The sequence below is a fragment of the Petromyzon marinus genome, chromosome 48 (assembly GCF_048934315.1).
Source record: "Petromyzon marinus isolate PM22_M1 ecotype Great Lakes invasive population chromosome 48, UKy_Petmar_22M1.pri1.0, whole genome shotgun sequence".
In the NCBI taxonomy this organism is placed as follows: domain Eukaryota; kingdom Metazoa; phylum Chordata; class Hyperoartia; order Petromyzontiformes; family Petromyzontidae; genus Petromyzon; species Petromyzon marinus.
This window is the reverse complement of record NC_133714.1, coordinates 8102065-8356992: the sequence shown is the minus strand read 5'-3', so window position 1 is coordinate 8356992 and position 254928 is coordinate 8102065. Positions and strand designations below refer to the sequence as shown.

The window sequence follows — 254928 nt, the reverse complement described above, 5'->3', positions numbered from 1 at the left end:
GATGCTCACTCGCAGCAGCGAGTGAGCATCGCGGTGTGACCGCGGCGACGCAACAGCGAAGGCGACGCGCGGTCTGACGGCGAAACAGCTCACCGAAGGGCGCAGCAGCGCGCACGAAAAGGCGGCGACGCAAAGCGGCGACGGAGCGGCGCCGTCGAAGTCGGCGGCGCTGCGAGCGTGACGACACTGACGCGTTGTGACGGCGCAGCCCTGACGCGCGTGACTACCCTGAGCACGTGACGACCCTGACGCACGTGACGACCCTGACGCACGTGACGACACTGAGCACGTGACGACCCTGAGCGCGTGACGACCCTGAGCGCGTGACGACCCTGACGCACGTGACGACCCTGATGCACGTGACGACCCTGAGCGCGTGACGACCCTGAGCGCGTGACGACCCTGAGCGCGTGACGACCCTGAGCACGTGACGACCCTGATGCACGTGACGACCCTGAGCGCGTGACGACCCTGAGCGCGTGACGACCCTGAGCGCGTGACGACCCTGAGCACGTGACGACACTGAGCACGTGACGACCCTGACGCACGTGACGACACTGAGCACGTGACGACACTGAGCACGTGACGACCCTGAGCACGTGACGACACTGAGCACGTGACGACACAATGCAGCGGCGCAGCGTGGGTCTGCCAACTGGAGGCGGCTCGTGCGGGGTGTGCAGGGCAGTGGCGGGCGCGGTGGTAACCCTGGCGCCCCCCTCGCAGCAAACAAGGCACCCGGCTTCGATTCCCGACACACGGCCACCAACACCGGTGACCATTATCTGTACCGGTCCTGGGCCTTCCCCTCGGTCGATTGAGTACCTGGTGCGGAGTGTAAACATCGCCGCTGGGAAGACAAAGGCGGCCGTGCCGGCCCCCGTAGGCGCTCGCTGACGTCGCTTGGCGTGTAAACGTCATCGTTGGGAGAGACACAAGCTGGCCGGGCGACGTGTCGGTGCTATGTGCTGCACGTGGGGCGGCGGCGGCGGCGGCGCAGAGCTTCGCGGTTTCGCACCCAGCGGCCGCCCTGGTTAATAGCGCGCGGTGTAATAGCCGCCGCGACGATAGCAGGCGCGGTCCGCTTCGGCCTAGGCCATCGTGTGCCGACGTCGCGGAAACAATTTTTATTTTCTTCCTCTTCCCAAACCGGGAAATTGCAGCGCAGACGACTCCATTGGCGTCGCGCAACACGGCAGCATTAACCGCCCCCTCTCCACCCCCTGCCGGCCCACTGATGCCCACCTTGTGCCGCACAGGGACAGCTGCCACTTGGGCGGGGGGGGGGGGGTGCCCTTATGTTGAGATGAGGGTTTGCCACACACGGCACTCCTCGCAAACCCCCGCACCCCGCATCGCCACCACGCTCCGTCTTTGCCACCGGTCGACTCCACGCCCCCCTCACCCACCCACCCACATTTCACGCTGCACGCGCCCGATGGTTGTTAAACACGTTCCACGTGACGCGCCGAGCGATTGACGCCGAGTCACGTTCATAGTTCAGAGTTTATTTATGTTGGTATAGCCCTGTGAGCCATTCGGCTCTTGAATCGGGTGCAACCTCAACAAACAAAAAACAAGAAAAAAATCTTAAAGTGACTACGTGTGACTGTGCAAACAGAAAATCCAGGGGAAAAAACATCAAAATATTCCTGAAATAGCACCGTACACCAACGCTGTGTGCAAAAATCCCAGTGGGATGCAAGTCAAACAACAACAACAACAACCACAAGACAACTAAGATTAAGGCCATCAGTCTAACTCCGTACTACAATAAACAAAAACATGGCCAAAAACGAAAAAAAAAGTTTTCGAAATCACCAAAATAAAAGCCATAAATGCAATGTAACAGTGATCATAGGGACTGTGACCGAATTATTAACAATGTTGATTTGAATCGGCGCCATTAACGCAGGCGTCGTTCATTTTACGAGCCCGTCACGTAGGACGTTTGTAACAATCGTGTGAAGCAGCGTGGAACGAGTTCATTCGAATTGGGCAGGAGTCGATTGGCGAAGGCGGAAACACGTAGCGTGGTGGTGATGGCGGGTCGCGACAACTGGAGTCGGGAGGAAAATCCTGTACGCGAGCGGTGGTGCAGCGGTTAGCGCACTGGGCCACGTGCCCGACAAGCCGAATTCGATTCCCCGGTCATGGCCAACGTGATAACCAAATGCTCCACCCGAATATGAAAGGGCTTATTCGGAAAGCAAATACTCTAATATACCGAGCCAGCAAACTTAAAAAAGTCCGCGTTTGTTCGATCATGGATAGTTATTGAGCGAATTAATTAATAAATAAAAACTAAAATGTTGGTTCTTCGAAAGCTACTGACGTCGGCCGGGGCCGATCGGTAACTTTCTGGCGAACACGGCAACAGGTTGGGATTCGCTGACTCTACACACGTCATTGACTGTACACACGTCATTGACTGTACACACGTCACTGACTCTACACACGTCTCTGACTCCACACACGTCTCTGACTCCACACACGTCACTGACTCTACACACGTCACTGACTACACACGGTGTGGACTCTACACACGTCACTGAGTCCACACACGTCACTGACTCTACACACGTCTCTGACTCCACACACGTCACTGACTGTACGCACGTCACTGACTCTACACACGTCGCTGACTACACACGTCACTGACTCTACACACGACGCTGACTCTACACACGTCACTGACTCTACACGTCACTGACTCTACACACGTCGCTGACTCTACACGTCTCTGACTCTACACGTGTCACTGACTACACGATGCTGACTCTACACACGTCACTGACTCTACTCACTTTACTGACTCTACACACGGTGTGGACTCTACACACGTCACTGACTCTACACACGTCACTGACTCCACACACGTCACTGACTCCACACACGTCTCTGACTCCACACACGTCTCTGACTCCGTACGTCACTGACTCTACACACATCGCTGACTCTACACGTCAATGACTACACGTCTCTGACTCTACACACGTCACTGACTCTACACACGTCACTGACTCTACACACGGTGTGGAGTCTACACACGTCACTGACTCTACACACGACGCTGACTCTACACACGTCACTGACTCTACACACGTCACTGACTCTACACACGACGCTGACTCTACACACGTCACTGACTCTACACGCGTCACTGACTCCACACACGTCACTGACTGTACACACGTCACTGACTCCACACGTCACTGACTGTACACACGTCACTGACTCCACACACGTCACTGACTCTACACACGTCACTGACTCTACACGCGTCATTGACTCTAAACACGTCACTGACTCTACACACGTCACTGACTCTACACACGACGCTGACTCTACACACGTCACTGACTCTACACGTCACTGACTCTACACACGTCACTGACTCTACACACGACGCTGACTCTACACACGTCACTGACTCTACACGTCACTGACTACACGTCACTGACTCTACACACGACGCTGACTCTACACACGTCACTGACTCTACACGTCACTGACTCTACACACGTCACTGACTCCACACACGACGCTGACTCTACACACGTCACTGACTCTACACGCGTCACTGACTCCACACACGTCACTGACTCTACACGCGTCACTGACTCCACACACGTCACTGACTGTACACGCGTCACTGACTCTACACACGTCACTGACTACACACGTCACTGACTCTACACACGTCACTGACTCTACACGCGTCACTGACTCGACACACGTCATTGACTCCACACACGTCGCTGACTCTACACACGTCACTGACTCTACACACGGTGTGGACTCTACACACGTCACTGACTGTACACACGTCACTGACTCTACACACGTCACTGACTCTACACACGACGCTGACTCTACACGTGTCACTGACTCTACACACGTCTCTGACTCCACACGCGTCACTGACTCTACACACGTCACTGACTCTACACACGACGCTGACTCTACACACGTCACTGACTCTACACACGTCACTGACTCTACACGCGTCACTGACTCTACACACGTCACTGAGTCTACACACGTCTGACTCCACACACGTCACTGACTCTACACACGTCACTGAGTCTACACACGTCACTGACTCTACACACGTCACTGACTCTACAAACGTCACTGACTCTACACACGTCACTGACTCTACACGCGTCACTGACTCTACACGCGTCACTGACTCTACACACGTCACTGACTTTACACGTTACTGACTCTACACACGTCACTGACTCTACACACGTCACTGACTTTACACGTCACTGACTCTACACACGTCACTGACTCTACACACGTCACTGACTCTACACACGACGCTGACTACACACGTCACTGACTCTACACACGTCACTGACTCTACACGTCTCTGACTCTACACACGTCACTGACTCACACACGTCACTGACTCTACACACGACGCTGACTCTACACACGTCACTGACTCTACACGCGTCACTGACTCCACACACGTCACTGACTGTACACACGTCACTGACTCCACACACGTCACTGACTGTACACACGTCACTGACTCCACACACGTCACTGACTCTACACACGTCACTGACCCTACACGCGTCATTGACTCTACACACGTCACTGACTTTACACGTCACTGACTCTACACGCATCACTGACTCTACACACGTCACTGACTTTACACGTCACTGACTCTAAACACGTCACTGACTCTACACACGTCACTGACTCTACACACGACGCTGACTCTACACACGTCACTGACTCTACACGTCACTGACTCTACACACATCACTGACTCTACACACGTCACTGACTCTACACGTCACTGACTCTACACACGACGCTGACTCTACACACGTCACTGACTCTACACGTCACTGACTCTACACACGTCACTGACTCTACACGCGTCACTGACTCCACACACGTCACTGACTGTACACGCGTCACTGACTCTACACGCGTTACTGACTCGACACACGTCACTGACTACACACGTCACTGACTCTACACGCGTTACTGACTCGACACACGTCATTGACTCCGCACACGTCGCTGACTCTACACACGTCACTGACTCTACACACGGTGTGGACTCTACTCACTTCACTGACTGTACACACGTTACTGACTCTACACACGTCACTGACTCTACACAGGACGCTAACTCTACACGTGTCACTGACTCTACACACGTCTCTGACTCCACACGCGTCACTGACTCTACACACGTCACTGACTCTACACACGACGCTGACTCTACACACGTCACTGACTCTACACACGTCACTGACTCTTCACACGTCACTGAGTCTACACACGTCTGACTCCACACACGTCACTGACTCTACACACGTCACTGAGTCTACACACGTCACTGACTCTACACACGTCGCTGACTACACACGTCACTGACTCTACACACGACGCTGACTCTACACACGTCACTGACTCTACACGTCACTGACTCTACACACGTCTCTCACTCCACACACGTCACTGACTCTACACACGTCACTGACTCTACACGTCGCTGACTCTACACACGATGCAGGATCTGTCCCCGATGTGACCCTAAGAGCTGTAAGCCCTCCACCACCCGGCCTGCTGACCCCGTGCCCCTGCTGGACACGTGTGAAAAAGAGCTTCATGGCTCATTGGATTCCTCAACGAGTGTAGGAATAAAGATTCTGATGGTGACGCCGAGCGAATGTTGTTCGGAAATCCAAAGCAGCAGCGCCGTTCTGGAGGTGAGTCCTGCGGCTGAGCGTAACTCTCCCAGGTAATTAAACGAAGGGAGTCATTCGGTAAAGTCACGTAGATAGGTTCAAAGAAAATAAGAAAAACTACGACATTAATAGTACATTAGAAGGGAGTCGTTTTAGAGCAGCCGCCGAATGATGCCAGTCGAAATAAAAATAAAATAATCATCGGTTTTTACATTTCCTAGTCAAAATGTCTAGATCATGATCAGAATTGACATCAGCCACTCAGATCTCGCATCAATAGATCATTAGAATTGACATCAGCCACTCAGATCTCGCGTCAATAGATCATTAGAGTTGACATCAGCCACTCAGATCTCGCGTCAATAGATCATTAGAATTGACATCAGCCACTCAGATCTCGCATCAATAGATCATTAGAATTGACATCAGCCACTCAGATCTCGCGTCAATAGATCATTAGAGTTGACATCAGCCACTCAGATCTCGCGTCAATAGATCATTAGAATTGACATCAGCCACTCAGATCTCGCATCAATACATCATTAGAATTGACATCAGCCACTCAGATCTCGCATCAATAGATAATTAGAATTGACATCAGCCACTCAGATCTCGCGTCAATAGATCATTAGAGTTGACATCAGCCACTCAGATCTCGCATCAATAGATCAATAGAATTGTCATCAGCCACTCAGATCTCGCATCAATAGATCATTAGAATTGAAATCAGCCACTCAGATCTCGCATCAATAGATCATCATTAGACTTGACATCAGCCACTCAGATCTCGCATCAATAGATCATCAGAATTGACATCAGCCACTCAGAACTCGCATCATTAGATCATTCGAATTGACATCAGCCACTCAGATCTCGCGTCAATAGATCATTAGAGTTGACATCAGCCACTCAGATCTCGCATCAATAGATCAATAGAATTGTCATCAGCCACTCAGATCTCGCGTCAATAGATCATCAGAATTGACATCAGCCACTCAGATCTCGCATCAATAGATCAATAGAATTGTCATCAGCCACTCAGATTTCGCATCAATAGATCATTAGAATTGTCATCAGCCACTCAGATCTCGCATCAATAGATCAATAGAATTGTCATCAGCCACTCAGATCTCGCATCAGTAGATCATTAGAATTGTCATCAGCCACTCAGATCTCGCATCAATAGATCAATAGAATTGTCATCAGCCACTCAGATCTTGCATCAATAGATCATTCGAATTGTCATCAGCCACTCAGATCTCGCATCAATAGATCAATAGAATTGTCATCAGCCACTCAGATCTCGCATCAATAGATCAATAGAATTGTCATCAGCCACTCAGATCTCGCATCAATAGATCAATAGAATTGTCATCAGCCACTCAGATCTCGCATCAATAGATCAATAGAATTGTCATCAGCCACTCAGATCTCGCATCAATAGATCAATAGATTTGTCATCAGCCACTCAGATCTCGCATCAATAGATCAATAGAATTGGCATCAGCCACTCAGATCTCGCATCAATAGATCAATAGAATTGCCATCAGCCACTCAGAACTCGCATCAATAGATCATCATTAGACTTGACATCAGCCACTCAGATCTCGCATCAATAGATCATCAGAATTGACATCAGCCACTCAGAACTCGCATCAATAGATCATCAGAATTGTCATCAGCCACTCAGATCTCGCATCAATAGATCAATAGAATTGACATCAGCCACTCAGATCTCGCATCAATAGATCAATAGAATTGTCATCAGCCACTCAGACCTCGCATCAATAGATCAATAGAATTGACATCAGCCACTCAGATCTCGCATCAATAGATCAATAGAATTGTCATCAGCCACTCAGATCTCGCATCAATAGATCAATAGAATTGTCATCAGCCACTCAGACCTCGCATCAATAGATCAATAGAATTGTCATCAGCCACTCAGATCTCGCATCAATAGATCAATAGAATTGTCATCAGCCACTCAGCACTCGCATCAATAGATCAATAGAATTGTCATCAGCCACTCAGATCTCGCATCAATAGATCAATAGAATTGTCATCAGCCACTCAGATCTCGCATCAATAGATCAATAGAATTGTCATCAGCCACTCAGATCTCGCATCAATAGATCAATAGAATTGTCATCAGCCACTCAGATCCCGCATCAATAGATCAATATAATTGTCATCAGCCACTCAGATATCCATCCCCTTCTCGAGCATCATCGGAATTGACATGAGCCGCAAACTCTTCACTGGAATGGTCAAATCGTAAGCTCAGCAGAAGCTGAGCCTGGACAACGGCCTTGGATGGGCGACCAACGTGCATAACAGGTGCTATAGGTAGTCGCAGTGCAGCTACGTGGTGAAGTATGGTCAAACACTCCCCCACAACCGACACGGCGAGGGAATGCCATCATCCAGCAGTGGATTTGACATAAAGGCTACTTGCATACAAGTACGCACGTCGATTCATGACTGGTGTTCGCTCCAGTGAATGTAGCGAACTTAGAGGACAAGTAAGCATGGCACAGGACACGTCAAGTCGAGTCGCTGGGTAACTGGGTGAGAACTCGACAGACCATGGGGCAGAAGAAGACTCATTGAGCAAGAGTGAGAGGGTGAGCGAGAGGGTGGGTGAGTGAGTGAGTGAGAGGGTGAGTGAGTGGGTGAGAGGGTGGGTGAGTGAATGAGTGAGTGAAAGGGAGGGTGAGTGAGTGAGAGGGTAAGTGGGTGAGTGAGAGGGTGGGTGAGTGAGTGAGTGAGAGGGTGAGTGAGAGGGTGGGTGAGTGAGTGAGTGAAAGGGAGGGTGAGTGAGTGAGAGGGTGAGTGGGTGAGTGAGAGGGTGGGTGAGTGAGTGAGTGAGAGGGTGAGTGAGAGGGTGGGTGAGTGAGTGAGTGAGTGAAAGGGAGGGTGAGTGAGTGAGAGGGTGAGTTAGTGGGTGAGTGGGTGAGTGAGTGGGTGGGTGAGTGAGTGAGAGGGTGGGTGTGTGAGTGAGTGAGTGGGTGAGTGAGTGAGTGGGTGGGTGAGTGAGTGAGTGGGTGAGTGAGTGAGTGAGAGGGTGGGTGAGAGGGTGGGTGAGTGAGTGAGTGGGTGAGTGAGTGGGTGAGTGAGTGAGTGAGAGGGTGAGTGAGTGAGTGGGTGAGTGAGTGGGTGAGTGAGTGAGAGGGTGAGTGGGTGAGTGAGTGAGTGAGAGGGTGAGAGGGTGAGTGAGAGGGTGGGTGAGTGAGTGGGTGGGTGAGTGGGTGAGAGGGTGGGTGAGTGAGAGGGTGGGTGGGTGAGTGGGTGAGTGGGTGAGTGAGAGGGTGAGCGGGTGAGTGAGTGAGTGGGTGGGTGAGTGAGAGGGTGGGTGAGTGAGTGAAAAGGTGGGTGAGAGGGTGAGTGAGTGGGTGGGTGAGTGAGAGGGTGGGTGAGTGAGAGGGTGGGTGAGTGAGAGGGTGGGTGAGTGAGTGGGTGAGTGAGTGAGTGGGTTTAGTGGGTGAGAGGGTGAGTGGGTGAGAGGGTGAGTGGGTGAGTGAGTGGGTGAGTGGGTGGGTGAGTGGGTAAGTGTGTGTGGGGTGGGGTGTGTGTGGTGTGAGTGGGTGGGTGAGAGGGTGAGTGGGTGGGTGAGTGGGTGGGTGGGTGGGTGGGGATGGGTGGGTGAGTGGGTGAGGTGTGGTGGGTGGTGGGTGAGTGAGTGAGTGGGTGGGTGGGTGGGTGGGGGTGGGGTGGGTGGGTGAGAGTGAGTGATGGTTGGTGAGTGAGTGAGTGGAGTGGGTGGGTGGTGAGGGTGGGTGAGTGTGTGAGTGAGTGGGTCAGTGAGTGAGTGGGTGAGTGAGTGAGGGGTGAGTGAGTGAGTGGGTGCGTGTGTGAGTGGGTGAGAGGGTGAGTGAGTGAGTGAGTGCGTGAGTGAGTGAGTGGGTGAGTAAGTGGGTGGGTGAGTAAATGGGTGGGTGGGTGAGTGGGTGGGTGGGTGAGTGGGTTAGTGGGTTAGTGGGTGGGTGAGTGAGTGAGTGGGTGGGTGGGTGAGTGAGTGGGTGGGTGGGTGGGTGAGTGGGTGGGTGAGTGAGTGAGTGAGTGGGTGGGTGGGTGAGTAAGTGGGTGGGTGGGTGAGTGAGTGAGTGGGTGGGTGGGTGGGTGAGTGAGTGAGTGGGTGGGTGAGTGAGTGGGTGAGTGAGTGGGTGAATCAACGAGTGAGTGGGTGGGTGGGTGGGTGAGTCAGTGGGTGGGTGAGTGAGTGGGTGGGTGGGTGGGTGAGTGAGTGGGTGGGTGGGTGGGTGAGTCAGTGGGTGGGTGGCTGAGTGAGTGAGTGGGTGGGTGAGTGAGTGAGAGGGTGGGTGGGTGGGTGAGTGAGTGGGTGAGTGAGTGAGTGGGTGGGTGAGTGAGTGCGTGCGTGGGTGAGTGGGTGGGTGGGTGAGTGGGTGAGTGAGAGGGTGGGTGGGTGAGTGAGTGAGTGGGTGGGTGAGTGAGTGAGAGGGTGGGTGGGTGAGTGAGTGGGTGAGTGAGTGAGTGGGTGAGTGAGTGCGTGCGTGGGTGAGTGAGTGGGTGAGTGAGTGAGAGGGTGGGTGGGTTAGTGAGAGGGTGGGTGAGTGAGTGGGTGCGTGAGTGAGTAGGTGAGTGAGTGCGTGCGTGGGTGAGTGAGTGGGTGAGTGAGTGAGAGGGTGGGTGGGTTAGTGAGAGGGTGGGTGGGTGAGTGAGTGAGAGGGTGAGTGAGTGGGTGAGTGATTGGGTGAGTGAGTGGGTGAGTGAGAAGGTGGGTGAGTGGGTGTGTGAGAGGGTGAGTGAGTGGGTGAGTGCGTGGGTGAGTGAGTGGGTGAGTGATTGCGTGAGTGAGAGGGTGGGTGAGTGTGTGAGTGAGAGGGTGAGTGAGTGGATGAGTGAGTGAGTGAGTGGGTGAGTGAGTGAGTGAGAGGGTGGGTGAGTGAGTGAGAGGGTGGGTGGGTGAGTGAGTGAGAGGGTGAGTGAGTGGGTGAGTGAGTGAGTGGGTGAGTAAGTGCGTGAGTGAGAGGGTGGGTGAGTGGGTGAGTGACAGGGTGAGTGAGTGGGTGAGTGAGTGCGTGGGTGAGTGAGTGAGTGGGTGAATGTGTGAGTGAGTGGGTCAGTGAGTGAGTGGGTGAGTGAGTGAGTGGGTCAGTGAGTGAGTGGGTGAGTGAGTGAGTGGGTGAGTGAGTGAGTGAGTGGGTGAGTGAGTGGGTGAGTGAGTGAGTGGGTGGGTGAGTGGGTGAGAGGGTGGGTGAGTGAGTGAGTGAGTGGGTGAGTGAGTGGGTCGGTGAGTGAGTGGTTGGGTGGGTGAGTGAGTGAGTGGGTAAGTGAGTGAGTGGGTGAGTGAGTGGGTGGGTGAGTGAGTGTGTGTTTCGTTGAGTGAGTGGGTGGGTGAGTGAGTGAGTGGGTGAGTGAGTGAGTGAGTGGGTGAGTGAGTGAGTGGTTGGGTGGGTGAGTGAGTGGGTAAGTGAGTGAGTGGGTGAGTGAGTGGGTGGGTGGGTGAGTGAGTGTGTGTTTCGTTGAGTGAGTGGGGGGGTGGGTGGGTGAGTGAGTGAGTGGGTGGGTGAGTGAGTGGGTAGGTGGGTGAGTGAGTGGGTGAATCAACGAGTGAGTCGGTGAGTGAGTGAGTGGGTGGGTGAGTGAGTGAGTGGGTGAGTGAGTGAGAGGGTGGGTGGGTGAGTGAGTGGGTGGGTGGGTGAGTCAGTGGGTGTGTGGGTGAGTGAGTGGGTGGGTGAGTGAGTGAGAAGGTGGGTGGGTGAGTGAGTGAGTGGGTGAGTGAGTGAGTGGGTGGGTGAGTGAGTGGGTGGGTGAGTGGGTGAGTGAGAGGGTGGGTGGGTGAGTGAGTGAATCAACGAGTGAGTGGGTGAGTGAGTGTGTGATTGAGTGAATTAACGAGTGGGTGGGTGAATAAATGCGTGAGTGGGTGAGTGAGTGGGTGAGTGAGTGCGTGGGTGGGTGAGTGAGTGGGTGGGTGAGTGGGTGAGTGAGTGAGTGTGTGATTGAGTGAATTAACGAGTGTGTGGGTTAATAAATGCGTGAGTGGGTGGGTGAGTGAGTGAATTAACGAGTGTGTGGGTGAATAAATACGTGAGTGGGTGGGTGAATGAGTGAATTAACGAGTGTGTGGGTGAGTGAGTGAATGCGTGGGTGAGTGAGTGAGTGAATGCGTGAGTGAGATGGTCAATGATGAGTCATTTATCCGATATATTTGTGTGTACACGAGGAGGATCGAAGTCACATTTTCACGGGTGAGTGACCTGGGGTCACCAACATAAAAACAAAGTCGGAGCAGATATCGGAGCACGAGCATCAATTATCGTTCAAGAATACATTCCCCTTAACATGTGCGTGCGTGTTTACACGTGTGTGTGTGTACACACGTGGAGACAAAGGCGGCCGGGCGTGGTTGCTGTGTGCCACGTCACCCCATCGTGCGCCGTGCCGGCCTTCATCAGCGTCGAGGAGACAGAAAGGGCTCAGCGTGCCCCAGCAGCAGCAGCATGGTGGTGGTGGTGGAGGAGGAGTTGATACAGGAGGGGATTGGTGGTAGGGGTACATTTGTCTTGGGAGTGCACGCGTGTACACCTGATCTGCAGGTACACGCGTGCGACACACACGTGTACACACACACACACGTGTACGTGGACACACACGTGTACACACACGCACACACACACACACACGTGTACACACACACACACACACGTGTACACACACACACATGCACGCACACACACACGTGCACGCACACACACGTGCACGCGCACACACGTGTACACACACACACGTGTACGCACACACACGTGTACGCACACACACGTGTACACACGCACACATGTGTACACACACACACGTGTACATACACACACGTGTACACACACACACACGTGTACACACACACACACGTGTATACACACACACGTGCGCGTGTACTAGAACCCCTGACGTGGGATGGTGGGGGGTGGACGCTGTGGGTGGGGGGTTAGGTGGGGGTTTGGATAAGGGGGTGAGCACCCCAATAGGAAACATTCCCAGTGAGATGACAGAAGAGAGATGGGAGATGTAGCGAGATGGGAGATAGAAGGGGGGGGGGGTGATGTAGCGAGATGGGATATAGAAGGGGGGGGGGGGGTGCAGATGAGAGAGACACGCGGACAAGACACGTGTACGTAGAAATGAGACGCATTAATTGGCTATACATGTTAATGATCTCTTAATGGGGTTTAGTATCTGAATTGGATCTGATCTCCACTTCAACCCCTGTGTTGTTTCACAAAGACAAAGATCGCCCGTATAACCCGAACAAACTGTCGGGGCTGTTAGCGAGCACCTATGAAGGCCGGCACGGCACACGAGGGGGTGGGTGGCCAGCACCACGCCCGACCGCCTTTGTCTCTCCAGTGGCGATGTTTACTGCACACCGCACCGGGTACTCATTTGAGGTTTCACACGCGTACACAACTGCGCTCCTTGTGGGGGGGGGGGGGGCACCACGCTCTTGCTGAATGATTTTACCCCGAGGGACCCCCAACTGGGGGTAAGGGATGCAGGGGGGTAGGATCTGGGGTTACGTGGAGGAGTTCGGGGTGTGAGGGGTTGCTTTGTAATCTGGGTCAGGATTTAACAACAGCAACAGCAGCAATAGCAGCAGTAGCAACATCAGTAGCATTAGCAGCAGCAGTGATAGCAACATCAGCAGCAATAGCAGCAGTAGCAACATCAGTAGCATTAGCAGCAGCAGTGATAGCAACATCAGCAGCAATAGCAGCAGTAGCAGCAGCAGTAGCATTAGCAACAGCAGTAGCATTAGCAGCAGCAGTGATAGCAGCAGTAGCAGCAGCAGTAGCATTAGCAGCAATAGTCACTGGAACATCAGTAGCAGGAGCAGTAACAACATCAGTAGCATTAGCAGAAGCAGCAATAGCAGAAGCAGTATCAGCAGCATGAGTAAGAGCAGCAGCACTAGTAGTAGTATTATTATTAGCAGCAGCAGCACTAGTAGTAGTATTATTATTAGCAGCAGCACTAGTAGTAGTATTATTATTATTAGCAGCAGCAGCACTAGTAGTAGTATTATTATTAGCAGCAGCAGCAATAGCTGCAGCTTTATCAGCAGTTAGCAGCAGCGACAATAAATATTTGCATCAGTAACAATCGCAGCAATAGCAGACTTCGTCGTTAACATCAGCAGCAGCATCCAACATCATCAGCCACATCGTTGATAATTAGCGACATCAACGACAATTATCATCAGCAACAGCAGGAACCATCATCAGCAGCATCAACCAGCATCATCAGCAGAATCGTCATCAGCAACATTAATAATAATGAGCAACAGCAGACATATTGTTATCAGCATCATCTATACGATCAACAGGAGGGCTTGTCAACCACTAGCATCGTGATCATGAAGCATCGATCATTACCAACAGCAGGATCAGCCGTCACGATCATCTTCATCATCATCAGCAGTAACATAAAGCATCATCACATTTGTTTTCATCAACGGCAACTTGATCATCAACCATCATCACCATCATCTTCATAAGCAACAGCATTGATCATCAACAGTAGCATCAATCATCACTACCTTCATCAGCAGCAGCAGCATCGTCATCAGCAGCAGCATTGAAATCAACCATCATCACAATTGTTTATAATTAACGGCATCTCCATCATCAACCATCATCAGCATCGAACATCTTCATCATCAGCAGCAGCAGCATCACCCCCCCCTTCCCCCCTTCCCCCGCCCCTCCCCCCCGCTCGTCTCGGCAGAGGCGCGAGGCGGCTCCTCCACTAGCGGCTCCTCCACTCGCGCGCGATCCCCGCGATCCCCTCTCTCTCTCTCCCCTCTCTCTCCCCTCTCTTCTCTCTCTCTCTCTCCCCTCTCTCCCCTCTCTCTCTCTCGCTCCGGACCCCCGATACACAGGCACCCCCCCACCACCCCCCCCCATCATCATTCCCACTCCATCAGCTGGGGGACCCCTCTCACCTCTTGACCGACCCACCAACCCCCTCTTCGACAAACCCAGGGGGGACCGATCCCCTCGTTTATTCCTTTTCTGCAGCTCGTTCCAAATCCGCCTACCCCCCTCCTCCTCCTCCTCCCACCACCACCACCTTTCTCTCCACGTACCCCTTTCTTAGGTCGTCCGCGGACCCCCACATTTTCTCGCTTTGTTCAAGGAAGCAGGGACCCCCCCCCCTCCTCCTCCTCTCCTCCCCTTGCCACCCCCTTTGCTCGGGGCTCGGGATCTGCGCGCGCTGCTTCGGGGACCCCCTTTGGTGGAGGTCGCCAGGAACCCCGTGGGCTGCGCGGCGCTCTGCGTCGATTCCCCGCTCGCCACAGCCGAACGTCGCGAGGTGAGCGGGATCGAGGGGGTCCACGGAAGGAGTTCACGGCGTTGGCAGAGGGGCTCGGCTTCGAGGCATGGGGGGGGGGGGGTCGAGAGGGGGCGCTTGGAAAGGGGGGGGGGGTAGAGTTGACACCGTGGGGGTTTGCACACCTGAAGGGGATACAGAGGGGGTTGTGGAGTTAAGGGGAACGGAGAGACGGGGGGGGGTGGTGGTGCCTTGTGGCTCGCCGTACACCTGTGTGAATGGTGCGGTGAGTGTGTCCCTGTCGTCTGACGGTGTCTGTATATCCGTGGGTGTCCGTGTCGTCTCCGTGTGTGTCTTCGTGGGTGTCTGTGTGTCTCCCTGTGTGTCTGTGTGTCTTCGTGGGTGTCTGTGTGTCTCCGTGTAGCAGTGTGTCTTCGTGGGTGTCTGTGTGTCTCCGTGTAGCAGTGTGTCTCCCTGTGTGTCTGTGTGTCTCCGTGTGTGTCTGTGTATCTCCCTGTGTGTCTGTGTGTCTGTGTATCTCCCTGTGTGTCTGTGTGTCTCCGTGTAGCAGTGTGTCTCCCTGTGTGTCTGTGTGTCTCCCTGTGTGTCTGTGTGTCTCCGTGTAGCAGTGTGTCTCCCTGTGTGTCTGTGTGTCTGTGTATCTCCCTGTGTGTCTGTGTGTTTCCGTGTAGCAGTGTGTCTGTGTGTCTCCATGTGTGTCTGTGTGTCTCCGTGTAGCAGTGTGTCTCCCTGTGTCTGTGTGTCTGTGTATCTCCCTGTGTGTCTCCGTGTGTGTCTGTGTGTCTCCGTGTAGCAGTGTGTCTGTGTGTGTGTCTGTGTATCTCCGTGTAGCAGTGTGTCTCCCTGTGTGTCTGTGTGTCTCCGTGTAGTAGTGTGTCTGTGTGTGTGTCTGTGTGTCTCCGTGTGTGTCTGTGTGTCTCCGTGTAGCAGTGTGTCTCCCTGTGTGTCTGTGTGTCTCCGTGTGTCTGTGTATCTCCCTGTGTGTCTGTGTGTCTCCGTGTAGCAGTGTGTCTCCCTGTGTGTTTGTGTGTCTCCGTGTGTCTGTGTGTCTCCCTGTGTGTCGTGTATCTCCCTGTGTGTCTGTGTGTTTCCGTGTAGCAGTGTGTCTCCCTGTGTGTCTCCGTGTGTCTGTGTATCTCCCTGTGTGTCTGTGTGTCTCCGTGTAGCAGTGTGTCTCCCTGTGTGTCTGTGTGTCTGTGTATCTCCCTGTGTGTCTGTGTGTCTCCGTGTAGCAGTGTGTCTCCCTGTGTGTCTGTGTGTCTGTGTATCTCCCTGTGTGTCTGTGTGTCTCCGTGTAGCAGTGTGTCTCCCTGTGTGTATGTGTGTCTCCGTGTGTCTGTGTATCTCCCTGTGTGTATGTGTCTCCGTGTAGCAGTGTGTCTCCCTGTGTGTCTGTGTGTCACCCTGTGTGTCTCCGTGTAGCAGTGTGTCTCCCTGTGTTGTCTGTGCGTCTCCATGTAGCAGTGTGTCTCCCTGTGTGTCTCCCTGTGTGTCTGTGTGTCTCCGTGTAGCAGTGTGTCTCCCTGTGTATATGTGTCACCATGTGTGTATGTGTGTCTCCCTGTGTGTCTGTGTATCTCCCGTGTGTGTCTGTGTCTCCGTGTGTGTCTCCCGTGTGTGTCTCCGTGTGTGTCTCCCGTATGTGTCTGTGTGTCTCTGTGTGTGTCTCCCTGTGTGTCTGTGTGTCTCCTTGTGTCTGTGTATCCCCGTGTAGCAGTGGGTCCCCGTGTGTCCGTGCCTCCGTCTATCTGTCTGTCCGTATATTTGTGTGTCCGTGTGTCCTGTATCTGTCTCTCTGTCTCCACGAGGCTCCGTATTCTTCTCCATGTCTCCGTATTTGTCTTCATGAGTGCCTCTGTGTTTCCGTATCTGCGTGCCTGTCTCTGTGTGTCTCCGTGTCTTCATGCGTGTCTCCGTGTCTTCATGCGTGTCTCCGTGTGTCTCTGTGTCTTCATGCGTGTCTCCGTGTGTCTCTGTGTCTTCATGCGTGTATCTGTGTGTCTCCGTGTCTTCATGAGGCTCTATCTGCGTTCGTGTGAACGTTTCCCTGTTTCTGCGTATCCCTGTCAGAGTGTCTCCGTATCTTAGCCCATTGTCTCCACACAAGTGTGCCTCTGTGCGTTTCGTCATGTCTTCGTGTGTGTGTGTGTCTCTCTCAGTTTCTCCCCGCGTGTCTCTGTCTCCCTGTGTGTCTCTAAGCGTCTCTCAGTGTCTCTGTGTCTCCGTGTCTCTCTGTGTCTCCATGTCTCTCTCTGTCTCCGTGTGTCTCTCCCTATCTCCCTGTGTGTATCTGCTTCTGCCCGTGGGTCTCTCAGTGTCTCCCTGTGTGTATCTGCCTGTGTGTCTCTCAGTGTCTCCCTGTGTGTATCTGCCTGTGTGTCTCTCAGTGTCTCCGTGTGTCTCTCTGTGTCTCCGTGCCTCTCTCTGTCTCCGTGTGTCTCTCCCTGTCTCCCTGCGTGTCTCTGCCTGTGGGTCTCTCAGTGTCTCCGTCTCTCTTTGTCTCCGTGTATCTCTCTGTGTCTCCGTGTGTAACTCCGTCTCGCTGTGTGTCTCTGCCTCCTTGTGTGTCTCTCAGTATCTCCCAGTGTCTCCGTCTCTATCTGTCTCCGTGTGTCTCTCTGTGTCTCCCTGTGTGTCTCTGTGTCTCCCTGTGTGTATCTGTCTCTCCGTGTGTCTCTCCCTGTCTCCCTGTGTGTCTGTCCCTGTCTCCCTGTGTGTACCTGTGTCTCCATGTGTCTCTCCGTCTCCCTGTGTGTTTCTGTCTCCGATTGTGTCTCTCAGTGTCTCTGTCTCTCTGTCTCCGTGTGTCTCTCTGTGTCTCCCTTGTGTCTCTGTCTCCCTGTGTGTCTCTGTCTCCCTGTGTGTCTCTCTCTGTCTCCCTGTGTGTCTCTGTCTCCCTGTGTGTCTCTGTCTCCCTGTGTGTCTCTGTCTCCCTGTGTGTCTCTCTCTGTCTCCCTGTGTGTCTCTCATGTTTCCGTGATCATCTCGGTGGGATCGTGAGTGTCTCCCCGTATGATCTCGATGTCTCCGTCTCTCTGTGTGTCTCCGTGTTGTTATTCCATCCGTGTCTCCGTCACTGTCTCCGTGTGTCTGTCGTTCAGTGGGGAGCGGTGGCGCAGCGGTTAGCGCTACGCTGCGCTACGAACCCGGCGACCCGAGTTCGATTCCCGCTCACGGCCACCTACAACCGGTGACGATTCTCTGAACCGGTTACTGGGTCTCGCCTAGATCCGCTCTGCCTTAAATGAGTAACCCGGTGCGGTGTATAAACATCGTCACTGGGGAGACAAAGGCGGTCGGGCGTGGTGCTGGTCACCCACCCCCTCGTGTGCCACAGTGCCGGTCGCCTTCACAGGTGCTGCTGCTGCTACTCGCTAACAGCCCTGGCCCCTACAGCCTGTGAAGGCTACACGGTGGGGGAGCTTTGTTGATCAGTCGCGTCTTCTCTGGGTTCCTCCTGGGTGTCTCGCGTTCATTCTCTTGCTGGGTTACGTCTCCGTGTCTCCGTGAGTGTCTCCGTGTCTCCGTGATTGTCTCCGTGTCTCCGTGAGTGTCTCCGTGTCTCCGTGAGTGTCTCCGTGATTGTCTCCGTGTCTCCGTGAGTGTCTCCGTGATTGTCTCCGTGTCTCCGTGAGTGTCTCCGTTATTGTCTCCATGATTGTCTCCGCGAGTGTCTCCGTGAGTGTCTCCGTGTCTCCGTGATTGTCTCCGTGTCTCCGTGAGTGTCTCCGTGTCTCCGTGAGTGTCTCCGTGATTGTCTCCGTGTCTCCGTGAGTGTCTCCGTGATTGTCTCCATGATTGTCTCCGCGAGTGTCTCCGTGTCTCCGTGAGTGTCTCCGTGACTCCGCTGTCTCCTGTCTCTGTGCGCGTTGCGTCTCCTTGTCTCTCTGCGTCTCTCCATGTGTGTGCGTGTCTCTGTCTATGTGTGTGTGTCTCTGTCTATGTGTGTGTCTGTCTTTGTGTGTCTCTGTCTATGTGTGTGTCTGTCTTTGTGTGTCTCTGTCTATGTGTGTGTCTGTCTTTGTGTGTCTCTGTCTATGTGTGTGTCTGTCTTTGTGTGTCTCTGTCTTTGTGTGTGTGTCTGTCTTTGTGTGTCTCTGTCTTTGTGTGTGTGTCTCCCCATGTGTGTGCGTGTCTCTGTCTATGTGTGTGTGTCTCTGTCTATGTGTGTGTCTGTCTTTGTGTCTCTCTGTCTATGTGTGTGTCTGTCTTTGTGTGTCTCTGTCTTTGTGTGTGTCTGTCTTTGTGTGTGTGTCTCTCCATGTGTGTGCGTGTCTCTGTCGATGTGTGTGTCTCTGTCTATGTGTGTGTGTGTGTCTTTGTGTGTGTCTGTCTATGTGTGTGTGTCTGTCTATGTGTGTGTGTCTGTCTTTGTGTGTCTCTGTCTATGTGTGTGTATGTGTGTGTCTCTGTCAATGTGTATGTGTGTATGTGTGTATGCGTGTGTCTCTGTCAATGTGTGTGTCTCTGTCAATGTGTGTGTGTGTATGTGTGTCTCTGTCGATGTGTGTGTGTATGTGTGTGTCTCTGTCAATGTGTGTGTCTGTCAATGTGTGTGTGTGTATGTGTGTCTCTGTCAATGTGTGTGTATGTCTGTCGATGTGTGTGTATGTGTGTGTCTCTGTCTATGTATGTGTCTCTGTCAATGTGTGTGTGTGTGTCTGTCTATGTGTGTGTCTCTGTCTATGTGTGTGTCTCTGTCAATGTGTGTGTGTGTATGTGTATGTATGTGTGTGTCTCTGTCAATGTGTGTGTATCAATGTGTGTGTATGTGTGTGTCTCTGTCAATGTGTGTGTGTCAATGTGTATATGTGGAGCGGTGGTGTAGCGGTTAGCGCGCTGCGCTACTAATCCGGAGAACAGAGTTCGATTCCCGCTCACGGCCACAAACACCAGTGGCAATTATCTGATCCGGTCCTGGGCCCCCCCTAGGTCGACTCAGCCTCAAACGAGTAGACGGTGCGGTGTGTATACGACGCCACTGGGGAGACAAAGGCGGCCGGGCGTGGTGCCGCCTCGTGTACCGTGGCGGCCTTTGTAGGTGCTCGCTAGCAGCACTTTACCCAAAAATCAGTTGAGACTATACGGGGGATTCATCTTCCTTGGTTCTTTCGGTAAAGTCACGTAGAATGAGAATAAAATGATAAATTGATAAAATAAAATAACACAATAATATTCTCACGACGTTTCGGCCACAACACAAGCGGCCTTCATCAGGTGAAGGGACGAGACTGTCTGGAGAACAGCGCTGGAGTCGAAATTTATGCGGGGGATCTTTGTGTGTGTGTGTATTTTTATGCGTGCGTGTATCTGTTTGTGTGCACACGTGGGGCTGTGTGCACGTGTACGTGTTAGTGTGTGTGTGTTCATGTACAGCACTTGCCCCTACAGTCTGCTAAGGCTATATGGGGGATCTTTGTCTTCGTATTTGTTCATGTGTACGCGTGAGTGTTTGTACGTGTGTACATGCTAGTGTGTGTGTGTGTTCATGTGTATGTGTGAGTGTGTGTACGTGTATACGTGTTAGTGTGTGTGTTCATGTGTACGTGTACGTGTGAGTGTGTGTACGTGTGTGTGTTCATGTGTGAGTGTGTGTACGTGTGTACGTGTTAGTAGTGTGTTTGTGTGTTCATGTCTACGTGTGAGTGTGTTCATGTGTGAGTGTGTACGTGTGTGTGTACGTATGTGTGTACGTACGTACACACACGCTTGCGAAACGTGGACCCCCCTAATGAAACATCTTCGCCGGTTAGAAACATTTAGGCTAGCCTGCCTACGATCCATCCTGGGTTTAACCAGGCTGGATTGTGTGAGGAGCTCACAAATCATCGAAAGATCTGGGCAAGGTCCCATCGGTGAGCTCCTCCGGCAGGCAAGACTGCGTTGGCTGGGTCATGTAGCCCGCATGCCCAGCCACCGCATGCCGAAACAGCTTTTGTTCGGCCGGATCGAGGGGGCTAAACGGGCGCGGCACGGGCTAGAGAAGAGATGGAGTGATGTGGTACAGGAGGACGTGGAGCTGAGTGGTTGCCGATGACTGGTATCAGCGGTGTCAAGATCGGCCTCTGTGGAGGAGGCTCGTGAAGGACGCTACTGGGCAGTTGGAGGCAGTCGCCCTCCAACAACAACGGAGGGCGGAGGAGTGACGCTCACAACAACGAGCGGAGCGCCGGGTGGCTAAAGCACAGCAGATTGGCACAGTAGGGGGCACAGGTGGTGCATCAGCCAGTCATCTCGGTCATCTCAGTCAGTCGACCCGTGGCACCTGGGTCTCTCCCGTGACGTTGTGTACCTAGCCTGGCACAGCAGTCAACCCGTACTACCTGGGTCTTTCCCGTGACTTTGTGTACCTAGCCTCAACGTGCACCTAGCCTGGCACAAGCGCCGTGGTGACGTCACGGCCATCTGTTGTTGTGTGTTTATGTGTTCGTGTGTGATGTTTATGAGTGTTTGTGTGTAGTAGCGGCAGTAGTATTATTTGTGTGTGTGTGTACGATACGCGTGGGTGTTTATGTTTTTATCAATTATTCAGTGCAGGGAGCGGTGGCGCAGTGGTTAGCGCATTGCTCCGCGAACCCGGCAAAGAGCCGAATCGAACTAAATCGGTACCACATCTAAACCGGAACTGGGCCTCCCTCCTGTAGGTCGACTCAGCCTTAAATTACTACCTGCTGCTCTGTGTAAACATCGGCACTGGGAAGACAAAGGCGGCCGGGCGTGGTAGCTGGCCACCCACCCCCTCGTGTGCCGTGCCGGCCTTCGTAGGTGCTGCTCGCTCACAGCACTTGCCCCAACAGTCTGTTAAGGCTACACGGGGGATCTTTGTCTTTGTTGTGTGTTCCTCCGTCTCCCGTGTTGCCCCCCGCTAACCCCTCCCCCCCTCCCCGTGCTTGTACCCGGCCGCCTTTGTCTCCCTCGCGACGCGCCGCGCACTTTAACTCGAACAAGATTCGGAGACACAAACACAAAAAAACACCTCCCGTGGGAAGGAGGGGAGGGGGGAGTGAGAGGTGGGGAGGGAGAGGGCGCGGTGATAGTGGGGAGTGGGGGGTGTGGGAGTGGGGGGAGGGGGTGAGAATGGGGGGGGGGGGATAGTGGGGAGGGGGCGGTGAGAATTGGGGGGTGATAGTGGGGAGTGGGGGTGAGAGTGGGGGGTGAGTGGGGGGGTGGGGGTGATAGTGGGGAGTGGGGGGTGAGAGTGGGGGGTGAGTGGGGGGGGGGTGATAGTGGGGAGTGGGGGTGAGTGGGGGGGTGGGGGGTGATAGTGGGGAGTGGGGGGTGAGAGTGGGGGGTGAGTGGGGGGGTGGGGGGTGATAGTGGGGAGTGGGGGGTGAGAGTGGGGGGTGAGTGGGAGAGTGGGGGGTGAGTGGGGGGGTGGGGGTGATAGTGGGGAGTGTGGGGTGAGAGTGGGGGGTGAGTGAGGGGGGTGATAGTGGGGAGTGGGGGGTGAGTGGGGGGGTGGGGGGTGATAGTGGGGAGTGTGGGGTGAGAATGGGGGGGGGGTGATAGTGGGGGGTGAGAATGGTGGGGGGGGGTGATAGTGGGGAGTGTGGGGTGAGAGTGTGGGGTGATAGTGGGGGGTGAGAATGGTGGGGGGGGTGGTGGTAGTGGAGGGAGGTTAAAGTCTCCCCTGAGAGAGCGAGACGACGTAGGGTTTGTGCGAGATTCCACCACTGCCACGGCCCCGCGTCATAGCCACACTCTCACTCTCGCCACCTGCAACCTGGTCTTAGACACGCAAAGACAAAGACCCCCCGTGTAGCCTGTAACAGGCTGCAGGGGCAAGTGCTGTTAGCGAGCACCTATGAAGGCCGGCACGGCACACGAGGGGGTGGGTGGTCAACACCACGCCCGGCCGCCTTTGTCTCCCCAGTGGCGTTGTTTACGCATCGCACCGGGTACGTATTTGAGGCTGAGTCGACCTAGAGGAGGCCCAGGACCGGTTCAGATAATCGTCACCGGTTTTGCCGTGAGCGGGAATCGAACTCGGGTCGCCAGGTTCGTAGCGCAGCGTAGCGCTGACCGCTACACCACCGCTCGCAGACACAAACCACACCACACACACCCCACACACCCCACACACACCACACATACCACACATCACACACCACACATCACACACACCACACATCACACACACCACACATCACACACACACCACACACCACACACACCACACATCACACACACCACACATCACACACACCACACATCACACACACCACACATCACACACACACCACACATCACACACACCACACATCACACACACCACACATCACACACCACACATCACACACACCACACATCACACACACACCACACATCACACACACCACACCACACACCACACACACCACACACCACACACACCACACATCACACACACCACACACCCCACCACACCCCACACACACCACACATCACACGCACATCACACACACCACACATCACACACACCACACATCACACACACCAGACATCACACACACCACACATCACACACACCACACACCACACACACCCCACACACACCACACACACCACACATCACACACACACCACACATCACACACACCACACATCACACCACACATCACACACACCACACCACACACCACACACACAAACCCCACACATCACACACACACCACACATCACACACCACACACACCACACACCACACATCACACACATCACACACAGCCCACATCACACACATCACACACACCACACATCACACATACCACACACCACACACACCACACATCACACATACCACACACCACACACACCACACACACCACACACCACATATCACACCCCACCACACACCACACACACCACACACACCACACACACACCACACACACACCACACACACACCACAAACCACACCGGATTATAAGACGCACCCCCCACCCCCACTATTAATTTGACGTACAGCGGGGGAAGGGGCTGTAGGTGTGTGTCGGTGTCCTGTTATCGGGAGAAGTCGGAGAAGAGAACGCCCAAGCACCTGGAGCGCTGTCATAATAAAAACACGCTGATAAATTACGCAATCAGGCCAAACGCGTACCCTCCCACACCCCCCCCCCCTCTCTCTCTGTATAAAAACACATCCAGTAATGGTTTTGGGCATCCCATCAGCAACGCAGCACTTCTGTGGGGGTGATTTTCCTCGTGTGTTTTTTTGTAATTTCTCCCTTCCCCGGCAGCGTTCTCAGTGTAAATTAATGCGGCCAAACTTGTGGAACCCGGGGTTCGACGCGTCAGTGTCTCATCAGCAGGGTTCAGACTTGTGTGGTAGCACCCTCCTGCAAAATAGTCTTGAGACTCAGAGAGCCCATCCTGCTGTGTCAATGCTTAGAATAATAATGATAGTTACAACGATGGCAATCATTTACTGTTAAAACATTACGTTGGTGATGCCGCTGACGCATTGGGAATGATGTACACTCCCACCAGCCAACGTCGCCGTGTCTCGTGTCGGTGTCAACTTAAACGTGGGGAGCGGTGGTGCAGTGGTTAGCCCGAGTTCGATTCCCGCTCGCGACCACTAACGCCGGTGGTGAGCATCTGAACCGGTCCTGGGTCTCGCCTATAGATTCACTCCGCCTTAAATGAGTACCTGGCGGCCTTCAAAGGTGCTCGCTAACAGCACATGCCCAAAGAGTGTGTTACGGCTACGCGGGGGATCTTTGTCTTTGTGGCCTTAAATTGAAAATAATATATCTATAATAGCCGACGGTTTGGTCAATGGCCCTTACTCCGTAGCACACGACCATGAAATGATTGTTAATTACAATATGATGTTGTGACGTGGCAGCGTTGCAGCTGCGTCCGCTCGATGAGAGTGGCAAGTAATACGATCAGTTCAGGGGGAAACCCCCGCTTTGGTGCAGGCCCTGCGGAACGAGATCCTTTGTTCCCACAGCTGGCCACCAGATGGCAGAAGTGTCACGCCATGGAAAGCCCTTGCACACATGCACATCAGCAGAGCGGCGAAGTTCGTTATCCAGTTTCTCTTGCCACTTGCGAGGGTGTGAGTGGCGTTTCGTCAAAGTAAACAGGGCGCTTAAAAAGAAACACAATGTTCACACTCGTACGGGACTATCGGTTTTAATGGGAAAAAATGAACGGATGATAACGCACCGTAACGTGACAACAAATGTCATTTCGATTTAAAGCTTTCGTGACTGCAAGGATTCATCTTCTTTGGTTCTTTCGGTAAAGTCACGTAGAATGAGAATACAAAAATAAAATACGTAAAATAAAATAACACGATAAAATTCTCACGACGTTTCGGCCACAACACAAGTGGCCTTCATCAGGTGAAGGGACGAGACTGTCTGGAGGACAGCGCTCCAGTCGTGAGAATTTTATTGTGTTATTTTACTTTATTAATCTAATTATTTTATTCTCATTCTACGTGACTTTACCGAAAGAACCAAAGAAAACAAATGTCATATTAGTAGCTTAACTAAGTCAGATTAGTCTCCCCACTCGTTCGCCATCGTTGTCAACGCGTGGCCTGGAATGTTCTCTCCAGGTGGTCTCTGTAGCCCGGAGGCGACGGCACATTTCTCGCTGTGTTGTTGCAAATTTTCAGGAGTGTTAACATTTGTTTTGAAGCACCCTGTGCATCCACGTGCACGTGGCACCACATCACGGGGAGGGGGGGGGGGTAGAGTCAGGGTAGGGGTGGGAGGGAAGAGCAACATTGATTTATTTTACCGGGTAAGGTCCACTGAGCTATGCGTAGCTCTTTTTCAGAAGCGACCTGGCCATCACAAATGATGGCCCAACGAAAGTGGGCTTATCGCCGTGTGGAAATGTACAGCAGCCAAATACTTCAAACGCACGGTGATGTTGATTCTAAAAGTGGAGGGGAAACCCGGAGGACCTGGAGAAAAATCCACGCGACCACGGGGAGAGAGAGACACGCAAACTACAAATATACAGCAGCAGCAGGCGTCAGGGTCGGGATCGAACCGACAACCTCTTGCATACCAGGCGAGGTAGTTAACATCTCATAGCCACCGTGATGAAGAATGAGAGAGAGACACGCAAATTCCAAATATACAACAGACGTTAGCTTCGGGATAGAATCCAAGACCTCCTGCATACCAGGCGAGGTAGTTAACATCTCATAGCCGCCGTGATGAAGAATGAGAGAGAGAGAGAGAAACACGCAAATTCCAAATATACACCAGACGTTAGCTTCGGGATAGAATCCAAGACCTCCTGCATACCAGGCGAGGTAGTTAACATCCTGCCACAGTGGAGCTCTAAGATGCGCAGGCAACGGAGTGGAAGCCGGGATGGAAGTCTCCCTGAGACGGACAAAGAGGAGGGCACGGATCAAGATGAGCAGTAGTAAGAGAGAGAACGAGGAGGAGCGCCCAACACAAAGGTGAGGAGGAGGAGGAAGAGGGAATGACCGCGACAAGATGTCGGGGATGTCTTCTTCAAGAAGATGAATCCTTGCAGTCACAAAAGCTTTAAATCGAAAAATGTCGGGGGATGATGAGAGGGCGGCGGCGATGAGAAGTTGAGGGAGGAGGGAGCGGTGCGGAGGAGTGAGCGGTGTGGAGGAAGGAGCGGTGTGGAGGAAGGAGCGGTGTGGAGGAGGGAGTGGTGTGGAGGAGTGAGCGGTGTGGAGGAGGGAGTGGTGTGGAGGAGGGAGCGGTGTGGAGGAGTGGGCGGTGTGGAGGAGGGAGTGGTGTGGAGGAGTGAGCGGTGTGGAGGAGTGGGCGGTGTGGAGGAGTGGGCGGTGTGGAGGAGTGGGCGGTGTGGAGGAAGGAGCGGTGCGGAGGAGTGAGCGGTGTGGAGGAGTGAGCGGTGCGGAGGAGGGAGCGGTGCGGAGGAGTGAGCGGTGTGGAGGAGTGAGCGGTGTGGAGGAGTGAGCGGTGTGGAGGAAGGAGCGGTGCGGAGGAGTGAGCGGTGTGGAGGAGGGAGCGGTGTGGAGGAGGGAGCGGTGTGGAGGAGTGGGCGGTGTGGAGGAGGGAGCGGTGTGGAGGAGGGAGCGGTGGCTGTTTTCACAGTGGGCGGGGGGAGGAATCCAGAGTGGGGGTGGCCACACAGAAGTCACGTGATTTTAACATGGAGTAAGCTTTCGCGACCAATATGTCACGTGAACAGAACGTGGCCAATTCGTTACGAGTACAGTACACCGGTGTGTTGATCTGGCTGCCGCCTGATGATGCTAGTTGTTCTCAGATTGTAAATATTCTGGATTTGCTCTCCAACACACCGGTGTGCTGGACTAGTAACGAATTGGCCACGTTCTGTTCATGTTACACACCTTACTAATTGGCCGTGGCGGGTTTAATGACACAACATTGATATTTAAGCGATCTAACGCACAAAAAACATAAAACCTGTATTATAGAAGTCACGTGATTTACAGGAGGCTTGAGCTGATTTACATGGACGTTGTATTCGTAAAGCACGGCAACATGTTTGGGAGCAAAATGCCAACGTCGCTGTCTGCTCACCGCGAGAGAGCTTCAGGAGAGAGTTTGTGTAGTTCTGCTATAGCACCATCGTTTAGGGAGCATGGCCACGGTTGGCTCTTTACAATTTCCCAATGGTGAAGGAGACGCCGCGCGTCGACCTGTTGATGTTCTGATGATGCGGTTGATGGTTTCACCAACCAGTGTCTTCAAGGAGGGATTCTCAAAAGCCAGGAGGAGGTGCCATGATGTTCGAGTCTCGAATGGGGAGGTGGTTATTATTCTGGACGTCCACGTTGTTCCACTCTTGCCCGCCACTCTGCTCTTCTGGAACCTGGGGTAGAGATTCTAGGATGGGTGACAGCAGCAGCAGAACCAGCAGCAGCGATCCCGTAAAGGGGATCGGCAACTCGAGTCGGTGGCGAGAAACATTGTTGAGGTCGAATGTAGTTGTGCTTTTTTGTCGGAAAATGTGTCAACCCGTTTACAGTTTTGTGCGAGGTCTCCGCGGAATTTGGTGCCAGAATGTTCACAAGAACTGGCGGCGCGGGGATCAGTGCCGGATTATCATCAAAGCAAAAGTATCTACATGTGTAGTAGCTACTACATATGTAGTAGCTGCTACACATGTAGTAGCTGCTACACGTGTAGCAGCTACTACATATGTAGCAGCTGCTACACGTGTAGTAGCTACAACACGTGTAGTAGCTACAACACGTGTAGTAGCTACAACACGTGTAGTCGCTACTACACGTGTAGTCGCTACATATGTAGTAGCTACAAATGTGTAGTAGCTACGGGCCCCGCACTTTCAAGGGCCCCGCGCTAAACGCTTTCAAGCTATCAATTCCGGTTCAGTGATTATGCACTTGCTCTATTACTATAGTACTATACCGCCTTCAACTTTTATGGGCGAATGGGTGTTCAACGTTATCGATTTGTCGTATTGTCTGACTGTATAGCATATGAAAAAATACAATTACTTTATTATGCAAGTAAAAAATTGTGTTTAAAAAATAAAGTGTTTTTGTTTCGGGCTCATTATAACATATGCTATAGGCCCCGCACTACTCTGTCTCTGAGTGCTTCATCAGTGAGAGGGTGACTCTGTCTCTGAGTGCTTCATCAGTGAGAGGGTGACTCTGTGTCTGAGTGCTTCATCAGTGAGAGGGTGACTCTGTCTCTGAGTGCTTCATCAGTGAGAGGGTGACTCTGTCTCTAAGCTTCATCAGTGAGAGGGTGACTCTGTCTCTGAGTGCTTCATCAGTGAGAGGGTGACTCTGTGTCTGAGTGCTTCATCAGTGAGAGGGTGACTCTGTCTCTGAGTGCTTCATCAGTGAGAGGGTGACTCTGTCTCTAAGCTTCATCAGTGAGAGGGTGACTCTGCCTCTCAGATGCTTCATCAGTGAGAGGGTGACTCTGTCTCTCAGATGCTTCATCAGTGAGAGGGTGACTCTGTCTCTGAGTGCTTCATCAGTGAGAGGGTGACTCTGTCTCTAAGCTTCATCAGTGAGAGGGTGACTCTGTCTCTGAGTGCTTCATCAGTGAGAGGGTGACTCTGTGTCTGAGTGCTTCATCAGTGAGAGGGTGACTCTGTCTCTGAGTGCTTCATCAGTGAGAGGGTGACTCTGTCTCTAAGCTTCATCAGTGAGAGGGTGACTCTGCCTCTCAGATGCTTCATCAGTGAGAGGGTGACTCTGTCTCTGAGTGCTTCATCAGTGAGAGGGTGACTCTGTCTCTGAGTGCTTCATCAGTGAGAGGGTGACTCTGTCTCTGAGTGCTACATCAGTGAGAGGGTGACTCTGTCTCTGAGTGTTCATCAGTGAGAGGGTGACTCTGTCTCTGAGTGCTACATCAGTGAGAGGGTGATTGTCTCTGAGTTTCATCAGTGAGAGGGTGACTCTGTGTCTGAGCTTCATCAGTGAGAGGGTGACTCTGTCTCTGAGTGCTACATCAGTGAGAGGGTGACTCTGTCTCTGAGCTTCATTAGTGAGAGGGTGACTTTGTGTCTGAGTGTTCATCAGTGAGAGGGTGACTCTGCCTCTGAGACGCTTCATCAGTGAGAGGGTGACTCTGTCTCTGAACTTCATCAGTGAGAGGGTGACTCTGTCTCTGAGATGCTTAATCAGTGAGAGGGTGACTCTGTCTCTGAGTGCTTCATCAGTGAGAGGGTGACTCTGCCTCTGAGACGCTTCATCAGTGAGAGGGTGACTCTGTCTCTGAGTGTTAATCAGTGAGAGGGTGACTCTGTCTCTGAGTGCTTCATCAGTGAGAGGGTGACTCTGTCTCTGAGCTTCATCAATGAGAGGGTGACTCTGTCTCTGAGCTTCATCAGTGAGAGGGTGACTCTGTCTCTGAGTGTTCATCAGTGAGAGGGTGACTCTGTCTCTGAGTGTTCATCAGTGAGAGGGTGACTCTGTCTCTGAGTGCTTCATCCGTGAGAGGGTGACTCTGTCTCTGAGTGTTCATCAGTGAGAGGGTGACTCTGTCTCTCAGTGTTCATCAGTGAGAGGGTTACTCTGTCTCTGAGTGCTCCATCAGTGAGAGGGTGACTCTGTCTCTGAGTGTTCATCAGTGAGAGGGTGACTCTGTCTCTGGGCTTCATCAGTGAGAGGGTGACTCTGTCTCTGAGTGTTCATCAGTGAGAGGGTGACTCTGTCTCTGAGTGTTCATCAGTGATAGGGTGACTCTGTCTCTGAGTGTTCATCAGTGAGAGGGTGACTCTGTCTCTGAGCTTCATCAGTGAGAGGGTGACTCTGTCTCTGAGTGCTACATCAGTGAGAGGGTGACGCTGTCTCTGAGTGTTCATCAGTGAGAGGGTGACTCTGTCTCTGAGCTTCATCAGTGAGAGGGTGACTCTGTCTCTGAGCTTCATCAGTGAGAGGGTGACTCTGTCTCTGAGTGTTCATCAGTGAGAGGGTGACTCTGTCTCTGAGTGTTCATCAGTGAGAGGGTGACTCTGCCTCTGAGTGCTGCATCAGTGAGAGGGTGAGTCTGCCTCTGAGACGCTTCATCAGTGAGAGGGTGACTCTGCCTCTGAGTGCTGCATCAGTGAGAGGGTGACTCTGCCTCTGAGACGCTTCATCAGTGAGAGGGTGACTCTGTCTCTGAGTGCTTCATCAGTGAGAGGGTGACTCTGTCTCTGAGTGCTTCATCAGTGAGAGGGTGACTCTGTCTCTGAGTGTTCATCACTGAGAGGGTGACTCTGTCTCTGAGTGCTTCATCAGTGAGAGGGTGACTCTGTCTCTGAGTGTTCATCAGTGAGAGGGTGACTCTGTCTCTGAGTGTTCATCAGTGAGAGGGTGACTCTGTCTCTGAGTGTTCATCAGTGAGAGGGTGACTCTGTCTCTGATCTTCATCAGTGAGAGGGTGACTCTGTCTCTGAGTGTTCATCAGTGAGAGGGTGACTCTGTCTCTGATCTTCATCAGTGAGAGGGTGACTCTGTCTCTGATCTTCATCAGTGAGAGGGTGCCTCTGTCTGTGAGTATTCATCAGTGAGAGGGTGACTCTGTCTCTGAGCTTCATTAGTGAGAGGGTGACTTTGTGTCTGAGTGTTCATCAGTGAGAGGGTGACTCTGCCTCTGAGACGCTTCATCAGTGAGAGGGTGACTCTGTCTCTGAACTTCATCAGTGAGAGGGTGACTCTGTCTCTGAGATGCTTAATCAGTGAGAGGGTGACTCTGTGTCTGAGTGTTTCATCAGTGAGAGGGTGACTCTGTCTCTGAGTGCTTCATCAGTGAGAGGGTGACTCTGTCTCTAAGCTTCATCAGTGAGAGGGTGACTCTGTCTCTGAGTGCTTCATCAGTGAGAGGGTGACTCTGTGTCTGAGTGCTTCATCAGTGAGAGGGTGACTCTGTCTCTGAGTGCTTCATCAGTGAGAGGGTGACTCTGTCTCTAAGCTTCATCAGTGAGAGGGTGACTCGGCCTCTCAGATGCTTCATCAGTGAGAGGGTGACTCTGTCTCTGAGTGCTTCATCAGTGAGAGGGTGACTCTGTCTCTGAGTGCTTCATCAGTGAGAGGGTGACTCTGTGTCTGAGTGCTTCATCAGTGAGAGGGTGACTCTGTCTCTGAGTGCTTCATCAGTGAGAGGGTGACTCTGTCTCTAAGCTTCATCAGTGAGAGGGTGACTCTGCCTCTCAGATGCTTCATCAGTGAGAGGGTGACTCTGTCTCTGAGTGCTTCATCAGTGAGAGGGTGACTCTGTCTCTGAGTGCTTCATCAGTGAGAGGGTGACTCTGTCTCTGAGTGCTACATCAGTGAGAGGGTGACTCTGTCTCTGAGTGTTCATCAGTGAGAGGGTGACTCTGTCTCTGAGTGTCTCATCAGTGAGAGGGTGACTCTGTCTCTGAGATGCTTCATCAGTGAGAGGGTGACTCTGTCTCTGAGTGCTACATCAGTGAGAGGGTGATTGTCTCTGAGTTTCATCAGTGAGAGGGTGACTCTGTGTCTGAGCTTCATCAGTGAGAGGGTGACTCTGTCTCTGAGTGCTACATCAGTGAGAGGGTGACTCTGTCTCTGAGCTTCATTAGTGAGAGGGTGACTTTGTGTCTGAGTGTTCATCAGTGAGAGGGTGACTCTGCCTCTGAGACGCTTCATCAGTGAGAGGGTGACTCTGTCTCTGAACTTCATCAGTGAGAGGGTGACTCTGTCTCTGAGATGCTTAATCAGTGAGAGGGTGACTCTGTCTCTGAGTGCTTCATCAGTAAGAGGGTGACTCTGCCTCTGAGACGCTTCATCAGTGAGAGGGTGACTCTGTCTCTGAGTGTTCATCAGTGAGAGGGTGACTCTGTCTCTGAGTGCTTCATCAGTGAGAGGGTGACTCTGTGTCTGAGTGCTTCATCAGTGAGAGGGTGACTCTGTCTCTGAGTGCTTCATCAGTGAGAGGGTGACTCTGTCTCTAAGCTTCATCAGTGAGAGGGTGACTCTGTCTCTGAGTGCTTCATCAGTGAGAGGGTGACTCTGTGTCTGAGTGCTTCATCAGTGAGAGGGTGACTCTGTCTCTGAGTGCTTCATCAGTGAGAGGGTGACTCTGTCTCTAAGCTTCATCAGTGAGAGGGTGACTCTGCCTCTCAGATGCTTCATCAGTGAGAGGGTGACTCTGTCTCTGAGTGCTTCATCAGTGAGAGGGTGACTCTGTCTCTAAGCTTCATCAGTGAGAGGGTGACTCTGTCTCTGAGTGCTTCATCAGTGAGAGGGTGACTCTGTGTCTGAGTGCTTCATCAGTGAGAGGGTGACTCTGTCTCTGAGTGCTTCATCAGTGAGAGGGTGACTCTGTCTCTAAGCTTCATCAGTGAGAGGGTGACTCTGCCTCTCAGATGCTTCATCAGTGAGAGGGTGACTCTGTCTCTGAGTGCTTCATCAGTGAGAGGGTGACTCTGTCTCTGAGTGCTTCATCAGTGAGAGGGTGACTCTGTCTCTAAGTGTTCATCAGTGAGAGGGTGACTCTGTCTCTGAGTGTCTCATCAGTGAGAGGGTGACTCTGTCTCTGAGATGCTTCATCAGTGAGAGGGTGACTCTGTCTCTGAGTGCTACATCAGTGAGAGGGTGATTGTCTCTGAGTTTCATCAGTGAGAGGGTGACTCTGTGTCTGAGCTTCATCAGTGAGAGGGTGACTCTGTCTCTGAGTGCTACATCAGTGAGAGGGTGACTCTGCCTCTGAGACGCTTCATCAGTGAGAGGGTGACTCTGTCTCTGAACTTCATCAGTGAGAGGGTGACTCTGTCTCTGAGATGCTTAATCAGTGAGAGGGTGACTCTGTCTCTGAGTGCTTCATCAGTGAGAGGGTGACTCTGCCTCTGAGACGCTTCATCAGTGAGAGGGTGACTCTGTCTCTGAGTGTTCATCAGTGAGAGGGTGACTCTGTCTCTGAGTGCTTCATCAGTGAGAGGGTGACTCTGTCTCTGAGCTTCATCAGTGAGAGGGTGACTCTGTCTCTGAGCTTCATCAGTGAGAGGGTGACTCTGTCTCTGAGTGTTCATCAGTGAGAGGGTGACTCTGTCTCTGAGTGTTCATCAGTGAGAGGGTGACTCTGTCTCTGAGTGCTCCATCCATGAGAGGGTGACTCTGTCTCTGAGTGTTCATCAGTGAGAGGGTGACTCTGTCTCTCAGTGTTCATCAGTGAGAGGGTTACTCTGTCTCTGAGTGCTCCATCAGTGAGAGGGTGACTCTGTCTCTGAGTGTTCATCAGTGAGAGGGTGACTCTGTCTCTGGGCTTCATCAGTGAGAGGGTGACTCTGTCTCTGAGTGTTCATCAGTGAGAGGGTGACTCTGTCTCTGAGTGTTCATCAGTGATAGGGTGACTCTGTCTCTGAGTGTTCATCAGTGAGAGGGTGACTCTGTCTCTGAGCTTCATCAGTGAGAGGGTGACTCTGTCTCTGAACTTCATCAGTGAGAGGGTGACTCTGTCTCTGAGATGCTTAATCAGTGAGAGGGTGACTCTGTCTCTGAGTGCTTCATCAGTGAGAGGGTGACTCTGCCTCTGAGACGCTTCATCAGTGAGAGGGTGACTCTGTCTCTGAGTGTTCATCAGTGAGAGGGTGACTCTGTCTCTGAGTGCTTCATCAGTGAGAGGGTGACTCTGTGTCTGAGTGCTTCATCAGTGAGAGGGTGACTCTGTCTCTGAGTGCTTCATCAGTGAGAGGGTGACTCTGTCTCTAAGCTTCATCAGTGAGAGGGTGACTCTGTCTCTGAGTGCTTCATCAGTGAGAGGGTGACTCTGTGTCTGAGTGCTTCATCAGTGAGAGGGTGACTCTGTGTCTGAGTGCTTCATCAGTGAGAGGGTGACTCTGTCTCTGAGTGCTTCATCAGTGAGAGGGTGACTCTGTCTCTAAGCTTCATCAGTGAGAGGGTGACTCTGCCTCTCAGATGCTTCATCAGTGAGAGGGTGACTCTGTCTCTGAGTGCTTCATCAGTGAGAGGGTGACTCTGTCTCTAAGCTTCATCAGTGAGATGGTGACTCTGTCTCTGAGTGCTTCATCAGTGAGAGGGTGACTCTGTGTCTGAGTGCTTCATCAGTGAGAGGGTGACTCTGTCTCTGAGTGCTTCATCAGTGAGAGGGTGACTCTGTCTCTAAGCTTCATCAGTGAGAGGGTGACTCTGCCTCTCAGATGCTTCATCAGTGAGAGGGTGACTCTGTCTCTGAGTGCTTCATCAGTGAGAGGGTGACTCTGTCTCTGAGTGCTTCATCAGTGAGAGGGTGACTCTGTCTCTGAGTGCTACATCAGTGAGAGGGTGACTCTGTCTCTGAGTGTTCATCAGTGAGAGGGTGACTCTGTCTCTGAGTGTCTCATCAGTGAGAGGGTGACTCTGTCTCTGAGATGCTTCATCAGTGAGAGGGTGGCTCTGTCTCTGAGTGCTACATCAGTGAGAGGGTGATTGTCTCTGAGTTTCATCAGTGAGAGGGTGACTCTGTGTCTGAGCTTCATCAGTGAGAGGGTGACTCTGTCTCTGAGTGCTACATCAGTGAGAGGGTGACTCTGCCTCTGAGACGCTTCATCAGTGAGAGGGTGACTCTGTCTCTGAACTTCATCAGTGAGAGGGTGACTCTGTCTCTGAGATGCTTAATCAGTGAGAGGGTGACTCTGTCTCTGAGTGCTTCATCAGTGAGAGGGTGACTCTGCCTCTGAGACGCTTCATCAGTGAGAGGGTGACTCTGTCTCTGAGTGTTCATCAGTGAGAGGGTGACTCTGTCTCTGAGCTTCATCAGTGAGAGGGTGACTCTGTCTCTGAGTGCTTCATCAGTGAGAGGGTGACTCTGTGTCTGAGTGCTTCATCAGTGAGAGGGTGACTCTGTCTCTGAGTGCTTCATCAGTGAGAGGGTGACTCTGTCTCTAAGCTTCATCAGTGAGAGGGTGACTCTGCCTCTCAGATGCTTCATCAGTGAGAGGGTGACTCTGTCTCTGAGTGCTTCATCAGTGAGAGGGTGACTCTGTCTCTGAGTGCTTCATCAGTGAGAGGGTGACTCTGTCTCTAAGTGTTCATCAGTGAGAGGGTGACTCTGTCTCTGAGTGTCTCATCAGTGAGAGGGTGACTCTGTCTCTGAGATGCTTCATCAGTGAGAGGGTGACTCTGTCTCTGAGTGCTACATCAGTGAGAGGGTGATTGTCTCTGAGTTTCATCAGTGAGAGGGTGACTCTGTGTCTGAGCTTCATCAGTGAGAGGGTGACTCTGTCTCTGAGTGCTACATCAGTGAGAGGGTGACTCTGCCTCTGAGACGCTTCATCAGTGAGAGGGTGACTCTGTCTCTGAACTTCATCAGTGAGAGCGTGACTCTGTCTCTGAGATGCTTAATCAGTGAGAGGGTGACTCTGTCTCTGAGTGCTTCATCAGTGAGAGGGTGACTCTGCCTCTGAGACGCTTCATCAGTGAGAGGGTGACTCTGTCTCTGAGTGTTCATCAGTGAGAGGGTGACTCTGTCTCTGAGTGCTTCATCAGTGAGAGGGTGACTCTGTCTCTGAGCTTCATCAGTGAGAGGGTGACTCTGTCTCTGAGCTTCATCAGTGAGAGGGTGACTCTGTCTCTGAGTGTTCATCAGTGAGAGGGTGACTCTGTCTCTGAGTGTTCATCAGTGAGAGGGTGACTCTGTCTCTGAGTGCTCCATCCATGAGAGGGTGACTCTGTCTCTGAGTGTTCATCAGTGAGAGGGTGACTCTGTCTCTCAGTGTTCATCAGTGAGAGGGTTACTCTGTCTCTGAGTGCTCCATCAGTGAGAGGGTGACTCTGTCTCTGAGTGTTCATCAGTGAGAGGGTGACTCTGTCTCTGGGCTTCATCAGTGAGAGGGTGACTCTGTCTCTGAGTGTTCATCAGAGAGAGGGTGACTCTGTCTCTGAGTGTTCATCAGTGATAGGGTGACTCTGTCTCTGAGTGTTCATCAGTGAGAGGGTGACTCTGTCTCTGAGCTTCATCAGTGAGAGGGTGACTCTGTCTCTGAACTTCATCAGTGAGAGGGTGACTCTGTCTCTGAGATGCTTAATCAGTGAGAGGGTGACTCTGTCTCTGAGTGCTTCATCAGTGAGAGGGTGACTCTGCCTCTGAGACGCTTCATCAGTGAGAGGGTGACTCTGTCTCTGAGTGTTCATCAGTGAGAGGGTGACTCTGTCTCTGAGTGCTTCATCAGTGAGAGGGTGACTCTGTGTCTGAGTGCTTCATCAGTGAGAGGGTGACTCTGTCTCTGAGTGCTTCATCAGTGAGAGGGTGACTCTGTCTCTAAGCTTCATCAGTGAGAGGGTGACTCTGTCTCTGAGTGCTTCATCAGTGAGAGGGTGACTCTGTGTCTGAGTGCTTCATCAGTGAGAGGGTGACTCTGTCTCTGAGTGCTTCATCAGTGAGAGGGTGACTCTGTCTCTAAGCTTCATCAGTGAGAGGGTGACTCTGCCTCTCAGATGCTTCATCAGTGAGAGGGTGACTCTGTCTCTGAGTGCTTCATCAGTGAGAGGGTGACTCTGTCTCTAAGCTTCATCAGTGAGAGGGTGACTCTGTCTCTGAGTGCTTCATCAGTGAGAGGGTGACTCTGTGTCTGAGTGCTTCATCAGTGAGAGGGTGACTCTGTCTCTGAGTGCTTCATCAGTGAGAGGGTGACTCTGTCTCTAAGCTTCATCAGTGAGAGGGTGACTCTGCCTCTCAGATGCTTCATCAGTGAGAGGGTGACTCTGTCTCTGAGTGCTTCATCAGTGAGAGGGTGACTCTGTCTCTGAGTGCTTCATCAGTGAGAGGGTGACTCTGTCTCTGAGTGCTACATCAGTGAGAGGGTGACTCTGTCTCTGAGTGTTCATCAGTGAGAGGGTGACTCTGTCTCTGAGTGTCTCATCAGTGAGAGGGTGACTCTGTCTCTGAGTGCTTCATCAGTGAGAGGGTGACTCTGCCTCTGAGACGCTTCATCAGTGAGAGGGTGACTCTGTCTCTGAGTGTTCATCAGTGAGAGGGTGACTCTGTCTCTGAGCTTCATCAGTGAGAGGGTGACTCTGTCTCTGAGTGCTTCATCAGTGAGAGGGTGACTCTGTGTCTGAGTGCTTCATCAGTGAGAGGGTGACTCTGTCTCTGAGTGCTTCATCAGTGAGAGGGTGACTCTGTCTCTAAGCTTCATCAGTGAGAGGGTGACTCTGCCTCTCAGATGCTTCATCAGTGAGAGGGTGACTCTGTCTCTGAGTGCTTCATCAGTGAGAGGGTGACTCTGTCTCTGAGTGCTTCATCAGTGAGAGGGTGACTCTGTCTCTAAGTGTTCATCAGTGAGAGGGTGACTCTGTCTCTGAGTGTCTCATCAGTGAGAGGGTGACTCTGTCTCTGAGATGCTTCATCAGTGAGAGGGTGACTCTGTCTCTGAGTGCTACATCAGTGAGAGGGTGATTGTCTCTGAGTTTCATCAGTGAGAGGGTGACTCTGTGTCTGAGCTTCATCAGTGAGAGGGTGACTCTGTCTCTGAGTGCTACATCAGTGAGAGGGTGACTCTGCCTCTGAGACGCTTCATCAGTGAGAGGGTGACTCTGTCTCTGAACTTCATCAGTGAGAGCGTGACTCTGTCTCTGAGATGCTTAATCAGTGAGAGGGTGACTCTGTCTCTGAGTGCTTCATCAGTGAGAGGGTGACTCTGCCTCTGAGACGCTTCATCAGTGAGAGGGTGACTCTGTCTCTGAGTGTTCATCAGTGAGAGGGTGACTCTGTCTCTGAGTGCTTCATCAGTGAGAGGGTGACTCTGTCTCTGAGCTTCATCAGTGAGAGGGTGACTCTGTCTCTGAGCTTCATCAGTGAGAGGGTGACTCTGTCTCTGAGTGTTCATCAGTGAGAGGGTGACTCTGTCTCTGAGTGTTCATCAGTGAGAGGGTGACTCTGTCTCTGAGTGCTCCATCCATGAGAGGGTGACTCTGTCTCTGAGTGTTCATCAGTGAGAGGGTGACTCTGTCTCTCAGTGTTCATCAGTGAGAGGGTTACTCTGTCTCTGAGTGCTCCATCAGTGAGAGGGTGACTCTGTCTCTGAGTGTTCATCAGTGAGAGGGTGACTCTGTCTCTGGGCTTCATCAGTGAGAGGGTGACTCTGTCTCTGAGTGTTCATCAGAGAGAGGGTGACTCTGTCTCTGAGTGTTCATCAGTGATAGGGTGACTCTGTCTCTGAGTGTTCATCAGTGAGAGGGTGACTCTGTCTCTGAGCTTCATCAGTGAGAGGGTGACTCTGTCTCTGAACTTCATCAGTGAGAGGGTGACTCTGTCTCTGAGATGCTTAATCAGTGAGAGGGTGACTCTGTCTCTGAGTGCTTCATCAGTGAGAGGGTGACTCTGCCTCTGAGACGCTTCATCAGTGAGAGGGTGACTCTGTCTCTGAGTGTTCATCAGTGAGAGGGTGACTCTGTCTCTGAGTGCTTCATCAGTGAGAGGGTGACTCTGTGTCTGAGTGCTTCATCAGTGAGAGGGTGACTCTGTCTCTGAGTGCTTCATCAGTGAGAGGGTGACTCTGTCTCTAAGCTTCATCAGTGAGAGGGTGACTCTGTCTCTGAGTGCTTCATCAGTGAGAGGGTGACTCTGTGTCTGAGTGCTTCATCAGTGAGAGGGTGACTCTGTCTCTGAGTGCTTCATCAGTGAGAGGGTGACTCTGTCTCTAAGCTTCATCAGTGAGAGGGTGACTCTGCCTCTCAGATGCTTCATCAGTGAGAGGGTGACTCTGTCTCTGAGTGCTTCATCAGTGAGAGGGTGACTCTGTCTCTAAGCTTCATCAGTGAGAGGGTGACTCTGTCTCTGAGTGCTTCATCAGTGAGAGGGTGACTCTGTGTCTGAGTGCTTCATCAGTGAGAGGGTGACTCTGTCTCTGAGTGCTTCATCAGTGAGAGGGTGACTCTGTCTCTAAGCTTCATCAGTGAGAGGGTGACTCTGCCTCTCAGATGCTTCATCAGTGAGAGGGTGACTCTGTCTCTGAGTGCTTCATCAGTGAGAGGGTGACTCTGTCTCTGAGTGCTTCATCAGTGAGAGGGTGACTCTGTCTCTGAGTGCTACATCAGTGAGAGGGTGACTCTGTCTCTGAGTGTTCATCAGTGAGAGGGTGACTCTGTCTCTGAGTGTCTCATCAGTGAGAGGGTGACTCTGTCTCTGAGATGCTTCATCAGTGAGAGGGTGGCTCTGTCTCTGAGTGCTACATCAGTGAGAGGGTGATTGTCTCTGAGTTTCATCAGTGAGAGGGTGACTCTGTGTCTGAGCTTCATCAGTGAGAGGGTGACTCTGTCTCTGAGTGCTACATCAGTGAGAGGGTGACTCTGCCTCTGAGACGCTTCATCAGTGAGAGGGTGACTCTGTCTCTGAACTTCATCAGTGAGAGGGTGACTCTGTCTCTGAGATGCTTAATCAGTGAGAGGGTGACTCTGTCTCTGAGTGCTTCATCAGTGAGAGGGTGACTCTGCCTCTGAGACGCTTCATCAGTGAGAGGGTGACTCTGTCTCTGAGTGTTCATCAGTGAGAGGGTGACTCTGTCTCTGAGCTTCATCAGTGAGAGGGTGACTCTGTCTCTGAGCTTCATCAGTGAGAGGGTGACTCTGTCTCTGAGTGTTCATCAGTGAGAGGGTGACTCTGTCTCTGAGTGTTCATCAGTGAGAGGGTGACTCTGTCTCTGAGTGCTCCATCCGTGAGAGGGTGTCTCTGAGTGTTCATCAGTGAGAGGGTGACTCTGTCTCTCAGTGTTCATCAGTGAGAGGGTTACTCTGTCTCTGAGTGCTCCATCAGTGAGAGGGTGACTCTGTCTCTGAGTGTTCATCAGTGAGAGGGTGACTCTGTCTCTGGGCTTCATCAGTGAGAGGGTGACTCTGTCTCTGAGTGTTCATCAGTGAGAGGGTGACTCTGTCTCTGAGTGTTCATCAGTGATAGGGTGACTCTGTCTCTGAGTGTTCATCAGTGAGAGGGTGACTCTGTCTCTGAGCTTCATCAGTGAGAGGGTGACTCTGTCTCTGAGTGCTACATCAGTGAGAGGGTGACTCTGTCTCTGAGCTTCATCAGTGAGAGGGTGACTCTGTCTCTGAGCTTCATCAGTGAGAGGGTGACTCTGTCTCTGAGTGTTCATCAGTGAGAGGGTGACTCTGTCTCTGAGTGTTCATCAGTGAGAGGGTGACTGTCTCTGAGTGCTCCATCAGTGAGAGGGTGACTCTGTCTCTGAGTGTTCATCAGTGAGAGGGTGACTCTGTCTCTGGGCTTCATCAGTGAGAGGGTGACTCTGTCTCTGAGTGTTCATCAGTGAGAGGGTGACTCTGTCTCTGAGTGTTCATCAGTGATAGGGTGACTGTCTCTGAGTGTTCATCAGTGAGAGGGTGACTCTGTCTCTGAGCTTCATCAGTGAGAGGGTGACTCTGTCTCTGAACTTCATCAGTGAGAGGGTGACTCTGTCTCTGAGATGCTTAATCAGTGAGAGGGTGACTCTGTCTCTGAGTGCTACATCAGTGAGAGGGTGACTCTGCCTCTGAGACGCTTCATCAGTGAGAGGGTGACTCTGTCTCTGAACTTCATCAGTGAGAGCGTGACTCTGTCTCTGAGATGCTTAATCAGTGAGAGGGTGACTCTGTCTCTGAGTGCTTCATCAGTGAGAGGGTGACTCTGCCTCTGAGACGCTTCATCAGTGAGAGGGTGACTCTGTCTCTGAGTGTTCATCAGTGAGAGGGTGACTCTGTCTCTGAGTGCTTCATCAGTGAGAGGGTGACTCTGTCTCTGAGCTTCATCAGTGAGAGGGTGACTCTGTCTCTGAGCTTCATCAGTGAGAGGGTGACTCTGTCTCTGAGTGTTCATCAGTGAGAGGGTGACTCTGTCTCTGAGTGTTCATCAGTGAGAGGGTGACTCTGTCTCTGAGTGCTCCATCCATGAGAGGGTGACTCTGTCTCTGAGTGTTCATCAGTGAGAGGGTGACTCTGTCTCTCAGTGTTCATCAGTGAGAGGGTTACTCTGTCTCTGAGTGCTCCATCAGTGAGAGGGTGACTCTGTCTCTGAGTGTTCATCAGTGAGAGGGTGACTCTGTCTCTGGGCTTCATCAGTGAGAGGGTGACTCTGTCTCTGAGTGTTCATCAGAGAGAGGGTGACTCTGTCTCTGAGTGTTCATCAGTGATAGGGTGACTCTGTCTCTGAGTGTTCATCAGTGAGAGGGTGACTCTGTCTCTGAGCTTCATCAGTGAGAGGGTGACTCTGTCTCTGAACTTCATCAGTGAGAGGGTGACTCTGTCTCTGAGATGCTTAATCAGTGAGAGGGTGACTCTGTCTCTGAGTGCTTCATCAGTGAGAGGGTGACTCTGCCTCTGAGACGCTTCATCAGTGAGAGGGTGACTCTGTCTCTGAGTGTTCATCAGTGAGAGGGTGACTCTGTCTCTGAGTGCTTCATCAGTGAGAGGGTGACTCTGTGTCTGAGTGCTTCATCAGTGAGAGGGTGACTCTGTCTCTGAGTGCTTCATCAGTGAGAGGGTGACTCTGTCTCTAAGCTTCATCAGTGAGAGGGTGACTCTGTCTCTGAGTGCTTCATCAGTGAGAGGGTGACTCTGTGTCTGAGTGCTTCATCAGTGAGAGGGTGACTCTGTCTCTGAGTGCTTCATCAGTGAGAGGGTGACTCTGTCTCTAAGCTTCATCAGTGAGAGGGTGAATCTGCCTCTCAGATGCTTCATCAGTGAGAGGGTGACTCTGTCTCTGAGTGCTTCATCAGTGAGAGGGTGACTCTGTCTCTAAGCTTCATCAGTGAGAGGGTGACTCTGTCTCTGAGTGCTTCATCAGTGAGAGGGTGACTCTGTGTCTGAGTGCTTCATCAGTGAGAGGGTGACTCTGTCTCTGAGTGCTTCATCAGTGAGAGGGTGACTCTGTCTCTAAGCTTCATCAGTGAGAGGGTGACTCTGCCTCTCAGATGCTTCATCAGTGAGAGGGTGACTCTGTCTCTGAGTGCTTCATCAGTGAGAGGGTGACTCTGTCTCTGAGTGCTTCATCAGTGAGAGGGTGACTCTGTCTCTGAGTGCTACATCAGTGAGAGGGTGACTCTGTCTCTGAGTGTTCATCAGTGAGAGGGTGACTCTGTCTCTGAGTGTCTCATCAGTGAGAGGGTGACTCTGTCTCTGAGATGCTTCATCAGTGAGAGGGTGGCTCTGTCTCTGAGTGCTACATCAGTGAGAGGGTGATTGTCTCTGAGTTTCATCAGTGAGAGGGTGACTCTGTGTCTGAGCTTCATCAGTGAGAGGGTGACTCTGTCTCTGAGTGCTACATCAGTGAGAGGGTGACTCTGCCTCTGAGACGCTTCATCAGTGAGAGGGTGACTCTGTCTCTGAACTTCATCAGTGAGAGGGTGACTCTGTCTCTGAGATGCTTAATCAGTGAGAGGGTGACTCTGTCTCTGAGTGCTTCATCAGTGAGAGGGTGACTCTGCCTCTGAGACGCTTCATCAGTGAGAGGGTGACTCTGTCTCTGAGTGTTCATCAGTGAGAGGGTGACTCTGTCTCTGAGCTTCATCAGTGAGAGGGTGACTCTGTCTCTGAGCTTCATCAGTGAGAGGGTGACTCTGTCTCTGAGTGTTCATCAGTGAGAGGGTGACTCTGTCTCTGAGTGTTCATCAGTGAGAGGGTGACTCTGTCTCTGAGTGCTCCATCCGTGAGAGGGTGTCTCTGAGTGTTCATCAGTGAGAGGGTGACTCTGTCTCTCAGTGTTCATCAGTGAGAGGGTTACTCTGTCTCTGAGTGCTCCATCAGTGAGAGGGTGACTCTGTCTCTGAGTGTTCATCAGTGAGAGGGTGACTCTGTCTCTGGGCTTCATCAGTGAGAGGGTGACTCTGTCTCTGAGTGTTCATCAGTGAGAGGGTGACTCTGTCTCTGAGTGTTAATCAGTGATAGGGTGACTCTGTCTCTGAGTGTTCATCAGTGAGAGGGTGACTCTGTCTCTGAGCTTCATCAGTGAGAGGGTGACTCTGTCTCTGAGTGCTACATCAGTGAGAGGGTGACTCTGTCTCTGAGCTTCATCAGTGAGAGGGTGACTCTGTCTCTGAGCTTCATCAGTGAGAGGGTGACTCTGTCTCTGAGTGTTCATCAGTGAGAGGGTGACTCTGTCTCTGAGTGTTCATCAGTGAGAGGGTGACTCTGTCTCTGAGTGCTCCATCAGTGAGAGGGTGACTCTGTCTCTGAGTGTTCATCAGTGAGAGGGTGACTCTGTCTCTGGGCTTCATCAGTGAGAGGGTGACTCTGTCTCTGAGTGTTCATCAGTGAGAGGGTGACTCTGTCTCTGAGTGTTCATCAGTGATAGGGTGACTCTGTCTCTGAGTGTTCATCAGTGAGAGGGTGACTCTGTCTCTGAGCTTCATCAGTGAGAGGGTGACTCTGTCTCTGAACTTCATCAGTGAGAGGGTGACTCTGTCTCTGAGATGCTTAATCAGTGAGAGGGTGACTCTGTCTCTGAGTGCTTCATCAGTGAGAGGGTGACTCTGCCTCTGAGACGCTTCATCAGTGAGAGGGTGACTCTGTCTCTGAGTGTTCATCAGTGAGAGGGTGACTCTGTCTCTGAGTGCTTCATCAGTGAGAGGGTGACTCTGTGTCTGAGTGCTTCATCAGTGAGAGGGTGACTCTGTCTCTGAGTGCTTCATCAGTGAGAGGGTGACTCTGTTTCTAAGCTTCATCAGTGAGAGGGTGACTCTGCCTCTCAGATGCTTCATCAGTGAGAGGGTGACTCTGTCTCTGAGTGCTTCATCAGTGAGAGGGTGACTCTGTCTCTAAGCTTCATCAGTGAGAGGGTGACTCTGTCTCTGAGTGCTTCATCAGTGAGAGGGTGACTCTGTGTCTGAGTGCTTCATCAGTGAGAGGGTGACTCTGTCTCTGAGTGCTTCATCAGTGAGAGGGTGACTCTGTCTCTAAGCTTCATCAGTGAGAGGGTGACTCTGCCTCTCAGATGCTTCATCAGTGAGAGGGTGACTCTGTCTCTGAGTGCTTCATCAGTGAGAGGGTGACTCTGTCTCTAAGCTTCATCAGTGAGAGGGTGACTCTGTCTCTGAGTGCTTCATCAGTGAGAGGGTGACTCTGTGTCTGAGTGCTTCATCAGTGAGAGGGTGACTCTGTCTCTGAGTGCTTCATCAGTGAGAGGGTGACTCTGTCTCTAAGCTTCATCAGTGAGAGGGTGACTCTGCCTCTCAGATGCTTCATCAGTGAGAGGGTGACTCTGTCTCTGAGTGCTTCATCAGTGAGAGGGTGACTCTGTCTCTGAGTGCTTCATCAGTGAGAGGGTGACTCTGTCTCTGAGTGCTACATCAGTGAGAGGGTGACTCTGTCTCTGAGTGTTCATCAGTGAGAGGGTGACTCTGTCTCTGAGTGTCTCATCAGTGAGAGGGTGACTCTGTCTCTGAGTGCTTCATCAGTGAGAGGGTGACTCTGCCTCTGAGACGCTTCATCAGTGAGAGGGTGACTCTGTCTCTGAGTGTTCATCAGTGAGAGGGTGACTCTGTCTCTGAGCTTCATCAGTGAGAGGGTGACTCTGTCTCTGAGTGCTTCATCAGTGAGAGGGTGACTCTGTGTCTGAGTGCTTCATCAGTGAGAGGGTGACTCTGTCTCTGAGTGCTTCATCAGTGAGAGGGTGACTCTGTCTCTAAGCTTCATCAGTGAGAGGGTGACTCTGCCTCTCAGATGCTTCATCAGTGAGAGGGTGACTCTGTCTCTGAGTGCTTCATCAGTGAGAGGGTGACTCTGTCTCTGAGTGCTTCATCAGTGAGAGGGTGACTCTGTCTCTAAGTGTTCATCAGTGAGAGGGTGACTCTGTCTCTGAGTGTCTCATCAGTGAGAGGGTGACTCTGTCTCTGAGATGCTTCATCAGTGAGAGGGTGACTCTGTCTCTGAGTGCTACATCAGTGAGAGGGTGATTGTCTCTGAGTTTCATCAGTGAGAGGGTGACTCTGTGTCTGAGCTTCATCAGTGAGAGGGTGACTCTGTCTCTGAGTGCTACATCAGTGAGAGGGTGACTCTGCCTCTGAGACGCTTCATCAGTGAGAGGGTGACTCTGTCTCTGAACTTCATCAGTGAGAGCGTGACTCTGTCTCTGAGATGCTTAATCAGTGAGAGGGTGACTCTGTCTCTGAGTGCTTCATCAGTGAGAGGGTGACTCTGCCTCTGAGACGCTTCATCAGTGAGAGGGTGACTCTGTCTCTGAGTGTTCATCAGTGAGAGGGTGACTCTGTCTCTGAGTGCTTCATCAGTGAGAGGGTGACTCTGTCTCTGAGCTTCATCAGTGAGAGGGTGACTCTGTCTCTGAGCTTCATCAGTGAGAGGGTGACTCTGTCTCTGAGTGTTCATCAGTGAGAGGGTGACTCTGTCTCTGAGTGTTCATCAGTGAGAGGGTGACTCTGTCTCTGAGTGCTCCATCCATGAGAGGGTGACTCTGTCTCTGAGTGTTCATCAGTGAGAGGGTGACTCTGTCTCTCAGTGTTCATCAGTGAGAGGGTTACTCTGTCTCTGAGTGCTCCATCAGTGAGAGGGTGACTCTGTCTCTGAGTGTTCATCAGTGAGAGGGTGACTCTGTCTCTGGGCTTCATCAGTGAGAGGGTGACTCTGTCTCTGAGTGTTCATCAGAGAGAGGGTGACTCTGTCTCTGAGTGTTCATCAGTGATAGGGTGACTCTGTCTCTGAGTGTTCATCAGTGAGAGGGTGACTCTGTCTCTGAGCTTCATCAGTGAGAGGGTGACTCTGTCTCTGAACTTCATCAGTGAGAGGGTGACTCTGTCTCTGAGATGCTTAATCAGTGAGAGGGTGACTCTGTCTCTGAGTGCTTCATCAGTGAGAGGGTGACTCTGCCTCTGAGACGCTTCATCAGTGAGAGGGTGACTCTGTCTCTGAGTGTTCATCAGTGAGAGGGTGACTCTGTCTCTGAGTGCTTCATCAGTGAGAGGGTGACTCTGTGTCTGAGTGCTTCATCAGTGAGAGGGTGACTCTGTCTCTGAGTGCTTCATCAGTGAGAGGGTGACTCTGTCTCTAAGCTTCATCAGTGAGAGGGTGACTCTGTCTCTGAGTGCTTCATCAGTGAGAGGGTGACTCTGTGTCTGAGTGCTTCATCAGTGAGAGGGTGACTCTGTCTCTGAGTGCTTCATCAGTGAGAGGGTGACTCTGTCTCTAAGCTTCATCAGTGAGAGGGTGACTCTGCCTCTCAGATGCTTCATCAGTGAGAGGGTGACTCTGTCTCTGAGTGCTTCATCAGTGAGAGGGTGACTCTGTCTCTAAGCTTCATCAGTGAGAGGGTGACTCTGTCTCTGAGTGCTTCATCAGTGAGAGGGTGACTCTGTGTCTGAGTGCTTCATCAGTGAGAGGGTGACTCTGTCTCTGAGTGCTTCATCAGTGAGAGGGTGACTCTGTCTCTAAGCTTCATCAGTGAGAGGGTGACTCTGCCTCTCAGATGCTTCATCAGTGAGAGGGTGACTCTGTCTCTGAGTGCTTCATCAGTGAGAGGGTGACTCTGTCTCTGAGTGCTTCATCAGTGAGAGGGTGACTCTGTCTCTGAGTGCTACATCAGTGAGAGGGTGACTCTGTCTCTGAGTGTTCATCAGTGAGAGGGTGACTCTGTCTCTGAGTGTCTCATCAGTGAGAGGGTGACTCTGTCTCTGAGATGCTTCATCAGTGAGAGGGTGGCTCTGTCTCTGAGTGCTACATCAGTGAGAGGGTGATTGTCTCTGAGTTTCATCAGTGAGAGGGTGACTCTGTGTCTGAGCTTCATCAGTGAGAGGGTGACTCTGTCTCTGAGTGCTACATCAGTGAGAGGGTGACTCTGCCTCTGAGACGCTTCATCAGTGAGAGGGTGACTCTGTCTCTGAACTTCATCAGTGAGAGGGTGACTCTGTCTCTGAGATGCTTAATCAGTGAGAGGGTGACTCTGTCTCTGAGTGCTTCATCAGTGAGAGGGTGACTCTGCCTCTGAGACGCTTCATCAGTGAGAGGGTGACTCTGTCTCTGAGTGTTCATCAGTGAGAGGGTGACTCTGTCTCTGAGCTTCATCAGTGAGAGGGTGACTCTGTCTCTGAGCTTCATCAGTGAGAGGGTGACTCTGTCTCTGAGTGTTCATCAGTGAGAGGGTGACTCTGTCTCTGAGTGTTCATCAGTGAGAGGGTGACTCTGTCTCTGAGTGCTCCATCCGTGAGAGGGTGTCTCTGAGTGTTCATCAGTGAGAGGGTGACTCTGTCTCTCAGTGTTCATCAGTGAGAGGGTTACTCTGTCTCTGAGTGCTCCATCAGTGAGAGGGTGACTCTGTCTCTGAGTGTTCATCAGTGAGAGGGTGACTCTGTCTCTGGGCTTCATCAGTGAGAGGGTGACTCTGTCTCTGAGTGTTCATCAGTGAGAGGGTGACTCTGTCTCTGAGTGTTAATCAGTGATAGGGTGACTCTGTCTCTGAGTGTTCATCAGTGAGAGGGTGACTCTGTCTCTGAGCTTCATCAGTGAGAGGGTGACTCTGTCTCTGAGTGCTACATCAGTGAGAGGGTGACTCTGTCTCTGAGCTTCATCAGTGAGAGGGTGACTCTGTCTCTGAGCTTCATCAGTGAGAGGGTGACTCTGTCTCTGAGTGTTCATCAGTGAGAGGGTGACTCTGTCTCTGAGTGTTCATCAGTGAGAGGGTGACTCTGTCTCTGAGTGCTCCATCAGTGAGAGGGTGACTCTGTCTCTGAGTGTTCATCAGTGAGAGGGTGACTCTGTCTCTGGGCTTCATCAGTGAGAGGGTGACTCTGTCTCTGAGTGTTCATCAGTGAGAGGGTGACTCTGTCTCTGAGTGTTCATCAGTGATAGGGTGACTGTCTCTGAGTGTTCATCAGTGAGAGGGTGACTCTGTCTCTGAGCTTCATCAGTGAGAGGGTGACTCTGTCTCTGAACTTCATCAGTGAGAGGGTGACTCTGTCTCTGAGATGCTTAATCAGTGAGAGGGTGACTCTGTCTCTGAGTGCTACATCAGTGAGAGGGTGACTCTGCCTCTGAGACGCTTCATCAGTGAGAGGGTGACTCTGTCTCTGAACTTCATCAGTGAGAGCGTGACTCTGTCTCTGAGATGCTTAATCAGTGAGAGGGTGACTCTGTCTCTGAGTGCTTCATCAGTGAGAGGGTGACTCTGCCTCTGAGACGCTTCATCAGTGAGAGGGTGACTCTGTCTCTGAGTGTTCATCAGTGAGAGGGTGACTCTGTCTCTGAGTGCTTCATCAGTGAGAGGGTGACTCTGTCTCTGAGCTTCATCAGTGAGAGGGTGACTCTGTCTCTGAGCTTCATCAGTGAGAGGGTGACTCTGTCTCTGAGTGTTCATCAGTGAGAGGGTGACTCTGTCTCTGAGTGTTCATCAGTGAGAGGGTGACTCTGTCTCTGAGTGCTCCATCCATGAGAGGGTGACTCTGTCTCTGAGTGTTCATCAGTGAGAGGGTGACTCTGTCTCTCAGTGTTCATCAGTGAGAGGGTTACTCTGTCTCTGAGTGCTCCATCAGTGAGAGGGTGACTCTGTCTCTGAGTGTTCATCAGTGAGAGGGTGACTCTGTCTCTGGGCTTCATCAGTGAGAGGGTGACTCTGTCTCTGAGTGTTCATCAGAGAGAGGGTGACTCTGTCTCTGAGTGTTCATCAGTGATAGGGTGACTCTGTCTCTGAGTGTTCATCAGTGAGAGGGTGACTCTGTCTCTGAGCTTCATCAGTGAGAGGGTGACTCTGTCTCTGAACTTCATCAGTGAGAGGGTGACTCTGTCTCTGAGATGCTTAATCAGTGAGAGGGTGACTCTGTCTCTGAGTGCTTCATCAGTGAGAGGGTGACTCTGCCTCTGAGACGCTTCATCAGTGAGAGGGTGACTCTGTCTCTGAGTGTTCATCAGTGAGAGGGTGACTCTGTCTCTGAGTGCTTCATCAGTGAGAGGGTGACTCTGTGTCTGAGTGCTTCATCAGTGAGAGGGTGACTCTGTCTCTGAGTGCTTCATCAGTGAGAGGGTGACTCTGTCTCTAAGCTTCATCAGTGAGAGGGTGACTCTGTCTCTGAGTGCTTCATCAGTGAGAGGGTGACTCTGTGTCTGAGTGCTTCATCAGTGAGAGGGTGACTCTGTCTCTGAGTGCTTCATCAGTGAGAGGGTGACTCTGTCTCTAAGCTTCATCAGTGAGAGGGTGAATCTGCCTCTCAGATGCTTCATCAGTGAGAGGGTGACTCTGTCTCTGAGTGCTTCATCAGTGAGAGGGTGACTCTGTCTCTAAGCTTCATCAGTGAGAGGGTGACTCTGTCTCTGAGTGCTTCATCAGTGAGAGGGTGACTCTGTGTCTGAGTGCTTCATCAGTGAGAGGGTGACTCTGTCTCTGAGTGCTTCATCAGTGAGAGGGTGACTCTGTCTCTAAGCTTCATCAGTGAGAGGGTGACTCTGCCTCTCAGATGCTTCATCAGTGAGAGGGTGACTCTGTCTCTGAGTGCTTCATCAGTGAGAGGGTGACTCTGTCTCTGAGTGCTTCATCAGTGAGAGGGTGACTCTGTCTCTGAGTGCTACATCAGTGAGAGGGTGACTCTGTCTCTGAGTGTTCATCAGTGAGAGGGTGACTCTGTCTCTGAGTGTCTCATCAGTGAGAGGGTGACTCTGTCTCTGAGATGCTTCATCAGTGAGAGGGTGGCTCTGTCTCTGAGTGCTACATCAGTGAGAGGGTGATTGTCTCTGAGTTTCATCAGTGAGAGGGTGACTCTGTGTCTGAGCTTCATCAGTGAGAGGGTGACTCTGTCTCTGAGTGCTACATCAGTGAGAGGGTGACTCTGCCTCTGAGACGCTTCATCAGTGAGAGGGTGACTCTGTCTCTGAACTTCATCAGTGAGAGGGTGACTCTGTCTCTGAGATGCTTAATCAGTGAGAGGGTGACTCTGTCTCTGAGTGCTTCATCAGTGAGAGGGTGACTCTGCCTCTGAGACGCTTCATCAGTGAGAGGGTGACTCTGTCTCTGAGTGTTCATCAGTGAGAGGGTGACTCTGTCTCTGAGCTTCATCAGTGAGAGGGTGACTCTGTCTCTGAGCTTCATCAGTGAGAGGGTGACTCTGTCTCTGAGTGTTCATCAGTGAGAGGGTGACTCTGTCTCTGAGTGTTCATCAGTGAGAGGGTGACTCTGTCTCTGAGTGCTCCATCCGTGAGAGGGTGTCTCTGAGTGTTCATCAGTGAGAGGGTGACTCTGTCTCTCAGTGTTCATCAGTGAGAGGGTTACTCTGTCTCTGAGTGCTCCATCAGTGAGAGGGTGACTCTGTCTCTGAGTGTTCATCAGTGAGAGGGTGACTCTGTCTCTGGGCTTCATCAGTGAGAGGGTGACTCTGTCTCTGAGTGTTCATCAGTGAGAGGGTGACTCTGTCTCTGAGTGTTAATCAGTGATAGGGTGACTCTGTCTCTGAGTGTTCATCAGTGAGAGGGTGACTCTGTCTCTGAGCTTCATCAGTGAGAGGGTGACTCTGTCTCTGAGTGCTACATCAGTGAGAGGGTGACTCTGTCTCTGAGCTTCATCAGTGAGAGGGTGACTCTGTCTCTGAGCTTCATCAGTGAGAGGGTGACTCTGTCTCTGAGTGTTCATCAGTGAGAGGGTGACTCTGTCTCTGAGTGTTCATCAGTGAGAGGGTGACTCTGTCTCTGAGTGCTCCATCAGTGAGAGGGTGACTCTGTCTCTGAGTGTTCATCAGTGAGAGGGTGACTCTGTCTCTGGGCTTCATCAGTGAGAGGGTGACTCTGTCTCTGAGTGTTCATCAGTGAGAGGGTGACTCTGTCTCTGAGTGTTCATCAGTGATAGGGTGACTCTGTCTCTGAGTGTTCATCAGTGAGAGGGTGACTCTGTCTCTGAGCTTCATCAGTGAGAGGGTGACTCTGTCTCTGAACTTCATCAGTGAGAGGGTGACTCTGTCTCTGAGATGCTTAATCAGTGAGAGGGTGACTCTGTCTCTGAGTGCTTCATCAGTGAGAGGGTGACTCTGCCTCTGAGACGCTTCATCAGTGAGAGGGTGACTCTGTCTCTGAGTGTTCATCAGTGAGAGGGTGACTCTGTCTCTGAGTGCTTCATCAGTGAGAGGGTGACTCTGTGTCTGAGTGCTTCATCAGTGAGAGGGTGACTCTGTCTCTGAGTGCTTCATCAGTGAGAGGGTGACTCTGTTTCTAAGCTTCATCAGTGAGAGGGTGACTCTGCCTCTCAGATGCTTCATCAGTGAGAGGGTGACTCTGTCTCTGAGTGCTTCATCAGTGAGAGGGTGACTCTGTCTCTAAGCTTCATCAGTGAGAGGGTGACTCTGTCTCTGAGTGCTTCATCAGTGAGAGGGTGACTCTGTGTCTGAGTGCTTCATCAGTGAGAGGGTGACTCTGTCTCTGAGTGCTTCATCAGTGAGAGGGTGACTCTGTCTCTAAGCTTCATCAGTGAGAGGGTGACTCTGCCTCTCAGATGCTTCATCAGTGAGAGGGTGACTCTGTCTCTGAGTGCTTCATCAGTGAGAGGGTGACTCTGTCTCTGAGTGCTTCATCAGTGAGAGGGTGACTCTGTCTCTGAGTGCTACATCAGTGAGAGGGTGACTCTGTCTCTGAGTGTTTATCAGTGAGAGGGTGAATCTGTCTCTGAGTGTCTCATCAGTGAGAGGGTGACTCTGTCTCTGAGATGCTTCATCAGTGAGAGGGTGACTCTGTCTCTGAGTGCTACATCAGTGAGAGGGTGATTGTCTCTGAGTTTCATCAGTGAGAGGGTGACTCTGTGTCTGAGCTTCATCAGTGAGAGGGTGACTCTGTCTCTGAGTGCTACATCAGTGAGAGGGTGACTCTGGCTCTGAGACGCTTCATCAGTGAGAGGGTGACTCTGTCTCTGAACTTCATCAGTGAGAGGGTGACTCTGTCTCTGAGATGCTTAATCAGTGAGAGGGTGACTCTGTCTCTGAGTGCTTCATCAGTGAGAGGGTGACTCTGCCTCTGAGACGCTTCATCAGTGAGAGGGTGACTCTGTCTCTGAGTGTTCATCAGTGAGAGGGTGACTCTGTCTCTGAGTGCTTCATCAGTGAGAGGGTGACTCTGTCTCTGAGCTTCATCAGTGAGAGGGTGACTCTGTCTCTGAGCTTCATCAGTGAGAGGGTGACTCTGTCTCTGAGTGTTCATCAGTGAGAGGATGACTCTGTCTCTGAGTGTTCATCAGTGAGAGGGTGACTCTGTCTCTGAGTGCTCCATCCGTGAGAGGGTGTCTCTGAGTGTTCATCAGTGAGAGGGTGACTCTGTCTCTCAGTGTTCATCAGTGAGAGGGTTACTCTGTCTCTGAGTGCTCCATCAGTGAGAGGGTGACTCTGTCTCTGAGTGTTCATCAGTGAGAGGGTGACTCTGTCTCTGAGATGCTTCATCAGTGAGAGGGTGGCTCTGTCTCTGAGTGCTACATCAGTGAGAGGGTGATTGTCTCTGAGTTTCATCAGTGAGAGGGTGACTCTGTGTCTGAGCTTCATCAGTGAGAGGGTGACTCTGTCTCTGAGTGCTACATCAGTGAGAGGGTGACTCTGCCTCTGAGACGCTTCATCAGTGAGAGGGTGACTCTGTCTCTGAACTTCATCAGTGAGAGGGTGACTCTGTCTCTGAGATGCTTAATCAGTGAGAGGGTGACTCTGTCTCTGAGTGCTTCATCAGTGAGAGGGTGACTCTGCCTCTGAGACGCTTCATCAGTGAGAGGGTGACTCTGTCTCTGAGTGTTCATCAGTGAGAGGGTGACTCTGTCTCTGAGCTTCATCAGTGAGAGGGTGACTCTGTCTCTGAGCTTCATCAGTGAGAGGGTGACTCTGTCTCTGAGTGTTCATCAGTGAGAGGGTGACTCTGTCTCTGAGTGTTCATCAGTGAGAGGGTGACTCTGTCTCTGAGTGCTCCATCCGTGAGAGGGTGTCTCTGAGTGTTCATCAGTGAGAGGGTGACTCTGTCTCTCAGTGTTCATCAGTGAGAGGGTTACTCTGTCTCTGAGTGCTCCATCAGTGAGAGGGTGACTCTGTCTCTGAGTGTTCATCAGTGAGAGGGTGACTCTGTCTCTGGGCTTCATCAGTGAGAGGGTGACTCTGTCTCTGAGTGTTCATCAGTGAGAGGGTGACTCTGTCTCTGAGTGTTAATCAGTGATAGGGTGACTCTGTCTCTGAGTGTTCATCAGTGAGAGGGTGACTCTGTCTCTGAGCTTCATCAGTGAGAGGGTGACTCTGTCTCTGAGTGCTACATCAGTGAGAGGGTGACTCTGTCTCTGAGCTTCATCAGTGAGAGGGTGACTCTGTCTCTGAGCTTCATCAGTGAGAGGGTGACTCTGTCTCTGAGTGTTCATCAGTGAGAGGGTGACTCTGTCTCTGAGTGTTCATCAGTGAGAGGGTGACTCTGTCTCTGAGTGCTCCATCAGTGAGAGGGTGACTCTGTCTCTGAGTGTTCATCAGTGAGAGGGTGACTCTGTCTCTGGGCTTCATCAGTGAGAGGGTGACTCTGTCTCTGAGTGTTCATCAGTGAGAGGGTGACTCTGTCTCTGAGTGTTCATCAGTGATAGGGTGACTCTGTCTCTGAGTGTTCATCAGTGAGAGGGTGACTCTGTCTCTGAGCTTCATCAGTGAGAGGGTGACTCTGTCTCTGAACTTCATCAGTGAGAGGGTGACTCTGTCTCTGAGATGCTTAATCAGTGAGAGGGTGACTCTGTCTCTGAGTGCTTCATCAGTGAGAGGGTGACTCTGCCTCTGAGACGCTTCATCAGTGAGAGGGTGACTCTGTCTCTGAGTGTTCATCAGTGAGAGGGTGACTCTGTCTCTGAGTGCTTCATCAGTGAGAGGGTGACTCTGTGTCTGAGTGCTTCATCAGTGAGAGGGTGACTCTGTCTCTGAGTGCTTCATCAGTGAGAGGGTGACTCTGTTTCTAAGCTTCATCAGTGAGAGGGTGACTCTGCCTCTCAGATGCTTCATCAGTGAGAGGGTGACTCTGTCTCTGAGTGCTTCATCAGTGAGAGGGTGACTCTGTCTCTAAGCTTCATCAGTGAGAGGGTGACTCTGTCTCTGAGTGCTTCATCAGTGAGAGGGTGACTCTGTGTCTGAGTGCTTCATCAGTGAGAGGGTGACTCTGTCTCTGAGTGCTTCATCAGTGAGAGGGTGACTCTGTCTCTAAGCTTCATCAGTGAGAGGGTGACTCTGCCTCTCAGATGCTTCATCAGTGAGAGGGTGACTCTGTCTCTGAGTGCTTCATCAGTGAGAGGGTGACTCTGTCTCTGAGTGCTTCATCAGTGAGAGGGTGACTCTGTCTCTGAGTGCTACATCAGTGAGAGGGTGACTCTGTCTCTGAGTGTTTATCAGTGAGAGGGTGAATCTGTCTCTGAGTGTCTCATCAGTGAGAGGGTGACTCTGTCTCTGAGATGCTTCATCAGTGAGAGGGTGACTCTGTCTCTGAGTGCTACATCAGTGAGAGGGTGATTGTCTCTGAGTTTCATCAGTGAGAGGGTGACTCTGTGTCTGAGCTTCATCAGTGAGAGGGTGACTCTGTCTCTGAGTGCTACATCAGTGAGAGGGTGACTCTGGCTCTGAGACGCTTCATCAGTGAGAGGGTGACTCTGTCTCTGAACTTCATCAGTGAGAGGGTGACTCTGTCTCTGAGATGCTTAATCAGTGAGAGGGTGACTCTGTCTCTGAGTGCTTCATCAGTGAGAGGGTGACTCTGCCTCTGAGACGCTTCATCAGTGAGAGGGTGACTCTGTCTCTGAGTGTTCATCAGTGAGAGGGTGACTCTGTCTCTGAGTGCTTCATCAGTGAGAGGGTGACTCTGTCTCTGAGCTTCATCAGTGAGAGGGTGACTCTGTCTCTGAGCTTCATCAGTGAGAGGGTGACTCTGTCTCTGAGTGTTCATCAGTGAGAGGATGACTCTGTCTCTGAGTGTTCATCAGTGAGAGGGTGACTCTGTCTCTGAGTGCTCCATCCGTGAGAGGGTGTCTCTGAGTGTTCATCAGTGAGAGGGTGACTCTGTCTCTCAGTGTTCATCAGTGAGAGGGTTACTCTGTCTCTGAGTGCTCCATCAGTGAGAGGGTGACTCTGTCTCTGAGTGTTCATCAGTGAGAGGGTGACTCTGTCTCTGGGCTTCATCAGTGAGAGGGTGACTCTGTCTCTGAGTGTTCATCAGTGAGAGGGTGACTCTGTCTCTGAGTGTTCATCAGTGATAGGGTGACTCTGTCTCTGAGTGTTCATCAGTGAGAGGGTGACTCTGTCTCTGAGCTTTATCAGTGAGAGGGTGACTCTGTCTCTGAGTGCTACATCAGTGAGAGGGTGACTCTGTCTCTGAGCTTCATCAGTGAGAGGGTGACTCTGTCTCTGAGCTTCATCAGTGAGAGGGTGACTCTGTCTCTGAGTGTTCATCAGTGAGAGGGTGACTCTGTCTCTGAGTGTTCATCAGTGAGAGGGTGACTCTGTCTCTGAGTGCTCCATCCGTGAGAGGGTGACTCTGTCTCTGAGTGTTCATCAGTGAGAGGGTGACTCTGTCTCTCAGTGTTCATCAGTGAGAGGGTTACTCTGTCTCTGAGTGCTCCATCAGTGAGAGGGTGACTCTGTCTCTGAGTGTTCATCAGTGATAGGGTGACTCTGTCTCTGAGTGTTCATCAGTGAGAGGGTGACTCTGTCTCTGAGCTTCATCATTGAGAGGGTGACTCTGTCTCTGAACTTCATCAGTGAGAGGGTGACTCTGTCTCTGAGTGTTCATCAGTGATAGGGTGACTCTGTCTCTGAGTGTTCATCAGTGAGAGGGTGACTCTGTCTCTGAGCTTCATCATTGAGAGGGTGACTCTGTCTCTGAACTTCATCAGTGAGAGGGTGACTCTGTCTCTGAGATGCTTAATCAGTGAGAGGGTGACTCTGTCTCTGAGTGCTACATCAGTGAGAGGGTGACTGTCTCTGGGCTTCATCAGTGAGAGGGTGACTCTGTCTCTGAGTGTTCATCAGTGAGAGGGTGACTCTGTCTCTGAGTGTTCATCAGTGATAGGGTGACTCTGTCTCTGAGTGTTCATCAGTGAGAGGGTGACTCTGTCTCTGAGTGCTCCATCCGTGAGAGGGTGTCTCTGAGTGTTCATCAGTGAGAGGGTGACTCTGTCTCTCAGTGTTCATCAGTGAGAGGGTTACTCTGTCTCTGAGTGCTCCATCAGTGAGAGGGTGACTCTGTCTCTGAGTGTTCATCAGTGAGAGGGTGACTCTGTCTCTGGGCTTCATCAGTGAGAGGGTGACTCTGTCTCTGAGTGTTCATCAGTGAGAGGGTGACTCTGTCTCTGAGTGTTCATCAGTGATAGGGTGACTCTGTCTCTGAGTGTTCATCAGTGAGAGGGTGACTCTGTCTCTGAGCTTCATCAGTGAGAGGGTGACTCTGTCTCTGAGTGCTACATCAGTGAGAGGGTGACTCTGTCTCTGAGCTTCATCAGTGAGAGGGTGACTCTGTCTCTGAGCTTCATCAGTGAGAGGGTGACTCTGTCTCTGAGTGTTCATCAGTGAGAGGGTGACTCTGTCTCTGAGTGTTCATCAGTGAGAGGGTGACTCTGTCTCTGAGTGCTCCATCAGTGAGAGGGTGACTCTGTCTCTGAGTGTTCATCAGTGAGAGGGTGACTCTGTCTCTGGGCTTCATCAGTGAGAGGGTGACTCTGTCTCTGAGTGCTCCATCAGTGAGAGGGTGACTCTGTCTCTGAGTGTTCATCAGTGAGAGGGTGACTCTGTCTCTGGGCTTCATCAGTGAGAGGGTGACTCTCTCTCTGAGTGTTCATCAGTGAGAGGGTGACTCTGTCTCTGAGTGTTCATCAGTGATAGGGTGACTGTCTCTGAGTGTTCATCAGTGAGAGGGTGACTCTGTCTCTGAGCTTCATCAGTGAGAGGGTGACTCTGTCTCTGAACTTCATCAGTGAGAGGGTGACTCTGTCTCTGAGATGCTTAATCAGTGAGAGGGTGACTCTGTCTCTGAGTGCTACATCAGTGAGAGGGTGACTCTGCCTCTGAGACGCTTCATCAGTGAGAGGGTGACTCTGTCTCTGAACTTCATCAGTGAGAGCGTGACTCTGTCTCTGAGATGCTTAATCAGTGAGAGGGTGACTCTGTCTCTGAGTGCTTCATCAGTGAGAGGGTGACTCTGCCTCTGAGACGCTTCATCAGTGAGAGGGTGACTCTGTCTCTGAGTGTTCATCAGTGAGAGGGTGACTCTGTCTCTGAGTGCTTCATCAGTGAGAGGGTGACTCTGTCTCTGAGCTTCATCAGTGAGAGGGTGACTCTGTCTCTGAGCTTCATCAGTGAGAGGGTGACTCTGTCTCTGAGTGTTCATCAGTGAGAGGGTGACTCTGTCTCTGAGTGTTCATCAGTGAGAGGGTGACTCTGTCTCTGAGTGCTCCATCCATGAGAGGGTGACTCTGTCTCTGAGTGTTCATCAGTGAGAGGGTGACTCTGTCTCTCAGTGTTCATCAGTGAGAGGGTTACTCTGTCTCTGAGTGCTCCATCAGTGAGAGGGTGACTCTGTCTCTGAGTGTTCATCAGTGAGAGGGTGACTCTGTCTCTGGGCTTCATCAGTGAGAGGGTGACTCTGTCTCTGAGTGTTCATCAGAGAGAGGGTGACTCTGTCTCTGAGTGTTCATCAGTGATAGGGTGACTCTGTCTCTGAGTGTTCATCAGTGAGAGGGTGACTCTGTCTCTGAGCTTCATCAGTGAGAGGGTGACTCTGTCTCTGAACTTCATCAGTGAGAGGGTGACTCTGTCTCTGAGATGCTTAATCAGTGAGAGGGTGACTCTGTCTCTGAGTGCTTCATCAGTGAGAGGGTGACTCTGCCTCTGAGACGCTTCATCAGTGAGAGGGTGACTCTGTCTCTGAGTGTTCATCAGTGAGAGGGTGACTCTGTCTCTGAGTGCTTCATCAGTGAGAGGGTGACTCTGTGTCTGAGTGCTTCATCAGTGAGAGGGTGACTCTGTCTCTGAGTGCTTCATCAGTGAGAGGGTGACTCTGTCTCTAAGCTTCATCAGTGAGAGGGTGACTCTGTCTCTGAGTGCTTCATCAGTGAGAGGGTGACTCTGTGTCTGAGTGCTTCATCAGTGAGAGGGTGACTCTGTCTCTGAGTGCTTCATCAGTGAGAGGGTGACTCTGTGTCTGAGTGCTTCATCAGTGAGAGGGTGACTCTGTCTCTGAGTGCTTCATCAGTGAGAGGGTGACTCTGTCTCTAAGCTTCATCAGTGAGAGGGTGACTCTGCCTCTCAGATGCTTCATCAGTGAGAGGGTGACTCTGTCTCTGAGTGCTTCATCAGTGAGAGGGTGACTCTGTCTCTAAGCTTCATCAGTGAGAGGGTGACTCTGTCTCTGAGTGCTTCATCAGTGAGAGGGTGACTCTGTGTCTGAGTGCTTCATCAGTGAGAGGGTGACTCTGTCTCTGAGTGCTTCATCAGTGAGAGGGTGACTCTGTCTCTAAGCTTCATCAGTGAGAGGGTGACTCTGCCTCTCAGATGCTTCATCAGTGAGAGGGTGACTCTGTCTCTGAGTGCTTCATCAGTGAGAGGGTGACTCTGTCTCTGAGTGCTTCATCAGTGAGAGGGTGACTCTGTCTCTGAGTGCTACATCAGTGAGAGGGTGACTCTGTCTCTGAGTGTTCATCAGTGAGAGGGTGACTCTGTCTCTGAGTGTCTCATCAGTGAGAGGGTGACTCTGTCTCTGAGATGCTTCATCAGTGAGAGGGTGGCTCTGTCTCTGAGTGCTACATCAGTGAGAGGGTGATTGTCTCTGAGTTTCATCAGTGAGAGGGTGACTCTGTGTCTGAGCTTCATCAGTGAGAGGGTGACTCTGTCTCTGAGTGCTACATCAGTGAGAGGGTGACTCTGCCTCTGAGACGCTTCATCAGTGAGAGGGTGACTCTGTCTCTGAACTTCATCAGTGAGAGGGTGACTCTGTCTCTGAGATGCTTAATCAGTGAGAGGGTGACTCTGTCTCTGAGTGCTTCATCAGTGAGAGGGTGACTCTGCCTCTGAGACGCTTCATCAGTGAGAGGGTGACTCTGTCTCTGAGTGTTCATCAGTGAGAGGGTGACTCTGTCTCTGAGCTTCATCAGTGAGAGGGTGACTCTGTCTCTGAGATGCTTAATCAGTGAGAGGGTGACTCTGTCTCTGAGTGCTTCATCAGTGAGAGGGTGACTCTGCCTCTGAGACGCTTCATCAGTGAGAGGGTGACTCTGTCTCTGAGTGTTCATCAGTGAGAGGGTGACTCTGTCTCTGAGTGCTTCATCAGTGAGAGGGTGACTCTGTGTCTGAGTGCTTCATCAGTGAGAGGGTGACTCTGTCTCTGAGTGCTTCATCAGTGAGAGGGTGACTCTGTCTCTAAGCTTCATCAGTGAGAGGGTGACTCTGTCTCTGAGTGCTTCATCAGTGAGAGGGTGACTCTGTGTCTGAGTGCTTCATCAGTGAGAGGGTGACTCTGTCTCTGAGTGCTTCATCAGTGAGAGGGTGACTCTGTGTCTGAGTGCTTCATCAGTGAGAGGGTGACTCTGTCTCTGAGTGCTTCATCAGTGAGAGGGTGACTCTGTCTCTAAGCTTCATCAGTGAGAGGGTGACTCTGCCTCTCAGATGCTTCATCAGTGAGAGGGTGACTCTGTCTCTGAGTGCTTCATCAGTGAGAGGGTGACTCTGTCTCTAAGCTTCATCAGTGAGAGGGTGACTCTGTCTCTGAGTGCTTCATCAGTGAGAGGGTGACTCTGTGTCTGAGTGCTTCATCAGTGAGAGGGTGACTCTGTCTCTGAGTGCTTCATCAGTGAGAGGGTGACTCTGTCTCTAAGCTTCATCAGTGAGAGGGTGACTCTGCCTCTCAGATGCTTCATCAGTGAGAGGGTGACTCTGTCTCTGAGTGCTTCATCAGTGAGAGGGTGACTCTGTCTCTGAGTGCTTCATCAGTGAGAGGGTGACTCTGTCTCTGAGTGCTACATCAGTGAGAGGGTGACTCTGTCTCTGAGTGTTCATCAGTGAGAGGGTGACTCTGTCTCTGAGTGTCTCATCAGTGAGAGGGTGACTCTGTCTCTGAGATGCTTCATCAGTGAGAGGGTGGCTCTGTCTCTGAGTGCTACATCAGTGAGAGGGTGATTGTCTCTGAGTTTCATCAGTGAGAGGGTGACTCTGTGTCTGAGCTTCATCAGTGAGAGGGTGACTCTGTCTCTGAGTGCTACATCAGTGAGAGGGTGACTCTGCCTCTGAGACGCTTCATCAGTGAGAGGGTGACTCTGTCTCTGAACTTCATCAGTGAGAGGGTGACTCTGTCTCTGAGATGCTTAATCAGTGAGAGGGTGACTCTGTCTCTGAGTGCTTCATCAGTGAGAGGGTGACTCTGCCTCTGAGACGCTTCATCAGTGAGAGGGTGACTCTGTCTCTGAGTGTTCATCAGTGAGAGGGTGACTCTGTCTCTGAGCTTCATCAGTGAGAGGGTGACTCTGTCTCTGAGCTTCATCAGTGAGAGGGTGACTCTGTCTCTGAGTGTTCATCAGTGAGAGGGTGACTCTGTCTCTGAGTGTTCATCAGTGAGAGGGTGACTCTGTCTCTGAGTGCTCCATCCGTGAGAGGGTGTCTCTGAGTGTTCATCAGTGAGAGGGTGACTCTGTCTCTCAGTGTTCATCAGTGAGAGGGTTACTCTGTCTCTGAGTGCTCCATCAGTGAGAGGGTGACTCTGTCTCTGAGTGTTCATCAGTGAGAGGGTGACTCTGTCTCTGGGCTTCATCAGTGAGAGGGTGACTCTGTCTCTGAGTGTTCATCAGTGAGAGGGTGACTCTGTCTCTGAGTGTTCATCAGTGATAGGGTGACTCTGTCTCTGAGTGTTCATCAGTGAGAGGGTGACTCTGTCTCTGAGCTTCATCAGTGAGAGGGTGACTCTGTCTCTGAGTGCTACATCAGTGAGAGGGTGACTCTGTCTCTGAGCTTCATCAGTGAGAGGGTGACTCTGTCTCTGAGCTTCATCAGTGAGAGGGTGACTCTGTCTCTGAGTGTTCATCAGTGAGAGGGTGACTCTGTCTCTGAGTGTTCATCAGTGAGAGGGTGACTCTGTCTCTGAGTGCTCCATCAGTGAGAGGGTGACTCTGTCTCTGAGTGTTCATCAGTGAGAGGGTGACTCTGTCTCTGGGCTTCATCAGTGAGAGGGTGACTCTGTCTCTGAGTGTTCATCAGTGAGAGGGTGACTCTGTCTCTGAGTGTTCATCAGTGATAGGGTGACTCTGTCTCTGAGTGTTCATCAGTGAGAGGGTGACTCTGTCTCTGAGCTTCATCAGTGAGAGGGTGACTCTGTCTCTGAACTTCATCAGTGAGAGGGTGACTCTGTCTCTGAGATGCTTAATCAGTGAGAGGGTGACTCTGTCTCTGAGTGCTTCATCAGTGAGAGGGTGACTCTGCCTCTGAGACGCTTCATCAGTGAGAGGGTGACTCTGTCTCTGAGTGTTCATCAGTGAGAGGGTGACTCTGTCTCTGAGTGCTTCATCAGTGAGAGGGTGACTCTGTGTCTGAGTGCTTCATCAGTGAGAGGGTGACTCTGTCTCTGAGTGCTTCATCAGTGAGAGGGTGACTCTGTTTCTAAGCTTCATCAGTGAGAGGGTGACTCTGCCTCTCAGATGCTTCATCAGTGAGAGGGTGACTCTGTCTCTGAGTGCTTCATCAGTGAGAGGGTGACTCTGTCTCTAAGCTTCATCAGTGAGAGGGTGACTCTGTCTCTGAGTGCTTCATCAGTGAGAGGGTGACTCTGTGTCTGAGTGCTTCATCAGTGAGAGGGTGACTCTGTCTCTGAGTGCTTCATCAGTGAGAGGGTGACTCTGTCTCTAAGCTTCATCAGTGAGAGGGTGACTCTGCCTCTCAGATGCTTCATCAGTGAGAGGGTGACTCTGTCTCTGAGTGCTTCATCAGTGAGAGGGTGACTCTGTCTCTGAGTGCTTCATCAGTGAGAGGGTGACTCTGTCTCTGAGTGCTACATCAGTGAGAGGGTGACTCTGTCTCTGAGTGTTTATCAGTGAGAGGGTGAATCTGTCTCTGAGTGTCTCATCAGTGAGAGGGTGACTCTGTCTCTGAGATGCTTCATCAGTGAGAGGGTGACTCTGTCTCTGAGTGCTACATCAGTGAGAGGGTGATTGTCTCTGAGTTTCATCAGTGAGAGGGTGACTCTGTGTCTGAGCTTCATCAGTGAGAGGGTGACTCTGTCTCTGAGTGCTACATCAGTGAGAGGGTGACTCTGCCTCTGAGACGCTTCATCAGTGAGAGGGTGACTCTGTCTCTGAACTTCATCAGTGAGAGGGTGACTCTGTCTCTGAGATGCTTAATCAGTGAGAGGGTGACTCTGTCTCTGAGTGCTTCATCAGTGAGAGGGTGACTCTGCCTCTGAGACGCTTCATCAGTGAGAGGGTGACTCTGTCTCTGAGTGTTCATCAGTGAGAGGGTGACTCTGTCTCTGAGTGCTTCATCAGTGAGAGGGTGACTCTGTCTCTGAGCTTCATCAGTGAGAGGGTGACTCTGTCTCTGAGCTTCATCAGTGAGAGGGTGACTCTGTCTCTGAGTGTTCATCAGTGAGAGGATGACTCTGTCTCTGAGTGTTCATCAGTGAGAGGGTGACTCTGTCTCTGAGTGCTCCATCCGTGAGAGGGTGTCTCTGAGTGTTCATCAGTGAGAGGGTGACTCTGTCTCTCAGTGTTCATCAGTGAGAGGGTTACTCTGTCTCTGAGTGCTCCATCAGTGAGAGGGTGACTCTGTCTCTGAGTGTTCATCAGTGAGAGGGTGACTCTGTCTCTGGGCTTCATCAGTGAGAGGGTGACTCTGTCTCTGAGTGTTCATCAGTGAGAGGGTGACTCTGTCTCTGAGTGTTCATCAGTGATAGGGTGACTCTGTCTCTGAGTGTTCATCAGTGAGAGGGTGACTCTGTCTCTGAGCTTTATCAGTGAGAGGGTGACTCTGTCTCTGAGTGCTACATCAGTGAGAGGGTGACTCTGTCTATGAGCTTCATCAGTGAGAGGGTGACTCTGTCTCTGAGCTTCATCAGTGAGAGGGTGACTCTGTCTCTGAGTGTTCATCAGTGAGAGGGTGACTCTGTCTCTGAGTGTGCATCAGTGAGAGGGTGACTCTGTCTCTGAGTGCTCCATCCGTGAGAGGGTGACTCTGTCTCTGAGTGTTCATCAGTGAGAGGGTGACTCTGTCTCTCAGTGTTCATCAGTGAGAGGGTTACTCTGTCTCTGAGTGCTCCATCAGTGAGAGGGTGACTCTGTCTCTGAGTGTTCATCAGTGATAGGGTGACTCTGTCTCTGAGTGTTCATCAGTGAGAGGGTGACTCTGTCTCTGAGCTTCATCATTGAGAGGGTGACTCTGTCTCTGAACTTCATCAGTGAGAGGGTGACTCTGTCTCTGAGTGTTCATCAGTGATAGGGTGACTCTGTCTCTGAGTGTTCATCAGTGAGAGGGTGACTCTGTCTCTGAGCTTCATCATTGAGAGGGTGACTCTGTCTCTGAACTTCATCAGTGAGAGGGTGACTCTGTCTCTGAGATGCTTAATCAGTGAGAGGGTGACTCTGTCTCTGAGTGCTACATCAGTGAGAGGGTGACTCTGTCTCTGGGCTTCATCAGTGAGAGGGTGACTCTGTCTCTGAGTGTTCATCAGTGAGAGGGTGACTCTGTCTCTGAGTGTTCATCAGTGATAGGGTGACTCTGTCTCTGAGTGTTCATCAGTGAGAGGGTGACTCTGTCTCTGAGCTTCATCATTGAGAGGGTGACTCTGTCTCTGAACTTCATCAGTGAGAGGGTGACTCTGTCTCTGAGATGCTTAATCAGTGAGAGGGTGACTCTGTCTCTGAGTGTTCATCAGTGAGAGGGTGACTCTGTCTCTGAGTGTTCATCAGTGATAGGGTGACTCTGTCTCTGAGTGTTCATCAGTGAGAGGGTGACTCTGTCTCTGAGCTTTATCAGTGAGAGGGTGACTCTGTCTCTGAGTGCTACATCAGTGAGAGGGTGACTCTGTCTCTGAGCTTCATCAGTGAGAGGGTGACTCTGTCTCTGAGCTTCATCAGTGAGAGGGTGACTCTGTCTCTGAGTGTTCATCAGTGATAGGGTGACTCTGTCTCTGAGTGTTCATCAGTGAGAGGGTGACTCTGTCTCTGAGTGCTCCATCCGTGAGAGGGTGACTCTGTCTCTGAGTGTTCATCAGTGAGAGGGTGACTCTGTCTCTCAGTGTTCATCAGTGAGAGGGTTACTCTGTCTCTGAGTGCTCCATCAGTGAGAGGGTGACTCTGTCTCTGAGTGTTCATCAGTGATAGGGTGACTCTGTCTCTGAGTGTTCATCAGTGAGAGGGTGACTCTGTCTCTGAGCTTCATCATTGAGAGGGTGACTCTGTCTCTGAGTGCTTCATCAGTGAGAGGGTGACTCTGTCTCTAAGCTTCATCAGTGAGAGGGTGACTCTGTCTCTGAGTGCTTCATCAGTGAGAGGGTGACTCTGTGTCTGAGTGCTTCATCAGTGAGAGGGTGACTCTGTCTCTGAGTGCTTCATCAGTGAGAGGGTGACTCTGTCTCTAAGCTTCATCAGTGAGAGGGTGACTCTGCCTCTCAGATGCTTCATCAGTGAGAGGGTGACTCTGTCTCTGAGTGCTTCATCAGTGAGAGGGTGACTCTGTCTCTGAGTGCTTCATCAGTGAGAGGGTGACTCTGTCTCTGAGTGCTACATCAGTGAGAGGGTGACTCTGTCTCTGAGTGTTTATCAGTGAGAGGGTGAATCTGTCTCTGAGTGTCTCATCAGTGAGAGGGTGACTCTGTCTCTGAGATGCTTCATCAGTGAGAGGGTGACTCTGTCTCTGAGTGCTACATCAGTGAGAGGGTGATTGTCTCTGAGTTTCATCAGTGAGAGGGTGACTCTGTGTCTGAGCTTCATCAGTGAGAGGGTGACTCTGTCTCTGAGTGCTACATCAGTGAGAGGGTGAATCTGCCTCTGAGACGCTTCATCAGTGAGAGGGTGACTCTGTCTCTGAACTTCATCAGTGAGAGGGTGACTCTGTCTCTGAGATGCTTAATCAGTGAGAGGGTGACTCTGTCTCTGAGTGCTTCATCAGTGAGTGGGTGACTCTGCCTCTGAGACGCTTCATCAGTGAGAGGGTGACTCTGTCTCTGAGTGTTCATCAGTGAGAGGGTGACTCTGTCTCTGAGTGCTTCATCAGTGAGAGGGTGACTCTGTCTCTGAGCTTCATCAGTGAGAGGGTGACTCTGTCTCTGAGCTTCATCAGTGAGAGGGTGACTCTGTCTCTGAGTGTTCATCAGTGAGAGGATGACTCTGTCTCTGAGTGTTCATCAGTGAGAGGGTGACTCTGTCTCTGAGTGCTCCATCCGTGAGAGGGTGTCTCTGAGTGTTCATCAGTGAGAGGGTGACTCTGTCTCTCAGTGTTCATCAGTGAGAGGGTTACTCTGTCTCTGAGTGCTCCATCAGTGAGAGGGTGACTCTGTCTCTGAGTGTTCATCAGTGAGAGGGTGACTCTGTCTCTGGGCTTCATCAGTGAGAGGGTGACTCTGTCTCTGAGTGTTCATCAGTGAGAGGGTGACTCTGTCTCTGAGTGTTCATCAGTGATAGGGTGACTCTGTCTCTGAGTGTTCATCAGTGAGAGGGTGACTCTGTCTCTGAGCTTTATCAGTGAGAGGGTGACTCTGTCTCTGAGTGCTACATCAGTGAGAGGGTGACTCTGTCTATGAGCTTCATCAGTGAGAGGGTGACTCTGTCTCTGAGCTTCATCAGTGAGAGGGTGACTCTGTCTCTGAGTGTTCATCAGTGAGAGGGTGACTCTGTCTCTGAGTGTTCATCAGTGAGAGGGTGACTCTGTCTCTGAGTGCTCCATCCGTGAGAGGGTGACTCTGTCTCTGAGTGTTCATCAGTGAGAGGGTGACTCTGTCTCTCAGTGTTCATCAGTGAGAGGGTTACTCTGTCTCTGAGTGCTCCATCAGTGAGAGGGTGACTCTGTCTCTGAGTGTTCATCAGTGATAGGGTGACTCTGTCTCTGAGTGTTAATCAGTGAGAGGGTGACTCTGTCTCTGAGCTTCATCATTGAGAGGGTGACTCTGTCTCTGAACTTCATCAGTGAGAGGGTGACTCTGTCTCTGAGTGTTCATCAGTGATAGGGTGACTCTGTCTCTGAGTGTTCATCAGTGAGAGGGTGACTCTGTCTCTGAGCTTCATCATTGAGAGGGTGACTCTGTCTCTGAACTTCATCAGTGAGAGGGTGACTCTGTCTCTGAGATGCTTAATCAGTGAGAGGGTGACTCTGTCTCTGAGTGCTACATCAGTGAGAGGGTGACTCTGTCTCTGGGCTTCATCAGTGAGAGGGTGACTCTGTCTCTGAGTGTTCATCAGTGAGAGGGTGACTCTGTCTCTGAGTGTTCATCAGTGATAGGGTGACTCTGTCTCTGAGTGTTCATCAGTGAGAGGGTGACTCTGTCTCTGAGCTTCATCATTGAGAGGGTGACTCTGTCTCTGAACTTCATCAGTGAGAGGGTGACTCTGTCTCTGAGATGCTTAATCAGTGAGAGGGTGACTCTGTCTCTGAGTGTTCATCAGTGAGAGGGTGACTCTGTCTCTGAGTGTTCATCAGTGATAGGGTGACTCTGTCTCTGAGTGTTCATCAGTGAGAGGGTGACTCTGTCTCTGAGCTTTATCAGTGAGAGGGTGACTCTGTCTCTGAGTGCTACATCAGTGAGAGGGTGACTCTGTCTCTGAGCTTCATCAGTGAGAGGGTGACTCTGTCTCTGAGCTTCATCAGTGAGAGGGTGACTCTGTCTCTGAGTGTTCATCAGTGATAGGGTGACTCTGTCTCTGAGTGTTCATCAGTGAGAGGGTGACTCTGTCTCTGAGTGCTCCATCCGTGAGAGGGTGACTCTGTCTCTGAGTGTTCATCAGTGAGAGGGTGACTCTGTCTCTCAGTGTTCATCAGTGAGAGGGTTACTCTGTCTCTGAGTGCTCCATCAGTGAGAGGGTGACTCTGTCTCTGAGTGTTCATCAGTGATAGGGTGACTCTGTCTCTGAGTGTTCATCAGTGAGAGGGTGACTCTGTCTCTGAGCTTCATCATTGAGAGGGTGACTCTGTCTCTGAACTTCATCAGTGAGAGGGTGACTCTGTCTCTGAGTGTTCATCAGTGATAGGGTGACTCTGTCTCTGAGTGTTCATCAGTGAGAGGGTGACTCTGTCTCTGAGCTTCATCATTGAGAGGGTGACTCTGTCTCTGAACTTCATCAGTGAGAGGGTGACTCTGTCTCTGAGATGCTTAATCAGTGAGAGGGTGACTCTGTCTCTGAGTGCTACATCAGTGAGAGGGTGACTCTGTCTCTGGGCTTCATCAGTGAGAGGGTGACTCTGTCTCTGAGTGTTCATCAGTGAGAGGGTGACTCTGTCTCTGAGTGTTCATCAGTGATAGGGTGACTCTGTCTCTGAGTGTTCATCAGTGAGAGGGTGACTCTGTCTCTGAGCTTCATCATTGAGAGGGTGACTCTGTCTCTGAACTTCATCAGTGAGAGGGTGACTCTGTCTCTGAGATGCTTAATCAGTGAGAGGGTGACTCTGTCTCTGAGTGCTTCATCAGTGAGAGGGTGACTCTGCCTCTGAGACGCTTCATCAGTGAGAGGGTGACTCTGTCTCTGAGATGCTTAATCAGTGAGAGGGTGACTCTGTCTCTGAGTGCTACATCAGTGAGAGGGTGACTCTGTCTCTGGGCTTCATCAGTGAGAGGGTGACTCTGTCTCTGAGTGTTCATCAGTGAGAGGGTGACTCTGTCTCTGAGTGTTCATCAGTGATAGGGTGACTCTGTCTCTGAGTGTTCATCAGTGAGAGGGTGACTCTGTCTCTGAGCTTCATCATTGAGAGGGTGACTCTGTCTCTGAACTTCATCAGTGAGAGGGTGACTCTGTCTCTGAGATGCTTAATCAGTGAGAGGGTGACTCTGTCTCTGAGTGCTTCATCAGTGAGAGGGTGACTCTGCCTCTGAGACGCTTCATCAGTGAGAGGGTGACTCTGTCTCTGAGTGTTCATCAGTGAGAGGGTGACTCTGTCTCTGAGTGCTTCATCAGTGAGAGGGTGACTCTGTGTCTGAGTGCTTCATCAGTGAGAGGGTGACTCTGTCTCTGAGTGCTTCATCAGTGAGAGGGTGACTCTGTCTCTAAGCTTCATCAGTGAGAGGGTGACTCTGTCTCTGAGTGCTTCATCAGTGAGAGGGTGACTCTGTGTCTGAGTGCTTCATCAGTGAGAGGGTGACTCTGTCTCTGAGTGCTTCATCAGTGAGAGGGTGACTCTGTCTCTAAGCTTCATCAGTGAGAGGGTGACTCTGCCTCTCAGATGCTTCATCAGTGAGAGGGTGACTCTGTCTCTGAGTGCTTCATCAGTGAGAGGGTGACTCTGTCTCTAAGCTTCATCAGTGAGAGGGTGACTCTGTCTCTGAGTGCTTCATCAGTGAGATGGTGACTCTGTGTCTGAGTGCTTCATCAGTGAGAGGGTGACTCTGTCTCTGAGTGCTTCATCAGTGAGAGGGTGACTCTGTCTCTAAGCTTCATCAGTGAGAGGGTGACTCTGCCTCTCAGATGCTTCATCAGTGAGAGGGTGACTCTGTCTCTGAGTGCTTCATCAGTGAGAGGGTGACTCTGTCTCTGAGTGCTTCATCAGTGAGAGGGTGACTCTGTCTCTGAGTGCTTCATCAGTGAGAGGGTGACTCTGTCTCTGAGCTTCATCAATGAGAGGGTGACTCTGTCTCTGAGCTTCATCAGTGAGAGGGTGACTCTGTCTCTGAGTGTTCATCAGTGAGAGGGTGACTCTGTCTCTGAGTGTTCATCAGTGAGAGGGTGACTCTGTCTCTGAGTGCTTCATCCGTGAGAGGGTGACTCTGTCTCTGAGTGTTCATCAGTGAGAGGGTGACTCTGTCTCTCAGTGTTCATCAGTGAGAGGGTTACTCTGTCTCTGAGTGCTCCATCAGTGAGAGGGTGACTCTGTCTCTGAGTGTTCATCAGTGAGAGGGTGACTCTGTCTCTGGGCTTCATCAGTGAGAGGGTGACTCTGTCTCTGAGTGTTCATCAGTGAGAGGGTGACTCTGTCTCTGAGTGTTCATCAGTGATAGGGTGACTCTGTCTCTGAGTGTTCATCAGTGAGAGGGTGACTCTGTCTCTGAGCTTCATCAGTGAGAGGGTGACTCTGTCTCTGAGTGCTACATCAGTGAGAGGGTGACGCTGTCTCTGAGTGTTCATCAGTGAGAGGGTGACTCTGTCTCTGAGCTTCATCAGTGAGAGGGTGACTCTGTCTCTGAGCTTCATCAGTGAGAGGGTGACTCTGTCTCTGAGTGTTCATCAGTGAGAGGGTGACTCTGTCTCTGAGTGTTCATCAGTGAGAGGGTGACTCTGCCTCTGAGTGCTGCATCAGTGAGAGGGTGAGTCTGCCTCTGAGACGCTTCATCAGTGAGAGGGTGACTCTGCCTCTGAGTGCTGCATCAGTGAGAGGGTGACTCTGCCTCTGAGACGCTTCATCAGTGAGAGGGTGACTCTGTCTCTGAGTGCTTCATCAGTGAGAGGGTGACTCTGTCTCTGAGTGCTTCATCAGTGAGAGGGTGACTCTGTCTCTGAGTGTTCATCACTGAGAGGGTGACTCTGTCTCTGAGTGCTTCATCAGTGAGAGGGTGACTCTGTCTCTGAGTGTTCATCAGTGAGAGGGTGACTCTGTCTCTGAGTGTTCATCAGTGAGAGGGTGACTCTGTCTCTGAGTGTTCATCAGTGAGAGGGTGACTCTGTCTCTGATCTTCATCAGTGAGAGGGTGACTCTGTCTCTGAGTGTTCATCAGTGAGAGGGTGACTCTGTCTCTGATCTTCATCAGTGAGAGGGTGACTCTGTCTCTGATCTTCATCAGTGAGAGGGTGCCTCTGTCTGTGAGTATTCATCAGTGAGAGGGTGACTCTGTCTCTGAGCTTCATTGGTGAGAGGGTGACTTTGTGTCTGAGTGTTCATCAGTGAGAGGGTGACTCTGCCTCTGAGACGCTTCATCAGTGAGAGGGTGACTCTGTCTCTGAACTTCATCAGTGAGAGGGTGACTCTGTCTCTGAGATGCTTAATCAGTGAGAGGGTGACTCTGTGTCTGAGTGTTTCATCAGTGAGAGGGTGACTCTGTCTCTGAGTGCTTCATCAGTGAGAGGGTGACTCTGTCTCTAAGCTTCATCAGTGAGAGGGTGACTCTGTCTCTGAGTGCTTCATCAGTGAGAGGGTGACTCTGTGTCTGAGTGCTTCATCAGTGAGAGGGTGACTCTGTCTCTGAGTGCTTCATCAGTGAGAGGGTGACTCTGTCTCTAAGCTTCATCAGTGAGAGGGTGACTCTGCCTCTCAGATCCTTCATCAGTGAGAGGGTGACTCTGTCTCTGAGTGCTTCATCAGTGAGAGGGTGACTCTGTCTCTGAGTGCTTCATCAGTGAGAGGGTGACTCTGTGTCTGAGTGCTTCATCAGTGAGAGGGTGACTCTGTCTCTGAGTGCTTCATCAGTGAGAGGGTGACTCTGTCTCTAAGCTTCATCAGTGAGAGGGTGACTCTGCCTCTCAGATGCTTCATCAGTGAGAGGGTGACTCTGTCTCTGAGTGCTTCATCAGTGAGAGGGTGACTCTGTCTCTGAGTGCTTCATCAGTGAGAGGGTGACTCTGTCTCTGAGTGCTACATCAGTGAGAGGGTGACTCTGTCTCTGAGTGTTCATCAGTGAGAGGGTGACTCTGTCTCTGAGTGTCTCATCAGTGAGAGGGTGACTCTGTCTCTGAGATGCTTCATCAGTGAGAGGGTGACTCTGTCTCTGAGTGCTTCATCAGTGAGAGGGTGACTCTGTGTCTGAGTGCTTCATCAGTGAGAGGGTGACTCTGTCTCTGAGTGCTTCATCAGTGAGAGGGTGACTCTGTGTCTGAGTGCTTCATCAGTGAGAGGGTCACTCTGTCTCTGAGTGCTTCATCAGTGAGAGGGTGACTCTGTCTCTAAGCTTCATCAGTGAGAGGGTGACTCTGCCTCTCAGATGCTTCATCAGTGAGAGTGTGACTCTGTCTCTGAGTGCTTCATCAGTGAGAGGGTGACTCTGTCTCTAAGCTTCATCAGTGAGAGGGTGACTCTGTCTCTGAGTGCTTCATCAGTGAGAGGGTGACTCTGTGTCTGAGTGCTTCATCAGTGAGAGGGTGACTCTGTCTCTGAGTGCTTCATCAGTGAGAGGGTGACTCTGTCTCTAAGCTTCATCAGTGAGAGGGTGACTCTGCCTCTCAGATGCTTCATCAGTGAGAGGGTGACTCTGTCTCTGAGTGCTTCATCAGTGAGAGGGTGACTCTGTCTCTGAGTGCTTCATCAGTGAGAGGGTGACTCTGTCTCTAAGTGTTCATCAGTGAGAGGGTGACTCTGTCTCTGAGTGTCTCATCAGTGAGAGGGTGACTCTGTCTCTGAGATGCTTCATCAGTGAGAGGGTGACTCTGTCTCTGAGTGCTACATCAGTGAGAGGGTGATTGTCTCTGAGTTTCATCAGTGAGAGGGTGACTCTGTGTCTGAGCTTCATCAGTGAGAGGGTGACTCTGTCTCTGAGTGCTACATCAGTGAGAGGGTGACTCTGCCTCTGAGACGCTTCATCAGTGAGAGGGTGACTCTGTCTCTGAACTTCATCAGTGAGAGGGTGACTCTGTCTCTGAGATGCTTAATCAGTGAGAGGGTGACTCTGTCTCTGAGTGCTTCATCAGTGAGAGGGTGACTCTGCCTCTGAGACGCTTCATCAGTGAGAGGGTGACTCTGTCTCTGAGTGTTCATCAGTGAGAGGGTGACTCTGTCTCTGAGTGCTTCATCAGTGAGAGGGTGACTCTGTCTCTGAGCTTCATCAGTGAGAGGGTGACTCTGTCTCTGAGCTTCATCAGTGAGAGGGTGACTCTGTCTCTGAGTGTTCATCAGTGAGAGGGTGACTCTGTCTCTGAGTGCTCCATCCATGAGAGGGTGACTCTGTCTCTGAGTGTTCATCAGTGAGAGGGTGACTCTGTCTCTCAGTGTTCATCAGTGAGAGGGTTACTCTGTCTCTGAGTGCTCCATCAGTGAGAGGGTGACTCTGTCTCTGAGTGTTCATCAGTGAGAGGGTGACTCTGTCTCTGGGCTTCATCAGTGAGAGGGTGACTCTGTCTCTGAGTGTTCATCAGTGAGAGGGTGACTCTGTCTCTGAGTGTTCATCAGTGATAGGGTGACTCTGTCTCTGAGATGCTTAATCAGTGAGAGGGTGACTCTGTCTCTGAGTGCTCCATCAGTGAGAGGGTGACTCTGTCTCTGAGTGCTTCATCAGTGAGAGGGTGACTCTGTGTCTGAGTGCTTCATCAGTGAGAGGGTGACTCTGTCTCTGAGTGCTTCATCAGTGAGAGGGTGACTCTGTCTCTAAGCTTCATCAGTGAGAGGGTGACTCTGCCTCTCAGATGCTTCATCAGTGAGAGGGTGACTCTGTCTCTGAGTGCTTCATCAGTGAGAGGGTGACTCTGTCTCTGAGTGCTTCATCAGTGAGAGGGTGACTCTGTCTCTGAGTGCTACATCAGTGAGAGGGTGACTCTGTCTCTGAGTGTTTATCAGTGAGAGGGTGAATCTGTCTCTGAGTGTCTCATCAGTGAGAGGGTGACTCTGTCTCTGAGATGCTTCATCAGTGAGAGGGTGACTCTGTCTCTGAGTGCTACATCAGTGAGAGGGTGATTGTCTCTGAGTTTCATCAGTGAGAGGGTGACTCTGTGTCTGAGCTTCATCAGTGAGAGGGTGACTCTGTCTCTGAGTGCTACATCAGTGAGAGGGTGAATCTGCCTCTGAGACGCTTCATCAGTGAGAGGGTGACTCTGTCTCTGAACTTCATCAGTGAGAGGGTGACTCTGTCTCTGAGATGCTTAATCAGTGAGAGGGTGACTCTGTCTCTGAGTGCTTCATCAGTGAGTGGGTGACTCTGCCTCTGAGACGCTTCATCAGTGAGAGGGTGACTCTGTCTCTGAGTGTTCATCAGTGAGAGGGTGACTCTGTCTCTGAGTGCTTCATCAGTGAGAGGGTGACTCTGTCTCTGAGCTTCATCAGTGAGAGGGTGACTCTGTCTCTGAGCTTCATCAGTGAGAGGGTGACTCTGTCTCTGAGTGTTCATCAGTGAGAGGATGACTCTGTCTCTGAGTGTTCATCAGTGAGAGGGTGACTCTGTCTCTGAGTGCTCCATCCGTGAGAGGGTGTCTCTGAGTGTTCATCAGTGAGAGGGTGACTCTGTCTCTCAGTGTTCATCAGTGAGAGGGTTACTCTGTCTCTGAGTGCTCCATCAGTGAGAGGGTGACTCTGTCTCTGAGTGTTCATCAGTGAGAGGGTGACTCTGTCTCTGGGCTTCATCAGTGAGAGGGTGACTCTGTCTCTGAGTGTTCATCAGTGAGAGGGTGACTCTGTCTCTGAGTGTTCATCAGTGATAGGGTGACTCTGTCTCTGAGTGTTCATCAGTGAGAGGGTGACTCTGTCTCTGAGCTTTATCAGTGAGAGGGTGACTCTGTCTCTGAGTGCTACATCAGTGAGAGGGTGACTCTGTCTATGAGCTTCATCAGTGAGAGGGTGACTCTGTCTCTGAGCTTCATCAGTGAGAGGGTGACTCTGTCTCTGAGTGTTCATCAGTGAGAGGGTGACTCTGTCTCTGAGTGTTCATCAGTGAGAGGGTGACTCTGTCTCTGAGTGCTCCATCCGTGAGAGGGTGACTCTGTCTCTGAGTGTTCATCAGTGAGAGGGTGACTCTGTCTCTCAGTGTTCATCAGTGAGAGGGTTACTCTGTCTCTGAGTGCTCCATCAGTGAGAGGGTGACTCTGTCTCTGAGTGTTCATCAGTGATAGGGTGACTCTGTCTCTGAGTGTTAATCAGTGAGAGGGTGACTCTGTCTCTGAGCTTCATCATTGAGAGGGTGACTCTGTCTCTGAACTTCATCAGTGAGAGGGTGACTCTGTCTCTGAGTGTTCATCAGTGATAGGGTGACTCTGTCTCTGAGTGTTCATCAGTGAGAGGGTGACTCTGTCTCTGAGCTTCATCATTGAGAGGGTGACTCTGTCTCTGAACTTCATCAGTGAGAGGGTGACTCTGTCTCTGAGATGCTTAATCAGTGAGAGGGTGACTCTGTCTCTGAGTGCTACATCAGTGAGAGGGTGACTCTGTCTCTGGGCTTCATCAGTGAGAGGGTGACTCTGTCTCTGAGTGTTCATCAGTGAGAGGGTGACTCTGTCTCTGAGTGTTCATCAGTGATAGGGTGACTCTGTCTCTGAGTGTTCATCAGTGAGAGGGTGACTCTGTCTCTGAGCTTCATCATTGAGAGGGTGACTCTGTCTCTGAACTTCATCAGTGAGAGGGTGACTCTGTCTCTGAGATGCTTAATCAGTGAGAGGGTGACTCTGTCTCTGAGTGTTCATCAGTGAGAGGGTGACTCTGTCTCTGAGTGTTCATCAGTGATAGGGTGACTCTGTCTCTGAGTGTTCATCAGTGAGAGGGTGACTCTGTCTCTGAGCTTTATCAGTGAGAGGGTGACTCTGTCTCTGAGTGCTACATCAGTGAGAGGGTGACTCTGTCTCTGAGCTTCATCAGTGAGAGGGTGACTCTGTCTCTGAGCTTCATCAGTGAGAGGGTGACTCTGTCTCTGAGTGTTCATCAGTGATAGGGTGACTCTGTCTCTGAGTGTTCATCAGTGAGAGGGTGACTCTGTCTCTGAGTGCTCCATCCGTGAGAGGGTGACTCTGTCTCTGAGTGTTCATCAGTGAGAGGGTGACTCTGTCTCTCAGTGTTCATCAGTGAGAGGGTTACTCTGTCTCTGAGTGCTCCATCAGTGAGAGGGTGACTCTGTCTCTGAGTGTTCATCAGTGATAGGGTGACTCTGTCTCTGAGTGTTCATCAGTGAGAGGGTGACTCTGTCTCTGAGCTTCATCATTGAGAGGGTGACTCTGTCTCTGAACTTCATCAGTGAGAGGGTGACTCTGTCTCTGAGTGTTCATCAGTGATAGGGTGACTCTGTCTCTGAGTGTTCATCAGTGAGAGGGTGACTCTGTCTCTGAGCTTCATCATTGAGAGGGTGACTCTGTCTCTGAACTTCATCAGTGAGAGGGTGACTCTGTCTCTGAGATGCTTAATCAGTGAGAGGGTGACTCTGTCTCTGAGTGCTACATCAGTGAGAGGGTGACTCTGTCTCTGGGCTTCATCAGTGAGAGGGTGACTCTGTCTCTGAGTGTTCATCAGTGAGAGGGTGACTCTGTCTCTGAGTGTTCATCAGTGATAGGGTGACTCTGTCTCTGAGTGTTCATCAGTGAGAGGGTGACTCTGTCTCTGAGCTTCATCATTGAGAGGGTGACTCTGTCTCTGAACTTCATCAGTGAGAGGGTGACTCTGTCTCTGAGATGCTTAATCAGTGAGAGGGTGACTCTGTCTCTGAGTGCTTCATCAGTGAGAGGGTGACTCTGCCTCTGAGACGCTTCATCAGTGAGAGGGTGACTCTGTCTCTGAGATGCTTAATCAGTGAGAGGGTGACTCTGTCTCTGAGTGCTACATCAGTGAGAGGGTGACTCTGTCTCTGGGCTTCATCAGTGAGAGGGTGACTCTGTCTCTGAGTGTTCATCAGTGAGAGGGTGACTCTGTCTCTGAGTGTTCATCAGTGATAGGGTGACTCTGTCTCTGAGTGTTCATCAGTGAGAGGGTGACTCTGTCTCTGAGCTTCATCATTGAGAGGGTGACTCTGTCTCTGAACTTCATCAGTGAGAGGGTGACTCTGTCTCTGAGATGCTTAATCAGTGAGAGGGTGACTCTGTCTCTGAGTGCTTCATCAGTGAGAGGGTGACTCTGCCTCTGAGACGCTTCATCAGTGAGAGGGTGACTCTGTCTCTGAGTGTTCATCAGTGAGAGGGTGACTCTGTCTCTGAGTGCTTCATCAGTGAGAGGGTGACTCTGTGTCTGAGTGCTTCATCAGTGAGAGGGTGACTCTGTCTCTGAGTGCTTCATCAGTGAGAGGGTGACTCTGTCTCTAAGCTTCATCAGTGAGAGGGTGACTCTGTCTCTGAGTGCTTCATCAGTGAGAGGGTGACTCTGTGTCTGAGTGCTTCATCAGTGAGAGGGTGACTCTGTCTCTGAGTGCTTCATCAGTGAGAGGGTGACTCTGTCTCTAAGCTTCATCAGTGAGAGGGTGACTCTGCCTCTCAGATGCTTCATCAGTGAGAGGGTGACTCTGTCTCTGAGTGCTTCATCAGTGAGAGGGTGACTCTGTCTCTAAGCTTCATCAGTGAGAGGGTGACTCTGTCTCTGAGTGCTTCATCAGTGAGATGGTGACTCTGTGTCTGAGTGCTTCATCAGTGAGAGGGTGACTCTGTCTCTGAGTGCTTCATCAGTGAGAGGGTGACTCTGTCTCTAAGCTTCATCAGTGAGAGGGTGACTCTGCCTCTCAGATGCTTCATCAGTGAGAGGGTGACTCTGTCTCTGAGTGCTTCATCAGTGAGAGGGTGACTCTGTCTCTGAGTGCTTCATCAGTGAGAGGGTGACTCTGTCTCTGAGTGCTTCATCAGTGAGAGGGTGACTCTGTCTCTGAGCTTCATCAATGAGAGGGTGACTCTGTCTCTGAGCTTCATCAGTGAGAGGGTGACTCTGTCTCTGAGTGTTCATCAGTGAGAGGGTGACTCTGTCTCTGAGTGTTCATCAGTGAGAGGGTGACTCTGTCTCTGAGTGCTTCATCCGTGAGAGGGTGACTCTGTCTCTGAGTGTTCATCAGTGAGAGGGTGACTCTGTCTCTCAGTGTTCATCAGTGAGAGGGTTACTCTGTCTCTGAGTGCTCCATCAGTGAGAGGGTGACTCTGTCTCTGAGTGTTCATCAGTGAGAGGGTGACTCTGTCTCTGGGCTTCATCAGTGAGAGGGTGACTCTGTCTCTGAGTGTTCATCAGTGAGAGGGTGACTCTGTCTCTGAGTGTTCATCAGTGATAGGGTGACTCTGTCTCTGAGTGTTCATCAGTGAGAGGGTGACTCTGTCTCTGAGCTTCATCAGTGAGAGGGTGACTCTGTCTCTGAGTGCTACATCAGTGAGAGGGTGACGCTGTCTCTGAGTGTTCATCAGTGAGAGGGTGACTCTGTCTCTGAGCTTCATCAGTGAGAGGGTGACTCTGTCTCTGAGCTTCATCAGTGAGAGGGTGACTCTGTCTCTGAGTGTTCATCAGTGAGAGGGTGACTCTGTCTCTGAGTGTTCATCAGTGAGAGGGTGACTCTGCCTCTGAGTGCTGCATCAGTGAGAGGGTGAGTCTGCCTCTGAGACGCTTCATCAGTGAGAGGGTGACTCTGCCTCTGAGTGCTGCATCAGTGAGAGGGTGACTCTGCCTCTGAGACGCTTCATCAGTGAGAGGGTGACTCTGTCTCTGAGTGCTTCATCAGTGAGAGGGTGACTCTGTCTCTGAGTGCTTCATCAGTGAGAGGGTGACTCTGTCTCTGAGTGTTCATCACTGAGAGGGTGACTCTGTCTCTGAGTGCTTCATCAGTGAGAGGGTGACTCTGTCTCTGAGTGTTCATCAGTGAGAGGGTGACTCTGTCTCTGAGTGTTCATCAGTGAGAGGGTGACTCTGTCTCTGAGTGTTCATCAGTGAGAGGGTGACTCTGTCTCTGATCTTCATCAGTGAGAGGGTGACTCTGTCTCTGAGTGTTCATCAGTGAGAGGGTGACTCTGTCTCTGATCTTCATCAGTGAGAGGGTGACTCTGTCTCTGATCTTCATCAGTGAGAGGGTGCCTCTGTCTGTGAGTATTCATCAGTGAGAGGGTGACTCTGTCTCTGAGCTTCATTGGTGAGAGGGTGACTTTGTGTCTGAGTGTTCATCAGTGAGAGGGTGACTCTGCCTCTGAGACGCTTCATCAGTGAGAGGGTGACTCTGTCTCTGAACTTCATCAGTGAGAGGGTGACTCTGTCTCTGAGATGCTTAATCAGTGAGAGGGTGACTCTGTGTCTGAGTGTTTCATCAGTGAGAGGGTGACTCTGTCTCTGAGTGCTTCATCAGTGAGAGGGTGACTCTGTCTCTAAGCTTCATCAGTGAGAGGGTGACTCTGTCTCTGAGTGCTTCATCAGTGAGAGGGTGACTCTGTGTCTGAGTGCTTCATCAGTGAGAGGGTGACTCTGTCTCTGAGTGCTTCATCAGTGAGAGGGTGACTCTGTCTCTAAGCTTCATCAGTGAGAGGGTGACTCTGCCTCTCAGATCCTTCATCAGTGAGAGGGTGACTCTGTCTCTGAGTGCTTCATCAGTGAGAGGGTGACTCTGTCTCTGAGTGCTTCATCAGTGAGAGGGTGACTCTGTGTCTGAGTGCTTCATCAGTGAGAGGGTGACTCTGTCTCTGAGTGCTTCATCAGTGAGAGGGTGACTCTGTCTCTAAGCTTCATCAGTGAGAGGGTGACTCTGCCTCTCAGATGCTTCATCAGTGAGAGGGTGACTCTGTCTCTGAGTGCTTCATCAGTGAGAGGGTGACTCTGTCTCTGAGTGCTTCATCAGTGAGAGGGTGACTCTGTCTCTGAGTGCTACATCAGTGAGAGGGTGACTCTGTCTCTGAGTGTTCATCAGTGAGAGGGTGACTCTGTCTCTGAGTGTCTCATCAGTGAGAGGGTGACTCTGTCTCTGAGATGCTTCATCAGTGAGAGGGTGACTCTGTCTCTGAGTGCTTCATCAGTGAGAGGGTGACTCTGTGTCTGAGTGCTTCATCAGTGAGAGGGTGACTCTGTCTCTGAGTGCTTCATCAGTGAGAGGGTGACTCTGTGTCTGAGTGCTTCATCAGTGAGAGGGTCACTCTGTCTCTGAGTGCTTCATCAGTGAGAGGGTGACTCTGTCTCTAAGCTTCATCAGTGAGAGGGTGACTCTGCCTCTCAGATGCTTCATCAGTGAGAGTGTGACTCTGTCTCTGAGTGCTTCATCAGTGAGAGGGTGACTCTGTCTCTAAGCTTCATCAGTGAGAGGGTGACTCTGTCTCTGAGTGCTTCATCAGTGAGAGGGTGACTCTGTGTCTGAGTGCTTCATCAGTGAGAGGGTGACTCTGTCTCTGAGTGCTTCATCAGTGAGAGGGTGACTCTGTCTCTAAGCTTCATCAGTGAGAGGGTGACTCTGCCTCTCAGATGCTTCATCAGTGAGAGGGTGACTCTGTCTCTGAGTGCTTCATCAGTGAGAGGGTGACTCTGTCTCTGAGTGCTTCATCAGTGAGAGGGTGACTCTGTCTCTAAGTGTTCATCAGTGAGAGGGTGACTCTGTCTCTGAGTGTCTCATCAGTGAGAGGGTGACTCTGTCTCTGAGATGCTTCATCAGTGAGAGGGTGACTCTGTCTCTGAGTGCTACATCAGTGAGAGGGTGATTGTCTCTGAGTTTCATCAGTGAGAGGGTGACTCTGTGTCTGAGCTTCATCAGTGAGAGGGTGACTCTGTCTCTGAGTGCTACATCAGTGAGAGGGTGACTCTGCCTCTGAGACGCTTCATCAGTGAGAGGGTGACTCTGTCTCTGAACTTCATCAGTGAGAGGGTGACTCTGTCTCTGAGATGCTTAATCAGTGAGAGGGTGACTCTGTCTCTGAGTGCTTCATCAGTGAGAGGGTGACTCTGCCTCTGAGACGCTTCATCAGTGAGAGGGTGACTCTGTCTCTGAGTGTTCATCAGTGAGAGGGTGACTCTGTCTCTGAGTGCTTCATCAGTGAGAGGGTGACTCTGTCTCTGAGCTTCATCAGTGAGAGGGTGACTCTGTCTCTGAGCTTCATCAGTGAGAGGGTGACTCTGTCTCTGAGTGTTCATCAGTGAGAGGGTGACTCTGTCTCTGAGTGCTCCATCCATGAGAGGGTGACTCTGTCTCTGAGTGTTCATCAGTGAGAGGGTGACTCTGTCTCTCAGTGTTCATCAGTGAGAGGGTTACTCTGTCTCTGAGTGCTCCATCAGTGAGAGGGTGACTCTGTCTCTGAGTGTTCATCAGTGAGAGGGTGACTCTGTCTCTGGGCTTCATCAGTGAGAGGGTGACTCTGTCTCTGAGTGTTCATCAGTGAGAGGGTGACTCTGTCTCTGAGTGTTCATCAGTGATAGGGTGACTCTGTCTCTGAGATGCTTAATCAGTGAGAGGGTGACTCTGTCTCTGAGTGCTCCATCAGTGAGAGGGTGACTCTGTCTCTGAGTGTTCATCAGTGATAGGGTGACTCTGTCTCTGAGTGTTCATCAGTGAGAGGGTGACTCTGTCTCTGAGCTTCATCATTGAGAGGGTGACTCTGTCTCTGAACTTCATCAGTGAGAGGGTGACTCTGTCTCTGAGTGTTCATCAGTGATAGGGTGACTCTGTCTCTGAGTGTTCATCAGTGAGAGGGTGACTCTGTCTCTGAGCTTCATCATTGAGAGGGTGACTCTGTCTCTGAGTGTTCATCAGTGAGAGGGTGACTCTGTCTCTGAGTGTTCATCAGTGAGAGGGTGACTCTGTCTCTGATCTTCATCAGTGAGAGGGTGACTCTGTCTCTGAGTGTTCTTCAGTGAGAGGGTGACTCTGTCTCTGATCTTCATCAGTTAGAGGGTGACTCTGTCTCTGATCTTCATCAGTGAGAGGGTGCCTCTGTCTGTGAGTATTCATCAGTGAGAGGGTGACTCTGTCTCTGAGCTTCATCAGTGAGAGGGTGACTCTGTGTCTGAGTGTTCATCAGTGAGAGGGTGACTGTCTCTGAGTGCTTCATCAGTGACAGGGTGACTTTGTCTCTGATCTTCATCGGTGAGAGGGTGACTCTGTCTCTGATCTTCATCAGTGAGAGGGTGACTCTGCCTCTGAGTGCTGCAACAGTGAGAGAGTGACTGTCTCTGAGTGTTCATCAGTGAAAGGGTGACTCTGACTCTGAGTGCTTCATCAGTGAGAGGGTGACTCTGCCTCTGAGACGCTTCATCAGTGAGAGGGTGACTCTGTCTCTGAGCTTCATCAGTGAGAGGGTGACTCTGTCTCTGAGCTTCATCAGTGAGAGGGTGACTCTGTCTCTGAGTGTTCATCAGTGAGAGGGTGACTCTGTCTCTGAGTGTTCATCAGTGAGAGGGTGACTCTGTCTCTGAGTGCTCCATCCGTGAGAAGGTGACTCTGTCTCTCAGTGTTCATCAGTGAGAGGGTGACTCTGTCTCTCAGTGTTCATCAGTGAGAGGGTTACTCTGTCTCTGAGTGCTCCATCAGTGAGAGGGTGACTCTGTCTCTGAGTGTTCATCAGTGAGAGGGTGACTCTGTCTCTGGGCTTCATCAGTGAGAGGGTGACTCTGTCTCTGAGTGTTCATCAGTGAGAGGGTGACTCTGTCTCTGAGTGTTCATCAGTGATAGGGTGACTCTGTCTCTGAGTGTTCATCAGTGAGAGGGTGACTCTGTCTCTGAGCTTCATCAGTGAGAGGGTGACTGTCTCTGAGTGCTACATCAGTGAGAGGGTGACGCTGTCTCTGAGTGTTCATCAGTGAGAGGGTGACTCTGTCTCTGAGCTTCATCAGTGAGAAGGTGACTCTGTCTCTGAGCTTCATCAGTGAGAGGGTGACTCTGTCTCTGAGTGTTCATCAGTGAGAGGGTGACTCTCTCTCTGAGTGTTCATCAGTGAGAGGGTGACTCTGCCTCTGAGTGCTGCATCAGTGAGAGGGTGACTCTGCCTCTGAGACGCTTCATCAGTGAGAGGGTGACTCTGCCTCTGAGTGCTGCATCAGTGAGAGGGTGACTCTGCCTCTGAGACGCTTCATCAGTGAGAGGGTGACTCTGTCTCTGAGTGCTTCATCAGTGAGAGGGTGACTCTGTCTCTGAGTGCTTCATCAGTGAGAGGGTGACTCTGTCTCTGAGTGTTCATCACTGAGAGGGTGACTCTGTCTCTGAGTGCTTCATCAGTGAGAGGGTGACTCTGTCTCTGAGTGTTCATCATTGAGAGGGTGACTCTGTCTCTGAGTGTTCATCAGTGAGAGGGTGACTCTGTCTCTGAGTGTTCATCAGTGAGAGGGTGACTCTGTCTCTGATCTTCATCAGTGAGAGGGTGACTCTGTCTCTGAGTGTTCTTCAGTGAGAGGGTGACTCTGTCTCTGATATTCATCAGTTAGAGGGTGACTCTGTCTCTGATCTTCATCAGTGAGAGGGTGCCTCTGTCTGTGAGTATTCATCAGTGAGAGGGTGACTCTGTCTCTGAGCTTCATCAGTGAGAGGGTGACTCTGTGTCTGAGTGTTCATCAGTGAGAGGGTGACTGTCTCTGAGTGCTTCATCAGTGACAGGGTGACTTTGTCTCTGATCTTCATCGGTGAGAGGGTGACTCTGTCTCTGATCTTCATCAGTGAGAGGGTGACTCTGCCTCTGAGTGCTGCAACAGTGAGAGAGTGACTGTCTCTGAGTGTTCATCAGTGAAAGGGTGACTCTGACTCTGAGTGCTTCATCAGTGAGAGGGTGACTCTGCCTCTGAGACGCTTCATCAGTGAGAGGGTGACTCTGTCTCTGAGCTTCATCAGTGAGAGGGTGACTCTGTCTCTGAGCTTCATCAGTGAGAGGGTGACTCTGTCTCTGAGTGTTCATCAGTGAGAGGGTGACTCTGTCTCTGAGTGTTCATCAGTGAGAGGGTGACTCTGTCTCTGAGTGCTCCATCCGTGAGAAGGTGACTCTGTCTCTCAGTGTTCATCAGTGAGAGGGTGACTCTGTCTCTCAGTGTTCATCAGTGAGAGGGTTACTCTGTCTCTGAGTGCTCCATCAGTGAGAGGGTGACTCTGTCTCTGAGTGTTCATCAGTGAGAGGGTGACTCTGTCTCTGGGCTTCATCAGTGAGAGGGTGACTCTGTCTCTGAGTGTTCATCAGTGAGAGGGTGACTCTGTCTCTGAGTGTTCATCAGTGATAGGGTGACTCTGTCTCTGAGTGTTCATCAGTGAGAGGGTGACTCTGTCTCTGAGCTTCATCAGTGAGAGGGTGACTGTCTCTGAGTGCTACATCAGTGAGAGGGTGACGCTGTCTCTGAGTGTTCATCAGTGAGAGGGTGACTCTGTCTCTGAGCTTCATCAGTGAGAAGGTGACTCTGTCTCTGAGCTTCATCAGTGAGAGGGTGACTCTGTCTCTGAGTGTTCATCAGTGAGAGGGTGACTCTGTCTCTGAGTGTTCATCAGTGAGAGGGTGACTCTGCCTCTGAGTGCTGCATCAGTGAGAGGGTGACTCTGCCTCTGAGACGCTTCATCAGTGAGAGGGTGACTCTGCCTCTGAGTGCTGCATCAGTGAGAGGGTGACTCTGCCTCTGAGACGCTTCATCAGTGAGAGGGTGACTCTGTCTCTGAGTGCTTCATCAGTGAGAGGGTGACTCTGTCTCTGAGTGCTTCATCAGTGAGAGGGTGACTCTGTCTCTGAGTGTTCATCACTGAGAGGGTGACTCTGTCTCTGAGTGCTTCATCAGTGAGAGGGTGACTCTGTCTCTGAGTGTTCATCATTGAGAGGGTGACTCTGTCTCTGAGTGTTCATCAGTGAGAGGGTGACTCTGTCTCTGAGTGTTCATCAGTGAGAGGGTGACTCTGTCTCTGATCTTCATCAGTGAGAGGGTGACTCTGTCTCTGAGTGTTCTTCAGTGAGAGGGTGACTCTGTCTCTGATCTTCATCAGTTAGAGGGTGACTCTGTCTCTGATCTTCATCAGTGAGAGGGTGCCTCTGTCTGTGAGTATTCATCAGTGAGAGGGTGACTCTGTCTCTGAGCTTCATCAGTGAGAGGGTGACTCTGTGTCTGAGTGTTCATCAGTGAGAGGGTGACTGTCTCTGAGTGCTTCATCAGTGACAGGGTGACTTTGTCTCTGATCTTCATCGGTGAGAGGGTGACTCTGTCTCTGATCTTCATCAGTGAGAGGGTGACTCTGCCTCTGAGTGCTGCAACAGTGAGAGAGTGACTGTCTCTGAGTGTTCATCAGTGAAAGGGTGACTCTGACTCTGAGTGCTTCATCAGTGAGAGGGTGACTCTGCCTCTGAGACGCTTCATCAGTGAGAGGGTGACTCTGCCTCTGAGTGCTGCATCAGTGAGAGGGTGACTCTGCCTCTGAGACGCTTCATCAGTGAGAGGGTGACTCTGTCTCTGAGTGCTTCATCAGTGAGAGGGTGACTCTGTCTCTGAGTGTTCATCACTGAGAGGGTGACTCTGTCTCTGAGTGCTTCATCAGTGAGAGGGTGACTCTGTCTCTGAGTGTTCATCAGTGAGAGGGTGACTCTGTCTCTGAGTGTTCATCAGTGAGAGGGTGACTCTGTCTCTGAGTGTTCATCAGTGAGAGGGTGACTCTGTCTCTGATCTTCATCAGTGAGAGGGTGACTCTGTGTCTGAGTGTTCATCAGTGAGAGGGTGACTCTGTCTCTGATCTTCATCAGTGAGAGGGTGACTCTGTCACTGATCTTCATCAGTGAGAGGGTGCCTCTGTCTGTGAGTATTCATCAGTGAGAGGGTGACTCTGTCTCTGAGCTTCATCAGTGAGAGGGTGACTCTGTGTCTGAGTGTTCATCAGTGAGAGGGTGACTCTGTCTCTGAGTGCTTCATCAGTGAGAGGGTGACTCTGTCTCTGATCTTCATCGGTGAGAGGGTGACTCTGTCGCTGAGCTTCATCAGTGATAGGGTGACTCTGCCTCTGAGTGCTGCAACAGTGAGAGAGTGACTGTCTCTGAGTGTTCATCAGTGAAAGGGTGACTCTGACTCTGAGTGCTTCATCAGTGAGAGGGTGACTCTACCTCTGAGTGCTACATCAGTTTGAGGGTGACTCTGTCTCTGAGCTTCATCAGTGAGAGGGTGACTCTGTCTCTGAGTGTTCATCAGTGAGAGGGTGTCTCTGCCTCTGAGTGCTACATCAGTGAGAGGGTGACTCTGTCTCTGAGTGCTTCATCAGTGAGAGGGTGACTCTGTCTCTGAGTGTTCATCAGTGAGAGGGTGACTCTGTCTCTGAGTGTTCATCAGTGAGAGGGTGACTCTGTCTCTGAGTGTTCATCAGTGAGAGGGTGACTCTGCCTCTGAGTGCTGCATCAGTGAGAGGGTGAGTCTGCCTCTGACACGCTTCATCAGTGAGAGGGTGACTCTGTCTCTGAGTGTTCATCAGTGAGAGGGTGACTCTGTCTCTGAGTGTTCATCACTGAGAGGTGACTCTGTCTCTGAGTGTTCATCAGTGAGAGGGTGACTCTGTCTCTCAGTGTTCATCACTGAGAGGGTGACTCTGTCTCTGAGTGCTTCATCAGTGAGAGGGTGACTCTGTCTCTGAGTGTTCATCAGTGAGAGGGTGACTCTGTCTCTGATCTTCATCAATGAGAGGGTGACTCTGTCTCTGAGTGTTCATCAGTGAGAGGGTGACTCTGTCTCTGATCTTCATCAGTGAGAGGGTGCCTCTGTCTCTGAGATGCTTAATCAGTGAGAGGGTGACTCTGTCTCTGAGTGCTTCATCAGTGAGAGGGTGACTCTGTCTCTGAGTGCTTCATCAGTCAGAGGGTGACTCTGTCTCTTATCTTCATCGGTGAGAGGGTAACTCTGTCTCTGAGTGTTCATCAGTGAGAGGGTGACTCTGCCTCTGAGTGCTACATCAGTGAGAGGGTGACTCTGTCTCTGAGCTTCATCAGTGAGAGGGTGACTCTGTCTCTGAGTGTTCAACAGTGAGAGGGTGACTCTGTCTCTGAGCTTCATCAGTGAGAGGGTGACCCTGTCTCTGAGTGCTACATCAGTGAGAGGGTGACTCTGTCTCTGGGCGCGTCATCAGTGAGAGGGTGACTCTGTCTCTGAGTGCTTCATCAGTGAGAGGGTGACTCTGTCTCTGAGTGCTTCATCAGTGAGAGGGTGACTCTGTCTCTGAGCTTCATCAGTGGGAGGGTGACTCTGCCTCTGAGATGCTTCGTCAGTGAGAGGGTGACTCTGTCTCTGAGTGTTCATCAGTGAGAGGGTGACTCTGTCTCTGAGTGCTTCATCAGTGAGAGGGTGACTCTGTCTCTGACCTTCATCAGTGAGAGGGTGACTCTGCCTCTGAGCTTCATCAGTGAGAGGGTGACTCTGTCTCTGATCTTCATCAGTGAGAGGGTGACTCTGTCTCTGAGTGTTCATCAGTGAGAGGGTGACTCTGTCTCTGAGCTTCATCAGTGAGAGGGTGACTCTGCCCCCCAGTGCTTCATCAGTGAGAGGGTGACTCTGTGTCTGAGTGTTCATCAGTGAGAGGGTGACTCTGTCTCTGAGTGTTCATCAGTGAGAGGGTGACTCTGTCTCTGAGTGCTTCATCAGTGAGAGGGTGACTCTGTCTCTGAGCGCGTCATCAGTGAGAGGGTGACTCTGCCTCTGAGACGCATCATCAGTGAGAGGGTGACTCTGCCTCTGAGTGCTGCATCAGTGAGAGGGTGACTCTGCCTCTGAGACGCTTAATCAGTGAGAGGGTGACTCTGTCTCTGAGTGCTTCATCAGTGAGAGGGTGACTCTGTCTCTGAGTGTTCATCAGTGAGAGGGTGACTCTGTCTCTGAGTGTTCATCAGTGAGAGGGTGACTCTGTCTCTGAGCTTCATCAGTGAGAGGGTGACTCTGTCTCTGAGTGCTACATCAGTGAGAGGGTGACTGTCTCTGAGTGTTCATCAGTGAGAGGGTGACTCTGTCTCTGAGTGTTCATCAGTGAGAGGGTGACTCTGTCTCTGAGCTTCATCAGTGAGAGCGTGACTCTGTCTCTGAGTGCTACATCAGTGAGAGGGTGACTGTCTCTGAGTGTTCATCAGTGAGAGGGTGACTCTGTCTCTGAGTGTTCATCAGTGAGAGGGTGACTCTGCCTCTGAGTGCTGCATCAGTGAGAGGGTGACTCTGCCTCTGAGACGCTTCATCAGTGAGAGGGTGACTCTGTCTCTGAGTGCTTCATCAGTGAGAGGGTGACTCTGTCTCTGAGTGTTCATCAGTGAGAGGGTGACTCTGTCTCTGAGTGTTCATCAGTGAGAGGGTGACTCTGTCTCTGAGTGTTCATCACTGAGAGGGTGACTCTGTCTCTGATCTTCATCAGTGAGAGGGTGACTCTGTCTCTGAGTGTTAATCAGTGAGAGGGTGACTCTGTCTCTGATCTTCATCAGTGAGAGGGTGACTCTGTCTCTGATCTTCATCAGTGAGAGGGTGCCTCTGTCTGTGAGTATTCATCAGTGAGAGGGTGACTCTGTCTCTGAGCTTCATCAGTGAGAGGGTGACTCTGTGTCTGAGTGTTCATCAGTGAGAGGGTGACTCTGTCTCTGAGTGCTTCATCAGTGAGAGGGTGACTCTGTCTCTGACCTTCATCGGTGAGAGGGTGACTCTGTCTCTGAGCTTCATCAGTGAGAGGGTGACTCTGCCTCTGAGTGCTGCAACAGTGAGAGAGTGACTGTCTCTGAGTGTTCATCAGTGAAAGGGTGACTCTGACTCTGAGTGCTTCATCAGTGAGAGGGTGACTCTACCTCTGAGTGCTACATCAGTTAGAGGGTGACTCTGTCTCTGAGCTTCATCAGTGAGAGGGTGACTCTGTCTCTGAGTGTTCATCAGTGAGAGGGTGTCTCTGCCTCTGAGTGCTACATCAGTGAGAGGGTGACTCTGTCTCTGAGCTTCATCAGTGAGAGGGTGACTCTGTCTCTGAGTGCTTCATCAGTGAGAGGGTGACTCTGTCTCTGAGTGTTCATCAGTGAGAGGGTGACTCTGTCTCTGAGTGTTCATCAGTGAGAGGGTGACTCTGTCTCTGAGTGTTCATCAGTGAGAGGGTGACTCTTCCTCTGAGTGCTGCATCAGTGAGAGGGTGAGTCTGCCTCTGAGACGCTTCATCAGTGAGAGGGTGACTCTGTCTCTGAGTGTTCATCAGTGAGAGGGTGACTCTGTCTCTGAGTGTTCATCACTGAGAGGGTGACTCTGTCTCTGAGTGTTCATCAGTGAGAGGGTGACTCTGTCTCTCAGTGTTCATCACTGAGAGGGTGACTCTGTCTCTGAGTGCTTCATCAGTGAGAGGGTGACTCTGTCTCTGAGTGTTCATCAGTGAGAGGGTGACTCTGTCTCTGAGTGTTCATCAGTGAGAGGGTGACTCTGTCTCTGAGTGTTCATCAGTGAGAGGGTGACTGTCTCTGATTGTTCATCAGTGAGAGGGTGACTCTGTCTCTGAGTGTTCATCAGTGAGAGGGTGACTCTGTCTCTGATCTTCATCAGTGAGAGGGTGACTCTGTCTCTGAGTGTTCATCAGTGAGAGGGTGACTCTGTCTCTGATCTTCATCAGTGAGAGGGTGCCTCTGTCTCTGAGATGCTTAATCAGTGAGAGGGTGACTCTGTCTCTGAGTGCTTCATCAGTGAGAGGGTGACTCTGTCTCTGAGCTTCATCAGTGAGAGGGTGACTCTGTCTCTGAGATGCTTAATCAGTGAGAGGGTGACTCTGTGTCTGAGTGCTCATCAGTGAGAGGGTGACTCTGTCTCTGAGTGCTTCATCAGTCAGAGGGTGACTCTGTCTATTATCTTCATCGGTGAGAGGGTAACTCTGTCTCTGAGTGCTACATCAGTGAGCGGGTGACTCTGTCTCTGAGCTTCATCAGTGAGAGGGTGACTCTGTCTCTGAGTGTTCATCAATGAGAGGGTGACTCTGCCTCTGAGTGCTACATCAGTGAGAGGGTGACTCTGTCTCTGAGCTTCATCAGTGAGAGGGTGACTCTGTCTCTGAGTGTTCATCAGTGAGAGGGTGACTCTGTCTCTGAGCTTCATCAGTGAGAGGGTGACCCTGTCTCTGAGTGCTACATCAGTGAGAGGGTGACTCTGTCTCTGGGCGCGTCATCAGTGAGAGGGTGACTCTGTCTCTGAGTGCTTCATCAGTGAGAGGGTGACTCTGTCTCTGAGTGCTTCATCAGTGAGAGGGTGACTCTGTCTCTGAGCTTCATCAGTGGGAGGGTGACTCTGCCTCTGAGATGCTTCGTCAGTGAGAGGGTGACTCTGTCTCTGACCTTCATCAGTGAGAGGGTGACTCTGCCTCTGAGCTTCATCAGTGAGAGGGTGACTCTGTCTCTGATCTTCATCAGTGAGTGGGTGACTCTGTCTCTGAGTGTTCATCAGTGAGAGGGTGACTCTGTCTCTGAGCTTCATCAGTAAGAGGGTGACTCTGCCCCCCAGTGCTTCATCAGTGAGAGGGTGACTCTGTGTCTGAGTGTTCATCAGTGAGAGGGTGACTCTGTCTCTGAGTGTTCATCAGTGAGAGGGTGACTCTGTCTCTGAGTGCTTCATCAGTGAGAGGGTGACTCTGTCTCTGAGCGCGTCATCAGTGAGAGGGTGACTCTGCCTCTGAGACGCATCATCAGTGAGAGGGTGACTCTGCCTCTGAGTGCTGCATCAGTGAGAGGGTGACTCTGCCTCTGAGACGCTTAATCAGTGAGAGGGTGACTCTGTCTCTGAGTGCTTCATCAGTGAGAGGGTGACTCTGTCTCTGAGTGTTCATCAGTGAGAGGGTGACTCTGTCTCTGAGTGTTCATCAGTGAGAGGGCGACTCTGTCTCTGAGCTTCATCAGTGAGAGGGTGACTCTGTCTCTGAGTGCTACATCAGTGAGAGGGTGACTGTCTCTGAGTGTTCATCAGTGAGAGGGTGACTCTGTCTCTGAGTGTTCATCAGTGAGAGGGTGACTCTGTCTCTGAGCTTCATCAGTGAGAGCGTGACTCTGTCTCTGAGTGCTACATCAGTGAGAGGGTGACTGTCTCTGAGTGTTCATCAGTGAGAGGGTGACTCTGTCTCTGAGTGTTCATCAGTGAGAGGGTGACTCTGCCTCTGAGTGCTGCATCAGTGAGAGGGTGACTCTGCCTCTGAGACGCTTCATCAGTGAGAGGGTGACTCTGTCTCTGATCTTCATCAGTGAGAGGGTGACTCTGTCTCTGAGTGTTCATCAGTGAGAGGGTGACTCTGTCTCTGAGTGTTCATCAGTGAGAGGGTGACTCTGTCTCTGAGTGTTCATCACTGAGAGGGTGACTCTGTCTCTGAGTGCTTCATCAGTGAGAGGGTGACTCTGTCTCTGAGTGTTCATCAGTGAGAGGGTGACTCTGTCTCTGAGTGTTCATCAGTGAGAGGGTGACTCTGTCTCTGAGTGTTCATCAGTGAGAGGGTGACTGTCTCTGAGTGTTCATCAGTGAGAGGGTGACTCTGTCTCTGAGTGTTCATCAGTGAGAGGGTGACTCTGTCTCTGATCTTCATCAGTGAGAGGGTGACTCTGTCTCTGAGTGTTCATCAGTGAGAGGGTGACTCTGTCTCTGATCTTCATCAGTGAGAGGGTGCCTCTGTCTCTGAGATGCTTAATCAGTGAGAGGGTGACTCTGTCTCTGAGTGCTTCATCAGTGAGAGGGTGACTCTGTCTCTCAGCTTCATCAGTGAGAGGGTGACTCTGTCTCTGAGATGCTTAATCAGTGAGAGGGTGACTCTGTCTCTGAGCTTCATCAGTGAGAGGGTGACTCTGTGTCTGAGTGTTCATCAGTGAGAGGGTGACTCTATCTCTGAGTGCTTCATCAGTGAGAGGGTGACTCTGTCTCTTATCTTCATCGGTGAGAGGGTGACTCTGTCTCTGAGTGCTACATCAGTGAGCGGGTGACTCTGTCTCTGAGCTTCATCAGTGAGAGGGTGACTCTGTCTCTGAGTGTTCATCAGTGAGAGGGTGACTCTGCCTCTGAGTGCTACATCAGTGAGAGGGTGACTCTGTCTCTGAGCTTCATCAGTGAGAGGGTGACTCTGTCTCTCAGTGTTCATCAGTGAGAGGGTTACTCTGTCTCTGAGTGCTCCATCAGTGAGAGGGTGACTCTGTCTCTGAGTGTTCATCAGTGAGAGGGTGACTCTGTCTCTGGGCTTCATCAGTGAGAGGGTGACTCTGTCTCTGAGTGTTCATCAGTGAGAGGGTGACTCTGTCTCTGAGTGTTCATCAGTGATAGGGTGACTCTGTCTCTGAGTGTTCATCAGTGAGAGGGTGACTCTGTCTCTGAGCTTCATCAGTGAGAGGGTGACTCTGTCTCTGAACTTCATCAGTGAGAGGGTGACTCTGTCTCTGAGATGCTTAATCAGTGAGAGGGTGACTCTGTCTCTGAGTGCTTCATCAGTGAGAGGGTGACTCTGCCTCTGAGACGCTTCATCAGTGAGAGGGTGACTCTGTCTCTGAGTGTTCATCAGTGAGAGGGTGACTCTGTCTCTGAGTGCTTCATCAGTGAGAGGGTGACTCTGTGTCTGAGTGCTTCATCAGTGAGAGGGTGACTCTGTCTCTGAGTGCTTCATCAGTGAGAGGGTGACTCTGTCTCTAAGCTTCATCAGTGAGAGGGTGACTCTGTCTCTGAGTGCTTCATCAGTGAGAGGGTGACTCTGTGTCTGAGTGCTTCATCAGTGAGAGGGTGACTCTGTCTCTGAGTGCTTCATCAGTGAGAGGGTGACTCTGTCTCTAAGCTTCATCAGTGAGAGGGTGACTCTGCCTCTCAGATGCTTCATCAGTGAGAGGGTGACTCTGTCTCTGAGTGCTTCATCAGTGAGAGGGTGACTCTGTCTCTAAGCTTCATCAGTGAGAGGGTGACTCTGTCTCTGAGTGCTTCATCAGTGAGAGGGTGACTCTGTCTCTGAGATGCTTAATCAGTGAGAGGGTGCCTCTGTCTCTGAGATGCTTAATCAGTGAGAGGGTGACTCTGTCTCTGAGTGCTTCATCAGTGAGAGGGTGACTCTGTCTCTGAGCTTCATCAGTGAGAGGGTGACTCTGTCTCTGAGATGCTTAATCAGTGAGAGGGTGACTCTGTGTCTGAGTGTTCATCAGTGAGAGGGTGACTCTGTCTCTGAGTGTTCATCAGTGAGAGGGTGACTCTGTCTCTGAGTGTTCATCACTGAGAGGGTGACTCTGTCTCTGAGTGCTTCATCAGTGAGAGGGTGACTCTGTCTCTGAGTGTTCATCAGTGAGAGGGTGACTCTGTCTCTGAGTGTTCATCAGTGAGAGGGTGACTCTGTCTCTGAGTGTTCATCAGTGAGAGGGTGACTGTCTCTGAGTGTTCATCAGTGAGAGGGTGACTCTGTCTCTGAGTGTTCATCAGTGAGAGGGTGACTCTGTCTCTGATCTTCATCAGTGAGAGGGTGACTCTGTCTCTGAGTGTTCATCAGTGAGAGGGTGACTCTGTCTCTGATCTTCATCAGTGAGAGGGTGCCTCTGTCTCTGAGATGCTTAATCAGTGAGAGGGTGACTCTGTCTCTGAGTGCTTCATCAGTGAGAGGGTGACTCTGTCTCTCAGCTTCATCAGTGAGAGGGTGACTCTGTCTCTGAGATGCTTAATCAGTGAGAGGGTGACTCTGTCTCTGAGCTTCATCAGTGAGAGGGTGACTCTGTGTCTGAGTGTTCATCAGTGAGAGGGTGACTCTATCTCTGAGTGCTTCATCAGTGAGAGGGTGACTCTGTCTCTTATCTTCATCGGTGAGAGGGTGACTCTGTCTCTGAGTGCTACATCAGTGAGCGGGTGACTCTGTCTCTGAGCTTCATCAGTGAGAGGGTGACTCTGTCTCTGAGTGTTCATCAGTGAGAGGGTGACTCTGCCTCTGAGTGCTACATCAGTGAGAGGGTGACTCTGTCTCTGAGCTTCATCAGTGAGAGGGTGACTCTGTCTCTCAGTGTTCATCAGTGAGAGGGTTACTCTGTCTCTGAGTGCTCCATCAGTGAGAGGGTGACTCTGTCTCTGAGTGTTCATCAGTGAGAGGGTGACTCTGTCTCTGGGCTTCATCAGTGAGAGGGTGACTCTGTCTCTGAGTGTTCATCAGTGAGAGGGTGACTCTGTCTCTGAGTGTTCATCAGTGATAGGGTGACTCTGTCTCTGAGTGTTCATCAGTGAGAGGGTGACTCTGTCTCTGAGCTTCATCAGTGAGAGGGTGACTCTGTCTCTGAACTTCATCAGTGAGAGGGTGACTCTGTCTCTGAGATGCTTAATCAGTGAGAGGGTGACTCTGTCTCTGAGTGCTTCATCAGTGAGAGGGTGACTCTGCCTCTGAGACGCTTCATCAGTGAGAGGGTGACTCTGTCTCTGAGTGTTCATCAGTGAGAGGGTGACTCTGTCTCTGAGTGCTTCATCAGTGAGAGGGTGACTCTGTGTCTGAGTGCTTCATCAGTGAGAGGGTGACTCTGTCTCTGAGTGCTTCATCAGTGAGAGGGTGACTCTGTCTCTAAGCTTCATCAGTGAGAGGGTGACTCTGTCTCTGAGTGCTTCATCAGTGAGAGGGTGACTCTGTGTCTGAGTGCTTCATCAGTGAGAGGGTGACTCTGTCTCTGAGTGCTTCATCAGTGAGAGGGTGACTCTGTCTCTAAGCTTCATCAGTGAGAGGGTGACTCTGCCTCTCAGATGCTTCATCAGTGAGAGGGTGACTCTGTCTCTGAGTGCTTCATCAGTGAGAGGGTGACTCTGTCTCTAAGCTTCATCAGTGAGAGGGTGACTCTGTCTCTGAGTGCTTCATCAGTGAGAGGGTGACTCTGTCTCTGAGATGCTTAATCAGTGAGAGGGTGCCTCTGTCTCTGAGATGCTTAATCAGTGAGAGGGTGACTCTGTCTCTGAGTGCTTCATCAGTGAGAGGGTGACTCTGTCTCTGAGCTTCATCAGTGAGAGGGTGACTCTGTCTCTGAGATGCTTAATCAGTGAGAGGGTGACTCTGTGTCTGAGTGTTCATCAGTGAGAGGGTGACTCTGTCTCTGAGTGCTTCATCAGTCAGAGGGTGACTCTGTCTCTTATCTTCATCGGTGAGAGGGTAACTCTGTCTCTGAGTGCTACATCAGTGAGCGGGTGACTCTGTCTCTGAGCTTCATCAGTGAGAGGGTGACTCTGTCTCTGAGTGTTCATCAGTGAGAGGGTGACTCTGCCTCTGAGTGCTACATCAGTGAGAGGGTGACTCTGTCTCTGAGCTTCATCAGTGAGAGGGTGACTCTGTCTCTGAGTGTTCATCAGTGAGAGGGTGACTCTGTCTCTGAGCTTCATCAGTGAGAGGGTGACCCTGTCTCTGAGTGCTACATCAGTGAGAGGGTGACTCTGTCTCTGGGCGCGTCATCAGTGAGAGGGTGACTCTGTCTCTGAGTGCTTCATCAGTGAGAGGGTGACTCTGTCTCTGAGTGCTTCATCAGTGAGAGGGTGACTCTGTCTCTGAGCTTCATCAGTGGGAGGGTGACTCTGCCTCTGAGATGCTTCGTCAGTGAGAGGGTGACTCTGTCTCTGAGTGTTCATCAGTGAGAGGGTGACTCTGTCTCTGAGTGCTTCATCAGTGAGAGGGTGACTCTGTCTCTGACCTTCATCAGTGAGAGGGTGACTCTGCCTCTGAGCTTCATCAGTGAGAGGGTGACTCTGTCTCTGATCTTCATCAGTGAGTGGGTGACTCTGTCTCTGAGTGTTCATCAGTGAGAGGGTGACTCTGTCTCTGAGCTTCATCAGTGAGAGGGTGACTCTGCCCCCCAGTGCTTCATCAGTGAGAGGGTGACTCTGTGTCTGAGTGTTCATCAGTGAGAGGGTGACTCTGTCTCTGAGTGTTCATCAGTGAGAGGGTGACTCTGTCTCTGAGTGCTTCATCAGTGAGAGGGTGACTCTGTCTCTGAGCGCGTCATCAGTGAGAGGGTGACTCTGCCTCTGAGACGCATCATCAGTGAGAGGGTGACTCTGCCTCTGAGTGCTGCATCAGTGAGAGGGTGACTCTGCCTCTGAGACGCTTAATCAGTGAGAGGGTGACTCTGTCTCTGAGTGCTTCATCAGTGAGAGGGTGACTCTGTCTCTGAGTGTTCATCAGTGAGAGGGTGACTCTGTCTCTGAGTGTTCATCAGTGAGAGGGTGACTCTGTCTCTGAGCTTCATCAGTGAGAGGGTGACTCTGTCTCTGAGTGCTACATCAGTGAGAGGGTGACTGTCTCTGAGTGTTCATCAGTGAGAGGGTGACTCTGTCTCTGAGTGTTCATCAGTGAGAGGGTGACTCTGTCTCTGAGCTTCATCAGTGAGAGCGTGACTCTGTCTCTGAGTGCTACATCAGTGAGAGGGTGACTGTCTCTGAGTGTTCATCAGTGAGAGGGTGACTCTGTCTCTGAGTGTTCATCTGTGAGAGGGTGACTCTGCCTCTGAGTGCTGCATCAGTGAGAGGGTGACTCTGCCTCTGAGACGCTTCATCAGTGAGAGGGTGACTCTGTCTCTGAGTGCTTCATCAGTGAGAGGGTGACTCTGTCTCTGAGTGTTCATCAGTGAGAGGGTGACTCTGTCTCTGAGTGTTCATCAGTGAGAGGGTGACTCTGTCTCTGAGTGTTCATCACTGAGAGGGTGACTCTGTCTCTGAGTGCTTCATCAGTGAGAGGGTGACTCTGTCTCTGAGTGTTCATCAGTGAGAGGGTGACTCTGTCTCTGAGTGTTCATCAGTGAGAGGGTGACTCTGTCTCTGAGTGTTCATCAGTGAGAGGGTGACTGTCTCTGAGTGTTCATCAGTGAGAGGGTGACTCTGTCTCTGAGTGTTCATCAGTGAGAGGGTGACTCTGTCTCTGATCTTCATCAGTGAGAGGGTGACTCTGTCTCTGAGTATTCATCAGTGAGAGGGTGACTCTGTCTCTGATCTTCATCAGTGAGAGGGTGCCTCTGTCTCTGAGATGCTTAATCAGTGAGAGGGTGACTCTGTCTCTGAGTGCTTCATCAGTGAGAGGGTGACTCTGTCTCTCAGCTTCATCAGTGAGAGGGTGACTCTGTCTCTGAGATGCTTAATCAGTGAGAGGGTGACTCTGTCTCTGAGCTTCATCAGTGAGAGGGTGACTCTGTGTCTGAGTGTTCATCAGTGAGAGGGTGACTCTGTCTATGAGTGCTTCATCAGTGAGAGGGTGACTCTGTCTCTTATCTTCATCGGTGAGAGGGTGACTCTGTCTCTGAGTGCTACATCAGTGAGCGGGTGACTCTGTCTCTGAGCTTCATCAGTGAGAGGGTGACTCTGTCTCTGAGTGTTCATCAGTGAGAGGGTGACTCTGCCTCTGAGTGCTACATCAGTGAGAGGGTGACTCTGTCTCTGAGCTTCATCAGTGAGAGGGTGACTCTGTCTCTCAGTGTTCATCAGTGAGAGGGTTACTCTGTCTCTGAGTGCTCCATCAGTGAGAGGGTGACTCTGTCTCTGAGTGTTCATCAGTGAGAGGGTGACTCTGTCTCTGGGCTTCATCAGTGAGAGGGTGACTCTGTCTCTGAGTGTTCATCAGTGAGAGGGTGACTCTGTCTCTGAGTGTTCATCAGTGATAGGGTGACTCTGTCTCTGAGTGTTCATCAGTGAGAGGGTGACTCTGTCTCTGAGCTTCATCAGTGAGAGGGTGACTCTGTCTCTGAACTTCATCAGTGAGAGGGTGACTCTGTCTCTGAGATGCTTAATCAGTGAGAGGGTGACTCTGTCTCTGAGTGCTTCATCAGTGAGAGGGTGACTCTGCCTCTGAGACGCTTCATCAGTGAGAGGGTGACTCTGTCTCTGAGTGTTCATCAGTGAGAGGGTGACTCTGTCTCTGAGTGCTTCATCAGTGAGAGGGTGACTCTGTGTCTGAGTGCTTCATCAGTGAGAGGGTGACTCTGTCTCTGAGTGCTTCATCAGTGAGAGGGTGACTCTGTCTCTAAGCTTCATCAGTGAGAGGGTGACTCTGTCTCTGAGTGCTTCATCAGTGAGAGGGTGACTCTGTGTCTGAGTGCTTCATCAGTGAGAGGGTGACTCTGTCTCTGAGTGCTTCATCAGTGAGAGGGTGACTCTGTCTCTGAGCGCGTCATCAGTGAGAGGGTGACTCTGCCTCTGAGACGCATCATCAGTGAGAGGGTGACTCTGCCTCTGAGTGCTGCATCAGTGAGAGGGTGACTCTGCCTCTGAGACGCTTGATCAGTGAGAGGGTGACTCTGTCTCTGAGTGCTTCATCAGTGAGAGGGTGACTCTGTGTCTGAGTGCTTCATCAGTGAGAGGGTGACTCTGTCTCTGAGTGCTTCATCAGTGAGAGGGTGACTCTGTCTCTAAGCTTCATCAGTGAGAGGGTGACTCTGTCTCTCAGTGTTCATCAGTGAGAGGGTTACTCTGTCTCTGAGTGCTCCATCAGTGAGAGGGTGACTCTGTCTCTGAGTGTTCATCAGTGAGAGGGTGACTCTGTCTCTGGGCTTCATCAGTGAGAGGGTGACTCTGTCTCTGAGTGTTCATCAGTGAGAGGGTGACTCTGTCTCTGAGTGTTCATCAGTGATAGGGTGACTCTGTCTCTGAGTGTTCATCAGTGAGAGGGTGACTCTGTCTCTGAGCTTCATCAGTGAGAGGGTGACTCTGTCTCTGAACTTCATCAGTGAGAGGGTGACTCTGTCTCTGAGATGCTTAATCAGTGAGAGGGTGACTCTGTCTCTGAGTGCTTCATCAGTGAGAGGGTGACTCTGCCTCTGAGACGCTTCATCAGTGAGAGGGTGACTCTGTCTCTGAGTGTTCATCAGTGAGAGGGTGACTCTGTCTCTGAGTGCTTCATCAGTGAGAGGGTGACTCTGTGTCTGAGTGCTTCATCAGTGAGAGGGTGACTCTGTCTCTGAGTGCTTCATCAGTGAGAGGGTGACTCTGTCTCTAAGCTTCATCAGTGAGAGGGTGACTCTGTCTCTGAGTGCTTCATCAGTGAGAGGGTGACTCTGTGTCTGAGTGCTTCATCAGTGAGAGGGTGACTCTGTCTCTGAGTGCTTCATCAGTGAGAGGGTGACTCTGTCTCTGAGCGCGTCATCAGTGAGAGGGTGACTCTGCCTCTGAGACGCATCATCAGTGAGAGGGTGACTCTGCCTCTGAGTGCTGCATCAGTGAGAGGGTGACTCTGCCTCTGAGACGCTTAATCAGTGAGAGGGTGACTCTGTCTCTGAGTGCTTCATCAGTGAGAGGGTGACTCTGTGTCTGAGTGCTTCATCAGTGAGAGGGTGACTCTGTCTCTGAGTGCTTCATCAGTGAGAGGGTGACTCTGTCTCTAAGCTTCATCAGTGAGAGGGTGACTCTGCCTCTCAGATGCTTCATCAGTGAGAGGGTGACTCTGTCTCTGAGTGCTTCATCAGTGAGAGGGTGACTCTGTCTCTGAGTGCTTCATCAGTGAGAGGGTGACTCTGTCTCTGAGTGCTACATCAGTGAGAGCGTGACTCTGTCTCTGAGTGCTACATCAGTGAGAGGGTGACTGTCTCTGAGTGTTCATCAGTGAGAGGGTGACTCTGTCTCTGAGTGTTCATCAATGAGAGGGTGACTCTGCCTCTGAGTGCTGCATCAGTGAGAGGGTGACTCTGCCTCTGAGACGCTTCATCAGTGAGAGGGTGACTCTGTCTCTGAGTGCTTCATCAGTGAGAGGGTGACTCTGTCTCTGAGTGTTCATCAGTGAGAGGGTGACTCTGTCTCTGAGTGTTCATCAGTGAGAGGGTGACTCTGTCTCTGAGTGTTCATCACTGAGAGGGTGACTCTGTCTCTGAGTGCTTCATCAGTGAGAGGGTGACTCTGTCTCTGAGTGTTCATCAGTGAGAGGGTGACTCTGTCTCTGAGTGTTCATCAGTGAGAGGGTGACTCTGTCTCTGAGTGTTCATCAGTGAGAGGGTGACTGTCTCTGAGTGTTCATCAGTGAGAGGGTGACTCTGTCTCTGAGTGTTCATCAGTGAGAGGGTGACTCTGTCTCTAATCTTCATCAGTGAGAGGGTGACTCTGTCTCTGAGTGTTCATCAGTGAAAGGGTGACTCTGTCTCTGATCTTCATCAGTGAGAGGGTGACTCTGTCTCTGAGTGTTCATCAGTGAGAGGGTGACTCTGTCTCTGATCTTCATCAGTGAGAGGGTGCCTCTGTCTCTGAGATGCTTAATCAGTGAGAGGGTGACTCTGTCTCTGAGTGCTTCATCAGTGAGAGGGTGACTCTGTCTCTGAGCTTCATCAGTGAGAGGGTGAATCTGTCTCTGAGATGCTTAATCAGTGAGAGGGTGACTCTGTCTCTGAGCTTCATCAGTGAGAGGGTGACTCTGTGTCTGAGTGTTCATCAGTGAGAGGGTGACTCTGTCTCTTATCTTCATCGGTGAGAGGGTGACTCTGTCTCTGAGTGCTACATCAGTGAGCGGGTGACTCTGTCTCTGAGCTTCATCAGTGAGAGGGTGACTCTGTCTCTGAGTGTTCATCAGTGAGAGGGTGACTCTGCCTCTGAGTGCTACATCAGTGAGAGGGTGACTCTGTCTCTGAGCTTCATCAGTGAGGGGGTGACTCTGTCTCTGAGTGTTCATCAGTGAGAGGGTGACTCTGTCTCTGAGCTTCATCAGTGAGAGGGTGACCCTGTCTCTGAGTGCTACATCAGTGAGAGGGTGACTCTGTCTCTGGGCGCGTCATCAGTGAGAGGGTGACTCTGTCTCTGAGTGCTTCATCAGTGAGAGGGTGACTCTGTCTCTGAGTGCTTCATCAGTGAGAGGGTGACTCTGTCTCTGAGCTTCATCAGTGGGAGGGTGACTCTGCCTCTGAGATGCTTCGTCAGTGAGAGGGTGACTCTGTCTCTGAGTGTTCATCAGTGAGAGGGTGACTCTGTCTCTGAGTGCTTCATCAGTGAGAGTGTGACTCTGTCTCTGACCTTCATCAGTGAGAGGGTGACTCTGCCTCTGAGCTTCATCAGTGAGAGGGTGACTCTGTCTCTGAGCTTCATCAGTGAGAGGGTGACTCTGTCTTTGAGCTTCATCAGTGAGAGGGTGACTCTGTCTCTGAGCTTCATCAGTGAGAGGGTGACTCTGCCCCCCAGTGCTTCATCAGTGAGAGTGTGACTCTGTGTCTGAGTGTTCATCAGTGAGAGGGTGACTCTGTCTCTGAGTGTTCATCAGTGAGAGGGTGACTCTGTCTCTGAGTGCTTCATCAGTGAGAGGGTGACTCTGTCTCTGAGCACGTCATCAGTGAGAGGGTGACTCTGCCTCTGAGACGCATCATCAGTGAGAGGGTGACTCTGCCTCTGAGTGCTGCATCAGTGAGAGGGTGACTCTGCCTCTGAGACGCTTCATCAGTGAGAGGGTGACTCTGTCTCTGAGTGCTTCATCAGTGAGAGGGTGACTCTGTCTCTGAGTGTTCATCAGTGAGAGGGTGACTCTGTCTCTGAGTGTTCATCAGTGAGAGGGTGACTCTGTCTCTGAGTGTTCATCACTGAGAGGGTGACTCTGTCTCTGAGTGCTTCATCAGTGAGAGGGTGACTCTGTCTCTGAGTGTTCATCAGTGAGAGGGTGACTCTGTCTCTGAGTGTTCATCAGTGAGAGGGTGACTCTGTCTCTGAGTGTTCATCAGTGAGAGGGTGACTGTCTCTGAGTGTTCATCAGTGAGAGGGTGACTCTGTCTCTGAGTGTTCATCAGTGAGAGGGTGACTCTGTCTCTGATCTTCATCAGTGAGAGGGTGACTCTGTCTCTGAGTGTTCATCAGTGAGAGGGTGACTCTGTCTCTGATCTTCATCAGTGAGAGGGTGCCTCTGTCTCTGAGATGCTTAATCAGTGAGAGGGTGACTCTGTCTCTGAGTGCTTCATCAGTGAGAGGGTGACTCTGTCTCTGAGCTTCATCAGTGAGAGGGTGACTCTGTCTCTGAGATGCTTAATCAGTGAGAGGGTGACTCTGTCTCTGAGCTTCATCAGTGAGAGGGTGACTCTGTGTCTGAGTGTTCATCAGTGAGAGGGTGACTCTGTCTCTGAGTGCTTCATCAGTGAGAGGGTGACTCTGTCTCTTATCTTCATCAGTGAGAGGGTGACTCTGTCTCTGAGTGCTACATCAGTGAGAGGGTGACTCTGTCTCTGAGCTTCATCAGTGAGAGGGTGACTCTGCCTCTGAGTGCTACATCAGTGAGAGGGTGACTCTGTCTCTGAGCTTCATCAGTGAGAGGGTGACTCTGTCTCTGAGTGTTCATCAGTGAGAGGGTGACTCTGTCTCTGAGCTTCATCAGTGAGAGGGTGACCCTGTCTCTGAGTGCTACATCAGTGAGAGGGTGACTCTGTCTCTGGGCGCGTCATCAGTGAGAGGGTGACTCTGTCTCTGAGTGCTTCATCAGTGAGAGGGTGACTCTGTCTCTGAGTGCTTCATCAGTGAGAGGGTGACTCTGTCTCTGAGCTTCATCAGTGGGAGGGTGACTCTGCCTCTGAGTGTTCATCAGTGAGAGGGTGACTCTGTCTCTGAGTGTTCATCACTGAGAGGGTGACTCTGTCTCTGAATGCTTCATCAGTGAGAGGGTGACTCTGTCTCTGAGTGTTCATCAGTGAGAGGGTGACTCTGTCTCTGAGTGTTCATCAGTGAGAGGGTGACTCTGTCTCTGATCTTCATCAGTGAGAGGGTGACTGTCTCTGAGTGTTCATCAGTGAGAGGGTGACTCTGTCTCTGAGTGTTCATCAGTGAGAGGGTAACTCTGTCTCTGATCTTCATCAGTGAGAGGGTGACTCTGTCTGTGAGTGTTCATCAGTGAGAGGGTGACTCTGTCTCTGATCTTCATCAGTGAGAGGGTGCCTCTGTCTCTGAGATGCTTAATCAGTGAGAGGGTGACTCTGTCTCTGAGTGCTTCATCAGTGAGAGGGTGACTCTGTCTCTGAGCTTCATCAGTGAGAGGGTGACTCTGTCTCTGAGATGCTTAATCAGTGAGAGGGTGACTCTGTCTCTGAGCTTCATCAGTGAGAGGGTGACTCTGTGTCTGAGTGTTCATCAGTGAGAGGGTGACTCTGTCTCTGAGTGCTTCATCAGTGAGAGGGTGACTCTGTCTCTTATCTTCATCAGTGAGAGGGTGACTCTGTCTCTGAGTGCTACATCAGTGAGAGGGTGACTCTGTCTCTGAGCTTCATAAGTGAGAGTGTGACTCTGTCTCTGAGTGTTCATCAGTGAGAGGGTGACTCTGCCTCTGAGTGCTACATCAGTGAGAGGGTGACTCTGTCTCTGAGCTTCATCAGTGAGAGGGTGACTCTGTCTCTGAGTGTTCATCAGTGAGAGGGTGACTCTGTCTCTGAGCTTCATCAGTGAGAGGGTGACCCTGTCTCTGAGTGCTACATCAGTGAGAGGGTGACTCTGTCTCTGGGCGCGTCATCAGTGAGAGGGTGACTCTGTCTCTGAGTGCTTCATCAGTGAGAGGGTGACTCTGTCTCTGAGTGCTTCATCAGTGAGAGGGTGACTCTGTCTCTGAGCTTCATCAGTGGGAGGGTGACTCTGCCTCTGAGATGCTTCGTCAGTGAGAGGGTGACTCTGTCTCTGAGTGTTCATCAGTGAGAGGGTGACTCTGTCTCTGAGCGCGTCATCAGTGAGAGGGTGACTATGCCTCTGAGACGCGTCCTCATTGACAGGGTGACTCTGTCTCTGAGTGTTCATCAGTGAGAGGCGCCCCTCAGGGTGTGCCTGTAAGTTTCTGTAGCAGGGCGACTCTTGATTTGGCCTTTTGACTGATCCGTTTTTGTGTGGAGATTGAAGTTCACGATTCTGTCCCCGATAACCACCCCCCAGATGTATTGAAGTGGCGTCACAGAGCACCGCATAGCATCTGCTGCTTTGTCGTTTCGAGATTTACAGACGAGAGCGGAGGGCTGGCACCAGGGAAGTCACGTGATTCACGGGAGGCCTGAGCTGATCTCGATAGAGAGATGGAGATTAGCACGGTTTGCTAGGTACGGCGCAAAAGAAGTTCAACATGCGTTTACATACATACGAGGGGATCCAGGGTTGGGGCGGTCACACGGAAGCCGATCTACATAGAAGGGTATTAAGGTTTGGGGGGATCGGGCATTGGATGTGGGGGTGTGATTCACGTCCACCGCAGCTTATGACAGAGCTTCTCAAGTTTATTATTGTAGCCGCCCCCCTCCCACTCCCCACCCCTCGATCACCAAGATGACACCGCGGGTAACGGGGAGAATTTTGCTGAGCGGCGACTCTTATTAGGAAGCAGCTTCAGGACGCCACGGTGGCTAGGAGATATTGACTACCTCGCCTGGTATACAGGAGGTCGTGGGTTCGATCTCGACTCTGACGATGCCTGCTGCATATTGGGAGTTTGCGTGTCTCTCTTCCCGTGGTCGCGTGGATTTTCCCCGGGCCCGCCGGGTTTTCCCTCCACATTTAGGATCGACATCACCACGCGATGAGAGTATGTGGTTGCTCTGAATGTCCACGTGATGACGATGATATCAACCACTTCCTCGAGCTTCTGAAAAAAAAAATATACGTAGCTCAATGAGGCCCTGCCTGGTAAAATAAGAAAACTAGTTTCATAAAAAATATATAGTTTTTAACAATCATTGGAATCATTGGAAGGATTTGATAAACCATTTCGGGGTCTTAATTTATTGTTCACGCTTACGATGGCTTTCAGACCGCATCCATTATTTTTCGTCTCCCCCCCTCCTCTTTTCCGAACATAGATGGACTCGTCCATCCCTACAGTCACGAACACAGATGGACTCGTCCATCCCTGCAGTCACGAACTTAGATGAACTCGTCCATCTGAACAAACTGCCAAATCGCTCTCCGTGGTGCTAACGTAAAAAAAAAATCGCCACTTTTTTCAAATTTTCTTGCTGTGGTTTTCACACCTGATGATGATTGCTTGTGTTGCAGTCGAAACGTCGTGAAAATGTTATTGTTTTATATTTGTATTATTTTATTGTTTCCCTTCTACTTGGTGACTTTACCGAAAGAACCAAGAATATGAATCCCTGCAGTCACGAAAGCTTTAAATCAAAATTTAAATCAAAATTTAGTTTTTAGCAGTTTAGCTTCGCTATGCATTAGGGGTAAACTGGCGGATAATCGCGGATTATAGGAGTGGACAGGGTCTGACGTGAGATGAGTTCTCCTGTGCAGGGCAACAGCGGCACTGGCTGAAAATAAACCCACACGCGGTGTGATGACTTTTCCGATACGACTCCACGTGTCGCTCAATCCTGATGGGTCGTTGGATATTTAAGCTGAGTGCTGTTAGCGAGCGGCACCTGTGAAGGCCGGCACGGCACACGACGGGGTGGGTGGCCAGGACCACGCCCGGCCGCCTTTGTCTCCCCAGTGGCGATGTTTACACACCGCGCCAGGTACTCAATTGAGGCCGAGTCGACCTAGGAGAGGCCCCGTGACCGGTTCAGGTAATTGTCACTGGTGTTGGTGGCCGTGAGCGGGAATTGTCGGGTTCACGCCTGTGATACACTCACACTTATGACACACACACACGCACGCACACACCTTTGACACACACACACACACACCTGTGACATACACACACCTGTGACACACACACACCTGTGACACACACACCTGTGACACACACACACACCTGTGACACACACACCTATGACACACACACACACCTGTGACACACACACACCTGTGACACACACATACCTGTGACACACACACACCTGTGACACACATACCTATGACACACACACCTGTGACACACATACCTGTAACACACACACACACACCTGTGACACACACACACACCTGTGACACACACACCTATGACACACACACACCTGTGACACACACATACCTGTGACACACACACACCTGTGACACACACACCTGTGACACACACACCTGTGACACACACACCTGTGACACACACACACCTGTGACACACAGTCACACCTGTGACACACGCACGTACCTGTGATACACTAACATCTATGACACATTAACACCTGTAACACACACGCACACCTGTGACACACACACACACACCTGTGACACACACACACCTGTGACACACACACCTGTGACACCTGTAACACACACACACACACACCTGTGACACACACACACACCTGTGACACACACACCTGTAACACACACATCTGTAACACACACACCTGTAACACACACTCACACCTGTAACACACTCACACCTGTGACACACTCACACCTGTGACACACACACACCTGTGACACACACCTGTGACACACACACCTGTGACACACACACACACATCTGTGACACGCACACCTGTGACACACACACTCACACCTGTGACACACTCACACCTGTGACACACACACACCTGTGACACACACACACCCTGTGACACACACACACCTGTGACACACACACCTGTGACACCTGTAACACACACACACACCTGTGACACACACACACACACCTGTGACACACACACCTGTAACACACCCATCTGTAACACACACACACCTGTAACACACACTCACACCTGTAACACACTCACACCTGTGACACACTCACACCTGTGACACACACACCTGTGACACACACACACCTGTGACACACACCTGTGACACACACAAACCTGTGACACACACACACACATCTGTGACACGCACACCTGTGACACACACACTCACACCTGTGACACACTCACACCTGTGACACACACACACACCTGTGACACACACACACCTGTGACACACACACCTGTGACACCTGTAACACACACACACACACCTGTGACACACACACACCTGTGACACACACACCTGTAACACACACATCTGTAACACACACACCTGTAACACACACACTCACACCTGTGACACACTCACACCTGTGACACACACACACCTGTGACACACACCTGTGACACACACACCTGTGACACACACACACACATCTGTGACACGCACACCTGTGACACACACACTCACACCTGTGACACACTCACACCTGTGACACACACACACCTGTGACACACACACACCCTGTGACACACACACACCTGTGACACACACACCTGTGACACCTGTAACACACACACACACCTGTGACACACACACACACACCTGTGACACACACACCTGTAACACACCCATCTGTAACACACACACACCTGTAACACACACTCACACCTGTAACACACTCACACCTGTGACACACTCACACCTGTGACACACACACCTGTGACACACACACACCTGTGACACACACCTGTGACACACACAAACCTGTGACACACACACACACATCTGTGACACGCACACCTGTGACACACACACTCACACCTGTGACACACTCACACCTGTGACACACACACACACCTGTGACACACACACACCTGTGACACACACACCTGTGACACCTGTAACACACACACACACACCTGTGACACACACACACCTGTGACACACACACCTGTAACACACACATCTGTAACACACACACCTGTAACACACACACTCACACCTGTGACACACTCACACCTGTGACACACACACACCTGTGACACACACACACCTGTGACACACACCTGTGACACACACACACACACCTGTGACACACACACCTGTGACACACACACATCTGTGACACGCACACCTGTGACACACACACACCTGTGACACACACACACACCTGTGACACACACACACACACACCTGTGACACACACACACACACCTGTAACACACACACACACCTGTAACACACACACACACCTGTAATACACACACACACCTGTAACACACACACACCTGTAATACACACACACACCTGTAACACACACACACACACACACCTGTAACACACACACACACACCTGTAACACACACACACACACCTGTGACACACACACACACCTGTAACACACACACACACCTGTAACACACACATACCTGTAACACACACGCACGCACGCACCTGCACACCTCTGCATTGCGTCACACACCCTCACCCATTGTGCCAACCCCCCCACCCCTCACCCCCCACAGCCCACCATGGCCCCCCAAAAGGGTACCCAGCCCGCGGCCCTCAACGGCAAATCTGGGGACGTCGCCGCGGGCGGTAGCGGCGTGGTCGTCGCTCCTGGGGGGGCCGCCCAGGGGGGGGACGGCGAGCTCGGCCTGGACCCCTGCGGGGATGCGGGGGCGCTGGAGCCCCCCGCGAGGAAGCTGAAGGAGCGCGGGCACTGGAACAACAAAGTGGAGTTCGTGCTGTCCGTGGCCGGGGAAATCATCGGCCTGGGAAACGTGTGGCGCTTCCCTTACTTGTGCTACAAGAACGGCGGCGGTGAGCGCTCCCCGCCACAGGTGTGCGTGAGAGAGAGAGTGTGTCAGTGTGAGAGTGTGTCAGGGAGAGAGTGTGTCAGTGTGAGAGTGTGTCAGTGTGAGAGTGTGTCAGGGAGAGAGTGTGTCAGTGAGAGAGTGTGTCAGTGTGAGAGTGTGTCAGGGAGAGAGTGTGTCAGGGAGAGTGTGTGCGTGAGAGAGTGTGTCAGTGTGAGAGTGTGTCAGGGAGAGTGTGTGTCAGTGTGAGAGTGTGTCAGGGAGAGTGTGTCAGGGAGAGTGTGTCAGTGAGAGAGAGTGTCAGGGAGAGTGTGTCAGGGAGAGTGTGTCAGTGAGAGAGAGTGTCAGGGAGAGTGTGTCAGTGAGAGAGTGTGTCAGGGAGAGTGTGTCAGGGAGAGAGTGTGTCAATGAGAGAGTGTCAGTGAGAGAGAGTGTCAGGGAGAGTGTGTCAGGGAGAATGTGTCAGTGAGAGTGTCAGTGAGAGAGAGTGTCAGGGAGAGTGTGTCAGTGAGAGAGTGTGTCAGGGTGAGTGTGTGCGTGAGAGAGTGTCAGTGAGAGAGTGTGTCAGGGAGAGTGTATCAGGGAGAGAGTGTGTCAGTGGGAGAGTGTGTCAGGGAGAGTGTGTCAGGGAGAGTGTGTCAGGGAGAGTGTGTCAGGGAGAGAGTCTGTCAGGGAGAGAGTGTGTCAGTGGGAGAGTGTGTCAGTGAGAGAGTGTGTCAGGGAGAGAGTGTGTCAGGGAGAGTGTGTGTCAGGGAGAGAGTGTGTCAGGGAGAGTGTGTCAGGGAGAGTGTGTCAGTGAGAGTGTGTGTGAGAGAGTGTGTTAGGGAGAGTGTGCGTGAGAGAGTGTCAGGGAGAGTGTGTCAGGGAGAGTGTGTGAGAGATATGTGAGGGAGAGTGTGTCAGGGAGAGTGTGTCAGGCAGAGTGTCAGGGAGAGTGTGAGGGAGAGAGTGAGGGAGAGTGTGAGAGTGTGAGGGAGAGTGTGAAGGAGAGTGTGTCAGGGAGAGTGTCAGGGAGAGTGTCAGGTAGAGTGTGTCCGCCTGATGATGCTAGCTGTAATTACTGGCGAAACGTCGTACTCAGATTTGTAAATGTTGTGGATTTGCTCTCCAACACACCGGTGTGGTGCTGTACTAGTATACTACACTATACACTACACATATACACTACACTATACACTACACTATACACTACTATATGCACTACACTATACACTACACTATACACGACACTATACACTACACTATACAATATGCTACACTATATACTACACTACTATACACTACACTATACAATATGCTACACTATATACTACACTACTATACACTACACTGTACAATATACTACTATACACTACACTATACAATATACTACACTATACACTACACTATACACTACATTATACACTACACTATACAATATACTACACTATACACTACACTATACACTACACTATACACTACACTATACAATATACTACTATACATTACACTACTATACACTACACTATACACTACACTATACTACTGTACACTACACTTTACACTATATTACTATACACTATACTATACTACACTATGCAATATACTACACTATACACAAGACACTACATTATACACTAGTGCTGTACTAGTATACTACACTACACTACTATACACTACACTATACACTACACGATACACTACACTAAACAATATACTACTATACACCACACTATACACTATACTATACAATACACTGCTATACACAATACACTACATTATACAATAATGCTGTACTAGTAACGAATCGGCCACGTTCTGTTTACGTGACAACCCTGAACTAATTGGCTGCGTCGTGTGGTGGCGGGTTTGACGACACATTTCTATCTACGCGATCTAACCCACACAACTTACACTATGGAAAAGTACAGCAATTGAGCAAATATGAATCACTGCAAAATCATCGCCTAATGTAATGATATTTTATTTCAGATAAAAAAAAGAAATCGTGGCCGCGAGTTGCGATGTGCGGAATTTCATAGAAGTATATCCTAGCGTCCTTTACAAATTCGCGATTTTAAATCCTGTACATTCTTTGTTAGGTTAACAGCAAAAATTCGATAAGGAGATTATATCGAGACATTGACATCTGGTGGTGGCGTACTGGAAGTGAGCAGCAGGGAGCCATCATCCCCATCACATCATCCCCTCTCATCATCCCCATCACATCATCCCCTCTCATCATCCCCATCACATCATCCCCATCACATCATCCCCATCACATCATCCCCATCACATCATCCCCATCACATCATCCCCTCTCATCATCCCCTCTCATCATCCCCATCACATCATCACCATCACACCATCCCCTCTCATTATCCCCATCACATCATCCCCTCTCATCATCCCCATCACATCATCCCCATCACATCATCCCCATCACATCATCCCCATCACATCATCCCCATCACATCATCCCCTCTCATCATCCCCTCTCATCATCCCCATCACATCATCCCCTCTCATCATCCCCATCACATCATCCCCTCTCATCATCCCCATCACATCATCCCCTCTCATCATCCCCATCACATCATCCCCATTCATCCCCATCACACCATCCCCTCTCATCATCCCCATCACATCATCCCCTCTCATCATCCCCATCACACCATCCCCTCTCATTCCCATCACACCATCCCCTATCATCCCCTCACATCATCCCCATCACATCATCCCCATTCATCCCCATCACACCATCCCCTCTCATCATCCCCATCACATCATCCCCATTCATCCCCATCACATCATCCCCTCTCATCATCCCCTCACATCATCCCCATCACATCATCCCCATTCATCCCCATCACACCATCCCCTCTCATCATCCCCATCACATCATCCCCATTCATCCCCTCTCATCATCCCCATCACATCATCCCCATTCATCCCCATCACACCATCCCCTCTCATCATCCCCATCACATCATCCCCATTCATCCCCATCACACCATTCCCTCTCATCATCCCCATCACATCATCCCCATTCATCCCCATCACACCATCATCACATCATCCCCTCTCATCATCCCCATCACACCATCCCCTCTCATCCCCATCACACCATCCCCTATCATCCCCATCACACCATCCCCATCACACCATCCCCTCTCATCCCCATCACACCATCCCCACTCATCCCCATCACACCATCCCCATCACACCATCCCCTCTCACCCCCATCACACCATCCTCTCTCATCCCCATCACACCATCCCCTCTCATCAGCCCCATCACACCATCCCCATCACACCATCCCCATCACACCATCCCCACTCATCCCCATCACACCATCCCCATCACACCATCCCCATCACATCATCCCCTCTCATCATCCCCATCATACCATCTCCACTCATCCCCATCACACCATCCCCTCTCACCCCCATCACACCATCCTCTCTCATCCCCATCACACCATCCCCTCTCATCATCCCCATCACACCATCCCCTCTCATCATCCCCATCACACCATCCCCTCTCATCATCCCCATCACACCATCCCCACCCATCCCCATCACACCATCCCCACTCATCCCCATCACACCATCCCCATCACACCATCCCCTCTCACCAACCCGTTCTCCCCCTGTCGTGTCACAAAAAGAGCCACAGAATGGGCCCTAAAACAAAAGTGTGTGGGAGTTGGAGCGTGTCTGGGCTGCAGATGACTCCGATTGTGGGGGTGGACCCACGTGTGTGTGTGTGTGTGTCACTCTGTGCGCGTGGGGAGCGGTAGTGTAGTAGCGGCGACCCCAGTACGATTCCCGCTCACCAAACAACTTCGGTGATTTAATGTCTGAGCCGGTCGTGGGCCTCACCTAGGTCGACTCAGCCTCAGATGTGTACCTGGTGCGAGATGTGAAAAATCGCCACGAGGGAGACAAAGACGACCGGGCGTGATGCTGGCCACCCATCCCATCCCATCTTGTGCCGTGCCGGCCTTTATTGATGCTACTCGCTAACGGCACTTGCCCCTTCAGTCTGTTTAGGCTACAGGGGAAGGGGGGGATATTTCTCTTTGTACGCGTGTGTATGTACGTGAGTGTCCGTGTGTGTGTACATGTGTGTACGTGTGTACATGTGTGTGTGTGTGTACGTGTGTGTATGTGTGTCTGGAGGCTCCCCGTGGGGAGAGATTTCAGTTCTGTGGCTCCAGCAAATGGGAATTGGTCAGGGCACCTCATGGACGTCCGTCCCCCTCGGGACCTCCGCCTCATTCCTATTCTCGATCTCTCCTCTCCATCATTTTCTGCTAAATGAGATTTTGCTTGTGGGGGGGGGGGGGGGGGGTGGGAGGTGGGGGGGGCTATCATCTCCCCTCGAAATCCATCGCAATAGAGACCCCCACCACCACCACCACCCACCTCATGTGCCACTGCGGTGTCTGTGAAGGGGCATCACGGAGCTAACCAGCCGAACAACGCCGTCAGCCTCTCCTGTACCCCAATGGCATTTGCTCACAACAAACCCACCGGCAATGTCGCTGCGGCGGCTGCGGCTGCGGCGGCGGCGGCGGTGGCGGCGACATGTCGCACCGGTGGGGCAAGTTGGCTTGGCAGCGGGGGCCTCACTCAGAATCAATCCAGTGGTTGTTATCTTTTCATCGGCTGCCTAACCGCTGTGTGGAAATTGCCTTGGCCGTGTGTCGCTGCACCCAAAATAGATGTCAACCCCTCCCCCCCGACCTGCTCTATGCTTGTGGAACGTGGAGCCCTCTAAAGGACGACCTGTGTCAGGCTGAAACATTCAGGTTGGCCCTGCCTACGCTCCGTCCTGGGTTTAACCTGCAGGCAAGATTAGAGTATGAGGAGGTCGCAGATCCTTTAAAGGTCTGGGACACAGTACCCCGATCATTGCTGAGCTCCTCCGGCAGGCAAAGTCTGCGTTGGCTGGGTCAAGTAGCCCTCGTGCCCAGCCACCGCATGCCCAAAGCAGCTTCTGTTTGGCCAGATAGAGAGGGCTAGACGGGCGTGGCGTGGGCTAGAGAAGAGACGGAGTGATGTGGTACAAGAGGATGTGGAGCTGAGTGGACTTGCCGATGACCGGTACCAGCGGTGTCAAGATCGGCCTCTGTGGAGGAGGCCCGTGAAGGACGCTGCTACCGGGCAGTTGGAGGCAGTCGCCCTCCAATGAACTGGAGGGTGAAGGGGCGACGCTCACAACAACGAGCGGAGCAACGGGCGACGAAAACGCTGGGAGTTAGCACAGTAGGGGATCACGGTTGGTGCATCTTCCAGTTATCTCAGTCAACTCATGGCACCTGGGCCTGTCCCGTAACTTCCTGCTATCGTCACTTAGCTGCCAATGGTGACTTGTTGTCGTGCTCCTTTATGAGTCCGTGTGTAAGCGCGTCACTGCTCGCTGACAGCACTTGCCCCAACAGTCTGTTAAGGCTATACGGGGGATCTTTGTCTTTGTCTTCGTATATCTGTTTCTCTCGCTGCCCTCTGTGTCCATACAGGCGCGTTCCTCGTCCCGTACTTGGTGTTCTTTCTGTCTCTGTGTGTGTGTGTGTGCATGTCTGTGTGTGTGTCTACACGTGTCTCTGTGTGTGTGTCTGTACATGTGTCTGTGTGTGTGTCTACACGTGTCTCCGTGTGTGTGTGTCTGTACATGTGTCTGTGTCTGTGTATACACGTGTCTCTGTGTGTGTGTCTCTACATGTGTCTGTGTGTGTGTCTACACGTGTCTCTGTGTGTGTGTCTGTACATGTGTCTGTGTGTGTGTCTACACGTGTCTCTGTGTGTGTCTGTACATGTGTCTGTGTGTGTGTCTACACGTGTCTCTGTGTGTGTCTGTACATGTGTCTGTGTGTGTGTATACACGTGTCTCTGTGTGTGTGTCTCTACATGTGTCTGTGTGTGTGTCTACACGTGTCTCTGTGTGTGTGTCTGTACATGTGTCTGTGTGTGTGTGTCTACACGTGTCTCTGTGTGTCTGTACATGTGTCTGTGTGTGTGTCTACACGTGTCTCTGTGTGTGTGTCTGTACATGTGTCTGTGTGTGTGTCTACACGTGTCTCTGTGTGTGTCTGTACATGTGTCTGTGTGTGTCTACACGTGTCTCTGTGTGTGTGTCTGTACATGTGTCTGTGTGTGTGTCTACACGTGTCTCTGTGTGTGTGTCTGTACATGTGTCTGTGTGTGTGTCTACACGTGTCTCTGTGTGTGTCTGTACATGTGTCTGTGTGTGTGTCTACACGTGTGTCTGTGTGTGTGTCTCTACATGTGTCTGTGTGTGTGTCTACACGTGTCTCTGTGTGTGTGTCTGTACATGTGTCTGTGTGTGTGTCTACACGTGTCTCTGTGTGTGTGTCTCTACATGTGTCTGTGTGTGTGTCTACACGTGTCTTTGTGTGTGTGTCTGTACATGTGTCTGTGTCTACACGTGTCTCTGTGTGTGTCTGTACATGTGTCTGTGTGTGTGTCTACACGTGTCTCCGTGTGTGTGTCTGTACATGTGTCTGTGTGTGTGTCTACACGTGTTTCTGTGTGTGTGTCTGTACATGTGTGTGTGTGTGTGTCTACACGTGTCTCTGTGTGTGTGTCTCTACATGTGTCTGTGTGTGTGTCTACACGTGTCTCTGTGTGTGTGTCTGTACATGTGTCTGTGTGTGTGTGTCTACACGTGTCTGTGTGTGTGTGTCTCTACATGTGTCTGTGTGTGTGTCTACACGTGTCTCTGTGTGTGTGTGTCTGTACATGTGTCTGTGTGTGTGTCTACACGTGTCTCTGTGTGTGTCTCTACATGTGTCTCTGTGTGTGTGTCTACACGTGTCTCTGTGTGTGTGTCTGTACATGTGTCTCTGTGTGTGTCTACACGTGTCTCTGTGTGTGTGTCTGTACATGTGTCTGTGTGTGTGTCTACACGTGTCTCCGTGTTTGTGTCTGTACATGTGTCTGTGTGTGTGTCTACACGTGTCTCTGTGTGTGTGTCTGTACATGTGTCTGTGTGTGTGTCTACACGTGTCTCTGTGTGTGTCTCTACATGTGTCTGTGTGTGTGTCTACACATGTCTCTGTGTGTGTGTCTGTACATGTGTCTGTGTGTGTGTCTACGCGTGTCTGTGTGTGTGTCTGTACATGTGTCTGTGTGTGTGTCTGTACATGTGTCTGTGTCTACACGTGTCTCTGTGTGTGTGTCTCTACATGTGTCTGTGTGTGTGTCTACACGTGTCTCTGTGTGTGTCTCTACATGTGTCTGTGTGTGTGTCTACACGTGTCTCTGTGTGTGTGTCTGTACATGTGTCTGTGTGTGTGTCTGTACATGTGTCTGTGTCTACACGTGTCTCTGTGTGTGTCTCTACATGTGTCTGTGTGTGTGTCTACACATGTCTCTGTGTGTGTGTCTGTACATGTGTCTGTGTGTGTGTCTACACGTGTCTCTGTGTGTGTGTCTCTACATGTGTCTGTGTGTGTGTCTACACGTGTCTCTGTGTGTGTGTCTGTACATGTGTCTGTGTGTGTGTGTCTACACGTGTCTGTGTGTGTGTGTCTCTACATGTGTCTGTGTGTGTGTCTACACGTGTCTCTGTGTGTGTGTGTCTGTACATGTGTCTGTGTGTGTGTCTACACGTGTCTCTGTGTGTGTGTCTCTACATGTGTCTCTGTGTGTGTGTCTACACGTGTCTCTGTGTGTGTGTCTGTACATGTGTCTCTGTGTGTGTCTACACGTGTCTCTGTGTGTGTGTCTGTACATGTGTCTGTGTGTGTGTCTACACGTGTCTCCGTGTTTGTGTCTGTACATGTGTCTGTGTGTGTGTCTACACGTGTCTCTGTGTGTGTGTCTGTACATGTGTCTGTGTGTGTGTCTACACGTGTCTCTGTGTGTGTCTCTACATGTGTCTGTGTGTGTCTACACATGTCTCTGTGTGTGTGTCTGTACATGTGTCTGTGTGTGTGTCTACACGTGTCTGTGTGTGTGTGTCTGTACATGTGTCTGTGTGTGTGTCTGTACATGTGTCTGTGTCTACACGTGTCTCTGTGTGTGTGTCTCTACATGTGTCTGTGTGTGTGTCTACACGTGTCTCTGTGTGTGTCTCTACATGTGTCTGTGTGTGTGTCTACACGTGTCTCTGTGTGTGTGTCTGTACATGTGTCTGTGTGTGTGTCTGTACATGTGTCTGTGTCTACACGTGTCTCTGTGTGTGTGTCTCTACATGTGTCTGTGTGTGTGTCTACACGTGTCTGTGTGTGTGTCTGTACATGTGTCTGTGTGTGTGTGTCTACACGTGTCTCTGTGTGTGTGTCTGTACATGTGTCTGTGTGTGTGTCTACACGTGTCTCTGTGTGTGTGTCTCTACATGTGTCTGTGTGTGTGTCTACACGTGTCTCTGTGTGTGTGTCTGTACATGTGTCTGAGTGTGTGTGTCTACACGTGTCTCTGTGTGTGTGTCTCTACATGTGTCTGTGTGCGTGTCTACACGTGTCTCTGTGTGTGTGTCTGTACATGTGTCTGTGTGCGTGTCTACACGTGTCTCTGTGTGTGTGTCTCTACATGTGTCTGTGTGTGTCTACACGTGTCTCTGTGTGTGTGTCTGTACATGTGTCTGTGTGTGTGTCTACACGTGTCTCTTTGTGTGTGTCTCTACATGTGTGTGTGTCTCCGTGGCACTTGGGTCTGCCCCGTGACCTCCTGCCAGCAGGCGTTCGACACTTTACGTGGCCTCAAGGTGCACATAGCCTGGCACAAGCGTCGTGGTGACGTCACCGCCACTTAGTGGCGAATGGCGGTTGTTGTTGTTGTGTGTTTCTCTATGTGTGTGTCTGTGTGTGTCTCTTACACGTGTCTCTGTGTGTGTGTCTCTCACACGTGTCTCTGTGTGTGGTCGTACAGGTGCATTCCTCATTCCCTACGTGGTGTTCTTCGTGGGATGTGGGATCCCCGTCTTCTTCCTGGAGACGGCGCTGGGGCAGTTCACGAGCCAGGGCGGCATCACCTGCTGGAGGAAGATCTGCCCTCTCTTCGAGGGTGAGGCTGCGGTGGAGGACATGGTGGAGGTGGCAGACGAGGTGGAGGAGGAGGAGGAGGTAGTGGTGGAGGCAGCAGAGGTTGTGGTGTAGGGAGGAGGTAGTGATGGAAGCGGAGGAGGTGGTGACAGAGGAGGCAAAAGTGGTGGTGGACGAGAAGGAGGAGGTAGCGGTGGAAGCAGAGGATGTGGTGGAGGCAAAAGTGGTGGTGGACGAGAAGGAGGAGGTAGTGGTGGTGGAGGAGACAGAAGTGGTGGAGGAGGAGGAGATGGTGGTGGAGACACAAGTGGTGGAGGAGGAGGAGGAGGTGGTGGTGGAGGAGGAGGCAGAAGTGGTGGTGGAGGAGGAGGTAGCGGTGGAGGTGGTGGTGGAGGAGGTAGCGGTGGAGGTGGTGGTGGAGGAGGAGGTAGCGGTAGAGGTGGTGGAGGAGGTAGCAGAGGAGATGGTGGTGGAGGAGGCAGAAGTTGTGAAGGAGGAGGTGGTGGTGGAGGAGGCAGAAGTGGATGAGGTTGTATTGAGGCGAGCGATCCCCCGTGCCACTGCGTGCAGGAATCGGATACGCGACCCAGGTGATCGTGGGCTTCCTCAACATGTACTACATCATCATCCTCGCCTGGGCCATCTTCTACCTGTGCTTCGCTATCACGGGCGGCATGCAGTGGTCCTCCTGCAACAACGACTGGAACACGGGTACGGGGACACGCAGAGTGGTGGTGATGGTGGAGGTAGCTGAGATGTTAATGGTTGTGGTGGTGTAGATGGTGGTGGAGGTAGAATGCAGTGTTTTTCCTACAACAACGACGAGGATACCGGTACGGGGCTGTGCGGAGTGGTGGAGGTGACTCAAATGTTAGGGGTGGTGGTGGAGGAGATGGTGCTTGCGATATTAGTATTGGAAGTATTAATGATCATGGAGGTGGTCGTGGTGGTGGTGGTGGTGAAGATAGTGTTGAGGTGTAAAAGGTAGTGGGGGAGGTGTTGGATGGTGATCGAGATGTTGGTGGTGACGTTGGTGGAGAAGGTTGCAGAGCGGGTGATGGAGGTGGTATTGGAAGTAGTGGTGGTGATGTAGATGGTGAAGAAGGTCGTGGAGATGATGATGGTGGTGGCCATGCACGTGACATCTAATCGAGCACTGTGGATGTGAGGGTTGGTGGAGCACGCGCAGATGTTGTGGAAATCCCTGTGGGGATCGAGGATCCGTATCGTGGCTCGCCAGGAGAAGGCTTAAATGTGGACCCCACATATACCATCTGTACGGGATAGAGTGATTCTCCCTCGCACACGTGGGTTTTCTCCCGGTGCTCCAGTTTTTTTTGTCCTATATAAAAACGCTCATTCGTTGACTGATAACACCTTCATAGAGAGCTTGGGCAATTGTTGGCGCTGGCTCACTGCGTGACTTCTTTCCCACTCGTCTGTGGATCCCTGCTCCCGCCTCCGAGTCTTTATATTATGGTGGTGAAGGAGGTTTGTGGTTCAGATATTAGTGGTGGTGGGGTGTCAAGCACCACTCATATGCAGACGACACTGTTCCGTTCACCGCCATCAATTATCCCAATGCGTCTGGATTTGAGAGGCTCTCGGAATGCACCACTGCCCTGCGACAGTGGTTCTCCGTACACAACCTTGCCCTTAATCCGTCAAAGTCAGTGGCCATCACGTTAGGTAGCAGGCAACGTCTCAACTCATCCACGCTCCCAACACACAAACACATCTTTGGTCACAGCATCAGGTTCACAGATCACCGCAGTTACCTCGGTGTCATCCTAGATTCAACTTTATCCTTTCACCGCCAAACCAATCTCATCATCAGTTCATGTAACTTTCACCTGAAGGTTCTCAGACACCTACGTTCTCTCATTACCACTGAAACTGCCAACACATTGGCGTGTTGCATAGTTGGGTCTCGCCTCGGCTATTGCAACGCCGTCCCAGTCCGGTCATCCTTTGGCAACCTCAAAAAACTTCAAAGACTACAAAACGACCTGGCACGCGTCGTCATTGGCCGCACTCATCCCCGTCTCGACTCGCTCGCCTCTCCCTCCGTGCCCTCCACTGGCTACCCATCGCCAGCAGGGCCACGTACAAGATCGCCTGCCTCTGCCACCGCGCCTTCACATCTGCCTGCCTCCCCGTGCCTCTCTTCACTATTGACGACTCGCAGCACGGCACACGGCTGATGCCTTCGCAGTGAGAGACTCACCACCTCCTCTCGATACCAAGATGCAGGACGGCCACGTCTGTGCGCCGCTTCTCGGCGGCTGCCCCAACAGTCTGGAACCCCATTCCTCTGCACATTCGCAGCATCGCCTCAAACGTCTCCTTCAAGAGACACTTATGAAACTCACCTCTACAACTACGCTTTCGAGTGACTCTGAGCTTGGCTCCACGCCTCTGAGTTTGCGGCCATTATGTCCCGCAAATTTTCGCGCATTATAAATTGCATTATTATTATTAAGGTGGTGGAGGTGATGGTGAAGGTTGTGGAGAATGGGGTGTTGAAGGAGGTGTTTGTGGTGTCAGAGGTCTTGATACCGTGGTTGAAACGTTGGTGATGGTGGTAGGAAAGATAGTGGAGGTGGTGAAGAAGTTGCTCATAATGGTGGAGGTAGTAGTGGTGGAGGAGGTAGTGGCAGCGGTGTAGGTAATGAAGGTGGTGGAGATGGTGGGGAGCGGTTAGCGTGCAGCGCTACGAACCCAGCGACACATGTTCAATTCCCGCTCACGACCAACAACATTGAGAAATATCTGAACTGGTCATGGGCCTGCCCTAGGACGACTCAGCCTTAAAATAATTATTTCTTACAGTGTAGAAACATCAGCACTGGGAGACAAAGGTGGCCGGACGTGGTGCTGGCCACCCACCCCCTTGTGCGCTGTGCAGGCCTTCATAGGTGCACACTAACAGCACTCGCCCCAACAGTCTGTTAATGCTATCGGGGAGATCTTTGGGTGAGATTGTGGTGTCGGAGGTGTTTGAGATGGTGGTTGAGATGTTGGTGATGGTGAAGGTGGGGTGTTGGTTGGAATATTGACGGCCGTGTTGTTGGTGAGTGCGATGGAGGTATTCTAGAAGACGCTGGTTGAGATGATCGTGGGAAGTGGTGGTGGCCAAGGTGAAGGTTTTGCTCTGTAAATTACCTCTCTCCGCTGCTCACCCGACCCCAGTGAACTGTCAAGAGTTCCGGGTGAACCTGACGCAGGCCAATGGGACGGTCCTCCTGGGGAAGTCCAACGCCACGTCACCCGTCATCGAGTTCTGGGAGTGAGTGGACTCATCTCACCCGGTCACTCATCTCGCCTGGTTACTCACCTAGCAGGGTCACTCATCTGTCCTGTCCACTGATCTCCCCAGAAATGTCATCTTAACCAGACACTCACCTCACCCGGTCACTCATCTCGCCTGGTTACTCACCTAGCAGGGTCACTCATCTGTACTGTCCACTGATCTTCCCAGAAATGTCATCTTAACCACTCATCTCATCCGGTCACTCATCTCTCCTGGTTACTCACCTAGCAGGGTAACTCATCTGTACTGTCCACTGATCTTCCCAGAAATGTCATCTTAACCACTCATCTCATCCGGTCACTCATCTCACCTGGTTACTCACCTAGCTGGATCGCTCATCTGTACTGTCCACTGATCTCCCCAGAAATGTCATCTTAACCAGACACTCATCTCACCCGGTCACTCATCTCACCTGGTCATTCAAATCAACTGCACTCTCGTCTTATCTGGTTACTCATCTTACTTGCACTCATCTCACATGGTTACTCATCTCACATTCTAGTAGCACATTTCACCTGATGGTCACTCATCTCACCGGGACATTCATCCCAATGCAATAGAATGCCACTTTGCAGTGTATAATGTAAGTATATTTTAAATGCACGAAAATTAATTTACGTATTCTCCGTCGCCCTCTTCCAATGGACTCTCTCCGTCCCCCTCGCTCTCTGCCCCCCGCCCCCACCTCCAGGCGCCGTGTGCTGGGTCTCTCGTCCGGCATCGAGAAGATTGGCTCTCTGCGCTGGGAGCTGGCGCTGTGTCTCCTCGCCGCATGGATCATCTGCTACTTCTGCATCTGGAAGGGAACCAAGTCTACCGGCAAGGTGCGTGGGCGCCGCTCGCCAGAGACTCCCCCACCAAAGCCCAACCCCCCCTCAACCTACCCTCCCGCCACGCTAGAGATGATGCCAAGCGACCAGCAACAAGCGGCAGACAAGGCAGCGAGCCTCGGTAGATCAGGCGAGATCATTGGGGGGGATGTAGTCACCACCGTCCTGGGAGGGTGGTAGCCGCACCTCCAGTCACCACGTACGTAAATGTGTACAGTCGTGTTCTTCTATTGCGCGGTGTAGTTGTTGCCTTCCTGAAGAAGACCGCTCAATGGAAAAATCGCGTTATGATGAATAATAAATAATGTTGGGTACAGCACAGTCCACGAAAGCACGTGAGGTGCGCACGCAGGCCGAAGAGAAGACCGAGGCGCTTGGGTAGAATCTAGAAGCATCCAGCAGCATCCCGCCTCGTGCGATGATGCTACGCCGAGGCAGCCGTTTGACCGCTTATTCCTACTCTCGCGGCGTACTTCCGTTCTCTCAATTGCCTCACGTCTAATCGGCGTTAAGAAAACGTGCGGTACGGGAGAACAGACGACTGAGCCTCTTTCGCCCGCCGTGCGTAAGCCAACGAATCAGAGGCGCGCCACGGGGGGCCACGTGATGTCTCCCTCGACCGCCCCGCGCACCGGCTCACCTGTCTTACCCCCCACGCAATCCTACCCCTCCCCCCACCCGGGCCTCCTCCTCCCCCCCCCCCCCCCGTGTAGGTGGTGTACGTGACGGCCACCTTCCCCTACGTGATGCTCGTCGTGCTGCTGCTGCGCGGGGTCACGCTGCCCGGCGCCTCCGAGGGGGTCAAATTCTACCTCTACCCCGACCTGAGCCGCCTCTCCGATCCACAGGTGTGCCAGCCCCTCCTCCCTCCTCCTCTACCCCCCTCCCATAGCCCCCCCCTCCCCTCCTCCTCCACCCTCCCCCTTCTCTACCTTTTCCCCCTCTTCTACCCTCCCCCACAGCCCCTCCCCCTGACTCTACCAACTCCCGTAGCCCGAGAGCCCCTTCCTCCCCCCTTCTCCAGATGCCCTCCCCCCCCGCTGCTCCCCCCTCCCCTCCCCTCCCCTTAGAGAGGGGCTGCCGTTCTCCCACAGCGATTCATTCCGTGCCTTAATTGATGCCTTCTAATGCGAGCCCTGCGATGATGAGCGATAGCCCCCCCCCGCCCCCCCCATCATCTCCGTGTGTGCCCGCTCACGTCTCTATCTGAGACCCACGCTCACTTCCCCTGACGATGGCGCCTCCCTTGAAATCCCCTCTACCCTCCCCCTACCCACCTCCCCCCTCCCTCCCATTCCCTCCCCTCCCTCCCCATCCCTCCCCCCTCTCCCTCCCATCCCTCCCCCTCTCCCTCCCCATCCCATCCCCTCCCCCCCCCCCCTCCCCCCCCTCCCCCCCCCATCCCTCCTCCCCCCCTCCCATCCCTCCCCCCCCTCCCATCCCTCCCCCCCCCTCCCATCCCTCCCCCCCTCCCATCCCTCCCCCCCTCCCTCCCATCCCTCCCCCCTCCCTCCCATCCCTCCCCCCTCCCTCCCATCCCTCCCCCCTCCCTCCCATCCCTCCCCCCTCCCTCCCATCCCTCCCCCCTCCCTCCCATCCCTCCCCCCTCCCTCCCATCCCTCCCCCCTCCCTCCCATCCCTCCCCCCTCCCTCCCATCCCTCCCCTCCCCTCCCCATCCCCTCCCTCCCATCCCTCCCCCACTCCCATCCCTCCCCCCCCTCCCATCCCTCCCTCCCATCCCTCTCCTCCCCATCCCTCCAAATCCCTCTCCCTCCCCATCCCTCCCCATCCCTCCCCTCCCCTCCCTCCCCTCCCCTCACTTCTCTCGCCTCCCTCGCCTCACCTCCCTTCTCCACTTGACTCCCTTGTCGATCTCCTCCGCTGTTCATCCATCACGTTGCTCCCCCGTCCCCTCCTTCCTCCCTCCCATCGATCCGAGTGGTCGCCCTGTTAATGGAGACGCATGGCCCCCGAGTTCTGTGCGAGTGAACTCGCAATCCCGTCGACAATGTTTGTCACAATTATGGCCGGATAACGCAAATAGCACCTCGCATACCACCTCGCATACTGACACACGCTCACACGCTCGTACACACTCTCACGTATAAACTCGCACTCTCTCACACAGTCACATTAACAAAGGACAAAAATCCGCTGTATAGCCTTATCAGACGTTTTGTGCGAGCACCTATGAAGGCCGGCACCGCACAAGAGGGGGTGGGTGGCCAGCACCACGCCCGACCGCCTTTTTCTCCCCAGTGGCGATGTTTACACACTGCACCGGGTACTCATTCGACGCTGAGTCTACCTAGGGGAGGCCCAGGACCGGTGCAGATAATCGTCACTGGTGTTGGCCGTGAGCGGGAATCGAACCCGGATCGCCGGGTTCGTAGCGCAGCGCGCTAACCGCTACACCACCGCTGCCATCATACATACACACACTCTTACATACACACACTCTTACATACACACACTCTTACATACACACTCTCACACACACTCATACACACACTCTCACATACACACGCTCATACTCACACTCTTACATACACACTCTCACATACACACTCATACTCACACTCTCACATACACACACTCATACACACACTCTCACATACACACGCTCATACTCACACTCTCACATACACACTCATACTCACACTCTCACATACACACACTCTCACATACACACTCATACTCACACTCTCACATACACACACTCATACACACACTCTCACATACAAACACTCATACTCACACTCACACACACTCATACTCACACTCTCACATACTCACACTCTCGCACTCTCACATACACACACTCATACTCACACTCTCACATACACACACTCTCACATACACACTCACATACACACACTCATATCACACTCTCACATACACACACTCTCACATACACACTCTCACATACAACAACCGCCATTCGCCACTAAGTGGCGGTGACGTCACCACGACGCTTGTGCCAGGACATGTGCACCTTGAGGCCACGTGGAGTGTCGAACGCCCGCTGGCAGGAGGTCACGGGGCAGACCCAGGTGCCACGGGTCGACTGACTGAGATGACTGGCTGATGCACCACCTGTGCCCCTACTGTGCCAACCTGCTGTGCTTTAGCCACCCGGCGCTCTGCTCGTTGTTGTGAGCGTCGCTCCTCCGCCCTCCGTTGTTGTTGGAGGGCGGCTACCTCCAACTGCCCAATAGCGTCCTTCACGAGCCTCCTCCACAGAGGCCGATCTTGACATTGCTGGTACCAGTCATCGGCAAGTCCACTCAGCTCCACGTCCTCCTGTACCACATCACTCCATCTCTTCTCTAGCCCGTGCCGCGCCCGTTTAGCCCCCTCGATCCGGCCGAACAAAAGCTGTTTCGGCATGCGGTGGCTGGGCATGCGGGCTACATGACCCAGCCATCGCTGCCTTGCCCGCCAGAGGAGCTCACCGGTGGGACCTTGCCCAGATCTTTCAAGGATTTGTGAGCTCCTCACACAATCTAGTCTGGTTAAACCCAGGATGGATCGTAAAATGTTTCTAACCAGCGAAGATGTTCCATTAGGGGGGGTCCACGTTTCGCAAGCATAGAGAAGGGAGGGAATGACCATGGCCGAGAAGACCTGAAGCTTAGTGCGGAGCGACAGACCAGGTAGCTTCCACACAGCGTTACGCAACCGATGAAAATATATTGTCGCTCGACTGATTCGGAGTGAGACCTCTGCTGTTAAACTGGAGCCGGTCATAAGCACACTTCCCAGGTATGGGAAACTCTCCACTCTCTCCACAACTGCCCCATCACCGATTGGGAGTTGTGGGGGTGGTGTGTCCGATGGTACAAAATACCCAGGCAGGTGCTTAGTTTTGGTGGGGCTGATGGTAAGGCCCCATCTCTTAGTGGCACGCTCCAGTCTCAGCAGCAGCGTCTCCAACTCCTTCTCTGAATGAGCAGCTATTACCAAATCATCAGCATACATAACGTGGTTGAGCAATAGGGAGCCATCCCTTGACCGCACCCGGGCATCGATCAGCCTCCCATTATATCTGTACCATATGGAGATTCCCCCGGTACAGCTATTGAAGGCTTCACGAACTACATGTTCAAAATAGATGTTAAATAATGTGGGAGCCAGAGGACATCCCTGTCGCACCCCAAGGTGTACAGGGAATGGCTCTGACTCCCGGCCACATAGTTTTACCCGGGCCCGCCCACCATCATGAAGGTCCTTAATGATAGTGAGCAGAGGGTCAGGTACTCCAAAAGCACGAAGAACAACCCAGAGCCCAGGCCTACTGATGGTATCATAGGCCTTGACAATGTCAATAAAGCAGAGATGTAGGTCTTGCTGGAATTCCTTACACCTCTGCTGTAGCAGACGGACAGAAAATATGGCATCTGTGCAGGACCGCCCTTTCTTGAAACCGCATTGGGGCTCTGCAAGCCTCTCCTCAGCGTGCCTGGCAAGGCGATGTTGAATAATCCTTGCCAGGACCTTTCCCGGCACACTGAGGAGTGAGATGCCCCTGTAGGTGTTACAGTCTGTGCGGTCCCCCTTCTTAAAGAGGGGGACCACCAGGGCATCCTTCCAATCCTGCGGAACCCGTCCAGTGGTCAAGACTGTTGTTATGATGTCATATAGGGCAATCTGTGCACAAACGCCACCCTCCCTCAGCATTTCGCTTGGGAGATCATCTCTGCCCGCTGCCTTTCCTGGTCTCAGACTCCGGATCGCCTTCAGTACTTCCTCAACAGATGGCACCTCAGCCAGCCACTCACAGGGGGTGACTTCTTCCAATATTTGAGGCACCGCAGCCTCAGCAGTGTCATCCTCACTTTGTGCCACAATGTTTTCCTGACTGAGGGATTTTCCCTCCCCCAGAACCTCACAGAAATGTTCAGCAAATCTGCAAACCTGTTCCTGGGGGTCGGAGATTGGATCACCGTTTTTTCCCCTAATGATGGTAATAGGTGTGGCGCTGCAGGTTACTTTTTTAATGGAGTTAAATTGAGATTTGTGATCACGGGCCACTGAGGCAGTCTCCATCTCCTCAGAAACCCGCGACCACCACCCATCCTTGCAGCGCCTCACGGCTCTCCGAACCTCCGAGCGAAGGCTGCGGTAAGCCTCCTCATTCTCTGACGTGGGATTCTGTAGCCGATGACAGTGGGCCTGTCGCTTTTTCTCAACCATCATGAACACCTCCTCTGTAAGCCAGGGTCTCTGGGGAGGTCTGGACCGCGTACCCAAAACAGCCATTGCAACTGCATGAGTCACAGTCCTAAACCTCGCCCATTTACCCTCGACATCAGGAGGAGTCGGGGACGATGCCAATCCCAGCCGCAAGCGATGATGAAATTCTCACTTGCAACTTTCATCAGATAACTGAGACTAGGCCACTTTAGGTTGGAATGGGGTTCTGGGTGTACACCCACCACCGGAGTGGAAGAATGGCAGGCGCATCTTACAGATGACTAGTCGATAGTCAGAGGGCAGATCAGCTCCACGGTAGGTCCTGGTGTCAAGGACATGGGTTCGCATCCGCTGGTCCGTCACTATGTAGTCCAGCAGGTGTTCTTGCTTGAACCCGGGAATGCATCCATGATGTTGTGTGGATGCGCCGATGCTGGAACAGCGTGTTGGTAATTACAAGCCCATGGGCTGCACACAAATCTAGCAGCCTCCTACCGTTGTTATTGAGCTGATCTGGCCCATGCCCTCCAATCACTCCAGACCAGGTGCCAGCATCATGACCAACTCGGGCATTGAAGTCACTCAACATGATGTCTCTATCCCGAGGTGCCACTTTAGCCAGCACCTGTAACAGGAGGTCATAGAAGGCATCTGACTCATCGGCTTTGCCTGCATCCCTCCACGGATGTTCGTCTTCGGTGGGGGCATAAGTAACCACGACCACCACTCCTCGCCTCCGGTTGATGGGAAGGCGAGCCCAAAGTAGCCTGGGGCTTACAGCTTCCCACACCTCACCACCACGCTCCCACGCCCCCTTCATTCTTTTGTTCAAAAGAAGAGCCACACCCTGTTGTTTGGCAGTCCCACACTCTCACACACATTCTCATTCACACACCAGGTTATCTGTTCAGCATCGGCTGTACACCCACACCTCAAAGCTCTGTACTATACACACGTGTCTCCATCATCATCATCAGCCATGGTCAATCCATTGCTGAACGAAGGCATCTTCTGCCAGCACGGCAGTGGATTCTTGAATCCATCTGTGGGGAGCTTCGAGTGTCACCCCGTCGTGTTACGAGGCGCGTTTTCTCTGGGGTCTCTGCGTGGTTGATGAGGCGGAGTGTGATGAGGAGTGTGATGAGGAGGAGTGTGATGAGGAGGAGTGTGATGAGGAGGAGTGTCATGAGGAGTGTGATGATGAGGAGTGTGATGAGGAGGAGTGTGATGAGGAGGAGTGTGATGAGTGTGATGAGGAGGAGTGTGATGAGTGTGATGAGGAGTGTGATGAGTGTGATGAGGAGGAGTGTGATGAGTGTGATGAGTCTGATGAGGAGGAGTGTGATGAGTGTGATGAGGAGTGTGATGAGTGTGATGAGGAGGAGTGTGATGAGAAGTGTGAGTGTGAGGAGTGTGATGAGGAGGAGTGTGATGAGGAGTGTGATGAGGAGGAGTGTGATGAGTGTGAGGAGTGTGATGAGTGTGATGAGCGTGATGAGGAGGAGTGTGATGAGTGTGATGAGGAGGAGTGTGAGGAGTGTGATGAGGAGGAGTGTGATGAGTGTGATGAGGAGGAGTGTGATGAGTGTGATGAGTGTGATGAGGAGGAATGTGATGAGTGTGATGAGTGTGATGAGGAGGAGTGTGATGAGTGTGATGAGGAGGAGTGTGATGAGTGTGATGAGGAGGAGTGTGATGAGTGTGATGAGGAGGAGTGTGATGAGGAGGAGTGTGATGAGTGTGATGAGGAGGAGTGTGATGAGTGTGAGGAGTGTGATGAGTGTGATGAGTGTGATGAGGAGGAATGTGATGAGGGTGATGAGTGTGATGAGTGTGGTGAGGAGTGTTAAGAGGAGGAGTGTGATGAGGAGGAGTGTGATGAGTGTGATGAGGAGGAGTATGATGAGTGTGATGAGGAGGAGTGTGATGAGTGTGATGAGGAGGAGTGTGAGGAGTGTGATGAGTGTGATGAGGGCTATGAGAAGGCTGAGACTATTGAGGATAATGATGGCGAGGAGAAGGAGGAGGAAGTTGATGAGGAGGCTGATGATATTGAGATGGAGGAGGAAGTTGATGAGGAGGCTGATGATATTGAGATGGAGGAGGAAGTTGATGAGGAGGCTGATGATATTGAGATGGAGGAGGTATCGTTAGGGCATGAGGCTCCACTTTTGCTCCCCCCCCCACTCCTTACATAACGGGCAGGAGGAGGGGGGGCATTAGGAGGAGAGGAGCCCCCCCCCATCCCCCCACACCCCCAACTCCCCCCACCCACTCCTTACCCCCTAGGCAACGCGGGTGCCGTGAAATTGATGTTGGCGAGTCACGTGACGAGAGGAGGGCGGGTGGGGGGGGGGCACTCCCCCCGCCCCCCGTTGTCTACGCCCCCCCCCCTGCTCACCCCGAGCCCGCAGCTGAGACGACGACGACATTGATGTCCCCACTGCTATTGCAGTAATGACTCGAGCAGCGAGAGGGGCTGGCAAGGAGACAAAGGGAGGGCTGGGGTGACGAGGGGAGGATGGAGAGGGGGAGGGAGGGGAGCATCACCCCCCCCATCACCCCCCCATCACCCCTCCCCCATCACCCCCCCCCCCCCTCCTCCATCACCATCTCCATCACTACCTCCATCACGGCCGGGTGGCATCACGGTGGTAACACTCGCGCCGAACAGCAAAAAAGGCGCCTGGGCCCCATTCTGTGCAGAGTTTTATTCTCTCTCTCCTCCCTGTTGTGTAGATTGCCACCAGTCACCCAGCTACCCAGCCACCCAGCCAGCCATCCAGCCAACCACCCACACACCCACTCAGCCATCCACCCACCCAGTCACCCAGCCAACCAGCCAACTACCCAGTCGCTCAGCCAACCAGTGAGCCATCCAGCCAACCACCCACACACCCACTCAGCCATCCACCCACCCAGTCACCCAGCCAACCAGCCAACTACCCAGTCGCCCAGCCAACCAGCGAGCCATCCAGCCAACCACCCACACACCCACTCAGCCATCCACCCACCCAGTCACCCAGCCAACCAGCCAACTACCCAGTCGCTCAGCCAACCAGCGAGCCATCCAGCCAACTACCCACACACCCACTCAGCCATCCACCCACCCAGTCACCCAGCCAACCAGCCAACTACCCAGTCGCCCAGCCAACCAGCGAGCCATCCAGCCAACCACCCACACACCCACTCAGCCATCCACCCACCCAGTCACCCAGCCAACCAGTCAACTACCCAGTCGCGCAGCCAACCAGCGAGCCATCCAGCCAACCACCCACACACCCACTCAGCCATCCAACCACCCAGTCACCCAGCCAACCAGCCAACTACCCAGTCGCTCAGCCAACCAGCGAGCCATCCAGCCAACTACCCACACACCCACTCAGCCATCCACCCACCCAGTCACCCAGCCAACCAGCCAACTACCTAGTCGCCCAGCCAACCAGCGAGCCATCCAGCCAACCACCCACACACCCACTCAGCCATCCACCCACCCAGTCACCCAGCCAACCAGTCAACTACCCAGTCGCCCAGCCAACCAGCGAGCCATCCAGCCAACCACCCACACACCCACTCAGCCATCCAACCACCCAGTCACCCAGCCAACCAGCCAACTACCCAGTCGCTCAGCCAACCAGCGAGCCATCCAGCCAACTACCCACACACCCACTCAGCCATCCACCCACCCAGTCACCCAGCCAACCAGCCAACTACCCAGTCGCCCAGCCAACCAGCGAGCCATCCAGCCAACTACCCACACACCCACTCAGCCATCCACCCACCCAGTCACCCAGCCAACCAGCCAACTACCCAGTCGCTCAGCCAACCAGCGAGCCATCCAGCCAACTACCCACACACCCACTCAGCCATCCACCCACCCAGTCACCCAGCCAACCAGCCAACTACCCAGTCGCCCAGCCAACCAGCGAGCCATCCAGCCAACTACCCACACACCCACTCAGCCATCCACCCACCCAGTCACCCAGCCAACCAGCCAACTACCCAGTCGCCCAGCCAACCAGCGAGCCATCCAGCCAACTACCCACACACCCACTCAGCCATCCACCCACCCAGTCACCCAGCCAACCAGCCAACTACCCAGTCGCTCAGCCAACCAGCGAGCCATCCAGCCAACTACCCACACACCCACTCAGTCATCCACCCACCCAGTCACCCAGCCAGCCAGCCACCGAACCAGCCAACTAATAAGTTAGTCACCCAGCCAGCCATCCAGGCACCCACCCAGCAACCCACCCACCCAGCCATCCACCCGGGCAGCCACCCAGCCACCCACCCACCCATCAATCCACCCACCCACCCAGCCATCTACCCGGGAAGCCACCCAGCCACCTACCCACCCAGCCACTACTCAGCCACCCACCAACCCAGCCATCCACCAGGGCAGCCACCCAGCCACTCCTCAACCCACGGACCTCCTCAGCTCCCCATGTTCACACGCCACATCTGCTATCGACCCCCCGGGGTGTTTGGGCTGTCGGTCGCTAACAGCGGAGGTCCATATCTCGCCACCCGTCGCCGCTTGTCGATAATTCTCATCGTCTCCGTTCTTCACTGAATAATTGGCCACAGCAACGAGAGAGACGCAAGCTCGTGATGACGCAGCGTGTGTGTGTGTGTCACTTTGCGTGCTACCGTGTCCGTCGCTATGGAGAGCGGTGGCGCAGTGGTTGGCGCGCTGCACTAACGAACCCGATGATCCGAGTTGGATTCCTGCTCACGGCCAACATCGGTGGCGATTATTTGAACCGGTCCTGGACCTCCCCTAGATTGAACGACCTCACAGACAAAGGCGGCCGGGCGTGGTACCAGCCACCCACTCCCCCGCCTGGCACTGCAGCCTTAACAAGGAATCAATAGCAGCACTTGCCCCAACGGTCTATGTAGGCTATACGGGTGACATTTCTCTTTATCCGCGTGTCTGTCGCAGGTGTGGGTTGACGCAGGGACTCAAATCTTCTTCTCCTATGCCATCTGCCTGGGATGCCTCACCGCCTTGGGGAGCTACAACAACTACAACAACAACTGCTACAGGTGCGATGCTTTTTCAGGCTGAGTCGGCCTAGAGGCACGGCCTATACAACAAGCGGAAGCAGCGCGGCTCGGTTCGCCACTGAGTGGCGGTGACGTCACCGCAGCGCTTGTGCCAGGCTAGGTGCACCTTGAGGCCGTCTCGTGAAGTGTGAGTGACCCTTTGTCAAGAGGTCACCGGACACTCAGAGAGCACCGATGTAGGCTGGCACGGCACACGAGGGGGTGGCGTGGTTCAGCCACATGCCCGGACGCCTTTGTCTCTCCAGTGCTGATGTTCTACACCGGGTACTCATTTTAAGGCTGGGTTGACCTAGGGGTAGGCTTCAGGGCCGGTTCAGATATCGCTTGCTGCCGATAAGATGTCAGCCCTGGTCGGGCATCGAACTCGGGTGTGCCGGGTTCGAAGCGCAGTGTGCTAACCACCGCGCCACGTTTCCCCATTTGTCTCACACAGCGAGAAAAAGACAAAGATCCCCCGTATAGCTTCAACAGACTGTTGGGGCAGGTGTTGTTAGGGAGCACCTATTAAGGATGGCACGGTACACGAGGGTGTGATGTGGGCAGCATCTTTGTTTTCCGAGTGGTGCTGTTTACAAACCACACCGGGCAATCGTTTTAGGCTGAGTCGACCTAGGGGATGCCCAGGACCGTTTTAGATAATCATCACTGGTGTCGGCCGTGAGCGGGAATCAAACTTGGGCCCCCTGGTTCGGTTCACGCACTGTGCACTGCGTTGCGCTAACCACTGCGCTACCGTTCCCCACACACGTACACACACTTGGACATCACAATCATACGCACACAAAGACAATCCCTTGACACATGACCCCGGCTTGTTTGATACTGGCCCCTGACCGCTCATGGTACTGATAGTTGACCCCTTGTTTATGACCCCTGACCTCTGAGTCTTGTGGCTGTGTCCTCTCGACTCCTCGTGGTACTGACCCTTGACCACACCCCCCCTTCATCCTCGTTGATTTTGACCTCTGACCCATGACCCCCCCCCCCCCCCCTGCAGGGACTGCGTGATGCTGTGCTGCCTGAACAGCGGCACGAGCTTCGTCGCTGGCTTCGCCATCTTCTCCGTGCTCGGCTTCATGGCACTCGAGCAGGGGGTCAACATCGCCGAGGTCGCCGAGTCAGGTGGGTTCGGGGTGGGGGGGGGGTCATGCGGGTTAAGGCGTCGGCAGCGTTAGCACTTTGCTGACAAAATTTGTGATGGAAGTTATTGTCAACCAAGCGTTCGGTCCCTGACGGCTTTGAGTAGATGAAATGGTGCTGCAGTTTCCCAGCTCCCGTGTCTCTCACTCCCGTGTCTCTCACCCCCGTGTCTCTCACCCCCGTGTCTCTCACCCCCGTGTCTCCCACCCCCGTGTCTCTCACCCCCGTGTCTCCCACCCCCCGTGTCTCCCACCCCCCGTGTCTCTCACCTCCCGTGTCTCCCACCCCCGTGTCTCTCACCCCCGTGTCTCTCACTCCCGTGTCTCCCACCCCCGTGTCTCTCACCCCCGTGTCTCCCACCCCCCGTGTCTCTCACCCCCCGTGTCTCTCACCTCCCGTGTCTCTCACCCCCCGTGTCTCTCACCCCCCGTGTCTCTCACTCCCGTGTCTCCCACCCCCGTGTCTCCCACCCCCGTGTCTCTCACCCCCCGTGTCTCCCACCCCCCGTGTCTCTCACTCCCGTGTCTCTCACTCCCGTGTCTCCCACCCCCCGTGTCTCTCACTCCCGTGTCTCTCACCCCCGTGTCTCCCACCCCCCGTGTCTCTCACTCCCGTGTCTCTCACCCCCGTGTCTCCCACCCCCGTGTCTCTCACCCCCCGTGTCTCCCACCCCCGTGTCTCCCACCCCCGTGTCTCTCACCCCCGTGTCTCTCACTCCCGTGTCTCCCACCCCCGTGTCTCCCACCCCCGTGTCTCTCACCTCCCGTGTCTCCCACCCCCGTGTCTCTCACCCCCCGTGTCTCCCACCCCCCGTGTCTCCCACCCCCGTGTCTCTCACCCCCCGTGTCTCCCACCCCCCGTGTCTCCCACCCCCCGTGTCTCTCACTCCCGTGTCTCTCACCCCCGTGTCTCTCACCCCCGTGTCTCCCACCCCCCGTGTCTCTCACTCCCGTGTCTCCCACCCCCCGTGTCTCTCACTCCCGTGTCTCTCACCCCCGTGTCTCCCACCCCCCGTGTCTCTCACCCCCCGTGTCTCCCACCTCCCGTGTCTCCCACCCCCGTGTCTCTCACCCCCCGTGTCTCTCACCCCCGTGTCTCTCACCCCCCGTGTCTCCCACCCCCCGTGTCTCTCACCCCCCATGTCTCTCACCCCCCGTGTCTCCCACCCCCCGTGTCTCCCACCCCCGTGTCTCTCACCCCCGTGTCTCTCACCCCCGTGTCTCCCACCCCCCGTGTCTCCCACCCCCGTGTCTCTCACCTCCCGTGTCTCTCACCCCCGTGTCTCCCACCCCCCGTGTCTCTCACCCCCCGTGTCTCCCGCCTCCCGTGTCTCCCACCTCCTCTGCCTCCTGTGTCTCCCACTCCCAGTATCTCCCATCCCCATGTCTCCCATTCTCAGCGTCTCCCGCTTACGCGTGTCTCCCACCCACGGCGTCTCGTTAATTGTATTTGTTGACGTGGGTAAAAAGCATTCAGCCGTCAGCTGCTTCACGAAAGAATGTCGCAAAGCAGCGGAGATGCTTGGTGACAAAAAAGAGGAAGTTACAGCGGCGAATAACAAATAACAACATTGCGGATACTGAATAGCGATCGCATTCGAGGGAACCAACAATATTGAAAGGTGCCACGGTGGCTAGGAGATGTTAACTACCTCGCCTGGCATACAGGAGGTCGTGGGTGAGATCCCGACCATGACGCTTCTATATTTAGAGTTTTCATATTCTACCCGTGGGTTGCGTGGATTTTTCCCCGGGTCACCGTGTAATGGAAAGCCAGAAAATAAACAGAACCTGCATGGTGAACGGGCAGAACGAGGCGGGGGGTAAAGGCGAGTTTACCCACTCACTCACCAACTCACTCACCAACTCACCCAGCCACTCACCAACTCACCCCCTCGCTCATCCACTCACCCACCCACTCATCCACTCACCAACTCACTTACCAACTCACCCAGTCACTCACCAACTCACCCGCTCACCCTCTCGCTCATCCACTCACCCACTCGCTTAGAACCAGGGTGTATGGCCACACCTAAGGCTGCGAGGGTAGAGGCAAGTTTCTGGAGGTGAGTTTTGAAGATGGGACTTGAATAGCTCTAACGACTTTGAACGTCTGATAATTAGCAAAGGCAACGCGTTGTTCCAAAGCTTGGGCGCTGCACGGTGGCAACAGCCCGGTCAGCCCAGGAACAGGTCGCACTCATTACACACAACGTGCAGGCCACGAATGAACCACAATACCTCGCTGACCTCGTCAAAGATCATGAACCATCATCACGTGAACTCTCACGGTCATCCTCGCGGAAGCAGCTCTTGGCTAAGCCATCGGACAGAGACGGTCACCGCGTCGCGCGCCTTCAGACGGGCTGCTGCGGCCGTCTGGAACGCTCTTCCTTTCCGATATCAGGAAGCCACTGGGAGCTGTGATGCACTTTTAAATCATCCAGATTGAAGACTAATTTCTTCGGAACTGACGTTTGTGCTTAGTTTGTTGTCCTTCCCCCACACCTCCGATTATCGCGGTTGGCTACGTACGGCCTCGAAAGAAGTTCAACGTACGTACGTACGCACATGCAACAAACGCCTGACCTTCGGAGGGACGCGGCGCGTATCACAGGAAACGAACGAGCGACCACACAGCGGAAACTCGCCACGCTCGGTGTCTCCCCAGGTCCCGGCCTGGCGTTCATCGCCTACCCGCGGGCTGTCTCCATGATGCCCCTCGCCCCGCTCTGGGCGTCGCTCTTCTTCCTCATGCTCATATTCCTGGGTCTCGACAGCCAGGTGGGTAAGCGGCGAGCCGGCCCCCCGCCGTAAGGTGAGCTAGGGTGTCGCCGTTGGGCACGATGGCTCCCCGTCGCGCGTTTCGCTGTCGCGCGCGTCGGATGATGCCCTCGAAACGGGGTGGGGGGTCGGTCTGTCTGTCTCGAGGTGAATATTCGTCCGGGTGGAATTATTCGAATGAGCAAACATAAACAGGAATAAGAGAAATGTTGCCGCCGACATCACCGCCCCGCCGCTCGTCACGCCGTGCACCACGGAGAGACGTCACACGCGCCCGGTTGTCCCTCGCTCGATCCTCCCTGCCCCTATTGTCCCCATGCCCCCTTCTCTCCTGCGCCCCACCCAACCCCCCCATACCTCTACCCCTCTATCCCCGTGTCCCCTTCTCTCCTGCACCCCACCCAACCCCCCCATACCTCTACCCCTCTATCCCCGTGCCCCCTTCTCTCCTGCACCCCACCCAACCCCCCCATACCTCTACCCCTCTATCCCCGTGCCTCACCCTGTCCCCTCTAACCCCCCCTGCTCCCTGCTCCCCCCCCCCCGTGTCTCACCCTGTCACCCTGTTCCCGTGTCCCCCCCGTGCCCCCTCCAACTCCACGTCTCACCCCCCCTACCGTGTCCACGTGTCTCCTCTACATCCGTGTGTTCCCCCCCCCCCCCCCCCCAGTTCGTGTGCGTGGAGAGCCTGGTGACAGCCATGGTGGACATGTACCCCAAGACGTTCCGCTTCGGCCGCAGACGTGAGCTGCTCATCCTGTGCGTGTCCATCATCTCCTTCTTCCTCGGCCTCATCATGCTCACGGAGGTACGCACGCACAAGCCAGACAAAGGTCCCCCGCACAGCCTCAACATTCTGTTAAAGGATATACGGTTGGATCTTTAGAGTGTGTTTATTCTCCCCCTGTTCTGCATGGGTTACCTCTCGGTTCGCCGGTTTCCTCTCATGGAACAAACCCACAACCACAGTGGAACTGGTATTGGCCAAACGTCTCAATGCTGATAAAGTGCCCGCAAATCACTGAATTGGCTTCACACAGCAACAACGGCATGGCTCCCCCGACTGCGAAAATTTTGGCAGGACCGTCCTGAAAACGGGTCTGGAGACTCTGTGAGTGCGTGAACAAGGTTAATAATGTTAATGATAAAAAGTAATGTACGTGTGACTGTAGGAGCACTTGCCCCAACAGTCTTTTAAGGCTATACGGGGATCTTTGTCTTTGTGTGTACACACATCTCTACGTCTATGTGTGTACACGTGTGTTGATGTTTATGTTGTTGATTTGAAGCTTTCGTGACTGCAGGAATCCATACTCTTTGGTTCTTTCGGTGAAGTCACGTGGGTAAAAAATTTAAATAAATCACGACGTTTCGAACGCAACACAGGCGTCCGTCTTCAGGTGAACATCGCGACAGCTGCAATGTCCGCTCCCGTGTCCACGATGTCCGCTCCCGTGTGCACGATGTCTGATCCCGTGTGCACGATGTCCGCTCCCGTGTGCACGATGTCCACTCCCGTGTGCACGATGTCCGCTCCCGTGTGCACGATGTCCACTCCCGTGTGCACGATGTCTGTTCCCGTGTGCACGATGTCTGTTCCCGTGTGCACGATGTCCACTCCCGTGTGCACGATGTCTACTCCCGTGTGCACGATGTCTGTTCCCGTGTGCACGATGTCCGCTCCCGTGTGCACGATGTCCGCTCCCGTGTGCACGATGTCTGTTCCCGTGTGCACGATGTCCACTCCCGTGTGCACGATGTCTACTCCCGTGTGCACGATGTCCGTTCCCGTGTGCACGATGTCCGCTCCCGTGTGCACGATGTCCACTCCCGTGTGCACGATGTCCACTCCCGTGTGCACGATGTCCGTTCCCGTGTGCACGATGTCCACTCCCGTGTGCACGATGTCTACTCCCGTGTGCACGATGTCTACTCCCGTGTGCACGATGTCTGTTCCCGTGTGCACGATGTCCGCTCCCGTGTGCACGATGTCCGCTCCCGTGTGCACGATGTCCGTTCCCGTGTGCACGATGTCTGTTCCCGTGTGCACGATGTCCGTTCCCGTGTGCACGATGTCCGCTCCCGTGTGCACGATGTCCGCTCCCGTGTGCACGATGTCCGTTCCCGTGTGCACGATGTCTGTTCCCGTGTGCACGATGTCCGTTCCCGTGTGCACGATGTCTGTTCCCGTGTGCACGATGTCCACTCCCGTGTGCACGATGTCTGCTCCCGTGTGCACGATGTCCACTCCCGTGTGCACGATGTCTGCTCCCGTGTGCACGATGTCTACTCCCGTGTGCACGATGTCTGTTCCCGTGTGCACGATGTCTGCTCCCGTGTGCACGATGTCCACTCCCGTGTGCACGATGTCTGTTCCCGTGTGCACGATGTCTGCTCCCGTGTGCACGATGTCCGCTCCCGTGTGCACGATGTCCGTTCCCGTGTGCACGATGTCTGTTCCCGTGTGCACGATGTCTACTCCCGTGTGCACGATGTCCACTCCCGTGTGCACGATGTCTGCTCCCGTGTGCACGATGTCTGTTCCCGTGTGCACGATGTCTACTCCCGTGTGCACGATGTCTGTTCCCGTGTGCACGATGTCTACTCCCGTGTGCACGATGTCTACTCCCGTGTGCACGATGTCTGTTCCCGTGTGCACGATGTCCACTCCCGTGTGCACGATGTCTGTTCCCGTGTGCACGATGTCTACTCCCGTGTGCACGTTGTCTGTTCCCGTGTGCACGATGTCCACTCCCGTGTGCACGATGTCTACTCCCGTGTGCACGATGTCTGTTCCCGTGTGCACGATGTCTACTCCCGTGTGCACGACGTCCACTCCCGTGTGCACGATGTCCACTCCCGTGTGCACGATGTCTACTCCCGTGTGCACGATGTCTACTCCCGTGTGCACGATGTCCGCTCCCGTGTGCACGATGTCCGTTCCCGTGTGCACGATGTCTGTTCCGGTGTGCACAATGTCTGTTCCCGTGTGCACGATGTCCGCTCCCGTGTGCACGATGTCCGCTCCCGTGTGCACAATGTCCGCTCCCGTGTGCACGATGTATACTCCCGTGTGCACGACGTCTGCAAGGGAGCGGCTGTCGCGATGTTCACCTGAAGACGGACGCTCGTGGGTATTTCTACCCACGTGACTTCACCGAAAGAACCAAAGAGTATGTTTATGTTGTTGTTGATGCTGTTGATGGCGGTGATGTTGTTGACGGTGATGTTGATGACGTTGATGGTGATGTTGATGGTTACGGTGACGTATGTAAGTATGTTGAACATCTCTTCGCATCGTGCATGGTCAACCATGCTAATCGGAGGTGTGGGGGAAGGACAACGTTCGTATGCTGTTAATGTTGATGACGTTGATGGTTATGGTGACGTTGATGTTGTTGATGACGTTGATGTTGTTGATGACGTTGACGTTGGTGACGTTGCAGGGAGGAATGTACATCTTCCAGCTGTTCGACTACTACGCGGCCAGTGGCATGTGTCTTCTCTTTGTTGCTGTTTTTGAGTCCATCTGCATCGGATGGATATATGGTGAAGGCACTCACCCGCTCACTCTCCCGCTCACTCACCCGCTCACTCACCCGCTCACTCATCCACTCACCTCAATCATTCAGCCACTAACTCACTCACCCACTCACTCACTCACCCGCTCACTCACTCAATCACTCACTTACTCACTCACCCACTCACTCACCCGCTCACTCTCCCGCTCACTCACCCGCTCACACATCCACTCACCTCAATCAATCAGCCACTCACTCACCCGCTCACTCACTCACCCACTCACTCACTCACTCACCCGCTCACTCACTCAACCACTCACTCACCCACTCACTCACTCACCCACTCACTCACTCAACCACTCACTCACTCACTCACCCACTCACTCACTCACCCACTCACTCACTCACCCACTCACTCACTCACCCACTCACCTCAATCATTCAGCCACTCACCCACTCACTCACTCACCCACTCACCCACTCACTCACCCACTCACTCACTCAACCACTCACTCGTGAATTATCCTACCCACCCACAGGGGAGAGAGGGGAGGGGTCAGAGCCCAGCACTGCTCCCTGCTGCAGTCCCCCCCCTCCCCCCTTGGCTTTGACCCCAAATCCCACCAGCCACCAATCACCCCCCCCCAAATCCCACCAGCCACCAATCACCCCCCCCAATCCCCACCAACCACCAATCCCCCGCCCCCCCCCCCAATTCCCACCAGGCACCAATGCCCCCCCCCCCACCTCCCATCCCTCTCTGCTACCTGATTCACAATGTGTGTGCGTGATTCACAATGTGATTCACAATGTGTGTGTGATTCACAATGTGTGCGTGATTCACAATGTGTGTGCCTGGTTCACAACGTGTGTGCGTGATTTACAATGTGTGTGTGATTCACAATGTGTGTGTGATTCACAATGTGTGTGCCTGGTTCACAACGTGTGTGCGTGATTCACAATGTGTGTGCGTGATTCACAATGTGTGTGTGATTCACAATGTGTGTGATTCACAATGTGTGTGTGATTCACAATGTGTGCGTGATTCACAATGTGTGCCTGGTTCACAATGTGTGCGTGATTCACAATGTGTGTGCCTGATTCACAATGTGTGCGTGATTCACAATGTGTGCCTGGTTCACAATGTGTGCGTGATTCACAATGTATGTGCCTGATTCACAATGTGTGCGTGATTCACAATGTGTGCCTGGTTCACAATGTGTGCCTGATTCACAATGTGTGTGCGTGATTCACAATGTGTGCGTGATTCACAATGTGTGTGCGTGATTCACAATGTGTGTGCCTGATTCACAATGTGTGTGCCTGATTCACAATGTGTGTGCGTGATTCACAATGTGTGTGCCTGGTTCACAATGTGTGTGCGTGATTCACAATGTGTGCCTGGTTCACAATGTGTGCGTGATTCACAATGTGTGTGCGTGATTCACAATGTGTGCGTGATTCACAATGTGTGTGCGTGATTCACAATGCGATTCACAATGTGTGCGTGATTATTGAATGGGGAGGGAGGCTGGGGGGGAGTTGGGGGGGGGAGGAGCAATGTCTTAGGGGACTCCTTTTTTGTGATGGTCAGCGATATGTCGTGGGGGGCGGGGGGGAGTCCCCCTAGGATCGTTCTTTCTCGCAGCGTAAGCAGCTTTAAGAGCAGCAGCAGTGGCACCGACAGAATCAGAAGCCAATCATACGAATGGCACTAATTACAGCTCACATGTCGCCTTGCATCGAATCTTACAGCGCTTCACATCGATGACAATTCAGTGGCTGCGTTAGGACGTGGCTAAGTTAAGAAGTGGCAAAGTTAAGAAGTGGCAAAGTTAAGAAGTGACTATGCTATGAAGTGGCTAAGTTATTACGTGGCTAAGTTATTACGTGGCTAAGTTAAGAAGTGACCGAGTTAAGAAGTGGTTATGTCAAGAAGTGGCTAAGTTAAATGTGAGTGATATGTGTGTGCTGTGTCTGTGTGCTGTGTCTGTGTGCTGTGTCTGTGTGCGCTGTGTCTGTGTACTATGTGTGTCATCTGTCTGTGTGTGTTGTGTATGCTGTGCCTGTGTGCTCTGTCTGTGTGCTGTGTCTGTCTGTGCTGTGTCTGTGTGTGTGCTGTGTCGGTGTGCGCTGTGTCTGCGTGCTATGTGTGTCATCTGTCTGTGTGCGTTGTGTGTGCTGTGTGTGTGTGCTGTGTCTGTGTGTGTGCTGTGTCTGTGTGCGCTGTGTCTGTGTACTATGTGTGTCATCTGTCTGTGTGTGTTGTGTGTGCTGTGTCTGTGTGCTGTGTCTGTGTGTGTGCTGTGTCTGTGTGTGTGCTGTGTCGGTGTGCGCTGTCTGTGTACTATGTGTGTCATCTGTATGTGTGTGTGTTGTGTGTGCTCTGTCTGTGTGCTGTGTTTGTGTGTGTGCTGTGTCTGTGTGTGTGCTGTGTCGGTGTGCGCTGTGTCTGTGTACTATGTGTGTCATCTGTCTGTGTGTGTTGTGTGTGCTGTGTCTGTGTGCTGTGTCTGTGTGTGTGTGCTGTGTCTGTCTGTGTGTGTGTGTGTGCTGTGTCTGTGTGTGTGCTGTGTGTGTGCTGTGTCTGTGTGTGTGTGCTGTGTGTGTGTGCTGTGTCTGTGTGTGTGTGTGCTGTGTGTGTGCTGTGTCTGTATGTGTGTGCTGTGTCTGTGTGTGTGCTGTGTGTGTGTGTGCTGAATAGAGAATAGTGGAGAGAAGTGATCGCTCACTTGCCCCTTCAGGCTGTTGAAGGCTCTACAGGGGGAATCTTTGCGTGCGTGTGGTGCGGTGTGCAAACATCAACCCTGGGGAGACAAAGGCGGTCGGGCGTCGTTCTGGTCACCCACCCCGCTCGTTTGCCGTGCCGGCCTTCGTAGGGCGCAACTTTGTAACAGCACTTGCCCCGGCAACATCCGTGGGCTACAGGGGCTACCTTTGTCTTTGTGTGTGAGCGCAGGAGGGGACAGATTCTACGACAACATCGAGGACATGATCGGATACCGGCCGTTCCCTCTCATTAAGTGGTGCTGGATGTTCGTGACCCCTGGCATCTGCGCGGTGAGGTTGAGGGCCAGGGGTAAACGTCGCGGTGATGGCCCCGGTGATTGATGTGTGAAGGCGTGCTGATGGCGTTGGCAGAGTGGCGATTTATTGGTGTCTGTGTGTATGTATGCTGAACTTCTTTCGCACTGTACGTAGCCAACCGTACTCATCTAAGGTTGCGGGGGAAGGACAACAAACTAAACACAGAAAGGAGTTCTGAAGAATTTTGGACAGAAGTTTCATGGTGTGGTGATGGTCCTGTGATGGATTGGTGAAGGTGTGGTGATGGCACAGCAGAGTGTGGTGATGGTGTTGGCTATCATGAGGCTTAACTCAAATTCCTCACAGATGTACGTATGCTGAACGTCTTTCGTAAAACCGTGCGAATCGGAGGTGCGTACTCATGCAGAGGTTCACGGTTTCGAATCTCGCGGCCGCCCTGGTAACTACTGCGGCGGCGGCGGAAGTGGCGGCGGTGTCAGCGGTGGTGCGCATTAACCGTGCAGATACTACGCGCCGTCCAATTAACAGCGGACACTAAATTGAGTGGCTAGATGGTGGTGGTGATGGGGTTATTGGTTGGGTAGATGGTAGTGGTGGCGGTGATGGTGGTGGTGGGGTTATTGGGTGCGTAGATGGTTGTGATGATAGTGATGATGGGGGTATTGGACGGGTAGATGATGGTGGTGGTCGTAGGGGTATTGGCTGGGTCATGTAGCCCGCATGCCCAGCCACCGCATGCCGAAACAGCTTTTGTTCGGCTGGATAGAGGGGGCTGAACGGGGGCGACATGGGCTAGAGAAGAGATGGAGTGATGTGGTACAGGAGGACGTGGAGCTGAGTGGACTTGCCGATGACTGGTATCAGCGGTAGATCGGCCTCTGTGGAGGATGCTACTGGGCATTTGGAGGCAGTCGCCCTCCAACAACAATGGAGGGCGGAGGAGCAACGCTCACAACAACGAGCGAAGCACCGGATGGATAAAGCACAGCGAGTTGGCAGAGTAGGGGGCGCAGGTGGTGCATCAGCCAGTCATCTCAGTCAGTCGACCCGTGGCACCTGGGTCTGCCCTCCTGCCAGCGGACGTTCGACACTTCACGTGGCCTCAACGTGCACATAGCCTGGCACAAGCACCGTGGTGATGTCACCGCCACTTAGTAGCGAATGGCGGTTGTTGTTGTTGGTGGTAATGATGGTTGGGGGAGCGGTAGTGTAGCGGTTAGTGCGCTGCGCTACGAACCCGGCGACCCGAGTTTGATTCCCTCTCACAGCCAACACCAGTGACGATTATCTGAACCGGTCCTGGGCCTCCCCGAGGTCGACTCAGCCTCAAATGAGTACCTGGTGCGTTGTGTATAAACATCGCCACTGGGGAGACAAAGGCGGTCGGGCGTGGTATTGGCCACCCACCCCCTCGTGTACCGTGTCGACCTTCATAGGTGCTCGCTTACAGAAATTGGCCCATACGGGGGATCTTTGTTTTTGTTCGATGGCAGTGGTGGTATTGGGTGGATAGATGGTGGTCGTGATGGCGGTGATGGCAGTGGCGGGAGCAGTAGTGTCACGGTTAGCGCATTGCGCTATGAACCCGGGTTCGATTCCCGCTCACGGTCAACACCGCTGGCAATTATCTGAATCGATCCAGGGCCTCCCCTAGGTCGACTCAGCCTCAAATGAGTGCCTGGTGCGGTGTGTAAAAATCGCCACGAAGGAGACAGAGACTACCGGACATGGTGCTGTCCACTCACCCCGTCGTGTGCTGTGTCAGCTTTCATCGGACTTGCCCCAATATCCTGTTAAGGCTACACGGGGGATCTTTGTCTTTGTGCGTGTGTTTGAGCGTGCAAGTGTTGGGGGAGTGGTAGCCCAGCAGTTAGTGTGCAGCAGTCAGTACGCAGCGCCACGAACACGTTGACCCGCGATGGATTCCCCCTTTATGGGCAGCGCCAGTGGCGAATATCTGAACCAGTGTTATAACCTCACCTAGGTCGACTCAGCCATAAATGAGCACCTGGTGCGGTGCGAAAGAAAATCAGCAGTGGGGGAGACAAAGGCAGGCCGACGGTGCCCCGTCCGCACCACGCCCTCGTGCGCCGTGCCAGTTTTAATTTTGGTGATTTAATTTGTGTTCACAGATGCTCAGTCGGGGCTGGTAACTGCATCCCGTGCTTTCAGACGCGCTTCTGCGGCCGTCTGGAATGCTCTTCCTTCTGATATTAGGAAGCCACCGGAGCTGCGCATTTTCTAAAATCAAGATTGAAAGCTCATTGCTTTACAACTGTTGTTGGCCTTCCCCTGCACCTCCGATTAACGCTGTTGGCTACGTACGGTGCGAAGGAAGTTCAACAAATGTACATACGAATAAATCGTTTGGTGATACCTCCTTGGCCTATCTGTGTCCTGAGCAAGGGCCATTGCCCGAAAGGTCACCTATTAGCTAGCTACACTTGCCCCGACAGTCTGTCAAGGGCTATACGGGGGATCTTTGTCTGTGTATGGCGGCACACGCATCGTCATGCGATTGGCACGTATGTTTCACTTCGCGCAACCCTGGTCGCCCTCGCGAACGGGACGGCTTATCCCGACTAAATATTGGAATAATAATAACTAAATAATAATGACCTACCCCTCCCTCCCGCCCTCCCGGTATCGGCCGTATCTCCCACAGAGCATCTTCCTCTTCTCTCTCATCAAGTACCAACCACTGACGTACAACAAGACCTACACCTACCCTGACTGGGGCTACGGCATCGGCTGGATGCTGGCGCTGTCCTCCATGATCTGCATCCCAATCGGCGGAGGATACAAGCTGCTCACCACCACAGGCACCTTCAGGGAGGTAGATGAGCCCACAACCCCCCCCCCCCTCCCCCCTCCACCACCACCCCGGCAACCGGGCAGCGGTCGCCGTGGCGACCGGGCAGCGGTTGCCGTGGCAACCGAGCCGCCCCTGGCAACGGGAGGACGGCGCTGGGACGGTCGGCGGAAGGGAGAGCGAGCCGAGCGTGGGGGTGGTGGGGGGGCACGATGGGGAGGGGGGGGGCACGGGGGGGGCAGGGGGGGCGGGGGTTGGTGGGCGACCGGTTGTCGAATGTCGTAGCCGTGTGGGTGCCTCCGAGATCGATCGCCCGGACGGTGCTGCGGACCGCTCCGTGCAGACGCTCCTCGGTGCGGCCGCTCTGCTGCTGCTGCTGCTGCGTGGAGGCAGCCCGAGCCAGCGATGTGAACACGGGAGGGATGAGGCGGTGCAGTCAGCCCGTGCTCTCCCCCCCTCTGCTTCTCTGGCTGCCCTGCCTCTCTCTCTCCCATAGACTCACGGGGAGACCCATAGACCAATTTACGTGGAATGTAGCACGGTGGTAGCGCTCGAGAGGGGCACGCTCTCCGCACGTGCTGAGTCACCACACGTGTGGTGTTACTGCACGTGTGGTGTTACTGCACGTGTGGTGTTACTGCACGTGTGGTGTTACTGCACGTGTGGTGTTACTGCACGTGTGGTGTTACTGCACGTGTGGAGTCGCCGCACGTGTGGAGTCACCACACGAGCTGAGTCACCGCACGTGTGGTGACTCCACACGTGTGGAATCGCCGCACGTGTGGAGTTACCGCACGTGTGGTGTTACTGCACGTGTGGAGTCACCACACGTGTGGTGACTCCACACGTGTGGTGTTACTGCACGTGTGGAATCGCCGCACGTGTGGAATCGCCGCACGTGTGGTGACTCCACACGTGTGGTGTTACTGCACGTGTGGTGTCACCGCACGTGTGGAATCGCCGCACGTGTGGAGTCACCGCACGTGTGGAATCGCCGCACGTGTGGAGTCACCACACGTGTGGAATCGCCGCACGTGTGGAGTCACCGCACGAGGCAGACGACGCGATCGTGGCGTCCTCGAGTCGCGGACCGAGGCGGATCGCCGCATCGTCGCCCCGGTGACGTGTCGATACCGGTGACGTGTCGATACCGGTGACGTGTCGATACCGAAATCAGTGCGCGAGTCGCCGACACGTGACGCTCGCGTGGCGCGCGGCGTTGCGACGTGAACGGCGTTGCGACGTGAACGGCGTTGCGACGTGAACGGCGTTGCGACGTGAACGGCGTTGCGACGTGAACGCGCGTTGCCTCTGTGTCGCATACGTTCGATACACGCACTCGCAACCCACGCACTCCAATCATCACGCGCGTTTTATCTGCTCACTACTCACTCACTACGCATTCACTCACTACTCACTCACTGCAATCATCACACTCACTTATACGCTCACGACTCACTCACAGCGCAATCACTCACAACGCACTCACTCGTTAAGCGCTTAATATAACCATCACGCTCTTTACAATCATCACACTCATTGCACAAAATCATCACACTCACTCATCGCCACCACTATCACAGTCGCCCGTTGTGATGCCCCCCCCCCCCCCCCATAGAAGCTGGTGACCCGACCTCTCTCCTCATACTCCACGTCCACCATCACTATCGCCCCCACCATCACCCCCATCATCATCAACCCATTCAAAACCACTACCACAATCATCATCATCATCTTCATATCCAATACTACCACCAGCACTACCCTCTACCCACCCAATTCCACCGCCACTACCATCATCTAATCGGCCAATACCACCACTGCCACCACCCCCACCCCACTCACTAACCCCGTCCAGGCGCCCCCCACTAAACCGCTCCTCGCGTGCGCCCACAGCGGCTGCAGAAGCTGGTGACCCCCAGCCCGGACCTGCCGGTGCCGGGCGCCTCCAGGGCCGGCGCCGTGCAGGTGCAGCTGAGCCGCTCGGCCAGCGACTGCGACGCCAACGGGCGGTGCAACGGGGAGGACGGCGCCGCGGCCGCCCCCGCCGCCAACGCCGGCGCCGCCGTGGCCGCGGCCGCGGCCGGCGGCGGCGGCGGCGGCGCCTGCGCCGACACGGAGAGCCCGCTGTGAGAGTCGGGGCCCCGGCGGGGTCCAGGGTGGCGGGGTCCAGGGTGGCGGGGCCCGACTCCGGTCCCCCCGGGGTCAGCGGCTGGAATGGCGCAAGTTCTGTTTTAAATCTGGGGGCGGCTGGCCCCTAGACGTAGCCCCTAGTGATAGTCCTAGCTCCTAGGTGTAAGCCCCGAGCAGGCTGCCTCCAGCCTGAACCCCTGTAACCTCTGTCCGTGACTCCCTCGCCTCTCTTAGCCCCCCCTGAACTGTAGCCCCCCCCCCTCCCACCCAACCGCGTCCCTGCATCCCCACCTTGGTGATTGTTTGGCACGGTGAGCAGTCGACCCCCCCCCCCCTCCCCCGGCCCACCGCCCGTCCCAAGCTGTATTTGTGTGCTCGTGTTTTGTCCTTCACCGTTTAAAAGATTGGAGGCAGCGGCGGGAAGTCGCTGGGGTTTCAAAAGCGACGCGCGGGGGCAAGGCGGGGGGGGGCAAGGCGGGGGGGTGGCAAAGCGGGGGGGGGCAAGGCGGGGGGGGGGCAAGGCGGGGGGGGCAAGGCGGGGGGGGGGGGGCAAGGCGGGCCGCTCCGTGCTCCCGGCGCTGTGCACTCTCTTTCTCTCTCTTTGGTTGAGAGTTGGTTCGCGCGTTCGCCGGCTCCTCCGTCCGTCCGTCCGTAACGACAGGGCGGCGGGGTTGGGTTGGGTTTGGGGGGTGCCCTCACCCTGGAGGAAGCCGGGGTCGCATTGTGCGATGCGTTATTGCCCCAACACGCACGCGCACACACTTGGGAGAGGCACGAAAGAAAAGAGCGAGGGATAAGAGGATAATTTGCTAATGTTCAGGTGCGCTTCGCCCTCCCGGCGAACCACAGGCTTCCGATTCAATTAGCCGGGCGGTGACGGTGACCACGTCGCTGCACGTGGCCACCTCGAGCGACCCAGCGGTGTGAGGAGGCAGCAGCAGCAGCCGGGGTTGGGGGGAATCGCCGCACATACACACATACACACCTACACACACATACACACATACACATACAGACATACACACATACACACACACACATACACACACATACACACACACATACACACACAGACATACACACACAGACATACACACAGACATACACACAGACATACACACACACATACACACATACACACATACAGACATACAGACATACACACATACACACAGACATACACACACACACATACAGACATACACACATACACACACAGACATACACACATACACACACACAGACATACACACACAGACATACACACATACACACAGACGGACATACACATATACACACCTACACACATACACACACACACATACACAAACACAGACATACAGACATACACACACAGACATACACACATACACACATACACACACAGACATACACACACACAGACATACACACATACACACACACAGACATACACATACACACACACATACACACACAGACATACACACATACACACACACATACACACATACACACAGACATACAGATACACACAGACATACACACACACAGACGTTGTTGCGAAACTCCACTTTCCCGTGGTCGTCGGGGAGGCTGCTGCATCATGTCTCGCCAGGAGAAGGCGGTACAGGACAGTATGCCTGTTTCATCTGCGTGGAAAAGAGCGTTGCTCCCTCGCACGCGTGGATTTACCTGCGGGTGCTCCGGTTTCCCCCCACGTGTGTAATAAACAACTGGTAAATTGGCCGATGACACCTTCGTATGCGAAGGCCCGGCAGAGCTTCGGCAAGTGTTGGCAGCGCAGCCCCCTCCCGCGTGGCTGCTAAACTACTCTTCTAAACGTTTTTATTTTACCAGGTAAGGCTCAAGTAAGCTCTATAGCTGTCACAAAAATAATAAGCTCAACGAAATGGCTCATCATCATCATCATCGCGTGGAAATTTATCGCAGCCAAATAATCTAAAGGCGTGATGTTGTTGAGTATAAACGTGGAGTGAAAAACCGGAGGACCCGGAGAAAAATCCACGCGACCACGGAGAGAGAGAGAGAGACACACACAAACTCCAAATATACAGCAGCAGGCGTCACGATTGGGATTGAACCCACGACCTCCTGTATACCAGGCGAGGTAGTTAACATCTCCTAGCCACCGTGGTTACTGCTGCTGCAGCCTCCCCGCTCCTCGTCTGTGGTTCTTCCTCCTGGCGCATCTAAGTCCCCCCCCCCTCCCTCTCTCTCTACGAGAGCGAAGAGCGAACACCATGCGGTGGTGGTGGTGGTGGTGACGAAGCGTTACAAGTGGAGATGATCAATCACATCAACGCTCGAGTAAGGCAAACACACGTTTGGAAAGCAGATAAACAGTCCATGGGTGCATGTGCAGGATCTCTCCGAAATTGTGTTTTAATTACAAAGAGGCTTATTCCAGTCAAACAACAACAACAGCAACAAAAAATACCGCTCGGTTTGGAAACCCCAGCGGTTTTAGCGATGGGACCCTCGCGCAAGACACCCTTGACGAACAGGGGGGGGGACCCCCTTAGCCCCTTGCATATCCCCTTGCTGATCGGTAACGAGAGCAGGGGGCTAACGGTGAGGTGGGACTTCACGGCGAGGCCAGGGTTAGCGGTGAGCTGAGTGGGGTCGGTGTAGGTGTAAATAGAGGTGTACATACGGGCACGTGCAAGTCGCACATACAGGTGAGCGTATGTGTACCTGTGCAGGTGTACGTGCAGCTCCGTGTACAGGTGCGTGTATTTATACCTGTGCAGGTGTGCATACGGGTGCACGCACAGGCCAGTGCATGTGTGCCTGTGCAGGTGTACGTGCAGCTCTGTGTACAGGTGCGTGTATTTATACCTGTGCAGGTGTGCATACGGGTGCACGCACAGGTCAGTGTATGTGTGCCTGTGCAGGTGTACGTATCGATTCTCGTATATGTGCACACACAGATCCCCATGTGTGTCGAAGTGTGTGCACAGGTGCCCTACAGGTGTACGATACACCTGCAAAGATGACCTACAGATGTACGATGCGCCTGTACAGGTGCCTTACAGGTGTACAATGCACCTGTGCGGGGTGTCTTACAGGTGTGCGATGTACCTGTGCAGGTGTGTGCACGCCTGACCGTGAACACCTGTCGCCGCCATGCGCTATTCCTTCACCCCTTATCCGATGTCACCCTGACCCCCTCCTGCTTGTCCTGACCCTTACACCCTTCTCCCCTAGATCCCCTCTCCCCTCCCCCCAAGTGTGGGGATATAAGACCCCTGTTTAGGGACCAAACGTAGAGAACACGACGGCTTGCGGTGTGGGTGGAAGGAGAGGGTGGGGAGGTTTAGTCGGGGGAGGGGGGGGGGCTGGGGGGGGGGCTCGAGCCCCCCCCAAATTCCTCCCCCTCCTCTTCCCATTCGCTGGGTTTCCGATCGAATTCACGCGGAGAAAAAATGCAAATGGAGCGCTTGGCTTCTTAAACTCAACTATTTTATTATTCACCAGGTAAAGCCCAATGAGCCCCCCGTGAGCCGCCGTTCAGAGGCGACCTCGCCACGCGCGATGACGGCTCCTCATCGTCGTCATCAGTCCTCGAAGGGGCTGGTGTCGTCATCGCGCGGCACGGGAATAATTTATAGCGGCAGCCAAATAATCCGAGCGCGCGTTGATTCTCAATGTGGACGGTTGGGGTTGGGAGCGGGGGGGGGCAACGCCGAACAATTCACGCGACCGGAGAGAGAGAGAGAGAGAACGCGGGGACTCCAAACACTTACACGGTACACGGGATAGAACCCAGGCGAGGGAGACAGCTTCTCCTCACTGCCGCAGCTGCCCCTTTGCGATTGTACGGATTGGAAACAGCGCGCTCGCACCCTGTGGACGCCTCCAAGAGTTACGATCGGCATAGCCCCCCCCCACCCCCCCCCTCTTCCCTCCCTCCCTCGGTACGTTCGTTTTACCCACAGTTGAGACGCAAAGAAAAAAGTGGGATCCTAGTCCTCCTGGTCTCCACCAGCAATGCATATCCAAGTGGGTGGGAAAGGGCGCGAAGGGGGGGGGGGTGGTGGGGGGGCGGCGATCGTGGCAATAACCGCCAGCAGCCCCCCAGCCCACCCCTACCCAGAAAATTGGCGTTTTATTGATATTGACCAGCGACAATACATTTATCGTCCGTTCGGGTACGAGTAGTAGTATTATTATTATTGATATTAATGTGGGGCCCTGTTCATATCAAACATCTTGACATCTCGCGTCCGCCGGCCCGCCCTCGAGGGGCAGGGGTCCAGACGCTCGGCCTCGCGCCCGCGAGCGGCCGAGGGATGCCGCGAGAGGCGACGTTTCTTTTGGGCGCAGGTGGCGCGGTTCATTGCGGGTTTACGAGGTGACTACGGGTGTAACCCCGTCTCTGAAATCGGCGGCGCCGGTCCGCGCACGCGTGCATGCCAGCGAGCGAGAGAGAGAGAGAGATCCGATCGGAGGCCCCGCGAGTGAGACCTTTCCCCGCGGCGTGTCCGTGCGCCGTTTTTTAAGTGATTGTTGTTATTCATGATTGTTTTTTTATATATGCATTATATATTGTAGTCGATGTCGAATAGCTCCTGTCGTAATATTGATGATGATGATGACGACGGCGATGTTGCGGTAGATGCGTTAGACTCCTGAACATTCCTAACTGAAAACATTCCCACCATGACGCCACTCGGTGTGACGCCAGGCGGTGTGATGTCACGTGGTGTGATGCCAGGCTGTGTGACGCCACTCGGTGTGACGCCGCTCGGTGTGACGCTGCTCGGTGCGATGCCACTCGGTGCGACGCCAGGCTGTGTGGTGTGACGCCGCTCGGTGCGACGCCGCTCGGTGTGACGCCATGTGGTGCGACGCCAGGCAACGTGATGCCACTCGGTGTGATGCCACACGGTGTGACGGCACACGTTGTGATTCCACACGGTGTGACGCCACATGGTGTGATGCCACACGGTGTGACGCCACTCGGTGCGACGTCACTCGGCGTGACGCCACTCGGTGTGATGCCACACGGTCTGACGCCACTCGGTGTGATGCCACTCGGTGTGACGCCGCTCGGTGCGACGCCGCTTGGTGCGACGCCACGTGGCGTGACGCGATGATGCCAGTGCTTTTTGTGAACCCAACGGGAGCCGCTGCTCTGAAGGCCGGGACCACACTGTGGGCAATTTTAGAGCAACCGTTGCCATCCGTGATCTGATTGGACGCTGCCATCATCCCAGTTGTCCATCCCAGAGGGGGTGGTGGGAAGGGGGCAGGAACAGCAGCGGCGAACAGATTTTGTTCCACGTGTGGGCAACTAGAATTGTTTGCCATAGAATCTGCAGCGGCAACTTTTGCAACTAACGACTGCGACTGCCGCTGGCGATTGCCGTAAAATTGCCCCTAGCGTAGCGGCGGCCTTGAAAAGCCGGGCCGACGCCTCGAGCGATCAGTTGCGCCAACGCTTACGTCCGGACGTTTCTGCAACCGGTTGCGAGCGGTTGCTCGGCGGTTGCGAGCAGTGGCGACCGCCTCGTCGGCTTTCGAGCGGCGATCCGCTCGGAGATTTCTTAGCGACGCGTTTCCGCCATCGCTTGAGCGCGGCGCATTTTGTTCGTACCGTGACGATCGGTCCCACCGATCCCGAAACCGGTCAGTTTCGTCGTTGCGCAACCCACTCGCTCGGACGTGGTGGGCAAAGCTGCCACGTGCCCGGTGCAACGGTGCAGTTGCGCGGCGGTGATATCGGGGGCGGTTTCGGGTTGCTCAAACAAATCGCTCGGGCGCGATCGCGGCAGCTCCACAACCAATCACACGCGATACCTCGGTCACATGTCCTGCAATCAGGTGACACGAAGCGGTCAATTGAGACGTGACCATGGCAACGAAGAGGGCACTGCACCAGTTGTTTACAGCCACAAGCCAGTGGTAATAACTCCACGTCTCTATGGCAGGGGGCAAGTCTGCCCGTGGAACAACCATTGTTTAATTCTCCATAAAATTGTTACCGGCTCTTTGAAGGGCAGGGTTGGTGGATCACGTAGGGATCTAGCGTGAGGCTCCCAAACGTGCGGAGGCCGCGAGGTGCCCAGGAGAATGGGGCAGTACAGCAAGTCGGTTCGTGGGCCCGTGAGCAGAGCAGACCTTCGAGCGTCGTCTCCTCGCGTGCGTGGCGAGGTTTCCCAACTTTCCTCCCGCCCCGAAAACCGACGTCCGTTATTTAAGATCGCATTGGCCAAACATTCCGGTGCAGCAGCCTGCATGCAAGGAGAGCCTTGGGACAAGGGGAGGGCATCGCGCGGAGCGAATCGCCCTTAACGCCGATCGCATTTCCCAGCGGCGTTCCACAACGGACGGTAAAATAACGCGCCGCGAGTGAACCCTGGTTGGGTTGCGAGCCCGAGGCCTCCGGGTTGGAAGATCCGAACTCCCGAGTGCTGGAACCACCGCGACACCCAGACAGATTTTCGGACAAGGGAATGGGGAGCGGGTATATGAGCCTGAACAACTGACTACTCACAAACTTCTTCGACTAACTGCTCACTGTTCGATATTACAAGGATAAATACAAACTAATAATAAGATAGTTTAGTGAGTGGGAAACAAGGTCTTTGCCATGGTGAATTTTGAGTGCAGGGTGCATGGCACAGCCCCTGTGTGGTTCATATCTCTGGTTAACATTTTAATAAACATTTACTTCTAGTCTCAAGATAACCCAAATAAACCTTTAGCAAAAGCCCCGGTCAGGTTTATGTTCAAGCGGTTGAGCAGGATAAAGTCTCATCGGCACGAGTGAGTGACCTGGGCCACCTAAATATAAATAAAGTACACTCTACAGCAGTGAAGCGATGAGAAATCGGAGCAAATAGCAGCCGCGCGACATCGCGTGACATGTCGAGATTATTGCAAAAACAAACAAAATCTTCCACGAAAACAAAAAAAACATTAATTGTTATCTTTAGCGCGCGTGGGCTCGATCGAAGAGCAATTACAAAATGAAGTTACGGAAACATTTAAACAGATGTAAGAGGCGGGGAGGTGGGGGTGGTGACGGTCGTACCGATGTGTCAAGAGACTAGGGGAGGACACGAGAGTAAAACGCATCGTCCGAAACGGCGTGCGCCAAGTAAACATCACAGACACTGGCCGCACGATACGTCTGGGGAAAAGGGTGCTGCGTGTGATCGTGGTGATCGTCGGGGACGGGGTGGCATCTCGGCTGACAATATCACCTGGGGGTTGTGGTGGGGGCAATGAGGGCTGGGGGCATGATCTCACGACGGGCCCGCTCACGCCAGCGAGCACAGCTCAGGAGTGGCAGTGGGGGTGGAACCTTCTTGCTGGCCGAGGTTCCAAGAGGAACCCTCGCGGCAAAGATTCGGCGGGCAGCACGCGGCGGCGGGCGTTATCAAGCGGCAACGCGCGCGGCTCGGCCCAGTCCACAGAGACACCGCGGGCACGGACGGGAGCGGCCGGAGTGCAGAGCAAAAGTATTAGAAACCCAGGTGGTCAAGTATTCCCACGCCCTCTAGGACCCCCATTAAGTGCAGCGAAGATGCTTTGCAGTGACGGTTAAAAATGTCGTTTGCGTGTTTCAAAAGTGGTAGCTGGGCCTCGTGTGGCCGCTGGTCGTATGAAATTATAAACGCAGTGTCCATGCCAGCTCGACAGTATTCTCTCCCGCCTCTAGCTAAGAGGAAATTAATTCGCGGGCCGTGTGACACGAAGTTGTGGGCCGTGTCTGACCCCCGTGGGCCGTAGGTTTTTCTCCGTGCTTGGTCCAGACGTTTTAGCTTCCTGGTTCCACCCCACCCCCCACCCGCCACCTCGCTCCACTCACCCCAAAGCCTCTCCTCCGACCCCGAGCAACACCGTCGAGGAGCCGTGACGGCGGAGTTGAGTAAGCGAGGTGGCGGAGCTTTGAGCTCAACGCATCTCTTTCCACCTTTGCCAATCGCCGAATTGATTCCCCACGTGGCGAGCGTCGGCGTGGCCACACGCGGACATCCAATAATTCCCTCCCCGATGCCTGCATTCAATGGCACGGGTGCGATTGGGATCGACGCGAATCGGAGGCCGTTGCTGAATCGGTGCTCGCGAGCTGGTGGGAACGGCCCGCGTTTCGCACGTGCCAGGGCCCTCCTGAAAAACAGAAGGAGACCTTGAGACTCGACGAGGCTTTCCTGCGTTAACTCAAGGGCATTGTTATTATTATTACGATCATTGTCATTGCTGGTTGATTTCATTTGCCCCAGTGGTTACACGCGGAGGCTCTTCTGGCGGTAACTATATACAGAACCACACATTGGTGCGACTGTATAGACTCCGTAACGATAAATGATAACATTGATTATTGACAGCCCAGCGTGAGTCCACTGCTGGATGGAGGCCATACTTCACCACGCTGGTAAGTGCGGGTTAGAGAAGGGTGGGGGTCGGCTCAAGACCGGTTCAGTTATCAGTCGCCACTGATGTTCGCCGTGGCCTTGAATTGTTACTCGGGGTGGCTGGGTTCTCCGCGCAGCGCGCTCACCGCTGCACCACCGCTCCCCCACCAGGCCATAGTATCTGTAACCATATGAATATTAATGACATGTAGTGGGACGAAGATATAGATACTGATGTTTAATCACCACTAATAGCGCGCAGCAGTGGCTAGTGCACTGCACTATGATCACGGCGGCCCGAGTTCAATTCCCGCTCACGGCCAACACCAGTGGCGATTATCTGAACCAATCGTGGGCCTCCCCTAGGTCGACACAGCCTCCAATAAGTACCTGATAATCCGGTTTGTTAACATAAGCTTATGCTTAGTGTTCACTTGGTGCTTGGATAAGGGGGCTGTATATAGGGGCTGACTTGTCGACCTTAATGGGTGCTCGCTAACACCACAGAGTTCGATACCCGGCCACGGCTTACATCAGTGGCAAGTGATATCCGAACCGGTCCTGGGCATCCCACCCACCACCACCACCCACCACCACCCACCACCCACCACCACCACCACCCACCACCCACCACCCACCACCACCACCCACCTTCGCCAAACCCGTGCACTGACCAGCGCGGTGAAGTATGGTTAAACGACCCTCGTGATCGACATGGCATCGGGAGGCATTCATCCAGCAGTGGATTAACCAAGGCCCGTGATTCTTTGGTATATCGTTGTTAATGATAACACAACAGCCCGTTTAAAACAGAGTTGTTGTTTTTTTTTAATCATGGGAGCCCAGCGAGAGAAAACCTTTCAAATGGGATATAATCTACGCTTACACTCGCACAGATCTATGAATGTATCGCGAAGGTAATAATAATAACCAGTTGGAATCGGTGAACCGGTGCAGTCTGACAAACGCAAACACCCCATCCGTGTGTAGCCTTTAACATACTTCTGGTGCAAAGTGCTGTTAGCGAGCACCTGTTAAGGCCGGCACTGTGACACACGAGGGGCTGGTGTGGCTCTAAACCCACGCCTGGGTGCCTTTGTCTCCCCAGCGCTCGTGTTCACACACGGGACCAGATTTATTTAAGGCTGAGTCTGCCTAGCGGAGACCCCACCTATTCCTGCTTGACACACTCTCGTGTGCGTTCGCGCGCAGTAGAGCGGTGGCGCAGTGCTGAGCTCACTGCGCTATGAATCTTGAGTTTTGATTCTCAGCAAAAATGAATAATTAATCGGCGAGTAATATCTGAACCTGTCCTGATCCTCCTATAGGTCAACTCAACCTTAAATCAGTACCTGGTACGGTGTGTATAACATCAGCTCTGGGGATACAAAGACGGCTGGATAATGGATCTTGCCACACCCAGCCACACGTAGGTGCGCCGTGCCGACCGCCAAAGGTGCCCAATAAAAACAGCCAATTGCACCAAGAGCCTTTGCAGGTTATTCCATCCCACGCGCACTCCGAGTGGCCGTGTCTTTGCCGACCCATGTGAATATTTGTACGAGTAACGACCCCCCTCGGTGGGCGAGCTGCGAGTCTCCTTGATGTACCCCTGTCAGGGGTCCGATGCAGTTCGATGCCGGACCCTGGATCTGGGGATGCTGGATAGCAGAGGGTGGGGGGGGGGGGGGGGGGCGTGCGGGGGATGAGACGGGGAGAGTGCGCAGGTGAGAGACACGGGTGGGATAGGTTGGTGCGCGAGCACAGGTGAAAGCACACAGGTTTGACACAGGTGAGGTTTGTACAGGCGAGTTCACTTGCTAAGCACACAGGTTAAAGCACAGGTGAGACGTGGAAGCACAAATGCGCGAAAGCACAGACGCGGGAGCACAGGTGTGAGCAATAAGGTGGCACAGGTGAGAAATCACACAATGGTGATATTTGACGAGGTGAGAAGTGAGACGCAGGTGAGATTAAACCAAACAGGTGAGGAATGATACACAGGCGAGTGGTGAGACAGTTGAAACGAGACAGATGAGAGGTGAGAGTTCACCCAGGTGAGACGTTCCACACAGGTGAGACACAGGTGAGATGATGTGAGACAGCTGAGCCCACAGGTGAGATGTGAGACACAGGTGAGAGACACTAACCTCTCTACCCTGACGCTATCCCACACCCAGCTGTGTCGCTGCGTCTCATGCCTAGCCCCCCCTCCACCTAGCCGCCCCCCCCGTACCCCCGTGATTCTTATGCCGTTCGTACAACTCGTCGATGTCGGTCGATGTTATTTTATGATCGTCGTGGTCCGTGAGGTTGTGAATCCCACTCGTTCATTCATCGATTCATTCATCGATTCATTCAGCCGTGCACATGTCCCTTACCCTCCCTGCCCCCAGAGCGATGTCCCCGACCCTCCCGCACCCCCACGTGTGCGTGCGTGAAACCTCGTGGTGTTGTTCAAGCAACGTTACTATTGTATTTACTTGTAGAAGTGTTTTAAGCAATTGGATATATTTGTATTGACAGTAATAACTAATAACCATAGACCTGTACTACTATAATTATATTGATGATGATATTGATTCTGATGATGCTATTGATGATGATATAAGAGAATTATATATGGGGGGGGGAACACAGCGAGACGTGTTTTGCTACGTGTAACACAACATAACACATATATGCAGGAATTTGTATACTGTTCTATGAGTTTTAGTTCGTTTCCAATTATCTTCCGATTTTATATATAAAAGAAAAGAAAATAATTTCATAGCAAGTATAACTTTTGTTTTGTTAATGCGATTAATGTTATTTTTTTTCTGAGTAAAAGCTTCTAAGCCGGGGGGGGGGGGTTATATGATTATTGCAGACTATATGGGCCGGGTTTACATGGACAATGACGGATAATGGATGATTATGACGGAGGAGTCACGTGATGGTGGTGATGGGCAGGTGATGGAGCGAGTGTTGATGGGTCTCCGCCCCCCCCTATCCCCCCAATTCCTGTGATCGATTCAACAGTCCATTGTAAGATATATATTTTTTGGAACATTGCAGTAAATGTAGCGGCCTCTAGTGGCTGGTGGTGGTGGGGTCACGTAAAATCCATGATAACGCAGCGTACGCGAATCGGAAACAAACCCCCACAGCATTGCTTCTTGCGGAAATGCGTGCGTCGTGATCTCAATCGTCGACATTAATCGATGAATCGATAATGCGACTTGATCTTAACCATCTACCCAAGATCCCACTAAAGATACATTCACCGAATTAATAAAATTATGATATTAATGATCATCATTTACAGCCGGTGCTATTCTAGCGCCTGCGCTTCCCTGTGACGTGTCGGTCATATGGGTTGTTTGACCATACTTCACCACGCCGGTCAGTGCGGGTTTGGTGAAGATCGGATTTCATTCGCCACCGCCACTGATGTCAGCCGTGGCCCCGAGAAATCGCAAATTTAAACTCGGCGCGAAAGTGGGTGCGCTAACCATTGCGCCACCGCTCCCCGCGCTCACTGCATTGCATTAGCCCCCCCCCCCCACCTCTTACCTCGCATCCACACTCGCTCGCCTGGCCCCCCCCCCCCTTCACACCATGCCCTCCCACCCTCATTGAAGGGAGCCCGGTCCAATTCCTTGGCTCAAGGTTTGGGAACACTGAGAGGCAAGCGGGCTGCACTTGCGGTTGGAAGACAGATTCCCTGCTGCAAGCGTACGGGGGCCCGTATCATTGTTTTCGAATGCAGCACTTCACGCTGGAGACACACAGAGAGAGAGAGAGAGAATGATATCAAGACTGCAGCTGAATTATTCCTCGCGACCCGTCATTGCAAACTGTTCAGACGTTTGGTGTCTCTCTGTCCGCTTTGCTCCGAGCGAATTCGCTACACGCGCCCAATGCTTGGTGAACAGCTGCCGGTAACACGAAGAGCGGCGCTGACTGATAATTGAGAGAGATATAGCGCTCACGTGTGTGTGTGTATATACATGTGTGGGGAGCGGTAGTGTAGCCGGTTAGGGCGCTGCGCTATGAACCCGGCCACCGGAGTTTCGATTCCCGCTCACGGCGAACACCAGTGACGATTATCTGAACCGGTCCTGGACCTCCCCTAGGTCGACTCATCCATAAAAACGAGTACCTGGCGTGTATAAACCGCGCCACTGGGGAGACAAAGGCGGCCGAGCGTGGTGTTGACCACCCACACCCTCGTGCGCCGTTCCGGCCTCGATAGGTGCTCAGCACATGCGCCCAACAGCCCGTTAAAGGCTATACGGGGGATCTGTGTCCCACGCGCCACACACACGCGCGCGCGCACGTGCGGAACCTGTTTTACCAATCATAGCGCGCGCATTTGTACAGAGAACCTTGGTAAACAATGTGACGTCGGAGCCGCGGTGGGCAAAGTGATGACTTGGGTGGTGTCGTCCCATGGGCCAGAGCGGAAACTTGCATCCTCTTGAGTCGCGTCGATTTATTTACACGACCAGCGCCAGTGAAATTGCTTGATAACAGCCCCAAGGGGTCGCCACGTAAATTCACCGGTGCGGTATTTGCCACGTCGCGAAAACATTGCGACGGCTCCCGCATCCCGTGGACTTGCTGCATGCAGCCCCGAAGCCTCGCGATTCAACGAATGATTTGCTGCTGCTGCTGCCCATGCCTCTGGTGCTGTTATTGTTGGGCAATGGTCCAACAACCACGATCGGAACACACATCTCAACACACTATGTCAATAACGCTCTGGTCGTAAGAGGGAAATATATAAGTCGACGTTTCAGGCAATGGGCCTTCTTTAAGTGCATGTTGTACATAATCCAGCACTGTCGAGGCAGCGGCGTGGGTTGATGGATCACACAACTTCCTTCCCGCACCACCACCTCGCCAGGGAGGTGGTGGTGCAGCAAGTGGACTAATCTCCGTCCGTTTCCATCTGTACGGGGATACAGCGTTGCCCCCTCGCGCAAGGCGTGGGTTTTATCCGGGTGCTCCGCTTTCCTCCCACACGTATAATAAGCAACTAATCTTCAACAACAACAACAACTCAACGTAGTAGCAGCAACAGGACCCTCCAGAAAATGAATCCAACGAATCAGTGTGGATTTCTTGCATAAATAATCAATATGGCGGTATCCCGGGGTTCCAAATAATACAAAATGGTCGAGGCAATTAAATACTTTATTTCTGGGACGCTATTTTTTTTCCAGGTGTGTACTTAACTCCGCGACTGGGGTACCAATCAATCCGAAATCAGTGCCACATTCCGCGATGTCGAAACGCAGCTAGGACGATTGCGCCGAAACCCTGAACGCTCTGGGTACGCACCGTACTGGTGCATCGTCTACGGCTCGTCGAGATGAGTCGATTGCCGCATCGCCGACCATCAACAGACTAAAAATGACTGCATCACGGACATTATGCGAGAGCCGGGGTACTATTGTACCGTCAGAAGGTTCAAATAATTAATCGCTTGCTACTAAGGAGGTCTATTGCCCTTTTCAAGGCCGCGCACACAAAGCGCTGCGTTATTGACGAACGTGTCGGGGTTTCGAGTGGTCGGGGGGTTGTTGCTGCCCCGGTTCTGTTCTTGCAGCCCGAGGGTCAAACTCAGCCCGAGGGTCAAACTCAGTTCGAGGGTCAAACTCAGACCCCGGGGTCAAACTCAGCCCGAGGATCAAACTCAGCCCGAGGGTCAAACGCAGACCGAGGGTCAAACTCAGACCCCGGGGTCAAACTCAGCCCGAGGGTCAAACGCAGCCCGAGGGTCAAACTCAGCCCGAGGGTCAAACGCAGCCCGAGGGTCAAACTCAGCCCGAGGGTCAAACTCAGCCCGAGGGTCAAACTCAGCCCAAGGGTTAGACTCAGCCCGAGGGTCAAACGCAGCCCGAGGGTCAAACTCAGCCCGAGGGTCAAACGCTGACCGCGTGCCTCCCAGTGTTCTCACAGCCCGAGCCGACCGATACGTGGAACATTCTTGAGTCTAGTACATAGTATATTCTACTCGACATACAGTATATATTATAACCGTTCTGTGTCCTATAAATTGAAATACAAAAAACTACATATAAAGTATAATCGTAGATGTTAAATAACGAATAGTATATATTGAAATGTTTTAAACGCGTAGTGATGGTGTGGTGGAGGAATGATGTGGCGATGATGGAAACGTTGGTTGAGTGTGGGTGGAGAGGGAGGTTGGTGGCGGTTGAGAAGGAAGAGGTGGAAATTTGAAGAGGTGGTTGTGGTTGTGGAGGTGGTAGGGAAGGAGGAATAGGTGGTTGTGGTGGTTGGACTAGTAGGACAAAGTGGTTGTGGTTGAGGAGTGGAGGAGGAAGTGGTTGAGGAGGTGGAGGACGAGATTGTTGACGAGGTTGGTGGTGGAGAAGGTTGTTGACGACGTGGTGGTGGAGGTCGTGGTTGGTGTTCGTCTCGTCACGTGCGTCGTTGTGAATGAAGCGCGCGCGCGCGCGCGACCGAACCGCGGTGACTTCGTGTTGTGAATCCCCCCCCCCACCCCCCTAACAAAAACCGTGACCACAACAACAATAAAAACAACAACCACCACAGCAGCAACCACCAACAACAAACACAACAACAACAACCAACCCAACCACGAGCGCGGAACACTGAATCCCGTCCGTGGAATGGTCGAATGTCCTCGCCTCTCCCGCAGAGGCGCCTTCTCCCCGTGTCCACACTGAACTCAATAAAGCAAGTCCGCCCACTCCTCCCGCTCCTCGCCTCGTTTCTTCACGGGTTCACTCCGCTGCTGCTGCTGCTCTCAAGAACAATCACCTGCGATCAGGTGCAATCACCTGCAATCACCTGCAATCAGGTGGAATCTGAGCCATCGGGTGCAAATCTGAGCAATCGCGTGCACTTTTTGGGCAATCAGCTGCAAGTCAAGCGACCGGATGCAATCTTAGAGACCGGTTGCAGATTGAGTGATCAGTCGCAATCGTTTGCAAGTTAAGCGACCAGTTGCAATCTTGAATGATCTGGGGCAATCCGAGCAATCAGTTGCGCAACCACGTCGCTCTCGAAATCGCACAACTTGATTCCCTGCTGATATAATTGTGGAGTGTCTGGTTATAGTCAGTTGCATGCAACCATGTTGCACAACTGACCGTTCAGATGTGTGCCCACCTTGATGATAGTGGTGATGGTTGCGCTGCTGCTGTTGTTGCCGCTGCTGCTGCTGATAATTATTATTATTATACTAACAGTGGTCATGATGAATGCTGCTGCGAATGCTGATGATGTTTTGGTAAGAAGATCTTGCTGATAATGATGATGTTGCTGCTGCTGCTAACGGGATGTTGGTGATGATGGAAGCAGCTGCTGATAATTATGATTTGAGTGATTGGATGAGATGATGACTATGTTTTGATTTAAAGCTTTCGTGACTGCAGGGATTCATATTCTTGGTTATTTCGGTAAAGTCACGTAGAAGGGAAACAATAAAATAATAAAAATATAAAACATTAAAATTCTCACGACGTTTCGACTGCAACACAAGCAATCATCATCAGGCGTGAAAACCACAACAAGAAAATTTGAAAAAAAAACGCCACTTTTTTCAAAATTTCTTGCTGTGGTTTTCACAGCTGATGATGATTGCTTGTGTTGCAGTCGAAACGTCGTGAGAATTTTGTTTTATATTTTAATTATTTTATTGTTTCCCTTCTACGTGACTTTACCGAAAGAACCAAGAATATGATGACGATGCTTCTGCTGATGATGGCAGTTGTCGTGGTGACGGTGGTGATCATGCCTTTATGCTCAATTGAGTGTGAGGCGTTGTTCAATTCCATCGACGACCCTGAGCCAATAGTGACAACTCCACATTCCTGTGGCGGTGGCAAGTATATCCACAGCATAACTTCCTACGGTGTAGGTAATTAACACGAAGTTTAACACGTAGTAGGCTTTTGCGACCAATATTATTCATAATGAAAGGGTTTTTGGGTTTGTTCGCGTACGTATAAATGTTGTCGTAACCCTCCACCACCCGACACAGTGAGGGTTTTTCCACGTAAACAAAACGCGACAATTAGTGACTACTGCAGCCCACCGGTGTGTTGGAGAGTAAATCCACAACATTTACGTGAGCAAGCTCAGGCTTGCACGAACAAATTCTAGTGAACTGCAAGATATTTATTGGCAAGGACTGATTTCAACATTTACTGTCTCATCAGCAGTGAGACTTGTATGAACCCACATTGACAAACTGCCAGATGTTTATAGACAAGGAAATGCGTTTGCCATTCAGTGTCTCATCAGCAGGGCCAGGCTTGCATGCCCAGATGCTGGTAAATTGATTAATGTTTGAATGGGACTGATTTTGACATTACATGTCTCTGGATCAATCATGCTTTCCTGACAAATATTATTGGCAAGGACTGGTTTCGACTTTCAATGTCTCAACAGCAGCGTCAGGCTTGCATTAATCCAGGGACGTGCGGTCAGGGGAGACAGGGGAGACAGAGCCTCACCTGTCATACTCCAATGAAAATAGCTGTTACGAAAAGTAAAAAAAAGAATAATCAAATCAAATAAATATTAAGATTTTTCCCCTGATCTGTGTTATAAATGTCATTTTTGTACGATTCCAATCATTCTTATCGTCAAAATCGCCAAATTTGTGGAACTCCGCAAGCGAATACAGGAAGAGACGAGAGGTGAGGCAGCAACGAGCTCAGCCTCCCCTCTGATTGCGCAACCCCTCAGTAATTGGATGGAGCGCGGGCAATAAGTGCGTGCCTGTTACTATCTCAAAATGTCACCAATGTAATGTTAGTAGACCCCTTCATTTCATGTCCTCGCCTTCCATACTACAGGTAACTTATTTCACGTATGTGTATAAAGATATTTAGGCTCGCTGGTCTCGTCATGAAACTGCAATGAAAACAGCACCAGGGGAGGCAGCTATCACATCTGCCTCACTGAGGGGGGACGTGTCTAACACGCCCTTCCTTAGCGAGGCCACGCCCCCTCCGTGAGGCCACGCCCCCTTCAGTGTGTGAATCTGGCTCTGACACTAGTCAGTGACTCCCCAGCCATTGACCTCACCGCACGTCACTGCATGAATCAATGCCGGATGAATTGCCAAATGATTATAGGCAACGACTGGGTTCGACATTCAGTGTCTCATCAGCAGGGGCAAGCTTTTCTACCAGACGCTTATTGGCAAGGACTGGTTTCGACAGTGTCTCATCAGCAGGGTCAAGCCCTCCTGCCTGCTATACAGGAAGTCGTGGGTTCAATCTCGACCCTGACACCTGTATTATATTTGAAGTTTGCATGTCTCTCTTCCCGTGGTCGCGTGGAATTTTTCTCCGGGTCCTCCGCTTTTTCCCTCCACAATTAGAAATACGCTTTTATATTATTTTGCTGCTTATACATGTCAACATGATAAGCCACGTTGTTGAGCTATCATTTGTGGCAAGGTCGCTTCTGAAAAATAAGTTAATACCTCAGTGGGCTTTGCCTTGTAGGCTGGGGATGGTTTAGTTTCATTTGTATGTGTGTGGGTGATGTTTGTATTTCCTGTACTTTGCACGACTATCGTGTTTTTGTACAGTTTGTTGTAACGTTCATACTCCGTGACCCTACTGGACATCGGTGATTTTTTTAAATTTAGAACTCATTTGGATTCCTCCAGGAACGCGGTACAAACGAGTTCGGTCCCAGAGTTACTGTTTGTAAGTCCCTTGTCGATTCCAAACATGTTGTACGGTATGTACACTAAACACGGGGAATGGCTTTAAACGTTGTATAATATCCTGTAGATGCCACTGGTTCTTCACGTTCTGCAGATGTAGATGCCACTGGTTCTTCACGTTCTGCAGATGTAGATACCACTGGTTCTTCACGTTCTGCATATGTAGATGCCACTGGTTCTTCACATTCTGCAGGTATAGATGCCACTGGTTCTTCACGTTCTGCAGATGTAGATGCCACTGGTTCTTCACGCTCTGCAGATGTAGATGCCACTGGTTCTTCACGTTCTGCAGATGTAGATACCACTGGTTCTTCACGTTCTGTAGATGTAGATGCCACTGGTTCTTCACGTTCTGCAGATGTAGATGCCACTGGTTCTTCACGTTCTGCAGATGTAGATACCACTGGTTCTTCACGTTCTGCAGATGTAGATGCCACTGGTTCGTCACGTTCTGCAGATGTAGATGCCACTGGTTCTTCACGTTCTGCAGATGTAGATACCACTGGTTCTTCACGTTCTGCAGATGTAGATACCACTGGTTCTTCACGTTCTGCAGATGTAGATGCCACTGGTTCTTCACGTTCTGCAGATGTAGACGCCACTGGTTCTTCACGCTCTGCAGATGTAGATGCCACTGGTTCTTCACGTTCTGCAGATGTAGATGTCACTGGTTCTTCACGTTCTGCAGATGTAGATGCCACTGGTTCTTCACGTTCTGCAGATGTAGATGCCACTGGTTCTTCAGGTTCTGCAGATGTAGATACCACTGGTTCTTCACGTTCTGCAGATGTAGATGCCACTGGTTCGTCACGTTCTGCAGATGTAGATGCCACTGGTTCTTCACGTTCTGCAGATGTAGATACCACTGGTTCTTCACGTTCTGCAGATGTAGATGCCACTGGTTCTTCACGTTCTGCAGATGTAGATACCACTGGTTCTTCACGTTCTGCAGATGTACATGCCACTGGTTCTTCACGTTCTGCAGATGTAGATGCCACCGCCGCCATCTTTTGCTCGGCGGTTGAACTCACGGCTCTCGGTCCTAACAGGCAACTGGGCCACACGGCACCAGAGTTCGTATCCCTAAAAGTTCGTAAGTCGGACGTTCGTAAGTGGAGGAGTCCTCCCCATCCCGCCCGCCCGCACTCCCGATTCAGAACGAAACCCAACCCCCACCCCTCCCCCCACCACTTCCGGGGAAGCCCCTCCCCCTCCCTTTGCCACGCATGCGCAGTGCGGGCGCAGCCGCTGAGGCTCAGGAGGAGGAGGAGGGGCGGCTATGGCTGCCTCGGCGCCTGTACAACAGGGCCTGAGGGAGGCGCTCATGGAGGCGCTCACCGCTATCCTGTCGCCCGTGCAGGAGGTGCGCGCCGCGGGCGAGGCGCAGATTAAGGTGCTGGAGGTGACGGAAGGTGAGGAGGGAGAGAGCGTGTGGGGTGGAGAGGGGAGGGAGAGCCAGGAGGGGTGACGGTGCAGAGCGCGGGAATCGCGTGGCTGACGTCACGCGCCGGGTCCGTGACCCGTGACCCCGAGACGTGACCCGTGACCCCGAGACGTGACCCGCGACCCCCCCCAGGGTCAGCGTGAGAGGGCAGTGGTGGTGGTTGATGGTCGTGGTGATGGTGGTGGTGATGGTGGTGACGATTGAGGCGGTGGTGGCGATGGCTATGGTGGTGAAGATTGAGGCGGTGGTGGTGATTGAGGTGATGGTAGTGGTGATGTGGTTGAGGAGTGGAGGAGGAGGTGGTTGAAGATGAGGTTGTTGAGGTTGTTGTGATCAGAGTAGTAATGGGGGGGCACAGTCATTCAACTCACGGCACCTCAATCAATCCCGTGACCTCCCGCGCCAGCAAACCTTCGCGCCATTTCACGTGGCCTTAAAGTGCACGTGGCCTGGCACAAGCGCCGTGGTGACATCACCGCAATGGCGGTTGTCGATGGACGGCCGTGGTGATGGTGGAGGTATGAACGGAGACCGTGATGATGATGGTGGTGGTGTCTGGCACCGATCATGATGATTCTGCAGTTCATTCAACTGCTGCTGCTGCTTAATGCGCACATTGAATTGAACGCGTTACTCGCGGTGTGCGGCAATACGCGAAGCCCACTCTTCCCACACAGTCGCTTATAAGCGCACACAGTTACTATCCCTTTGCGAAGGAGACCTGGGTAGGGGGGCACACTGGACACTAAGGGCCTCTCTGCACAGTCACACGTAGTCACTTTAAGATGTTTTCTTGTTGCGGTTGCACCCGATTCAAGAGCCGAATGGCTCACAGGGCTATACCAAAATAAATTAAACTGAAACTCACTACACACTACAGAGTACCAGACCTTTTCACAGTTTCGCTTGCCACCGTACAACGTTATCACCACCCCCCCCCCCCCTTTACTACGATGTCCCCGACTTAGTCGCCCACATGGCGCACCGCCCACGTGCAGCAGAGAGAGTCGTGGCCGAGTGATGGAAGCCTGGCAATTTAACGCTCTTCTGCTACACTTGTGGAAGTGGTGCCTCAGTGTGTGTGTGTCTTTGTCTTTACACCGGTGAGGGTGGTTGTCTGTGTAAGTACTATACAGTACTCGTGAAAGTGGGAGTCTTTCTTTCTACATGCAGTAGTACAATGGTGAGAGCGGTACCGGCTGGTTGTGCGTGTCTACCAAGGCCGTAATTATAATATTACTACTAGCTTAACTGCACGGCTTCGCCCGGGACTTGGATTCACCACGCCCGGCCGCCTTTGTCTCCCCAGTGGCGATGTTCACACAGCAGACAAGTTACTCGTTTGAGGCTGAGTCGACCTAGGGGAGGCCCAGGACCGGTTGAAATAATCGTCACTGGCGTTGGCCGTGAGCGGGAATCGAACTCGGGTCGCCGGGTTCGTAGCGCAGCGTAGCGCTAACCACTACACTACAATGCGTTACGCTTCCACACACACACACAGACACACAGACAGACACACACACACAGACAACAACCGCCATTCGCCACTAAGTGGCGGTGACGTCACCACGACGCTTGTGCCAGGCTATGTGCACCCTGAGGCCACGTGAAGTGTCGAACGCCCGCTGGCAGGAGGTCACGGGGCAGACCCAGGTGCCACGGGTCGACTGTCTGAGATGACTGGCTGATGCACCACCTGTGCCCCCTACTGTGCCAACCTGCTGTGCTTTAGCCACCCGGCGCTCCGCTCGTTGTTCTGAGCGTCGCTCCTCCGCCCTCCGTTGTTGTTGGAGGGCGACTGCCTCCAACTGCCCAGTAGCGTCCTTCACGAGCCTCCTCCACAGAGGCCGATCTTGACACCGCTGGTACCAGTCATCGGCAAGTCCACTCAGCTCCACGTCCTCCTCTACCACATCACTCCATCTCTTCTCTAGCCCGTGCCGCGCCTGCTTAGCCCCCTCAATCCGGCCGAACAAAAGCTGTTTCGGCATGCGGTGGCTGGGCATGCGGGCTACATGACCCAGCCATCGCAGCCTTCCCCGCCGGAGGAGCTCACCGATGGGACCTTGCCCAGATCTTTCAAGGATTTGTGAGCTCCTCACACAATCCAGTCTGGTTAAACCCAGGATGGATCGTAGGCAGGCCAGCCTAAATGTTTCTAACCGGCGAAGATGTTCCATTAGGGGGGTCCACGTTTCGCAAGCGTAGAGAAGGGAGGGAATGACCGTGGCCGAGAAGACCTGAAGCTTAGTGCGAAGCGACAGACCAGGTAGCTTCCACACAGCGTTACGCAACCGATGAAAAGATATTGCCGCTCGACTGATTCGGAGTGAGACCTCTGCTGTTAAACTGGAGCCAGTCATAAGCACACTGCCCAGGTATGGGAAACTATCCACTCTCTCCACAACTGCCCCATCACCGATTGGGAGTTGTGGGGGTGGAGTGTCCGATGGTACAAAATACCCAGGCAGGTGCTTAGTTTTGGTGGGGCTGATGGTAAGGCCCCACCTCTTAGTGGCACGCTCCAGTCTGAGCAGCAGCGTCTCCAACTCCTCTGAATGAGCAGCTATTACCAAATCATCAGCATACAAAACGTGGTTGAGCAATAGGGAGCCATCCCTTTACCGCACCCAGGCATCGATCAGCCTCCCATTATATCTGTACCATATGGAGATTCCCCCGGTACAGCTATTGAAGGCTTCACGAACTACGTGGTCAAAATAGATGTTAAATAATGTGGGAGCCAGAGGACATACCTGTCGCACCCCAAGGTGTACATGGAATGGCTCTGACTCCCGGCCACGTAGTTTTACCCGGGCCCGCTCACCATCATGAAGGTCTTTAATGATCGTGAGCAGAGGGTCAGGTACTCCAAAAGCACGAAGAACAACCCAGAGCCCAGGCCTACTGATGGTATCATAGGCCTTGACCAGGTCAATAAAGCAGAGATGTAGGTCTTGTTGGAATTCCCTACACCTCTGCTGTAGCAGACGGACAGAAAATATGGCATCTGTGCAGGACCGCCCTTTCCTGAAACCACACACAGACACATACACAGCGCGCTAACCACTACACTACAATGCGTTACGCTTCCACATGCGCGGGTCGCATGACAGATTTGACGTCACAGCTCACTTGCCGTACAAAAAATTGATGCATTATTAAGCTCTCCCCGCCCAAAAAAAGTGTATTTGTATAATTTTGGCATGCTGTAGAGTCTGGAAAGTACCCACATGGCAAAGTTCAAGTTTGTTGCATGTCGGGAAGTACGCTAAACATTTTGAACAGGCACACATAATCACAACTTTGTCAACATCCCCCCCAATATATTCAAATATGCTTATGCTCAAAATGTCCCTCCCCCATATATTGCTATAAAATAGTTTTCTGTTTATATGATTGTGGTTATGGTTGTACTTTATTAATCCCTAATGTCTGCCATTACATACAATGAAACAAGAAAAGGCAAAGAAGAAAAAACTGGGCAACGTAATACAATACACTATTAGACATTATTGTAAAAAATAAATATATAGTCCATCCAATGTGTTCTTGAATTTTTTTTATATTTAGGCAGGAAATGACTTTTCAAATTTAGATTTTTTTTCTGGGGAGGACCCTCAGACCCCCTGGAAGATTTGGTCCCCCCCAATGTACACTGGTGTGTGGCGGAGCGGTAAGTGCAGTGGTTGGCTCACTACGTCACAAATCCGGTGACCCGAGTTCGATATCCTGCTCACGGCCAGCATCTCGTGGCAAATATCTGAAGCAGTCCTGGGGCCTCCCCTAGGTCGACTCGGCCTCAAATGAGCGCAGTGTGTAAAACATCAGCATCAATAGAGACAAAGGTGGCCGGGCGGTTGTGCCATCCACACTACTGCGCCTTGCCAGCCTCGCTGACAGCACTTGCCCCAACACCCTGAAAAGGCTTCACGGGGGTAACCCTTGCGATCTGTGTATATGTCTACACAGTGAGAGTGTTGTCTCCGCGTATGTGTCTACACAATAGTGATGTCTATCTGTGTATATGTCTGCACAGTGTTGTCTCTGTGTACGTCCACGCAGTGAGGGTTTTGTCTATGTCTACACAGTGAGAATCCTGTCTCCGCGTATATGTCTACACACAAGAGTGATGTCTATCTGTGTGTATGTCTACACAGTGTTGTCTCTGTGTATGTCTACAACCGTGAGAGTGCTCTCTCTATATATGCCTCATCTCTTTGTGTAAGATCGTCGTGCTGGGTTGACGTGGCCGTACGTGGTGGAGGGATGATTTGCTTCTGCGATTCTGCGTGTGCAGAGTTCGGGGTTCATCTCGCCGAGCTCACTGTCGACCCTCATGGAGCGCTGGCCATCCGCCAGGTGAGCTAAGCGGTGGGACGGGTCTCGCATATGCCAGGGGCTCGCGTGCGGGGCCAGAGCACGGGGCCTGGTGGTCACCCTTGCGCTTAAAGCGTGCAAGGACCCGCTGTCCCGGCGATTTGGGGAATTGTCACGATTCAGGCGTGTGATTTGATTAAAGAATTTCATTTTTTTTTGTCTCGTTTGAATGTTCTAGCTTGTACGGTCCCGATCCATCATGTTAGCATTGTCTCGTCCGTAATATCTGTCTACTACAATTTATTTTTTCAACGTTCTATGAAGAATGGGATTTGCCCGAAACCTAGCTTATTATACAGGAGACCCTTGAATATCGCGGGGGTTACGGTCTTGTAAAGTGCCGCGAAAGGCAAAACCGTAGATATTGAACCTTTAAAGTCTTACTTAAACAATGGGGTTTAGGTACACGGCAACCAGAAATAGACAACATCACAATTGAAATAAGTGCCGGTGTAAATGCCAAATTAACTGGAGACAAAATAATTGAAATAAACGTGTAAAAACCCCAGACAAAAAAAAACCATTCCTACATAATAAATAGTAGCATAAATACTGAATAGATACTGTACTTTCCGATGATGATGATCCAAAGCGGATGGATGTATGTGTGTTTGTCCGCTAGTGGGGAGCAGTAGTACAACGGTCAGCGCGCTGCGCTACAGGCCTGGCAACCCGAGTTCGATTCCTGCTCATGCCCAACACCAGTGACCATTATTTGAATAAAGGCGGCCGGGCGTGGTGCTGGCCACCCACCCACTCATGTTCCGTTCCGGCCTTCATAGGTGCTAACAGCACTTGCCCAAACAGTCTGTTAAGGCTATACGGGGGATCTTTGCGCGTACGTGTCATTTTTGGGTGTCATTTTTTGATTTGGCAAATGTGGATCTCTGAGTCGATGGGACGTCGCGTGGCCCCCTCGCACTGAAACACGGGTGGGGGTTTGCGCGTTTCCGATCCGAGGGCTTTCCGTGCCACTCTCACGCATTGTGCCGCCGGCGTAAACATACCAAGCTGCCAAGGCCAGTCCACTCATCGAGCCTTTGTGCGAAGAAGTAGTTTGCACGGAAACACACAGAACGCACGGACGCACGGACGGCGGCGCGTGAATGTGCACGCAACGCTCGAACACCAGCCACACGCTTGCTTTATAACGCACGCCTGCGTTCTTACGCACACGTGTCCTAATCCTGCTGCCATGCAGCAGCATCATCGTGTTACAGTTTTATTGCATTATCTCTGTCCGTCCGTCTCTCTGTAACCAGGGGGGGGGACCACGGTAACACGTACGGATGGTCCAACATGAGTGAAACCTGAGTATAAAGTTGCGTAGCTATTCGGATCTCGCCTTGTTGAAAACCAGTCACATTGATCAAAGTGTTACTGCACTAGTTCTGTTCATGTGTTGGCATCTGGGCGGGGGGGGGGGTCATGATAACTTATGTAAAAGTGATCCAATATTAATGAAACGTTGATGTCAAGTGGTGTTGCTATTAGGGACTTACCCTATTGATTATCATATACTTATATATATTATACATTATTATATACTATGAAGAAAGGCCGTTGCCTAAAACGTTGCCTATTACAGGTAGTCCTCTACTTATGATGGAGATGCGTTACGACGACCCCATCGTAAGTGAAAAATATCGTACCGTACTGTATAAACTATATTCTGTATGTATTAGTTACAATACTGTATTGCACAGTAAAATGTAAAGTAAAAAGAAACCAAGGTGAATTCTTAGCCTACCGATATGAACTGCAATTTAATATAAAGTTTTTTCAGGAAACTATCCTATCTGCTATAAAAAAAACTTTTAACGTGCACTGAACGTATGTATCGTGTCGTGGTAACCCTAAAATGAAATCGCGAAAGCTACGTATCATACATGCATTGAACGTAACGTATCGTATTGTACTGTACTCGCCAAGATTCGTACCCCGTACGCTGCTGCGTTTGCCTGCCGCGCGAAAATTTAAATATTTTACAATTTTGTCGTATCGCTATCGCCATCGTAAGATCTAAATATCGTAAGTCGGACCATCGTAACTCGGGGACGTGGGCGTTGGTGACCGGCGCGTGGTGACTGTTTGTAGCTCATCGGATGTCTCCAGGATAGGTAAAGATTCCGATTCCCATTCTGGCCTGGCGGTGTTTTGAGGTTTGTGTAAAAAACACTTGAAGGGTGATGGACGGACTCGGGCACCGCTCGATAGGTGTGTGGAAAAGTGAAGTTTCCGTTTTGTGGGATTGTCCACCCTCCTCTCGGTGTGTTCCTTTTGTGGGGTCGTTCACCCTCTCTGTGTGTTCCTTTTGTGGGATCGAGCACCCTCCTCTCAGTACGTTCCTTTTGTGGGGTCGTTCACCCTCCTCTCAGTGTGTTCCTTTTGTGGGATTGAGCACCCGCCTCTCTGTGTGTTCCTTTTGTGGGATCGTTCACCCGCCTCTCTGTGTGTTCCTTTTGTGGGGTCGTTCACCCTCTCTGTGTGTTCCTTTTGTGGGATTGAGCACCCTCCTCTCGGTGTGTTCCTTTTGGTGTGTGAGTCTGCTTGTTGACGATGCCTTTCCAGTCTGATCATGTTTACGGGTTGCTCACGATCCCATCCTCTTCTCTGAATGTCTACCTCTGCGCTGTGCCTCTGTGCGCGTGTTGGCTTCGATGCTTTTTATGTCACAATTCCGTTGGGAAAAACGTTGAGGGGTTATTAACATCGCGGCCCTCTTGCTTAACAGGCATATACACGAATAAAACCAGGAGGCGCGACCTTGAAAATAATAAAATGACATTTTCAGTGGCACCCTAGCGCGGACATAACGTAATATTCCCCGGGTACGGCAGTAAGCATCCCTATCCAGCTCCCTTAAGCACTGGAGTTATTGCCTTCGCGTTGAAGGGAACTGCCTCGCGTCACAGGAATTTACGACATCGATCTCCGCCACGTACGATGTTGGCGTCGTCCATGTGATTCCGTGCAACTTCGCAGTTGCCCTCAATTTATGTGTAAGCCCGGCGGTGGCGGGGCGCACGCCTACGCCCAGCATTGTGGAGGCAGCAGCAAGGATTGGTGGATCACCGCATACACAGAATTGTTGTGAAGCTCGTTTCCCGTGGGCGTCGTGGAGTCATAACCTGGCTCGCCAGGAGAAGGCAGTAAATCAGGTGGGCCAATCGGCATTTGTTTTCATCCGTACGGGGATAGAGTGTTTCCCCCTCACGCGCGTGTGGATTTTCTCCCGGGTGCTGCGGTTTCCTCTCGCGCGTATAAACACTCGTTACTAGTTGGCTGACAAAGAATCCTAAGACTCGGTGTACCCCTCCTGGATAAATAAGTTAATGATTATGATTACAAAACTATTATGATTATTGCATAAGTAACTCACACGTTGCTATTAAAGAAAGGTGCAACGGGCCAAAGATAGATACAAACATTGTCCGTGTACGTGGATCCCAGCGGTTTGCTTTGCCTTGCACTCCCTAGCGGCCCCGTCAACTCTCCGCGTACCCCTACCAGGATGAGAAGCTTTCATATTGTGTTGCATAATTGCAAAGTTTACAAACAGCACCTTTCCCCAGCAGTCTATGCAGGCCCACGCAGGGGAGGCTGCCGGCGGCCAAGGGGTGCATTGCTTTTAGCGGGCCACAGAGATCTTGAGCGTAACAAAGGAAGGATATTCGAAGCAGGAGTGCTATATGTATTGATTCCTGCGCGGATCGGAGAGCGCCGGACCCTGTAACTAAGCAACCGAAAAAGTAAAAGCTGTCGGCATTCGAGCGTGGGCGTCCGAGACGGACGCTGATGAGGTTGTGGCAGGACATGCAAAGGCAATGAAGGCTTCTGCAGGAGAGCTTGGCGGGTGAGCGGTGGAGATGGGACGAGGCGAAAAGCTGTTGCGATTGGTGGGTCCCGTGTGCAGGATGGAGGAGGGCGGATTGCCGAGACAGGCGCCAGAACGATCTCCCTTGTTGTCCACTGACCAAGGGGAAGAGAAGGCCTCGGAGCAGATTGTGGGATACTGTTGGGGAAGCTCTATGAGTCTCTGTTGGAATCTATGGGTCGCCATGTTGAGTGTTGGTGCCTGTGTGAGTCTATGGGTCTCTATATGAGTCTATGGTCCTTTGAGTCTATTGCTCTCTGCGTTAGTGTATGGGTCTCTGTATGAGTCTATTTGTTTCTGCTTTAGTGTATGGGTCTCTGTGTGAGTCTAAGAGCAGACGGTGGGACGAGGCTGTCAGGGCAGAATCTTGGAGGTCGCCGCGTGTCTCCCGTGCAGCAGCTGCGGGATCTGGCGGAGGGGCGAAACCGCCAGTAACGGGGAGGTGCGGCGGCGAAGGCTTTGGCCACGATGACAAACTTGATGGTGATCCTGATCTGATCGTGTGTGTGTGTGTTTGCGCGCAGTTGGCCTCCGTAGTGCTGAAGCAGTACGTGGAGACGCACTGGTCATCGCACTCGGAGAAGTTCCGCCCACCCGAGGCTCCCGAGAGCGTGAGTTTGACTCGCCGCCCGTCCCGCACCTCTCGCACGGTGACGCGGCGGCTCTGGGCGTCCCTACCACTGCCCCGAGTGCGTGTTTACGTGTGGGGCAGATGGGACAGAGAGAGGGTGTGGGGTTGATAGGAGTGTGTAAATGTGTCTGATTAGAGTGTGTGTGTGTGTGGTGTGTTTGTGTGATGGGAGTGAGTGGATATTTCATGAGAGTGTTTGGCTGCTATATATTTCCGCGTGATGGCAAGCCACTTCCTTGAGCTATCATTTGTGGCCAGGTCGCTTCTGAAAGAAAGCGTCATAGCTCAGTGGGGCCTGACCTGGTAAAATAAAACATAGTTTAACTTATAGTTTATTTTCGAGTGTGCATCTGAGGAGCGTGTCCAGCTGATGGGAGCGTGGATGCTTGCAGTGCGTCGCTCATTAAATTGCCCGGACATTCATCGTCATCAACCAATCCCCGATCACATTTACCAACCTCGGTGCTCGATTGCTGCGACGTCACGCGTGTTGCCTCGTAACCCCCCCTCCCCATCACGCCCCCGCCCCTCCCCCCGCCCCCCACCAGGCCAAGGCGGCCATCAGGCAGCTGCTGCCCGCGGGCCTGCGCGAGTCGCTGAGCAAGGTGCGCTCCACTGTGGCGTACGCCGTGTCGGCCATCGCTCACTGGGACTGGCCGGACGCGTGGCCGCAGCTCTTTGGCCTCCTCATGGAGATGCTGACGGGCGGCGAAGTGAGCGCCGTGCACGGGGCCATGCGCGTCCTCACCGGTGAGAGACGCGGGGGGGCCCGCGGTGGGCCGGAGTGAAGGGAGAGGGTGGGTGGGTGAGAGTGTGGGAGGGTGGGTGAGTGGGTGAGTGTGAATGTGAGATGGTGGGTGGGTGAGTGTGAGAAGGTGGATGGGTAATTGTGTGAGGATGGGTGAGTGAGGGTGGGTGTGGGTGTGAGTACGTGATCAGGGTTGTGAGGTTGTGTGTCAGTGTGAGCATTAGTATAGTGGTTAGTGCGCTGCACTACAAACCCGGCTAACCTAGATCGATTCCCGCTCTACGAGCAATATGCAGTGACGATTATGTGAACCCGTTCTAGATCTCTCCTAGGTCAACTGGGCCTGAGAACATCTGGTGCGGCGTGTAAACATCCGCAATGGGGAGAGACAAAGTTGGTCAAGCGTGGTGCTGGCCACCCACTCCCTCATGTGCCGTGGCGGTTTTAATAGGCGCTGGCTAATGGCACTCACCCCAGCAGTCTGTTGTACGGCGACCGTTGTCTCTCTAGATGTGTTGTTGTATGGAGAATCGCCCGTCGTGTGTTTCTAGAGTTCACCAGGGAGGTGACTGACACACAGATGCCACTGGTGGCCCCGGTGATCTTGCCGGAGATGTACCGCATCTTCACCATGGCAGAGGTGAGGCTCCCCGTGACGTCAGCAGTTTACCATTACCACTGTGGGCCTGTGCCGATTGAGCACCCCCCCCCCCCTTCCCAGAGATTTAATCGAGAATTATTTTATTATTTCCCTTCTCTGTGACTTTACCGAAAGAACCAAGAATATGAATCCCTGCAGTCACGAAAGCTTTAAATCGAAATTTATCGTGATTCCGTGTCGCGATTCGGTTCAAGAAATCCTTCTGCCTCTGTTGTCTCGGTTTCACCGAGCCGTCGGGCCCACCACCGGATCGTTATTTTTCTCGTTGGGCTTTCTGCCCCCGTTTGTACGGATGTGCTTGCGCCGTTCAGCTCCTGCAACATGTAGGCTTGCCACTAACTTACAAACTTAATGTTATACAGCTCCGTATTACCAACCACGTGCAAATGGAATGAATGGAACTGAATGAAACAAAACGTAAGCAATATTAAAGGGCCCCATAGCCGTATCTGTCGCCGTTTCTCTGACGCGCCGAAGCCCGAGTTTCAGTCGGTGATGACTCTCGCGTGCTTGTCGGTGTTTCAGGTTTACAGCATACGCACGCGGGCGCGAGCCGTGGAGATCTTCACGGTTTGCGCGAGCCTCATCCACGCCATCGACGAGGTGGAGAAGGTGAGAAGCGTGGGCAGCCCGAGCTTGCGAGCGGTGCACCAGCTCGCGTTTGAGGAAATGACCCACGGAAGATGATTGCCACGTCCTGCCCCGGCACGCACGCTTGCGATGACGTCACCGTCGCTTAGTGGTTGAATGGCCGCTGTTGTCACGTGTGTCAAGAGGTGCTCGCTAACAGCACACACTGCTGCGGGTCTGTGCATTGATCGGTGGCATATTTGTCTCTACGTTGGTTCACAAAGAACCTGCTTGTCTAAGCGCTGGCCCTTCAGGTCTGTGTGTCTCGGTGTCTTTGTCTTTCTGTGTCTTTGTCTTTGGAGAGCGGGAGTGCAACGGTTAGCGTGCTGCCTAAGGAACCCAGCAACCTGAGTTCGATTCCCACTCACGACTAAGTACCTGGTGCAGATGTAAACATCGCCACTGGGGAGACAAAGGCGGTCAGGTGTGGTAATGGCCACCTTCCCCCCTCACGTGCCGTGTAAACCTTAATAGGTGCTCGCGAACAGCACTTGCTCCTACAGTCTGTTAAGGCTATGCGGGGGGATCTTTGTGTGTGGTGAGAAGTGTGTGTGGTGTGTGTAGTGTGAGTGGTCAGTGTAGTGTGAGTGGTCAGTGTAGTGTGAATGGTGAGTGTAGTACGAGTGGTGAGTGTAGTGTGAGTGGTGAGTTTAGTGTGTGTGGTCAGTGTATTGTGAGTGGTCAGTGTATTGTGTGTGGTGAGTGTAGTGTGAGTGGTGAGTGTATTGTGAATGGTGAGTGTAGTGTGAGTGGTGAGTGTGAGTGGTCAGTGTAGTGTGAGTGGTGAGTGTAGCGTGAGTGGTGAGTGTATTGTGAGTGGTGAGTGTAGTGTGAATGGTGATTGTAGTATGAGTGGTAAGTGTAGTGTGTGTGGTGAGTGTAGTGTGAGTGGTGAGTGTAGTGTGAATGGTGAGTGTAGTGTGAATGGTGAGTGTAGTGTGAGTGGTGAGTTTTAGTGTGTGTGGTCAGTGTATTGTGAGTGGTCAGTGTATTGTGTGTGGTGAGTGTAGTGTGTGTGGTGAGTGTAGTGTGAGTGGTGAGTGTAGTGTGAATGGTGAGTGTAGTATGAGTGGTAAGTGTAGTGTGTGTGGTGAGTGTAGTGTGAGTGGTGAGTGCAGTGTGAGTGTAGTGTGAGTGGTGAGTGTAGTGTAGTGTGAGTGGTGAGTGTAGTGTGAGTGTAGTGAGTGGTGAGTGTAGTGTGAGTGTAGTGTGAGTGGTGAGTGTAGTGTGAGTGGTGAGTGTAGTGTGAGTGGTGAGTGTAGTGTGAGTGGTGAGTGGTCAGTGTAGTGTGAGTGGTGAGTGCAGTGTGAGTGTGGTGTGAGTGGTGAGTGTGAGTGGTGAGTGTATTGTGAGTGGTGAGTGTAGTGTGAATGGTGAATGTAGTATGAGTGGTAAGTGTAGTGTGTGTGGTGAGTGTAGTGTGAGTGGTGAGTGTAGTGTGAATGGTGAGTGTAGTGCGAGTGGTGAGAGTGAGTGGTGAGTGTAGTGTGAGTGGTGAGTGTAGTGTGAATGGTGAGTGTAGTGCGAGTGGTGAGTGTAGTGCGAGTGGTGAGTGTAGTGCGAGTGGTGAGTGTAGTGCGAGTGGTGAGTGTAGTGCGAGTGGTGAGTGTAGTGCGAGTGGTGAGTGGTGAGTGTAGTGTGAGTGGTGAGTGTAGTGTGAGTGTAGTGTGAGTGGTGAGTGTAGTGTGTGTGGTGAGTGACGGTGGTCACCACATCACGCGCTTTCAGATGCGCTTCTGCAGCCGTCTGGAACGCTCCCCCTTCCGACATTATGAAGTGACCGGGGCTTCGCACTTATAAATCCAAATCGAAAACTAATTTCTTTAGAACTGCTTTTTTGTGTGTTTAGTTTGTCGTCCTTCCGCCGCACCTCCGATTAGCACGGCTGGCTACGTTGGGCGTGAAAGAAGTTCAATGTACGTACAAGGAACCTAACCTTCGAGTCCCGGCGGTGACCCCTGACCTGCGTGCTGGCACGTGCGTACAGGGCGCCAGCAAGACGCTGCTCTTCCCCGTGCTGCAGCAGTTCCTGGAGGCGTTCATCCAGGCCATGCAAATCCCCGACGGGCCCTCGTCAGACAGCGGCCTCAAGATGGAGGTCCTCAAGGTATTGTTGACCTCGTCACCTTTGCGGGGGGGGGTGAGGGGAGGGGGCGATTAAAAAACATGTTTTTTTTGACGTGCGACGAACGCCCTCGGCGGGGAATGTTAAAGGTTTCGCGCTCTACCCCCTCGGGTGGAGCAATTTGAGAAACTCTTTTAAGTTAAGTTGCAAACGCATTATTTTGGTGATGCCGCCACTGCTGCCGCTGAGTTGGCGCAACACAAACTCAAAACGTCAATCGGTAACGCTGTCCTTAGAGGAGGCAGTGTCGTTGACTAATGTGTTGATGATAGTTACACTGGCCTCGCGCAAGGCGGATAGCGTTAATGCGTTGGGGTTCTTTTTGTCAACTGTCTTCAGGTAGTAGTTCTGTGACGTTAACTTGTTGTAGAGCTGCCTTCCAGCACAGGGTAGTGCACTGCTCACGGGTGAGTGTGTTCCGAATTGAATTGCTTCTACCCCACGACGTAACTCGTGGTCCATATTCGTCGGCTGCCGTCCATGCACTTCAACGTATTTAGTCGTACAAATGTGAATTGGTCAGCCACGATCTCTCCACTGCTGGGCGAAGACCTCCCTAAGCCTACGCCGTTTCTTGCGCAGTCTTGCGATACCGCAGTCCATCAGGCATCGTCACCCGCCAACCGATTCCATGGTTCCATCTCCACGGCGGACGCCCTTGGGCATGTCCTCTCCTTTGGCTGCCTCTCCGTGGTTAGTCTCGACCGCCCGGCCGTCGTTCTTTAGAGCCTTGACGCGTCCTGCCCAAGCCCATTTGTGTGCCTCACCTGCTTGCGTTCTCTGTTCCACGTCTTCCTCTGCCCGTGTCTCTCCAGTGTCGTTCAAGCAGCCACCTATCTGCGCTTCTTTGCGCACTTTTCAGGCTTTGTTTCATTTTTTGTTATTTGTCGGTGCCCGTGTTCTCTGGTTCTTTCGGTAAAGTCACGTGGGTAAAAAATAAAAATGAAGTTTATCAAATCACGACGTTTCGGAGGCAACACAAGAAGCTTCCGTCCATCAGGTGGCAACAGTCACAGCAAAATGACTGTGGTGAAAATTTTTTTTTTACTGTTGCATGTAACTATTGCCACCTGATGATGGAAGCTTGTGTTGCCTCCGAAACGTCGTGATTTGATTAACTAGAAAGTGCCCGTGTTTTTGAACTGGGTGTCACAGCAGGGTTAATACCCTCTCTTCTTTAGGCAGATGGTCACATTGCTTTTCAATTGAAGTTCAGTGTATCTAGCGTCTTCTTTCATACGACGGGAGAAGCTTGTAATGGGACGTCTCATTTAGTGATCCGCCCGGTGGCTTCCTGAGATGCTAATTGGGGAAATGTAGCGCCTCCCGCAGCAGATCTTAGCGGGTGGGTTGATGCGATACGCTCCGTGGTCTGGGACTCGTGGTCACAGTCGAAGCGAGTCTCAACTCCGTGTCACAAATACGGTCAACTCTCAATTGTTCCACGGCAGCTTCTCCATCACGCGAAATTGGGAGGAAAAACCGGGAATCATCGCCGATAATCGAGAGTCGACTATACAGTCGACTCTCGATTATCCACGCTAATGACGGAGAGGACGGCCGCCCATTATTCAAAATCGCGGACAATCCAAAAATTTCCATTTTTTTGCGGATCTCTCTGCCAAAAAAAACACTCGGCCCACTAAGCAGCAGGGCCACGCCAATCAACGTCAATCAAACTTGGTCCATTACTGTAGCGGCGCTCACGTGGATTTCGGATTAACCGGAGCAGCATATTTGTTCGGTTTAAGCACGTGACTTGTAATAAACATTTCCAAGAATAACAATGTGTAACTGTTTTTAGATTATTCATTTGGGCTTAAGGGAAAATCCAAAATCTCAGGTGCGCGGCTAATCCGCAAATCTGATAAACTGCACGCGGACAATCGAGAGTCTACTGTATTCTTTTGGTGAATGCTGCCTCAATGCTCCATGGGAAAACGCCGCGCTATTCCGCTGCTGGGGGCCGTTGGGCTTGGCGGCGCGAGCTGCTCCGGTTTTCCACTTCTGTGCTTTTCGCGATTGCCACTCGCGTCCCCCCTGGGGGGTGGTGGTGACAGCGGGGGCCACTCTTGTGTCGTGAATTCCTGCCAGCGCACGGTACGGGGGCGGCGGAGAAGAGAGAGAGAGAGTGTGGGGGGAGAAAAAAAAGACGGCGCTAAATTTGCGTTAAATGGTCATGAAATTGAAACCGTAATTGTTTGGCGGCACGGAGGGGCTCGCCTCTCACGGGAGGCGACGGAGATAACGCCGTGCAAATGGCGGCTGGATTGGATTTGGCGGGCAGCGCTAGCGGGCTACCGTGCTTATTGCCTGGTGGGGTTGTCGTCTGATTGACTCGCTGGCTGGATGACTGGCTGGCTGACAGGCTGGCTGAATGACTGGCTGAATGACTGGCTGCCTTGCTGGCCGGCTGACCAGCTGGCTGGATAATTGACTGACTGGCTTGCTGGCCAGCTGACCTGCTGGGTGGGTGACGTTACTGGCTGGCTTGCTGGCCGGCCGATTGGCTGGCTGGCCGGCCCGCCGGCGGACTGGCTTGACTGGCTGGCGCTGTGCCGTGTGAGCTTGGCCGATGATGCCTCCTAAATTGCGCCAGGCTGGTCATATACGCGGCCCTGTGCTCGCGTATGTTGTACGTGTGTGTGTGTGTGTTTGCGCCAGCCTAGGTGTCTGACGACACGTCGATCAAAATCAATTCCTATCAGGGCTACATGCGACCTGCGCGTGCGTCATATCGCACGCTGCGTTTATCCGTTCACGGCACAGTAAAACAAAAAATTGTGATAATACGTACAGGGTGCAATTTTGAAGGTAATATTTTTAATATTCAGAAAATGTGGCTTAGTACATGAACATGTCGACCATACTGTGCACATGTATTGAACTATTTACCACATTTAAAAAAACCGAAGTCATCAGCAATGACCATATCCCAGAGGATGCACCGAATCTCTTCAGGCCGCGATTTTGGAATCCCCTTCCTCGGTCCATGAGGGATTCTGAGTCTATTTAACTTTTTAAATCACACCTTGGGACTATTTGTACAGGCTTTCCTCGTACCTTAAGATTACTCTGTAATTATTAATTTTATTGGAATTTCGGGAGTAGTCATTGACATCGTTTTCATCAGCTTTTTACGACGCTTAGATTTAATCTATTCTTGTGAGTGCAGTTTTATTTTTTTTACGTGATCACGGCGCCTTTTATTGATATAGAGATGATTGTTTGTATTATTTTTACAGACCTCGGACGCTCAGCATGCGCGAGCCTTGATAGTGCTTGGATGGGCAACCCACCGTGCGTACAACAGGCGCTAGAGGCTGCTGCGGAGACGCATGGCGGGTAGCAGAGGGCGGCACAGCAAAATGTGTTGTGCTGTACTCATGAGGTCCCGTCGTCTCCGCTGGCCATAGTTACCCATGGGCACCGGCCAGCGATGGTGAAGCATGGTCAAGCTACCCCCACCCCCCACGACTCGCATGGCAATGCGGAGGCCTTCACACCGCCGACCCCCCCCCGATCCCGCCAGCCATGGTGGATTGACTAAAGGGGGGGTGGGGGGTCGTTAATTTCGGAAAATTTTAGTATTTGTATTGAGGTCCTGCCACCCGGTGGTGCGGGGGGAGTTGTGATGGGGGGGAGGTGGGGGGGGGGGGCATGTTGTGCTCGGGGGAGGTGATGGGGGGGCTGTGGCAGGGGGGAGGCTGTGGTGGGGGGAGGTGGGGGGACGGGGGGGGGGTGCTGTGGTGGGGGGAGGTGGATTGAGGTGGGGGGGGGGGTGTGCCGTGCCCTCACTCCCCGCTCGGGACAGGGGCGCGCCATCTAAACGTTGCCGTGGCCTCGAGTGCCGCGCGGAACACGGAAGCCCCGCGGGGCCGGCACGAGCGTTCGCCGCGCCAGATTTTAGCTTTACATTTCGCGGTGGATTGGCGCTGCCGCAAGGTAGCCGCGAGCGCTTCGGCCCCCTCGGCCCCCCCCCCCTACCGCCCCCTCCCCCCTCTCGTTTGTGGCCCCAAATGCCACAACCCGCTGTGATGTGGCCGGAGGGACGCGGTCGCTGCCCTTTCAGCAGGGCTATGTTTAATAGGTTTTATATATATGTGTGTTTATTGTGAAATAAAAATGTACGTGGGAGTGCGCGTCGCCACGTTCCGGAAAGGCACAGCGATGGTTGCCGTCGGCGTCGCGCTACGAAACGGGAGTTGTTCGTCTGGCTGGAAATCTGGAAAGGCGTTTTTTCCTTTCCCCCCATCTTCCCCCCACCCCACACCTCCGATTAGCACGGTCAGCTACGTGCAGTGCGAAAGGAGTTCAACATCGTACGTACGTAGATACTTGCGTGAGAAATCTGCGCCCGCTGAAGGAGATATCGCAGAACTGCCTCTTAGTTCCCTTCAAAGTGACGTCTTATCTTTCACACGTGCCCTGCAGTGATCCGTGGCCTTTCGAGTAACCTTAATAACTATAAATGATTAACATTTTTATCAGGTAAGGCCCACTGAGCTTATGTAGCTCTTTTTTCAGAAGCGACCCGGCTCTCACAAATGATAGCTCAACGAAGTGGCTTGTCATCATGTGGGAATTTATAGCAAAAAAATACTCTAAACGCGTGTCGATTCTAAATGTGGAGGCAAAAAACGGAGAACCCGCATAAAAATCCACGCGACCGCAGGGACAAAGGGACAACATGTAAACTCCAAATATACAGGCGTCAGGGTGGGGATCGAACTTACGACCTCCTGTATACCAGGCGAGGGAGATAGCATCTCCTAGCCACAGCGGGAGCCTCGGTCGAGATGTTTCATGTCGAGATGTTTCATGTCGATCGAACCGAACAAAAAAAAATATCTCGGATTTGGAAATTTTGGGACAAATTAAGTGATAAAACCAAAATAATGGAATTATTTTTTTTGGCACATTAGTGACCGGCCATCGACTCACTAGGCTTGGGAACCTGGTTAAAATCACTGGTAGCTCCCCCCCTCCCCCCCCCCCCATCAATCAGGACACGTCAGGTACATGGGTCTGGCGGAGGGCCCGCGTGCTGTTTTTGTCACCCATCGTTCTGCTGCGGGCCTTTGTTCTTGTGTACAGCAAGCGCAGAAAAAAAATCAAATCACTGGTGGCCGCCCCAGTTTGAACCGAGGTTCCTGACGGTGCTGGCTCGGCGTTCTGAACCCCGAGCCACACGGCCGCGTCAAAAAAAACTTCCAGAGTATTCCCCGCAGCGTGCTGCGTCGGGCCTACATCGATTGCCGGCTCCCACGAACTCCTCCGCTAGCGTGTGCAACGGCGAGACGCCGTTCGCGAGATTCCGAGGCGTGTCCCGGGACCCAAAACAACGTGGCGAACTCGCAGTCGCCCATCGTTACGAAAATAGCTTTCTGTTGAGAGTCGGTGGAATAAGTGGACGGAATGAGTGTTCGTGAATTATTACCTTCGTTTTTTTGCAGTCATCCGTCGGGAGATGATGCAAGCGAAAAAAAACATTCAGGAGTGGAGTGTAAAGTGTTCCAATAGAGCTAGCGCATGTTACCTTTAAATCATATATCCTACGAAGAAGTACCGTTGCCCGAAACGTCGTCCCTTAAATATAGAATTTTTTCTTTTATGGCTCCACGGTGTTATTGACGAATGTGTTGAGATTTTGGTGAATGACACGTAGCAGGAGGCATTTGCGACCAATATCATCCATTGTCGAGGTTTGTTGGGTTAGTTCGCGTAAATATCAATGTGTCGTTAAACCCACCACCACCCGACACAGCCAATTAGTAAGGTTTGTGACGTAAACAAAACGTGCCAATTATTTACTAGTACAGCACACCGGTGTGTTGGAGAGTAAACCGACAACATTTATTATTTGAGTGCAGTGACGTTTCGCCAGTAATTACAACCAGCCTCGTCAGGCGGACAGCCAGAGTTGTGGAGAAATCCTCCTGTTTTGGTCTTAAATAGAGGGATAGATGTGATGTCGTCACTTGTGAGCCTATCAGGTTCCGAAGGCCAGCGGGGGGGGGGGGGGGGGGGGGCGTTTGTTAATGCATGCATATAGAATTGGCTGTGTCTCGTGGTGGCGGGTTTAACGGCACATTTATATTGACGCGATCTAACCCCAAAAAAAACTCTGTTATGGTTAATTGTACTTGTGCACCACTGCCAACGCAGCAGTATCGCCAAACAATTTGTTGAAATCCTATTCGTGTGGGTTGCCTTCTTTATACAGCACACTCCTCTACAGGATGCGCAACTTTGTAAACTTATTTGCATTTCTCCATCCTTAGCCGTCCTTAATGATAACCTCGTGTGTGTGTGTGTGGCCATCACTGGGCAGTGGTGGCACAGCGGTTAGCGCGCTGCGGCACGAACCCGGAGACCCAAGTTCGATTCCCGCTCACGGCCAAAACCAGTGACGATTTTATGAACCGGTCCTGGGCCTCCCTTTCGTTAGACTCGGCCTCAAACGCCACTGGGGAGGAGACAAAGGCGGTTGTGCATTGTGTACTGTCCTGGCCTTAATAGATGCTCGCAAACAGCACTTGCCCCAGAGTCTGTAATAGCTGTCGGTCGGGTCTTTGTCTTTGGCCATCAGTGGCTAAATTTATGTGCCCATGTGAGTCTGTGTTTGTCCATGTGTATCTTGCTTTGTCCATGTGTGACTGTGTGTCCTCTGCTTGTCCATGTATGACTGTCTATCCATCCATACCTCCATGCGTCTGTGCATGACCATGTGTGCCTGTGCCTTTATAGCTGCACGTGTCCATGTGCATCCATGTGCACGTGTCCATCCTTGCCTCCGTGTGTACCCGTTTGTCCCAGCGTGTACACATAATCTGTCCGCGTGCCCTTGTTTCCACACGCAGGCCGTCACAGCGCTGGTCAAGAGCTTCCCCAAGCAGATGTCTCCCTCCATGCAGCAAATCCTGCCCATCGTGTGGAACACGCTCACCCAAAGCGCCACCATATATCCTTCATGGAACCAGCGTCGCCTCCGTGTGCCTCCTCCGTCCTCCGCATCCGCGTGCGCTGGGCGATACGCAAAGGGATAGGGGCAGCGGTTTGTATAGAACTGGGCGGCGGGGGTTGGGTTGTTACCTCATTGCCTGTGAGGTCGCGACCCCCATCTATCTGCCCGTGACGGTCATGTGACGCCCGGCACTGCGGTCGCCCCTGTTCGACGGCTCGACGCGGTAATAATATTGCGATATTGCGGCCGTGTCGCCGGTATCGGTATGGATTTCTGCGTTGATGACAGGGCACCCTCCGCTGCCACCGCCGCCGCCCCTCTTGTGCGTGTGCACCCGTGCGTGCGGGTATGGATTTTATTCCAGAAAAGCTAAAAAAAAATATATTTCACATTTTGCCAGGCGAACCCCCTCCCGCCTCAACCCATTGTCTCTCTATCAGCGGCAGCAGCAGCAGCAGCAACAAAGCGGCCCGCTGATGGGATGTGCGGACCGATGTGCCTTGCGTGATTTGCGTCACACCATCACCGCCCCCAGCCCTCTCTCCCCCGCCGCGCTCGCCTGCCCATCCCCCCCCCCACCCCACCCCAGCGGAGCAAACGCGGTCGCCGCTTGTGATCGCTGCGTTCCGTTGCCGCAAGCCGCGAGCGTACGATAGTCTTTAAAAAGAAAAAAAAAACAACCCCGGCACGAACCTCGAGTCGAGCGATTCGTCCCCGGTGTTCGTGGCTTTTGTCGTGCAATTAAAGTAATTTGCCATTGTGCAGTCAGGACGGATAACCACCGCTTTTAGTGAAAGCGTAAATGATAATAATTGTTGCCTTTTTGGGTCACGGCAGCCAAGAGCGCCGCCCCTACACCACCACCCCCCCCTCCGCTCCTGTAATTTGCACGGTTATTAAATTATTTCGCGCGCACGCAACGCTCGCTCGCTCATCACGTTTTCAATCTTAAACAAAAAAATATATATATATACATGTTTGAGTCCCTGCACGAGTTTGTGCGGAAATTATTCGTACCTGGGGAGCGGAGGTGTGAGATGTGGGGCCACCGGTGTGTTGTGGCTCTCTGGCCTGTGGTCATGGCGTTGGTGTGAGGTGACAGTATTGACACACGACGAGGGTGTGAGACGCGGGTGTTTCTGCTCGCGTAGGTGTGAGATGAGGTGGAGCTGTAGGGTAAGCGGTTAGCTGCGCTACGAACCCGGCGACCCGGGTTCGATTCCCGCTCACGGTCAACACCGGTGACGATTATCTTAACCGGTCCTGGGCCTCCCCTAGGTCGACTCAGCCTCAAGCGAGTACCTGGTTGCAATGTGTAAACACCGCCACTCGAGAGACAAAGGCGGCCGGGCGTGGCGTTGGACCGGTGTCGGCCTTCATAGGTGCTCGTTAACAGCGCTTGCCCCAACAGTCTGTGCAGGCTATATGGGGGATCTTGGTCTTTTGTGAGATGAGGGTGCTGTGAGATGCGGCTGCTGGCGCTCGGCTGAGTATACTCCATCCACTCCGCCCCCCCTCCTCCTTCCCCTCCTCCTCTACCACCAATCATCACCCCTCCCCACACCGCATCTCTTCCAAAACCTTTGATGTTTGTGCGTCGCCGTGGGAAACGGGGCTCGCTTAATTGAGGTCGTTATTCCACAAAGTGGGTTGCGTTTTTTTGTTGTGGTTCCTTTGCGGAGCAGAAGGGTGAGAGAAAAGGAAAATGGAATTGAGGGTCACCTTCCTTGATGGCGTTGCATCTCAGGGGGCCGCCGTTTACAACGCCTCTCCGGAACATTGGGGGCCCTAAATTCAACATCGTTTAATCCCCCCCGGTTGGTTTATATATTATGAGACCTCCTTTGCCAGTAACAAGATATAGTAATAGGTTTTTACCCTTTTAGCTGGCACAAAAACTGACACCTTTATACAAGGGATCATGTTTGCAATAACCACAACACAAGCAGTCAAAAATGAAAACAAAAAGAGACAACTCTGATAATGATATGTGCAACTGTTGTACAACAGTTGTACGCCAAAAGGCGTCATCTGGTCCAACACCAGTGGAGACTAGGCTCTAAGAAAAGCCGTCTCGGGTGTGGACCAATCAAATTCAAGGACAGTGCATATCATTATCAGAGTTGTCTCTTTTTGTTTGCATTTTTGACTGCTTGTGTTGTGGTTATTGCAAACCTGATCCCTTGTATAAAGGTGTCAGTTTTTGTCCCAGCTAAAAGGGTAAAAACCTATTACTATAGGTTTATATATATTAGGGTGTACTGTATTCATGTTTATAACCGGTCGCTTTAATTCCTCCATAAAAGATTTATTGCAAACGCGCGATCGGCGCACTGTCAAGGAGATGATTAATCCGCTCGGAAAGCTCTCTGAGATTGTTCGGCAATCCCACAAATTTTTCAAGCTGAATTTAACCAAATTCAGTGACAAAGCAGATTTAACGTGATGGATCATTTTTTCCCTTTTTTTATTGTGCAGTCGTAAGAAGTACAGTCTTTCCTCCTGTAACACGGTCGTAGTTGTTGCGTTCCTGAAGAACAGCGCAATTATGGAAAAATTGCTTCATAATAAATCAAATATAATGTAGGGTGAAGCACAGTCCGCGATAACACGTGAGATGCGCACGCAGGCCGAAGAGAAGACCGAGGCGCTTGGGTAGCATCTAGAAGCATCCAGCAGCAATCCCGCCTTGTGCGATGATGCTACACCGAGGCAGCCGTACGGCCGCTTATTCCTACTCGGGCTGTGACGTAGTTTCGGTCACTCGAGCGCGTTACATCCAATTCGCGTCCGCGTTATAAAAAGAATGTTCCCTACTGCATTCTTCATCGCGTCATATCAAATTCGCGTGACGAAAACAACACGCGGCATTGTAGGAGAACAGACCGTAGCGTCTTTTGTGTTTAGCAGTTTCCTCGACGTTAACCAGGAGGTGAACGATGAGGCACGTTGACACACATGGAACTCTTTTCTGCGCTTGAGAACCCAGTTACGTCACCGGTGGCTGCAACCCACCTCGGAATCCCAAGAGCTCTCTGCCCACGTGCAACGGGCAAATCGGAATTATGCGCGTAACGAATCGGCGATGAAAATCGAGCGTTGCGGTCGGGACACAGACGTGGGATTTTTGTGTGTGTGTGTGTGCGAGAGCAGGATATGATTTACGCACAGTGCATGTTAATGAAATGGAATTACTGCACGTAGGGTAATGGAGCGAATGAGACGGAACAAACGAGACGGAACAGATGAGACCGAACTTAAGAGAGGGGCGAGACTGTGTGAGGTTGATCAGAGGCTCCGGAGACGTTGAGCCGCTGCCTTCCTGGGTTCCAATCCGGGTTGTAGCCGCCCGTGATGAAACTGGTGATGGAAGCGAGCGATGTTGGTGGCGGCGATGGTGGAAATGACAGTGGTGGCAGTGATCGTGATAGTGGAGGACGTGGCGGCGGCGGATGTTTTTTTGATGTTTTTATTTGCGGGCCCGGTACAATGCGTCGCTGCCCAGTAGGCGAGGGGCGAAAAAAATCCACAGGAATTTTCGGTTGTGAAATAATGCCTGCTTGCCCCAACCAAGTGGGGCCCACCGCATAGGGGGAAGAGTGAAGATTGGGGTGGTGGTGGTGGTGGAAGAAGGGGGGGGGGGAAGATAACGAGCATACGAAGGGAATACCTAGGGGGGGGGATATGAGGGGGGCGATGGCGACGTTGGTGGCGGTCGTGGTTGCGCTGGACCACTGCCGCGGACACCCCTGGTGGGGGGCAGGGTTCGCTCCTTTCTGGTTGCCCGATGTCACTTTTCCGGCTCCGCGGGGGACAGCCGCCCGTCGAGCGGTAGGCGCCGGCCCTCCTGACGGCGACGTCGCCGCTAGAAGCCCCGATTCTCCCCAGGCCGCTCTTTCTCCTGCTGAGTGAAGCGTGCGCCGTGAGAAGAGAGCCGATGATAGTAATCTTGTCATGGGGCGCACAACAGGTCCGCGGAAATCACAGGGTGCGGGCGGGCGGGCGGGCGGGCGGGCGAGCACTCGTGCTGGCCGCGGCTGAGAGATGTCACCGCCGCAGACGTGCGAGCGGCGAGCAGCGATTCCGCTAAAAGCTTTCGATGGTTTCTGCCGCGGCGATCGGGGGGGGGGTTGAATTTAGATGGCTGTTTTTTTTTTGCTTTTTGCTTGCTCTTGGTCTCTGCGTGCAGAATCGATGCCTCGCCACCGAAAATAGAACAGAAAATTTGACAGCTAATTATTGAAATTTCAAGTGCAATCTGGTCGCTTGCTTGAGCACGCGTGCGTGCGTATGTTTAGGCGTGTGTGCGATTTGTGTGTGTGTGTGTGTGGGGAGTGGTAGTGCAGTGGTTCGTGTTATGAACCCGGACACCCGAGTTCCATTTCCGCTCACGGCTAACGCCAGTGACGATCATCTGAACCGGTACTGGGCCTCCCCTAGGTCGACTTAGACTCTTAATTAGTACCTGGCGCGATGTGTAAAACATCGCCACTGGGGAGACAAAGGCGGCCGGGCGTGGTACCTGTCCACCCACCCCCTCGTGCGCCTTGACGGCCGTCAAACTCACTCGCGAACAACACTCGCCCCACCAGCTACGGTGGGGGGGGGGGGGGGGGATCTTTGTGCTGGTGTGTAAGTGTACAAGCAAATGCTTACGTGCGCGTGTGTGTGCGCGCGATCGCTCCCGCGTGCATGCGTGCGCGCATGCCGCCGCGTTCCCCCGCTCGCGCTCCGCGTCGCGCTCGTTTCCTCCGCCCCCCCCTCCCCGGCGCTCGCCTCTCCATTCTCGAAGGGAAATTCGGCACGCACCTCCGCGTCACCTGCTAATAGCGCCCGCACGACCCCCTGGGTCGGCGCCCCCGTGCGTACGCTCGGGGGCTCGCCCGCCGTGATTTAGACAACGTGTTTGCAGCGGGCTGCCCTTGTCCTCTGTCGTCACCGCCCCCCAAGGCTTTTTTTTATATATAGGCACCACGGTGGTGAGATGTTGACTCCTTCACCTGGTATACAGGAGGTCGTGGGTTCGATCCCGATCCTCACGCCTGCTGTATATTTCGAGTTTGCACGTCTCTCTCTCTCTCGTCATCATCACGGTGGCTAGGATATGTTAACTACCTCGCCTGGTATACAGGAGGTCGTGGGTTCGATCTCGATCCTCACGCCTGCTGTATATTTGGAGTTTGCATGTGTCTCCCTGTGGTCGTGTGGATTTTTCTCTTCCGCATTTCCCCCTCATTTATAATCAACATCAAGCGAGTAGAGTATTTGTACTGCTATACGTTTCCACGTGATGATAAGCCACTTCAGTTGGCGATCATTCATGGCCAGGTCTCTTTTGAAAAAGAGCTACATAGCTCAGTGGGGCCTTTACCTGGTAAAATAAAAAAAAAATATTCATAGTTTTACATATATTGTTTTCCCTGCTAGGGCCTGGTGCCTGCGTGTGCACCGCACGCTTTTATTGCATGACGTCCGCACACACTCGCTCTCCGCGAGGGTTAAAGCAGCCACGTCATCACCCCCCCCCCCCACACCACCACCCCCGTTCTGATCTCCAGCGCGGTTTCATCCTCGCGGCCTTCGCCGAAACGCGGCACGGGATCGGCAATGGCGGCCGCCGAGTATGACGCTGACCGCCGCGATGATGGTAACGAAGGTGACCGTCGCTGGCTTCGCCGGCCGGCGACGCCGATTGAATCTAACGGCCGGCACAGGCGCGGCTGATCGGCGATGGAAACGTCACGAACGTTCGATTGGCGGGCCCGAGCTCGATGGTTTCGTGCGTATCGTTGTTGAGTTGTTGACGCTGCCACCGTGAGGTTTCCCCCGCCTTCACCACGCTGTACATACGTCCGCACGGAGGTGAACTTCATGGAGGAGGCGTCCGACCCCGTCGATTCAGACGGTGCGTGTCCTCAACTCGCGCATTGCCTACTCACGGGGGAGAAGGGGGGGGGGGGGGAGAAGGGGGAGTGTGGTGGTGCAGTGGTTAACACCCCGAACCAGAAAATCCGAGTTAAACTCCCAGAGACGGCTAACATCAGTGATATCTGAACCATAGCACAGTTGGCTACGTATGGTGCGAGGGAAGTTCAAGTTCAGCCAGGTGGAGGATGGTCAAACCGCCCTCACGAGCCACACGACGTGGATAGGCCATCTACGCCTCTCACTTGTGTTGGCAATTCGCTAGACTTAGTTTTGTTTGCATTTTAACTCGGAATTTTATCACCCAGCAGTGGATTGGCAAATGGCTGCACAAGAAAATGTATTTATTGCTCACACGATGCATCCGAATGACCTCTTTCACAGTTACCTGTCACTTTCCTTGTCACGTGTCGACTTCTGGATGACCTTTGACCTCAGTGACCCGCAACCACGGGGAGAGAGACGCGCAAACTCTAAATTAAAGTGTCGGTGTGGGGGGGGGGGGTGGTCGGGATCGAACCCACGACCTCCCGCGTACCGGGCGAGGATGTCAACATCCCACCACCACGCCGCCTGTGACTCGGGTGACGTGTGACATCCTTGGCCTGACCCTAACCCTGCCCCTCCGCGGCCCTCCCCCCCCCCGCCCTCTGGCCACGCAGGCGAGGTGCTGGGCTTTGAGAATCTGGTGTTCAGCATCTTTGAGTTTGTGCACGCGTTGCTGGAGGCGCCGCGGTTCCGTGGGACCCTGCGCAAGGCCCTGCCCGACCTCATCTACTACCTCATTCTCTACGCTCAGATCACCGAGGAGCAGGTGAGCACTGGGGGCTATTTGTGTGTTTAAGGGGGCTGTCCCGGTGGCTTTGTTCGTTGGGGGGGATCCTGGCTGCTATGATTTTTGTTCAGAGCCGCTGTAGGGTTTGTGTCTGTGCGTGCGTGTGTGTGTGCGCGGTGAACCGAGTTCAATTTCCGCTCATGGCCAACGCCAGTGATGATTATCTGAATCGGTTCTGCCCCCCCCCTAGGTCGGCTCAGCCTCGAATGAGTGCCTGGTGTGGTGAGCAAACATCGGCATTAGGGAGACACAGGCGGCCGTGCGTGGTGTTGGACACCCACCCTCTAGTGTGTCGTGCCGGCCTTCTTAGGTGCTCGCGACAGCACGTGCCCCAACAGTCTTTTGAGGCTACACGGGGGGCATCTTTGTCTTTGAGGTCACTCTGGGTGTTAGATGGGCAGCGGTGGTTATGCACGCCTGTTATCCGCCACTCTGGAGGCGAGGGTTGGTGGGTTGTCGAGAAGGTGCCATGCCCTGGCTCGCCAGGAGAAGGCAGTACAGCAAATGGTCTAACATTTATGAATAATTGGCTGAAAGCTTCTTGAAATAAAAACAACCAATGCAGGACCCTGCTTAAAAATAGTCCGAGGGCTTAAGTGTGTCTCTCCTGGATAAATAAGTAAATTAATCTTGATTTGAAGCTTTCGTGACTGCAGGAATCCATACTCTGGTTCTTTCGGTAAAGTCACGTAGGTAGAAAAATAATAATAGATCACGACGTTTCGGTCACAACACAAGCGACCATCATCAGGTGGAACAGATACAGCAGTTATCCTGCTGATCTATTATTATTTTTCGACCTACGTGACTTTACCGAAACAACCAAAGAGTAAGTAAATTAATATGTATGTTTCGTATATTTATGGGCTATGTGTGTTCGTGTGTGGCTGTCCTGAGGAGCCTGTGTGTGCGGCTAGCCCTGCAGGCTATGGCTTTGAGGACTAGCTCTGGGGGCTATGTGTGAGCCCAGGGGGTTTAGCCGTGTGTGTGTGTGCGCGTGTGTGTGTGTACTATCCCCTGGGGGGCTATGTGTGAGCGTGAATATCCGTGAGGTGTGGGCTATGCGTGTGAGCTAGCCTTAGGGTCTGCCTCATTCTCGACACATCACCGAGGAGCAGTTGCTGCCCTGAGGGCTAGCGGGGTGTGGGCAGGCCCTGGGATCCATGGGCGCTGTGCGGTGGGGCTGCCCTAGGGGCTAAGAGTGAAGGGTACCTCTCAGGACAAGGAGCAAGATGCGCTCTGCAGCTTTTTGTCAGGGCACTGCTGAACGCTTTAAGGGCAGCTGCAGCCACTTGCCCACATCATTATGGCCAAGGTGTCTGCAGGGGGTGGTTGCAGTGCAACAAGTCCGTTGTTGTGCCATACTATCCATGATGCCCGCATCAAAGCTCCCTCCTCCGCCTTCTCCGAACTGGTGAAGTAACGGTCACATAACCCCTCGCGACCTTAATGGGCGTAGTTGGGGGGGGAGGGTGAGAGAGAGGGTGGGGGGGGGGCACCTCTTCCGGCCGTGGATTGATGCGCACGTGCACGTCGCGAGCGCTTGGGTCGTCGGCACTGATCGGGGAGTCGATGCGCCGTTACACGCCCGGCTTGAGGCGCCGCCCGGCGGTGGGGGCTAACGATCGCGAGGTCGCACGCAGGCAAATTATGCAGCCGCTTCGGCGGGGGGAGGAAATTGGGGAGCGATTTGACGGTGGGGACTGATAAGGTGGTGAGCAAGCGAGGATTGGGAGGACTTGAGTTTACGAGCGAGCTCCTCACGCTCGCTCATGTTTTTTACATTCTGCGTGCGTCGTCGTCCCCCCCACCTCCACCTCCCCCCCCCCCCACTCCCGATGCTTTTATCTAAATGTTAATTTGTGGCTTTGGCGGTCCCCGCATGCCGTTGGCAATTCAGCTCACGCTCGGCGCGCCATTAAGTGTGCTAATGAAGTCTGCGGCTGCCGCTTTGCATACCGAGTGTGCGCCGCGCGGGGGGTCCGCCCCGTGCCTTCGCTCCCGGGGAAATGTTCCTTTGGCTGCTTTAACCCTTCCAGCGAATGTGTCTCTCTCTTGCCTCTCGGTCAACAATGGTCACGGTCTTTTTCTCGCTTTCCTCTCTCTCGCTCTCTCTAGCGCTCGCTCTCTCTCTATCTCGTTCGCCCTGTCGCTCGCTCGCCCTGTCGCTCGCTCGCCCTGTCGCTCGCTCGCCCTGTCGCTCGCTCACCCTGTCGCTCGCTCGCCCTGTCGCTCGCTCGACCTGTCGCTCGCTCGCCCTGTCACTCGTCTCTTGCTCACTCTGACACTCGCTCTCTCACTCGCTCTCTCACTCGCTCTGACGCTTGCTCTCCGGCTCACTCTTAACGCTCGCTTCTCTCTCTCTCTTTCTCGCTCACTCTGATGCTTGCTCTAACGCGAGCGGAATAAGAATTTATGTCGGCGATGGATGGAGGGGATGAAGCCTCGGGCCCCGTTGCCGTGAACAGGGAGAGGACGCGGCTGACGGCGATTTGTTGTGAAACAGAGGTCGGTGAAGTTGGGAGGCCACACTGACGCTCACCGTAGCCAAACTTTTCCGCCGCACACGAAAATAACAAAACAAAACAGAGATGCGTCGGCCAGACCGGTGCCGCGATGTTGGTGAATCGCCACGGTCAATTCCGTGGATCAGTCATTTTTTTCTTTTTTAATCGACCAAGTGGTACTTGTCTTAGAATTGAGCGAACGAGCGACGTTGGTGGACTCATTCACCCGCCTACTCGCCCACCCACCTACTCACTCGCCCACTCGATTACCGCACCGCAGGTCGCACACAACTCTTCTCTTTCTGCTTCTTCCCTACGCTCCTCCACTTTGGAATTTCCTGCAATCGTCTCTTCCCGTACGCTCCAAGCTCTTGTAATAAATTCAGCAAATTGGTTGCATGCTCTTGCATCCTGCAACTTTAACAATAACAGCAAAATTCAACGCTTTCGGCAATAATGCAGCAGTGCCCTTGAAGAGAAAATGTTGAGCATAATTAGGCGACGTTTCGGGCGATGGCCCTTTTTCACAGCACACACAGAGGAGGCCGGAGTGGTTCGTCCCTGTTTGTTGCTGGCCACTTTGGTGTTCTGGGCCCTTTGGCCTGCGCTGCAGCGATCCCCTTTCCCCCCCCTCCCCCCACACACGTACAGAGCAGCTGCTTATTATGCAGATATGAAGTCTGTGCATTGCATCATACGGCCAGAGCTATCTTGTCCTCCCTCCCCCCAATCGATCATCGCCTCCCTCTACCCCTCCCCCAGCGTGTGTCAGCCCAACACCCCCACCACCCGCCCCGAACTCCCGTGCCGTGTTGCGCGATGGCGGCCGCGCGTTAATAAATTCACGTCGGCGCCAGCGCGGTAATTGCGCCACGCCTCGTTAAGTCGCGACGCTCGGCCCCGCCCGCCGAGCGACCACGGCGGTGGGCTCCGAGCGCCGCCGCGTGGTTCCTGCGCCGTCGGGAGGCGACGGGGATGCGGCCCGTGCCATTGCGCCTGCCGCGCGCGCCGCTCGCTTTAAACGGCCGGGCGGCGGCGGCACGTGGCTGACGCAGCGCCATGCAGCCAGCAGCGAGGGCTGGTGGATCACCGCACGAATGCTGCGAAACTCGCGTTACCGTGGGCGTCGAGGTGTGGTTGCCGTACGCCGGCTCGACAGTAGAAGGCGGTGCGGCAGAGTGCGGGCTCATATCAGAGAAAGCCGAGTAATCCACCACAGGAAAGGTGTGGTCGAGTACACTTTGTTAATCAACGTCCGTTTCCAGGTCTCATTGTGGCAGCGCTTCGCAGTTTGAGTTTGTGCTGCACACCCCACTTGCGTGTGCTTGGAGCCACCCAGCAAACGGCCGTGCACATCGTTGAGAACTGCCCCTCACACGGTGGTGGCTAGAACATGGAGCGGGGAGGTTGATTGAACTCGATGGGATTACTGATATGGATGCTGATCTGTGTATGTACTTACGCATGCTGAACTTCTCTCGCACCATACACAGTCGGCCGTGCTGATCGGAGGTGAGAGCAAACACGAGAGGTCACTCAATTTCGATTCGCCCACTCATTTAGTCACTCGCTCACCCACCTAATCACTCGCTCGTCCACTCGGCAGCTCACCCACGAGTTATCTTATGCACTCGCCCACTCACCCACCCACCCGTTCACCTTGAGGGCGGTGGCTACGGGCTCCAACGAACGGGCTGATTGAACTCGATGATGTGGCAATCAGGCGGTCGAGTGATTCGGATATATCGACCTGTGAGAGCAGAACACAAGAGCGGGCAGGATGGCCTCTTTCCGGCAGATACGAGGCGGTCTTGTTCTGCCCCCCCCCCCCCAAGAATGAAATGAAATAACAAAATAAACGCAGAAAATAGAAGTTGTAACGATGCCACCCGTGTCGCCACGTTTGATGAATTGCCGCAATTCCAGGGGTCACAATTCAACTCGGGGGCGGATTGTTTATTTTTTTGCTACAGCGATTGTTGCATGATATACATGTATCTACAGCGGTGTAATCCTGTAGAATTCCGAAGCGGTTTAAATCTCATCGGATATCAGAGTGCAGTGAATCGGTAGAATCCGTATTGGTGTGAATCTTCAGAATGTACTACTCCGTGTGAATGTAAGTAGTTTACGCTGCCATGAAACAGTTTGAGTCCCCCCTGCGCTTTAATGCGAGAGTCGAAGGGGTGCTGTGTGCCTGTGTGAGACCAGGTTTATGTAACCGCGTTGGCGCTGGGCACAAGATTGGGGTGCCTCTCATGATCTAGATAATAATACTACGGAATACGGTGTTTTTTGTTGAATGTGTGTGTACGTATGTTGAACTTATTTTGTATATGCGTGGGGAACGGAAGGTAGTGAATTGCTGCACTGCGCTTTGAACCCGTCGACCCAAGTTGAATTCCCATTCTCACGGTCCAATAACAGTGGTGAATATATGTTGTAGTTTAGAGTTATACTTAGAATTTTAATCTAGATTGTATTGTGATTGTTATTGTGATCTAACATCCAACTGGAATTTTTGCACATTTTTTGTACGCAGCATAAACATATTGGTGCTTTTTCCGGAAGATTTAATTATTTTTATAGAGGATGTTTAAATTTGCGTGCAGTAAATTTTTAATGTCTCTTGTAATTTTATTGTCTGTTGCGGTTGCACCCGAATCAAGAGCCGAATGGCTCACAGGGTAAAACCAAATAAATAAATAAACCGGTTCTGGGCCTCCCCTAGGTCAATTCAGCCTTAAACGAGTTCCTTGTGTAGTGTGCAAACACCAGCAATTTGGGGAGCTAAAGGTGGCCGGGCATGTTATTGGCCACCCCACCTCCTTGTGTGCCGTGCCAGCCTTCATAGGTGCTCGCGAACAGCACTCGCCCCCAAAAATCTGTTGAGGCCATGAGGGGTGATCTTTGTCTTTATGTACGAACATTTTCTGGCACCCTGGTAGACATTAGCCACGGTTACAGCCAGAGGTTTATGCTGGTCTGTCACGTGCAGCAATGTTGTCCGGTTTTCTGTCGCAGGCAGACCTGGCTGATGCTAACACTCGTGTTCCCTGGGTCCCCCTTTCAAAATGTGTTGAGATGAAACGCGACGTGAAGCACTGTGAGATTTCCCGGCGTATACGTGGGCGGATCTAACTTGCTGTTTTAAAAAAAAGTTTCGCTGGCTGGACGGCTGGCGCGCGGGCAGGCGAGTGCTCGGTGGTGACGTCACACCTCGCCCCCCCCACCCCACCCACCCTCTGCCCCAGCCATGCTCGTCCAAAACCAAATCATTGTCATCTTTTGGACTGCGTGAGGTCTCGTTATTCCCGCAGCTGTAGGATCCATGGATTCAAACGCAAAGCCGAACGCCGGCGTCCGTCGTGCGACATCAGAGGCGCGCACGCTCGCTTACGTCTGCACCTGGGGCTCCGATGAATGATTAATGGGGGTAATGTGCACTCCCCTGGGCGGTTTCTCCCGCGAAGTGTAACCCCTGTGGTGACCAGCGCATGTCTCCGTCTCTCCCCGCGGAGAGAACGCCTCGCTGGCGGAGTTGAGCGCGAGCGTGCGCACGTGTGTGCGTGTGTACCGTGCGCACGCACGCACGCGTGTCTATCGTGTCATATGGGGAGCGGTAGTGTAGCGGTTGGCGCGCTACGCTACAAACACGGTGACTCGAGTTCGATTCCCGCTCACCGCCAACACCAGTGACGATTATCTGAATCGGTTCTAGGCCTCCCCGAGGTCGACTCGGCCTCAATTGAGTAGCTGGTGCGATGCGTAAACATCGCCACTAGGGAGACAAAGGCGGCCGGGCTTGGTGTTGGCCACCCACCCTCTTGTGCGCCGCTGCCGGCCTTCAGAGGTGCTTGCTAACACAGCACTTGCCCCAAAAGTCCATGAAGGCTACCCCGGCAGTCTGTGTCTTGTGTATCGTGTGCACGTACGCTGGCCAGGTGGCTCAGCCGTAGCACGACCGGATCACAGTCGACAGGTTTGGAGTTCAACTCCTGCTTTGGTGGGAATGGGCGGGGGGGGTTGACTTGGTCCGTAATATTTTCGAGACGTATGCGGATGCATTTCAGCCCTCTCCCGAAGGATCGACGCGATGGGACGGGGAGAAGGGAGATGGAATTAGAAGTGCAGTGGATGGCTGATGTTCTACTTCTATCCGCGTGAATGGATTCGTGAGGGGTGACGAGGTCACGTGTTGGGACGGTGGGTGAGGTGGTACTGTGGGGTGGGTAGTGAGGTGGTACTGTGGGGTGGGTAGTGAGGTGGTACTGTGATTGTGAGTGAGTGAGGTGGTACTGTGACTGTGGGTGAGTGAGGTGGTACTGTCACTGTGGGTGAGTGAGGTGGTACTGTGACTGTGGGTGAGTGAGGTGGTACTGTGACTGGGTGAATGAGGTGGTACTGTCACTGTGGGTGAGTGAGGTGGTACTGTAACTGTGGGTGAGTGAGGTGGTACTGTCAGTGTGGGTGAGTGAGGTGGTACTGTCACTGTGGGTGAGTGAGGTGTTACTGTGACTGTGGGTGAGTGAGTTGGTACTGTGACTGTGGGTGAGTGAGGTGGTACTGTGACTGGGTGAGTGAGGTGGTACTGTCACTGTGGGTGAGTGAGGTGGTACTCTGCCTGTGGGTGAGTGAGGTGGTACTGTGACTGTGGGTGAGTGAGGTGGTACTCTGCCTGTGGGTGAGTGAGGTGGTACTGTGACTGTGGGTGAGTGAGGTGGTACTCTGCCTGTGGGTGAGTGAGGTGGTACTGTCACTGTGGGTGAGTGAGGTGGTACTGTGACTGTGGGTGAGTGAGCTGGTACTGTCACTGGGTGAGTGAGGTGGTACTGTCACTGTGGGTGAGTGAGGTGGTACTGTGACTGGGTGAGTGAGGTGGTACTGTCACTGTGGGTGAGTGAGGTGGTACTCTGCCTGTGGGTGAGTGAGGTGGTACTGTGACTGTGGGTGAGTGAGGTGGTACTCTGCCTGTGGGTGAGTGAGGTGGTACTGTGACTGTGGGTGAGTGAGGTGGTACTCTGCCTGTGGGTGAGTGAGGTGGTACTGTCACTGTGGGTGAGTGAGGTGGTACTGTGACTGTGGGTGAGTGAGCTGGTACTGTCACTGGGTGAGTGAGGTGGTACTGTCACTGTGGGTGAGTGAGGTGGTACTGTCACTGTGGGTGAGTGAGGTGGTACTGTCACTGTGGGTGAGTGAGGTGGTACTGTGACTGTGGGTGAGTGAGGTGGTACTGTCACTGTGGGTGAGTGAGGTGGTACTGCCACTGTGGGTGAGTGAGGTGGTACTGTCACTGTGGGTGAGTGAGGTGGTACTGTGACTGTGGGTGAGTGAGCTGGTACTGTCACTGGGTGAGTGAGGTGGTACTGTCACTGTGGGTGAATGAGGTGGTACTGCCACTGTGGGTGAGTGAGGTGGTACTGTCACTGTGGGTGAGTGAGGTGGTACTGTCACTGTGGGTGAGTGAGGTGGTACTCTGCCTGTGGGTGAGTGAGGTGGTACTGTGACTGTGGGTGAGTGAGGTGGTACTGTCACTGTGGGTGAGTGAGGTGGTACTGTCACTGGGTGAGTGAGGTGGTACTGTGACTGTGGGTGAGTGAGTTGGTACTGTGACTGTGGGTGAGTGAGGTGGTACTGTGACTGGGTGAGTGAGGTGGTACTGTCACTGTGGGTGAGTGAGGTGGTACTCTGCCTGTGGGTGAGTGAGGTGGTACTGTGACTGTGGGTGAGTGAGGTGGTACTCTGCCTGTGGGTGAGTGAGGTGGTACTGTGACTGTGGGTGAGTGAGGTGGTACTCTGCCTGTGGGTGAGTGAGGTGGTACTGTCACTGTGGGTGAGTGAGGTGGTACTGTGACTGTGGGTGAGTGAGCTGGTACTGTCACTGGGTGAGTGAGGTGGTACTGTCACTGTGGGTGAGTGAGGTGGTACTGTCACTGTGGGTGAGTGAGGTGGTACTGTGACTGTGGGTGAGTGAGGTGGTACTGTCACTGTGGGTGAGTGAGGTGGTACTGCCACTGTGGGTGAGTGAGGTGGTACTGTCACTGTGGGTGAGTGAGGTGGTACTGTCACTGTGGGTGAGTGAGGTGGTACTCTGCCTGTGGGTGAGTGAGGTGGTACTGTGACTGTGGGTGAGTGAGGTGGTACTGTCACTGTGGGTGAGTGAGGTGGTACTGTCACTGGGTGAGTGAGGTGGTACTGTCACTGTGGGTGAGTGAGGTGGTACTCTGCCTGTGGGTGAGTGAGGTGGTACTGTGACTGTGGGTGAGTGAGGTGGTACTGTGACTGTGGGTGAGTGAGGTGGTACTGTCACTGTGGGTGAGTGAGGTGGTACTGTCACTGGGTGAGTGAGGTGGTACTGTGACTGTGGGTGAGTGAGGTGGTACTGTCACTGTGGGTGAGTGAGGTGGTACTGTCACTGTGGGTGAGTGCGGTGGTACTGTCACTGGGTGAGTGAGGTGGTACTGTGACTGTGGGTGAGTGAGATGGTACTGTAACTGGGTGAGTGAGGTGGTACTGTGACTGTGGGTGGGTGAGGTGGTACTGTCACTGGGTGAGTGAGGTGGTACTGTGACTGTGGGTGAGTGAGGTGGTACTGTGACTGTGGGTGAGTGAGGTGGTACTGTGACTGTGGGTGAGTGAGGTGGTACTGTGACTGTGGGTGAGTGAGGTGGTACTGTGACTGTGGGTGAGTGAGGTGGTACTGTGAGTGTGGGTGAGTGAGGTGGTACTGTGACTGTGGGAGTCTTCGTAGCACTCCACAGGTGCCTCGGCGAGGACCGTCTGGCAGGCTCAGCGAGCCCCCCAGAGCGTGCCATGACCCTCGCCATGCCATGACCCTCGCCATTGCCGTGACGCTCGCTGTGCCGTGATGCTCGCCGGGTCTTGGTGCTCACCGTGACAGTTGCCGTGATACTCGCCGTGCCGTGACGCTCAGAGTGCGGTGACTCCCGCCGTTCCGTGACGCCTGCCGTGCCGTGACGCCCGCCGTGCGGTGCAGGTGAAGGTGTGGACGGCGAACCCGGAGCAGTTTGTGGAGGACGAGGACGACGACACGCTCTCCTACTCTGTGCGCATCTCTGCTCAGGACATGCTGCTGGTGAGGGGGGCAGTGGGGGGCACGGGGGGGGGGGGGGGGGCGAGGCAAGCCGGTGGCCCTGGTGGGGCTAATGGAAAGGGTTACTACGGCAATCGGTGTGTCGGTGGGTGATAAGGACACGGAGAGGACGCTCGTGCGTCATGTGTCTCTCTGTATGCGTGCGTGTGTGTTTGCGTGGGCATGGCTGTCCGCGCGTGCCTGCGTAGGGAGTGGGGTGCAGTGGTTGGTGCACTTTGCTATGACCCCGATTTGATTCACGCTCAAGACCAATTCCAGCGGCGAATACTTTAACTGGTCGTGAACATCCCCTAGGTCGACTCGGCCTTCAGTGAGCACCTTGTGCGGCATATTAAGCATCAGCACTGGGAAGACAAAGGCGGCCTGGCGTGGTGTTGGTCACCCACCCATTCGTGTGCTGTGCAGGCCTTCATAGGTGCTCGTTAACAGCATCGCCCCAACAGTCTGTTCAAGGCAATTCAGGGGATCTTTGTGTGTGCGTGTGTCTTTTGAGTATGCATGCATGTGTACGTGCATGCATACATTCGTGTTTATTTGTGTCCATGTCTGTATGTGCGTGTACGTATGCACACAAATGTTTTATTTGTGTATGCCTTTGTGAGTTGGCGCAGTTAGGAGCACAGTTGGTGCATCTGTCATTCACCTCAGTAAGTCCAACTCACAGCGCCTGAGTCTGTCCCGTGACCTCCAGCCAGCAGCGAGAGCCTTCTGCACTTCACGAGACGACTTCAAAGCGCACCTAGCCTGGCCCAAGCGTTGTAGTGACGTCACTTAAAAAAAAACGGAACTTCCTTCATTTTACCAGGTAAGGCCCACTGAGCTATGTAGCTCTTTTTCAGAAGCAATCAGGCCACAAATGATAGCCCAACGAAGTGGCTTATCATCACGTCGCAATTTATAGCAGCCAAATGCTCTAAAACACATTGTCGTTGATTCTAAATGTGGAGGGAAAACCAGAGGACCCTGAGAAAAATCCACGAGACCACTCCAAATATACAGCAGGCATCAGGGTTGGGATCAAACTCACGACCTCCTGTCTACCAGGTGAGGTAGTTAACATCTCTCCACCATGGCGAACGGCGGCTGTTGTTGATGCGTGTTTGTGCGTGCGTGCGTTGCGTTGCCTGCCTGTGCTTCAGGCGATCATGGCGGAGTTTCAGGGCGACAGCGCAGCGGCGCTGGCGGCAGCGGCCACGCGGCACCTGCAGGAGGCGGAGCAGGCGCGGAACGCCGGCAGCTCCTACTGGTACGATCGCGTCCGTTCGGTGGCGGGCTGCTCTGTTACCTTAGCCACAGTGCACGGTAGGAACAGCAGCAGCAAGCAGCGTGATTCGCAACCTTCCCCCCCCCCCCCCCCCCTCTGTACGACGAACAAGGGCCCGTGACTTGCCAGGCATCGTTTCCCCGTTACCTCTCCGCTGCTGTCGGCCTGAACTACAGCTCGTGGTAGAAACTCCCCGCTGCAGCGGTGACTCGCAACCTCCTCTCTATACCAAGGACCAGGGCTGTCGTTTCTCCTTTGCGGCCCCCCCCCCCCTCCACCGTATCGCTCTTCGCTCCACCGTGCACTCCTAGATTGAAAACGAATTTCTTTAGAACTGCTTTTGGTGTTTGTTTTGTTGTCAACTGCTTTTGGTGTTTGTTTTGTTGTTCTTCCCCTGCACCTCCGATTGTCGCGGTTAGCTAGGTACGGCGCGAAAGAAGTTCCGCGTGATTACATACAGCTCACGGTAGAACTCTCCTAAGCAGCAGCGCGTTTCACAACCTCTTCCTCTCTATGCCAAGGGCCAGGACCGTCATTACCAGGCCGTCGGGAATGTCACCCCTGCTGCGCATTCGCAGCAGCAGCAGCAGCTTTGAATCTACACCGACTTTTGAGAGACACTTAAAGGCCCCACCTCTTTCTTAAAGGCCTCCACCTCGTTGGATTCCCACTCCCGAGCAATAACAACGGCGAATATCTGAACTGGTCCTGAGCCTCCCCGAGGTCGGCTCAGCCTTAAGTTAGTTTATGGTGTGGTGTGGAAACATCGCCACTGGGGAGACAAAGGCGGCCGGTTAGTGGTGTTGGCCACGATGCCCTCTCGTGTGCCGTGCCGCTTTCATCGGTGCCGCTGCTGCTCGCCCAACAGCGCTTGCCCTCACAGTCTATGAAAGCCTTCATCGGAGGTCTTTGCCTTATTTTGTCTGTGTGAGATTTCGTATGGCTTGTGGTTATGCAAGGGAATACATGCGCGTGCACCCCACACGCGCGTGTAATTGCGTGATTTTGTCTGAGAGTGTGAGTGTTCACGCGTGTGTTGATTGCGTGGGCGACGCTTGTGCAGTTCGCCGGCGTGCTTGAACGCATGTGAGTGTGTTAAGAGTGTGTGTGCTTCTGTGTGTGCGTGTGTGTGCGTGTGGGTTCACTTAGTGTAGCGGTCAGCGCGTCCCGCTACGAACCCGGCGACCTGAGTTCGTTTCCCGCTTACGGCCACCGACACCGGTGACGATTGTCTGAACCGGTCCTGGGCCTCCCTTAGGTCGACTCCACCCCCTCGTGTGTTGTGCCGTCCCTTCATTTCATTTTTCATTTCAGTTTCATTTATTAGGTATAACCCTGTGAGCCATGCGGCTCTTGACTCGGGTGCAACCGCAACAAACAAAAACATGAACAAGAAACATCTTAAAGTGACTACACGCAGCAGAAAAAAACAGGGAAAAACAGCAAAAGTCTTACAGAAAAAACACCGTATTTCAACGCTGTTTGCAAAAATCCCAGTGGGATGCAAGTCAACCAATAACAGCCATAAGACAATTTAGATTAAAGTTATCAGGCTAACTCTGTACTACAACAAACAAATATGGCTAAACCAAAACGTTTTCAAAATCATCAAAATAAAGCTATAAAAACAATGTAACAGTGATCATAGGAACTGTGATTAAAATTTTACAATAAACGATATACATAACATGTACGACCAAACTTTGCAGCCATAGCAGGCTGCATGAGTCACTCCATAACAGCAGGGAGTATCAGTAGCAGTATCCACATTTTTCAATACACCTTTAAAGATCAGCACACTACAATCAAAACTCCCGCTACGAACCCGGCGACCCGAGTTCGTTTCCCGCTTAGGTGCTACTCGCTAAAACAGCACTTGCCCCAGCATTCTGTTAAGGCTGTACGGGGGTGTTTGTGGGCTCACGGGTACGCTGCTGAACTCGCGGTGCCGATCGCTGGGGGGTCGTGGGCCGCGAGCGAACGAGCGAGCCACTGGCGCCTCCTCGCTGTCACTCCCGTTGAGTCTGACCGCTTGAGACGTGGCGTCCGCGCTTGGGAGTTTTGCTTGCGCGCGCTCACACGCGTGTGTGTATATGTGGTGTGCCTCGCTACGAACCTGGCGACCCTAGTTCGATTCCCGCTCACGGCCAACACCAGTGAGCATTATCTGAAGCGGTTCGACCTCCCTTAGGTCGATTCGTCCTCAAATGAGTACCTGGTGCAGTGTATAAATCGCCACTCGGGAAACAAAAGCGGCCGAGCGTGGCGCTGACCAACCCAACCACCTCCTTGTGTGCCGTGCTGGCCTTCATATGGGCTCGCTAACAACAACACAATGACAATATTTTGTCGTTGTTTGTGGGGCTGTGCGATAATGTGGAGCGTGTGAACCCAGTGTGTGTGCGTGTAGTCTGGGTAGGCGTGCTTGAACGTACGTCTGCTAGTATGTGGCCTGGGTTGAGGACGTGCATCTGAGAGTGTTCGTTTGCATGTGTGTCTGTGTGCGTACCAAGACGGTGCGGTCAAGGGATGGCTCCCTATTGCTCAACCACGTTATGTATGCTGATGATTTGGTAATAGCTGCTCAGTCAGAGGAGGAGTTGGAGACGCTGCTGCTGAGACTGGAGCGTGCCACTAAGAGGTGGGGCCTTACCATCAGCCCCACCAAAACTAAGCACCTGTCTGGGTATTTTGTACCATCGGACACTCCACCCCCACAACTCCCAATCGGTGATGGGGCAGTTGTGGAGAGAGTGGAGAGTTTCCCATACCTGGGCAGTGTGCTTATGACTGGCTCCAGTTTAACAGCAGAGGTCCCACTCCGAATCAGTCGAGCGACAATATCTTTTCATCGGTTGCGTAACGCTGTGTGGAAGCTACCTGGTCTGTCGCTCCGCACTAAGCTTCAGGTCTTCTCGGCCACGGTCATTCCCTCCCTTCTCTACGCTTGGGAAACGTGGACCCCCCTAATGGAACATCTTCGCCGGTTAGAAACATTTAGGCTGGCCTGCCTACGATCCATCCTGGGTTTAACCAGACTGGATTGTGTGAGGAGCTCACAAATCCTTGAAAGATCTGGGCAGGGTCCCATCGGTGAGCTCCTCCGGCAGGCAAGGCTGCGATGGCTGGGTCATGTAGCCCGCATGCCCAGCCACCGCATGCCGAAACAGCTTTTGTTTGGCCGGATTGAGGGAGCTAAGCGGGCGCGGCACGGGCTAGAGAAGAGATGGAGTGATGTGGTACAGGAGGACGTGGAGCTGAGTGGACTTGTCGATGACTGTTACCAGCGGTGTCAAGATCGGCCTCTGTGGAGGAGGCTCGTGAAGGATGCTACTGGGCAGTTGGAGGCAGTCGCCCTCCAACAACAACGGAGGGCGGAGGAGCGACGCTCAGAACAACGAGCGGAGCGCCGGGTGGCTAAAGCACAGCAGGTTGGCACAGTAGGGGGCACAGGTGGTGCATCAGCCAGTCATCTCAGTCAGTCGACCCGTGGCACCTGGGTCTGCCTCGTGACCTCCTGCCAGCGGGCGTTCGACACTTCACGTGGCCTCAGGGTGCACATAGCCTGGCACAAGCGTCGTGGTGACGTCACCGCCACTTAGTGGCGAATGGCGGTTGTTGTTGTTGTATCAAGACGCGAGTGTGTGAGTGCATGCCTTTGTGGGTAAGTGAGTGAGCGAGAGTGCGTGTGTGTGTGTGCCAGTGTGAGGAGCGATAGTGTCGCGGTTAGCACGCTGCGCTATGAATCCCCGCGACCTGAGTTCGATTCCCTCACGGCCAACACCGGTGACGATTATCTGAACTGGTCCCGGGCCTCCCCTAGGTCGACTCGGCCTCAAATAAGTACCTGGTGTGGTGTGTAAACATCGCCACTGGGGAGACAAAGGCTGCCGGGTGTGGTGCTGGCCACCCACACCCCCTTGTATGTCATGCCGGCCTTCATCGGTCCTCGCGAACAGCACTTGCTCCAAAAGTCTGTTAACTTCTTACGGGGGATCTTTGTCTTTTACGCGTGTGTGTGAGTGAGCGAATGAGTGCGTGCGTGAGTGTGTGCGAGTGAGCGCGTGCGTGAGTGTGTGTGAGTGTGTGCGAGTGAGCGCGTGCGTGAGTGTGTGTGATCGAGCGAATGAGTGCGTGCGTGAGTGTGTGCGAGTGAGCGCGTGCGTGAGTGTGTGTGAGTGTGTGCGAGTGAGCGCGTGCGTGAGTGTGTGTGAGTGAGCGAATGAGTGCGTGCGTGAGTGTGTGCACTGTCATGTCGAGCTGACAGCCCTGCTCGGACCACCCATCACTGGACTTGTCACTCTGGATTTCTCGAAAAAGAGACATGCCTTGCCCTAACCCAACTTGCTCATTCTTTTTCCAACTATATATAAAAACACGTATTTATAAATATATACTTTTTTTGCACAAACGCAGAATGTGAAATTATTTTCTGGATGCGTTTGCCTCTCGGCCACTATTGTGCACGGTCGGGTGGCTCGTTTTGATTATTTCTTGCCGAGTGCCGAGGCCGGCATTGTGTGGCCCTGCCTTCAGATTGCCGCCGTCTTCGAACCACCCCCCCCTTACCCCCCACAGATTGTCTTTTGTTGTCCCTCGCTCGCTCGCTCACTCGCTCACTCGCCTTGTGGTTCTCCCTCCCCTGGCTGGCCGGCCAGATCCGAAATCCGTCTCATTGCCAGCGAAAATCTGTCGCTTGCAAGCTCCTAATGTCGTGCCGCGAACGGCTCTTCCCCCTCACAAAATCAGTCACCGCCACCCGCCCCTCACCCCTCACCCTTGAAGAGTGGGCAGCTGCACAACGAGCGTCAGACCCGTCAAGTTACATTCGTGTATTTTCACTGAATTTGGAATAAATGTTTTAATGTTCAATTTGGGATCTTTTCCTCCCAAATGTATTCACCGTTTGCGCTCTCGACGTCGCGTTCCCACGGGGGGATCCGTCCGGAATCTCTCGTGGAGACGGCGCGAGCCCCCCCCCCCCTTCCGCTACCCCCCCCCCCCCTTCGCCCTGCTGTGTCAGAGATCGGCCTACAGAACTACTTCCAAAGCCCCATCGAAATACAGTGAGGGGAAAAAAGTATTTGATCCCCTGCTGATTTTGTACGTTTGCCCACTGACAAAGAAATGATCAGTCTATAATTTTAATGGTAGGTTTATTTGAACAGTGAGAGACAGAATAACAACAAAAAAATCCAGAAAAACGAATGTCAAAAATTTTATAAATTGATTTGCATTTTAATGAGGGAAATAAGTATTTGACCCCTCTGCAAAATATGACTTAGTACTTGGTGGCAAAACCCTTGTTGGCAATCACAGAGGTCAGACGTTTCTTGTAGTTGGCCACCAGGTTTGCAAACATCTCAAGAGGGATTTTGTCTCAATCCTCTTTGCAGATCTTCTCCAAGTCATTAAGGTTTCGAGGCTGACGTTTGGCAACTCGAACATTCAGCTCCCTCCACAGATTTTCTATGGGATTAAGGTCTGGAGACTGGCTAGGCCACTCCAGGACCTTAATGTGCTTCTTCTTGAGCCACTCCTTTGTTGCCTTGGCCGTGTGTTTTGGGTCATTGTCATGCTGGAATACCCATCCACGACCCATATTCAATGCCCTGGATGAGGGAAGGAAGTTCTCACCCAAGATTTGACGGCACATGGCCCCGTCCATCGTCGCTTTGATGCGGTGAAGTTGTCCTGTCCTCTTAGCAGAAAAACACCCCCAAAGCATAATGTTTCCACCTCCATGTTTGACGGTGGGGATGGTGTTCTTGGGGTCATAGGCAGCATTTCTCCTCCTCCAAACACGGCGAGTTGAGTTGATGCCAAAGAGCTCCATTCTCATCTGACCACAACACTTTCACCCAGTTGTCCTCTGAATCATTCAGATGTTCATTGGCAAACTTCAGACGGGCATGTATATGTGCTTTCTTGAGCAGGGGGACCTTGCGGGCGCTGCAGGATTTCAGTCCTTCACGGCGTAGTGTGTTACCAATTGTTTTCTTGGTGACTATGGTCCCAGCTGCCTTGAGATCATTGACAAGATCCTCCCGTGTAGTTCTGGGATGATTCCTCACCGTTCTCATGATCATTGCAACTCCACGAGGTGAGATCTTGCATGGAGCCCCAGGCCGAGGGAGATTGACAGTTCTTTTGTGTTTCTTCCATTTGCGAATAGTCACACCAACTGTTGTCACCTTCTCGCCAAGCTGCTTGGCAATGATCTTGTAGGCCATTCCAGCCTTGTGTAGGTCTACAATCTTGTCCCTGACATCCTTGGAGAGCTCTTTGGTCCTGGCCATGGTGGAGAGTTTGTAATGTGATTGATTGATTGCTTCTGTGGACAGGTGTCTTTTATACAGGTAACAAGCTAAGATTAGGAGCACTCCCTTTAAGAGTGTGCTCCTAATCTCAGCTCGTTACCTGTATAAAAGACACCTGGGAGCCAGAAAGCTTTCCGATTGAGAGGGGGTCAAATACTTATTTCCCTCATTAAAATGCAAATCAATTTATAATATTTTGACATGCGTTTTTCTGGATTTTGTTGTTATTCTGTCTCTCACTGTTCAAATAAACTTACCATTAAAATTATAGACTGATCATTTATTTGTCAGTGGGCAAACGTACAAAATCAGCAGGGGATCAAATACTTTTTTTCCCTCACTGTACGTCTTCATCCGCGCTAGCGGCACACGATTTATCTGTGTACGAGCCGGTGGCTTCCGCTCTACGAAAATGTAACGGTGGATGTTGTTATGTTATATATTTGCCTGTAGGCCGTACGCGAGCGGATGTCGTCTGCTTGAGATGACGCCTGCTGGAGACGACGTGCGTTGGCCACGTTCCGGTGGACGTGCGCCGTGTAGGTGACGTGCCATCGGTGACACGTTCTCTCGGTGCTGTGGATGTCGCGCGTGCCGTAGGCGACTTATTCCGATGGGTATCTGCCGGTGGATACGTGCTGGACGTGACTTGCCCTGGTGGTCACAATCCTGCTAGACGTTGGATATGGTAGTTGGCGATCTGTGCTGATGGACATGCGCTGTGCATGACCTGTGCTGACGGTCACGTTCTCTCGTGGAAATCTGCTGGAGGACACACGCTGTAGATGCTGAACTGAATTGGTGGACAAGTCCTGGTGGTGGACACGTGCTGGTGGATACGCGCCGTAGGCGGTGACGACCTGTGCTGGTGGACATGTCCTGGTGGATGTGCGCTGTAGGCGATCACCTGTGTTGGTGGACACGTGCTGGTGGATACGCGCCGTAGGCGATGTGACGTGAGCGGGTGGTCGTGTGCGCAGGTGGAAGCTGCACGAGGCGTGCATGCTGGCCCTGGGCTCCGTGAAGGACGCCGTGATCGACGCGGTCCGTAGCGGCAAGGTGCAGTTCGACATGGACGGCTTCCTCACCAACGTGGTGCTCGCCGACCTCAGCTCGTCCGGTGAGCCGTCCGTCCTGTGGTGTCGTTCTTTTCCCTTTCAATCCACTGCTAACCAAGGTGGCCCGGCCTGGCCCGGCCTGCATGGCACGGGAGGCGCCGGGTTGTTTTTCCACCGCGCAACCTGAGCCGTGCCGCTAACCTTGCAGGCAGCGAACGCGTCGAGACGCACGAATGACAAACTAAGACTCTTTTAAACTATTAACACATTTTTTAGCAGGTAAGGCCCACTGAGCGTATACAACTTGTTTTCAGAAGCAACCTTGTCACAAATGATAGCTCAACGAAGTGGCTTATCGTGTAGGGGCCCCTAGCCAGGACTTCTGAGATCCAAGTGTGAGGGTGTGATTGGCTCATGTAGTTAGGGTTAGGGGTATAGCTAGTGTGAGGATACGATCGGCTAGTCTGGTCAGGATTAGGGGTGGAGCTAGTGTGAGGATGCGATTGGCTAGTCTGGTCAGGATTAGGGGTGGAACTAGTGTGAGGATGTGATTGGCTAGTCTGGTCAGGATTAGGGGTGGAGCTAGTGTGAGGATACGATTGGCTAGTCTGGTCAGGATTAGGGGTGGAGCTAGTGTGAGGATGTGATTGGCTAGTCTGGTCAGGATTAGGGGTGGAGCTAGTGTGAGGATACGATTGGCTAGTCTGGTCAGGATTAGGGGTGGAGCTAGTGTGAGGATGTGATTGGCTCGTGTCGTTAGCGTACCTGTCAACCCATGAGGTTTACCCGTATTCTTATACAGGGAAATTTAGTTTTATAGATCCATACTTTGTGCGGTCGTTCCAATACGGGCAAAAAACATGTTTTTGTCTATTTGCTTGTATTTCTCCCTTGTGATGGGACTTTGTAGGATGAACGTTGACATTTGTAAGGGCACGGGGTGACCAATACGGTGTGAATCGAGTCGAGATGTCTCCGGTCACAGACGTGGCGGCCCTGCGCGCAACGTTGTTAAACCCGCGATGGCGACGTTTGTCTGTACTGTCCCTCTGTACGTGTCTGTCTCCCACCCCCTCCACGCACCACCACCTCCGCTACCTCCGCCACCACCACTGTGCTGCCACCACAAACCGCTACCACCAACACCACCACCAACACCACAATGACTGCTCTCACTATCTCCACCACCACTGCTGCAATACCTTCATTATACCACAACCACCTCAACTGCCACCACCACCACCACCCGGGTACCGTCGCAGCCTCCCCGTTCCTGCTGGGCCGAGCGCTGTGGTCGGCGTCGCGCTTCGCGAGCCTCATGACCCCGGAGCTGGTGCAGCGCTTCCTCCAGGCGACCGTGAGCGGCCTGCACGACGCGCAGCCGCCCTCCGTGCGCATCTCGGCGGTGCGCGCCGTCTGGGGGTGAGACTTGCGCTGCAGGGACGCGCCACCGCCACCACCGCAGCGTCGGGTCTTGACCCCATAGATTGTAGAACCCCCCCCCCCGTGAGAATTCCTTACTCATGGAAAACCTTTTGGCCCTTTCCCTGCTGCCCACCGCTTCCCGCTGCCGCCGCCGCAGCTACTGCGACCAGCTGAAGCAGGCGGGCAGCGTGCAGGTGCTCCGCCCCTTCCTGCCGGCGGTGGTGGAGGCGCTGGTGCAGCTGGCGACGCACTTCACGTCGGACGTGCTCACGCTGGTGATGGAGACGCTGTGCGTGGTGTGCGCCGTCGACGCCGACTTCACGAGCAGCGTGGAGGCCAAGGTCTGCCCGCTCACCATCGCGCTCTTCCTCAAGTACAGCAATGGTGCGTGCGTGACGTTATGGGAGAGGGTGAGTGCGTTTGTGCAGAGAGCGGGGGAGCGGTGGTGTGGTAGCGGTTAGCGTGCGCCGGGCTACGAACCCGGCTACCCGAGTTCCATTGTCGCTTACGGCCAACACCACCAACAGTGTGAACATCGCCAATGGGTAGACATTGGCGGTGCTGGTCACCTTACCCCCTCCTGTGCTGTGCCAGCCTTCATAGGTGCTCGCTAACAGCACTCGTCCCAATAGTCTATTAAGGATACATTGGGATCTTTGTCTTTGAGAGTGGACGAATGTGTGCATGTGATCAATGGGAGTGCATGATAGTGTGTGGGAGAGTGTGAAAGAACGAGTGGGGAGCCGTAGTGCAGTGGTTAGTACGCTCCATTACTAACCCGGCGACCCGAGTTTGATTCCTGCTCAAGGCATCTCCTAAGTCGACTCGGCCTCAAATGAGTATCTGATAGGGTATATACATATCAGCCATCAGGAGGCATCGGCGGCCGGGCGTAGTCCTGGCCATACCACACTCTCGTGCGCCGGTGCCGGCCTTCGTAGGTGCTCGTTAACGGCACTTGCCCCAACAGTCTGGTAAAGGCTGCACAGGGGATCTTGGTGTTTGTGGGTACGCGTGGATGAGGAATGTGATGGCAGCAGCGGTGTTTTCCCCGTAGACCCCGTGGTGGCGTCGCTGGCAGAGGACATGTTCAAGGGGCTGTCTCGTATCGAGGCGTGCCAAGCCCCGCTGCAGATGCGCCTCATCCCCACGCTCGTCAGCATCATGCAAGCGCCACCTGACAAAGTTCCCCAAGGGCTATGCTCCGTACGAACACACACTTATGCACGCACGAGCGCACGCACGCATACGAAGCCTAAGATGCCCTTGTGCAGCCTTCGTGCATGCCTGTGCAGCAGAAAACAGCAGCCGCAGTAGCGGCTTTCATTCGCTGCCTGCGGGCCTACGTGAGCATGGTGCTGATAGCGGGTCGGCGGCATCACTTGTGCTAGGATCGGTGCACTTTGAGGGCATGTGAAGTGTAAAATGCTCGTGGCACAGACCCAGGTGTTATGGGTTAGTCGACGCACTCGCTGTCAAAGACACACCTCCAAACGCTCATTCTCACGCTTGTCTCGATAACTCTGTCACACGCGCACACGTGCGCATTCAGCTTCCCCGTGTGACGCCGCTCGACCCCAGGTTGCGCTGGCAGTGAGTTCGTAGCGTGGAGTTCCGTGCGGGTCGTTTCGCGTCGAGTTCCGCGCCGGTGTCTCTCATTGCGTTTCCACGCGTCGCGGCGTCGCTTGGGCCCAGGTGGCGCTGGACATCCTGAGCGGGGTGGTGCGCAACACCAAGCCGCCGCTCTCCGATCTGCTCATGTGCCAGGCGTTCCCGGCCGTGGCACAGTGCACCCTGCGCACCGAGGACAACGCCGTCATGCAGGTGCTACCCCCCCCCCCGACCAACCGCAACCGCAACCCACAACCGCAACTACATCCTCCAACTATGACCGCAACAACCAACCCAACATGCACTATCATTCCACATGCAACGAGCCGGTTGTTTCTCCCCCACGTTGGCTGCGTGTTCCTCTACGTTGGCCCGTGGAGCCAGACGCGAGCGAGCACTCCCCAGGCGCTCCTGCACAGATGTCTTGCGTTCAAAACGCCACAGCGAAAGCCGCAAGAGCGAGCCGGCCACGCGACCCGTCCCGCGAAACCGTCACCCTGCGGGGGACCCTGACCCCGTGCGCCGCCCCCGTCCCGCTCCCTGTCACCGTCGCAGAGCGGCGGCGAGTGCCTGCGGGCCTACGTGAGCGTGGCGCTGGAGCAGGTGGGTGGCTGGCGCGACGACGCGGGCCGCTCGGGCCTGTGGTACGTGCTGCAGGCCGTGACGCGCCTGCTCGACCCGCGCTCCTCCGAATTCACCGCCACCTTCGTGGGGCGCCTCGTGTCCACCCTGGTGGGGCGCCTCGGCACGCAGCTGGGCGACAGCCTCGACCTCATGCTGCGCGCTGTGCTGAGCAAGATGCAGCAGGCTGAGACGCTCAGTGTCATGCAGGTGGGTCGCCCGCCCGCCCGCCCACCCGCTCGATTGTACGATCGCTCGCTCGAACGACCACTTGCCCACTCACTTTCTTGTTCAACCACCCATTCATTCGAAGGACCACTCGCTCGATCGACCACTCGGTCGATCACCCACTTGCTCGACCACTCGCTCGACCACTCGTTTGCTTGATCACCCACCTGTTCGATGGACCACTCACTTGAAAGACCACTCATAATAACAATAATAATATAATACTTGCTGTCTTGACCAATCACCTGCTCGATCGCCAACTCACACGAACCACTCGCTCGGCCGACCAGTCCCTCGACCGCCCACCCGCTCGCTCACTGTGTCATATGTCTGCGTTCCCCCACCCCCCTCTCTCTCCATCACCGCTCCCCCCCCCCGCAGTCTCTCATCATGGTGTTTGCGCACCTGGTGCACTCGCAGTTGGACGCGCTGCTCGAGTTCCTCTCCAGCCTGCCGGGCCCCACGGGGAAGCCCGCGCTCGAGTTTGTCATGAGCGAGTGGACCAGCCGCCAGCACCTCTTCTACGGCCAGTACGAGGGCAAAGTCAGGTGCGCCCGGCACACCGCGTCCAGTCGACTTCACTCCTCCGTGGCCGTGGCTACGTCACCCACCTCCCAAGTCATCGGCGACCCGGGAAAGATTTCACACCCTCGCACACCACGTCCAGTATACCTTATCCCCCTATGGGCCGTGGCCACTGGCAGTCACGTGCCACCCACTGCAGTTTTATCAGCGAGCCGGAAAATATTAATGCACCCTGCACACCACGTATCCAGTGTGCCTCTCTCCCTCTTACTGTGGCCACGTCTAGCCGCGTGCCACATACGCCGGTTTGTCAGCGGCCTGGAAAATATTCACAGAGACCCGTAGACAGTGTGTCATGTGTCAGTGTGCCATTGTGTCATTGTGTTTGTGCGCCGGTGTGCGCCGCGACGAGAGTTTAAGCGTGGAAGTGTCAATGAGTTAGCGTCGGTGTGAGTGCGTGTCAGTGTTAGTACATTGGCTAGTTGTGGTGGTTGGCGCACTGCGCTACCAACCCGGCGACCCCAGTTCGACTCTGTCTCACAGCCAACGTCAGTGATATTTCAACCAGTCCTGGGCCTCCCCTGGGTCAACACGGCCTTCAAGGAGTTCCGGGATGCATTGTGTAAACATCAGCATTGGGGAGACACAGGCAGCCAGGTGCGGTGGCGGCCACGCACCCCATCACAGGTGTCTTGTTACGGCAACATCTGTAATGTCTTTGTAAGTTAGGTCAAGTGTCGTTAAGTATCGTTGTGTCATTGTGATTGTGTTAGCATCTTTGTGAGTGTGTACCCATGTGAGTAAGTTAAGTGTAATTGTGTTCACATCCGTGTGAGTGTGTAGCAGGGTTGGTACGTTTTGTTCAGTCACTGTGTTCATGTCCATATGAGTGTGTACCAATCTTGTTAGCATCTGCGTGTACCAGTGTTAGTAATTTAGGCTCGGTGTCATTGGGTCTGCATCATTGTGTTCACATCCATGTGAGTGTGCACCAGAGTTAGTAGGTAAGTTAGGCTCAGTGTCATTGTTTGCGTCGGTGTTACCACATCGGTGTGTACGCGTCGTCGTGCTCGCTCGTGTCCCCCTCCCCCCCCCGCTCGTTCGCCGCTCACCTTCGTCCACTGCCCCCCCCCCCCCCCCCGACAGTGCGATGGCGCTCTGCAAGCTGCTGCAGCACGGCGTGGCGACGCACGACACGCGGCTGCAGGACCTGACGGTGCGCGGAGAGCAGATTTTCTCGGCCTCCAACGCCGTGCAGACTCGCAGCAAGACCGCCCAGAGTACGTGTCACGGCGGCCCCCGTTCGGGCTCGCTGGGAGCCACGGTGGCTCAGAGATGTTAACTACCTCACCTGGTAGTAGACAGGAAGTCGTGGGTTTGATCCCGACCCCCTGACACCTGTTGTATAATTGAAGTTTTCGCGTGTCTCTCTCTCTCTCCCAGTGGTCGCGTGGATTTTTCTCCGGGTCCACCGGTTTTTCACTCCACATTTAGAATAATGCGAGTATTTGGCTGCTATACATTTCCACAAGATAAGCCACTTCGTTGAGCTATCATTTGTGATAGCCAGGTCGCTTCTGAAAAAAAGCTATACAGCTCAGTGGGCCCTACCTGGAAACATAAAAATTGTTTTAGTTTCGTCTTTAGTTTCTAAAATAAGTAGTCGTTTCCTCCAAAAATGTGTCATCTGGTACCACCCGGGATGGCAGACGCTAACGATGGAGAAGTTTCTGTGATGGCAAGGTCACCGTGGTGGCTAGAAGTGATGATGCCGGTGTAAGCGTGTTTGTGAGTGCGGTGTGGCTTACACCAAGTATGCTGATGTCATGTAACGTGCAAGGCATGATGGGAAGACCGATCTCGTGGTCACGATCGTGGCCATTTACGGACGATATTTCTCTTCCCTAAATATTCCACCCCCCCCCCCCCCTCCATTTAATTATCATATATATTGTTAAATTGATTTTATTTATGACTTTCAAATATAAAAATCAATATGGAAAATGCAGTGTAAAAAAAGAGGCTAACAAATGTGTCTTTGTTTGCCCTTGAAATCAGCGACGGGCCTCTCGGGCGTGCTGATGAGCGAAAGTGTTGGGGGGGGGGGTTCCAGACCGGGTTCGGAGTTTGGTTGTGTTATTTGTGCGTGCGTGTGTGACGTGCGTCTGTGCGCGGGTTAGTGGTGTGCCGTGTATGGCATAGTGGGGAGCACAGGTGGGGCCATCTGCCAGTCATCTCTACCAGTCAACTTGTAACAACTGGGTCTGTCTCGTCATTTTCCAGCAAGCCTGGCACAAATGCTGCGGCACCGTTGGTTAGCATTATACAGTGAGGGAAAAAAGTATTTGATCTCCTGCTGATTTTGAACGTTTGCCCACTGACAAAGAAATGATCAGTCTATAATTTTAATGGTAGGTTTATTTGAACAGTGAGAGACAGAATAACAACAAAATCCAGAAAAACGCATGTCAAAAATGTTAGAAATTGATTTGCATTTTAATGAGGGAAATAAGTATTTGACCCCCTCTCAATCAGAAAGATTTCTGGCTCCCAGGTGTCTTTTATACAGGTAACGAGCTGAGATTAGGAGCACACTCTTAAAGGGAGTGCTCCTAATCTCAGCTTGTTACCTGTATAAAAGGCACCTGTCCACAGAAGCAATCAATCAATCAGATTCCAAACTATACTCTTTGGTTCTATTGGGTAAAGTCACGTAGGTAAAAAATAAAATAACAAAAATCACGACGTTTCGGCCACAACACAAGCGGCCTTCATCAGGTGAAGGGATGAGACTGTCTGGAGGACAGCGCTGGAGTGAAAAAAGCCACGCTCAGATCACGACCTTTAAGCTGTGTGAGAAGAAACAAAGCGCCTTGACAAAGGAAATAGCATATAATTTAGCATTGAAATGGCTGAGTGATTAGCTTGTGACTGGTCACAGAAATGGCTATGTTAAAGTTAAAGCATACACATCTGCAAAGGCACCCCTTGACAAAGGAATTAGCATAGAATTTAGCATTGAAATAGCTGAGTGATTAGCTTGTAACTGGTCACAGAAATAGCTATGTTAAAGTCAGAGCATATACATTCACCGAGGCACCTAGTACAAATCAAACAGGAGAATTTAGCGAAACACAAGCTATTTCAATGCTAAATTATGCTCATTCCTTTGTCAATGGGTGCCTCTGCGGATGTGTATACTTGAACTTAGCTATTTCAATGCTAAATTCCATGCTAATTCCTGTGTCAAGGGGTGCCTTTGCGGATGTGTATGCTTTAACTTTAACATAGCCATTTCTGTGACCAGTCACAAGCTAATCACTCAGCCATTTCAATGCTAAATTATATGCTAATTCCTTTGTCAAGGCGCTTTGTTTCTTCTCGCACAGCTTAAAGGTCGTGATCTGAGCGTGGCTTTTTTCACTCCAGCGCTGTCCTCCAGACAGTCTCGCCCCTTCACCTGATGAAGGCCGCTTGTGTTGTGGCCGAAACGTCGTGATTTTTGTTATTTTATTTTTTACCTACGTGACTTTACCCAATAGAACCAAAGAGTATGGATCCTTGCAGTCACGAAAGCTTTAAATCTAGAATAGATTCCAAACTCTCCACCATGGCCAAGACCAAAGAGCTCTCCAAGGATGTCAGGGACTAGATTGTAGACCTTACACAAGGCTGGAATGGGCTACAAGACCATTGCCAAGCAGCTTGGTGAGAAGGTGACAACAGTTGGTGCGATTATTCGCAAATGGAAGAAACACAAAAGAACTGTCAATCTCCCTCGGCCTGGGGCTCCATGCAAGATCTCACCTCGTGGAGTTGCAATGATCATGAGAACGGTGAGGAATCATCCCAGAACTACACGGGAGGATCTTGTCAATGATCTCAAGGCAGCTGGGACCATAGTCACCAAGAAAACAATTGGTAACACACTACGCCGTGAAGGACTGAAATCCTGCAGCACCCGCAAGGTCCCCCTGCTCAAGAAAGCACATATACATGCCCGTCTGAAGTTTGCCAATGAACATCTGAATGATTCAGAGGACAACTGGGTGAAAGTGTTGTGGTCAGATGAGACCAAAATGGAGCTCTTTGGCATCAACTCAACTCGCCGTGTTTGGAGGAGGAGGAGGAATGCTGCCTATGACCCCAAGAACACCATCCCCACCGTCAAACATGGAGGTGGAATCATTATGCTTTGGGGGTGTTTTTCTGCTCAGGGGACAGGACAACTTCACCGCATCAAAGGGACGATGGAGGGGGCCATGTACCGTCAAATCTTGGGTGAGAACCTCCTTCCCTCAGCCAGGGCATTGAAAATGGGTCGTGAGTGGGTATTCCAGCATGACAATGACCCAAAACACACGGCCAAGGCAATAAAGGAGTGGCTCAAGAAGAAGCACATTAAGGTCCTGGAGTGGCCTAGCCAGTCTCCAGACTTTAATCCCATAGAAAATCTGTGGAGGGAGCTGAAGGTTCGAGTTGCCAAACGTCAGCCTCGAAACCTTAATGACTTGGAGAAGATCTGCAAAGAGGAGTGGGACAAAATCCCTCCTGAGATGTGTGCAAACCTGATGGCCAACTACAAGAAACGTCTGACCTCTGTGATTGCCAACAAGGGTTTTGCCACCAAGTACTAAGTCATGTTTTGCAAATCCAGAAAAACATGCGTTTTTCTGGATTTTTTTGTTGTTATTCTCACTGTTCAAATAAACCTACCATTAAAATTATAGACTGATCATTTCTTTGTCATTGGGCAAACGTACAAAATCAGCAGGGGATCAAATACTTTTTTCCCTCTGTACTTCTACTGCGAACCCGGCGCCCAGAGTTTGATTCACAAGCATGACTAACACCAGCGGCGAGTGGTATTCCAAACCGAACCGGTGCTGGGCTTCCCCTAGGTTGACTCGGCTGTTCACCGCTCACACCATTTCTCCCCAACAGTATACGGTGATACGAGCGACCCTCTGTCTTTGTGCGCCTGTGTGTGGTGCAGCACCGGAGCGATGGACGGTGATCCCCCTGCTCGTCAAGATTTACAAGCTAATTATCAACGACCTGTCGGTCATCATGGAGAGCAATGCTTCGCGACAGGCGTCAGCCGGTAATGCACGCCTCACCGCTTCGCTGATGTTGCGACGCGCGATCGACGGCAGGAATTTATCATCACTCGCGAATGAGCGAGATTGATTGTGTGAGTGAGCGAACGAGTGTGTAGGTAAGCGGGTAGGTGAGTGGCCGAGCAAATTTTTGGGTGGGTGGGTGAGTGGGTAGTCGAACTAATGTGTGAGTGAGTAGTGAGTGGCCAAGTCAGTGGCTGAATGAGTGGAATTAGTGAGTGAGTGTTTGGGTGAGTGAGCAAGTGTGTGGGTGAGTGAGCGGGTGTTTGTGTGAGTGTGTGGGTGAATTGGTGGCCGAGTGAGTGTTTGAGTGTGTGAGCAAGTGAGTGAGTAACCAAGTGGAATAATGAACGAGCTAATGCCTATGGGGTAAGTGAGAGGTGTTAGCAAGCAAGCGAAATTATGCTATCGTTGTCATCTTCACTAGAACCATGATAAATCACGATCGTAATAATGATCATAATAATGATCATGTTATTTTTCTTTATATTGCCGCCCCGCTGTATGCCAGGGCATCTCCGATTCTTCGTGTCACATCTCATCTGAAAGCATCTGAAAGGGGCACCCCCCCCCCCCCCCCCCCCCAATAGCAGCTGTCCCTGTGAGCACAAGGTGATTCAGAAGCTGGCCTGCAAGTGTGCATTAGTCTGCCAGTAGCGGGTGATTATTGCTGTTGCGTGTATAATTCCAATTGAGCACTTTGCGGTGTAAATTTTCTAGTTTTTTTCAAATTTTTATCCCAGACGCTTGTGTAGTGAGTTCAACTGGGTCGCAGACATATACTTGGCGGCACCACATTTATTTAACTCCAACACACGGAGTAACTTCCCCTTAACAGAGTAACAACCTATGGTGGTGACCACCAGGCTTACTACACTAGTTACAACGTAACTAGCTACAACGGACCGGGACCACAGCTCAGGTCCAGGTCCACGTGTTGGAGACTCGTTGAGCGGAGTAAGTAGAACGTTGACGAAGGTTTCTTCAGGATGAACAACAACGCCGGTCCCTCCGGGGACCAGGCTGATATTCTCTGCAGCGTGGCCGGCTCCGCCCTTGGCCACGACCACCTTCCAGAATCCTCGGGAAGGATCTGGATGCCAACCACGTGGCCACCAATAGCCCCCACTTGGGTCCCTTTGTAGTCTTAACTGGTCACATGTCCTCTCGGGTCAACCAGAGTGCCATGGCCTTTAGTAACCTCATTCCTACGGCCGGCACTCCCACACGCTATCCTGTAGGGCTGGCACTGCGTGTCAAGCGTGGTGCCATTCAGCGCTATCAATCAGCGCTCACTGGGCCCCTCTAGCGCCGGTACTACACCCACATCATAGCGGTGTCCGTGATGTCGTTACACCGCACGCCGTGCCTCTCTAGGGCTGGCACTGCACAGTGACATCCCGCGATGTCACTACACTTGCACACGATGGCCTCCTCTCTTGCGAATGACATCACGGTATCTTGAGCGTCTGCCGTGAGTGAAGCAGACAGCGTGTAGTATTGTTGTGGTTCATACAATCCACGGTAATTATTACTAACTTCATCATCATTGCTTTCAGAATCATCATGACCAGTGTCATCATTATCATCATGACCAATGTCATCATCAGTGTTATCATAATCATTGTCATTTCTTGCATGATCATCATCGTCGTCCTTACGTGCATTATAAACAACATCATTATCATAAATTGAAGATGGAGATCTCTTGCACACGTGTGTGTGTGTGTACGCGCGCACGTCCGTATCCTGTGTGACGTGTGCACCAATCATCACGCTCGCACGGCATGTCACGGCTACGATTGGAATATTTTAAACAACGGGCACGACGGGTAGATGCGGCCAGGCTGCTCCCCCTGTGGTACGCCGCGGAATGCCGGAGTTTTCGCACCTCCCGTCTCCGCGGCGGCTTTGGGAGAGGGAGATCTCGCAGGGAAGGGGTTAACGCGCGGCTTAGCGGATGATGCTGCGGCCGCGGCTTTGATGGAGCCTGGGTCTCGGGGGGCGGGGGGGGGGGGCGAGCGGCTGTGCGGCGCTGATAACTCAAAGACGCCGTCGCGTGCCTTTTTTTTGCACGCGTGTGAACAATCGTGTGTGCGCGTGCACACGTGTGTGCTGCGTGTGTGTCTGTGTGTATATACGAGCGCTGCCGGCCGCGGCTGCTGCTGGCCACCTACCCCCTCGTTTGTCGTGCCGGCCTTCATAGGCTCTACGAGCGAACAGCACTTGCCCCAACAGATTGCTTGAAGGCTATACGGGTGGTGGTGGTGGGTGAATCTTTGTCGTTGTATGAGGAGCGGTGGTGCAGTGTTTAGCGTACGACACCATCCACCCGACGGACCTGAGTTCGATTCCTAGCCACGGCTCGTACATAAGTGGCCGGTGATATTTCAACCAGCCCTGGACCTCTCCTACGTCGACTCGTCCTTAAATATGTTTTTGGTGCGGCGTTATAACACCTCGGCGCCGGGGCCGCAAGAGGTTATCAGTCGGGCATGATGCGTGCCGCACGGCCCCCTCGTGCGCCGTGCCGTCCTTAATAGCTGCTCATTAAAAGCACTTGCCCCAAACAGCCTATAAACGCCACACAGGGGGGGATCTTCGGCAAGATTTGTATTTGTGCGTACGAGCTCACACGAGCCGGGGGGGTGCGTGTGTGTGCACGTGTGTGGGGATCGGTTAGCGCAGCGGCTGGAGCGCTGCTCTACGAACCCGGCGACCCGAGTTCAATTCCCGCTCACGGACAACATCAGTGATGATTTTCTGAACAGGTCCTGGGCCTCCCCTAGGTCGACTCAGCCTCAATTGAGTACCTGGTGCTGTGCGTGAAAACATCGTCATTCGGGAGACAAAGGCGGCCAGGCGTGGTGCTGGCCACCCACCCCATCATGCTGTTCTGGTTTTCGTAGGTGCTCGCTAACATCACTTGCCCCAACAGTCTGTTACGGCTGTACGGGGGATCTTTGTCTGTGTTGTCTTTGTGCGTGTGAGCACGCACACGCGCGCGCCTTCCGCGCTCCGCATCCTCCCGTCGCCGTGCGGTCTTTCTTCTTGCGTTTTTATTGTTATCGTTATTCTACGTCGCCCGAAAATCCACAGTGCGTTTGATGCGTTAGAAAGGAGGGGAAAAAAAAAAACCTCCCGTTTCCTTTGACCCGTTTCCGATAAGCGGCTCCGGCCAGCGAGAGAGATGAAGGGAGCAAAGAGCGCCTCGCGTCCCGTTTAACTCCGTCGTTTTGTGGATAACTTTTCAAACAGACTCTCTACCGCACACAACCCATACTTCACCCATTTTGCTCCCCTTATCGCAGCCTCGCAAGGCGTCGTACGGAGAAAACCGATAAACGGGAATCATCTTTAAAGAACTATATACAGCAAAAACCTTGGATTGCGAGTAACTTTGTCTGCGAGTGTTTTGCAAGACGAGCAAAAGTTTTAGATAAATATTAATTTGATATAAACGAGCGAGGGTCTTGCAATACGAGTAGTGTACGTGTAGACGCTTTGTACTGCCGAGCGTCACGTGATCACACAACTGATATACGAGTGCTCTGATATACGAGTGCTTTGGATTACAAACACGTTTCCGGAACGAATTATGCTCGCAATCCAAGGTTTCACTGTATATATCAGTTTAACACGTAGGATTTTGCGACCAATATTCATAAAGGTTTTTGGGTTAGATCTCATAAGTATGAATGTGTCGTAACCCTCCACCACCCGACACAGCCAATTAGTAAGGGAGTTGTCACGTAATCAAAACGCCAATTAAGATGCTGGATGTAATTACCAGCGAAACGTCGTATTACTCAAATTTGTAAATATTGTGAATTTACTCTCCAACGCACCGGTGGGCTGAAGTAATCACTAATTGGCATTTTGTTTACGTGACAAATCCCTTACTATTGTTTTATATATATTTTATAGATATTTTATTATTTTATTGTTTCCCTTCAACGTGACTTTACCGAAAGACCCAAGAATATGAATCACTGCAGTCACGAAAGCTTTAAATCAAAATAAAATCCCTTACTGATTGACATTGACGCGATCTAAACCCAAAACCTTAATTACGATATATCCGATATATATTCTCAACAAGGATGATGACGTATCCTGATGAAGCACAGGGCCGGGGTAACCACGGGCATCACGACGAACGGGAGCCGTAGAGGAGATCCCCTGGCTGAGACCTACGAAATGGAAAAGCGTGAGAAGTGTGAAAGGGGGGGAGGAAAGGATGAAGAGGAAGGGAGAGGGAGAAAAGTTTTGCGAGCGGTAAACATGCACCGGGGGTGAAACAGATGATTTTTTAAAATGTTTTTGGGGAAAGAGCTTGGGACCTTGAGTTGATTATTATAATCTTATACTGGGGCTTGTTCCGGGGCACCTGCGGCGCCCCTCACAACCATTTACGGCCTTTGGCTAGGAAAGTCACCAAAAAGATTGCACACGAACGACGCATTCACGCAAGCACCCGATGCTCCGTTTTGAAGTTTAAAAATGAAACATCTATGAATTGTATGAGGTTTTGAATTGGCTAATTGTATTGCTTCATCTCAAAGCTTATATCATTTTACATCTGGAAGACTTAATTGAAAACAACATTTCGTGTGAATTTTCTCTCGTCGTTAAGTAGATGGCCTTGCTGGGGGTTCGGTTCGATGCGGACTTTCACCTGTTTGGGATTGCGGGATCGAGATAAGGCGACATTGAGCTGCTGGCTGTGCGAGAAGACCGCCGTCTGCAGATCGATTCCAACGTAATCGAACGTCTGTCCCTGCGCCTCCGTCGTTCATGCAGGGGGTGCGTAGGTTTGCAGCGCCCCCTGCATGAAAACGACGCAAGGTGCAGCGTTCATCACAGATAGATAAAGTTGTGCGCTTATATAAGAGTATAATAATAAGCTGAGAGACTTTTTTTTTCCTGCAATACTCTGGCCTCTGGTTGGCTGGTTGGTCGCGGGGAAGTCACGCACCGCAACCAATCGGCGTGCGCGACGGTACTCCTGAACGCCATTTAACTTGGCGCCATCGCACAGGCTGGGTGGCTGCTTGCCGAGCGTTACGTCACGTTTACACGACCTGTAAACGTGGATACAAACTTCCGATAATAAAATACGGGTGAGACACCCTATCCGTGCAATAATTAACAATCCTGTGCTGAAAATGCAACGTTGTTTGCAACTCATCGTCATGGCACTTTACGGGTCAATCCCCGCCTTACGAACGGGTTTTGTTCCTGAGGCCCGTTCATCAGTCCAACTGATTGTAAGTCGACACGCTCATTGGACGAAAGCCACGCTTACTACAACACTTGGATGACAAATTCTGTTTAAATACAACTTGCAAACGCCTACTCACACTGGCGAAACGAACCGCCGGGCTATTTGGTTGGGCAGAGCGATCCTCTGCCAGCTGTAATGAGTCCGAACACCACCGCTCGGTGTGTGTGTGTGTACGCGTGTGTGGACGCGCGCGTGTGTGTTTTGCTTTTTGTGGATGTACATGTGTCAGGAGTGGTCGTGGAGCGGTCAGCGCGCTGCGCTCCAAACCCAACGACTCGAGTTCGATTCCCCCTCATGCACCAACACCAGTGACGATTATCTGAACTGGTCCTGGGCCTCCCCGAGGTAGACTCGGTCACAAATAAGTACCTGTTGCGCTGTACAAACATCGCCACTAGGGAGACAAAGGCGGTCAGGTGTGGTGCTGGCCAGCCACCCCCTCGTGTGCCGTGCCGGCCTTCATTAAGTGCTACGCGCTAATAGCACTTGCCCCAACAATGCGTTAATGCTGTATGGGGGATCTTTGTCTTTGCGTACATGTGAAAGTGAGTGTGTGTGTGTGTGCGTTAACAGCTGTGACGATTATCCCTTAGCGTACCTGGTGCGTTGTGTAAACAACGCCACTGGGGAGACAAGGGTGGCCAGGCGTGGTGCTGGCCACTTTCCCCCTCGTGTGCCGTGCCGGCCTTCACATGTGCTGCACTAACAGCACTTGCCCCTACAGTCTGTTAAGGCTATACGGGGGGGTAGGGGGGGGATCCTTGTTGTTGTGTGTGCGTGTGAAATTGTATGAGTTTATTGATAAATATCGCTCTGCTCCTCCTCATCAAATCCTCACAGAAGTTCCGCGGATTCCTGCTAGGAGTAAAAATAATCATCACTTTGGGGCCGGCCCAAGACACGTTGGCAGGAATATGTCGCTCAGCTGGCCTGGGAACGCCTGGGAATTCCTCAGAAAGAGCTAGAATCTGTGTATAGTAGTGTATAGTGTAGTAGTGTATAGGAGTGTAGTGTGTAGTGTAGTGTATTGTCGTGTATGGTGTAGTGTATAGTGTAGTAGGGTATAGTAGTGTATAGTGTAGTGTATACAGTGAGTGCAGGATTTCAGTCCTTCACGGCGTAGTGTGTTACCAATTGTTTTCTTGGTGACTATGGTCCCAGCTGCCTTAAGATCATTGACAAGATCCTCCCGTGTAGTTCTGGGCTGATTCCTCACCGTTCTCATGATCATTGCAACTCCACGAGGTGAGATCTTGCATGGAGCCCCAGGCCGAGGGAGATTGACAGTTCTTTTGTGTTTCTTCCATTTGCAAATAATCGCACCAACTGTTGTCATCTTCTTGCCACGCTACTTGGCAATGGTCTTGTAGCCCATTCCAGTCTTGTGTAGGTCTACAATCTTGTCCCTGGCATCCTTGGAGAGCTCTTTGGTCTTGGCCATGGTGGAGAGTTTGGAATTTGATTGATTGATTACTTCTGTGGACGGGTGTCTTTTATACAGGTAACAAGCTGAGATTAGGAGCACTCCCTTTAAGAGTGTGCTCCTAATCTCAGCTCGTTACCTGTATAAAAGGCACCTGGGAGCCAGAAATCTTTCTGATTGAGAGGGGTTCAAATACTTATTTCCCTCATTAAAATTCAAATCAATTTATAACATTTTTGACATGCGTTTTTCTGGATTTTGTTGTTGTTATTCTGTCTCTCACTGTTCAAATAAACCTACCATTAAAATTATAGGCTGATCATTTCTTTGTCAGTGGGCAAACGTACAAAATCAGCAGGGGATCAAATACTTATTTCCCTCACTGTAGTAGTGTAGTAGTGTATAGTAGTGTATAGTGTGGTAGTGTATAGTAGTGTATAGTGTAGTAGTGTATAGTAGTGTATAGTGTAGTAGTGTATAGTGTAGTAGTGTATAATAATGTAGTTGCCAGGGAAAGCGAGGTCTGGACCGTCACTACTCGACACGCTGCCGCCGCGACCCTCGCCAGGACAGCCGCACTGTGAGAAACGAGCGAACGAACTTTGACACGTGACACGCCGCCACGGGCGTCGCACGCAGTGCTCGCTCATTCGCTCGCTCTCGGGGAGAGAGAACGCGACTGATGAGCGGCACGGCGGTCCCAGGCGGTAAGCCGGCGCCAACGATTGCCCGAGCGAGCGAGCCCTGTGGTCCTGTGACGTGTGTGAAGGTGTTGTATCGGCCAATGAGCGAGCGGTCGCGTGCGGGAGGAAAACCCGTTGCTCGCACCTGCAGATCGGCGAAGGCTGGACCTGCTGTGGTTCCGATAAGCCGTCGGGTTACGGCCGGTGGGGTTGCTGACACCCTGGAGTTGTTTGGGCCCCACTGCCTCTGCAACTCTTCTTTCGAAGGCAGGCCAGGATAGCGGCCGCCACTGTCGGCCATTTGAATCGTATTTTAAATTGCGTCGGTTCTAGTTGGCCTACTTTGCTGACGCGGATTCATTAGGCGGTGGATTTTTCGAGGTGGGGTCATTTTTGTCGTTGTTTCTGTTGTGAAGCGCCCTGGAATTCTTTGCACGGGTGGCGGCTTCGTGACGTTGCTTACAATTGCGTGGGGAGACGGAAAGCGGGAGCACTATTTTATTTTATTATGTAAGGCACCACTGAGCTATATGTCTCTTTTTCAGCAGCGACCTGGCGATCGCAAATGATGGCCCCAATGCTTATCATGCGGAAAGTTACAGCAGCCAAATACTCGAAACGCACGATTCTAAATGTGGACGGAAAAACCGGTGGACACCGTAGAAAAATTCACACGACCACGGGGAAAATGATACGCAAACTCCAAAAATACAGCAGGCGTCGTGAGGGTCGGGATCAAACCCACGAACTCCTGTGTGTGTACCAGGCGAGGTAGTTATCATCTTGCTACCACGGCGAGATGTTAGCACACTGGGGTTAGAGGAACACGCACAGGTTGCGGACATCACGTTGTCCGCTAAGACGAGCGAGCGAGTGAGCGAGCTGGCTTGGGCAGGACACGGGGCCGGAAGGCGACGATGTCGGGCGTGTAGGAATAACGACGGAGCCGGTGGCCGGTGGAGCGGACGTCCGCCAGGGCGATGGAGCGGTGAAATCAACTCGCGCGCGGCCGCTAGCTGAGCGCGAATGCATCGCAGAACCGTGAGAGGTGGCGACGGCTTGCGGGACGCCTTCATCATAGGGATTGACAGACAGTGGCTGACGACGACGACGATGACTGCATGGTATTAATGCGCGTCCTCGCTTTCGGACGACTATCGGCGCCGGTGACGTAACGGCCGCCCGCGTGATGAGGATGAATTTGCCCCTAATGAGCGGGTGATTGGACGGGCGAGCCGAGCGACAGGCACGTTAGAGCCGTGACTGAGCAACGGGGCAAGAGGAGGGGGGAGCCCGCGCCCTGTCAGGGCTCATCGCTCAGCACCGCCGCCGCCGCCACCGTGCGACTGGCCCACCACCGCCCTTCTCCCTCGCCCCCTCGCCCCCCCTCCCGAGATCGCAACTTCGGGAGACTCGCCGCTGCGTCGTCCGCTCCGCCGCGCTTCTCACGCCACCTCCCCCCCCTCGCGGGTTTCCTGCTGCAGGAGTAGAATTTTTACGAATAAAAAAAATATCAGGATTTTATTTATACAGGAGGAATCTGATTGAGCTATGAAGCTCTTTATTTTCTCTCTCACAGATTTACAGGCAGGGCACGGGGTCAGAATGTTACAACAACAAACAATGCGAAAACACGATAGCAGTTGCTAAGTGTAGGAAAGGTAAGCAAATACAGCAAAACTATTTTAGCAGGCAAAGCCCTCTCATTTGAGATGTAAGCTTCTTTTTCAGAAGCTACTCGGCCACAATGATAGCTCAACGGAGTGGCTTATCCTGTGGAAATGTATAGCAGCCGCTTAATCGAAAGAAATCGAAACGCTTGTTTCTAAATAATGTAGAGGGAAAAACCGGAGGGCCAGGGAATAAAAGTGATCCATGTGTAAAAGTCTTCCGTTGCTAGTTTTAGGTCATGTCTCGGGTCTGATTACGAAATAGAGGATGGTGGGGGGGTGGGGGGACGTCGGCGGGAGGCGGGGAGCGGAGAAGCGGTTTGTGGTCGCTAATTTATTTGGCTTTGCCGTGACGCCTCCGTGCTCCTGTAGCCGTGCGCTGGCAGTTGTGAGACGCGGCTGTGTGGCGTGTGAGCGTCGTGGTGGATACGTCGGCGACGGTGGTGACGACGATGGTGATTGTGGTGGTGGTTGTGGTGTGGGGAGCGGTGGTGTAGTGGTTAGCGCGCCGCGCTACGAACCCGTTGACGCAAGTTCGATTCCCGCTCACGGCCAACACCAGTGACGATTATCTGAATCGGCTTCTGAGCCTCCCCTGGGTCGACTCAGCCTCAAATGAGTACTCGTTGCGTTCTGTAAACACATCGCCACATCGCCACTGAGGGCGTGATGCTGGCCACCCACCCCCCTCGTGTGCTGTGCCCGCCTTCATCGGTGCTACTCGCCAACAGCACTTGCCCCAACAGTCTGTTAAAGGCTACACGGGGAATTTTTGTTTTTGGTGGTGGTGGTGGTGATGGTGTTATTGTTTAACCCATAACACCTGCGTCTGTCCTGTGACCTCCTGCCATCAGTGAGCCTTCCACACTTCACGTGGCCTGGCCTCAGCACGCATCTTGCCTGGCACAAGTGTTGTGGCGAATGGCGGTTGTTGTTGATGATGATGATAGTGATTATGTTGATGGTGGTGATGATGGGGAAGATTGTGGTGGTGGTTTTGGTGGTATTGGTGGTGATGGCGGTAAGTTGTGTTTCTGATTGTGAAGGTGTTGGTCGTGACGATGATAATGAGGAGGATGATGTTGGTGATTTAGATAATGCATTGCTGTTGCAGTTAATTATCGTGAAGATATTGATGATGACTAGAGGTGAATATAATAATGACGATGATTACAATTTTCGTTCCTCATCATTCAATACATTGTCACAATTCAGGATTGCAGGAGGCACGTACCCCAATCACACAAAATGTAACACACGTAGAAACACAAGCTATCTTCACGCTTACAATTAATGCATGTGTATCGTTAGCATACAATAGATGTAAATCGGTGTTTCGTAATATGCTACATGATGTTGCAGATAAGGGTCAATTATTGCAACTGGTAAATGAGGTGGATAAAGTCCATGATGACTATTCAGGTGATACTGCACATGGTGATGATAATGATGCAGGTTATGATGGTCCAGAAAATAATAATGATTGAATTGGTGATCATTCTAATGATAATGTTTGTGGTGGTGTGGTTGGTGGTAAGTTGGCACAGTGGGGGGTACAGCTGGTGCATCTACCAGTCATCTCAGTCAGCCAACCCATGGCACCTGGGTCTGTCCCGTGACCTGTCAGCGAGCCTTCGACACTTCACGTGGCCTCAAAGTGCACCTGGCCTGGCACAGGCGATGTGGTGACGTCACCATCTCGTGGCAAATGGCAGGTATTGGTATTGGTGGTTATTATGATGACGATGGTGGTGCAGCTTATGATGATGATTTGGGTTATGACTATGTACATGATGACAATCCAGGTTATAACTATAATGATTCAGCTGATGGTAATCCAGGCGATGATGACGACAATGGTGATGCCAGATGATGATGACGACGAAGATGGCGATCGTGACGACGACACGGACAACGGCCGTTTGAATGTCTCCGTGCGTGTGGTCACTGGCAGCAGGCGGGGAGGAGCTGGACGACACGTGGGACGAGGTGGACGACGACGACGATGAGCATAACGAGGACGACGATGACGAGGATGAGGACGCGGGAGGCCAAACGCTGTCGGAGCTGCTGGGGATGGGCGCCGGCGCCCGATACGGTAAGACGGTGACACCGGTCCCACCACGCCGGTCGCACCATGCCGCTCCCACCACGCCGGTCGCACCATGCCGGTCGCACCACGCCGGTCCCAGCACGCCGGTCGCACCACGCCAGTCTCACCACGTCGGTCTCACCACGCCGGTCCCAACACCGCCGGCTCCACCACACGCCACCAGTCAAACTAAACTAAACACATTTTTTTTTTTTAACCAGGTAAGGCTCCACTGAGCTATGTAGCTCTTTTTCAGAAGCGACCTGGCCACAAATGATAGCTCAACGGAAGTGGCTTAGCACGTGGAAATGTATAGCGGCCAAATACTCAATGCACATTGATTCTAAATGTGGAGGGAAAAACCGGAGGATCGGAGAAAAATCCATGGGACCGCGGGGAGAGAGAGAGACACGCAAACTTCAAATATACCGCAGGCGTCAGGGTCATGATCGAAACCACGACCTCCTGTATACCAGGTGAGGTAGTTAACATCTCCTCGCCACCGTGATGATGATGAGAGAGACACGCAAACTCCAAATATACAGCAGGCGTCAGGGTCGGGATGGAACCCACGACCTCCTGTACACCGGGCGAGGTCGTTAACATCTCCTAGCCACCGTGGCGCCCGGTACTCTGCGAGTCGGCACGCGTTGCACCGTGGCGGTGGCCGTGTTAGATCGAGGACGGGTCTAGCGGAGCGAGCGTCCGGTGGCTGACGTTGATGTGAAGCAACAACTGCAATTTCACATCGGGAGTCGTTGAGCTAGATTGCGTTGGGAATTCCGGAGTGGAGTATCGCTCTGATGATTGCTCCTTTGTGTGTGTGTGAATCGGGCAAGGGGTCTGTATGTGTTCCTTGGGTTCTCTTCTGGGCGGTGGCAGATAGATTTTTTTACATTTTCATTTGTGCGTCAGCAAGTACGCGCAATCGTCTGCGTCATGGTGGCGAGACACCGTTAGGGTCCGGTGGCTAGGAGATGTTAACTATCTCGCCTGGTATGCAGGAGGTCGTGGGTTCGATCCAGACCCTGACGCCTGCTGTATATTTGGAGTTTGCGTGTCTCTCTCTCTCATCATCACCACAGTGGCGAGGAGATGTTAACTACCTCGCCTGGTATACAGGAGGTCGTGGGTTCGATCCCGACCCTGACGCCTGCTGCTGTATATTTGGAGTTTGCGTGTCTCTCTCCCCGTGGTCAGGTGGATTTTTTCTCCGGGTCCTCCGGGTTTTCTCCTCCACATTTTAGAATAAACATCACGTGTTTAAGAGTATTTGGCTGCCAGAAATTTCCACGTGGTGATAAGCCACTTCGTTGAGCACTCATTTGTGGCCATGTCGCTTCTGAAAATGAGCTATACAGCTCAGTGGGCCTTGCCTGGTAAAATAATAATTGTTTGTGAGAATAGGTTTTCCCCTTTTTACTGGCAACAAAACAGCTGTGTTAAGATGTTAAAACACCAAACTAAAAACTTTTACAAGGAATCATGTCTGCATTAACCACAATACTTGTGGTCAGAATGGAAACAAAAAACATACTCTGATAATAAATGCATTGTCCTTGCAACTCATTGGTCCACACCAGAGACAGCTTTCTTTAGAGCTTCGTCTCAAACAATGCTATTATTATTGATAATAACGTATGATGCATTGTCTTTGAAACTGATTGGTCCACACCATAGACGGCTTTCTTTAGAGCCGGTGTTAGACCAGAGGACGCCAAAAGGCGTACACGGCACAAAGACAACGCCACTATCAGAGTAATGAGAGCTCGGGGTGAGCAGCTACATCATGGGACTGTTGTGAATGCTATACGGGGGATCTTTGTTTTGTGTGTATGTGCGTGTAAAGTTGCGTGTGTGCGTGTCAGGCGGGAGCGGCAGTGCAGCGGGTTAGCCTGCCGCGCCACCGACTCTGCGACTCGAGTTCGATTCCTGCGCACGATCGACAACGCTTGGCGAATATTCCAGTCGGTTCCTGAGCCTCCCCTAGGTCGACTCAACCTTAAAAACGAACACCCGGCGCACTGTGTAGACATCGGCAGTGGGGAGACAAAGACGTCCGGGGGGGCGTGGTGCCGTGACCACACCACCCCCTCGTGTGCTGCCTTGCCGGCCTTTCGTAGGCGCTCGCTAACAGCACGTGCCCCAGCAGTCCGTTAAGGCTATGCGGTGATTAGCGGGGGGGGGGGGGGGCGGTCTTTGTTTTAGCCGTGTGTACACATTTATCCGGGAGGCCGATCGTCACCGGGCGACAGATGGGGGGGGGGGGGGAATGGAAACCTCGCCGAAGACATTTAAGCCGTGTAGAGAATTTGTTTAATTGGATCGCTCGGAGCCATTCGCTGAAAGAGAATAACGAAAAAAAAACTCAAAGCACAAACACAAAAAAATTAACCTGGAGAAGGCAAATGGGCGTTTAGCGAGACCTCCGCGTCGCCCGCGTTACGTCTCGGCAATGTGACAATGGAACATCGCCCGCCCGCCCGCCTGCCCGCCTCCTCCTCCGAATGCAATTTCAGACCCTGTTGCTCGAGGCTTCAATTTAACGTGGCCGTTGTCGGGGAGGTTGTGGGGGTGAGGGTTTGGGGGGGAGAGAAGGGAGGGGGGGGTTAGAGGAGGTGGTGGGTGGGGGAGGAGAGAGAGAGAGAGGGAGGGAGTGGCAGTCCGTGTAGGTTTTCCCTTGGCGGAGCCTGACAAAAGGATCTTGCACAGTCCGAGCAGATAGAGATGGGGGATCTCACTGGCGCCCCCCTTGCCGCCGGTCGGGGTAGGTGTCTCCTGGAAGCGTGACCTTGAACCGGAGAGATGGAAGGGCGCGCGTGGGAGCGTGCGTGTGTGTACGTTCGTGCTGTCCAGTTAAATCGATTCGGCCGCAGCGGTGTCGCGACGGTGGTGGCCACGAACCCGTCGACGCGAGTTTGATACCGGGCCACGGCTAACATCCTTGAGGATTATCTGAACCGGAGCTGCGCCCTCGCCTAGCACCCGGTGTGGCACTCTATAAACATTCGGCACGAGGTGGGGGGGGGGGGCGGAGATAAAGGTGGGCCTGGGGGTGTCGTCCTGGCCAACCCCCCCCCCCCCCCCACTGCTGCTCGCTCACCAGCCTATTGAAGGCTGTAGGCGAGGCTGTTGTTTTGCGTGTGTGCGGGCACGTGCACATGCCGTTACGCAATTCGCACGCGCGCGTGTGTGTGTGCACGTGTGTGAGTGCGCGTGTTTGTCCACGCGTGTGTGAGTGCGCGTGTGTGAGTGCACGTGTGTGAGTGCGCGTGAGTGCGCGTGTGTGAGTGTGCGTGTGTGAGTGCGCGTGTGTGAGTGTGTGAGTGCGCGTGTGTGAGTGCGCGTGTGTGAGTGCGCGTGTGTGAGTGCACGTGTGTGAGTGCGCGTGTGTGAGTGCACGTGTGTGAGTGCACGTGTGTGAGTGCGCGTGTGTGAGTGTGTGAGTGCGCGTGTGTGAGTGCGCGTGTGTGAGTGCGCGTGTGTGAGTGCGCGTGTGTGAGTGTGTGAGCGCGCGTGTGTGAGTGCGCGTGTGTGAGTGCGCGTGTGTGAGTGTGTGAGTGCGCGTGTGTGAGTGCGCGTGTGTGAGTGCGCGTGTGTGAGTGTGTGAGCGCGCGTGTGTGAGTGCGCGTGTGTGAGTGCGCGTGTGTGAGTGCGCGTGTGTGAGTGCGCGTGTGTGAGTGTGTGAGCGCGCGTGTGTGAGTGCGCGTGTGTGAGTGCGCGTGTGTGAGTGCGCGTGTGTGAGTGCACGTGTGTGAGTGCACGTGTGTGAGTGCGCGTGTGTGAGTGTGTGAGTGCGCGTGTGTGAGTGCGCGTGTGTGAGTGTGTGAGTGCGCGTGTGTGAGTGTGTGAGCGCGCGTGTGTGAGTGCGCGTGTGTGAGTGCGCGTGTGTGAGTGTGTGAGTGCGCGTGTGTGAGTGCGCGTGTGTGAGTGCGCGTGTGTGAGTGCGCGTGTGTGAGTGCGCGTGTGTGAGTGCGAGTGTGTGAGTGCGAGTGTGTGAGTGCGAGTGTGTGAGTGCGAGTGTGTGAGTGCGCGTGTGTGAGTGCGCGTGTGTGAGTGCGAGTGTGTGAGTGTGTGAGTGCGAGTGTGTGAGTGCGCGTGTGTGAGTGCGCGTGTGTGAGTGCGCGTGTGTGAGTGCGCGTGTTTGTCTGCGCGTGTAGTGTAGCTGTAGTGTAGCAGTTAGCGCGCTGCGCCGCGAACCGTGCGACCTGAGTTGGATTCCCGCTTACAGCCAACGCCAGTGACCATTATCTGAACCGGTCCTGGGCCTCCTCTAGGTCGACTCGGCCTCAAATGAGTACCCGATGCGGTGTGTAGACATCGCAACTGGGGAGACAAAGGCGGTCGGCCGTGGTGTTGGGCACCCACCCCCTCGTGTGCCGTGCCGGCCTTCATAGGTGCTCGCTAACAGCACTTGCCCCATCAGTCTGTTAAGGCTTTTGTCTTTGTGCACGTGCGTGTGTTGGTGTGTGAGCGCGCGTGTGTTGATGCGCTCGTGTGCCTTTTTACCGGCTTAAACAAGTCGCCCTGGTACAGATGACGATTCAGATGATGCTGCTGGTAATAATGTTGATAATGATTCAAGCGGTGATGATGGTGATGATACAGATAATGATATTGCAGATAATGATGACGTGATAGTCATGGTTACGCAGAAACGATGATGTTAATAATGATAACTATTGAGGCTGATGCATGCAAGGCAGTGTGGTTGTTGGTGGTCAAAATGATAATGAGTGTGATGATGGTACTGCAGGTGATGATGATGATGGGAATGTAGGTATGTACGTTGAACTTCTTCTGAACCGTACGTAGCCAACCGTGCTAATCGGAGGCGCGATTAGCATGGTGGAGGCGATGCGGATAGTGATGGCGCAGATAATGACGACGACGATCCACGCGACGATGCACACCGGCGGTGGCGGCGGCGGTCAGAACGTTGACGATGAAGATGCGGACAGTGCACAGCGGTGCCCGCGGTCACGGATTGCAGCCGTCCCTCCTCCCCTCCGCTCGTCCCGTTCCGAGGGACGGTGGGAGGGATGAGGGGGGCGCGGGCACGGGGGGGGGGGGGTGGTATTTTAATGAGCTCGCATGCACAGGCATCTCCGATCGCTGCCAACCGTACGGCCGCTACGCAAGTGAGCCCTCGAGCCAAGCAAAGAGAGAGCGAGCACAGAGAGAGAGAGAGGAAGCTCATGTTGAGAATGCTGCTGCTGCTGCTGCGCAGGCAACAGACTGGCGGTGGGGGACGGGGACTTTGACTGCACTGGCCTTAGCGAGCAGCCCCCCCCATCTCCGACATATTAAAAAAACTAAAGTAAACACTTTTTTATTTTACCAGGTAAGGCCCACAGAGCTACGTAGCTCTTTCAGAAGTGACCTGGCCGCAAAAAATCCACGCGGCCACGGGGAGAGAGGCACGCAAACTCGAAATATACAGCAGCAGGCGTCAGGGTCGGGATCGAACCCACGACCTCCTGTATACCAGGCGAAGCAGTTAACATCTCGCCACCGCATCCTAACAATGCCTCGTTGGGATGTGGAGAGCTGAGCATGGCGAAGTGTCCCATGCGCCGCAGGGCTGTGGATTCGGGGAGGAGGAGGATGACACAAACAGGAGCAGTCATTTTGCCGTTCTCGGCTTCACACATCTGCACAGACCCCCCAAATCGGACATGTCAGAGCCTCCTGGCCTCGGCTCCAGCACGAGAGAACGAGAGAGAGATTTTATTTTCAGAAGCTGCCGCTCGCCCAACCCCCCCCCCCCTCTCTCTACTGCCACTGCCCCTTCACTCCCTCCCTCGGCCGACCGCCCCGAATGCAGCGAAAGAGTAAATATAAATTCCTCTTTGTTATAAAAATTCCGGCGGAGTGATGGACACGTCCTGGGTCCGGCACCACCGGGCGGCACGGAGTCGGTCGGAGCCATCTCCCCCCCACCCCCTTTCCGCCCCGTGCCCCCCGCCTCCTGCCCCCCACTCTCCCCCCCCACCTTCCTCCCATTGCTCGTTGTGACATAATAACCACAGGCTGGTAATGACAACAATAAACGCGACGCTGAGCCGGACAATAAAAACGCAAGTGGTTTCTAATGAGCGAGTCGGCATTAGGAGTAATGGCAACAAATAATAACTTCTATAAGGAGTGCAGCGCGTGTGTGCGTTTCGTGTCCGTGGCGAGCGGTGGTGTAGTGGTTAGCGCTACGCTGCGCTACGAACCCGCGAACCCGAGGTCGATTCCCGCTCGCGGCCAACACCGGTGACGATTATCTGAACCGGTCCTGGGCCTCCCCTGGGCCGACTCAGCCTCAAATGAGTACCTGGTGTGGTGTGTAAACATCCCCACTGTGGAGACAGGCTGCAGGCATGGTGCTGGCCACCCACCCCCTCGTGTGCGTTCCGGCCTTCATAGGCGCTCGCAAACAGCACTTGCCCCAACAGTCTGTTAAGGCCATACGGGTGATCTTTGTTTCGTGTGTTGTGTGCGTGCGTGCCCTGTGTTAGTTTGCCTGTTTATGCTGCTGCTGGTTTGTGGCCGCGTGAGTGCGTGTGTGTGCACGGTTGATTATGTGAGCGTGTGCCCATTGTGGGTACTGCAGCGTGGGTGGTGGGGGGGGGTGGGTTGTGGCGTGGTGGTTGGTGAATTGCTCATCGGATTCTTGCAGTCTAAATAAAGATTCTGATTTGGATAAAAAAAAAAATCTGAACCGGTCCTGGGCCTCCACTTGGTCGACTCAGCCTTAAAATTTGTACTTGGTGCAGTGTGTGAACATCGGCATTGGGGAAACAAAGGCGTGCCGGGTGTGGTGCTGGCCACCCACCCCCTTGTTTGCCGGGCCAACCTTCATAGGTGCTCGCTAACACCACTTGCTTCAACTGTCTGGTAAAGGCTGTACGGGATCTTTGTCTTTGCATTGTGTACGTGTTTGCATGTGTGCATGCATGCGTGTATATGTATACCCCCGGGTTGCATGTGCGTGTTTACATGCTTGCATGTGCATGTGGGTATCGGTATGTCTATGCCTGCGTGTACAAGCGTGTGTGTATTTCACACATATATACACGTGCGCGCGTGTGCATGTCATCCCGGCTCTCTTCTCCCCCGAGGCGAGGCCCGGCCTGTGTGAATGTGACATTCATGCTGCTCCTGCTGCTGCTACGGTTGTTACAATTGTTGCTGTTGCAACAGCTGGTACTGGTTTTGCCGCTACTTCTGCTGCTGCTATTGCTGCTTGCTACTACTGCTGCAACCGCTGCTGCTGTTGCTACAACTGCTGCTGGTGCTACTGCTTATTGATGCTTCTGCTGATACTGCTGCTGCTATTGTTGCTACTGCTGCTACTGCTACTATTGCTTCTGTTACTATTGCTGCTGTTGCTACAATTGCTGCTACATCTGCGTCTGCTGCTACTGCTGCTACTATCGATGCTACTGCTGCTATTGCTGCTGGTACTATTGCTGTTGCTACACCTGCTGTTGGTGCTACATCTGCTGCTCCTGCTGCTGCAATTGATGCTACTGCTGCTATTGCTGCTGGTACTATTGCTGTTGCTACACCTGCTGTTGGTGCTACATCTGCTGCTCCTGCTGCTGCAATTGATGCTACTGCTGCTATTGCTGCTGGTACTATTGCTGTTACTACACCTGCTGTTGGTGCTACATCTGCTGCTACTGCTGCTGCAATTGATGCTACTGCTGCTGCTACTATTGCTGCTTGTTGCTACATCTGCTGTTGGTGCTAAAAATCTGCGTCTGTTGCTACTGCCGGTGCTATTGATGCTACTGCTGCTACTACCGCTTCTACATCTGCTGCTGCTGCATCTGCTTCTGCCGCTGCCGCTGCTCCTGCTGCTATTGGTGCTACTGCTGCCGCAGTTGCCACCGCGTGGAGCCGTGCGCTGTGCCCGGCCAAGTAAACAAATGCCATCGCGCGAGCGCACGGTGGGGGGGGGGGGGAGGCGGTCGCTCTGCAAGCGTGGCGCAAGGACGCGGTAGTAGTGCCAATTAGTGCGAGTGGACAGAGGTAGGGGGGGTGCGGGTTGGGGGGTGATTGTGGGGGGAGGGGGGGTTGTGGGGGGGGGTCCCCCTCGGTTTGGCCAGAGCCCCCTACGTCTCTCCCTCCCGCAGAATTTCCACTTAGCCGATGCGGACGCTCTTGTCCGCTGGATCGGTGCCGCCGTTCCTCCGACCAAAGAAACTTTGAACGGCCTGTGACGCCCTGTCCAATGAGACCTCTTAGACAGCCAGCCCTGTCTAAGGGATTAAACCTCTTAGACAGACATCCTTGTCTCGGGGGTTAAGCAGATGTGTTTGGCAGTGCGCGATGAAGGATCTGTAGAGTGAGCACAATTGCAACAGTGGTGATTGGTCTGTTTCTCACGAGCAGCAGCAGCGGTTTCGACAGCGTCGCGAGTTGTTCCGAATGGATTTTTGTTGTCTCTTGTAGCACGAGGGGCGTTTGGGTTCGGCTCGAGTCAGTGCTCTCTGTCTAGATGTCCAACCCTGAAGGTAGAGTCGCGCGTTCAAGCGGACGGACCTCACAGGTCGTCCTTTTCAACGTCGGCAAAGCTTGCAAAGATTCACGGGGCGACGAAGGCATTCGAATCGACTGCGTGGAGGGCAGCTATCGTACCCCCGTGCTGCTGCCCCTGGCTGTGGTCCGCGTGGGCGGTGTGACGTCGCCGTGCGCTGCCCGCCGGCCCGCCCGCCCGCCCGAGTCGGCGTGCGATGCACGAGCGGCCTAATTAGCGCGTGACGTTTCTCGTCCTTTCGCTGACTTTCCTTCTTTCACCCCCACCCCGAAGCGCTCGGAACTTTCCTCCGCACGACTCCGGAGCGAACGCGGCAAGCGGCCGCGTCGAGAGCCGCGGCCGTCATCCGAGGAACTAATCGATTACTCAACCGATCGTCATCGCCATCATCATCAGCCATGGTCAAACCGCAAGCCGCCGCTCGCGATCCGGTCCACCCGGCCGCTGCACGCGAAGCGATGTTGCCGCCGCGTCTTCCCCTCGGTGTTGACGTCCTCTCGGGACGCGTTGCGATGAACGTTTAGATTGTTAGAATAATAATAATTGGCGTGCGATATTGGTGTACCCGTTGCGTAAATGAATAAGCAATTTCCGCGCGCGGGTTTGAAACGCGCGCGCGTTTGTGTGTGTGTGTGGAGGAGGCACATGAGGGACGCTGCTCCTGAGCAGTTGGAGGCAGTCGCCCTCCAAAAACAAGGGAGGGCAGAGGAGCGACGCTCACAACAACGAGCGGAGCGCCGGGCGGCTAAAATTCAGCAAGTTAGCATAGTAGGGGGGGTACAGCTGGTGTGCATCTACCAGTCATCTCAGTCAGCCAACCTATGGCACCCGGGTCTGTCCCGTGACCTCCTGTCAGCGAGCCTTCGATACGTCACATGGCCTCAAAGTGCACCTGGCCTGTCCAGGTCATTTTGTGGCAAATGGCGGGTATGGGTATTGGATTGGTGTGCTTTATTGACAGTGGAGGAGTGTTTGGAGTGCGGGTTATTGCGCCGTAAACAAAGCTTGATTGGTTAATCCGGTGTTCGCGCCGTTTTTAATCGCGCAGGGGCAATCCTCATGGGCGCACTGTTTCACAGGCGAGTGCTCAGCAGAACTGCGGTCGTTTCACAGTTGGGGCGACGCTGCTCAGCCATCGCACCAAATCGGCTCGCTTGCCGGTTATTCTTCCAAATCTGGCAAAGTTGTGCCGTGACGCCCAGGCACGCAAAGGCCCTGCTCATCTTCGAATCACGTCACGGGACTTCCGACGCTATTTATGATGAAATGCGCCGGCGGTATTAACCGGAGTGGGGGGGGGGGGTGGGCGGCAACGGCAATCCGTACCGCGAACTTCTCTGCAACCGAAACGGCGAGCGCGCCACCACTGGGCCCGGGCCACCGTCGCGCCGATCGGTTTGGTGCCTCGGCGTTGGTAAAGCGGCGGTGAGAGCGAGCGCCGGCGGTGAGAGCGAGCGCCGGCGGTGAGAGCGAGCGCCGGCGGTGAGAGCGAGCGCCGGCGGTGAGAGCGAGCGCCGGCGACGATTCGCAAGCCGCGTCACCGCTGGTTTTTTTTTCTGCGGATCTCTCCGGATGGACGGTCCAGTAGTCGCCGGAGGGCTTCAGTGTTTTGTTGTTCGCGAGGTGGAGTAAATTGCCGTTTGGAAGCCTCGCAGCGATGATGAAGCTGGTGGTGATGCCCACACGGCCCCTTTCCATAGCCGCTGCGGGCGGCGTTCTTTGTCCGCCGCTGGGTGGCGGAACTTTTATAGGAGCTGCCGAGAGGGCGTTCCCGGCGGGCGAGCGTTTCCGCAGGGCTAACGGCGCGGCCCCCGAACGCGTCAACACGGCGGGGACGCGAGGCCCCGAGCGATCCCGCGCCTCCGGGCGGCCTGCCCCGAAAACCCCCCCCCCCCCCCCACCCTCGTCACTCTCCCATCGCGTGTGACGGCAGCCGTGGCCGCGTGGGGAGAAGCGAAAAATGATTGCGGTGGTGGAGGAAAAAAAACAAAACCAGGGCGCCTCGCGCGCAAGCGGTGAGAGAGGAGCACAGGCGGTCCAAGGTAAGCGGCAAAGACCCTGAAAGGCGCTACCGGGAAACCTGGCGGCACTGTCGCCCACAGCGCCGCCTCTTCTCCCCCCTTGACTCCCGCACACCACACCCCCCCTCACTACGACTACTACACAATCTCCTCGCTCGACAGCCCCCCCCCCATCCTCCACGCGCAACCCCCACAGTGCCGCTTCATTCCGCCCCATCTGCCACGCCGACTCGCTGGGGGTCTGGAGCCTACGGCGGAATTTTATAGCTACATTTTATTTTGAGGGCAGATTTGATTTAGATTTTTTTTTGCTTTTTGCCAGGGGGTGGGGGCGGATGGTGGTGGTGGTGGTGATAGTGCTGGTTGGTGGTGCTGGTGGTAGTGCTGGTTGGTGGTGCTGGTGGTGGTGCTGGTGGTAGTGCTGGTTGGTGGTGCTGGTGGTAGTGCTGGTTGGTGGTGCTGGTGGTGGTGCTGGTTGGTGGTGCTGGTGGTGGTGCTGGTGGTAGTGCTGGTGGTAGTGCTGGTGGTGGTGCTGGTGGAGAGCAGTGGTGTAGCGGTTAGTGCGCTACGCGACAAATCTGGCGACCTAAGTTCGATTCCCAGTCACGGCCAACACCGGTGACGGTTATCTGATCTGTACCTGGGCCTCCCCTAGGTCGACTCAGCCTCAAATGAGTACCTGGTGCGGTGTGTAAACATCGCTACTGGGGAGACAAAGGCGGTGCTGGCCTACCCACCCCCTCGTGCGCCATTGTAGGCGTTCAGAGGTGCTCGCAAAACAGCACTTGCCCGAGCAGTTTGTTAAGGCTATACGTGGGGACCTTTGTCTTTGGTGGTGGTGCCGTCCACTCTCTCTCCTGCTGTGGGTTAGCAGTCGCCGTGCAGTGTGGAGCAGAACGTGGGTGACAATGCCCCACCCACCACCCCCCTCCACAGACCCCCCCCCCCACCACCGCATCCCAACCCAGGACAAAATTGCCACTGGCAGGCGAGTGACTGATGACGGCGATTACGGCGATAAAAGCCGTTTTCCCGGCCGCATTCAAATCGTCGGCTCGCTTCGGCGCGACACTAAATTCACGAACGTCTCCCTTTGATGGGCGGGGGGGGGGGGCATGGGTTTGGGCGGGCGTGTGGGGGTGGCAGGGCAGGGCAGGGGGGCAGCACAGGGCAGGGGCGAGTTGACAACCCCCCCCCCTCCGTCACGTCGCATCCCTCCGCCGACCTCTGCCGTGGCGATCGTTTCAGGAGGTGGCCGGGTTTAAACGTCGCCCTGTGTCACTCGGGCTAATTGAGGCAATCAAGGCTCAGTGTAAACGACCTTTTTTTTTTAAGGCAGACTTATAATTGGGCACGTCTGTCGCGGGTGAAACATGGCCAAGCGGGCGCCACTGATGCACTGCCAGCGCGTGCGTGCGTGCGTGCGCTCGTGTTTACGTGTGTGGGCAGCGGTAGTGTAGCGGGTCGGCGCGCTGCGCTACGAACCCGGCGGACCCAGTTCGATTCCCGCTCACGGCCAACACAGGTGACGATTATCTGAACCGGTCATGGGCCTCCTCTAGGTCGACTCAGCCTCACATGAGTACCCGCTGCGGCGTTTAAGCATCACCATTGGGGGGGGGGGGGGGGACACACATTCGGCCGGGTGTGGTGCTGGCCACCCACACCCTCGTATGCCGTGCTGACCTTTATAAGTGCTCGCTAACAGCACTTGCTCCAATCCGTCTGTTCAGCTGCCTGTCGCGGAGCGGGCTCTAAACGTCCCTGATCCAGACGGCCGCCCTCCGTGCTTTCGCTTGCGCACGGAACTCTTCGACAAGAACGGCGGCTCGATTATTGCAGCGGTTTAGCAGATTGCAATTGATTTATGAAAGGTGCCCTAATGAAACGGGGGGGGGGGGGTGCTCAAATTATAACGCGTTCGTAATGGATTTAGTAAATTCCCCGCGTCGCAGGTGGCGGCGGCGGGAGAGTTAATGGCGCTGTCATTTACCGCGAGTTATTTATTTATTTACCTATCCGGGTAAGGCCTTTGCTGAGCCCTCGGGGCTCTCCGTCTTCTCCAGGGATCCCGGCCTGGTCCCCGCCCGGTCCCCCCCTGGTCCCCGCCCGGTCCCCCCCTCGTCCCCACCCGGTCCCCCCCTGGTCCTCCCTGGTCCCCGCCCGGTCCTGGCCTGGTGCCCCCCCGATCTCCGCCCGGTCCTGGCCTGGTCCCCGCCCGGTCCCAGCCCGGTCCCAGCCTGGGCCCCCCTGTTCCCCACTCAGTCCCAGCCCGCTCGACACCCGGTTTCCGCTCGGTCCCCGCCCGGTCTCTGCCCGGATCCCGCCCGGTCCCAGCCCGCTCCCCGCCCGGTCCCCACCCTACGCGTGGAGACGTTTGGCGCCAATTCCCGTTCGCTCTGTCCTGAGGCCCCCTTGGGTGCTTTGAGAGGCCTGGATGGCCGCAAGCTTCATCATCACCGTCATCATCGCCGCCCACAGATGGAGCGCTGATGACGCTCTGTTCTCGTGCGGCGCGCAAGTTCCGGGTGGATCGTTTACATTGAAAGTGGCTGCGGCGGCTTGGAAGGGAAGCCTTCGTCCAGCAGTTGATTGACCTTGGCTGCTGCTGCTGCTGCTAATTGTCGTCTTCATTTCGGCTAAACCCAACTTCGCTTCATCACCGCTCGTGGCTGTGGGCTCTTGCGGCAGGCGTCGAGGACAGTGTCCGGTGTAGATGACGAGGCATCTTATCGCTCGGCGATCCTGCTGAGCCCCGTTCCCTTTGTGTCCCTCCACCCCTGCGGGGGCTGTGGGGTTGGGGTGGGTGCCCGCGGTCCGAAGTCTTCGTCGGAAACGACGGCGACGTTGATGAATGAGCATTAATGCAGACGGAGAGGTCTGCGACCCGCCTTGCTGTACTCCCGTGTCTTGTACACCACGCGCGCTGCTCACGTGTGTACGTGGGGTGTGTATACGTGTGTGTGTGGTGCGTGTGTGTGGTGCATGTGCGCGTTTGTGTGTGCACTCTGCGTGTGGGGAGCGGTAGCGGGATTCGAACTCGGCGACCCGAGTTCGAATCCCGCTCACGGCCAACACGATTTACGAATATCTTAACCGGTCCTGGGGCCCCCCTAGGTCGACTCAGCCTGGCCACACGCCGCCTCGTGTGCCGTGCCGGCCTTCATAGGTGCTTGCTAACAGCACTTGCCCCAAAAGTATCAGGGGATCTTTGTGTACTCTGCGTGGTGCTGCGGTACTGAGTAACGGTTTTAAATAGGACCCTAAATTAATAGCAACGAAAAACACGTTGCAGTGTATTCTCTCTGGTAAATATCAATTTTAAAAAAAACAATGTTCTGAGTCTCACGGGAAGGGAGGCGGGAGAGCCAATTTCCTCCATCACCCGCCGCCCCCCGCTCCCTTGGATCCACATTGCCGCCGCTCTCGGTCATCTTGTGAAAAAGAGCTTGATAGCTCATCGGATTCCTCCAGGAGAAATAAATATTCTGATGAGGTGGGACCGGCGTCCCCCGTCGTGTCAGAGCGCGCGCTTGCCTCGTCATTTCACGTTCGTTTGCGGCGTGGGAAACGGGATCACGTGGCCTCCTCCAGCCACCAGAGGCCGCCACATTCACCACTGTATTTATTGTTAAAAGACGAGAGCAATGGGTTCCTCTGTTGGGATCGCGGCGGGCGATGCCGCCCGCCCACCCTCCGCTCTCATGCTGGCACGTGTGCGGGTGGGCGACCCGTGGTGACTGGCGCGAGTTTGTAACTTGGTTCAACTCCCTCTCCCTATGTTTCCCTCTCCCTATGTTTCCTTCTCCCCGTGGCTCCCTCTCCAGAAACTCCCTCTCCCCGTGTCTCCCTCTCCCCCTGTCTCCCTGTCTCCCTCTCCCCGTGTCTCCCTGTGTCTCCCTGTATCTGCTTCTCTCACCTTCCTTCCCTCTCACTCTTAACTATTTCCCTCCCTCTCTCTAGCTCTCTCCATCTCCCTGTATCTGCCTCCCTGTATGCGCTTCCCTCTCCCTCCCTCCCTCTATCTTCCTCTCTCCATCTCCGGCCCTCCCTGTCGCCCTCGGACACCTCTGCCCGGCGAGCAGAAACCAATCATCTTGGGCTCGATCAATTATCCTGATCCCTCCTCGCAATATTCCCTCTCCCCCCCCCTCCCCTCTCTGGCTGTGACGGCTGCTCCCCACCCCCAGCCCCCAGCCATCTCCGCGCTGCCTATTTATTTGTCAGATTAAAGCCGCGTCGGCCCGGGGCGATTGGGAGAGGTCGATGTGGAGTGAGGGCCGAGGGTGTGTGGGGTCACGGGGTGTGCGTGCTTGCACGTGTGTACGCGGGGTGCATGTACGTAGTGTGTGTGTGTGTGTGCACGGCGCGTACGTGCACACACGCACACACACATGGAACAGAGACGGTGGTCAACGCATCGCGCGCTTTTGGATGCGCTTCTGCGGCCGTCTGGAACGCGGCTGTCCCTTCCGATATTAAGAAGCCACTGCAGCTTTGCGATTTTAAATCATCCAGATGGACAAACTCATTTCTGTAGAACCGCTTTTTCGTGTTCAGTTTGTTGTCCTTCACCCGCACCTCCGATTGGCACGGTTGGCCACGTAAAGTGCGAAAGTATTTCAACGTGCGTACACGCGTACGCGTGCGTGTGGTGCGCGCGCACCGTGTGTGGTGGTGGTGGTGGTGTGCTCCTGGGTCACAATTCCCCGCTCAATCACTCGCACCCCCCCCCCCACTCCTCCCTCTCCACAGCCGCCGTCTCTCCGAGCCTGGGCTCGCATTGTCCGATAATGGCGGTGGCTGAGAGCGGGACCAGCGGTGCCGTGCCGTGCCGGGGGCTGTGCGGTGAGGGCGGGCGGGCCGAGTGCCGCCCCGTTGCCATGGAGAGCGCTCTTCGGCTAGCTCTGCCGTCCTTTTGTTCCGCCGTTTCTCGGTGTCCCGCGCGTGCCGATCGTATTCTGCAGGTGTCCCGTCCCACACCACACCGCTCGCTCGCTCCGCCCCGCCCCGCAATGGCTCATTTCACCGCACGCCGCTTGCAATATAACTTGGCGTCGAACCGCGCGACGTTTCGCCGAAATGTGGAGCGGACGCGGATGGACGGTGGATTCTGTTTCGGTGCATAGCTTTGCGCTTTTTAGGTTCTTCCTGCAAACCATTGTCACGGGCAGGAGGAGGGGGAGGCTGGTGGGGCGGTGGTTAGGGGGGCACTTGCACTGCGAGTGTCCTACGTCGGCACGCACGGGGTGACGTGACATCTGCCCCCTATCTGACATTCACCGCACAACCTGTCACTCACCTGTCACGATACAGTGGGAAGCTCGCGGCCCCCCCTTCCTCCCGCAGCGAAACGGTGCACGTCTGTCCGTTGTACGATTGTGAAACGGTGCTAGCTTTGTGCTGTGAGGTGAACTGTAAATGGTGAAGCGGATAAGCCGTGGCTGGGGGCAGTCGGCAGAATCATCGGGTGGTGAAAGGTCAATTGTTTGGGAGATGTTGGCCTGCGTGTGCACAAACTGCGTATCGCAAGCTCTCAAGTGAAGCCGCGTTCGCCGAGATTGGTGGAGCGGACAAATATACACACAAGACGTCAACAAACACGCATGCACACACACATGCACACACACATGCACAAACACACACACATGCACGAACACATACAAAGACATTCAATCGCGTTCGCCACGAAGTGGTGGTGACGTCACCACGGCGCTTGCACCATGCTATATACAAAGATGAAGATCCCCCGTATAGCCTGTAACAGGCTCAACACTATACTCACCACTCCCTCTACACTCACCACTCACAGAGCCAGTACCACACTCACCCTACACTCACCAAGACTAAATACACTCACCACACACAAAACACCACACACACTACACTCATCACACACAAAGATCCCGCATATAGCCTTAACAGACTGTAGGAGCAAGTGCTGTTAGCAAGCACCTATGAAGACCGGAACGGCACACGAGGGGGTGGGTGGCCAGCATCACGCCTGGCCGCCTTTGTCTCCCCCAGTGGCGATGTTTACACACCGCACCAGGTACTCATTTGAGGCTGAGTAAACCGGGAATCGAACTCGTGTTTACCGGATTCGTAGTGTGGTGCGCTAACCACTGTGTGACCGCTCCCATCATAAACAAACACACACAAACAAACACACACGCACAAACACACACACACAACAAACACACACACAAATAAACACACACACACAAACAAACACACGCACGCACACAAACACACGCACACACAAACACACGCACAAACAAACACACGCACAAACAAACATGCAAAGCTATACAACCGCCATCGTTCGCCACTAAGTGGCGGTGATGTAACCTCAGCGCTTGCTCCATGCTATATACAAACAAGCACGAACACAAACATATACACACAAACATACACACATACACACACGCATACACATATACACACGTATACGCATACACATATACACACAAGCATACACATATACACACAAGCATACACATATACACATAAGTATACACATACACACAAGCATACACAAACACACAAGCAAGCATACACAAACATACTCTACACAAACACACAAGCAAGCATATACAAGTATGTACAAAGAAAGACACCAACAAACACATACACACAAATATACACACCAACACAAACAATCATCCATATACAGATGAGCCAAGCGGTATGCAGGTGATTGGTCGGTTTAATTAATTAATCGAATCGTGACGCCCCAATCGCGGAGGCCGCTAATGCCGAGCGAAGGATGTCACCAAGATCATCATCATCGCCGTCGTCATCATCATCGTCATCCACCCCCACCCCTTCATCCACCCATTAACCTCTCACCCCACCTCCTCCACCCTCTCAACAGACGACGATTTCTACGAAGATGACGAGGAGGAGGACCCGGACGCGGTGATGGATCCACTCTACCAGGTGGACCTGCAGGTGAGATGCACGGGAAGGGGAGGAGGGAGGAAGTGGGGGGGGGGGGACCAAGGAGACACAAGGGACAGGAGGCAGTGAGAGACGAGCTCATTGTGCAGGGAGTGAGATGTGGAGAGCGGATCTTGTTGAGAGAGGGAGGAGGGCACCAGGGAGACGAGGTGGCAGGGAGTGCAGGGATGGAGGGTGGTGCAGGTGGGGGGAGGAAGTGGATGTCCTGCTGCAGGGAGTGGATGTTGGTGCAGGTAGGGGCAGGGAGTGGATGTTGGTGCAGGTAGGGGCAGGGAGTGGATGTGTTGATGCAGGGAGTGGATGTTGGTGCAGGTAGGGGCAGGTAGGGGCAGGGAGTGGATGTGTTGATGCAGGGAGTGGATGTTGGTGCAGGTAGGGGCAGGAAGTGAATGTGTTGATGCAGGGAGTGGATGTTGGTGCAGGTAGGGGCAGGGAGTGGATGTTGGTGCAGGTAAGGGGCAGGTAGGGGCAGGGAGTGGATGTGTTGATGCAGGGAGTGGATGTTGGTGCAGGGATAGACAGGGAGTGGATCTGTTCATGCCTCTGATTCGCCGGGGGGGGGGGGGGGGTGTGAGACACATTGGGCTGCGTTTCAGAAAATGCAAATGAGCGAGCAGTGAGATTGGGCGGGGAGGGAGTGAGAGCGACGGTGACGATGGCGCTGATGGTGATGATGGCAGCGATGATGGCGGTGTCGGGCGCCCGTAATTTGCGCTGCGCTCGTGAACGGCCTCGGAGGCCGTTAGCGCTGATTGCATCCCAGGGCGTTTGCGGTGGGGGGGGGGGGGGGGCGGCGTAGGGTGGCTTGTGGGTGGGTGGTGGGGGGTAAAGAGCGTGTTGCGTTGATGGGGGGGACGGCATCCAGGGGAAGGATGTGGGGGGGGGGGGAGTGTGGGGGGGCTCTCGACTAATTTTACAAACGGCGCCGCTTCCTACTGCACCGCCCGCGCTCTGCAACACAGCCCCCCAGCTCCCACTGCGTCACCACATCGCCTCCTGTGTGTGCGTGTGTGCGCAAGCGTGTATACACGTGTGTGCGTGTAAGCGTGTATACGTGTTTGTATACACGTGTGTATGTACACGTGAGTGTGTGTGTGCAAGCGTGTATACACGTGCGTATATACATTTGTGTGTGCACGTGTGTATACTCGTGTGCGTGTGGATACGTGTGTACTCGTGTGTGTGTGTGTGCGTGCTTGTATACACGTTCATGGCGCAGTGGTGAGCACACCGCGCTACGAACCCAGTTCCCACTCACAACGAATAACAGTGTTGATTATATAAACCGGTCCTGGACCTCGCCGAGGTTAACTGAGCCTTAAATGAGTACCGAGTGCAGTGTGTAAACATCAGCACTGGGCAGACAAAAGCATCCAGGTGTGGCACTGACTACCCACACCTCGTGTGCCATGCGGCCCTCTAATAGATGCCACTCGCTAACAGCGCTTGCCCCAACAGCCTGTTGAAGGCTACGCTGGCGACCTTTGTGCTTGGTGTGCATGGTTCACGTCGAACCGCGTGTCTGCCGCTGCCCTGCGTGGGTGCCGTGTGGTCCGGTGCCGGGGCGCGCCGCTCAATCGCGCGACCGCGGCTTTGTCCCCGTGCGGGCCCAACTGCAGCCGCCTCCCAAACCCCACGCGGGGTATCGCAGAATGCCGCGCCGGCTTCGTGCGCCCACGTGCTGCCGGCTAGCGAGCGGGGGTGGGGGGCCGACCTGCTGCATGCCGAGTCGTTGTGCTAAAGGCGCTCGCTAGCGCCGGCACCGGTCAAGCGCCGGCCGTACCACTGGGCATGCAGCTCCGGCCGATCCCGGAGGAGTGAGAAATAATATCGTTCACGAATATTTTCGTCACCGTTTTAATTTGGAGAAAATCCAAGGGCAGGTGGTGGAAGAGTGAGTCTTGTGGGTCTTTGTGCGGGTGTGGGTGTCTCTATGAGTCTGAGTCTTTATGTTAGTCTGTGGGTCTCTGCGTATGTCTGTGAGTCTCTGTGTGTCTGTGGGTCTCTGTGTGAGTCTATGGATCTCTGAGTTTGTGTGTGAGTCTATGGGTTTCTGTATGAGTCTATCGGTCTCCGCGTTAGTGTGTGGGTCTCTGTGTGAGTCTAAGAACAGACGGTGGGATGAGGCTGCCAGCGCAGAATCTTGGAGGTCGCCGCGCATCTCCCGTGCAGCAGCTGCGAGGCGGCGGTGACAGCATCGTCGCCACGATAGCAACTTGACCTCGATCTTGGCATCGATCTAACGTTATCGGAACTGCGCTGCTGCTGCTGCTGCTGTCGGTCCCGCACAGGCCTACCTCACCGAGTTCCTGCAGCACTTCTCGCAGCAGCCGTGCTTCCCCGTGTTCCGCGATCACCTGAGCGAGGTGGAGCGACGCGTCCTCCAGTCGGCCGGCATCGCCATGTGACGGCCACAACCTCGCCTGGCCGCCCCCACCTCCCTCCACCACCGCCCCCCCCCCCCACCACTGGGGCCTGTCGCTGGTCCACGCTGGTCTGGAACGGGTCGGGTTGGGGTCGGGTCGGGTCGGGTCGGGTCAGCTCAGGTCATCCCACATTGGGTTGGGCTGAGCTCGTCAATATTCCAGGCTGGCTTCAGTTGGGCCGGGCCCCACGGTCAAGTTGTACGCTCACCGGCTTGGCCTGTGTTGGGCCCGGCTTGGACCGGTTTGGGTTGAACCGCACCGGTTCTCTGTCAGACCACTCGGTCGCAAGTCGGATAAAACGACTGGCGACCGAGTGAATGGGGCCTGCCCCCCCCCCCCCCCCCCCCCGTGCGTGTGTGTCTGTGAGCTGACTTGACGCACCTCTGTGAGTGGGCTGACTGACACACCTGTATAAGTTGGCTGACACACCTGTGTGTGAGTGGGCTGACTGACACACCTGTATAAGTTGGCCGACACACCTGTGTGTGAGTGAGCTAACACACCTGTATAAGTTGGCTGACACACCTCTGTGTGAGTGAGCTAACACACACTTGCATAAATTGGCTGACACACCTGTGTGTGAGCGAGCTGACTTCACACCTGTGCGAGTGAGCTGACTTCACACACCTGTGCTAGTGAGCTGACTTCACACACCTGTGCGAGTGAGCTGACTTCACCACACCTGTGCTAGTGAGCTGACTTCACACACCTGAGCGAGCGAGCTGACTTCACACACCTGTGCGAATGAGCTGACTTCACCACACCTGAGGGAGCGAGCTGACTTCACACACCTGTGCAAGTGAGCTGACTTCACCACACCTGTGCGAGTGAGCTGACTTCACACACCTGTGCGAGTGAGCTGACTTCACACACCTGTGTGAACGAGCTGACTTCACACACCTTTGCGAGTGAGCTGACTTCACCACACCTGTGCGAGTGAGCTGACTTCACACACCTGTGCGAGTGAGCTGACTTCACACACCTGTGTGTGAGTGAGCTGACTTCACCACACCTGTGCTAGTGAGCTGACTTCACCACACCTGTGCGAACGAGCTGACTTCACCACACCTGTGCGAACGAGCTGACTTCACCACACCTGTGCGAACGACCTGACTTCACACACCTGTGCGAACGAGCGTACGGATTCGAAAGCGCGGGGAGAGATCGCCGACGGCACCTCGCTGGCTCCTCGTCCCAACCGCCTGCCACGTCGCCTCCTCGGCGGATGATATGGGGGGAGGTAGGGGGGGGAGGCCCCCCGCGGTGGTGTGGCCGGCGCACGTGAGCAAGGGGAGATCGACCGGCGAGCCCCCCCCCCCCCCACGTAAGTTTACGCGTATTTTTTTACGTCCCTTTTGCGAGCGTTTGCGAACTCCCCATCCACCCCCAGGGAAAGGGGGGTGTGGGTGCCCTGCGAATGAACGTGATCCATGAATAAACAAAATAAAGTCGTGATTTTATAAATCGCCGCATGGCGTCCGTGGACTACTGGGCAGAAGTTCTCGAGGGAATGGGTGGGTGGTGCGATGGCGTGGCTGGTGGAGGCGGTGTCAGCTATGGTTCTCTGTGCGTTGGTGTCACGAGGTGGTTTAGTCCTGGAGGTGGAGAGGTTTTTGTCTTGGGGTAGTTGGGTGGTGTGGCCTGCCTCCCTGTTGGTGCGGTGCGTGTTGCGTTGAAGGCTTGTAACGGCGTTGCGTGTGATGTGGGGAGCGGTAGTGTCGCGGTTAGCGCCCTGAGCTGTGAACCCGGCGATTCGGGTTCGACTCCCGCTCACGGCCAACACCAGTGACGACTATCTGAACCGGTCCTGGGCCTCCCCCAGGTCGACTCAGCCTCAAATGAGTACCTTTTGCGGTGTGTAAACATTGCCACTAGGGAGACAGGTGGCCGGGCGTGGTGCTGGCCACCCACCTCGTACCGTTCCGGCCTTCATAGGTGCTCGCTAACAGCACTTGCCCCTTCAGTCTATACGGGGGATCTTTGTCTTTGCAACGGTGTTGGGTGTGATGAGGTGGCCGCCGGCTGGTGCGATTGTGTGGTTTGGTGAAGGTTTGTCGTGGTGTGGTGAGGTGCGTTGGCGAGGTGGTGTGGCCTGGGTTTGTGGCGTGCGTGAGGTTCGGGCGGAGGCTTTGCGGTACACGAATCTGCGCGTTGGTTGCGATCGACGATGGTGCGCGTTCTGTACTGGCGAGGCGCCGGTGTGAAGAGGTGCCGCTTTGCCAGGGTGCTGGTGTGACCGCTGTTGGTGTGCTGCGATGCGATGAGGCGTGTTGCGAGTCGAGGTGTGGGCGGGCACGGTGGGGGGGGGGGGGGTGCGTTGTGGTGGGAGTGGCGTGCGCGGACTTGGAGGCGTCGTGCTGCTGTTACCTGCGCACTTGCACGGGCCACAGGTGCACACCGTGAGCGTAGAACACCGAAGCTCCTGGCGCCCGTCTAATTCCCGCAGCTTAACCTTCCGGCCCAGGTGTGTGGATCACCTAAGGCCCTAAGCCTATGTAGCGAGCGCACAGGAGGTGCACCTGCACCGGATCGGGGCCCAGGTGCCAGGGTTTGGACGGGGGTGGAATTGTATTCTTTGCGCCAGGGACTCGTGGCTAGCGCGTGACAATGCCGCTGAGATTTGAGTGTTCATCACTGCGGCTTATAGAGCCAGACGAAGGCTTCGATGCGGCCCAGCGTTATCCACTGAGGCTCGCGGAATCGGACTCTGGGTCCATTGGTGGTCCAAGGGGCTCGTAGTTGTGTCGGCCCAAAGCTTCCGTGTTAATGAGGCTCATAGAGCCAGAGTCAAAGGCTCCGTTCGGGCATCGATCGGTGCCTTGGCTATCGAGTGTGCAGGCGGTGCAACTGCACGGGCGAGTGGGATTTGCGACGTGCTCCCTGGTCCTCAACCTGCGTTGACCATCCGTGGTGAAGTATGGTCAAATTAGCCGCCGGGCAATCTGCGCGGCATAATGGAGACGTCCAAGCCAGCGGTGGAATTGGCCAGACGGCGCCGTGTCTGGTTTGGGGATGAACGCGACGCGGATTTCCGTGCGATCTTTGCTGCTGGCAAGGGACGTGAACGCAGCATTTACGGCGAACTTCTTTCGTGCCGTACGTAGCCGGCCGTGCTCGTCGGAGGCGCGGGGGAAGGACGACGGGACGACGGGGGTCGTTTGCTGATGAGGTGGTGGAAGGAAGAGGAAAGATGAGGGAGGAGAAGAGGAAGATGGAGGGAGGGGAGGAAGAGAGATGGGGGAGGTGGAGAAAGAGGAGGGAGAGACGGGGGGGGGGGATTAGGAAACGTGATGGTGGGGGGCGGTGCAGGGGCTGCGTGTCCCCCCCCCGTTATCTTGAGGACACGCGGGGTCCTTATCAGCTGCCTCCTGCCTCTGCCGGACCAGATTTGTTATCGGGAATCCAAAATTACGGCCGAACAAAAATCAAATCGGCTCCCGAGAGAGAGAGGAGAGAAGAGAGCTTCAAAAAGGCACCCGTGTTCACCCCCCACCGTTACCCACGCTCACCCCCCCCCCCGGACCCCCCCCAGGTTTGTGTTAACGCCTTCCAGGACACAATTACATCGTTAATGAATTGGGCAACGGATAACGCCCCGTAAAGGACGGCAAGATTTGAATGG

At 53.2% G+C, this 254928-nt stretch overlaps 2 protein-coding genes and 1 long non-coding RNA gene across 5 annotated transcripts; all 3 read left to right on the top strand.

Moving 5' to 3' along the window:
- The first annotated feature begins 14555 nt into the window (after window positions 1-14555).
- On the top strand, window positions 14556-146570 carry LOC116952686 (sodium- and chloride-dependent GABA transporter 3-like). The gene is made up of 15 exons (XM_032972271.2): window positions 14556-15059; window positions 106964-107261; window positions 116134-116268; window positions 116817-116957; window positions 119439-119535; window positions 120251-120383; window positions 121103-121237; window positions 130535-130638; window positions 131657-131781; window positions 134470-134582; window positions 135253-135390; window positions 138029-138131; window positions 141063-141163; window positions 143817-143987; window positions 145860-146570. The coding sequence occupies exons 2-15, from the start codon at window positions 106970-106972 to the stop codon at window positions 146094-146096; spliced, it is 2025 nt and encodes a 674-aa protein (XP_032828162.2). The 5' UTR covers window positions 14556-15059; window positions 106964-106969; the 3' UTR covers window positions 146097-146570.
- A 69-nt stretch (window positions 146571-146639) lies between these two features.
- LOC142931082 (uncharacterized) lies at window positions 146640-161195 on the top strand. Its single transcript, XR_012947089.1, has 2 exons — window positions 146640-150891; window positions 150957-161195. It is a non-coding gene; the product is annotated as an uncharacterized LOC142931082 (long non-coding RNA).
- A 4205-nt stretch (window positions 161196-165400) lies between these two features.
- On the top strand, window positions 165401-252770 carry IPO9 (importin 9). 3 transcript variants are annotated; one of them, XM_076074512.1, is made up of 24 exons: window positions 165401-165604; window positions 169937-169998; window positions 174418-174504; window positions 175073-175274; window positions 175824-175912; window positions 176459-176545; window positions 178551-178670; window positions 185552-185655; window positions 191505-191560; window positions 192243-192394; window positions 201920-202018; window positions 203176-203282; window positions 210601-210740; window positions 211941-212100; window positions 212261-212487; window positions 213161-213309; window positions 213799-213927; window positions 214270-214545; window positions 214945-215111; window positions 216235-216368; window positions 220085-220192; window positions 231229-231369; window positions 248795-248871; window positions 251172-252770. In XM_076074512.1, exons 1-24 carry the CDS (start codon window positions 165472-165474, stop codon window positions 251286-251288), a joined length of 3123 nt encoding a protein of 1040 aa, XP_075930627.1. In that variant the 5' UTR covers window positions 165401-165471; the 3' UTR covers window positions 251289-252770. The 3 variants fall into 3 exon arrangements, with proteins under 3 accessions (XP_075930627.1, XP_075930626.1, XP_075930628.1); XM_076074511.1 differs by having other exon boundaries at window positions 231226-231369; XM_076074513.1 differs by lacking the exon at window positions 165401-165604 and adding an exon at window positions 166115-166154 and having other exon boundaries at window positions 231226-231369.
- Window positions 252771-254928: the final 2158 nt, after the last annotated feature.

What these genes read in the sequence shown, in the direction of transcription:
- LOC116952686 (XM_032972271.2), top strand. Translation starts at nt 106,970, where the DNA reads ATGGCCCCCCAAAAGGGTACCCAGCCCGCGGCCCTCAACGGCAAATCT. An exon ending in CCCGTCATCGAGTTCTGGGA is followed by an intron (nt 119,536 to 120,250) that starts GTGAGTGGACTC and finishes CCCCACCTCCAG; the next exon opens with GCGCCGTGTGCTGGGTCTCT. An exon ending in GCCTCATCATGCTCACGGAG is followed by an intron (nt 135,391 to 138,028) that starts GTACGCACGCAC and finishes GTGACGTTGCAG; the next exon opens with GGAGGAATGTACATCTTCCA.
- IPO9 (XM_076074511.1), top strand. Translation starts at nt 165,472, where the DNA reads ATGGCTGCCTCGGCGCCTGTACAACAGGGCCTGAGGGAGGCGCTCATG. An exon ending in GGTGCTGGAGGTGACGGAAG is followed by an intron (nt 165,605 to 169,936) that starts GTGAGGAGGGAG and finishes CTGCGTGTGCAG; the next exon opens with AGTTCGGGGTTCATCTCGCC. An exon ending in GAGCGCTGGCCATCCGCCAG is followed by an intron (nt 169,999 to 174,417) that starts GTGAGCTAAGCG and finishes GTTTGCGCGCAG; the next exon opens with TTGGCCTCCGTAGTGCTGAA.